Consider the following 288,358-nt stretch of genomic DNA (forward strand, 5'->3'; position numbering starts at 1 on the left):
GCGGGCGACTCCTGTCTGGTGGCAAGATGAGAAGGAAGAGGGGGACAGGAGCTGGTTGAATGGACACGGGGAATACAGGGTAGAGAGGAGGAATGTGCTGTCTCATTGAGGGGAGAGCAGCTGGGAGTGCACGGTGGGGTGTGTATGGCTTTTTGTATGAGAGACTGACTTGATTTGTAAACTTTTACCTAAAGCACAATAAATAAATTTAAAAAAATACTGTCATAGATCTATACATAGTAACATGGAAATATGTCATGAGTTATCTCATTTTTTAAAATAAACAGTAGTATATATATATTTTTTTTTCTATATACACAGAAAAAGATCTTGAGGAAACTACACGAATATATTTGTATACTTAGGTCTAGGGGGTGGGTATGTTGGGAAAGTTTAAAAGGAAAGTTAAGATTAAAAATATTATGATATATATGTTAATATATATCATACATTATTATGATTGAATTGTGTCCCCCCAAAATGTCTGTCAACTTGGCGGGGCCATGATTCACAGTATTGTGTGATTATTCACCATTTTGACATCTGATGGGATTTTCCTATGAGTTGTAAATCCTACCTCTATGATGTTAATGAGACAGGGTTAGAGGCAGCTATGTTAATGAGACAGGACTCAATCTACAAGATTACATCGTATCTTAAGTCAGTCTCTTTTGAGATATAAAAGACAGAAGCAAGCAGAGACAGAGGGACCTCATACCACCAAGAAACAAGAGCCAGGAGAATAGCATGTCCTTTGGACCTGGGGTCCCTGTGCTGAGAAGCTCCTCAACCAGGGAAAGATTGATGACAACGACCCCCAGAACCCACACAGAGAGTTGATGACAACGACCCCCAGAACCCACAGAGAGAGAAAGCTTTCCCTGGAGCTGCCACCCTGAATTCAGAATTCTAGCCCCCTAGACTTGAAGACTAAGGAGCGCTTGATCCAAGCTACGGTATCCTCAGTCGCATCATATGCATGTGAAAGCTGAATAATGAGTAAGAAAGAACAAAAAGAATTGACGCCTTTGAATTGTGGTGTTGGGGGAAAATATTGAATATAACATACACTGCCAAAAGAACAAACAAATCTGTCTTGGAAGAAGTACAACCAAAACACTCTTTAGAAGAAAAGATGGCGAGACTGCATCTTACATACTTTGGACATGTTGTCAGGAGGGATCAATCCCTGGAGAAGGACATCATGCTTGGTCAAGTACAGGGTCAGCGGAAAAGAGGAAGAACCTCAAGGAGATGGGCTGACAGTGGCTGCAACAGTGGGCTGAAGCATAATGATTGTATGGATGCCACAGGACCAGGCAGTGTTTCATCCTGTGGTACATAGGGTCATTATGGGTCAGAACCAAGGACGGCACCTAACAACAACAAAAGACTGTGAGAGACTAAATTTCTCTTTGTTAAAACCATCCACTTGTGGTATTTCTGTTATGACAGCACTAGATAACTAAAAACTAAGACATAGGCAAATATCATAACAAATTTTTTAAACATACAAAAGCAGTGAGGAGGCGGGGCCGAGATGGCGGACTAGGTGGACGCTACCGCGGATCCCTCTTGCAACAAAGACTCGGAAAAACAAGTGAATGGATCACATACATAACAATCTACGAACTCTGAACAACAAACACAGACTTAGAGACAGAGAACGAACAAGTATGGGCAGACAGCGATCGTTTTCAGAACTAAGAGCCAGCGTATCAGGCAGGTGACCTTCAGAGCCCGGGCTGGGGCAGAGCCCGGGGCGGCAGACGGCACAGACAAGGGGCCCAGACCTACCCCACCGAACCCAACCTGAGAGGGAGTATAGCTGGTTGGCGCGGGCAGCGTAGTGGCGCAGCCGGCGGGAGAAGCACCTGGGAGGCAGTGACTGATCTTGGAGCGGGGAGAGCAGTGTCCCAGCTGGGGAGCCGTCCCGCCGGGAGTTTGGCGGGAAGCGGGCGAGGCGCGAGCTTGGGGATCTACTATATTTCCCTAAAGCGACCCCGGGGGGGGGCGCCCAGATGTTCGTGAGGGCCACGCCCACCCAGTTCACGAGAGCAGTGCGGCGCACTGGAGGGAGAAATCCCCAGGAGGAAGTGACAGGTCTTGGAGCGGGGAGAGCAGTGTCCCAGCCAGGGAGCCGTTCTGCTGGGATCTTGGCGAGAGCGGGCAGGGTGTGAGCGCATTCCCCTGAATAGACCCCGGGGGCGGGCCCAGCTGTTCGTGAGGGTCACGCCCACCCAGTTCGCGCGAGCGGTGCAGTGCACCGGAGGGAGAAATCCCCGGGAGGAAATGACTGGTCTTGGAGTGGGGAGTGGGGAGAGCAGCGTCCCAGCCGGGGAGCCGTCCCGCTGGGATCTTGGCGAGAGCGGGCGGGGTGTGAGTGCATTCCCCTGAATAGACCCCGGGGGCGGGCCCAGCTGTTCGTGAGGGCCATGCCCACTCAGTTCGCGCGAGCGGTGCGGCGCACACAAGGGAGAAATCCCCGGGAGGAAGTGACTGATCTTGGAGCGGGGAGAGTAGCGTCCAAGCCGGGGAGCCGTCCTGCCGGGATTCTGGCGGACGGGGGCAGAGAGTGAACGCGGGGATCAGCTCTATATTCTGTGGTGCTACACGACTAGCTCTCTGATCCCTCCCCCACCCTCCCCAGGCGGCTCCATTAACATCCGAATACTCTGAGCCAGAAGGAGAATTCAGATAGGGATCTGACTGCATTTTTTTTTTAGCAGATTACCTGGAAAATCTAGTTTCCCAGTGATGGCTCAGAGACAGCAGTCCATATCAAACCACATAAAGAAACAGACCATGACAGCTTCTCCAACCCCCCAAACAAAAGAATCAAAATCTTTCCCAAATGAAGATACAATCCTGGAATTATCAGATACAGAATATAAAAAACTAATTTACAAAATGCTGAAAGATATCACAAATGAAATTAGGATAACTGCAGAAAAAGCCAAGGAACACACGGATAAAACTGTTGAAGAACTCAAAAAGGTTATTCAAGAACATAGTGGAAAAATTAATAAGTTGCAAGAATCCATAGAGAGACAGCATGTAGAAATCCAAAAGATTAACAATAAAATTACAGAACTAGACAACGCAATAGAAAGTCAGAGGAGCAGACTCGAGCAATTAGAATGTAGACTGGGACTTCTGGAGGACCAGGGAATCAACTCCAACATAGCTGAAAAAAATCAGATAAAAGAATTAAAAAAAATGAAGAAACCCTAAGAATCATGTGGGACTCTATCAAGAAGGATAACTTGCGAGTGATTGGAGTCCCAGAACAGGGAGGGGGGACAGAAAACACAGAGAAAATAGTTGAAGAACTCCTGACACAAAACTTCCCTGACATCATGAAAGACGAAAGGATATCTATCCAAGATGCTCATCGAACCCCATTTAAGATTGATCCAAAAAGAAAAACACCAAGACATATTATCATCAAACTTGCCAAAACCAAAGACAAACAGAAAATTTTAAAAGCAGCCAGGGAGAAAAGAAAGGTTTCCTTCAAGGGAGAATCAATAAGAATCAGTTCAGACTACTCAGCAGAAACCATGCAAGCAAGAAGGGAATGGGACGACGTATACAGAGCACTGAAGGAGAAAAACTGCCAACCAAGGATCATATATCCAGCAAAACTCTCTCTGAAATATGAAGGAGAAATTAAGATACTTACAGATAAACATAAGTTTAGAGAATTTGCAAAAACTAAACCAAGACTGCAAGAAATGCTTAAGGAGATTGTTTGGCCTGATGACCAATAATATCAGGTACCAGCACAATACAAGGTCACAAAACAGAACGTCCTGATATCAACGCAACTCAAATAGGGAAAGCACAAAAACAAAGTAAGATTAATCCTAAAAAATAAATAAATAAATAAAATAAAACACATAACAGGAAATCATGGAAATCAATAGATAAACGATCACAATAATCAAAAAGAGGGACTAAATATAGGAGGCATTGAACTGCCAGATGGAGAGTGATACAAAGCGATATAGAACGATACAAGTTAGGTTTTTACTTAGAAAAATAGGGGTAAATAATAAGGTAACCACAAAAAGGAATATCAATTCCATAACTCAAGAAAAACGTAACAACTCAACAAACATAAAGTTAAACATTATGAAAATGAGGATCTCACAAGCTACTAAGAAAAACGTCTCAGCACAAAAAAGCATGTGGAAAAATGAAATGGCCAACACCACACATGAAAAGGCATCAAAATGACAGCACTAAAAACTTATTTATCTATAATTACGCTGAATGTAAATGGACTAAATGCACCAATAAAGAGACAGACAGTCACGGACTGGATAAAGAAACACGATCCATCTATAGGCTGCCTACGAGAGACACACCTTAGACTTAGAGACAAAAACAAACTAAAACTCAAAGGATGGAAAAAAAATATATCAAGCAAATAATAAGCAAAAAAGAAGAGGAGTAGCAATATTAATTTCTGACAAAATAGACTTTAGACTTAAATCCGCCACAAAGGATAAAGAAGGACACTATATAATGATAAAAGGGACAATTGATCAGGAAGATAAAACCATATTAAATATTTATGCACCCAATGACAGGGCTGCAAGATACATAAATCAAATTTTAACAGAATTGAAAAGCGAGATAGACACCTCCACATTTATAGTAGGAGACTTCAACACACCACTTTCGGAGAAGGACAGGACATCCAGTAAGAAGCTCAATAGAGACACGGAAGACCTACTTACAACAATCAACCAACTCGACCTCATAGACTTGTACAGAACTCTCCACCCAACTGCTGCAAAATATACTTTTTTTCTAGTCCACATGGAACATTCTCTAGAATAGACCACATATTAGGTCACAAAACAAATCTTGGTAGAATCCAAAACATCGAAATATTACAAAGCATCTTCTCAGACCACAAGGCAATGAAGCTAGAAATCAATAACAGAAAAACTAGGGAAAAGAAATCAAATACTTGGAAAATGAACAATACCCTCCTGAAAAAAGACTGGGTTATAGAAGACATCAAGGAGGGAATAGGGAAATTCTTAGAAAGCAACGAGAATGAAAATACTTCCTATCAAAACCTCTGGGACACAGCAAAAGCAGTGCTCAGAGGCCAATTTATATCGATAAATGCACACATACAAAAAGAAGAAAGAGACAAAATCAGAGAACTGTCCCGACAACTTGGACAAATAGAAAGCGAGCAACAAAAGAATCCATCAGGCACCAGAAGAAAACAAATAATAAAAATTAGAGCTGAACTAAATGAATTAGAGAACAGAAAAACAATTGAAAAAAATTAACAAAGCCAAAAGCTGGTTTTTTGAAAAAATTAACAAAATTGATAAACCATTGGCCAGACTGACTAAAGAAAAACAGGAAAGGAAACAAATAACCCAAATAAGAAACGAGATGGGCCACATCACAACAGAGCCAAATGAAATTAAAAGAATCATTTTAGATTACTACGTAAAATTGTACTCTAACAAATTTGAAAACCTAGAAGAAATGGATAAATTCTTGGAAAAATACTACCTACCTAAACTAACACATTCAGAAGTAGAACAACTAAATAGACCCATAACAAAAAAAGAGATTGAAACGGTAATCAAAAAACTTCCAACAAAAAAAAGTCCTGGCCCAGACGGCTTCACTGCAGGGTTCTACCAAACCTTCAGAGAAGACTTAACACCACTACTACTGAAGGTACTTCAAAGCATAGAAAAAGACGGAATACTACCCAACTCATTCTATGAAGCTACCATCTCCCTGATACCAAAACCAGGTAAAGACATTACAAAAAAAGAAAATTTTAGACCTATATCCCTCATGAACATAGATGCAAAAATCCTCAACAAAATCCTAGCCAATAGAATCCAACAACACATCAAAAAAATAATTCACCCTGATCAAGTGGGATTTATACCAGGTATGCAAGGCTGGTTTAATATCAGAAAAACCATTAATGTAATCCATCACATAAACAAAACAAAAGATAAAAACCACATGATCTTATCAATAGATGCAGAAAAGGCATTTGACAAAGTTCAACACCGATTTATGATAAAAACTCTTACCAAAATAGGAATTGAAGGAAAATTCCTCAACATAATAAAGGTCATCTATGCAAAGCCAACAGCCAATACCACTCTAAATGGAGAGAACCTGAAAGCATTTCCCCTGAGAACGGGAACCAGACAAGGATGCCCTTTATCACTACTCTTATTCAACATCGTACTTGAAGTCCTAGCCAGGGCAATTAGGCTAGACAAAGAAATAAAGGGTATCCAGATTGGCAAGGAGGAAGTAAAGCTATCACTATTTGCAGATGACATGATCGTATACATGGAAAACCCTAAGGAATCCTCCAGAAAACTACTGAAACTAATAGAAGAGTTTGGAAGAGTCTCAGATTATAAAATAAACATACAAAAATCACTTGGATTCCTCTACATCAACAAAAAGAACACCGAAGAAGAAATAACCAAATCAATACCATTCACAGTAGCCCCCAAGAAGATAAAATACTTAGGAATAAATCTTACCAAGGATGTAAAAGACCTATACAAAGAAAACTATAAAACTCTGCTACAAGAAATTCAAAAGGACATACTTAAGTGGAAGAACATATCCTGCTCATGGATAGGAAGACTTAACATAGTAAAAATGTCTATTCTACCAAAAGCCATCTATACATATAACGCACTTCCAATCCAAATACCAATGTCATATTTTAAGGGGATAGAGAAACAAATCACTAATTTCATATGGAAGGGAAAGAACCCCCGGATAAGCAAAGCATTACTGAAAAAGAAGAAGAAAGTGGGAGGCCTCACTCTACCTGATTTCAGAACCTATTATACAGCTACAGTAGTCAAAACAGCCTGGTACTGGTACAACAACAGGCACATAGACCAATGGAACAGAATTGAGAACCCAGATATAAATCCATCCATGTATGAGCAGCTGATATTTGACAAAAGACCAGTGTCAGTTAATTGGGGAAATGACAGTCTTTTTAACAAATGGTGCTGGCATAACTGGATATCCATATACAAAAGAATGAAACAGGACCCATACCTCACACCATGCACAAAAACTAACTCCAAGTGGATCAAAGACCTAAACATAAAGACTAAAACGATAAAGATCATGGAAGAAAAAATAGGGACAACCCTAGGAGCCCTAATACAGGGCATAAACAGAATACAAAACATTACCAAAAATGATGAAGAGAAACCCGATAACTGGGAGCTCCTAAAAATCAAACACCTATGCTCATCTAAAGACTTCACCAAAAGAGTAAAAAGACCACCTACAAACTGGGAAAGAATTTTCAGCTATGACATCTCCGACCAGCGCCTGATCTCTAAAATCTACATGATTCTGTCAAAACTCGACCACAAAAAGACAAGCAACCCAATAAAGAAGTGGGCAAAGGGTATGAACACACATTTCACTAAAGAAGATATTCAGGCAGCCAACAGATACATGAGAAAATGCTCCCGATCATTAGCCATTAGAGAAATGCAAATTGAAACTACGATGAGATTCCATCTTGCACCAACTAGACTGGCATTAATCCAAAAAACACAAAATAATAAATGTTGGAGAGGCTGCGGAGAGATTGGAACTCTCATACACTGCTGGTGGGATTGTAAAATGGTACAACCACTTTGGAAATCCATCTGTCGTTATCTTAAACAGTTAGAAATAGAACTACCATACAACCCAGAAATCCCACTCCTCGGAATATACCCTAGAGATACAAGAGCCCTCACACAGACATATGCACACCCATGTTTATTGCAGCTCTGTTTACAATAGCAAAAAGCTGGAAGCAACCAAGATGTCCGTCAACGGATGAATGGGTAAATAAATTGTGGTATATTCACACAATGGAATACTACACATCGATAAAGAACAGTGATGAATCTCTGAAACATTTCATAACATGGAGGAATCTGGAAGACATTATGCTGAGCGAAATGAGTCAGAGGCAAAAAGACAAATATTGTGTAAGACCACTATTATAAGATCTTGAGAAATAGAAAAAATGGAGAAGAACACATACTTTTGTGGTTACAAAGGGGGGAGGGAGGGAGGGAGGGAGGGAGAGGGTTTTTTATTGATCAATCAGTAGATAAGAACTGCTTTGGGTGAAGGGAAAGACAACACACAATACAAGGAAGGTCAGCCTAATTGGACTGGACTAAAAGCAAAGAGGTTTCCGGGATAAAATGAAAGCTTCAAAGGTCAGTGGAGCAGGGGCTGGGGTCTGGGGAACATGGTTTGAGGAGACCTTCTAAGTGAACGGGCAAAATAATTCTATTATGAAAACATTCTGCATCCCACTTTGAATTTTGGCGCCTGGGGTCCTAAATGCCAACAAGCGGCCATCTAAGATACATCAATTGGTCTCAACCCACCTGGAGCAAAGGCAAAGGAAGAACACCAAGGCCACTAGACAACTAAGAACCCAAGAGGCAGAAAGGGCCACATGAACCAGAGACCTACATTATCCTGAGACCAGAAGAACTAGTTGGTGCCCAGCCACAATCGATGTCTGCCCTGCTAGGGAGCACAACAGACAACTCCTGAGGGAGCAGGAGGCCAATGGGATACAGACCCCAAATTCTCATAAAAAGACCACACCTAATGATATGAATGCGACTAGAGGAATCCCAGAGATAATGCTCCGCAGAACTTCTGATGGCACAGGACAGGAACCATCCCTGAAGACCACTGATCAGACATGAAAAGGACTGGTCAGTGGGGGGGAGAGAGATGCTGATAAAGAGTGAGCCAATTAAATTAGGTGGACACTGGAGAGTGTGTTGGCAACTCTTGACTGGAGGGGGGATGGGAAGATAGAGAGAGAGGGAAGATGGCAAAATTGGCACCAAACGAGAGACTGAAAGGGTTGACTCAATAGGGGGAGAGCAAGTGGGAGAAGGGAGTAAGATGTATGTAAACCTACATGTGACAGACTGATTGGAATGGTAAATGTTCACTTGAAGCTTAAAAAAAATTAATTAAAAAAAAAGCAGTGAAAGATTATTACAGTGAATACTTAAGCATTCTTCACCTACATTCACCAGTTGTTAGCATTTTGATGTACTTGTTTTATCTGTGTATTCATGTACACATACATACTTTTTTTTTTTTTTGCTAAACCACTGGAAGTAAGTTTCAAACATCATGACATTTTACTCCTAAAAACTTCTGTGTAAATTTCCGGAGAAGGACATTCTCCTGCATGAGGACAATAACATTATCACACCCCTGAAATTTAACACAGATATAATGTCTTTTTTTTATATATATAATGTCTAATATACATACACAGCCTTTAATTTTAAATTTACCTAATTGTTTCAAAAATGTCCTTAAAGGTGTTCTTTCTAATCCAGGATATGATTTAAAAAATATGTATTGCATTTGATTGTCAAGTGTTTATGGTGTCCTTTAAGATTCTAAAATCTCTCGCTTTTGGTTTTTTTTTTGTCATTTATGCCACTGACACTTGTGAAGAGTTCAGACCCGTTATTTTGTAGAATGCCCCACAATCTGGGTTTGTCTTATTGTGAAAAAAACAACATTCTTCTCAAGTCAGGCAAAATATTTACGAATCCTTGTATAAACACTCATGGTATGAGTTTATGGAGTTTATTCGGTGGGTAGAGTTGAAAAAGTAAAACAGGACTTTTAGGGTAGGAGAGTCATTTTAAATTTTCATTTTGAAATAACAGATTAACAGGAGGTGTCAAAAAATAAACAGTAGGTCTCACACATGCTTCACCCAGTTTCACCCATTAATAACATCTTACATAACTGTACCCACTGCCGTCGAATCAATTCTGATTCATGAAAACCAGAAAATCGACATTGGTACAATCCACAGAGCTTACTCAGATTTCACCAGTTTTACTGTGTGTGTGTGTGGTTTTATCGTGCAGATTCATGGAATTACCACCACCATCAAGATACAGAACTGTTCTATCCCACAAGGCTCCATAGTGCTACCTGTTCATAGCCACACCCACTAACTGCCCCACCTCATATCTAACTGCAGGGTCTATTTCTTTGGTGTGTATTCTATTCGATTGATTTGTGTGCCTATTCCCCACCACTACCACAATGTCTTAATAACTATAGCTACATAGTAAGCCCTAACATTGGGTAGATTGATTCTACTCTATTCTTATTTTTCAAAATTGTTTTAGCTATTCTAGATCTTTTGCCTTTCCATATAAATTTTATATATATATAATTTTAATATATATAGAAAACATTTGCCATTTCAGCCATTTTTATGTGTACAATTCAGTGACATTAAATCACCATGTTGTGCATCCATCACCACTATCCATTTCCAATTTTTTTTCCATCGCCCTTAACAGAAACTCACTATCCCTTAATCAATAACTCATTTCCCTCTTCCACTTGCCCCTAATAAACTTTGGTTTATCTACATTTGCCTGTACGAGATCATACAATATTTGTTTTTTTGTGTATTGCTTATTTCACTCAGCATAACGTTTTCAAGGTTCATCCATGTCGTAGCATGTATCAGGACTTCGTTTCTCTTTATGGCTGAACAATATTCCACTATATGGATATACTACATTTTGTTTATCCATTCATCTATTGATGGACACTTGGGTTGTTTTCACCTTGAGGCTATTGTGAACAATACTGCAATGAATATTGGAGTAGAGTATTTGAGTCCCTGCATTCAGTTATTTTGAGTATATACTTAGGAATGAAATTGTTGGGTCATATAGTAATTCTATGTTAACTTTTTGAGTAACCGCCAAACTATTTTGAACAGTGGCCGTACCATTTTACATTCCCACCAACAATGCATCAAAGCTTCCAATTTCTCCACATTCTTGCCAACACTTTTTATTGTCCATTTTTGTGATAATAGCCATCCTACTGGGTGTGAAGTGGTGTCTCATTGTGGTTTTGACTGGAAGCTTCTTTTCATGTGTTTATTGGCCATTTGTATGTCTGAGAAAATGTCTATTCAAGTCCTTTGCTCCTTTTTTTTTAATTGTAGGAGTTCTTCAGATGTAAAAATCCTCAATAAAGCATTAGCAAATCAAATCCAACAATGTATAAAAAGAATTACACACTATGACCAAGTGGGATTTATTCAAGTATGTTAGGTTGGTTAAACATTTGAAAATCAATCAATGTAATCCACCATGTCACAGGCTAAAGAAGAAAAATCATATGATCATATTGATTGATGCGGAAAAAGCATTTGACAAAGTTCAACACTCATTCATAATTTCAAAAAACATTAAACTCAGCAAACTAGGAATAGAGGGGAACTTCATCTTAATAGAGTATCTACAAAGAACCTACAGTTGACTCAAAAACAAAAAGGTGAGAAACTTGAAATGTGTTTCCTCTGACCCAAGAACCTTGAGTTTTTCTGCAGTTTCAAGAAAAATCCTGTTTCTCATGGACCCAAATCCTCTGGTTTCTGTGGGGTGTTATGAGCAGGGAAACTATACTATTGTTGGTGGGTCCATTGAGCATAAGGGTCAGGAATTCTACTCTTTTTGGTCATTTGGTCTGCGGATTCAGCCACCAGTTCCATACATTTCTTTGGCACAGAGAGCAGAGATGGCTGTGAACTTCCTCATTGCCACCCCCTCCCCAGCCATGAGACACAGATGCTGGAAACCATTGGTTCTAAATAAAATGTCCCAATCTCCCTTAGGAAAAGGTAGGTGGATCTGGTCTGGTGTGAAGTGGGGTTTTGGCCCAGGGACTGACAATTGGGATTCTTACCTGAGATGGTAGGCTATATGAAACGCAGATGGCATCTAATGCTGTACAGAAAGAATAACAGAGTACTGGGCCAGGGAGATAGCATTTAGAACTTAACTGAATGAAGAATGGTATATTACGAGTGCCTAGAACTGATTTTTCACGGGCAAAATTATACCCAAGGACCAAGTTTTCAAATGAGATCTTACTTAAAGGTCTAATATAGAAAAGCCGAATTCTTACCTATGGCTGTGCCTCATCGTGACCGAAATGTTGCCAGGTCCTGTTCCATCTTCATGATTGTTGATATCTTTGAGCCCATTGTTCAATTTGTGGGAGAGGGCTAGGAGGTGCAGGAGAGCAGACCCTGATGCCTGTGTTCAGCCATGTGACAGAGGTAGTTCAAAGGCCTCACAATGACCTGGATGGACAATACCCAACCCTCTGTACTCAGGCTCTGCATTCACGTAGCCTCCTTTCAATGACCAATGATTTGATACTGGCTTAGTAATCAGCTGGCCAGAGTTCCCACATATCTGCCCTTCATTGATTTCAATAGTGGTTAAGAGCTATGGCTGAAAACCCAAACCTTGGCAGTTCGAATCCACCAGGCGCTCCTCGGAAACCCTATGGAGCAGCTCTACTCTGTCCTATAGGGTTGCTATGAGTTGGAATTGACTCAATGGCAACGCGTTTGTTTGTTTACTTGTTTTATGTTTCCAAATTGGATCCGAACTCTGCTTTACTCTTCATTATGGACTTGGTAGCTGGAATCAGAGAAGAAACTGCTGAGGGAACAACACTACCCTAGCACTGGCAGACAGTGATGAGAGTTCTGTTTAGGATAGAGTGTAGAGCCCTATGGCTGTGGCCAACTGGGTAAGAAAGGAGATTTCCGTTTAAGTGTGTGTGCATGTCTGTATACCAAAATATTACTAGTAGTTATCTCCAGGTGGTGGGTTACAGATAATATTTTTCATAATGTACTTTCTAATTTGTTAAAAGATACATGCATCATATAAATAATAAGACAAAACAATAATTGTTTATTTAATGAAAATGGGAAGGGGTCCTCCTTTACATACCTTCCATGGGTGACGCAAATGATTAAGTGCTGGACTACTAACTGAAAGGTTGACGTTCAAGCCCACCCAGAGGTACCTCAGAAGACAGCCCTGGCAATCCACTTCTAAACAGAGCCTTGTAAACCCTATGGAGCAGTTCTATTCTGGATGACAATAAATATGCCTTTCCAGGACCAACAAGGTGGAGATGACCATCACTTGTTGCTAACTGCTGTTCAGTAGACTCCGACTCATGGCAACGTTATGTATAACAGAATGAACTGTCGCCCAGTCCTGGCCATCATCATGATCTTTGGTACATTTCAGCTTATTGTTAAGGATACTGTGTCAATTTATCTCACTGAGGATTTTCCTTGTTTTGCTGACCCTCTAAGTTACCAAACATGATGTCCTTTTCTAGCAACTGGTCTTTCCTGATGGTGTGTCCAAAGTAAGCAAAACAAAGTCTCGCCGACCTTGCCTTTGCTGGTAAACAATTACGATTTGTGGAAGATTTTTATACTAAACCAGGTACAGGGGCTTGTTGTTAACTCGTGATTGATCAGGCTTTGTTCATCTTGGAGATGTCCCTAGGTGGAGAAACGCTTTTGTAGTGAGTTAGACCTTGGATTTAAGTCTTGTGTTCTTCCTCTTATGTCACTTTTTATTAAGCACACTTCCTGTGGATGGAAGGGTTTTGCAAGTCACATTTTCTCTTGAGTCTCCTGTGAAAATATTGTAATTAATAAGTAGTTAACCAATTAAGGAGCTCTGGGTAGTGTAGTGGTTAAGAGCTATGATTGCTCGCCAAAGGTCGAAAGTTTGAATCCACCAGCCGCTCCTTGGAAACCCAATGGGGCAATTCTACTGTGTCCTATAGGGTTGCTGTGGGTCGGAATCAACGCGACGGCAACGGGTTTGGTTTTTGGTTTTGGGTGGTGAGGTGGTTAAGAGCTACGATGTCCTATGTCTGCTAACAAAAAGGTCGGCAGTTTGAATCCACCAGCCACTCCTTGGAAACCCTATGGGACAGTTCTACTCTGTCCTATAGGGTCACTATGAGTCAGAATTGACTCAACGGCAATGGGTTTGGTTTTTTTTAAGCAATTAAACAAAACCGACCACCTACTTTGTTCCAGGCCTGAATAAGATGAATGAAACACATTCTTTTCCTAGAGGTCTATAGTGTATCTAGCACACAAACACATACCATAAAGTGAAGCTTGTACTGGACGCGGCACAAAGCCAGAAAAGTTAGTTTGACAGTGGGAGACAGTGTGTGTGTGGACTGGTGTTGGCAGTGGTCTGCAAAGGCCTCAATGATTTTAGCTGGTGATCAGTTTCTTACAAGTTTGAGTAGAGATAAAAGGGCCCAGGTAGGTTAAAAATGAAATTTTCTGCAGGTATTTCTTGAGGTGCAGACTTGACCCATACTTACTCCTTGGTTCCAAAATCATGCTACACCCATTAGATTTCATCAAAGGGGCTCCTTATAAGGTCTCCAGCTTAGACTGGGCATTTATTTAGATAACACCACCATTTTTATCTCTCACAGTCCAATATCAATGATGACAGAGAAATAAAAAAATGACAGAGAAACAGCCCCTAATAAATGGGAGCTGGCCTAGCACTCACACAGCTGGGCCGGACTGTTCTGCTAAGAGCATAAACAATCTCATAAAACATCATTCTCAGACAAGCCTTTTCTGTGATGGCGGTGAAGTAAGACAAATACGACCACTGCATAGTCATGTCTGTACACAGTCAAAACATGAACCCTGTCTAAGCCAGAGGAATGGTCAAACATCGCCCTCTTCTGGCTAATATGAGTGACTGCTTTTTTTTTTTAATTTTAACAACTTACAGCCTTAGGCTCAATATAGTCTAGTATGTTTTCACATTGTTGACTGTAAATATTTCTTGTCTTTTCTTTAGAAAGTTAGGACCTTGCCTCCTCTAACAACCATTCTTAATTTTGCTTTGCTCAAATCCAGGCTCAAAGTACAGAATAATAAAACTACTAACATGTCTTTCATGCCTCAGCTATCTCTGAGTTTCCTAAAATGGTCATTAGGTTATACAAAGACTTGCTCTTTCATCCTATACAAGAAAGGACAATAAGATAAATTTTTCAACCTTTAATTACGTCAAATCTGTCATGAGAACTTTTGCCTACAAAACTTTATATAATAAACTTGACAAATTAAGAGTTTAACTTTCTAGGTAGCTATGCATAAATAAAATATGCTAATATAAATACCTTTCAATGGCTGAATACTTTTTAAGTAAAAAGACGTACTCGTGTTTAAGCACAAAGACGGGGACAATGACTGTCTACTCAAATTTTTTCCAGGACTCCAGATTTACAAGCCAGTTTTCTTTTTTGTTCATTAAGTTTCTGGATAGGCACTAGGCATACTGAGTCAGTTCCATGGGAATCATCAGCAGCCTGTTGCATATTTCAGTCTTCCATTAGATTCAGTAGCCGAGACTTATCTACTGTCTCCAAGAGCTATAACGGCCATAGCAAAAGCTGCAAAAACTTTTAGTTCTAAGGCTTTCACTAAACTTAATGGTTTCCCATGCCTTTTTTTTTTTTAACTTTTATTGAGCTTCAAGTGAACGTTTACAAATCAAGTCAGTCTGTCACATATAAGTTTATATACACCTTACTCCGTACTCCCACTTGCTCTCCCCCTAATGAGTCAGCCCTTCCAGTCTCTCCTTTCGTGACAATTTTGCCAGCTTCCCTCTCTCTCTATCCTCCCATCCCCCCTCCAGACAGGAGATGCCAACACAGTCTCAAGTGTCCACCTGATACAAATAGCTCACTCTTCATCAGCATCTCTCTCCCACCCACTGACCAGTCCCTTTCATGTCTGATGAGTTGTCTTCGGGGATGGTTCCTGTCCTGTGCCTACAGAAGGTCTGGGGACCATGGCCACCGGGATTCCTCTAGCCTCAGTCAGACCATTAAGTATGGTCTTTTTATGAGAATTTGGGGTCTGCATCCCACTGATCTCCTGCTCCCTCAGGGGTTCTCTGTTGTGCTCCCTGTCAGGGCAGTCATCGATTGTGGCTGGGCACCAACTAGTTCTTCTGGTCTCAGGATGATGTAAGTCTCTGGTTCATGTTCCCACGCCTTTTTACATTTTATTTTTTACCACCGCTCATCTGTCAGTTTGTCATACTATGTGGTGGCTTACATGTTGTTGTGATGCTAGAAGCTAGGCCACCGATATTTTGAATACCAGCAGGGTTACCTATGGTGGACGGCTTTCAGCAGAGCTCCCGGGCTAAAACAGAGTAGGAAGAAGAACCTGGTGATCTACTTCCGAGAAAAAAAAAAATAGCCAGTGAAAACGTTATGGATAGCAGCAAACCACTGTCTTATATAGTGCTGGAAGATGAGCCCCTCGGGTTGGAAGTCACTTAAAATACAACTGGCGAAGAGCTGCCTCCTCAAAGTACAGTGGAGTAAAGCTTTTGGGACCTTCATTTCCTGATGTGCAATGGCTCAAAATGAGAAGATACAGCTGCAAACATCCATTAATAATCGGAACCTGGAATGTACAAAGTACGAATCCAGAAAAATTCGAAGTTGTCAAAAATGAAATGGAACACATATACATTTATATCCTAGGCATTAGTGAACTGAAATGGACTAGTATAGGCCATTTTAGGGCCACTCCAGTGGGAAGTCATCTTGAAGACTAAGGTGTGCCTGATTCAAGCCATGGTGTTTTCAATCGCCTCCTATGCATGTGAAAGCCGGACGATGAACAAGGAAAACCGAAGAAGAATTGATGCTTTTGAATTGTGGTTTTGGAGAAGAATATTGAATATGCCATGGACTGCCAAAAGAACGAACAAATCTGTCTTGGAAGAAGTACAGCCAGAATGCTCCTTAGAAGCAAGGATGGTGAGACTACGTCTCAAATACTTTGGACATGTTATCAGGAGGAATCAGTCCGTGGAGAAGGACATCTTGCTTGGTAAAGTACAGGGTCAGTGGAAAAGAGAAAGACCCTCAATGAGACGGACTGACACAGTGGCTGCAACAATGGGCTCAAGCATAGCAACAATTGTGTGGATGGCACAGGACTGGGCAGTGTTTCATTCTGTTGTACACTGGGTCACTATGAGTCAGAACCTACTTGATCACACTTAACAATTTTATTTTATTGTCGTTGTATATGTTGTTGTTAGGTGCCGTCGAGTCGGTTCCAACTCATAGCGACCCTATGCACAACAGAACAAAACAGTGCCCGGTCCTGCGCCATCCTTACAATCGTTGTTATGCTGGAGCTCATTGTTGCAGCTACTGTGTCAATCCACCTCGTTGAGGGTCTTCCTCTTTTCCGCTGACCCTATACTCTGCCAAGCATGATGTCCTCCTCCAGGGACTGATCCCTCCTGACAACATGTCCAAAGTATGTAAGACGCAGTCTCGCCATCCTTGCCTCTAAGGAGCATTCTGGTTGTACTTCTTCCAAGACAGATTTGTTCTTTCTTTTGTCAGTCCACGGTATATTCAATATTCTTCACCAATACCACAATTCAAAGGTGTCAATTCTTCTTTGGTCTTCCTTATTCATCGTCCAGCTCTCACAAGCATATGACGTGATTGAAAATACCACGGCTTGGGTCAGGTGCACCTTAGTCTTCAGGGAGACATCTTTGCTCTTCAACACTTTGAAGAGGTCCTTTGTAGCAGATTTGCCCAGTGCAACGCATCTTTTGATTTCTTGACTGCTGCTTCCATGGCTGTTGATTGTGGATGCAAGTAAAATGAAATCCTTGACAACTTCAATCTTTTCTCCGTTTATCATGATGTTGCAGTTGTGAGGATTTTTGTTTTCTTTACGTTGAGGTGCAATCCATACTGAAGGTTGTGGTCTTTGATCTTCATTAGTAAGTGCTTCAAGTCCTCTTTACTTTCAGCAAGCAAGGTTGTGTCATCTGCATAACTCAGGTTGTTAATGAGTCTTCCTCCAATCCTGATGCCCCGTTCTTCTTCATATAGTCCAGCTTCTTGTATTTGTTCAGCATACAGATTAAATTGGTATGGTGAAAAAATACAACCCTGACGCACACCTTTCCTGACTTTAAACCAATCAGTATCCCCTTGTTCTATCCGAACAACTGCCTCTTCATCTATGTAAAGGTTCCTCATGAGCACAATTAAGTGTTCTGGAATTCCCATTCTTCGCAATATTATCTATAGTTTGTTATGATCCACACAGTCGAATGCCTTTGCGTAGTCAATAAAACACAGGTAAACATCCTTCTGGTATTCTCTGCTTGATGGCACTTAACAATTTTATTTTATTGTCGTCATATATATACATATGTATAAAGGAGCCCTGGTGGTACAGTATTTAAAGCTACTCAGTTGCTAACCAAGAAGTCAACAGTTCGAACCCACCAGGTACTCCATGGGAGACAGAGGTGGCAGTCTGCTTCTACAAAGATTTGCAGTCTTGGAAATGGTATGGGGCAGTTCTACACTGTTCTAGAAGGCTCGACTACTAACCTAACGGTTGGTAGTTCGAACCCACACAGCAGCGCCATGGAATAAAGGCCTGGCAATCTGCTTTTATAAAGATTACAACCAAGAAAACCCTATGGAGCAGTTCTACTCTGTAACACATGGGGTTGCCTTGAATTGGAATCAACTCCACAGTAATGGGTTTGGTTTTTGATTTTCGTATTTTATATATATATAGTAGAACAGTTAGCATGTAAGAAGGTTTAAATGGCAATGTTTTGCCATTTACATTGCCATTTCAACCATTTTTAACATTTTAACTCTTCTACTGAAGAAAAATGCTCACCACTTTTCAGTTAGTTAATCTCCTATGAAATATTATTGCTTTCAATTCACAAATCACTGTCCATTGCTATATGGTCGCTATGAGTCAAAATCGACTCAACGGCAACGGGAACGGGTCCATTGCTGCAATACTCCAAACCCAGTTACTCTCCTTCCTTTACCTGAAGAAAAGAAAAAAAAAGATTGCTTTACCTCTCTTAGGACACTACCCATAAACCAAAAACCAAACCCACTACCCTCAAATAGATTCTGACTCATAGTGACCCTGCAGGACAGAGCAAAACTGTCCCCTAGGGTTTCCGAAGCTGTAAATCTTTATGGAAGCAGGCTGCCACATCTTGCTCCTACGGAGCAGTTGGTGGGTTGGAACCACCGATCTTTCAGTTAGCAGCTGAGCACTTTAAATACTGCACCACCAGGGCTTGGAAACTACCCATGCCCTGCACGCTATATAAAAAGTAAAGCTAAACATTGCCAAACAGGATATGTTATCACAGACTTAAATTTATCCTTAAAATAGAAGGTTCTCAGATAAATTAGTAAAGACGACTTAATTCTTCTCACCCAGTCCTGCCAACTGACAAAATATAAGATATTTTATTTTGATAGTAAGTATATGTTTTTTGGTTAGTACACAACATCAAAATGGTTAAAAAAACAAACAGATTTCCTGACCTCTCCCGGAACCCCTATAAAATAAATGACTTAAAAAACCTTGAGATGTTTTGCCATCACCTAAGATGTTGCTGTGTTTTGGGGTTAAGATGTTGCTGTTAGCTGCCCTCGAATTGGTCCCCAATTCATAGTGACCCCATCCACAACAAAACAAAATACTGCTTGGCTCTCTACCATCCCCATGATCGGTTGTGGATTGGGCCCCTAAGAAGGTAAGCATAAGAAAAATAGAATTTAGCAAAAAAAAAGTTTCCTGAGATCACCCTCAATCACAGAGGTAGATTGGCCACAATACTGAACCAACAATGGTGAAGAATTTTAAGAGGTATTGCTGAGGATATTTCCAATGCCATGACTACCTTCAATCACACAATCCTGCAAGAATGTCAAGGTATGATATGAATAGGAACCAAAGCCTCAAAGCCCTTTTAAACACCTCCACATGGGCTATTGAGTGCATTTTGATTATTGTTGTTTATACTTAGAGTGAGTTGAGGTCTTTCTTTCTGGAGAGCTATGAGTGTAATGAATTTTTGATTGTTCGATCTTGTACTTCTGCCTAGAAATCCCAAGGTATCTTTCCAGTAATGGTGACACACATTTTACTGGTATCATTATCTTTAAATCCCGTACAGTGTTATCTTTTACTCAGAAAGTTCTCTCTTCTTATCATACTCATATTCAGAAAAAATAATGATAATTAATAAAATCCTAAAATAATAATCGTGCAGGCTCTCAAAAATCCTTGAACTTCCCAGGTCCAAAGTACTCCTATTAGTACTGATGAAAATAAGATCAAACCTCCCAAGGATCCACAAGTTATCTCCTTATAAGTTCATAAAAGGCTCCCTCATGCATTTGAGGATTTCACTTCCAATCCCAGATTCTACTCGGTCATAGGCAAATGTGACTAAATGTTCCAAGGGACTCATACAATACTTCCTGCTTTATGGCCAACAGATACAAGGTACGTTTTCAAAATACACACCTAAACGCCCTCTGCGTGATCTGTAACCTGGAGATTAGGTCTTCTGAAATAGGCAACAGAAAAAAACTTCCTTTGAGCCTTGGTAAAATAAAATATCAGGTACTGTTGACAACTGACCAACCAGTAAAATTCTGAGGTTGATATTTGAGTCCAAGTTTCTCAATATAAAAAAATAGACATCAAAAATACATAAAATTTTTTTAATATATACATCACTCTCTCCTGACTACTGGACATTCATTTCCTAAGAAGACCATAAACTGAGAATGCTTAGAACCCTCTAGAAGCTGCTGCCAGCAGAAGTAGACAGCTTCTGCCTAACAAACAAAACAAGCCTTCAGAAGTGGATGGCTTTCACTTTGCTCCACAATAATATGAAAACAAGTGACACTCTTTATAGGTTGAAGAGTTTATTTTTTATACCAAAATAAAGAACAGATTTTCAGAAAAAAAAATTTAAAAAGTAGATAGATTCCACCCAAGATGATGTAAAAACTGACAGTTGTTTAAAGGGAATTAAATTGTAAAATCTGACTCTGAATTTTAAATACCACAGATGTGATGGTGTAACACCTTCAGAGTGTTGCCAGATTTAGCAAATAAAATTACAGAATACCCAGTCAAATTTGATTTTCGGATAAATAACCAATTTTTTTAGTATATCTCATTCAGTATCCGGCAATCCTAATCTTAGAGAACATTGCTTGATTATATAATGTCCCAGTGAGCTGGTTAATTTTTAATAAGCAGCTTAGCTTTGAGCCCCTAGATTTTCATTTTTCCCCAGTCTTGCCTGTTTCCTCAGCATAAAGGGTTTCTCAGAATGCATGGAAAGCTCTCCTGTGAAGAAGACCATTCATTTTGTAAATGAATTATTTTAAAGCCCTGCACCCATGTGTAAAAAAAGCTAACAAAAGGCTACTTTTTCCCTCTTTTTTGTGCTGCCCCAGTTCCCTCCTCACTTGCTGAGTTGGGTTGAATCATCCAGATACGTGCCTCAACTCTCTGATATTCCTTTAACCTTTTCTAAAGTTACCTAACAAAAACCCAAATCCTAAAATAAGTCTGTTCTAACAGGTTTTTAGTCCTTGGGTAGTGCAAACAGTTAATGCACTTGGCTGCTAACCGAAAGGTTGGAGGCTCAAGGTTTGAGTCTACCCAGAGGTGCCTCAGAAGAAAGGCCTGGCAGTATAGTTTTGGAAAATCAGCCATTGAAAACCCTGTGGAGCACAGGTCTACTGTGACACACATGGGGTCATTACGAGTAGGAGTCGACTCGATGGCAGCTGGTTAACTGGTTGATTAACACCCTTTTACAGAGATGCCCTGTGGTTCCCCATGCTGTGTGTTCTCCCTCTTGTAACAAGCAATAAACCCCACTTCTTTCATTACAGGGGTGTCCCTGGTAGTCTCTGACACTGGAAACAACTACACCCACCTGCATGTAGTCCTTAAGGACAGAATGAGAAAATGCACTCAGTGTTCACAGACTGCTCACCTGTCCAGAACGGGGCTCCTTGTCTCCAGTTGGCCTTTGAGCCCACTCCATCATTTCTTCTGATTTTGTCTTCTAAAGAAAAGAAAAATAATTTTGTAATACGCCTACTTCCCCATTGGAAAGAGTTCAAAGTACTTAGCATGAAACTAATTATTTAAAAGTCCTCACTGTGAATAATTGCTCTGGATAAGATTTGAATCAGTTGTTCTCTGGGTTTGACGTGACCTGTGTTAAGGAAACTTGCTTAGGATTACTGGAGACTTCCTTTGAAAACCATTTTTTCTACAAAAGGGGAGCCACCTCTCAAACACTAAAACATAAGCATAAATCTGAATCTAACCCCATCCCTAACCTTAAAATAACCACAGCAGTAACTCTAAACTTAACCCTAACCCTTAGCTTATCCCTAAGAATAAACCTAATCCTAAAAAAAAAAAAAAAAAATTTTTTTTACCCTACACCTAAACAGTAAACAACCCTAAACCCTAACCCTTACCCTAAATCTAACCCTAACCTTAAACTTAACCCAAAACCTAACACTCAATCTAATCACAACCCTAACTCTAATCCAAACATTAAAACTAACACTAAACCTAAACCTAACAAGGACCTACTGTTTCCATGCAGTGTTTCCGATTTTCTTTCCTGATTGAACTGGTTTTCCTCAGAACAGTTCTTAAGTGTGGAAAGAGTATAAAGAGAATAAACAAATAACTACAGAAACAATCTAGGTAAACAAAATTGTAATTGCTAATGTCATTATCAAGATAAGGATAAACTTGGTATGATCCAAACTTGAAGAACTCCTTTCACCAGAACGTGGTAAATTCCTTTTGCTTTGTTTGGAGCTTATCAGCAGGACCCCCCTTGGGACTTTTCTCAGCCAATTTCCTGTTATACTCAAACTGATGAGATTCCGCCATCTAGTGGCCGCACTGCGCAGTGCTACTAGCTTATTTAAAATTGAACAGAAGGCTTAGCGGATAATAAGCCCAGGAAGTTCAGTATGCTCCTCAGCTTGGATGAAATACTTACGAACTTCATCTTCTGTTTTGTGATGCAAGGAACTTTTTTTTAAATTATGCTTTAAGTGATAGTTTACAGATAAAGTTAGTCTTTCACACAAAAACTTATACACACCTTGCTATGTACTCCTAACTGCTCTCCCTCTAATGAGATAGCACACTCCCCCTCTCCACCCTGTATTACCTGTGTCCATTCAGCCAGCTTCTGTCCCCCTCTGCCTTCTCATCTCGCCTCCAGACAAGAGCTGCCCACTTAGTCTCATGTATCTATTTGAGCCAAGAAGCACATTCTTCAGCAGTATCATTTTATGTCTTATAGTCCAGTCTATTCTTTGAAGAGTTGACTTCGGGAATGGTTTTAGTTTGGGGCTAACAGAGGCAAGGAACGTTTTAAATTTGGGGGAAATTATCTGAGTTTGGCAGGAGAATAAAACTTCATCTGGAAAGGATTTTGATTGAACCTTGAAGTTGAGATTCCCTTTAACCCTGAGTATGTGTGCCCATGTGTGTGGGTAACCACCTCCCCCCAAAAAAAAACCAAACCCATGTGACAGAGTAGAACTGCCCCATAGTATTTCCAAGATTGTAATCTTTAGGGAAGGAGATCGCCACGGTGGGTTCCAATCGCTGACCTTTCGGTTAACAGCTGAGCACTTAACCACTGCACCACCAGGGCTCTGTTGTGTGCGGGTCTCTTTCCTGACATCATGATGGGATGCATTCAGATAGCAGGGCTCTGGTAAGTACGTGCACTTCAGGATGACTCCTAACCAGCCTGAACATTTCCTACTCTCTGCAAGGACGCAGTCAACCCTGAGGGGACGGGAGCTGGGTCCCAGTAGATGAGAGATAAAATACCTGTGGTATTTCAGGGGCTACAGGACCCATAGGAGATAGCTTGAGGCACTGAGTGTCCAGCCTGGGAAATCAAAAACCATCCATAGGCCAGGAGCAGGGATGATAGAGGGACCGGTTCTCAGGGCCTTGAGTCAAGACAGAATTGGAAAGAACAAGAGCGGATGAGAAATCAGATCAGGATGGTCCTGGACTCTAAATGAGAAAGCAATGGGAGTATCTGGGATTGCCTTTATTAGGCTTGTAATTGGATAGGCCCAGAGAAAGTGGAAGACACCCTGGTGGCACAGTGGTTAAGTGCTACAGCTGCTCACGAAAGGGTCAGCAGTTTGAATCCACCAGGCGCTCCTTGGAAACTCTATGGGGCAGTTCTACTCTGTCCTATAGGGTCGCTATGAGTCGGAATTGACTCTTTAGCACTGGTTTTTTTTTTTTTTTGTTTTGGAGAAAAGGGGCAGTAACAGAGGAGCTAGCAGTGTTGGGAGATTTACAGTAGAGCCGGTTGCCACCCTGAAGTGAACTCAAGAATTCCATTTGCAGCATGGAGAGACCAGAGAATTTGCAGCATGACAGCCCCAGGACTGTGAAACCATCCTGTGCCAGTCTGGTTCACCTTGCCAAAGTCATTTGACCTCTGTGGATTTCAGCTTCCTGACACAATGAGTATTTAATGATTCTATGTCTGTCCAGGGATTGGAGACAGAAGAGGCTTTGACTTGGTCCTCTGCGTGGCAGAATGGCCAACAGTCCCTGAAGTGAAGGAGGTGAAAAACAAAGAAGAATCCTGGGAGGGGTAGCAGAGGTTCAGGGATCAGGGCTTTGTCATGTAAACCGACCTGGGGGGAGGCCCAAACTCTTTTCACTTTCCAGATGAAGTTTTATTCTCCTGCCAAACTCAAGTTTTCACAAGTTAGGGAAATTGTGGCAGAGGATTAATCCCTCCCCTTTACCTGCCCCCCACCAGCTAAAGGCCTTTAGGTTTTGTGAGATTTCCTGTGTTGACCTGAAATGCAAAAAAGACAGCTACCGGGCCAGGACAAAGTACCTCTTGGGCTTCATTGCCTTCTTCTCCCCTGCCCTGGAAATACGCACCCACTTCTGCCCAGCAAGGGAATGGGTGAGACACCAAGGGCTATGAGTTAGGGCCTATGAGTCAACACTGGGAGACAGCTTGTCAGCAGGTGGTATGTGTGTATTGAAGGGCTAGGGAGGCTGAGCTTGTGAAAATCCTCCGTGGAGTAGTGGAATGGAGGCAAGGGATTCTGAGGAGTTAGGCATTGGTGTTTCCATGGTAGAATTCTTGCCTTCCGTGCAGGACACAACGGTTCAATTCCAACCCAATGCTCTTCATGTGCAGCCCCCATCCATCTGTCAGTGGAGGCTTGTGTGCTGAGCTGATTTCACCAGAGCTTCTAGGCTGTGGTGCGCTAGGAAGAAAGGCCTGGAGATCTACTTATGAATATCAACCTATGAAAACACTATGGGGATGGTGCAAGGCAGCGTTTTGTTCTATCATGCATGGGGTTGCTATGAGTCAGGGGCTGATTCAAGGCAGCTAACTACAGTTATGTATGTACATATGTATATATCCGTTAAAATGATTTTATATACACAGAAAAATTAGTACACAAGGGCACACCAATCTTTTAAGTCTGGTTACACTGGGGAAAGTCCCTGGGTGGGGCAAATGGTTAAGAGCTACACTAACAAAAAAGTTGGTGGTTCGAACCCATCCAGAAACATCTGGGAAGAAAGGCCTGGCAATCCTTTCCTGAAAGGTCACAGCATTGAAAACCCTATGGAGCACAGTTTTACTCTGCAACACATGGGGTTGCCACGCGTCTGGGGAGTGGATCTAGGCAAGGGTGATTTCAGTTCTGACTAAAACACTTCTGTATTTATGACAATTCCTTTGCTAAAAAAAAAATGAAGTAAGCATCCCATTTGTCAATAGAAATGAAAAAGAGAAGAATATGTTCACAATCAATTATTAGTAACGAAACAGCAAGCAGGTTACCCAGGAGCTTGGTAGTTTGCTTTAAATGATCTTTATTTGCATCTCTTTTCTGTCTCTGTCCTTGCTGGAACGATGTTGTCCTTGGTAGCTGCCCTGTAGGCAGCCCTCCCCCCACACTCATGATGACCCCATGCACAATGGAAGGAAATGCTGCCCAGTCCTGTGCCATCCCCATGATTGGTTGCAGATCAGACCACTGCGATCCATAGGATTTTCTTTTGGCTAATTTTCATAAGTTGATAGCCAGGCCTTGCTTCCTAGTCCATTTTAGTCTAGAAGCTCCCCTGAAGCCTGTTCAGCATCAATAGCAACACGCAAGCCTCCACTGAGACAGGTGGGTGGTTGCTCTTGAGGAACACTGGCCTGGAATTGAACCTGGGTCTCCTGCATGGAAGACAAGAATACACTCAGTTTAACTCTCTCATCTCTGAGTGGTGGCATCAGCAGTTATTTCCGTTTCTCTCTTTACAAGTGCCTATATTTTGTGAACATCATTGTGCAAGGAGAGCATGCTCCTTTTTTCAAAAATAAGGGAAAAAAATCAAGGTGCCGGCATGCAGGGGAATCCTTCCAGTGGCTGTGACGTCGGTGGACTCAGCGCAGTCCCACCCCCTAGGCGGCCATGTGGCCTCCACCTGGCACTCCCGGGAAGGCCACCAGGGAGGCACCATTGCCCAAACAGATCCTTGGCAAAGAGTGGGAGATGACAGGGTGCACAGGACTGCCGGCTCTTAGAAACTAGCATCTCATTTCTGGAAAGCTCTACAGCTATGTAAGGCCCTCTTCAATTACAGCCAGGGTACCTCTACGAAATTGGTATACAACCCACCCAGCCCTGGCCCACATGAATGCATGCAGGTGCCCCTGGGCACGTTGGGTCTCGGCAATAGGTTAGAGAAGGCAGCAGTGTATACAGAAAAAAAGTGAAACCCTGTCCCTCTGCTCTGCCCAGCATCTGTTCCATGAGGTAACCTTTGTTCACAGGGTTGTGTGTACCAATAAAATTGTATTTACATGCCAGTTTTTTATTTCATTCATTCAAATATACATGTATTTATTTACTGGGGGCCCAGCCTTGATCAAGGTGTTTAGAATGTATCAGTGCAGAAAGTAGTCAAATTCTGGCCAGGTGAAGTGGAGCTCGTGCGAAAATATAATTAAAATAAACTGAAGCCAAACCAAATACATGAAATTGCCTTCCTACTTTGTTTCCTTTATGTCCATGGATGAGTCGTTTCCCCATATGGTGAACCATGGAAGTGTATTTTTCATTGTAAGACTTGTTCCCAGTTAATGGGGACTGTGTTAATCTTTCTAACAAACTTTTTAAAAACATAGTTTGATGAAACTTAGGAAAAATAATATTTAAGGAAACACCGCTTTCATACATCATATGGAAAAACAATTATAGCCACCACTGAATACTGTCACCTATCCCATACTATCTGGAAGTTTAAAACTCAACAGAAATATCATTCTCTAAGAATAACTAAAAAGGCTCAGTAATAAAATTTTAAAAAATACTTGCTTATATTTAAGAATGTTATTCCAAAAACCAAACTAAACTCACTGCCGTTGAGTCGATTCCAACTCATAGCAACCCTACAGGACAGAGTAGAACTGCAGTAATGACACCACTTACGCCAGGTAAAGGAGTTGGAGGAGGAGGAGCAACACCTCCGGGTAGAGGAGGTCCGGGTAGGGGTGGTTGTGGGGATGACCCGCGAGCTCATTGTCGATGCGATGGAGGAAGTCCTGGAATCTACTAGCAACCTGAGGGTCCATGCTCCTGTAATAAAAATCATCCAATGATTAAATAAAACCTGGCAGTCAAGAATACACAGCTGTAGACTGTGTTTGTTTAAAGATCATATACTGCTTATTAAGTTAGCAATATGCAAAGACTTAATAGTACATGGAAAAGACTTGTGTAGATATATGACAAGCATTTTGAACTCTGGACAATGACTATTTACTCTTGAATGCTAGGCCATTTTCATCTAAGGCTTTGTGAAATAATCTCTAAAATAATGGAAAATTAGCTCTCGTGATGAACTTATGCAAAGAATTACTGTATATGGCTTGAGCCTCTTGGATGAGTTGTTTCAAATCTGGAATAATCAATACGAGGGCATGTTTTTCATCCCTGCGGGGACCAATCAGCTTTACACAAAAAGTCTTCTACTACCAATAATTAACAAGTAATATCCATTTGCATATAATATATGCTTATCAAACTTTTTGCATCTGTTATCAGTTTTGATCCTCATTATAAGGCTGTAATGTAGGCAGGTCAAGTAGCTTCATCTCCCTGCTGATAGACAAGGAAACTGAAACTCCAATACTTCAAGTGATGGAACAAGGGTCACACAGTGACCTAATTCACTCCCCTTTCTAAAACAGCAGACTACCTCCTCATGAATGCATGTCATTTGTCATCACCTCCTCATGAATGCATGTCATTTGTCAACACTTCCTCCACCATATCCACAAGCAGATGGTATATCCTGTAAAACTCTCATTTAGATATGATGGTGCAATTGGGACATTTCTAGATAAACAGAATTTAATGGAATATGTAAAAACCAAACGAAACTTACAAGAATTATTAAAGGCAGTCCTTCAGTCTGAGAATGAACATCAGACCACAGCCTGAACCTAGGATGCAAGATTGTACCAGCCAGATACAAACCTAGAATTTGAACTCTCAAGGATTATCCAAAACCAAAACAATTGCAACAGGGAACCTGAGAGGTTAATTTGTAAATTGCAACAACATCAGAACAATAAAAGAGGGAACAAACGGTATGGGTATACAACTTCCTAACGGAAAGGAAGGCAAGGCGATACCAAGTAATGATAGACTGGTTCAAACCTAAGAACATAAGGGTAAATTGTAAGGTAACCACAAAGAACGTTAACAAACCTACTCATCACAATGAAGAAGAAAAACAAAGTCTCAATAAAAACAAAATCTACAAAAACAAAAGAAATCCACAAACAAAAGGAACTCAGCACAGGAGAGTAAGAGGAACAAAGAAAACTTTAGCCATCTGGAGGACATTATGCTGAGTGAAATAAGTCAATCACAAAAGGACAAATATTGTATGAGACCACTGCTGTAAAAAATCATGAAAAGGTTTACACACAAAGAAGCAGTATTTAATGGTTACCTGGTTTGTTTTTTTTTTTTTTTGGGAGGAGGGGGTGGGGATGGAAAAACACTTAACAGACAACAGATAAGTGGTAACTTTCATAAAGTGTAAGGATACACAATACTGGGGAAGCCAGCACAACCTGTACAATGCAAGGCCATGGTAGCTCCATAGACACATTCAATCTCCCTGAGGGACCGAATTGCTGGGCTGAGGGCTATGGGGACCATGGTCTTACGCAACAACTAGCTCAATTGACATAACAGAGTTTATAAAGAAAATGTTCTGCATGCTACTTTGGTGAATATTGTCTAGGGTCTTAAAAGCCTGTGGGTGGCCATCTAAGATACTCCACTGGTCTCACCCCTTCAGGTAAAAAAAAAGAAAACTAAAGACATACAAGGGAAAGATCTGTCCAAGGGACTAATGGACCACATCTGCCACTGCCTCCACCAGACTGAGTCCAGGACAACTAGATGGCACCTGGCTACCACCACTGACTGCTCTGACACGGATCACAATACAGGATCCCGGACACACCTGGAGAAAAATGTAGAACAAAATTCTAACTCAAAAAGAAAGACTAGGGTGGAGCCAAGATGGTGGAATAGACAGAAGCTTCTGGCGAGCCCACTTTACAACAAAGACCCAAAAAAAACAAGTGAAACAAGTATATTTATGAAAACCTAGGAGCCCTGAACATCAAAGGTGGGTTTAGAAAATGAACTGAGGGGCAGGGGGAGGAAGAGGCAGTTCACAAGCGGAGAAGAGTTACCAGACTTGAATCACAGGGAGCTCTCAGGCGCCATTCCCAGAGCGACGGCAGCTGGACATTACTAACGTTAACTAAACGAAAAAAATTGCCAGCAGAGAATCATAAATCCAGCAAAACTGTCTCTCAAATATGAAGGTTAAATTAGGACATTTTCAGATAAACAGAAGGTTAGGGAATTCGTAAAAAACCAAAACTACAAGAAACACTAAAGGGAGTTCTTTGCTTAGAAAATCAATATCAGGTATCTACCCAAGACTAGAACACTGGGCAGGGCAATCAGAAGTCAACCCAGTCAGGGAAATCACAAAAATAAACCAAGATAAAAAAAAGTTCAAAACAGAGAAACAGCGATGTTATTACGTAAAAGAAGACAACATTAAAACAATAAAGAGGGACTAAGAAATGTAGTCATAGATCTTCCATATGCAGAGGAAGACAAGGTGATACAAAAAAATAAACGTTAGGTTTAAATTTAGGGAAATATGGCTAAAAGACAAGGTAACCACAAAGGAAACAAACTATCCTACGTATCAAAATAAAATACAAGAAAAAAATAGAGACTCACAGAAACAAAATCAAGAACAACAAATATGAGGAAAGGACAATATATAATCTACTCAGCAGAGAAAATTAAGTGGGAAAAAGAAACTGTCAACAACACACACAAAAAAAACATCAAAATGATAGCACTAAATTCATACCTATCCATAACTATGCTGAATGTAAATGGACTAAACGCACAAAAAAAGAGACAGAGAGTGGCAGAATGGATTTTAAAAAAAGATTCATCTATATACAGTCCTCAAGAGACACACCTTAGACTTAGAGACACAAACTAAAAGTCAAAGGATGGAAAAAAATATATTAAGCAAACAACAATCAAAAAACAGCAGGCGTGGCGATAGTAATTTCTGACAAAATAGACTTTAAAGTTAAATCCATCAAAAAGGATAAGGAAGGACACTACATAATCATTAAAGTGACAATATACCGAGAAGATATAACCATATTAAATATTTATGCACCCAATGACAGGGCTGCAAGATACATAAAACAAACCCTATCAGCATTGAAAAGTGAGATAGACAGCTCCGTAATAACAGTAGGAGACTTAAACATACCATTTTCAGTGAAGGACAGGACATCCAGAAAGAAGCTCAGTAAAGACACTGAAGATCTAAATGCCACAATAAACCAACTTCACCTCACAAATATATACAGAACATCCTACCCAACAGCAACCAAGTATACTTTCTTCTGTAGTGCACATGGAACATTCTCGAGAATGGACCACATATTAGGTCACAAAGCAAGCCTTAGCAGAGTCCACAACACTGAAATCTTACAAACCATCTTCTCTGACCATAAGGTCATAAAAGTGGAAATCAATAACAGGAAAAGCAGGGAAAAGAAATCAAACACTTGGAAACTGAACAATACCCTGCTCAAAAAAGACGGGATTATAGAAGACATTAAGGATGGAATAAAGAAATTCAGAGAATCCAATGAGAATGAAAACACTTCCTATCAGAACCTTTGGGACACAACGAAAGCGGTGCTCAGAGGTCAATTCATATCAGTAAATGCACACATCCAAAAAGAAGAAAGGGCCAAGATCAAAGAATTATCCCTACAACTTGAACAAAAAGGAAAACAACAAAAGAAACCCACAGGCACCAGAAGAAAACAAATAATTAAAATTAGAGCTGAACTAAATGAAATAGAAAACAGAAAAACAATAGAAGCGATTAATGACACCAAAAGCTCGTTCTTTGAAAAAAATCAACAAAATTGATAAATCGCTGGCCAAAATGACAAAAAAAAAAAATGGGAGAGGAAGCAAATAACCAGAATAAGAAATGAGAGGGGCGATATTACAACAGACCCAACTGAAATGAAAAGAATCATATCAGATTACTATGAAAAACTGTACTCTTAACAAATCTGAAAAGCTAGAAGAAATGGTTGAATTCCTAGAAACGCACTACCTACCTAAACTAACACAAACAGAGGTAGAACAACTAAATAGACCCATAACAAAAGAAGAGATTGAAAAGGTAATCAAAAAACTCCCAAGACTTCTAAGTCAACGGGAAAAATAAATTCTATTAAGAAAACATTCTGCATCCCACTTTGAAGTGTGGCGTCTGGGGTCTGAAATGCTAACAAGCGGCCATCTAAGATGCATCAATTGGTCTCAACCCACCTGGATCAAAGGAGAATGAAGAACACCAAGGTCACACGATAACTATGAGCCCAAGAGACAGAAAGGACCACATGAACTAGAGACTTACATCATCCTGAGACCAGAAGAACTAGATGGTGCCTGGCCACAACCTATAACTACCCTGACAGGGAGCACAACAGAGAACCCCTGAGGGAGCAGGAGAACAGTGGGATGCAGACCCAAATTCTCATAAAAAGACCAGACTTAATGGTCTGCCTGAGACTAGAAGAATCCCGGCAGTCATGGTCCCCAAAACTTCTGTTGGCCCAGGACAGGAACGATAACCGAAGACAACTCATCAGACATGGAAGGGACTGGACAATGGGTTGGAGAGAGATGCTGATGAAGAATGAGCTACTTGTATCAGGTGGACACTTGAGACTGTGCTGGCATCTCCTGTCTGGAGGGGAGATGGGAGGGTAGAGAGGGTTAGAAACTGGCAAAACGGTCACGAAAGGAGAGACTGGAAGGAGGCACCGGGCTGACTCATTAGGGGGAGAGTAAATGGGAGTATGGAGTAAGGTGTATATAAGATTATATGTGACAGACTGACTTGATTTGTAAACATTCACTTAAAGCAAATTAAAAATTATTAAAAAAAAAAAAACTCCCAAGAAAAAAAAGCCTTGGTCCGGATGACTTCACTGCAGAGTTCTACCAAACTTTCAGAGAAGAATTAACATCACTACTACTAAAGGTATATCAGAGCACAGAAAAGGATGGAATACTATCAAACTCATTCTATTAAGCCACCGGATCCCTGATAGCAAAACCAGGCAAAGACTCTACAAAAAAGGAAAATTATACACCTATATACCTCACAAACGTAGATACAAAAATCCTCCACAAAATTCATGCCAATAGGATTCAACAAAATATAAAAAAAAAAAAAAAATTCACCATGACCAAGTGGGATTTATACCAGGTATGCAGGGATGGTTCAACATTAGAAAAACAATTAATGTAATCCACCACATAAATAAAACAAAAGACAAGAATCATATGATTTTACCAGCTGATGTAGAAAAGGCATCTGACAAAGTTCAATACCCATTCATGATAAAAACTCTCAGCAAAATAGGAAAAGAAGGAAAATTCTTCAACATAAAAAAGGGCATTTATACAAAGCCAACAGCCAACATCATCCTAAATGGAGAGAGTCTGAAAGCATTCCCCCTGAGAACAGGAACCAGACAAGGATGCCCTTTATCACCATTCTTATTCAACATTGTGCTGGAGGTCCTAGACAGAGCTATTAGGCTAGGTAAAGAAATAAAGGGCATCCAGATTGGCAAGGAAGAAGTAAAAGTATCTGCATTTGCAAATGACATGATTTTATACACAGAAAACCCTAAGGAATCCTCAAGATAACCACTGAAACTAAGAGTTCAGCAGAGTATTGGGATACATGATAAACATACAAATATCTGTTGGATTCCTCTACACCAACAAAAAGAACATAGAAGAGGAAATCACCAAATCAATAGCATTTACAGTAGCCCTCAAGAAGATAAAATACTTAGGAATAAATCTTACCAAAGATGTAAAAGACTTATACAAAGAAAACTACAATATGCTTCTGCAAGAAACGTAAAGAGACTTACATAAGTGGAAAAACATACCTTGCTCGTGGATAGGAAGACTTGACATTATAAAAATGTACATTATACCAAAAGCGATCTATAGATTTAATGCAAATTCCAATCCACATTCCAACGACATTTTTTAATGAGGTGGAGAAACAAATCACCAACTTCATATGGAAGGGAAAGAGGCCCAGGATAAGAAAAGCATTACTGAAAAAGAAGAACAAAGTGGGAGGCCTTACTTTACCTGAATTTAGAACCTATTATACCGCCACAGTAGACAAAACAGCCTGGTACTGATACAACAACAGACACATAGACCAATGGAACAGAACTGAGAAACCAGACATAAATCCATCCACGTATGAGCAGTTCATATTTGACAAAGGCCCCAAAGCAGTTAAATGGGGAAAAGACAGTCTATTTAACAAATGGTGCTGGCATAACCGGATATCCATCTACAAAAAAATGAAACAAGACCCATACCTCACTCCATGCATAAAAACGACCTCAAAATGGATCAAAGACCTAAATATAAAATCTAAAACGATAAAGATCATAGAAGAAGAAACAGGAACAACGTTAGGAGCCCTACTACATGGCATAAACAGTATATAAAACATTACTAACAATGCAGAAGAAAAACTACGTAACTGGGAAGCCGTAAAAATCAATCACCTATGCTCATCCAAAGACTTCACCAAAAGAGTAAAAACATTACCTACAGTCTGGGAAAAAGTTTTTAGCTATGACCTTTCCCATCACCGCCTGATCTCTAAAATCTACATGATACTGCAAAAGTTCAACTACAGAAAAACAAATAACCCAGTTAAAAAATGGGCAAAAGATATGAACAGACAATTCACTAAAGAAGACATTCAGGTAGCTAACAGATACATGAGGAAATGCTCATGATCATTAGCCATTAAAACAAACAAAAAATCCAGTGCCGTCGAGTCGAATCCAACTCATAGCGACCCTATATGAGGAAATGTTCATGATCATTAACCATTAGAGAAAAGCAAATCAAAACTACAATGAGATTCCATCTCACTCCAACAAGGCTAGCATTAATCCAGAAAACACAAAACAATAAACGTTGGAGAGGCTGTGGAGAGATTGGAACACTTATACACTGCTGGTGGGAATGTAAAATGGTACAACCACTTTGGAAATCGATTTGGCACTTCCTCAAAAAGCTAGAAATTGAACTACCATACGATCCAGCAATCCCACTCCTCAGAATATATCCTAGAGAAATAACAGCCTTTCCACGAACAGATATATACACACCTATATTCACTACAGCACTGTTTACAATAGCAAAAAGAGGGAAGTAACCAAGGTGCCCATCAACGGATGAATGGATAAATTATGGTATGTTTACACAATGGAATACTACACATCGATAAAGAACAGTGATGCATCTGTGAAATATTTCATAACATGGAGGAAACTGGAAGGCATTATGCAGAGTGAAATTAGTCAGTTGCAAAAAGACAAATACTGTAAAAGACCACTATTATAAGAACTTGAGAAATAGTTTAAACACAGAAGAAAATATTCTTTCATGGTTACGAGAGGGGGGAGGGAGGTAGGGTGGGAGAGGGGCATTCACTAATTAAAAAATAGATAAGAACTGTTTTAGGTGACACGAAAGACAACACACAATACAGGCGAGGTCAGCACAACTGGACTAAGCCAAAAGCAAAGAAGCTTCCTGAATAAACTGAACAGTTCGAAGGCCACCGTAGCAGAGGCGAGAGTTTGGGGACCATGGTTTCAGGGCACATCTAAGTCAATTGGCATAATAAAATCTATTCAGAAAACATTCTGCATTCCACTTTGGAGAGTGGCATCTGGGGTCTTAAACACTAGCAAGCGGCCATCTAAGATGCAACCCACCTGGAGCAAAGGAGAATGAAAAACACCAAGGACACAAGGTAATTACGAGCCCAAGAGACAGAAAGGGCCACATAAACCAGAGACTACATCAGCGTGAGACCAGAAGAACTAGATGGTGCCCAGCTACAAGGGATGACTGCCCTGACATGGAACACAACAGTGAACCCCTGAGGGACCAGGAGAAGAGTGGGATGCATACCTCAAATTCACGTAAAAAGACCAGACTTATTGGTCAGACTGAGACTTGAAGGACCCCGTTGGCCATAGCCCCCAGATTTTCTGATGGCCCAGGATGCGAATCATGCCCAGAGCCAACTCTTTAGACAGGGATTGGACTGGACAATGAGTTGGAGAGGGATGCTGGTGAGGAGTGAGCTTCTTCGATCATGTGGACACTTAAGACTATGTTGGCATCTCCTGCCTGGAGGGGAAATGAGAGCATGGGGGGGTTAAAAGCTGGGGAAATGGACAGGAAAAGAGAGAGTGGAGGAGGAAGCGGGCTGTCTCATTAGGGGGAGAGCAATTGGGAGTATGTAGCAAGGTGTATGTAAGTGTTTGGGTGTGAGACTGATTTGTAAAGTTTCTCTTAAAGCACAATGAAAATAAAAAAATTTAAAAAAGGAAGAACAGACTTGCTGGCCTAACACAGACTGGAGAAACCCTGAGAATATGGCCCTGGACACCCTTTCAGCTCACTCCTGAGGTTCTCCCTTCAGCCAAATATTCAACAGGCCCATAAAACAGAACAATACTAAAGGGGCATAGGAGCCCTGGGGCAGGGACTGGAAGACAGGAGGGAATGGGAAAGCTGGTAATAGGGAACCCAGGCTTGACAAGGGAGAGTGTTGACAGGTCGTGGTGTTGTTAACCAATGTCATACAACAATGTGTGTACTGACTGATGAGAAACTAGTTTATTCTGTACCCTTCATCTAAAGGTGAATTGAAAAAAAAAACAGATTTACAGAGGTCTACAAAAGTTTTGGCGATTAACATGAAGTCATACCGGAATAGGGTGGGTCCTATACGAATACAGGGTCCTAATCCTATATGACTGCTGTCCTTATTAAAGAGAAGACAAATAGAGACAAGTAGACAAAGAAAGGACAGCTATGTGAATACAGAGGCCAAGGATTGCCAGGAGAGTCTCTCTCTCAGAGACTTCAGAAGGAATCAATATGGCCAAGGCTCTGATTTGGACTTCTAGTCTCAAGAACTGTGAGACAGTAAATTCTTTTCTTTAATGCCACCCATTTTGTAGTATTTTGTTATGGCAGCCCTAGGAAGCTAATATAGCGGATCCAGTTTTTCAAATCATGAACCTTTCCTCTCAAAAACAGTTTTGCTTACATATAATATATTCTGTCACAAAACATTCAGGGCAGTGTAAGAAACTAATGCCTCAATCTTTTCCACACATAAAAATAATGTATTGCTTTGGAAAAGGAAATCTGTGGAGCTACTTAAGCTGAAATCTGAAGGTACCAGAAAGTCGCCTTTTGGTCACATTCTCCTTCCATCTAACAAGAAAATTTTCTACCATAGGACTCACTGCGAAATGACAAAGTCAGTACCTAGTTTCATTACCTGGGTTCAGTGTTGCTGGTATTCTGTTCTAAGCACCTTGATTTTTTCTTCCTTTTTCTGCATCTTAGCTTGAGCTTAGCATTGGGATTCTGAATTCTTCAGTGAACTGCAACGATCATCATGATCAACATACACTTACTAATATGGTTTCAAGAAAGCTTTCATCAGTATTATGAAATAAAGGGCAAGTATTTTGGTCACTGAATTTTCAAACCCAAGAAAAACGTTGTTGATTATTTTCATGACAATAACTCCTGTGGGGGTGGGAGTAATGAGAAAATCTGCCCCCATTCTATGGTAAATAAACCCACTTTAATTTCTGAAAAAAAATCCAAAAAAAAAATAAAAGGAAATGTGAAACATTTGGGTGTGATGGATATGTTTGTCACATGGCTTTATACGCAGACACACACGTTATCAAATTGTACAAGTTAAATAAGGGCAGTTTATCTTAAGTCAATTATACCTCAATAATACTGCAATAAAGCTTAAAAAATAAGCTTGTGTGGCCGGAACAAAACAACTAAGGAGGAAAGTGGTAAGTGATGAGGGCAGAGTAGCCAGATCTTGTTCACTGCTGGCCATAGTTAGTAATTATTTTGGTTTTAATACACATGGGAAATTCTTGCAGTTATAGGAGGGACCTGATATGATTTATGGGAGATACTAGAATCACGGACTTATAAAATCAGGAGAGACGTTGAGCTCCTTAAGTCCAGGTGATCTTCAGAGATTCATAGATTTTCTTAAGTTCCAGTACATGTTTACGTGTCTGTGTGTTTTTTTTTTCTTAACATAAAATTTCCACACCATCCATAAGCTTTGCAGATAGGTCCTTGACCATAAATTATTAAGAACCATTCATTTATTTGACTTTCCTGACTCTCGAGTTGAGGACACTGAAACCTGGAGGAGTTAAATGATTTGTTTAAAATCAGAGCTCACAAGTGGATGAAGTCATAATGGGTTTATGATACTGATCCCCCTCTCTCACCTGGCACCCTTCTGCCCCCCTACCCCAATGCTTTTGACTCCCAGTCATAAGAACTTGACACACAGTACATGGAGCCAATGTCTCTTAAACACTGAACCAGCTACTCCAAGAGAACAGGAGAGTGTGTGTGCCAATTAAGCAAATACTAATATTTGGAAATACTCTCTTATGGCTCCCTCATCAGAGTATGAAATAAATGACCGAGTTTATCAGTCCCAGTGGAAGAAGGCAGTGAGACCAACATTCTCATATACATGCAATCCCTGATTTACCATGAGTTCAGTTCCCAAGTCTGCTTTTTGTTGAATTTGTATGTAAGAAAAAAGGAAGAGTTAGGTACTGGTTTGTATTTAAAGTCAGTTATTCAAATGCTTGCCTTACTATATAGTTTATAGTGCACCTTTATATGCATAAAAAAAACATTAAACACTTCCAGATACACTAAAACATCTTTAACATAAAAATGCAGTAACACTGTTTTGATGCCTGTTTCAAAGAAACATCCTTTTGTTATTACTACCCACTGTATGTACCTTCTCCACAGTTGAAGAGCTACCTACAGGGCAAACTTTACCCAAAATACTGAAAAGATTCTGTTCTACTAAATCTTGGAGACTAATTACTTTATTATAGACTCTGAACTAAAAAATCTTTCTTGTACCATCAGCTGCATTTCTCCCGTGTTTTGAACCCTCCTCAGCAGAGACAAGGACCCTTGACGGCATAAGTGGGGGGGGGGCGCTGGGCCCAGATGGATCATTCCACTCACCTCCTCAACAGACCTGTCAACCTCACGCACCAACTATTGAGGCCCCTGCATCGGAGTGCAAGGGAGAAAGTGACGCACAGGGTGTGCTGTGAGCCAGCCAGGGCATAAGGGTTGGAAGAGAACACGTTGGGAAACTCAAGGCCAAAGTTTCTCCACGGAACCCCCTGAAATCATATGGACATACAGAGGTCAGGAAACTACGACTGCCCCCCCTTCCTGTCACCAGAAGGTTAAGAACCGGTGCAAGAGTGAAATACTGCATGTGGAGATAAGGAAACAGAAGCCCACAGAGGTACTGTGATGGCTCCAGCTACCTGTCACAAAGGGCCAGTCAGGATGGGGCGGGGCGGAGCTGGATAAGGAGCAGGGTAAGGGGGTGCGACGGTGGCCCGGCCCTGTGCCCAGCACGGCACACTGACTGGTTGTATTCGGATAACACATAAAACGTGGCGCTGGCATCCAGGCCACTGCGCCACCTGCAGTTACACGGTGTTGGAGCCTCCGGGCTCCCACGACAGGACATATCTCTTCCGCATGTTTAGGTGCCGCAGCAGGTCCTTGGGTGGCAGCTGGCAGCGGGCCGCACCCTGCAACACGGTGCTCCCAGCCTAGGCAGCCTGTAGCACCGAGCTGAGAACACACACTTAACCTCAGAAGCAGCTAGGAAACGGCCGGCCCCAGGTTCCACGTGCCCCAAGCACTTCCCCTCAGCTCCAAACGGCGGGCCTGGCCAATCAGCATGTGGGAAACCCAGCGCCCGCCTACGCGAGGCTGTGCACCCAATAGTGGTGAGCCTTGAATCTCTGGTCAGGTCAAAGGGCGGGGACCACAGAGAGGAGGAAGGCTGGAGAGCCGTGAACCAGTCTGTCTCTCCTCCATCTTTGGAGTCAATTTTTTTGTGATAGGCATTATGGGGGTCAATTCTTAACAGCTACCCCGTTGCCATCAATTCCGACTCACAGCAACCTATACGAAAGAGTAGAACCGCTCCACAGAATTTCCAAGGAGCAGGATGGTAAATTCGAACTGGTGACCTTTTGCTTACCAGTGGAGCAGTAAAGCTTGTATTACTGGTGAATATGTAATGTGACACAAGTTTACTGAAAAGCATTTGGCCTTTGAAAGTTCATACCTTCACTTCTAGAATTTGATTCTAAGGATCAAGAAAATGCCAGACATTTATAAACAAGATGTTCACTGCAAATCTATTCACAAATGTGAAAAACTGACAATAATCCAGGTGTAGAACAACAGAGACGTTAAACCAATTACCATAATCTCGACCTTTCCATTAGCAGCCATAGACAGAGCTTAACCATTATATCACCAGGGTTTCCAATCATAATCTATAAAATGGAACAGTATATAGACATTAAAAGTCACATTTTGAAGGTTAGTATGCTCAATGAAAATTAGCATAGATGGATAGATTAAAAAGTAAAGCACCAAGCTGAAAATGAGTAGTTCTTGTGTGACATGATTGTTGGTGGTATATTGTCTCAATTATATACATTTCTCGTTTGTTGACAATATGTGTGTATTAGTATTAAAAGCACAAAAGAATAATACATGAAGTGGAAATAAGACATTCATCTTTGAATTTTATCGTGAGCATGCTCTCTGCTAAGGAGTAAAAGAATATACATTTGGCATTCAACAGCTATTGTTTTCTTCCTTTGAAGACCTAGCAAAAGAGTTCATACTTGATCCTTCCCAGGAACGATTTCAATTAATTATAAATAAAACTGCTTAACTAAAAGGCGACACAGCTGAGTACACTTCATAAGGGGAGTTTCACGTCATCCTTCAGGCATCATTCCAGAAAGTACAGCTAACTACCAGTGTAGGATAAGAGAAGATCATTTCTTTACCAACCTATGGGGACAAGGAGGATCGCCTCAAATTCCTTCCTAGCTCTAAGGTCTACGAAAATGTAAACTGATCTACTTTTATAGGTCTAGGATACTGAAAGAGGCCGGTGTTATTTTGCTCAGACTTGAGCGTTAAGAACATAGCTATAATACTAATCGAAGCCTGATGTACAAATGATTTCTACCAAACCTCTAAGGTACCAGTATAAAATGGATTAAAGGATTTCAGAAAGGCATGCTTCTAAAAATCAAGGCATTGAGCTATAGTAAACTAATGACCTTTTATGGAGCTTTGAGTTTAAGCCAAATTTGGGGTGGTGAAACTTACCAAATAGGTAATTTTTCCAGTTACACAGGCAGAACCCTCACGATTATCATAATTAACAATTACACCTATTTCCTACCCTTGGACACAATACCTTATCAGATGTTAACAGAAGAAGTTCAGTGGGGGAACTGCTTTGTAACAAGGAGCCTATTACACAGAAGGGGGCAAAACACAATCAGGATAAAATTGAGAAAGATGTTACGTACCTATCAGATGAGCGAAATCGCTGTCAAACCTTGTCTGAGGTGCAGCACTAGCTGGAAATCCTGCTCTTTGATTTTCTTACAATACTGTGATCTGATAAGGAAAGAAAGTATTGTTGAGTATCTTTGCACAGATAAAAACCAAATTTATAAAGAAAGGATTCAGCAGGATAAAAGAGCCCAGTCCTTTTCTAGCTGTGTGAAAAACAAACAGAAACCCTTCTAGCCTTTACACACCTTGGGTGAAATAATCCCAAGCCTAAAGTTGCTCTGGACTTTATAGTGGAAAACCATTGTGATGTAATCAGCTGTGGCCCTTAGTGACTTCATACCCTTGTTTCCTGGGAGATGGGCTTGTGGTCCAAGATACTGAACAGGCTTTCCTGCTTAGCTAAGCTATTGCCCCTCAAGTAGTGAAATAAACACTGTTAGCCCTACATCCATGGAAACAAACGTTCTCAGCATCAAGTTCCCAATTCTCCAGGGAGGGAGGGTATCCTGGCACTAGGTGGCAAGCAAGAGTTTAGGTTTTGTAGAGCACTTTTATTTCAGGTAGCTATAAACACCTGTACATCTGGACTGAGCCAGCATCGCGTCTAAGAAACATTGCAGTTATTCCTTAAGGCCACGTAAAAATATCCATGTTCAATTTTCTTGAGTGCCCTAAATATGCCTTTTGAATTTGTTTTGTTCTTATTAGGAGCCAAACAAGCATCATACATAGCAATTGTCGAGACATTCTCTTTTAATCTATAAAAGCCCTCAGCCTTTGTTTTCTTTGCCATTTCTTTAGTGAACAGACTACATTATGTCTTGATGAATTACACACATTCCTGGCGTCACCCGTTGTGTACTTGGGCCTAAAAATGTTCCTTTATAATCAGTCTTTCTTGTAGTTACATCTATGGACTAGAGTAGATTTAGGCTCAATAATTCTGGCAAGAAGATTTCATAGTCGATGCTGTGTATTCCAACTGTATTTTATCAGAACACACAAGGTATCTGGTTGGCACAATTGTAGTGATGTAAAGACAGATTAGTGGGTTCTAGTAATGTCACTTCCATTCATCCACATTATAAAATTTCCCATCAATCTTTTACCTAAAATTTCTAGAATTTATGTTCTGGCTTAGTTTTTATTATTCATATTTAACTCACATATCATATCATTCATCATTTTAAAGAGTACACTTCAATGTTTTGAGTAGATTGACCAAATTTTGCAACCATCACCACAATCAAGCTTAGAACATTTTCATCACCCCCAAAATAAATGCTGTACCCATTAGCAGTCTCTCTCCATTCCCTTCTCCTCCCAGTTCCTGGCTACCACTAATCTACCTTCCTTCTCTCTGGATTTGCTTATTCTGGACATTTCACATAAAGTGAAGGAGGTGAAAGACAAAGAAGAATCCTGGGAGGGGTAGCAGAGGTTCAGGGATCAGGGCTTTGTCATGTAAGCCCACCCGGGGGAAGGCCCAAACTCTTTTCACTTTCTAATAGGTGGGGAAGTTGTGGCAGGTGATTTACCCCTACCTCCAACTCACCCCCTACCAGTTGAAGGCCACTAGGTTTTGTGAGGGTTCCTGTATTGACCTGAAATGCAAAGCAAAACAAAACAAAACAAACAAAAAAAAACCCTGCTACCTGGCCAGAACAAAGCACCTCAGGAGCCTCATATTCTTCCTTCCCCCTGCCCTGGAGATTTCCGCCCACCTCTGCCCAACAAAGGACTGTGAGTCAGGGCCTGGGCCCTAAGCTGGGAGACAGCCTGACACCAGGTGGTGTGTTGTGGTTGGGAGAGGGCTGAGCAGTGGGGATTCTCATTCAAAAATCAAAGTGGCGATGACTGCCCTGACAGGGAGCACAACAGAGAACCCCTGAGGGAACAGGAGATCAGTGGGATGCAGACCCCAAATTCTCACAAAAAGACCAGACTTAATGGTCTGACTGAGACCAGAGGAATCCCGGCGGTCATGGTCCTCAAACCTTCTTTGGCCCAGGACAGGAACCATTACCGAAGACAACTCATCAGACATGAAAGGGACTGTACAGTGGGTAGGAGAGAGATGCTGATGAAGAGTGAGCTATTTGTATTAGGTGGGCACTTGAGACTGTGTTGGCATCTCCTGTCTGGAGGGGGGATGGGAGGATAGAGAGAGTTGGAAGCTGGCAAAATTGTCAGGAGAGACTGGAAGGGCTGACTCATTAGGGGGAGAGCAATTGGGAGTACGGAGTAAGCTGTATATAAACTTATAGGTGAGTTTGACTTGATTTGTAAACGTTCACTTGAAGCTCAATAAAAGTTAATAAAAAAAAAAATCAAATTGGCTGCCCTCGTGTTAATTTCCACTCATAGAAACCTGATAGAACAGAGTAGAACCGCTCTATAAGGTTTCCAAAGAGTGCTGGTGGATTCCAACAGCCGATCTTTTGCTTAGCAGCAAAGTTCTTAACCACTGCGCCACCAGGGCCCCTAGGATCCTCACTGTGGGTATGTAATTGGGGCAGGGAATTCTGAGGGGCACGGGGAGATTACAGGCCAGTTGTGCTGACTTGTGGTAGTTGCAGAGGTCTTGGATTTCCTTTAAAAGTGTTATTTAAATATATATGTATGTATTTCAATGATTTTATATACACAGAAAATTAGTACAGAAGTGAACACCAATCTTTTAAGGGTGGTTACACTGAGGCATGGATCTGGGCAGGGAGGATCTCAGTTTTGACTGGAAACACTTCAGTGTTTGTGAAGATTTCCTTTTTCCTAAAATAAAATTAAGCATATATTCCATTTGTCAATGGAAATAAAAATATTTTCACAGTCAACCATTGGTAACCTAATAGCTAACAGGTTACTGCTGGCTCTATGGAGTTTGGTAGTCTGTTGGTTTAATGGGGGCTTTAGTTCTCTCTCTCCCTCCCTCCCTCCCTCTCCCCCGCCACCCAGTTCTCCCTCTCTCCCTCCCTGCCTCTCTCTCTCCCTCTCTCTCTGTGGATGGATACCAAAAGACCAAAACAATTGCCCTTGAGTGGACTCTGACTAATGGCGACCCCATGTGTGTGAGAAAACTGTGCTTGCTCCGTAGGGTTTTCAATGGCTGATTTTTCTGCAGTAGAATTGCCAGGCCTTTCTTCTGAGGCACCTCCGGGTGGACTTGAAACTTAAACCTTTTGGTTAGCAGCCAGATCATTAACCATTTGCACCACCCAGGGACCTGCTAGAAGGATACACGACCAATGTAAGATTCCTCATCTCTGAGTGGTGGCACCACCAGTTACCTGAGTTTCCCTTTCTCCAAGTGTCTCCTTTTTTGAACAGTCTTTTGTAAGGAGCGGGTGTTCCTTTTTTCACAAAGGAAGGAAAAACTAAATCAAGGTGCCGGTATGCAGGGGAATCCTTAGAGTGGCTTACTCCTGTGGGCTCAGCGCTGTCCAACCCCCTAGGCGGCGATGAACTCCAAGAAGGCCACCGGGGAGGCGCCGGCGACCTGGCAGATCCTGGGCAAAGAGCGGGAGGTGACAGGGTGCGCAGGACTGCCGGCTGTAGGGAACCTGCCTGTCACCTGGGGAGGGCGCCCTCCAGGCTTTCCCAATCCGCGCAATGTTGGAATGTCTCGAACTTTTCAAAATCACTTGATAAAGTGCACTTATTTAAACTTCTTTTACACCGGATGCGTTTCGCGACTGTCAAACGCTAAATTTTCCATTTGGTTGTTCCGTCTCAGCCTTTGCTTGCCATCTCGCCGGCGGGGACCCCTCTGGAAGGGAGGCAAATCGGCTCTCCCCAGCCCGGGACCAAGGACGTAAGTGGACCCCGCCCCGGCGCTCCCAAGCCGCCCGTGCCCCGCCCCTCAGCCTCGGCCCCTCCCACCCGCTGGGCGGCCCGCCCCCAACGCCGGTTCCCACCCCCTCCCTTTCCGGGGAGGAGAGGAGCGCGGAGCTGGGGGCGTCGGGGGCGCTTTACGGCAGGGGCGGGGGCTCGGGGCAGCGCGGCTTATCCCGCGCCACGTCCCTGGCCAGGTAGGTCTCTCCGCTTTCCGTCTTTCCGTTCTCTGACGGGGGACAGCGGGCCGAAGGTGGTCGTGGCCGTGGCGGAGGTTGGTGGCCGTGGCGGCCGTTCCGGCTTCTAGGTCTTTTCACGCCTCAGCGAGTGGCGACCGTGCCCGGCGGGAGACCACGGGCGTGGTGGCTGCAGCCCGGCCGCCTCGGTGCTTGTAGCCCCGGGTCTGTCGCCAACTCGGGCCGTGTCGGGCCGTGTAGGGAGAAGCCTCCGCGGCGAGCCTGCTGCCCTCCCACCCCGGGGCCTGGCAGCGTGGCCCTGTGGCCCCAGGCCCCTCCCCACTCCTCCCCCAGCAGGAGTTGGTCCTTCGGGGAGCGACTTTACCTGGAAAGGACCTGCTGCTTCCAGGGACGGGGCAGGGGGACAGGTGAGCGTCCTGGGTGAAGTTGGGCTGAATTTCTCTCTTTACTTTCTTGAAAATCTTGCAGGAAACTAGTCTCAGGGACCGACCTGGCAAACCGGTTTGCCCTGGAAATTGGCTCTATTTAGATGAAACCAGCAGCGTCACATAATGGCTCGCTTGCAAAAGGTTATGAAGGGATGCCCATAGGAGTTATGTTAAATGGGGTTGATGGAATCTGTGTGACCAGCGTCAGTTTTCACAAGTCGGTAGTGCTTGAGAGTTGAAACTTAGCAGGGACTAAATTTGAAGGGGGAAAATGCCCTGAATGAAAAATTAATGAGGAAATCAAGGCTTTTACATTCTGTGTATTTGAAACTGTCAAAGTGGCTCGAAATTAGTCATCTTGGCCAATAGTATTTGCAGTGGGATCGAAAGTGTTTTAAGGGTGAGGATCACAAAGCACTTGGCCCCAGACCCTGTGTAAGAGCATCTGCCTGTGGAATGGAGTTTAGGAGTCTGTGTAGGACAAATCTTTGCAAGAAAATAGGAAGTGATGACTTGGGAACATTAGACAGTCAGACAGGGTGAGAAACAGCAGGTAGCACAGGCTCCTCAGAGGGGCAGGCAGTGGTTTGGAACTCACATATGAAGTTGTACAACAGTGTCGTTTCTGTTTTGTTTCCCTTGTTTTGACTGGCTGGGGAATCTTTCATGCATTTTAGTGCCTTTTGTGTTTTTTTCTTTGTAGACTTGAATGTCTTTTTGTTGGGCTGTTGCCCTTTCCCTTGAAGGATTTCTAGGAGCTTGCTCTTTATGCATCAGGAAGATTACCGATGTGCACTGCAAATTTTTTGCCCCATTTAGTAGCGCTTTTCTGACTTTGATTGTGGGTTGATTGGTTTGTTTAACATGGTGAATTTTATGTGTTCACATTTATCCATGTTTTCTTGGATGGCCTCTGGATTTTGAGTTAAAGGTAGAAAGGCTTTCCCCACTCCAGGGTTATAAAGGAATGAGTCCAGGTTTCTTCAGGTAGTTTTATGATTCTTTTCATCGTGCATATAATTCTTGGGTCCATGTAGAGTTTATCCTCATTTAGGATGTGAGACGTGGAACCAAGAGCCTATTTTGAGGCGACTGTGGCTTTGTTCCAAGGCCGTCTTTACTCTCAATGATTTAAGAGATTGCCTGGATCAAATCTGAAATTCTTGTATGTCTTAGAGTCTGTTCCTATTTGGGGATATGTGTCAAAATAGGCTATTTTTCTTTTATACCCTTTTTTAGTGTTTTTTTAAAACCTACGTAAAATTCACATAACGTGAAATGAACTATCTTAAAGTGTACAGTTCAGTGGCATTTAGTACACTGAACCACCTTTCCATTCCTGAGTGAAATTCCACTTGATCCTGGTATATAATCCTCTTAATATGCTTCTGGATTTGCTTTGATAGTATTTGTTGAGGATTTTTGCATTTATAGTTGTGAGGATATCAGTATATAGATTTCCTGCTTTGTCTGTTTCTGGCTTTGGTATTAGAGTAATACTGCCCTCAAAGAATGAGTTAGGAAGTGTTTCCTCCTCTTCTGTTTTTTCGTAAAGTTTGAGAAAAATTGGTAGTTGTAGAATTGAAATGTTTGGAAGAATGCACCAGTGAAGCCCTCTGGACCTGGGCTTTTCTTTATTGGTAGGTTTTGCATTAATGATTCAATCTCTTTTTCGTGTTACACGTCTGTTGTGATTTTCTGTTTTCTCTTTGAGCCAGTTTTGATATTTATGTGTTCTAGGAGTTTGTCCGTTTCATCAAAGTTGTGTAATTTGTTGGTGTGCAAATATTTGTAGTATTTTCCTATAATCCTTTTTATTTTGGTAAGGTCTCTAGTAATTTGAGTCTTTATTTCCTGCTTATTCTAGCCAAAAGTTTTTCAATTTTGTTGATTTGTTCAAAGAGCCAACTTTTGGTTTCTTTGATTCTCTCTCTCTTTTTTTTTAATTGTCTAGTTTCTTTGTATCTACTGTGATTTTCTTATTTCCTTAGTTCTAGTAGCTTTTTTTTAGTAGCTTTAGTCTTGGTTTCCTCTTCTTTTTCTAGTTCCTTTAGTTGTAAAGTTAGGTTATTGATGTGAGATCTTTTTTTTTTCACTATAAGCATTTCAGCTATAAATTTTCATCTGAGCACTTTTTTTTTTTGTATCCCATAGGTTGCGTGTTTGTTTCAGTAGTCTTAAAGTTTTTTCTACCTTCATGTAATTTCTTCTTTGACCCATTGGTTATTCAGAGGGTGGTGTTTTATTTCCATTCTTCCTACTTTTTTGAAAGGTCCTTCAGTTTGCTGGTTTCTAATTTCATTCCATTGTGGTCAGAGAACATACGTTTTATGAGTAAAGTGGTAAATTAGGTTTCTATGTGTGCTGTAACAAAGTACGACTGATTTAGTGGTTTAAAACAACACAAATTTATATTCTTACATTTCTGTAGACCAGAAGTCTGTCATGGTTCTCACTGGGCTAAGATTAAGGTGTTGGCACAGCTGTATTTCTTTCTGGAGGCTCTAGGGAGAACCCCTTTGTTTCCAGTTGCCAGCTTCTAGAGGCTGCCCATACATGGCTCCTGGTCTCCTTCCTTCATCTTCTAAGCCAGCAACGTTGCATCTCTCTGACCCTTCTACAGTAGCCACTACTCCCTCTGACTACTGCTGGGAAAGATTCTTTAATTCTGTGTGGTTAAATTGGGCTGACCTGGATAATCCAGTATAATCGCCCCATCTCAAAGAATTTAGCCTTAGTCACATTTGCAAAATCAATCACTTTTACAAAGTTCCTTCGATATGGAAGGTGAGGTTTGGACAAGGAAATCCTTGGGGGCCATTATGTTTCCTATTATAACTGTCAAGATTAGGATTGCCTTGTTGTCAAAAAATTACCTCTGTCTTTTTGGAAGGCTATACACCCTGTCCCGTCAACTTCTATACCCTCCAAATGGTGGATTGCCTGGTGCCTTTTTTTTTTTTTAAGTCAGTGTTAACATGAGTGGGTAGAAAAGGGAGCGCTGAAAAGGGTAGAGAAATAACAATAGTATATGGGAATTTTTTTTAATCTGGATTTTTAAATTATTAAAGATTTTATAGTTAGATTAATAGGACATTTGAAAAAGCAAGGCTATCCTTGTATCTTGCTAAGAAATGCAGAAATATATAGGCAAGAGAAACAGATAAAATCAAAAGAAAATATCTTCATGCACTTCATTTTGAAAGACTAATATGGGCTTCTTTTTGTGTATAATATCTTGTATTCAGACCAGTTTTTCACAAAAAGCTTAATTTCCCTTTAGAATTAGATGTTTAGGTCATTTCCCTTTTTTTTCCTAGTGTTTAATGCAAGGGAAAGTGAACATAGATTCATGTTTTCACTTAGCTCTCTTTTAGACATCAAAAGTAACACATGCTATATACTGTCTGCACCTTGCTGCTTTTATATGTCTCTACAGAGAAAATGTATTACTCGGTCCTGTTCACTTTGTTTCTAACAACTGATAAGGATTCCCACATGTGGGGGAAGATTGGGTAGGGACACTGGTTAAGTGTTCTTTCTCATAGAGCACTTGGCTTCCTTCCTTTTTTTCAAAGTACAAAGGATGCAGCAGTGAATAACCCCATAGGTAAGAAGTTTTGTGCGTGTTTCTGGTACAACTTATGGTGCAAGTGTCAACCTAGGGATGATTAATTGGATAAATTATAACATGGCCATACATTAGACTAAATACCATTTACTCTCTGAAGAGAATGTCTTAGATCTCTGTAGTGATGATGGAGATAACCTGGTTCCCATTTATGAGTGAGTAAAATGAGCAGTTGATCAGTTGAGGGTTTCTTATGGTGGAAGAAACATTCTTGTCAGTGTATTTGTATATATTCCATATTTACTCAGTTGCAGCCACGCATACACAGAAGCCGGGAGGAAAGGTCTGCGAGTATAAAGGCAAAGTAAAGATGGTGCTTGCCACAGAGGATAGGCTTTTAGAGGATAGATGCCTTCAGATTTTGCGTGAGGTGGTTGTGTGATCTGATTTTTTGCATCACCCCTGAATTATGTTTGTGTAGTTACCAAAAATAAAGGGATTTTTTAAACACTGTGCTTTAGTAAGACATTTTTGTTGACCTGAGACATAACACAATAGAAGCAAACAAAAAACTCATTTCTGTATTTCTCAGTGGAAAAAACAGTATCTGGGTTGGTGGAATGGACTGTACACTGCCGTCTTTTAACCTTTTCTGTTTACAAATCGTGGGATCACATGTGAAGGAAAGGTTACCTGGAGAGAGCTCTGTTTTGTGACTGGTTTGAAAGTAATTCCTAACAGCGGCTATAGCGATGAGCTCAAACATAACGATTGTGAGGATGGCGCAGGACCGGGCAGTGTTTCATTCTTATGTACATAGGGTCACTATGAGTTGGAATTGACTCAGTGGCACCAAACAACAACAATTGATACATGAAAGACTTATCAAAGCCCTGAGGGAAAGAAAGAAAACCAAGAAAAGACTTTACAAAACTAAGGACATGGGTATATGTAATATATTGAGTTTGTGGCATACCTTGCTCAATTCAGTTATGAATGGCAATCCCATTTTGAGTCTAAAAAAAAAAAACCCAACCCATTGCTGTCAAGTCAAATTCCAACTCATAGCAACTCTATAGGACTGAGTAGAACTGTCCCATAGGGTTTCCAAGGAGTGGCTGGTGAATTCGAACTGCCGACCTTTTGGTTAGCAGCCTAGCTCTGAACCACTGTGCCACCAGGGCTCTGAGTCAAGGACATACTTAATATCTTGTTGCAAAGGAAACACACTCAAAAGAAAGACAGGAAATTGAACACTCGCCAAATTTATAGGCAGTGGTGTTATGGGTGAGTCAGCTTTTTTCTGTCCATTCTCCTTTCAAAAACAGGTTACTTGTGACAGTTAATCTTACTGTATTTTTTAAATGCAGTAGTTTCTGGTAGTTGAGAACCCTCAAGAAGGAGAGTCTTCCAACAGATTCATGACTAGGTGACATTGGTGACTTTTAAATGGCTTTTCAACATGCTAGAAAAAGATTTGAGATATCTTCTGATTGTGTTATCCCACATTAGAAATGCCTGGAGCAGCAGAGAGAGGATCTGTGTCCACCGTAGGGCAGAAGTGCAGGGAATGAGAGGTCAGTGTCCTGCAGTGCAGGGGAGAGAGGAAAGCCATTAGAGGCTGGAGCCCCGGAGGCCATCTGCCTGAGAGGAAGATCTGGCTACCCACCTCACCTCTGCGAAGGAGTAGTTCAAGCCTCCAGTGGGGACAGACTATAAGGGGACCCGTTGAGAACCAGGTCTTAAAGGCCTTTCCCTTCTGCTGAGTTGAGCCTTCCCTACTTGTTTCTCCGGATGAGCCAGGCGAGTGAGGAAGTGGTAAGAAGCTGTTGCTGGAATATTCTAGGGGTGCAGAGGGCTTGGGACAGGCGTAGGGGGCAGCATGACACACATAGCTCTATACTCGGTAACTGTATCTCTTGACAGATCAACCCGAAAGTGTGATGACTTGAGGTATGATTCCTGTCTTCCACCTTGCAAAGCACAACAGTCTTAGAGCAAGAAGACCATCAAGTGATTAAGCCACAAAATGTGCGTCAGCGAGGGGGTTTCCCCAAAGCATTGACAAGTTTGGGGAGGTTGGATCCTGGTTTGTGTTTTCTCTTAGCAAGGGAAGTGACTGGTAATATGCTGAGGAGGGGAGACGGGGTGGGTGTGTATGCCAGAGCCATACTGCCATCAAGCGGAATCCTTTGAGCACCCCTTGAAGTGCAGGATGAATGTCTGTTGTTGGGCAGGCTGGCATTGGAGGAAAGTGCAGGTTTGCCAAAAGAGAAGGCTCTGGCCCATGCCTGGGCCTTCTGCAAAGCTAAATGAAGCTTTGAGGAAAAAGGTAGTCAACTTTCCAGAACGGAGCACAAAGACCAGATAGTCCTGAGATGGAAAGCTACAGGGTGGGACTCGCAGTACCATCACATGTGAGCAGTAAAAACAAGTCACTCACAATGACCACAGTATACATGCTGTGGATATGTTTTCCCGTGAAACTTTGACTGCAAGCAGGAGTGGAATCACCCAATGGGCTCCGAGAAGACGTAGGCAACTCTGAGAGACAAGCTGAAACCAGGCAACACTTACCTCACAGCGCACTGTAGTAAAAACACATACAAATTCTACTTAAGCATGTACTTCCAAGTGAGCGTAGGTCAGTATTCTGAGGATGAGGAGGGTAGTATCAGTTTAATTGCCTTATTGTAGCTTATGTGGTAGTAGCATTTTAAACAAAGATGTTTTCTATTTTCACGTGGGCCACAAGTGTACAGAGTGGCTATGTGTTCATCCTGTAATTTCCCCCGTTGTGTCTAAAAGAAACCCAAAAGCATCCACAGCCCCTTGCGAATGCTCCCAGTTAAAACACGTGAGTCTTTGTGGGCATTCACACACCTGTGAGTTCTCCATGCAAAGCCGTATTGTCTGTTGTCCCTGGTATGGCACAGGGCTCCCCTCCTGACCTACATGTACAACCAAAGTTGTCAGAAACCTTGGAACTGCCAACTGAGAAAAGCCGGGCCCTCAGGACCATGGTCTGGTGATTTGAGTTTCCCCTCATCCTTTGTGCCACATTGCCTGTGGGCGCCCCCTATGTCTGACTCCTAGAGACCTCATGGGTTATTCCAACTGGCTTTTCAGTGAGCTGTAAGAAAGCTCGAGTTAGAATGTTCCCTGGTGGGCAGTGGGGCAGTTACGAATAGATTTAGGTTCACCCACAGGGCACCTGGGAAGGGACAAATTTTTCCTCTTCAGGAAGGACAGAAACTTAGCGCCCACATACAGATTGTGAGACTCCGCACAAGAAATGGGAGCTTGCTCCCCAAAAGTGGGCAAGGTGGTGAGGAACCATTCTTTAGGAGGGCTGGACAGTGGTTGGTGTGTTTTTCCAGTTAAAGGGGCAGAGAGTAAAGTCCTAAGGAATGGTCGCTGGCATTTCTGGTGCATCAAGCGGAAATTGTTTGCCAAGCCCACTGACCCATCAGTGTTCCTTTCTAGCCTGGGATTGGAGGAAACTCAGGGCCCCGCAGAACCAGGGCTCCCTGAGGCATGGGGCTAGTTCAGCTCAGGAAGCAGTGGAGAAGCGTCAGGACAAGGCAGACAACCACAATGCCAGGCAGGTTAGTCCGAGGAAGCCAAGACTCAGACCTTGGTGGCTGCCATGCCTGGGTGAAACTAGCCGCTCCTAAGGAGCCAGGGCACATATTTTTTGTCCTTCAGGAAGTTCTTTATTACCATGCAGAGTTAGGAAAGAATACCATATTACTTTTCTCTTTAATATAGCGTCCACTGAGGACGTGCTCCCACGGCACACAGAACCTGGTACCTTGGGGCTTCTTTGTGGGGAACCCTCTCCCTGCCACTTTCACACTTGCTCTGAAGGTGGTCCCATGAGGCCCCAGAATCCTCTGAGTGTCCCTCAACCCACCTTTCCTTGTATTACAGGAATTACCTACAGTTTAAAACTATACTCAAAAAGCCTCCACTTGATGGCATTGTTGTCATTAGATGCGGTTGAGTCAGTTCAAACGCCTGGCAACCCTATATACAACAGAATGGAATACTGTCTGGTTCTGTGCTATCCTCACAGTCGTTGCTATGTTTGAGCCCATTGTTGCAGCCACTGTGTCAGTCCATCTTTTTTAGGGTCTTCCTCTTTTTCACTGACCCTCTACTTTACCAAGCATGATATCCTTATCTCGGCACTGGCTCCTACTGATAACAAGTTCAAATTATGTGAGACGAAGTCTTGCCATCCTTGATTCTAATGAGCATTCTGGCTGTACTTCTCCAAAACAGATTTCTTTGTTTTTCTGGCAATCCATGGTATATTCATTTTTCTTTGCTAACACCGTAATTCAAAGGCAACAATTCTTTGGTCTTCCTTATTCATTGTCCAGTTTTTGCATGCATTTTTGAGGTGACTGAAAATACCACGGCTTGGGTCAGGTGCACCTTAGTCTTCAAGGTGACATCTTTGCTTTTCAACACTTTAAAACAGGTCTTTTGCAGCAGATTTACCCAGTGCAATGCATGTTTTGATTTCTTGACTGGTGCTTCCATGGCTGTTGATTGTGGATCCAAGTAAAATGAAATCCTTGACAACTTCAGTCATTTCTCTGTTTATCATGATGTTGGTTATTGGTCCAGTTGTGAGGATTTCTGTTTTCTTTATCTTGAAGTGTACTCCATACTGAAGGCTATATAGTCTTTGATTTTCATCAGTAAGTGCTTCAAGTCCTCTTCACTTTCAGCAAGCAAGATTGTGTCATCTGCATATTGCAGGCTAATAATGAGTCTTCTTCCAATCCCAATGCTGCATTTGTCTTCATATAGTCAAGCTTCTCAGATTATTTGCTCAGCCTACAGACTGATACAGCCCTGATGCTCAACTTTCCTGACTTCAAACCATGCAGTATCCTCTTGTTCTGTTAGAAGAACTGCCTCTCGGTCTATGTATAGTTTCCACATGAGCACAGTTAAGTGTTCTGGAATTCCCATTCTTTACAATGTTATCCGTAATTTGTCATGACCCACACAGTCGAATGCCTTTGCATAGTCAATAAAACACAGGTAAACATCTTTCTGGTATTCTCTGCATTCAGCCAGGATCCATCTGACATGAGCAATGATATCCCTGGTTCTACATGCTCTTCTAAGTCCAGCTTGAATTTCTGGCAGTTCCTTTTCTATGTACTGCTGCAGCCGTTTTTGGATTATCTTCAGCAATAGTTTACTCGCATGTGATATTAATGATATTGTTCGATAATTTCTGCATTCCACTGGATGGCATTGATACTTCACAGTTGCCACCCATCTCCTCCCGATGGCCTCCCCCTCTGCCCTTTCCTGACTAAAAACTACCAAGGAGGGCCCAAGAGCCATCCAGGCCTTCTAAGTGGGGCTTACTGCATTGAACTGTTGGGGAAATATTTTCTTTTCCTTTCAGGCTTTTTGCTTGAATGTGTAACTATTTACCCCAAAATCCCATTGCCAGTGTGTCAATGCTGACTCATGACGACCTCATGTATTACAAGGTAGAACTGCTCCATAGGATTTATTGGCTGTAATCTTTACAAAAGAAGATCACCAGGCCTTTCTTCCATGGTACCACTTGGTGGGTTCAAAATGCTAACATTTAGGTTAGTAGCATAGCGCTAACTACATGACTATGTGAATACCAATACAGGCAGTCTCAGAATTATGAATGAGTTCTGTTCCTTAGTCTGTTTTTAAGGTGAATTTGTATGTAAGCCAGAACAGTTGGGTACGGTTCCTATCTTACGTCTGTCTGTTAGTCAGATGTTTTTCCTAATAGATAGGATATAGTATACCTTTCTATGAATTAAAAACATTAAATAAACACTTCCAGATACACTAAAACATCTTTAACATAAAAATACAGTAATGGTAATAATAATGTATTGATATGCATTGCAGATAACGCCCATTTGTTATTAGGAACCATTGCATGTACTTTGAATTTTTAATATAGGCTTCATGGGAGTTGATTTCTAACTACAAGTTGTAAGTCAGACTTTCGTAATTGGGGGGCTGCCTGTATATTTGCTTGGAATATACACTTACATGTATACATTTATATATATACCCTTAATGAGATGGATCAGCACAGTGGCTGCAACAATGGGGTCAAGCATAACAACGATTGTGAGGATGGTGCAGGACTGGGCAGCATTTTGTTCTGTTTTACATAGAGTCACTATGAGTGGGAACTGACTGGACGGCACCTAGCAAGCATATATTTAAATACATGTATATGTGTATATATACACACATACATATTTATATATAAAATTATTGTTATAAGTATTTATTTGTACTTGCTAACTGTCTGTTGCTAGATCTATTTCTATAGACTTCTAAGTCAGTTCCATTTTAACAGGTTCCCAGTGTTTTGTGCACAGGTATAGGTAACAGTTCTTCTTGGGTGGTATTTTAGCTTTCACAGGAAATTGATTCATGGCTTAGGTTATGATGAGTAACTTGATTTCCTCTATTATCATTGGCTCATTGGCTTTTCTAGACTCATTGAGCTACCTCACCCAGGACAAGTACTCAGCAGCCTGGACCCAAAGAAAGTAGGCCATTGTGACATCAGGACTAATGATCAGTGGCCATAGCATGTCAGAAGGCAGTGAGGGTGAACTCAGGTAGTAGGTAGTCATTCCCCATTTGGTGCCCAGTTTGGGGTTCCATGGGTCAGGAAAGTCCAGAGATTCCACACAGGTCAGTGACCTCCATGTGGGCCATTTGTTTTACAGTCTCTACTGTAAAACTTGGGTCTCTAGTGGTACAAATACATAAGTCCTGGACACTTAGCTGGAAGGTTGGTGGTTCGAACCCACCCAGAGGCTCCTGGTAAGACAGGCCTGGAGATAATGCCTCCAAAAGCTCATAGGCTTGAAAACCACATAGGGTCACCATGAGTCAGAATGGACTCAATGGCAGCTAACAACATCAACAACTTTAAAACCCTACATGAAAGTTTGGCCGCATCATACATACTCACAGCCTCCCACACATGCTTACATTGTTGCCGTTAGGTGCCATTGAGTCGATTCCAACTCACAGCAATCTTATGTACAACAGAACGAAACACTGCCTGGTCCTACACCATCCTCACAATCCTTATTAATGCTTGAGCCCGTTGTTGGAGCCACTGTGTCAGTCCATCTCATTGAGGGTTTTCCACTTTTTCATTAACCCTTTACTTTACCAAGCATGATATCCTTCTCCAGGGACTGATCCCTCCTGATAACATGTCAGAAGTACGTGAAACATCAGTCTTGCCATTCATCTATTGAGCATTCTGGTTATACTTCATCCAAGACAGATTTGTTTGTTCTTGTGGCAGTCCATGGTACATTCAATATTCTTCGCCAGCACCACAATTCAAAGGCGTCAATTCTTCCGTCTTCCTTATTCATTGTCCAGCTTCACATGCATATGATGCGATTGAAAATACCATGGCTTGGGTCAGGTGCACCTTAGTCTTCAAGGTGACATCTTTGCTCTTCAACACTTTGAAGAGGCCCTTTGCAGCAGATTTACCCAATGCAATGCGTCTTTTGATTTCTTGGCTGCTGCTTGCATGGCTCTTGATTATGGATCCAAGTAAAATGAAATCCTTGACAACTTCAATATTTTCTCCATTTATCATAATGTTGCTCATTGGTCCTGTTGTGAGGATTTTTGTTTTCTTTATGTTGAGGTGCAATCCATACTGAAGGCTGTGGTCTTTGATCTTCATTAGTAAGTGCTTCAAGGCCTCTTCACTTTCAGCAAGCAAGGTTGTGTCATCTGCATAATGCAGGTTGTTAATGAGCCTTCCTACAATCCTGATGCCCCACTCTTCATATAGTCTAGCTTCTCGGATTATTTGCTCAGCCTACAGATTGAATAGGTATGGTGAAAGAATACAACCCTGACGCACGCCTTTCCTGACTTTAAACCAATCAGTATCCCCTTGTTCTGTCCAGACAACTGCCTCTTGATCTATGTAAAGGTTCCTCATGAGCACAATTAAGTGTTCTGGAATTCCCATTCTTCACAATGTTATGAATAATTTGTTATGATCTACGCGGTCAAATGCCTTTGCACAGTCAATAAAACACAGGTAAACATCCTTCTGGTATTCTCTGCTTCCAGCCAGGGGATCCGTCTGACATCAGCAGTGATATCCCTTGTTCCACGTACTCTTCTGAAGCTGGCCTGAATTTCTGGCAGTTCCCTGTTGATATACTGCTGCAGCCGCTTTTGAATTATCTTCAGCATAATTTTACTTTGATGTGATACTAATAATATTGTTTGTTTATTTCTGCATTCTGTTGGATCAGCTTTCTTTGGAATGGGCATGTAGGTCTCTTCAGTCGATTGGGCAGGTAACTGTCTCCCAAGTTTTTTGGCATAGAAGAGTGATCGCTTCCCACACCGCATCCGTTTTTGGAAACATTTCAGTTGGTATTCCATTAATTCCTGGAGCCTTGTTTTCTGCTAATGCTTCCAGCACAGCTTGGACTTTTTCCTTCAGTACCATTGGTTCTTGTTCATATGCTACCTCGTGAAGTGGTTGAATGTTAACCTATTCTTTTTGGTACTGCTTTCAATGGAAGTTTACAGGTTGAGTTAGTTTCTCATTGAAAAGTTTATACACATATTACATATGTGTATAAATAATATGTATATTTATACACGTATTGTTTTTGTGACATTGATTACAGTCCCCACAATGTAACAGCATTCTCCCCCTTACCACTCCGGGTTCCCTGTGTCCATTCCTTGACTTGCTGTCTCTTCTTGCCTTCTCATCTTTCTTTTGGGCAGGAGGTGCCCATTTGGTCTTGCATATTTGCTTGAACTAAGAACCACGTTTCTCATGTGTGTTATTTTGTTTTGTGGGCCTGTCTAATCTTTGTCTGAAAAGTGGGCTTCAGGAGCAGTTTCAGTTCTGAGATAGCGGATTATCCAGGGGCCATGGTCTAGCCTCTGTCAGACCAGTAAGTATGGTCTTCTGTGTGTGAATTCGAATTTTGTTGTACATTTTTCTCTCACTCTGTCCAGAACTCTCTGTTGTGATCCTTGTTAGAACGGTAGGTGGTGGTAGCTGGGCACCATCTAGTCCTTCTAGGCTCAGGCTTCTTTTGATACTTCTGTGTCATTTAATTTTTTGCCCATAGAATCCTTCAGTATTGTAATTCGAGGCTTGATTTTTTCTTCTGTTCTTTCAGCTTAAGAAATGCTAAGCTTGTTCTTTCCTCCTGGTTTTCTAACTCCAGGTCCTTTTGCATTAGCTACTCTATGTTCAAGAACAAGTTTCAGAGTCTCCTCTAACATCCATTTAGGTCTTTTCTTTTGCTCTGTCTTTTTAACAACCTTTTGCTTTCTTCATATATGATGTCCTGGGTGCCGTCCCACAACTCTTCTGGTCTTTGGTTGTTACCGTGCAGTGAGTCAAATCTGTTCTTGAGGTGTCTGAATTCAGGTGGGATGTACTCAGGGTCGTACTTTGGCTGTCTTGGAGTTGTTCTAATTTTCTTCAGTTTCAGCTTGAACTTGCAGATGAGCAATTGATGGTTTTTTCTGAAGTTGGCTACTGGCCTTGTTCTGACTGATGATATTGAGTCTCTCTATGTTTCTTTCCACAGACGTAGTCGATTTGATTCCTCTGTATTCCATCCAGCGAGGTCCACATGTATTAAAAAAAAAATCCATTGCCCTTGAGTTGATTCCAACTCACAGCAACCCTATAGGACAGAGTAGAACTGCCCCATAGTGTTTCCAAGGAGCGACTGGTGGATTTGAACTGCCGACCTTTCGGTTAACAGCTGTAGCACTTAACCACTACACCACCAGGGTTTCCTCCACATGTATACTTGCCATTTATGTTGTTTTAAAAAGTATTTCCGATGAATAAGTCATTGGTTTTGCAAAATTCTATTTTATGATCTCATGTCGTTTCTATCACCAAGTCGATATTTTCCAACTACATATCCTTCCTTCTTTCTTTCTTTCTTTCCAACTATTGCATTCCAATCACCAGTAATTATCAGTGCATCTTGATTGCATGTTTGATCAATTTCAGACTGTAGAAGTTGGTAAAAATCATCAGTTTCTTTATGTTTAACATCAGTGGTTGGTGTGTAAATTTGAATAATACCTGTATTAACTGGTCATCCTTTTAGGTGTATGGATATTATCCTAGCTCTGACAGAATCGTACTTCAAGATGGATCTTTTAATATTCATTTTGATGACGAATGTGGGCATAATAGGCAGTATGATTGTCCCTTTCACAATGGTCATTACCAGTCATTTCAGCTCACTAATGCCTAGGATATTGATCTTTATGCGTTCCATTTCATTTTTGACGACTTCCAGTTTTCCTTGATTCATACTTTGTATGTTCCTTGTTCCAATTACCAATGGATGTTTGTAGCTTTTTCTTTTCAATTTAAGTCATGCCACATCAGCAGACGAAGGGCCTGAAAGCTGCTTCCACAAAGGATATTCGACTTTAATGATGAGGATGGAGTATATATACACAGTATAAAACCCAGTGCCATCAAGTCGATTCTGACTCATAGTGACCCTATAAGTGTGTGTATATATGATATATATATATATATATCATATATACACATACATTGAGAGTGTGTGAGTGAGTGTGTTTGCTTTTGTCTTTTACTACCATACAGATGCCACTTTGGATACAGCCTCATCCCATTCAAGGAAAATATACATTACCAGGATATTAGGACCACTTCCAATCCCAGTCCTCCTTCTCCTTTTACCCCTCATTCCAACCTTCCTAATAGTGTGAAGCATTATTTAATTTTTCCTTGTGTATGCTTTTGATGTTTAATGTACATGAAAGCAAATACATATTTATGCTTGTATTTCACCTTTTCATTTACCCCAGAGGGTAGCATAAACGATGTATTCTTCTTCATTCCTTTCACAGAATATATGGCCTGGCCTTTGCACATCTGTGCAGAGAATAACAACTACTTAGAGATTTCCAGTTTGAAGGTGAGTAGAGGCATGGGTGATTTATCCTGGGCTTCTCCTTTGACACTTGGTTTAATATGACTTTTCTTCCTGCCTTCATTTCTTCCGCCTGTTTTTCCTTCTCTCTCTCTCTTTTCCCCTGTATATCTTTCTCTCTCCTCTCACCCCTCATCCCATCTTTCCTTATACTGTGAAGCATATCTAATTTTTCCTTGTATTTGCTTTCGATATTTAATACACATGAAAGCAAATACAGATTCATGTTTGTGTTTCACCTTTTTACCTACCCCAGAGAATAGCATGAGTAGTATATTCTTCTTCATTGATTTCACAGAATATATGGCCTGGCCTTTGCACATCTGTGCAGAGAAAATGTCCTGCTAGATAGTTTTCATTTCCTTTCTAAGAACTACTTAGTGGTTCCCTGTTAACTATCTAGCAGGACATTTTCTCTGCACAGATTTTTTTGCACATCTGTGCAGAGAAAATGTCCTGCTAGATAGTTTTCATTTCCTTTCTAAGAACTACTTAGTGGTTCCCTGTTTGAAGGTGGGTAGGGTCGGAGGTGATTTATCCAGGGCTTCTCCTCTGACACTCTGACACTAGGTTTAGTATAACTTTTCTTCCTACCTTCCTTCATTTCTTCCTTCTATTTTTCCTCTATCCCTTCTCCCTGTCTCTTGCCCTTTCCCCCTCTATGTCTTTCCTCCTTTAATAACCTCCCTGAGGCAGAGTATAACCTCATGATAGTGTGAGCATGTGTGCACATACATGTTATATTGTAAATGTCAACCCAGAGGTGAGTGGTTGGATGAAGGATAATAGGGCCTCCCCCTAGAATAAATAACTTTATTCCCCGAAAGACAACGTGGTTGGTATGTGTGAGGCCATAAGGGAGAGACCTGGTTGCCATTCATCAGGGAGTCAAAGGGCCTGATGATCTGTGGAAGGGCTGGTGTTCCAGTTGTGGTGGAGGAAACGGGCTGCTGAGTATGTTCGTCTGTGCTCTGGCACGTTCACAAATGCAAAGTGCAGGAGGAGAGATCTGTAGTTACACAGGTCAAAGTGAACACGGTGCTTCCCACAGAAAAGAGATTTCCAGGCCAGGTACCTGCAGATTTCACAGGAGCTGGTTCTGTAAGATCCGATTCTTTCCAACACCCTGAATTATATTTGTGTAATTTGCAAAAGAGGAACCGAGTTGAGATTCATATTTATTAAGTAATTGTTGTTTTTCCTATTCCTCATCTAGTAGTATTGAGGAAAAAAAAGACACATATCTATATACGTTCTCAGCTTAGCAAATATCTGTGTCGTGTGGAATTGGGTACACATGGACATCATTCCAGTGTCACTCTGGTGATCACAAATCAAGTCATGTTCCTGGGCCTCTTGGTGCAGAGAAAACAGACTAGAAAGAAAGACAGGATAAAGAACACCAGTCGCCTCTAGGCTGTGGCGTTTTGGATGAGTGTACTTTCTACTATTGATTCTCCTTTCAACAACAGGTTATGTAGGACAGTGATGTCTGTCATCTTATAAAAATGCAGTATATTCTGGGAGTTGAGAAAATCTCATTTAGGAACATAGAAGTGACATTGGTATAGGTTTGAGTGGTTTTCCAACATGGTACAAAAGGACCTTGGAGCACTGGTGGTGCAATCAAGTGCTTGGCTGCTAATCGAAAGGTCTTTGGTTCAGACCACTCTGAGGGAGAAAGATGTGGCAGTTGGCTTCCATAAAAATTACAGCCTTGCAAACCCTGTGGGGCAGTTCTACTCTGTGCTATGTGGTCTCTATGAGTCAGAATCAACTCTACAACAATAGGTTTTTGGTACCTTTATTTTTCAGAGGACCTGGTTCTCGTAAGATCTGATTCTTGGCAGCATCCGTGAATTGTAGGTGAGTATTTTCCAAAAGAGGAATGAAGTTGAAATTGATACCAAACTGGCTTTTCAGTAAGAGCTCAAATTGGTATGTACCCCTGTGGGTAGTTGAGTGCTGGGTCGCTGGAACTGTGTGCAGGGACGCAGTCTATTTCTTGAGGCCTCAGTTATGCTGGAGCACTAAGGGTACAGATGGGGATGGCTTTAGGTTGTCCACCTACAGGGCGCCTGGGTCAGGAGTCATTCTTCCTCATCAGGATGGAAGGAAACCTATGGCCCCACTGTAGAGGCAAGGGATTGAGAAACTCCGCACAAGATACAGGAGTTGGAACCCCAAAAGTGGAGAAAATGGTGAGAAACCATGTTTTAGGAAAGCTGGGTATTAGTGTTTTTTTCAATAGCAAAGGATGGAGGGTGAGGTCCTACGGGAGGAATACACTGGTATTTCTGGTGCCATACTGCCATCAAGCAGAAATTTATTCTGAAACCTAGGGACCCGCCGCTGTTACTTCCTTGGGAGACCTGAAATGAGAGAAAATCAGGGTCCTACACATCCCATTCAAAGAAAATATGTATTACTATTGTTTTAGGACTACTTCCAATTCTGATCCTTTCTGTCCTTTCGCCCCCGTCCTGACTTTCCTTATAGCAGGGTCCCACTTGTCCAGAGCTCCGTGAGCCAGGGAACAAGTGTGGCCTGAGGCAGTGGTCTATGCAAGAAGCTGGGGGGAGGTGGGCCAGACAAGGCAGACAGCCAAGATGCCAGGGTGCATTGGGCATAGAAAGCCAAAGATCATCCTTGGTGGCCACCATGTCTGGATGGGATTATTGAAACCCATTGTGAAAGTACCTATATTGGATGCAAGCCACACCCCCAAGGAAATGTCCTTTTCAGTTGATTGGCTACTTATAACAGATCTCATCACAGAGGTGCTTTCGTTCCGTCAGATCTCATTATGGAGGTGATTATGTCCTAACACAGCTGCCAAACTACATTATAACTGGCAAACCACTGAGAACCATGGCCCAGCCAAATTGACACACAACCTTCACCATCACAATTCTCCTCTGAATTTTGCTGCTTTCACAAAATGTGTGCCCTCGCATTTGCACATCTCTACAGAAAAAACCTCCTGCTAGGTAGGTCACTTCCTTTCTAACCACTGCTTAGTGTTCCCCTTTGTGGGGGTGGGTAGGCACATAGGTTATTTATCCCAGGCTTTTACTTTGACACTAGGTTTTGGGTGTCCTTTCCTTCTTCATTTCTTACCCACCTGAGTCCATATTTGAGAGATCTCTTTCCCATTTACAAGTGAGTCAAGGAGATGATTATCCCCTGGAATTCCATTTGTGGTAGAGGAACCAGACTTGGGAATACATTCCCATATGTTCTCTCCTAGTCTCACAGGCTCAGTGGAGCAGAAAAGATCTGAGACTATACACATCAAGTTGATGATTGTGCTTCCCAAAGAAAAAGATTATCAGGAAGATAGCTTTATATTTCAGAGCGTCTGATTCTCTAAGATCTGATTCTTGGCAGAATCCCTGAATCACAGTGTGTACTTTCCAAAAGAGAAACGAAGTTAAAAATCATCAAACTGGCTTTTGGTGAGGCGTAAGAAAGCTCAAGTTGGAATGTTTCCTGGTAGGGAACTGGGTGCTGAGTGGCTTGAACTCTGTGAAGGAACACAGCCTATTTCTTGAGGTCTCAGTTAACTTGGAGCACTAAGGATGCAGATGAGGATGGCTTTTAGGTTGTCCCTCCACTGGACACCTGGGTGGGGAGTAATTTTTCCTAGTCTGGAAATAACGAAAACTTATACTCCCTTACAGAAGCAAGGGCTTTTGAGACTGAGCACAAGGTATGGAAGCTGGAGCCTCCAAAGTAGACAAGATGGTGAGGCACCATGCTTTTAGAAGTCAGGACATTGGTTGGTGGGTTCCCCCCGCCCCATTTTTTCCCAGTAGCAAAGGGCTGAGGGTGAGGTTCTGGTGGAAGAGCACACTGGTATTTTTGGAGCAATACTGCCATCATGCGGAGTCTGTTTTCAAAGACCACGAACCCATCCATCTTGCTTCCTGGGGATGCCCGAGATTAGAGGGACTCAGGGTGCTAGGCATAACTAAACGCAGGGCTCCGCACGTCCATAGCCCCTTGAATTGTGGGGCACGTGTGCCCTGAGGTGGGAGCCTCCCCAAGAAGCTGAGGAGGTGGGTCAGGACAAGACAGACAGCCATGGTGCCAGGCACCTTAGGCACAGGAAGCCAGGGCACAACCTTAAAGGCTGCCATGTCTGGATGGGACTACTATAAGCCGCTGGGAAGGCACCTCAGCTCTGGACTCTGGGCAACTTGCCTCATAACCCAGGGCCACAGGAGTCTCTCTTGAGTGCAGTGAACCCCAGTGGAAGACCGTGACTAGCACCAAGGAGCAGAACATGGCCCTTGGTGGCTGTAGAGGCAGGTCCCTTGATGTGCTTTTGTCCAACTCAGGGATGAGACCTGGAGCCTGTCCAGCCAGCCCCTGGAGGGCCCCAGAAGGACTGGGAGCCCAGAAGCTCACAGCAGAGCTTAGAAATCAATGGCCATCTTCAGGATGAGCCAATGTGTTGTAGATAGCACATGCCTTATCCAGAAGATACTTCACAAAAAACATGTCGCCACCAAATACAATCACACTAATGACGTGGCTATTTAGAGTAGAACTGACCCACAGAGTTTTCTTAGGTTTAAACAAACTTTTTTTTTTAAGGGATGAAAATTTTATTGGAAATATTGGCTTCAAATAAAAGCATATTGCATGAAATAAAATTTTGTAGAATCATGAAAACTCATAAATTGGTTAAATTTTATTAATTAGTTCAGAACATTAATTGCTGGGCTTACACAATTATCCAGGGAGAGTGGACAGCAGGGTTTAGGAGTAAAGATTTTACCAATTTGTTATGTTGGCAAATTGCTAGCTTATTTGATTTTTGCAGCTGACTTCAGCGCGTGGTCTAGGGTGCCCACAGCCCAATTTACACAGCACACTGAAACATTTAAAATTGGAGTTCAGATTTATATTTCAGGAAGTGAGCTCACAGAATTGGAATGCAGTGGAAAACAAAAACTTCTACAAATGTTTGTAGCAGCAGCTATCACAGGATGTGACATACCCGTAAAGTGGGATTATCAGTATGTAAAATGAATGAAGTTATTGATGGATGCTAGGACATGGATAAACCTTAGAAACACACTAGGGTTAATAAGCCAGAGATAAAAGGACACCCATTTCTTTCTAATATCTAGAATGATCAAATACAGCTGGCCCTTGACTTAACACCATGTTTCCATTGTGATGAACCATCTCTTTTTGGTGTGTGTACATCTTCTCGTTAGTAATATGTACTCATACAGTGTTGCAGTATATAACATGCTGACGTTACTGTTCTCGGGTGTTCACTTGCAGATGTTCAATTTTTGATGTACTGTTCAAAACACTGCCGTACAGATTTAGTTTTCTGAACTAAATCAGGGGCTTCAGTTGCTTGAAATCACGGACACAAACACTGATTGCTTTGCTAAAGTCGATAATGCAGATTTAGGAAGCAGTGAGATGTTACTGTGAAATATATCAAGAAAAAAAAAGGACCATATAGACAACTCTCACTAATTTTTCTACTGTAAATGGCATCCCCATTCCCAGAGATAATCCATATGATCCAGAACCTTCTACAAGTGGAGTTATTATCACAACTGACAAAATGCCAATGTCTTCGGACTTTTCTTCATGATCAAATTAAATTTTTATGGTTTGTGTAATTTTTATGTATGTATTAAAATGTATGTGTAACTTTATATGTAATGTTTCCAAACCCGAAAGACAAAGATGAAATTATAGATACCGATAATCAAAGGCAATGATAATGAAAATTAAAACCAAAATGAGGTACTTATGTCAGAGCCCATTTACAGCAGAGCCATCAGAACTGAATGCTGTCCTAAGTCAGGGACCAGCTATAGAAACAAGATTAGTGGTTGTTAGAGCCTGCGTGGAGGAGGGGGAATTCATGTGGGCAGGTTGATATAAATGAATTTCTCTAACAACATTTCAGGTATTAGAAACATACCCTTCAGATGCTTTCCTCATCATGTGTCTTGGCTTTCATCTTTACAAAACCAGATGGCCGGGCCTTTATTCTTCGCCATTACGGGGTAGGTTCCAACTGCTAACTTTAAGCTTAGTAGCTGTGCACAAACTGCGCCGCCCAGGGAATATATATATATATGTATATGTGTATGTATATGTATATGTATATATATATGTATATGTATATATATGTATACGGAAACCCTGGTGGCGTAGTGGTTAAGTGCTACAGCTGCTAACCAAGAGGTCTGCAGTTTGAATCCACCAGGCGCTCCTTGGAAGCTCTATGGGACAGTTCTACTCTGTCCTATAGGGTTGCTATGAATCAGAATTGACTTGACGACAGTGGGTGGGTTTGTATATATGTATACACACACATCCTAGTATATGTTTACATGCATGTTTGTTTATATCTGTTGGTACATCTATTTCTATAAGTCCTCTATATCAGGATTGCCTGCTAAGGAGTACCTAGATTTTTTTCTCATGTAGATATATAGGTCTATGTGGTCTTCTTTAGCTTTCACAAGAAATTGATTCTTGGCTTGAGTAGAGATGAGAGATTTCATCTCTTATCATTGCCTCCTAGCTATTCTGGACTCATGGATCAACTCATCCAGGCCAAGGTCTCAGGAGTGCAGCCCCAGAGAGAGACTAGGCCATTGTGGCAGCAGCAGGAGTTGTTACCAGCAGCCATGGCAGGTCAGAAGACAGTGGGGTCTATAACCTGGCTCATCTTCAGGAATCCCAGGTAGATATTGCCCATTTGGCACCCTAGGTTGGAGGTACATGATTCAGAAGGAGGAGTCCGATGGTGCCACACAGACAGGTGACAACTGTCAGGGGTATTTGTTTTTCAGTCTCTACTGGAGAGTTCTACATTAATGTTTCGCCGCATAATATACTCACAACCTCACATGCATGGGCGCGCGCACACACACACCCACAATCACATACATGGTTTTTTTTTTTTTTTTTGTCTTTAACTGGCGTGGGTAGCAAAAGAGATCCTCTGTGGATAGATCCTCCTCCCATTGAAAGAAATCTGTTCCCAGTGTTCTAGGCCCACTTCCAAGCCTGTTCCTCTCCCGTCCACCTCTCATTTTAATGAGAACCAGATTTAAGAATTCCTTGTATATACTTCCAAGTGTTTAATGCACATGAAAGCGAATACAGATTCATGTTTGCATTTCTTCTTATAACTGAATCCAAAGAGTATCATGAACGATATACTCTTCTGCCTTTTACTGTTCTCACAAAATATATGTCCTGGCCTTTGCACATCTGTGTAGAGAAAACCTCCTGCCAGGTGGTTATCACTTCCTTTTTAACCACTGCTTAGTGTTCCCCTGTGTGGGGAGGCGCATAGGTTATTTATCCTGAGCTTTTCCTTTGACACAGGTGTTAGATGTCCTTCTTTCTTTCCTACGTACGTTTCTTTGTTTTGTTTTCTTTTCTACTTTGCATCCAACCTAGTTTTCTGTCTCCCTCTATTTCTGTTTCTTTAGTAGCTTACTTTGATGCAGACCATAACTTCATAGTTACAATAATGCATGTGTACAGATACATTTTGTATTGTAAAGATCCACCCAGAGGTATCAGTTGGATGAATTATCACAGGTCCACATCCTACAATGAGCAGGACCCTTGCTATGCAACGTGGCTGATACCTATCAGGCCATAAGGGAGAGATCTCTTTCCCATTTACAAGTGAGTCAGAGTTGCTGATGTTCCCCTGAAGGTCTGATACTCCATTTGTGGTGGAGGAAACAGGCTTGGGAATACATTTCCGTAGGCTATCCCATAGTCACGTAGGCACCTAGGAGCAGAAAAGATCTGGGATTATACTTTTCAAGTTGAAGATTGTACTTCATAAAGGAAAGACATTATCAGGAAGATATCTTTGTATTTCAAAAGATCTGGTTCTCTAACATCTGATTTTAGGCAGTACCCCTGAATTGCAGATGTCTGCTTTCCTAAATTCATATAAAACTGGCTTTTTTGGGTTTTTAAGAAAACTCAAGTTAGAATGTTCCCTGGTGGTCATTGGGGTGCTGGGTGGGGGGACTCTGGAAGGACATGGGCTGTTTCTTGAGGTCTGGGTTAATCTGGAGCACTGAGATAGCAGATAAGGATGTCCATAGGATACCTATGAGTTGGAATTGACTTGATGCCACTGGGTTTTTTTTTTGTTTTTGTTAAGGCATCCATCCACAAGGTGTCTGGTATAGACCCATTCCTTCTAGTCAGGAGGGAAGGAAACCTAAACCCCTCTTCAGAGACAAGGGCTTGCAATTGAGTACAAGATATGGGTTCTGGAGCCCCAAAAGTAGACAAAAAGGCAAGGTACCTTAGGGAGACTCCATAATGGTTGGCATTTTTTTCTATAGCAAAGGGCTAAGTGTAAGCTCTTGGGAAAGACAGTGCTGATATTTCTGGTGTAATACTGCCATCAAGGGGAATCTTTTTCAAGCACATAGTCCCACCGTGTTTTGTTTTTATTGGTTGACAAGTAGGGTTTGAGAAAACGTCCCAGGCATGAGTAAACATAGGATCCTGCATATTCTGAACCCCATGAGTCATGGGACAAGTGTGGTCCGATGTGGGTCTACCCAAGAAGCTGCGGAAGTGGGTACGAAGGAACCAATAGCCTTGGTGTCAGGCCAATTTACAGCAGGAAGCCAAGGGACAGCCATTGGTGGCCACCACGTCTGGGAGGGAGTAGTGCAAGCCACCGAGAAGGAGCCTCAGCACTGAATTTATTTTGGAATCAAAATAATTTTTATGATACTTGCCTGAATTACAGAGCCTTGGTGGTGCAATGCTCAAGAGCTACGGCTGCTAATCAAAATGTCAGAAGTTTGAATCCGCAGCCACTCCTTGGAATCCTTATGGGGCAGCTCTACTCTGTCTAGGGGTGCTACGAGTCGGAATTGACTGGATGGTTATAGGTTTTGCCTTATTTTTTTTTTTTTACTAATTTTTGCATTATGGAGCATTCTTTAAGTATTCCACTTCTGACTCTCGTTGCCCTCAAAACCTAGCATAAGAATGCCATGCTGCTTGTATGCATAGAAACTCCCAATCTCTATAACAAAATAGATTAACCATTAGAAATAGTCAAATTGTTCCTCTAATGGGCCCTGCTCTTTACTGACTCACCTCAATGAAATCACAAAAGTTGAATGTCAACCTAAAAACAAGGTAAAAAGTTCAGTAAACTTAAACATCCACTAAAAGAACACAAACTTTCAAGTCCATACAGAAAAAGTCATTTAAAAAGCAATCAAAACATAAAACATGTTCATAGAAATTTTTGATCAAAAGGAAAGAATAAGTAAGAGCAGGTAAACTGAGGCACTTGACTAAAGTAAAATGGCTGCTTTAGAATAACTGTTTCATAGGAACTATCAAGACCCTTCTTGAAACAATGTCTCAGGAAGAAGACTTTTTTTTTTAATAATTTTTATTGAGCTTTAAGTGAACGTTTACAAATCAAGTCAGTCTGTCACATGTAAGCTTATATACACCTTACTGCATACTCCCACTTACTCTCCCCCTAGTGAGTCAGCCCTTCCAGTCTCTCCTTTCGTGACAATTTTGCCAGTTTCTAACCCTCTCTACCCTCCTATCTCCTCTCCAGACAGGAGATGCCAACACAGTCTCAATTGTCCACCTGATACAAGTAGCTCACTCTTCATCATCATCTCTCTCCTACCCATTGTCCAGTCCCTTCCATGTCTGATGAGTTGTCTTCGGGAATGGTTCCTGTCCTGGGCCAACAGAAGGTTTGGGGACCATGACCTCAGGGATTCCTCTAGTCTCAGACCATTAAGTCTGGTCTTTTTATGAGAATTTGGGGTCTGCATCCCACTGATCTCCTGCTCCCTCAGGGGTTCTCTTGTGCTCCCTGTCAGGGCAGTCATTGGTTGTGGCCGGGCACCATCTAGTTCTTCTGGTCTCAGGATGATGTAAGTCTCTGGTTCATGTGGCCCTTTCTGTCTCTTGGGCTCATAATTATCGTTTGACCTCGGTGTTCTTCATTCTCCTTTGATCCAGGTGTGTTGAGACCAATTGATGCATCTTAGATGGCCGCTTGTTAGCATTTAAGACCCCAGATGCCACATTTCAAAGTGGGATGCAGAATGTTTTCATAATAGAATTATTTTGCCAATTGACTTAGAAGTCCCCTTAAGCCAGAGTCTCCAAACCCCCGCCCTTGCTCCGCTGACCTTTGAAGCATTCAGTTTATCCTGGAAACTTCTTTGCTTTTGGCGCAGTCCAGTTGAGCTGACCTTCAGGAAGAAGACTTTGATGCTGACTCTTACCTACATCTACTGGGCAGCTACTGACAAGAAAAATTACACTTGAACAAGATTAATGTCCTGTAACCTCCCCCCTCCTAGTCCCACTTCCAGTAAACTGGCTTGTATTAATCTAAGTTTGTAATGTCCAATGTAAATAGTACAGCTCAAGTCCTTTGTCCTCACCCTTTAAAAGTTCTCCACAGCTTCGCTTTTTTGGAAGCCTTTGTTCTCTGCAAAATTTCATGATTTTTACATTCTGGACTGTTAACAAGCCTATAATAAATGTCATTGCTTTACTTTAACAGAGTAAGGGTTTATTACTGTTAGACAACGTGCATGTGTATCTTTATCTCTTGCTATATCTATTTCTATAAGATTGCTAAGTTAGAACCCCATGTTAACAGGTACCCAAATTTTTGTTAACACATGTGGATATATAGGTCTTCTTGGGCACGATTTTACTTTCCACAGGAAATTGACTTGTGGATTGAAGCAGGATGAGCTCTTTGATATTTTTTCTCTTATCATGGTCTCATTGACACGTGAACTGCCTCATCCAGGGCAAGGACTAAGGACACACGTCTCTGAGAGCACAGGCCATGTCTTCTGACAAGACATTTCATATAAAAAGTGCCTGCACACACACAGTATCGTGAAGTAACACTATCTCAAAGCATGTTATTAAAGAAAAAGATAGGGAGGAAAAGATGGTTAGTTAGATTGTGGGCAGGCAATGGAAGGAAGGATAGAAGGGAAAATGGAAGGAAGAAAGGATAATAGGAAAGAAGGATGTAGTAAACCTAGTATCAGAGGAGAAGCTCAGGATAAATAACTTACCACCTCCCATCCCCATGAGTGGGAACACTAAGCAGTCGTTAGAAAAGAAGTTGAAAGTATCCAGCAGGACTTCTCTAGACAGTTGTGCAAAGGCCAGGACATGTATTTTGTGAAAGCAAGAAGCAGAAGAGTATATAGCTCATGCTACGGCCTGGGTAAGAGATCCATATCTAAGCCTATTGCAAACAAAGGTGATACAACAGAATGTGGAAGTAATCGAACAACATCATTAACATCATAAACAGGTAAAATTTGCTGAAGATCATTCAAAATCCGTTACAGCAGTTCATCAACAGGGAACTTCCAGAAATTCAAGGCGGATTCAGAAGAGGATGTGGAACGAGGAATATCATTGCTGATGTCAGATGGATCGTGGCTGGAAGCAGTACCAGAATGATGTTTACCTGTTTTATTGTCTATGCAGAAGTATTCGACTCTGTCAATCATAACAAATTATGGATAACATTATGCTGAATGAGAATTCCAAAACAGTTATGCTCATGAGGAATCTGTACATACACCAAGAGGTAGTCGTTTAAATCAAGATATGCATGGTTTAAAGTCAGGAAAGCTGTGCGTCAGGGTTGTATTCTTTCACCTTACTTATTCAGTCAGTATGCTGAGCAAATAATCCGAAAAGTCAGCCTATATGAAGAAGATGGCATGAGAATTGGAGGAAGACCCATTATCAACCTGTTACGCAGATGACACAACCTTGCTTGCTGAAAGTGCAGACAAGTTCAAGCACTTACTGATGATCGAAGACCATAACCTTCAGTGTGGATTATGCCTCAACTTAAAGAAAACCTAAATCCTCACAACTAGACCAATAAGCAACATTATCACAGAGAAAAGATTGAAGTTGTCAAGGATTTCATTTTACTTGGATTCACAATCAACACCCATGAAGCAGCAGTCAAGAAATCAAACAATGCATTGGATTGAGCAAATCTGCTGCAAAAGACGTCTTTAAAGTGTTGAAAAGTAAAGATGTCACTTTAAGGATTAAGGTGTACCTGACCCAAGCCATAGTGTTTTTCTTCTCTGGGGGAGAGGGGGCTTATCTATATTTTATTGTGTTTTCGGTGAAGGTTTACACAGCAGTTTAGGCTCCCATTCAACAAATTCTACACAAGTTGTTCAGTAACAGTGCTTACACAATGGGTGAACAGTCTGATTTCTGTTCCCGTTATTACATTTTATTTTGCTTTTTTATTTTATTGTGCCTTAGGAGAAAGTTAACAGCTCATGTTAATTTCTCATACAAAAATTTACACATACATTGTTTTGTGACAGTTACAATTCCCACAATGTGACAGCACACTTCCCCTTTCCACCCTGGGTTACCTGTATCCATTCAACCAGTTCCTGTCTCTTCCTGCTCTGTCATACTGCCTCCTGACAGGAGCTGCCCATTTGGTCTCTTGTATCTGATTGAACTAAGAAGCACACTCTTCATGAATGTTTTTTTGTTTTACATTTCTGACTAATCATTGTCTGAAAAGTGGGCTTTGGGAATGGTTTCAGGTTTGGGTTAACATAGTGTCCGGGGGCCATAGTTTCGGGGGTTCCTCCAGTCCCTGTTAAAAACCATTTGAGTTCTGTTCCACACTTTTCTCCCACTCTGTCTGGGACACCCTATTGTGTTCCCTGTCAGGGCAGTCACTGGTGGTAGCCAGGCACCATCTAGTTCTAAGCTAAGCAAGCCATAGTGTTTTCAGTTGACTCATATGCATTTGAAAGCTGGATAATAAATATGGAAGACCAAAGAATTGATACCTTTGAATTATGGTGTTGGCGAGGAATATTGAATATACCATGGACTGCCAAAGAACGAATAAATCAGTCTTGCAAAAAGCAGTTAGAATGCTCCTTAGAAGCAAGAATGGTGAGACTTCATCTCATATACTTTGGATATGTTATCAGGAGGGATCAGTCTCTGGAGAAGGTCTTCATGCTAGGTAGAGGGCCATTGAAAAAGAGGAGGACCCTCAGTGAGATAGATTGATCCAGTGGCTGCAACAGTGGGCTCAAGCATAACGATTGTGAGGATGGCTCAGGACTAGGTAGTGTTGCATTCCTGCTGTTGCAATGACATACTCTCTCTGAGCCCTGACTCCTGGGGGCCTACCCAAAAAGCTGCGGAGGTGGATGAGTGGACCTTGTGGAGGGATAGTTTATTTCTTGAGAACTCAGCCAAACTGGTGTGCTATGGTTGGATATATGGATGGCTCTTGGTTGTCTACCCCCACCGGGTGTCTGGTATGGAGTCATTCTTCCTCCTCGATAGGGAAAGAAACTCAGGGTCCCTCTGCAGAGACAAGGGGTTGCATGATACATCACAAGATATGGGAGCTGAAGTACCAAAAGTGGACAAGATGACTAGGTGCCCCGATTTAGGTAGGCTAGATACTGCTTTTTTTTTTTTTTCCGAAACGAAAGGGCGGAGGGGGAGGAACTGGCAGTCAGCAGGCAGGTTTTATCTGGTGCAATACTGCCATCAAGTGGAAACTGTTTTAGAAGCGCACCGACCGCCATGTTGCTTCTGGTTGACTTGTGGGATTATAGGAAGTCGGGGTCCCAAGCATGACTAAACAGAGGCCTGCATATTCAGATGCTCCTGACCCTTTGGGTGAGTGTGCCCCGGTCCGGGGACCTCCTCAAGAAGCTGCGTAGGCGGGTACTGAGGAGGCAGACAGCCAGGTTGTCAGGCAGGTCTCACACAGGAAGCCAAGGCTCAGCCATTGGTGGCCGCCATGTCTGTGACGGACTAGTGGAAGCCACTGAGAAGGCGCCTCAGCACTGGAATGTGAGCAATTTGCCTCATACCCGTGCTCCCCGGAGTTGGAGGTGGGTCGACCTCCTTTGGCTGCAGCTAACTGTTGTTAAAGACCACACCAAGCACCAAAGAGCACAACACCAGTCTTGGGGTTGTGAGGGTGAATCTGGATCTTAACGCTGTTCAACTCCGGGATGAGACCTGGAGCCTGTTCACCCAGCCTTATCCATTGGTCATTACTTCTGATGTCACAATGTCTACTTGTCTCTCTTGCCCTCCATGAGGTAACTCAGTGAATCCATAAAAGCCAACGATTCAAGGGTAAGAGAGAAAAAATACTTCTCAAGTGAGTGAAAGCTAAAGTCCTACCCAAGAACACCTGTATATTTACACGTGTAAACAAAAATCTGGGCATCTATCAACAATCTATTGACTGAGGGTCTTACAGCAATAGATGTAGCAGTAGATGTATGTACTGACATATATACAGATTAACACAGTTGTCTGATATTCATATACTCATATTTTTTTTACATGTATGTATATGCATATGCATTCCAAGGAAAATTGTGAAAGAAAGAGAAAATATTTCTCTGAATACCTTAATGCTGTAAATCCCACACGGAATTCACAGGTGGCTTCTTGGTAGGGCTTGGAATTTTTAGTCAGTGAAGGGCAGAGGGAGAGGAAAGGTGGAAAAGGTGGCTGGCATTTGTGAATCAACAGTCCCGTTAAGCAGATGTTTTGGTGCATGGTCTCCACCCCTTCTAGGTGTACATTGTGGATAAGGCCTGTGATAAGAGAAAGTGTAGGTTAAGAGGTACTCAGGATCCTGGGACTTCACCAGGCTCCCTGCAGAGCTGGTGTGAAAGCAGGAAGGTCAGGTTTTCAACAAACAATTCCAAGACTGCCCAGCCTGCCAGACTGAGGGAGCAATGAAGCTTTGGCATTGGTGGCTGCCATGTTTGGGAGAGATGGGAAATGTGTTCCTTGTAAACTCTGAATGCCAAAGGAAGATGTACTCAAGGGAGAAAAAAAAATTTTAGGTAAGTTGATAAGGTGAGAACCAGAAATTATCGCTACCAGATCACTTCCATCTTGGATCACAAGTTAAATCCTTTACTTATGCGGATGAAAAGTAAGAGGAACCTGGTTTCTTCCTGAATCTTTTTCCATGTTTAGCTGACCCATAAGCATACATTCTTTCAGATATCAAAGATTTTAACCAATGTTCTAAAGGAACTGTGTAGCCACAGTCCCCATTCCTGCAGACTGTGCTCATACTGTTGAGGTGAAACGAGAGCACCTTCGATACCCAGAGAAGTACACAAGCTCCTCTCCCATCTAGCCATTCTCACATGTTTAGGTTTTGGATCACTTCCTAACCCTATTGAAAGCACCCAGAGAAAAATTAAATCTGTTTCACACTATTAGGAGTATTGGGAGATGAGTAGGAAGGAAGGGAGAGGAACAGGCTTGCAATTGGTCCTAGTACAATGATAATGAATACTTTTTTGAATAGGATGAGGTTCTGTGCACAGCAGCCCTCCATAGCACTTAGAGACACACAACAAAACTATGGGTGTGTGTGTTTGTGTACATATGTGTGGGGTTGTGAGTGTGTAATGCATCCAAGCCTTCATGTAGAGATTTATAGTAGACACTAACACAAAGGGCCCTCTAAGAGGTCGTCTACTTGCGTGTCACTCTTGGGGTCATCTGACCCATGCATCTCTAATTAGGGGCACCAAATGAGCAGTGTCTACTTGGGATTCCTGAAGGTGAGTCAGGGCAATGACCTCAGTGTCTTCTGACGTGAATACTTGGCACATGTGAAAAGCTTTGAAACAGGTAGTCTCAGATTTCATAGGAACTGCTTCTGTAAGATTCAATCCACTGAAACAGCCCTGAATCTTATTTTCCAAAAGAGGAACAGAGTTGAAATTCATATTGCCATTTATTCAGAAATTGGTTATTGCTATAGCTGATCTAGTAGCATTTTTAAAATATCAGCAAATTTTTCTATTTTTCAGTCAAGCAAATAATATCTGTGCTGACTGGGTGAAGCGTAGATGGCCACCTTAGACCATCACTCTGGCAAACCTAAATGAAGTCCTGGGAGCTCTGGACCGTTCAGAACTCTGTCCTTGGTGCTTTTTGGAGACCCTGACTTTCCTCAAATTCCAGGCCTGGGTGTCTGCGCATCTCTTTGCTGTGGAAGCTGGTCTGGAAAGAAAGAAGAGAGAACGCTGCTCATCTCTAGGCGGTGGACTTATGGTTGAGTGCTGTTTTTTCTGCTCATTCCCCTTTCAAAACCAGGATGCACATGACTTTTAATTTTCTTAAAGAAATAGTCATTTCTAGTATTTGAAAAAAACATAGGAAGAGAGATTCCAAACATGATCCATTCATGTAGCATAGTCACATTGATAGACTGTTTATTTTGCGTTGTTAGCCTATTAAGTGGTTTTCCAGCATGGTAGAGAAGTATCTTGAGTGACGTCATGATTGCGTAACTCCACATTAGAAAGGCATGAAGGGGCGTGGGGACGATTTTAGTACACCTTCGGGTACAGGTGCCGAGAATGAGAGGTCATTGTCCTTGGTTGTAGGAGGGAAAAGAAAGCCCTTGTAGCCTGGAGCCTTTTGATGCCTTCTGACTAAGGCGGGGGGGGGGGTCCTTTGGCTAACCACCTTTCCAATGGGAAGGAGCAGTCTTGGCCTCCAATGAGGAGAGATTGTTGCGAACCCGTTAAGGAGATCCAGATCTTGAAGGCCTTTGCCTTCATCTCTGAGTTGAGCCCTCCTACCTGTTCTTGCCATGAGTTTTTAATCCCTTGTTGGTGGAGCACACTGGGCCATCGCCCTCAGCCAAGCAAAAAAAGACATGCTAACAAGCTCTTGATGGAATATTATGAGGACGCAGGTTCGTTCAAACCCACCTAGCTACATGGGAGAGAGACATGGCCATGTGCCCAGGAATCCCTATGAGGCAGTTCTGCTATCACACTGGGTGGTTATGAGGCAAAATCAATTGGCTGGCACCTAGCAAGGACATCTTTACGTTGTTCTCTGAGATCTGATTCTTGGCAGTACACCTGAATTAAAGGCATGTACTTTCCAGAAGAGGAACAAAATTGAACTTCATATCAAACTGGCTTTTGAGTGAGGCGTAAGAAAGCTCAAGTTGGAATGTTCCCCAGTGGTCAGTGGGGTGATAGGTGGGTAAACTTTGTCCATGATTCAGAGGGAGAGTCCAGTGGTGCCACACAGACAGGTGACAACTGCCAGGGACATTTGTTTTTCAGTTTCTATTGGTAAAGTCTACATTAATATTTGGCTGCATAATATACCACACACCCTCACCCACAGACACACACACACACACAGGGTTTTGTTTGCCTTTAACTGCCCTGGAAAGCTAAAGTGTTAGATCTTCTGTGAATAGATCCTCCTCCCATTCAAAGAAATCATCCATTACCAGTGTTCTAGGCCCACTTCCAAGCTTGTTCCTCTCCCCTCTACCTCTCATTTTAATACTCCTTATAATGAGAGCCAGATTTAAGTATTCCTTGTATTCACTTCCAGTGTGTAAAGCACATGAAAGGGGCAAATACAGATTCATGTTTCCATTTCTTCTTTTAACTGAACCCAAAGGGTATCACCAGCAATACACTCTTCTGCTTTTTGCTGCTTTCACAAAATATACGTCCTGGCCTTTGCACATCTGTAAAGAGGAAACCTCTTGCTCCCTAGTTATCTTCCTTTCTAATCACTACTTAGTGTTCCCCCTTGTGGCAGTGGGGAGGCATATAGATTGTTTATCCTGAGCTTTTCTTTGACACTGGTGTTAGATGTCCTTCCTTTTTCTTTCCTGCCTACCTTTCTTTGTTTTTTTTTTTCTTCCTCTGTTGTTCTTCGGGAAATCCTAGTCACAGTAGTAGTCAGGAGCTATAGCTATTAACCAAAAGGTTGGCAGTTCAAATCCACCAGGCACTCTTTGGAAACCCTATGGAGCAGTTCTGCTTTGTCGTATAGGGTTGCTATGAGTTGGAATCCACCCGATAGCAGTGAGTTTGATTTGGGTTTTATTATTCTTTGCATCCAGCCCACTTTTCTGTCTCTCTCTATCTCTCTTTCTTTAGTAACTTGCTTTGATATAGACTATAACTTTATAGTTATAGTGAGTGTGTATACAGATGCATTTTGTATTGTAAAGGTCAATCCAGAGGTAAGCAGATGAATGAATTATCACAGGCCCACACCCTGCAATGAGCAGTACCCTTGCTACACAATGTAGTTAATATCTGTCAGGCCATGAGAGATCTCTTTCGCACTTACAAGTGAGCCAAAGGAGCTGATGATTCCCTGTTAAGGTCAGCTATTCCATTTGTGGTGGAGGAAACCATGCTTGGAAATACATTCCCATTTGTCTCCCATAACCTCATAGGCACAGTGGAGCAGAAAAAATCAGGGACAATACTTTTCAAGCTGAAGTCTGTGCTTCCTAAAGGAAAGAGATTATCAGGAAAATCCCTTTATATTTCGCAAGATCTCGTTCTCTAAGATCTGATTGTAGGCAGCACCCCTCAGTTACAGGTATATACTTTCCAAAAGAGGAACGTAATTAAAATTCACATTAAACTGGCTTTTAGTTGAGGTTGTAATAAAGGTCAAGTTAGAATGTTACCCAGTGGTCACTGAGGTGCTGAGTGGGTGGAATCTGTGGAGGGACACTGTCTATTTCTAGAGATTCTGGTCAAGCTGGGGCGCTAAGTTTCCAGATATGGATGGCTATAGGGTCCCTTTGAGTTGGGATCCATTTGAAAACAAAGGTTTTTTTTTGTGTGTGTGTGTATTTAGGTCATCTCCCCACAGACTGTTTGTGTGTAGCCATTAGTCCTCCTCAGGAAGGAAGGAAACCTAAAGCCCCTCTTCAGAGATAAGGGCTTGCAATTCAGCATAAGATGTGAGAGCTGGAGCCCCAAAAGTGGACAAAGTAGCAAAGCGCCCTACTTTATTGAGATGGCTTTTTTTTCCAATACCAAAGGGCGGAGGAGGAGGTCCTGTGGAATGGTGTGCTGGTATTTCTGGTGCAATACTGCCATCAAGCGGAAACTATTTTTAAAGTGTACGGATCTACCATGTTGTTTCTAGTTGATGTGTGGGATTAGAGATAGCGTTGCAATCATGACTAAATATGCCAAAAAAAAAACCCACTGCCATCGAGTTGATTCCAACTCATAGCAACCCTGTAGGACAGAGTAGAACTGCCCAATAGAGTTTCCAAGGAGCACCTGGTGGATTTGAACTACCGACCTCTTGGTTAGCAGCCATAGCACTTAACCACTATGCCACCAGGGTTTCCTGACTAAACATAGGGACCTGCATATCCAGAGCCCAGTAAGTCATGGGAGAAGTGTCGCCTGATCTGGGAGCCTACCCAAGAAGCTGCGAAGGCAGCCACCGAGGAGGCTGACAGCCTTGGTGTCAGGCGGGTCTAGCCCGGGAAGCCAAGGTTCATCCCTTGGCGGCCCCTGTCTGTGTGGGAGTAGTACAGGCCGCTGACAAAGGGCCTCAGTACTGAATTTTTGGGGAAATATATATAATTTTTATGACCCTTGCCTTATTATGGAGTCTGGTGGCACAGTTAATAGCTACAGCTGCTAACCAAAATGTTGCCAGTTTGAATCCTCCAGCCACTCCTTGAAATCCCTATGGGGCAGTTCTACTCTCTACGGAAGGGTTCCTATGAGTCAGAATCCACTGGATGGCTATGGGTTTTACCTTATTATATTATTTTTTTTTACTAATATTTCTGCATTACGATGCCTTGCTGAAGTCTTCCACTTGTGACTTTCCTTGCCCTCATTAAAACCCATAAGAATGCCATACTGCTCATATATATAGAAATTGCCTTTCTGTACAACAAAATAGATTAACCTTTTGAAATAGCCATGTTGTTCCTCTAATGTGGCCCTGCTCTTTACTAACCCACCAACATGAAATTACAAAAGCCGAACGTCAAGCTAAGGAAAAAAGAAAAAAAGCAGTGCAAAGACTTATCATGACCAGTGGCTACTTAAAAATGACGATGTAAAACTTCACTGAACTTAGTCACCAAAAGAAGAATAAAAAGTTTCAAGTCCATGTAGAAAAAGCATTCCTTCAAAAAGCGATCAGTAGATGTTCATAGAAGTCTTTGATCAAAAGGAGAGAGTGAGTAAGAACAAGTACACTGAGGCACTTGTCTAAAGTAAAACGGCTGCTTTAGAGTTTGCTGCCCTACTGCATCTTGCCCTTCTTTTAATGTGTATAAATTGTTTCATAGGAGTTATCAAGACCCTTCCTGAAACAGTGTCTCGGGAAGAAGACTGATGCTGAATTCTAGGCAGCTACTGACAAGAAAAATTTCACTTGAACAAGCTGTTTCTAAGAGAGAGATGTCCCGTAACTTTACCCTCCTAGCCCCACTTCCAGTAAACTGCCTTATATTAATCTAAGTTTGTAATGTCCAGTCAAAATAGTACAGTTCAGGTCCTTTGTTCTCACCCTTTAAAAGTTCTCTGCAGCTTTGCCATTTTGGAAGCGTAAAATTAGATGGTTTCCACAGTCTGGACTGTTACAGAACATATAATAAATCTCCTTTACTTTAGCAGAGTAAGGGTTTATTACTGTGAGACAACATGCATGTGTATCTTTATCAATTGCTGCATCTATTTCTCTAAGATTGCTAAGTTAGAACTCTATGTTAACGGGTACCCAAATTTTTGTTCACACGTGTACATAGATATATTCGTCTTCTCAGGCAAGATTTTAGCTTCCACAGGAAATTGCCTTGTGAATTGAAGCAGGATAAGTACTTTTTTTTTTTTCTCTTATCATGATCTCATTGGCTCTTCTGGACACACGAGCTACCTCATCCAGGGCAAGGACTCAGGACCCATGTCCCTAAGAGCACGAGCTATGTCATCTGACGTGACATTTAGTATTAAAAGTACCTGCACACACATGGTATCATGAGGTAATACACTGTCTCAAAGCATGTTATTAAAGAGATACAAAGGGAAAGAGTGTGAGATATAGAGAGATGGGGGAAGGGGCAATGGATGGAAGGATGGAAGGGAAAATGGAAGGAAGAAAGGTCGTTAGGAAAGTAGGACATTGTAAACCTTGTATCAGGTGAGAAGCCCAGGATAAATAACTTACCACCTCCCATCCCCTTGAGTGGGAACACTAAGTGGTCATTAGAAAGGAAGTTAAAAGTATCCAGCAGGATTTTTCTCTGGATAATTGTGCAAAGGCCAGGACATGTATTTTGTGAAAACAGGAAGCAGAAGACTATATTGCCTATGCTACCGTCTGGGTAAGAGATCCATATTTATGCCTATTCCAGAGAAAGTTGATCCAATAGAAATCATCGAACATTATCATTAATATCACACACAAGTAAAATTTTCCTAAAGACCATTCAAAAGCAGTTGCAGCAGTACATCAACAGGGAACTGCCAGAATTTCAAGCAGGATTCAGAAGAGGACATAGAACGAGGGATATCATTGTTTGTATCAGATGGATCGTGGCTGAAAGCAGAGAATATGAGAAAGATGTTTACCTGTGTTTTATTGACTATGCAAAGGCATTTGGATCATAAGAAATTATGGATAACAATGCAAAGAATGGGAAATTCCAAAACAAGTAATTGTGCTCATGAGGAAGTTGTACATACACGAAGAGGCAGTTGTTAGAACAGGACAAGGATATACTGCGTGGTTTAAAGTTAAGAAAGGTGTGTGTCAGGGTTGTAGCCTTTCACCATACTTATTCAGTCTCTTTGCTGAGCAAATAATCCGAGAAGCTGGACTGTATAAAGAAGAACATGGCATTAGGATTGGAGGAAAACTTACCAACCTGCATCATACAGATGACACAACCTTGCTTTCTGAAAGTGAAGAGGACTTGAAGCATTTACTGATAAAGATTAAAGACTACAGCCTTTAGTGTGTATTACACCTCAACATTAAAAAAACTAAATCCTCACAACTGGACCAATAAGCAGCATCATGACAAATGGAGAAAAGATTAAAGTTGTCAAGGATTTCATGTGTCGTGAATTCATGGTCAACGCTAGTGGAAGCATCAGTGAAGAAATCAAAGGACACATTGCATTGGACAACTAAAAAGCAAAGATCTCACTTTAAGGATCGATGTGCCCCTGATCCAAACCATGGTATTTTCAGTTGCTTCATGTGCATGTGAAAGCTAGAGAGTGAATAAGGAAAATCAAAGAATTGATGCCTTTGAATTAAGGTGTTGGTGAAGAATATTGAATATACTATGGACTGCCAAAAAAATGAACAAACCTGTCTAGGAAGAAGTACAGCCGGAATGTTCCTTAGAAGGTAGGATGGCGAGACTTCGTCTCTCATACTTGGGACATGTTATCAGGAGGGACCAGTACCTGAAGAAGGTCATCATGCTTGGTATAGTAGAGGGTCAGTGAAAACGAGGAAGACACTCAACTGAGATAGATTGACACAGTGCTGCAACAGTGGGCTCAAGCATAACAGTGATTACGAGGATGGTGCCAGACTGGGCAGTGTTTTATTTTGTTGTGCGTATGGTCGCTATGAGTTAGGTTCACTTATTGGTACCTGACAACAACAAACCTGTCTGGGTTAAGTGAGAAGGTGCGATGTATGTATGAATCTGTATTTGCTTTTATGTACATTAAACACTGAAATAAACACACGGAATAATGAAATCTGTTGACTACTATAAGGAGGGTTGGGACAAAGAGGGGAATTCAGAGGAACATGCTTGGAAGCTGACCTAGTACAATAATAATGGATGTTTTCGTTGAATTGGATGAGTAGGTTCACAGGAGCACCTACCTGGAATTTAAAAGACAAAAATACAGTGTGTGTTTCTGTGTGTATATACACGTATGTGTGGGATGTTGAGTATGTAAGTCACCCAAACCTTTTTGTAGTGCTTTAAAGTAGAAAATGTAAAGCAAATGGATTTCAGACGGTAAACCTGTCGATGTGGCACCACTAGGGTCTCCTTGTGACCCATGGCCGCCAACTTGGGGCAACAAATGGACAATAACTACCTGGGCCCCTTGAAGATGAGCCAGGGCCTCACACTCACTTTCTTCTTCATTGCCCTGGTCACTAGTAATGACTCCTGCTGTCACAATGCCCTACTCTGTCTCTGGGCCCTGACTCCTGGGGGCCTACACAAGAAGGTGCAGAAGTGGCTTAGGTGGGTGGGGGACTTTGTGCAGGGACACAGTTTATACTTGAAGACTCTGCCTACCTGGAGCATTGTGGTTGCAGATATGGATGACTAGGTCATCCACCCACAGGGTGTCTGGTGTGGAGTCATTCCTCCTCCTCAGGAGGGAAGGAAACCTAATGTTCCTCTGCAGAGACCAGGGCTTGCAAGATGCAGCACAAGATATGGGAACTGAAGTACCAAAAGTGGACAAGACGACTGAGCGCCACACCTTTGGAAGAATGGGTACTGGTTTCCGTCTTTTTTTTTTTTTTTTTCAGTACCAGAGGGTGGTGGGGGAGATATTGGGAAATGAGCACACAGGTATTTCTGGTGCAATACTGCCATCAAGCGGAAATTGTTTTCGAAGCGCACGGACACACCATGTGGCTTCTGGTTGAATTGTGGTATTAAAGGAAGTCAGGGTCCCAGGCATGACTAAACACAGAGTCCCCCATATCCAGATGTCCATGACTCTGGGCAAGTGTGCCCTGATTTGAGGGCCTACCCAAGAAGCTGCGAAGGTGGATACCGAGAAGATTGACTGCCATGGTGTAGGCAGGTCTCGCACAGGAAGCCAAGGCTCAGTTCTCGGTGGCTGCCATGTGTGTTAGAGACTAGTGGAAGCCACTAGGAAGGTGCCTCAGCCCTGGACTGTGAGTATTTTGCCTCATAACTGCGGACCTAGAAGCAGGAGGTGGGCCGACCTCCCCTGGCTATAGTTAACTGCACTTAAAGACCATGCCAAAGGGCACAACGCCACTCTTGGGGGCTGTGGAGGCAAACCTGGATCATGTCTCTGGTCAACACAGGGACAAGACCTGCAGCCTGTCCAACCAGCTGAGGACACTGGTCATTACTTCTGATGCCGCAATGCCCTACTGTCTGTCTGGTCCTAGATGAGGTAACTCAGTGAATCCAGGAAAAGCCAATGATCCAATGATAAGAGAGAAATCAAGGTATTCTTCTTGAGAATCCCTGATGGAGCAGAGAGAAGTGTGATGCAGACCTCAAATTCTAGCAAAAAGACCAGACTTCATAGTCTGACTGAGACTGAATGGATCCGGGAGGTCATGGCCCCTGGACTCTCTTTTAGCCCGAAACTAAAACCATTCCCGAAGCCAACTCTTCAGACAAAGATTAGACTGGACTATGAGACATAAAATGATACCGGTGAGAAGTGTGCTTCTTAGCTCAAGTAGACACATGAGACTATGTGGGCAGCTCCTGTCTGGAAGTGAGATGAGAAGGCAGAGGGGGACAGGAGCTGGTTGAATGGACACAGGGAATACAGGGTGGAGAGGAGGAGTGTGCTGTCACATTGTAGGGAGAGTAACGAGGGTCATATAACAATGTATGTATAAGCTTTTGTATGAGAAACTGACTTGAATCAAAAACTTTCACTTAAAGCACAATAAAGAAAAAAGACATTCCTCTTAAGAAACCAGTGAAAGCTAAAGTCCTACCCAAGAAGACCTGTGTATCTACACGTGTGAACAAGAATATAGGCGCATGTTAACAAGCAATATCGACTGTCTTATACAAATAGGTGTAGCAATAGATAAAAATAAATATGCATGCATACATGTGTTCGTACTGATGTATATATACAAATTTACACATATCTGATGTTCGTATTTTCATGTATCAACCAAACCTGTTGCAGTTGAGTTGATTCCAACTCATATCGACCCTATAGGACAGAGTAGAACTGCTCCAGAGTTTCCAAGGAGTGCCTGGTGGATTCGAACCACTGACCTATTTATGGTTAGTAGCCCTAGCTCTTAACCACTGCACTACCAGGGTTTCCTTCGCATGTGCGTGTGTGTGTGTGTGTGTGTGCAGTGAAGGCTTGGCATTGGTGGCCTCCATGTTTGGGAGAAATGGGAAATGTGGTATTCCTTGTAAACTCTGAATGCTAAAGGAACATGTACTCAAGAAAAAAAATTTTTTTTCAGGAAAGTTGGTAAGGTGAGAATCAGAAATTATAGCTACCAGATAATCTCCTCTTTGGATTGCAAACTGAATCCATTTCTCTCACGACAATGAGTGAGAAGGACCTGGTTTCTTCCTGTGTGTTTTCCCAGTTTATCTGACCCATCAGCATGCGTTCTTTCAGATATCAAAAATGTTAACCAAGTTCCTAATGGAACTCTGTAGCCACAGTCTGATTTCAGCAGAACATGCTCAACTGCCGAGGTTTCCACTCTGTGCATACAGACAACATCTAGTGACATTACTAGTCTAGTGATTGTTACTGCTGAGCTGAAACTAGAGCATCCTCCTTACCCAGAGGAGCACACAGGCATCTCTCCCATGTAGCCATGCTCCCATGGAAGTGTGCACTGTTGGCATTGGAGTCCATGATCCTTGTTTAGGTTTTCGATCTCTTCCTAACCCTATTGAAAGCCCCCAAGGAAAATTATATCTCTTTCCCACTATAAGAGGGATTGGTAGAAGAGGTGCAGTGCAGAGAAACAGGCTTAGAAGCGGTCCTAGCACAATGGTAGTAGATGTTTTTTTGAATGGGGTGAGGTTCTGTGCACAGTGGCACCTCCATAGCAGTTAAAAACAAACAACAAAACTATGGTTGTATGTGTTTTTGTGTGTGTATGTATATATGTGAGGTTCTGAGTGTGCAATGCAGCCAGACCTTCACATAGAGCTTTACAGTAGAGACTGTAAAACAGTGGGCCCTCTAAGAGGTTGTCTGCCTGTGTGGCACCATGGGGGTCTCCTTCTGACCCATAGACCTCCAGTTAGGGACACCAAATGGGTAATGTCTACTTGGATTCCTGAAGGTGAGTCAGGGCATTGACCTTACTGTCTTCTGACGTGATTGTTCTTGTCACACTCGGAATAGTTTTGGAACAGTTACTTTCAGATTTCACAGGAACTGCTTCTGTAAGATTCAATCTATTGAAACAGCCCTGATTTTATTTTCTAAAAGAGGAACAGAGTTGAAATTCATATCGCCATTGATTCAGAAATTGATGTTATTCTTATAGTTGATTTCATAGCATTAAAAAATAATAAAAAGCAGCAAATTTTTCTCTTTTATAGCCATGCGAATAATATCTGTGTTGCCTGGGTGAAGTATACATGGCCATGTTAGACCATCACTCTGACAAAATGAAATAGAGTCCTGGTTGCTGTGGACCTTGCAGAACTCTGTCCTTGGTCCTTTTTGGAGACCCTGACTTTCCTCAAATCCCAGACCTGGGTGTCTGGGCATCTCTTTGCTGAGGAAGCTGGTCTGAAAAGAAAGAAGAGAGAACGCTGCTCATCTCTAGGCAGTGGCCTTATGGGTGAGTGCTGTTTTTTCTGTTTGTTCCCCTTTCAAAACCAGGGTGCGCATGACTATTAATTTTATTAAGAATTACAGTAATTTCTGGTATTTGAACAGACCATAACAAGAGAGATTGCCAACAGTGATCCATTCATGTAGCAGAGTCACGTTGATAGACCATTTATTTTACGTTGTTAGACAATTAAGTTGCTCTCCAGCATGGTAGGAAATGTGTAGAGTGACATCTTGATTGTGCAACTCCACATTAGAAAAGCATGTAGGGGCATGGAGATTATCTGAGTATAGCTTAGGGTATAGATCCTGGGAATGAGAGGTAAATATCCTTCCTTACAAGGTACAGAGGAAAGCCTTTGTAGCCTGGAGTTCTTTGATGCCATTTGACTAAGAGAGGATCATTTGGCTAACTACCTTGCCAATGGGAAGGAGCAGTCTTGGCCTCTAATTGAGAGAGATTGTTGGGAACCCACTCAGGAGAACCAGGTCTTGAAGACGTTTGCCTTCATCTCTGGGTTGATCCCTCCTGCCTGTTCCTCCCATGATTTCTTTATCCCTTGTGGGCAGAGCCCTTTGGGCCGTGGCCCTCAGCCAAGCCAGCAAGGACATGGTAACAAGCTCTTGCTGGAATATTATGTGGAGGCAGGGCAGTTCAATACCACCCAGCCCCTTCCCAGGGAAAGATATGGCTATCTGCTTTCCTAAAGATTATAGCCCAGGAATCCCTATGAGGCAGTTCTACTGTCACATTGGGTTACTGTGAGGCAAAATCTACTGGGTAGCACCTAGCAAGGACAAAATATATTGTTCTGTAAGATGTGATTCTTATGGTACACCTGAATTAAAGGTGTGTATGTTGCAAAAAAAAAAAAATTTTTTTATGTTGCAGATGAGGAACAAAGTTGACGTTCATGTCAAACTGACTTTTGAGTAAGGTGTAAGGAAACTCAAGTTGGAATGTTTCCCAGTGGGCAGTGGGGCGCTCAATGGGTAAACTCTGTGCAGGCACTTATTCTGTTTCTTGAGGTGTTGGCCAAGCTGGAGTTTTAAGCGTGCAGATATGAATGGCTTTAATTCTATCCACCTGCAGGGAGCCTGGGTGGGGTGATATTTCTGCTCCTAGAATGGAAGGAAGCATAACATACCCCCCCTCACAGAGAAAAGAGCTTTGAAGATTCAACACAACATGTGGGAGCTCCTTCCCCAAAAGTAGAGATGATGGCTATCCTCCATTCTTTAGGGAGGCCAGACACTGGTTTTTTGTATAGGAAAGGGAGGAGGAAATGATCCTGTAGAAGGGTACTGTGTAATTTCTGGTGTAATGCTGCTATCATGTGGAAATTGTTTGCCAAGCCCAGCAACCCACCAAGGTTGCTTCCTCTTGTGGCTTTTGAGGAAAGTTAGTGTTTCCAAAAAGGACTAGGAATAGTGTCCTGAAATGTCCCTCGCTCAGAAGGCACGGGGTAAATACACACGAAGGTGGAAGCCTGCCCAGGAAGCAGTAGAAACAGGAGTCAGGACGAGGTAGATAGGTGGCATGCCAGGTAGTTCAGGCACAGGAAGCCAAGGTTTGGTGGCTGCCATGTCTAGGCAGGACTACCACAAGCTCTGATGGCCCTTCACTTCAATTTTTCTGTCTGTGGTTTCAGTTGCCATTTAGAGTTAGGACTGAATATATGTTTATAGTTTCTCCCAAACATGGCTGCCACAGAGGCCACCCCCTAGGGCTCTGTGAGCCTGGTGGGCATGGCAGACTGAGCTTCTTTGTCTGGGATCCTTGCCCTAGCAGTTTCATACCTGCTGTAGAGGTGGCCTGGTAAGTCCCCTGTGTCCTCTGATTCCCCATGCCCCTAAACACAACCCATGTTCATATCACAGGCCTTATCCGCAAGATACACAAAGAAACAGGCTGCAGTTGAGTCAATTCCAACTTATGTTGATACTCCATGTTACAGAGTAGAACAGCCGCCACAGGTTTTGGTTGCCTTTACTCTTTAAGTAGATGCCTAGGCTTTTCTTTTACACCACCACTGTGTAGGTTCAAACCAGGAACCTTCAGGTTAGTTGATGAATGCAAATTGTTATTGTCCTCCTCAGGAGATACACATATACACAAATACGTGAATATCAGTATGAGAATATGTATACATGCATGCGTATATTTATGGCAACATCTATTTCTATAAGACTTCTATGTCAGAATTGCATGGTAACGGGTATCCAGATTTTTATTCCTGTAGATATAAACGTCTTCTTGGTTAGGATTTTAACTTTCACCAGAAATTGACTCTTGGCTTAAGTAGGGACGACTACCTTGGTTTCCCCTCTTATCGTTGCCTTCTGGCGCTTCTGGACTCATGGGTCAGCTCATTCAGGGCAAGAACTCAAGAGCCCAGCCCCAGAGAGAGAGTAGGCCATGCTGGCAGCAGCAGGAGGTGGCCATGGCAGGTCAGAAGACAGTGAGGTCTGTAACCTGGCTCACTTTCAAGAATCCCAGGTAGATATTGCCCATTTGGTACCCTGGGTTCAAGGTCCGTGAATCAGAAGGAAGGTCCAGTGGTGCCACAAAGACAGGTCTCAACTGCCAGGGATATTTGGTTTTTGGTCTCTACCGGAAAGATCTACATTAAGGTTTGGCTGCGTAATATACTCACACCCTCATAGGCACGTACAAACACACATATACACAGTCACATACACAGTTTTTGTTTGTTTGTCTTTAACTGCCATTCAAAGAAATCATCCATTACTGGTGTTCTAGGCCCACTTCCAAGCCTGTTCCTCTCCCTTCCACCCCTCATTTTAATGCTCCTTATAATGAGAACCACATTTAAGTATTCCTTGTATACCCTGCTAGCGTTTAATGCACAGGAAAGGAAATACCGATTCATGTTTGCATTTCTTCTTGTGACTGATCCCAAAGGGTATCACAAGCAGTACACTCTTCTGCATTTTGCTGCTTTCACAGAAGATGTGGCCTGGTCTTTGCGTACCTGTACAGAGAAAACCTCCTGCCAGGTAGTTAATCACTTCCTTTCTACCCACTGCTTAGTGTACCCCTGTGTGGGGATGGGGAGGCCCATAGACTGTTGATCCTGGGCTTTTCCTTTGACTCAGGCGTTAGAGGTCCTTCCTTCCTTCTTTCTTTCCTACCTACCTTTCTTCCTTTTTACCTTCTTCTATCCTTCTTTGCATACATCCCACCTCCCTCTTTCCCTCTATCTGTATATTTTTAGTATCTTGCTTTGATGCAGACTATAACTTCATAGTTATGATAATGTGAGTGTGTTTACAGGTACATTTTGTATTGTAAATATCAACTCAGAGGTAAGCAGTTAGATGAATTATCTATCACAGGTCCACACCCTACACTGAGTACCCTTGTTACACAATGTGGCTGATACCTGTCAGGCCACAAGGGAGAGACCTCTTTCCCATTTACAAGTGACTCAGGAGAGCTGATGATCCCCTGAAGGTCTGGTATTCCATTTGTGGTGGTGGAAGTGGGCTTGGGCATGCATTCCCACACATTCTCCCATAGTCACACGGGCACCATGGAGCAGGGAACGTAAGGAACTATACTCATCAAGTTGACAGTTATGCTTCCTAAAGGAAAGATTATCAGGAGGATATCTTTATATTTCACAGGATCTGCTTCTCTAAGATTTGACTTTAGAGAGTGTCCCAGAGTCATACGTGTGTACTTTCCAAAACAGGAACAGAATTGAAATTCATATCAAACTGGTTTTTAGGCGAGGTAAAGAAAGCTCAAGTTGGAAAGTTCCCCCTTGGGCAGTCGGGCGCTGGGTAGGTGGATTCTGCGCATTGACTCAGTAATTTCTTGAGGTCTTGACCAAGCTGGAGTGCTAAGGTTGCAGATATGGATGGCTTTAGATCATCCACCCACAGGATGTCTGGTATGGAGTCATTTCTCCTTGTGAGGAAGGAAGGAAACCTGACATTCCTTGTCAGAGGCAAGGGCTTGCAAGATTCAGTACACAATGTGGGAGCTGGAGCCCCAAAAGTGGACAAGATGGCAGAAGACTGACGCTAGTTGACATTTTTTTTCGATACCAAAGGGCGGTGGGGAACAGCATAGGGAAGAGCACGCCAGTATTTCTGGTGCAATACTGCCATCAAGCGGAAATTGTTTCCAAAGCACATGGACCCACCATTGTTGCTTCCTGGGGAGGCCTGGGATTAGAAGTCAGGATGCTAGGCATAACTATACTCAGAGTCCGCATCTCCCCAAAGCCCTGAGTCATGGGACAAGTGTTTGAGGAGGGAGCCTATCCAAGAAGTTGGGTAGGTGGGCCACGATCAGGTAGACAGCCATGGTGCCAGGCACGATAGGCACAGGACCCCAAGGCTCAGCCCTTGGTGGCGGCCATGTCTGGGTGGGACTAGTGCAAGCTGCTGGGAAGGCTCCTCAGCCCCGGGCTCTGGATTATTTGCCTCCTTTTGGTGTACATCTGGTCCCAGGAGCAGGAAGTGGGTCAACTATTGTGGGCACAGGGCCGCAGGAGTCTCTCCCTTGACTGCTGCGAACCTCAATAAAAGACCATTATGCCTAGGACCAGGTTGTGGAACGTGGTCCTTAGGATATCTGGAGGCAGAACTGTTGATGTGTTTCTGTCCAGCCTTATCCACAAGATACTCCACAAAAAACACATTGGCACTGAGGAGAATCTAACTCTTGGTGATTCTGTTTACAGTAGAACTGCTCCACAGGGTTTCCTGAATTGGAATCCTTTTTTTTTTTTTTTTTTACGGATGAGTTTTTTATTGGAAATACTGTTTTCAAATAGAAGCATATTGCAAGAAATAAAATCGTCCCTGGTAGAATCATGAAAACTCATAAATTGGTTAAATTTTATTATTAAGTAATTCACCCCAATAATTGGTGGGCTTATACAATTATCCCGGGAGAGTGGACAGCAGGGTTCAGGCCTAAAGATTTTACCGGTTTGATATGTTGGCAGATTGCTAGTTAAATCTATTTTTGCAGTCAACTTTAGCGCATGGTCTAGTGTGCTCACAGCCTAATTTGCACAGAAAACTGAGACAATTCAAATTTATATTTCAGGAAGAGAAATGAAATATAATGGAAAACAGAAACTTATACAAATGTTTATAGCAGCAAATATCACAAAATGTGGCATAATCCATCAGATGGGATTAGTAGTAAGTACAAGGCATGACGTTACTGATGGATGCTAGAACATGGATGGTCCTCAGAAACATGCTAGGGATAAGAAGCCAGAGGTAAAAGGACACCCATTTATTTGTAATGTCCAGAATAGGCAAATACATGTAGACCTCAACTTAGAATGTATTCGCGTTATGACCCGTCTCCATTTTTTGTACATTTTCTCAGCAATGTGTACAACATATAGTGTTGCAGCGTGTAATTTGCTGATGTTATTCTCAGGTGTTTACTCACAGGATGTTCAATTTTTGATTTACTGTTCAAAACACTACTGTATAGATTGTTTTCTTAACTAAATCAGGGTCTTAACTTGCTTGAAACCGAGGACCGAAATGCTGATCCCTTTGCTAAAGTCAGTAGGTAGATCTGGGAAGCAGTGATGTTAGTGTGAAATATATGCAGGGAAAAAGAAAAGAATTGGACAGACAGCCCTCACTGAGTTTTTTTTATTATACTTTAGGTGAAGGTTTACAGAACAAACTAGTTTCTCATTAAACAGTATACATATTGTTTTATGACATTGTTTAACAACCCCTCGACATGTCAACATTCTCCCGTCTTATCCTTGGGTTCCCTATTACCAGCTTTCCTCTCCCCCCCCCCGCCTTCTTCTCCCTAATTTGTTGACTAAAAATGCCACCCATGTTCCCAGAGATAATCCAGATGGTCCTTAACCTTATATAAAGGAGGTATTACAGCAACTGACAAAATGCCAATGTCTTCCAGCTCTTCGTTGTCAAATTTACTTGCTTTTGATTTGTGTAATTTTTATGTTGTTAGATGAAGCCGAGTTGCTTCTGACTCATAGCAACCTTATGTACCACAGAATGAAGCGCTGCACGGCCCTTCACTGCCCTCATAATCATTGTTAGGCTTGAGCCCATTGTTGAAGCCACTGTATCAGTCCATCTCTTCAAGGGTCTTCCTCTCTTTTGCTTACTCTCTATTTTACCAAGCATGATGTCGTTCTCCAGGGACTGGTTCCTTCTGATAACGTGACCAAAGTGCATGAGACGAAATTTCGTCATCCTTGCTTCTAAGGAGCATTCTGGCTGTACTTCTTCCCAGACAGATTTGTTCATTGTTCTTGCAGCCCCTGGTATATTCCGTATCCTTCGCCAGCACCACAATTCAAAGGCCTCAGTTCTTCTTCGGTCTTCCTTATTCATTGTTGACTTTTGCATGTATATGGGGTAATTGAAAATACCGTGGCTTGGGTCAGGCGCACCTTAGTCTTCAAGGTGACATCTTTGCTTTTCAATATTTTAAAGAGGTCCTTTGCAGCAGATTTACCCAATGCAATGCGTAGTTTGATTTCCTGACTGTTGCTTTCATGGCTGTTGATTGTGGATCCAAGTAAAATGAAATCCTTGACAACTTCTGTCTTTTCTCCTTTTATCGTGATGTTGCTTATTGGTCCAGTCCTGAGGATTTTTGTTTTGTTTATGTTGAGGTACAATCCATACTGAAGTCCTTGGTCTTCTTCACTATGTGCTTTCGAGTTGCCTTCACATTCAATAAGAAAGGTTGTGTCATCTGCATATCACAGGTTGTTAATGAGTCTTCTCTAATCCTGATGCCCCGTTCTTCTTCATATAGTCCAGCTTCTCGGAATATTTGTTCAGCATACAGATTAAATAGGTATGGTGAAAGAACAACCCTGACGCACACCTTTCCTGACTTTAAACCAATCAGTATCCCCTGTTCTGTCCGAACAACTGCCTCTTGATCTATGTAAAGTTTCCTCATGAGCACAATTGAGTGTTCTGGAATTCCTATTCTTCACAATGTTATCCACAATGTGTTATGATGCACACAGTTGAATGCCTTTGCATAGTCAATAAAACACAGGTAAATATCTTTCCGGTATTCTCTGCTTTCAGCCAGGATCCATCAGACATCAGCAACGATATCCCTGGTTCCACATCCTCTTCTGAATCTGGCTTGAATTTCTGGCAGGTCCCCGTTGCTTTACTGCTGCAATTGCTTTTGAGTGATCTTCAGCAAAATTTTACTTGTGTGTGATATTAATGATACTGTACGACAATTTCCGAATTCGGTTGGATCACCTTTCTTTGGAATAAGAATAAATATGGATCTGTTCCAGTCAGTCGGCCTGGTAGCTGTCTTCCAATTTTTTTGGCATAGACGTGTGATGGCTTCGAGTAGTGCCTCATTCGTTTGTTGAAATGTCTCAGTGGGTATTACGTCAATTCCTTGAGCCTTGATTTTCACCACTGTCTTTATGTATGTTCCTATAAACATATATATGTAAGTTTATCTGTAATGTTTCCTACTGCCAAGTGCAAATAAAGATGGCATTTATAGATACTGATGATGAAAGGCAATAATATTGAAAATTAAAAATGTGGTACTCGACTTATGTCAGAACCAATTTACAGCAGAGTCCTCAGAATGGAAACCTGTCATAAATCAGTTACCACCTGTAGAATCAAGATTAGTGGTTGTTAGGGTCTGGGTGGAGGAGGGGGAGGGAATAAGTTAGAATTTATTTGTGCAAGATGATATACGTTAATTTGTCTAAAAAAATTCAGATATTTCAAACATATTCTTCAGAGGCTTTCCTCAAATTGTGTAGTGGCTTTCATCTTTACAGAACCAGACCACCAGGCATTCCTTCTGGGGCACTACCGGGTAGGTTCCAACTGCCAACCTTAAACTTAGTAGCTGAGCACAAACTGTTTGCACCGCCCAGCGAGATGTGTATATATATATATATATATATATACACACACACACACACTAGTATGAGTACGTGTATACATACATATTTGTTTATACCTATGGCTACGTTTATTTCTGTAAGACTCCAGTGTCAGAATTGCATGCTAACAGGTACCCAGACTTTTATTCACCTAGCTATATATACGGCACTGAGTTTGTTTTTTGAGAACTATATATAGTTCTTCTTGTTTAGGATTTTCGCTTTCACAAGAAATTGACTCTTGGCTTGAGTAGAGATGAGTACCTTGATTTCCTCACTTATCATTCCCTTCTGGCTTTTCTGGACTCTTGGGCCAACTCATCAAGGCCAAAGTCTCAGGAGCACAGCCCCAAAGAGAGATCAGGCCTTTGTGGCAGCAGCAGGAGTTGTTACCAGCGGCCATGGCAGGTCAGAAGACAGTGAGGCCTATAACCTGGCTCACCTTTGGGAATCCCAGATAGATATTGCCCATTTGGTGCCCCAGGTTCAAGGTGCGTGAATCAGAAAGAGGGTCCAGTGGTGCCACAGAGACAGGTGACAACTGCCAGGGACATTTGTTTTTCAGCCTCTGCTGGAAAAAAACCTTATGGAAAGCTCTGCATTAAGGTTTGGCTACATAATACACTCCCACCCTCACACACACATATACACACACGTACTCAATCACATATACAGTTTTTTGTTTGTTTGTTTATCTTTAACTGCCATGGAGAGTTAAAGAGTTAGATCCTCTGTGGATAAATCCTTCCATTCAGAGAAATCATCCATTACCAGTGTTCTAGGCCTATTTCCAAGCTTGTGCCTCTCCCTTCCACCTCTCATTTTAATACTCCTTATAATGAGAACTAGATTGAAGTATTCCTTGTTTGCATTTCTTCTTGTAACTGATCCCAAAGGGTATCACAAGCAATACACTCTTCTGGATTTTGTTGCTTTCACAAAAGATGTGTCCTGGCCTTTGCACAGCTGTGCAGAGAAAACCTCCTGCCAGGTAGTTATTACTTCCTTTCTATCCACTGCTTAGTGTTCACCTGTGTGGGGATGGGGTGGCACATAGGGTATTCATCCTGGGCTTTTCCTTTGACACAGGTGTTAGATGTCTTTCCTTCCTTCTTTCTTTCCTACGTACCTTTCTTTTTTATTCCGCCTCTATTCTTCTCTATATCCAACCCAGTTCTCTCTCTCTCTATCTCTATTTCTTTGGTAACTTGCTTTGATGCAGACTGTAACTTCATAGTTATAATACGAGCGTGTGTACAGATACATTTTGTATTGCAAACGTTAGTCCAGAGGTAAGCAGATGAATGAATGATCACAGGCCCACGTCTTGCAATGAGCAGTACCCTTGCTACACAATGTGGTTAATACCTGTCAGGCCATAAGGGAGAGATCTCTTTCCCATTTACAAGTGAGTCAAAGGAGCTGATGATCCCCTGAAGGTCAGGTATTCCATTTGTGGTGGAGGAAACAGGCTTGGGAATACATTCCCAAATGTTCTCCCATAGTCTCATAGGCACAGTGGAGCAGAAAAGATTTGGGACTATACTCTTCAAGTTAAAGATTGTGCTTCCTAAAGGAAAGAGATTATCAGGAAGATGTCTTTATATTTCAAGGGGTCTGGTTCTCTAAGATCTGATTTTAGTCAGCACCCCTGAATTATAGGTGTGTACTTTCCAAGGGACAAACAAAATTCATATCAAACTGTCTTTTAGGTGAGCTCTAAGAATGTTCAAGTTGGAATGTTCCACTGGTAGTGCAGTGATTAAGAGTCCTGCTGCTAACCAAAAGTTCAGCAGTTCGAATTCACCAGCCACTCCTTGGAAACCCTATGGGGCAGTTCTACTCTGCAGCAGGTTTGGTTTGGTTGGCTTATTTTGCAAAAGAGGAGCAAAATTAAAATTCGTATCAGACTGGATTTTAGGTAGGGTGTAAGAAAGCTCAAGTTCGAATGTTCCTGGTGGTCATTGGGTTGCTGGGTGGTTGTACTCTATGAGAAGACACCATCTATTTCCTGACGTCCTGGCCAATCTCCGGCACTAAGATTGCAGATATGGGTGGCTATAGGGTCAGTATGAATTGGAATCGACTTGATGACAATGCTGTTTTAAAATTTTTTTTAGGTCACCCACTCATAGAGTTTCAGGTATGGAGCCATCCCTCCTCCTCAGGAAGAAAGGAAACCTAATGATTCTCTTCAGAGACAAGGGCTCGCAATTCAGCACAAGATGTTAGAGCTGGAACCCCAAAAGTAGACAAGATGGTGAGACAACATGCTCTAGTGAGAGCAGACAATCCTGGCCATTTTTTTCGATACCAAAGGGTAGAGGGGGAGTTTCAGAGGGGAAGAGCATGCCAATATTTCTGGTGCAATACCGCCATCAAGCGGAAAATGTTTTTGAAGCCCACAGACCCTCCATGTTGTTTCTGTTTAATGTGCAAGATTAGGGAAAGTCAAGGTCCCAGGCATAACTAAACAGCATCCTACATATCCACAGCACTGTGAGCCGTGAGGCCTACCCAAAAAGCTTCAGAGGTGGGTATGGAGGAAGCCAACAGCCTTAGTGTCAGGCAGGTCCACCACAGGAAGCCAAGGCATAGTCTTTGGTGGCTGCCATGTTTGCACAGGGGAAGCGCAAGCCAATGAGAAGGTGCCTCAGCACTGAATTGGAATCGATATAATTTTTTTATGACCCTTGCTCATATATGTGGAAACTCTGGTGGCATAGTGGTTAAGAGCTACGGTTGCTAACCAAAAGGTCAGCAGTTCCGACCCCCCAGGCACTGCTTAGAAACCCTGTGGGGCAGTTCTACTCTGTCTTACAGGGTCGCTATGAGTCAGAATTGACTCAACTGCAGTGGGTTTGGGTTTTTTTTTTTTTGGTTGTTCATATGTATAGAAACTGCCAATCTCTACAGCAGAATAGGTTAACCATTCAAAATAGTCAAGTTGTTCTTCTCATGTGTCTCTGCTCTTTACTAACTCACCTCCACAAGATCACAAAAGCTGAGCCTCAAGCTAAAAAAAAACCAAGCAGTGCAAAAACTTGTCATGAGCAGTGGCCACTTAAGAACGACAATGTAATAGCCCACTAAACTTAAACAGCCACCAAAAGAAGAACGCAGACCTTGAAGTCCGTAGAGAAAAAACATTCATTCAAAAAGTGATGAAAGGGCGGGGCCAAGATGGCGGACTAGGTGGACGCTACCGCGGATCCCTCTTGCAACAAAGACTCGGAAAAACAAGTGAATCGATCACATACATAACAGTCTACGAACCCTGAACAACAAACACAGATTTAGAGACGGAGCACGAACAAATACGGGGAGGCAGCGATTGTTTTCAGAGCCTGGAGCCAGCGTACCACTCAGCGGATTTTCTGGAAAAACTACTTTCCCAGTGATGGCTCGGAGACAGCAGTCCATATCAAACCACATAAAGAAGCAGACCATGACAGCTTCTCCAACCCCCCCAAAAAAAGAATCAAAATCTTTCCCAAAGGAAGATACAATCCTGGAATTATCAGATACAGAATATAAAAAACTAATTTACAGAATGCTTAATGATATCACAAATGAAATTAGGATAACTGCAGAAAAAGCCAAGGAACACACCGATAAAACTGTTGAAGAACTCAAAAAGATTATTCAAGAACATACTGGAAAAATTAATAAGTTGCAAGAATCCATAGAGAGACAGCATGTAGAAACCCAAAAGATTAACAATAAAATTACAGAATTAGACAACACAATAGGAAGTCAGAGGAGCAGACTCGAGCAATTAGAATGCAGACTGGGAGATCTGGAGGACCAGGGAATCAACACCAACATAGCTGAAAAAAAATCAGATAAAAGAATTAAAAAAAATGAAGAAACCCTAAGAATCATGTGGGACTCTATCAAGAAGGATAACTTGCGTGTGATTGGAGTCCCAGAACAGGGAGGGGGGACAGAAAACACAGAGAAAATAGTTGAAGAACTCCTGACACAACACTTCCCTGACATCATGAAAGACGAAAGGATATCTATCCAAGATGCTCATCGAACCCCATTTAAGATTGATTCAAAAAGAAAAACACCAAGACATATTATCATCAAACTCGCCAAAACCAAAGATAAACAGAAAATTTTAAAAGCAGCCAGGGAGAAAAGAAAGGTTTCCTTCAAGGGAGAATCACTAAGAATAAGTTCAGACTACTCAGCAGAAACCATGCAGGCAAGAAGGGAATGGGACGACATATACAGAGCACTGAAGGAGAAAAACTGCCAGCCAAGGATCATATATCCAGCAAAACTCTCTCTGAAATATGAAGGCGAAATTAAGATATTTACAGATAAACACAAGTTTAGAGAATTTGCAAAAACGAAACCAAAGCTACAAGAAATACTAAAGGATATTGTTTGGTCAGAAAACCAATAATATCAGGTACCAGCACAATACAAGGTCACAAAACAGAACGTCCTGATATCAACTCAAATAGGGAAATCACAAAAACAAACAAATTAAGATTAATTAAAATAATAATAATAATACACATAACAGGGAATCATGGAAGTCAACAGGTAAAAGATCACAATAATCAAAAAGAGGGACTAAATACAGGAGGCATTGAACTGCCAGATGGAGAGTGATACAAGGCGATATAGAACAATACAAGTTAGGTTTTTACTTAGAAAAATAGGGGTAAATAATAAGGTAACCACAAAAAGGTATAACAACTCCATAACTCAAGATAAAAGCCAAGAAAAACGTTAACGACTCAACTAACATAAAGTCAAACACTATGAAAATGAGGATCTCACAATTTACTAAGAAAAACGTCTCAGCACAAAAAAGTATGTGGAAAAATGAAATTGCCAACAACACACATGAAAAGGCATCAAAATGACAGCACTAAAAACTTATTTATCTATAATTACGCTGAATGTAAATGGACTAAATGCTCCAATAAAGAGACAGAAAGTCACGGACTGGAAAAAGAAACACGATCCATCTATATGCTGCCTACAAGAGACACACCTTAGACTTAGAGACACAAACAAACTAAAACTCAAAGGATGGAAAAAAAATATATCAAGCAAAAAGAAGAGTAGCAATATTAATTTCTGACAAAATAGACTTTAGACTTAAATCCACCACAAAGGATAAAGAAGGACACTATATAATGATAAAAGGGACAATTGATCAGGAAGACATAACCATATTAAATAATTATGCACCCAATGACAGGGCTGCAAGATACATAAATCAAATTTTAACAGAATTGAAAAGTGAGATAGACACCTCCACAATTATAGTAGGAGACTTCAACACACCACTTTCAGAGAAGGACAGGACATCCAGTAAGAAGCTCAATAGAGACACGGAAGACCTAATTACAACAATCCACCAAGTAGACCTCATTGACTTATACAGAACTCTCCACCCAACTGCTGCAAAGTATACTTTTTTTTTCTAGCGCACATGGAACATTCTCTAGAATAGACCACATATTAGGTCATAAAACAAACCTTTGCAGAGTCCAAAACATCGAAATATTACAAAGCATCTTCTCAGACCACAAGGCAATAAAACTAGAAATCAATAACAGAAAAACTAGGGAAAAGAAATCAAATACTTGGAAAATGAACAATACCCTCCTGAAAAAAGACTGGGTTATAGAAGACATCAAGGAGAGAATAAGGAAATTCATAGAATGCAACGAGAGTGAAAATACTTCCTATCAAAACCTCTGGGACACAGCAAAAGCCGTGCTCAGAGGCCAATTTATATCGATAAATGCACACATACAAAAAGAAGAAAGAGCCAAAAGCAGAGAACTGTCCCTACAACTTGAACAAATAGAAGGTGAGCAACAAAAGAACCCATCAGGCACCAGAAGAAAACAAATAATAAAAATTAGAGCTGAACTAAATGAATTAGAGAACAGAAAAACAATTGAAAGATTTAACAAAGCCAAAAGCTGGTTCTTTGAAAAAATTAACAAAATTGATAAACCATTGGCCAGACTGACTAAAGAAATACAGGAAAGGAAACAAATAACCCGAATAAGAAACGAGAAGGGCCACATCACAACAGACCCAACTAAAATTAAAAGAATCATATCAGATTACTACGAAAAATTGTACTCTAACAAATTTGAAAACCTAGAAGAAATGGAAGAATTCTTGGAAAAACACTACCTACCTAAACTAACACATTCAGAAGTAGAACAACTAAATAGACCCATAACAAAAAAAGAGATTGAAACGGTAATCAAAAAACTCCCAACAAAAAAAAGCCCTGGCCCAGACGGCTTCACTGCAGAGTTCTACCAAACTTTCAGAGAAGAGTTAACACCACTACTACTGAAGGTATTTCAAAGCATAGAAAAAGACGGAATACTACCCAACTCATTCTATGAAGCCACCATCTCCCTGATACCAAAACCAGGTAAAGACATTACAAAAAAAGAAAATTACAGACCTATATCCCTCATGAACATAGATGCAAAAATCCTCAACAAAATTCTAGCCAATAGAATCCAACAACACATCAAAAAAATAATACACCCTGATCAAGTGGGATTTATACCAGGTATGCAAGGCTGGTTTAATATCAGAAAAACCATTAATGTAATCCATCACATAAATAAAACAAAAGATAAAAACCACATGATCTTATCAATTGATGCAGAAAAGGCATTTGACAAAGTCCAACACCCATTTATTATAAAAACTCTTACCAAAATAGGAATTGAAGGAAAATTCCTCAACATAATAAACGGCATCTATGCAAAGCCAACAGCCAGTATCACTCTAAATGGAGAGAACCTGAAAGCATTTCCCTTGAGAACGGGAACCAGACAAGGATGCCCTTTATCACCGCTCTTATTCAACATCGTACTTGAAGTCCTAGTCAGGGCAATTAGGCTAGACTAAGAAGTAAAGGGTATCCAGATTGGCAAGGAGGAAGTAAAGTTATCACTATTTGCAGATGACATGATCTTATACACAGAAAACCCTAAGGAATCCTCCAGAAAACTACTGAAACTAATAGAAGAGTTTGGCAGAGTCTCAGGTTATAAAATAAACATACAAAAATCATTTGGATTCCTCTACATCAACAAAAAGAACACCGAAGAGGAAATAACCAAATCAATACCATTCACAGTAGCCCCCAAGAAGATAAAATACTTAGGAATAAATCTTACCAAGGATGTAAAAGACCTATACAAAGAAAACTACAAAGCTCTACTACAAGAAATTCAAAAGGACATACTCAAGTGGAAAAACATACCTTGCTCATGGATAGGAAGACTTAACATAGTAAAAATGTCTATTCTACCAAAAGCCATCTATACATATAATGCAATTCCGATCCAAATTCCAGTGTCATATTTTAAGGGGATAGAGAAACAAATCACCAATTTCATATGGAAGGGAAAGAAGCCCCGGATAAGCAAAGCATTACTGAAAAAGAAGAAAGTGGGAGGCCTCACTCTACCTGATTTCAGAAGCGATTATACAGCCACAGTAGTCAAAACAGCCTGGTATTGGTACAACAACAGGCACATAGACCAATGGAACAGAGTTGAGAACCCAGATATAAATCCATCCACATATGAGCAGCTGATATTTGACAAAGGACCAGTGTCAGTTAATTGGGGAAAAGATAGTCTTTTTAACAAATGGTGCTGGCATAACTGGATATCCATTTGCAAAAGAATGAAACAGGACCCATACCTCACACCATGCACAGAAACTAACTCCAAGTGGATCAAAGACCTAAACATAAAGACTAAAACGATAAAGATCATGGAAGAAAAAATAGGGACAACCCTAGGAGCCCTAATACAAGGCATAAACAGAATACAAAACATTACCAAAAATGTTCAAGAGAAACCCGATAACTGGGAGCTCCTAAAAATCAAACATCTATGCTCATCTAAAGACTTCACCAAAAGAGTAAAAAGACCACCTACAGACTGGGAAAGAATTTTCAGCTATGACATCTCTGACCAGCGCCTGACCTCTAAAATCTACATGATTCTGTCAAAACTCAACCACAAAAAGACAAAGAACCCAATCAAGAAGTGGGCAAAGGATGTGAACACACATTTCACTAAAGAAGATATTCAGGCAGCCAACAGATACATGAGAAAATGCTCTCGATCATTAGCCATTAGAGAAATGCAAATTAAAACTTCGATGAGATTCCATCTCACGCCAACAAGGCTGGCATTAATCCAAAAAACACAAAATAATAAATGTTGGAGAGGCTGCGGAGAGATTGGAACTCTTATACACTGCTGGTGGGAATGTAAAATGGTACAACCACTTTGGAAATCTATCTGGCGTTATCTTAAACAGTTAGAAATAGAACTACCATACAACCCAGAAATCCCACTCCTCGGAATACACCCTAGAGATACAAGAGCCTTCACACAAACAGATATATGCACACCTTTTTTTTATGTTTATTGCAACTCTGTTTACAATAGCAAAAAGCTGGAAGCAACCAAGCTGTCCATCAACGGATGAATGGGTAAATAAATTGTGGTATATTCACACAATGGAATACTACACATCGATAAAGAACAGTGACGAATGTGTGAAACATTTCATAACATGGAGAAACCTGGAAGGCATTATGCTCAGCGAAATCAGTCAGAGGCAAAAGGACAAATATTGTATAAGACCACTATTACAAGAGCTTGAGAAATAGTAAAAACTGAGAAGAACACATACTTTTGTGGTTACGAAGGGGGGAGGGAGGGAGGGAGGGAGAGGGTTTTTTATTGATTAATCAGTAGATAAGTACTGCTTTGGGTGAAGGGAAAGACAACACTCAATACATGGAAGGTCAGCTCAATTGGACTGGACCAAAAGCAAAGAAGTTTCCAGGATAAAATGAAAGCTTCAAAGGTCAGCGGAGCAGGGGCAGGGGTCTGGGGACCATGGTTTGAGGGGACTTCTAAGTCAATTGGCAAAATAATTCTATTATGAAAACATTCTGCATCCCACTTTGAAATGTGGCATCTGGGGTCTTAAATGCTAACAAGCGGCCATCTAAGATGCATCAATTGGTCTCAGCCCACCTGGATCAAAGGAGAATGAAGAACACCAAGGTCACACGACAACTAGGAGCCGAAGAGACAGAAAGGGCCACATGAACCAGAGACCTACATCATCCTGAGACCAGAAGAACTAGTTGGTGCCCGGCCACAATCGATGACTGCCCTGACAGGGAGCACAACAGAGAACTCCTGAGGGAACAGGAGATCAGTGGGATGCAGACCCCAAATTCTCATAAAAAGACCATACTTAATGGTCTGACTGAGACTAGAGGAATCCCGGCGGCCATGGTCCCCAGACCTTCTGTTGGCACAGGACAGGAACCATCCCCGAAGACAACTCATCAGACATGAAAGGGACTGGTTAGCGGGTGGGAGAGAGATGCTGATGAAGAGTGAGCTAATTATATCAGGTGGACACTTGAGAGTGTGTTGGCAGCTCTTGTCTGGAGGGGGGATGGGAGGATAGAGAGAGATGGAAGCTGGCAAAATTGTCACGAAAGGAGAGACTGAAAGGGCTGACTCAATAGGGGAAGAGCAGGTGGGAGTACGGAGTAAGATGTATGTAAACTTATATGTGACAGACTGATTGGATTTGTAAACGTTCACTTGAAGCTTAATAAAAGTTAATAAAAAAAAAAGTGATGAAAAGATGTTCATAGAAATCTTTGATCAAAAGTGTAGGTTAAGGGGTACTCAGAGGATCCTGGAACTTCTCCAGGCTCCCTGCAGAGCTGGTGTGAAAGCAACAAGGCCAGATTTCTGACAAACAATTCTACAGCTGCCAGGCCTGCCAGGCTCAAGGAGAAATGAAGACTTGGCATTGGTAGCCGCCCTGGGAAATGTGATATTCCTTGTAAACTCTGAATGCCAAAGGAAAGTGTACTCTAGGGGGAAAAAAACAATTTCAGAAACGTTGATAAGGAGAGAACCAGAAATTATCAGTACCATATAATCTCCACCTTAGATCACAAGTTAAATCCATTTCTCTCTTATAAGGATAAAAAGTGAGAAGAACCTAGTTTCTTCCTGAATCTTTTTCTGTATTTATCTGACCCATCAGCATGCATTCTTTCAAATATCAAAGATTTTAACCAAGGTCCTTGAGGAACTGTGTAGCCACAGTCTCCATTTCTGTAGAACATACTCAACCCCCAGTGATTCTACTCTGTGCATACAGACAACATCTAGTGACATTACTAGTCTAGTGATCATTACTGCAGAGCCGAAACTAGAGCACCCTTCATACCCAGAACAGCCCACGAGCTTCTGTCCCATGTAGCCATGCTCCCACGGAAGTGTGCACTGTTGGCATTGGAGTCCATGATCCTTGTTTAGGTTTTGGATCTCTTCCTAACTCTATTGAAAGTATCCAGGAAAGAAATAAATCTGTTTTCCACTGTTAGCAGGTTTGGGAGATGTGGAGGCGAAAGGAACAGGCTTGGAAGTGGTCCTAGTACAATGGCAATGAATGCTTTTTTGAAAGGGATGAGGTTCTGTGCACAGTGGCACCTCCATAGCAGTTAAAGATAAACAACAAAACTATGGTTGTGTGTGTTTTTGTGTGTGTATGTATATATGTGAGGTTCTGAGTGTGCAATGTAGCCAGACCTTCACATAGAGCTTTACAGTAGAGACTGTAAAACAATGGGCCCTCTAAGAGGTTGTCTGCCTGTGTGGCACCATGGGGGTCTCCTTCTGACCCATAGACCTCCAGTTAGGGACACCAAATGGGTAATGTCTACTTGGATTCCTGAAGGTGAGTCAGGGCATTGACCTTACTGTCTTCTGACGTGATTGTTCTTGTCACACTCGGAATAGTTTTGGAACAGTTACTTTCAGATTTCACAGGAACTGCTTCTGTAAGATTCAATCTATTGAAACAGCCCTGAATTTTATTTTCTAAAAGAGGAACAGAGTTGAAATTCATATCGCCATTGATTCAGAAATTGATGTTATTCTTATAGTTGATTTCATAGCATTAAAAAATAATAAAAAGCAGCAAATTTTTCTCTTTTATAGCCATGCAAATAATATCTGTGTTGCCTGGATGGAGTATACATGGCTACCTTTGACCATCACTCTGACAATCCAGAATGGAATCCTGGGAGCTCTGGACCTTGCAGGACTCTGTCCTTGGTCCTTTTCCGAGACCCTGACTTTCCCAAATTCTAGGACTGGGTGTCTGAGCATCTCTTTGCTGAGGAACCTGGTCTGGAAAGAAAGACAGGAGAGAGAACGCCGCTCATCTCTAGCTGGTGGACTTACGGGTGAGTGGTGTTTTTTCTGTTTGTTCCCTTTCAAAACCAGGGTGCGCATAACTATTAATTTTCTTAAAGAAGTACAGTTATTTCTAGTATTTGAACAAACCGTAGGAAGTGAGATTCCCAACAGTGATCCATTCATGTAGCAGTCACATTGATAGAGTATTTCTTTTATGTTTTTTAGACTATTAAATGGCTTTCCAGCATGGTTTAGAAGTATCTTGAGTGACACCTCGATTGTGTGACTCCACATTGAAAGGTGTTGAGGGGCATGGAGATGATCTTACTACACCTTAAGGTGAGGTACCAGTGTTGAGGGGCATGGAGATGATCTTACTACACCTTAAAGCGAGGTACCAGTGTTGAGGGGCATGGAGATGATCTTACTACACCTTAAGGTGAGGTACCAGTGTTGAGGGGCATGGAGATGATCTTACTGCACCCGAAGGTGAGGTACTAGGAATGAGAAATGAGTGTCCTTCATTGCAAGGGCGAGAGGAAAGCCTTTGTAGGCTGGAGTTCTTTGATTCCATTTGACTAAGAGAGGATCATTTGTCTACTCATGTTGCCAAGGGGAAGGAGCAGCCTTAGGCTCCCGTGGGGAGAGAGTGTTGGGAACTCATTGAGGAGAACAAGGTCTTGAAGGCCTTTGCCTTCACCTCTGAGCTGAGCCCTCCTACCTGTTCCTTCCATGATTCCTTTATCCCTTGTGGTTGGAGCACACTGGGCCATAGTCCTCAGCCAGGCTAATAAGGACATGCTAACGAGCTCTTGCTGAAGTATTATGAGGGGGCTCAGGGCAGTTTGAACCCATCCAGCCACTACCTGGGAGAAAGATTTGGCCATCTGTTCCACTAAAGAGTATAGCCCCGGAATCCCTATGAGGCAGTTCTACGGACGCACTGGGTTGCTATGAGACAATATTGACTGAGTGGCACATAGCATAGACAACATCTTTATATTGTTCTCTTAAGATGTGATTCTGGGCAGTACACCTGATTTTAAGATGTGTACTTTCCAGAAGAGGAACAAAATTGAAATTCATGTCAAACTGGCTTTTCACTGAGGTGTGAGAAATCTCACGTTGGATTGCTCCCCAGTGGACAGTGGGGGGATGGGTAGATAAACTCTGCAGGCACTCACTATTTCTTGAGGTCTTGACCAAGCTAGATCACTAAGGGTGCAGATATGGATGGCGTTAATCCTGTCCACCCACAGGGAGTCTGAGTAGGGAGAGATATCACTTCCTAGAACAGAAGGAAACCTAACGTACCTCCCTTCCCCAAACAGGCAAGAAATTTGAAGATTGAGCAGAAGATGTGGGAGCTTCCTCCCCAAGAGTAGACAAGATGGTGACATGTCTTGCTTTAAGGAGGCCAGACACTGGTTTTTTGTATAGCAAAGGGTGGAGGGAGAGGCCCTGGCAAAAGGGTAAGGTGTTATTTCTGGTACAATATTGCCACCAAGCAGAAATTGTTTGCCAAGCCCAAGAACCCACCACGGTTACTTACTGGGGAGGCCTGGGTTTTGAAGAAAGTCAGGATCTTGGAAATGGACTTCAAAAAGAGTCCTGCAAGGTCCAGAGCTCCCAAGGCATGTTGCAAGTGCATACCATGGTGGAAGCCTGCCCAGGAATATGTGGCAGGGGGGTCAAGACGAGGCAGATAGCTGGTGTGCCAGGCAGGTCAGGCACACAAAGCAAAAGCCAGGCCTTGGTGGCTACCATGTCTGGGCAGGACTAGCAGAAGCACCAATGGGGCTTCACTTCATCTTTACTATCTGTAATTTCAGTTACCATTTAGAGTTAGGACAGAATACACGTTCCCATTTTCTGGCAAACATGCCTGCCACTGAGGCCACCCTCTAGGTCTCTGTGAGCCTGGTAGGTATGGCGTCCTTGGCTTCTTTATCTGGGATCATTGCACTGGTGCTTTCATACCTGCTCCAGTGGTAGCCTGGTAAGTCCCCAGTGTCCTGCCCCTTCCCCCCCTCCATGCACCCATGTTCATATGACAGGCCTTTTCTACAAGATACACCATAAAAACAAGTTGCCCTTAAGTCAGTGCCAACTTAGGGTGACACCTTGTATTACAGAGTAGAACTGCCCCACAGGTTTTGGTTGCCTGTAATCTTTAAGTAAGGAGATGGCCAGGCTTTTCTTCTGCACCACCACTGCGTAGGTTCAAACCATGAACCTTTAGGCTAGTTGACAGATGCAAACAGGTTGCACCCACCCATGGGAGATACACGTAGACACACTTACGTGAATGCTAGTATGAGAATATATATACGTGCATGTTTATATTTATCTATGGCTACATCTATTTCTATGAGACTCCTATGTCAGAATTGCATGCTAACAGGTACCCATATTTTTATTCATGTAGATAGATAGGTTTTCTTGGTTAGGATTTTAGCTGTCACAAGAAATTGACTCTTGGCTTGAGTAGAGATGAATACCTTGATTTTCTCACTTACCATTGCCTTCTAGCTTTTCTGGACTCATGGGCCAACTCATTCAGGCCAAGGACTCAGTAGGCCATTGTGGCAGCAGCAGGAGTTGTTACCAGTGGCCATGGCAGGTCCGGAGACAGCGAGGTCTATAACCTGGGCTCACCTTCAGGAATCCCTGTCAGATATAGCACATTTGGTGCCCCAGGGTGGAGGCCCATGAATCAGAAGGAGAGTCTAATGATACCACCCAAACAGTTGACATCCGCCAGGGACATTTGCTTTTCAGTCTCTACTGGAAAGGTCTTCATTAAGGTTTGGCTGCATAATACACTAACATACACACAAACACACACACAATCACATACATGTTTTTTTGTTGTTGTTGTTGCTGTTTGTCTTTAACTGGCATGGAAAGCTAAAGAGTTAGATGCTCTGTGGATAGATCCTCCTCCCGTTAAAGGAAATCATCCATTACCAGTGTTCTAGGCCCACTTCCAAGCCTGCGTTCCTCTAATACTCCTTATAATGAGAACCAGATTGAATTATTTCTTTTGTATGCTTCCGATGTTTAATGCACATGAAAGCAAATAGAGATTTGTGTTTGTATTACTTCTTGTAAGTGAACCCAAAGGGTATCAAGAGGAATACACTCTTCTGCATTTTGCTGCTTTCACAAAATATATGTCCCGGATTTTGCCCATCTGTACAGAAAAAACCTCCTGCTGGGTAGGTATCACTTCCTTCCTAACAGCTGCTTAGTGTTCCTCTGTGTTGGGGGGAGTAGGTGCATATGTTATTTATCCTGGGCTTTTATTGACACAGGTGTTAGATGGCCTTCCTTCTTCTTTTCTTTCCTACCTACCTTTCTTCCTTTTTTTTACCTTCTTTTATACTTCTTTGCATCCAACCCACCTCTCTCTTTCCCTGTATTTCTCTTTAGTAACTTGCTTTGATGCAGAGTATAACTTCATAGTCAATGATAATGTGAGTATGTGTACAGATGCATTTTGTATTGTAAATGTCAACCCAGAGGTAAGCAGTCGGATGCATCATCACAAGTCTACATCCTACAATGAGCACCCTTGTTACAGGATGTACTTGATGTCTATCAGGCCATAAGGGAGAGATCTGTTTACAAATGAGTCAGAGGAACTGATGATTGTCTGAATGTCTGGTAGTCCAAGTGTGGTGGAAGAATCAGGCTCGGGAATACATCCCCATAGGTTCTCCACAGACACACAGGCACAGTGGAGCAGAAAAGACCTGGGACTATGCACGTTAAGTTGATGATTGTGGCTTCCAAAGGAAAGAGATTATCAGAAAGATTTCTTTATGTTTCAGAGGATCTGTTTCTCTAAGGTCTGATTTCAGGAAGCATCCCTGAATTATACATGTGTACTTTCCCAAACAGGAACGAAATTGAAATTCATATCCAACTGGCTTTTTTAGAAAGCTCAAGTTCGAACGTTCCCTTGTGGGTAGTCAGGTGCAGGGTGGGTGGACTCTGTGCAGGCGCGTAGTCTATTTCTTGAGGTCTTGACCAAGCTGCAGCACTAAGGTTGCATAGCTTTAGGTCGTCCACCCACATTGTGTCTGGTGTGGTGTCATTCCTCCTTTTCAGAGGCAAGGACTTGCAAGATTCAGTAGGAGATGTGGGAGCTGGAGCCCCTAAAGTGGACAAGATGGTGAGGCAACATACTCTAGTGAGGCCAGAAAATCATTGGCATTTTTTTCGATACCAAAGGGCGGAGGGGGAGGGCCTGCAGAAGAGCACACCAGTACTTCTGGCGCAATACTGCCATCCAGCTGAAATTGTTTCCAAAGCACATGGCGCCACCATTGTTGCTTGCTATGGAGGCTTGGAATTAGAAGTCAGGGTGTTAGGCGTAGCTTTACGCAAGGTCCCAAATATACAGCGTCCTGAATCATTGGACAAGTGTTATTTGAGGAGGGAACCTACCCAAGAAGCTGGGGAGGTGGGCCAGGGTGACGTCGAAGCCATAGTACCAGGCACGTTAGGCACAGGAAGCCAAGAATCAGCCCTTTGTGGTCACCATGTTTGGGTAGGACTAGCTGGGAAGGCACCTCAGCATTGAACTGTGGGCAGTTTACCACATACCCCAGACCCCAAGAGCAGGAGGCGGGTCAACTATTTTGAGCCCAGGGCCACAGTAGTCTCCCTTGACTGCTGCGAACCCTAGTAAAAGGCTATGTTTGGTGGCTCTGGATGCGGAACCCATGAGGAGACTCTGTCCAGATCAGGGATGAGACCTGGAGCCTGTCCAGCCAGCCCCGGGAGGCCCCAGGAAGATTGGGAGCCCGGAGAGCCCGCAGCAGAGTTCAGAAGTCAGTGACCCTCACCAGGATGAGCCAGTGTGTTGTTCATACCACAGACCCATCCACAGGATAATCCAGAAAAAACATGTCACCATCAAGGAGAACCTGACTCATGGTGACCCTATTGAGAGTAGAACTGCCCCACAGGTTTTTCTTAATTGGAATCTTTTTTTTTTTTAAGGGAGGAATTTTTTATTGGAAACATTGGTTTCAAGTAAAAGCATATTGCATGAAATAAAATTATCTTGGTAGAATTATGAAAACTCATAAATTGGTTAAATTTTATTATTATTTCACCACAGTAATTTGTGGGCTTATACAATCATCTAGGGAGAGTGGACAGCAGGGTTCAGGCCTAGGAATTTTACCTGTTTTATATGTTACCATACTGCTTGTTAATTCTATTTTTGCAGTCGACTTCAGCGCGTGCATGGTCTGTTGTGCTCATAGCCCGATTTACACAGCACACTGCCACATTTAAAATTGGAATTCAAATTTATATTTCAGGATGACAAGTGAAATATAATGGGAAATAAAAACTTGTACAAATGTTTATAGCAACAAATATCACAAAATGTGATATATCTGCAATATGGGATTGTTAGTAAGTACAAGGCATGAAGTTATTGACGGATACTAGAACATGGATAAACCTTAGGAACATGCTAGGGTTAAGAAGCCAGAGACAAAAAGACACCCATTTATTTGTAATATCTAGAATGAGCAAATACAGATAGTCCTCAACTTCCAATGTATTCGCCTTGTGATGAACCCTTCCTTTTTTGTGTGTGTGCCACATGTTCTCCTTAGTAATATGTACTATATATAGTGTTACAGCGTGTAATTTGCTGGTGTTATTCTCAGATGTTCACTCACAGATATTCAATTTTTGGTTTACTGTTTGTCTTAGTTATCTAGTGCTGCTGTAAGAGAAATACCATTAAGTGGATGGCTTCAACAAACAGAAGTTTATTCTCTCACAGTCTGGTAGGCTAGAAGTCCATATTCAGGGCGTTAGCTCCAAGGGAAGGCTTTCTCTGTTGGCTCTGGAGGAAGGTCTTTCTCATCAGTCTTCCCCTGGACTAGGAGTTCTCAGAGCTGGGACCCTGGATCCAAAGGACGAGCCATTCTGGCTCTTGTTTCTTGGTGGCATAAGGTCCCCTGTCTCTCTATTCTCTTCTCTCTTATATCTCAAAAAGAGATTGGCTAATGACACAATCCAATCATGTAGATTGAGTCCTGTCTCATTAACAAAACTGCTGCTAATCCTATCTCATCAACATCACAGAGATAGGATTTAGAACACATAGGAAAATCACATCAGATAATAGAATGGTAGACAATTACACAATACTGGGAATCATGGCCCAGCCAAGTTGACACATATTTTGTGGGACACAATTCAATCCATGATACTGTTCAAAACACTGCTGTATAGATTTAGTTTTCTGAACAACATTTGGGACTTCAGTTGCTTGAAAACATGGACCCAAATGCTGGTCGCTTTGTTAAAGTCAATAGGTAGATTTGGGAAGCAGTGAGATGTTACTGTGAAATATATGCAGGAAAAAAAGAAAAGGACCATACAGATACCTCTCTCACTAACTTTTTGACTGGAAATGCCATCCCCGTTCCCAGAGATAATCCAGATGATCCACAACCTTCCACAAAGGAGTTATTCCCTCAATAGGAAAAATGCCAGTGTCTTCCAACTCTTCCTTATCGTCAAATTGTTATGATTTGTGTAATTTTTATGTATGTATGTATTAAGGAAACCCTGGTAGCATAGTGGTTAAGTGCTACGGCTGCTAATCAAGAGGTCGGCAGTTCGAATCCACCGGGTGCTTCTTGGAAACTCTAGAGGGGCAGTTCTCCTCTGTCCTGTAGGGTCACAAAGAGTTGGAATTGACTCAGCGGCAGTGGGTTTGGTTTTTGGTTTGGGTATGTATTAAAATACATATATAAATTTTATGTAATGTTTCTAGCCACCAAAGACAAATAAAGATGGGACTTATAGATGCTGATAATAAAAGGCAATAGTAATGAAAATTCAAACAAAAATGGGTACTCGACTTACAGTAGAACCAACTTATAATGGAGTTCTCTGAATGGAACCCTTGCATAAGTCACGGACCACCTGTAGAGACAAGATTAGTGATTATTAGGGTCTGAGTGGAGGAGGGGGAGGGAACGACTCAGAATTCATTTGGCCAGGTTGATATAAGTTAACTTGTCTAATAAAATTTCAGATACTTCAAGCAATACCCTTCAGATGCTTTTCTTGTTGTGTGTCTTGGCTTTCATCTTTACAGAATTAGATGGCCAGGCCTTTGCACCACTTCGGGGTGAATTCCAGCTGCCAATCTTAAGCTTACTAACTGAACACAAACTGCTTGGTACATCTAGGGGAGCTGTGTGTGCACACATGAGTACCTTGATTTCCTCTCTTATCATTGCCTTTTGGCTATTCTGGACTCATGGGTCAACTTATCCAGGCCAAGGATTCAGGAGCCTAGCCCCAGAGAGTAGGCCATTGTGGCAGCAGCTGGAGTTGTTACCAGTGGCCATGGCAGGTCAGAAGACAGTGAGTCCTATAACCTGGCTCACCTTCAGGAATCCCAAGTAGATATGGCCATTTGATGCCCTAGGTTGGAGGTCTGTGAATCAGAAGGAGAGTCCATGGTGTCACATACACAAATGACAACTGCCAGGGACATTTGTTTTTCAGTCTTCACTCAAAAGGTCTACATTAAGGTCTGGCTGCATGCCCTCACATCTACACACAATCACATACATGGTTTTTTTGCCCGTGTATGTTTGTTTTTAAGTGCCATGGAAACTAAAGAGTGAGATCCTCTGTGTATAGATCCACCTCCCATTCAAAGAAATCATCCATTTCCATTATTCTAGGCCCAATTCCAAGCCTGTTCCTCTCCCTTCCACTCCTCGTTCTAATACACCTTATAGCGAGAACCAGATTGAATTATTCCTTATGTATCCTTTCAGTTTTTAAGGTATATGAAAGCAAATTTCTTCTTTTAACTGAATCTAAAGGGTATCCTGAGCAATACACCCTTCTGCATTTTGCTGCTTTCACAAAAGATGCGTCCTGGCCTTTGCACATCTGTGCAGAGAAAACTTCCTGCCAGGTAGTTATCACTTCCTTTCTATCCACTGCTTAGTGTTCACCTGTGTGGGGATGGGGTGGCACGTGGGTTATTTATCCTGGGCGTTTCCTTTGACACAGGTGTTAGATATCCTTCCTTCCTTCTATATTTCCTGTCTACGTGTGTGTGTTATCTAGTGCTGGGATAACAGAAATACCACAAGCAGATGGCTTTAACAAAGAGAAATTTATTCTCTGATAGTCTAGGAGTCTGGAAGTTCGAATTCAGGGTGCCAGCTCTGGGGGAAGGCTTTCTGTCTCTGCGGACTCTAGGGGAAGGTCCTTGCCATCAGTCTTCCCCTGGTCTAGAAGCTTCTCAGCGCAGGTCCCCCTGGTCCAAAGGACTCACTCCACTCCCGGGGCTTCTTTCTTGGTAGTATGAGATTACTGTCTCTTTGCTTGCTTCTTTCTCCTTTTATCTCTTGTAAGATAAAATGTGATGAGGGCCACACTCCAGGGAAACTGCCCTTGCATTGCATCAGAGCTGTGACCTGAGTAAGAGTGTTGCATCTCACCCTAATCTTCTAACATAACCTAATCTTGTCTCATTAACACCATAGAGGTTAGGGTTTACAACACATAGGATAATCACATCAAATCATAAAATAGTAGACAACCACACAATACTGGGATTCGTGGTCTACCCAAGTTGACACACATTTTGGGGGGATTCAATACAGTCCATAACACTACCTTTCTTCAATTTTTTTCTTCTTTTTTGCATCCAACCAACTTCTCTGTCTGCCTCCATCAGCATTTCTTTAGTAACTTGCTTTGAGGAAGACTATAACTTAATAGTTATGATAATGTGTGTGTGTATGCGTCCAGATGCATTTTGTATTGTAAAGGTAACCCAAAGGTAAGTAGTTGGATGAATTATCACGTGTCCACAACCTGCAGTGAGTACCCTTGTTACACAGTGTGGCTGGTATCTGTCAGTCCATATGGGAGACATCTGTTTCCCATTTACAAGTAAGTCAGAGGGACTGATGATCCTCTGAAGGTCAGGTATGCAATTTGTGGTGGAGGGAACAGGCTTGGGAATGCATTTCTGTAGGTTCTCCGTAGTCACACAGGCACAGTGGAGCACAAAAGATCTGGGACTATACACGTCAAGTTGATGTTGTGCTTCCCAAGGGAAATAGATTATCAAGAAGGTATCTTTATATTTCAGAGGATCTAGTTAAGATCTGATTTCAGGCAGCACCCCCTGAATTTTAGGTGTGTACTCCCCTGGTGGCGTAGAGAAACCCTGGTGGCATAGTGGTTAAGTGCTACAGCTGCTAAGCAAAAGGTCTGCACTTCAAATCCACCAGGTGCTCCTTGGAAACCCTACGGGGCAGTTCTACTCTGTCCTGTAGGATCTCTATGAGTCGGAATTGACTGGACGGCAACGGGTTTGGTTTCAACAGGTACTTCCAAAAGAAGAACAAAATTGAAACTCATAACGAACGCGCTTTTAGGTGAGGCGTAAGAAAGCTCAAGTTGGAATGTTCCCAGGTCGGCAGTGGGGCGCTAGTTATGTCGACTCTGCGGAGATGGAATCTGTTTCTTGGGGTCTCCGCCAAGATGGAGTGTTAAAGTTGCAGATATGGATGGCTTTAGGTCGTCCACCCAGAGTGTCCCATGTGGAGTAATTCCTCCTTGTCAGGAAGGAAGGAAACCTCCCATCTTCAGAGGCAAGGGCTTGCAAGATTCAGCACTAGAGGAGGGAGCTGGAGCACCAAAAGTGAACAGGTGGTGAGGCGCTTTTATGGATTGAATTGTGTCCCCCAAAAATACATATATCAATTTGGCTAGGCCATCATTCCCAGTATGGTGTGATTGTCCACCGTTTTGTGATTTTACTAAAAAAAAAAAATTCTGTCTCTGTGTTGTTAATGAGATCGGGATTGGTGGCAGTTAATGAGGCAAAACTCAGTCTACAAGGTTAGATTGTATCATGAGTCAGTCTGTTTTGAGATATAAAAGAGAGAGGCGAGCAGAGAGACATGGGGATCAGGAGCAGAGCTTGCCCTTTGGACACACGTTCCCCGCGTCTTAGAAGCTCCTAGACCAGAGGAAGATTGATGACAAGGAACTCCCTCTAGAGGCCGCGGAAAGAAAAACTTCTCCTGCAGCTTAAGGGTTGGATTTAGACCGCCAGACTACTGGAAACCCTGGTGGCGTAGCAACTAAGTGCTATGGCTGTGAACCAAATGGTGAGCAGTTCAAGTCCGCCAGGCGCTCCTTGGAAACCCTTGTGGTCGCCAAGAGTCGGAAACGACTCGATGGCACTAGTTTTTCTTAGCCTACTAAACTGTGACAGAAGAAACTGTTGAAAGCATCCACTTTTGGTATTTCTGTGCCATCGACCCTATTATTATTATTATTTCTGTTCTAGCAGTATTAAATGATCCAGTTAGGCTACCTGTTTAGATGTCTACCTTTGTTGGCATTTTTTTTTTTTTTTCCTATATCAACGGGCGGAGGGTGAGGTTCTGGGAGACGAGAGTGTAGGTATTTCTGGTGCAATACTGCCATCAAGTGGAATGTGTTTTTGAAGTACATGGACCCACTATGTCACTTCTGGTTAACGTGGGATTAGAAGAACTCCGGGTCCAAGGCCGAACTAGAAACAGGGTCCGGCATGTCCAGAACTCCCTGAGGCATAGGGCAGGTGTGCCCATTCTGGGGCCTACTAAAGAAGGTGCCGCGGTGGGTGACGAGTGGTGCACAGCCTTGTTGCCAGGCAGATCTAACGCACGAAGTCAAGGTTCAGCCATTGGTGGCCGCCATGTCTGCCCTGGACTACTGTAAGCCACTGAGATGTTGCCTCAGTACTGAACTTTGGGTAATTTGCCACATATTCCTGGCCCCAGGAGCAGGAGGTGGGTCGACCTCCTTTGGGTGCAGCCAATCCCAGTTAAAGACCACATGAGCACTGGAGGGCACATTGCCCTTGGGAGTATGGAGGGAAGTCTGGTTTGCCTCTTCAATCAGGGATGGGACCTGGAGCCTGCCCAGCCAGCCCTGGCCACTGGTCATTACTTCTTATGCCACAGTACCCTACTGTCTCTCTGGGCCCTAACTCCTGAGTCCTGGATGAGGTAGCTCAATGAATCCAGAAAAGCCAATGAACCAATGATAAGAGACCAATCAATAGACTTCTCTCGACTTAAGAAACTCTGATTATACAGTGTGGTTGGTATCTGTCAGCTCATAAGGGAGAGATCTCTTTCCCACTTACAAGTGAGTCAAAGGAGCTAATGATCTCCTGAAGGTTCTGGTATTACATTCGTGGTAGAAGAAACAGCCTTGGAAATACATTCCTATAGGTTCTCTATGGTCACACAGGCACAGTGGAGCAGAAAAGATCTGGGACTATACAGGTCAAGTTGATGATTGTGCTTCCCAAAGTAATTATCAGGAAGATATCTTTATGTTTCAGAGAACCTGGTTCTCTAAGATCTGATTTCAGGCAGCGTCCCTGAATTATACGTATGTACTTTCCAAACCAGGAACAAAATTGAAATTCATATCAAACTGGCATTTCAGAAAGTTCAAGTCGGAATGTTCCCTGGTGGGCATTGGGTAAGTGGACTCTGCAGGAAGGAAGTCTATTTCTTGAGGTCTGGGCCAAGCTGGAGCACTAAGGTTGCAGATACTGATGGCTATAGAACGTCTACCCACGAGGTGTCTGGTGTGAAGTCATTCCTCCTTGTCGGAAAGGAAGGAAACCTAATGTCTCTCTTCAGAGGCAAGGGCTTAGAAAGATTCATGACAAGATGTGGGAGCTGGAGCCCAAAAGTGGAAAAGATGGCAAGGCACCAGGCTTTAAGGGAGAATTGATATAGAAAAAAAAAAAAAATTTTTTTTTTTTTTTTTGATATAGATTGTCGTGTTTGTTTTTTTTTTTTAAAAATCGAAGGGTGGAAGGGGAGGTCCTAGGGACGAGCATATTAGTATTTCTGGTGCAATACTGCCATCAGGCGAAAATTGTTTCCAAAGCAGTTGGACCCACCGATGTTTCTTTCTGAGGATGCCTGGGATTAGAGGAGGTCAAGAGGCTAGGCATAACTATAGTCAGGGTCCTGCATGTCCACAGTGTCCTGAATCATGGCACAGGTGTTGATCACGAGCGGAGCCTACCCAAGAAGCTGGGGAAGAGGGCCGTGACCGTGGTGCAAGGCACTTTAGGCACAGGAAGCCAAACCTTAGCCCTTGGTGGCTGCCATGTCTGGGTGGCACCTCAGCACTGGATTCTGGGCAATTTTCCTCGTACCCCTGGCCCTAGGAGCAGGAGTTGCGTCAGCCATTTTGGGCACTCATGGGGTGGGCAGTGGAGCACTGGCTGGGTGGACTTTGTGCAGGGACACAATCTATTTCTTGAGGTCTCGCCCAAGATGGAGCATTAAGGTTGCAAATATGGATGGCTTTGGGTCACCCACACGCAGGGTATCTCCTGTGGAAGGAAGGAAACTTAACGTCTCTCTTCAGAAGTAAGGGCTTGCAGGATCCAGCACAAGATGTGTGAGCTGGAGCAACGAAAGTGTACAAGATGGCAGGGACCTTGCTTTAGGGAGACCTAACATTGGTTGTCGTTTTTTTCAATACCAAAGGGTGGAGGGAGAGGTCTGGGGAATGATAGCGTTGGTATTTCTGGTGCTATACTGCCATCAAGCGGAAAATGTTTTTGAAACGCACAGACCCACCATCTTGCTTCTGGTTGGTTTGTGGGATTACAGAAAGTCAGGGTCCCAGGCAGGATTAAACATAGGGTCCGTTGTGTCCAGAACCCTGTGAGTCATGGGTCAAGTGTGGCCCAATCTAGGGGCCTACTAAAGGAGATGCAGAGGTGGGTGTGAAGGATGCTTATAGCTGTGGTGTCAGGCAGGTCTAGCAAAGGAGCTACAGTTCAGCCATTGGTAGCTGCCATGCCTGCTTGGGACTAGTTTAAGTCACTGAGATAGTGCCTCAGCACTGGGCTGTGACCAATTAGCCTCAAACCCCTGTCGCTCGAGCAGGAGGTAGAATGACCTTCCTTGGCTGCAGCCAACTGGATTTAAAGACAACACTCAGCACTGGAGGACACGACACCGCCCTTGTGGGCTGTGGCGGGGGACCTGGATCTTCCCTCTGTGTAACTCAGAGATGAGACCTGGAGCTTGTCTAGCCAGTCCTGGCCTCTGGTCATTACTTCTGATGCCATATTACCCTACTGTCTTTCGGGGCCCTGACTCATGAGTCCTTCCCTGGATAAGGTAGCTCAATGAATTTAGAAAAACCAATGATCCAGCCATAAGAAAGAAATCAAGATACCCCTCTTGACTTAAGAGTGAAAGCTAAAGTCCTACCCAAGAAGACCTGTATATCTACAGGTGTGAACAATAATGTGGGCATCTGTTAACATGGAATGGTGACTGAGGGGTCTTATAGAATTAGAGGTAGCAATAGATAGATATTCACCTACATGTATTCAAACTGATATATATGTACACATATTTATCTGATATTCATATTCTCTCATGTATATATGTGGCTATTGATTAGACTGTCCAGCCCACCCAAGGACTTAAGCTGAAATTCAAGTATTACAAGAGTCAGAAACAGACGACTCCAGGGGTAAACTGCTGATCTGAAGACCTCTGCAACAGGCCTGTATTCACCCCAGCACTATACCTAAAGGCTCAGACTCATACAGACAATTGAAATTACCAGATTGTGACTTAGAATTTTTATTTTTCTGGTAACTCTAATTGTACTACACCTAGTTAGTCTCCTCCCAAAGTGACCATTTAATATGGAAACCCTTGAACTAATTCCTCTCTACTTGATACTTATAGACTTCGAAATAACTTTGTTTTATTAACTTAAACTAGTAGAATGATAATGTATTTGTCTCACCAATTAGTAATTTAAGCTGTTTAAATTTTTTTAATTTTTTGGTTCGGTTACTCATTTCTCACTCTTACAGGCTGTTGAAATTCACAGAATTTTATTTTTAACAGGATTAACAACTCTCATAGAACTACATTTAGATTTCCTTATCCATGTGTAAAGAAATTGCCTTCCATAGTGTTAATTTTTCGCATCTTCAGTAGAAACCATTATCCCTTATTTAATACTTAAAACCTTTGAAGTTATTTTCTTTGATAAACAGGAACTCATATATTGCTAATTTTAAGTTATTGACTTCATGCCAGATTAGATAATATTACATTAATCATAATTTTACTAACAGCTCCTGTTATCCTGTTAAAAAATAATACAAACCAAAACCAAACTCATTTTCATCAAGTCCATTCTGCATCATAGCGACCCTGTAGGATAGAGTACAACTGCCCCACAGTGTTTCCGAGGAGTGGCTGGTAGATTTGAACTGCCAACATTTTGGTTAGCAGCCAAATGCTTAACCACTGTACCACCAGGGCTTAAGGAAAGCTCTATAATGGAAAGATATTAGTCAAAAATAATATAATAAGGTGTCTTAGTCATCTAGTGCTGCTATAACAGAAATACCCCAAGTGGATGGCTTTAACAAAGAGAAATTTATTCTCTCACAGTCTAGTAAGCTAGAAGTCCAAATTAAGGGTATCAGCTCCAGGGGAAGGCTTTCTCTCTCTGTGGACTCTGGAAGAAGATTCCTTGTCATCAAGCTCCTGGTTGAGGAGCTTCTCAGGCACAGGGACCCCAGGTCCAAAGGACGTGCTCTGCTCCCAGTGCTGCTTTCATGGTGGTATGAGATCCCCCTGTCTCTCTGCTTGCTTCTTTCATTTATATCTCAAGAGATTGTCTCAAGACACAGTCTAATCTTGTAGATTGAGTCCTGCCTCACTAACACAACTGCTGCCCATCCTCCCTCATTAACATCATAGAGGCAGGATTTACAACATATAGGAAAATCACACTGTACCAGGAATCATGGCCCAGCCTAATTGATACACATATTTGGGGGGGCACATAATTCAATCCATGATATAAGGCAAGGGTCATAAAATTATATCAATTCCAAAATAAATTCTTTCTTCATTTAAATATATGTTACTATTTTTCAATATTTTTATTAGCTTAAGTATTCCACTGCTGACTCTTATACCCTTATTAAAACCTACCGTAATAATAGCATACTGATTAGTATTTAGAAACTGCCTATCTCTGCAACAAAATAGATTAACCTTTCGAAATAGTCAAGTTGTTCCTCTAATGTGGCCCCACTCTTTACTAACCCACCTCTGTGAAATCACAAAAGCTGAATGTCAAGCTGCAGCATAGTGAAGAGGTCCAGTGATAGCTGACTACTAAAAGAAACCAAGCAGTGCAGAGACTTGTAATGACCAGTGGCCACTTAAGAACAACAGTGTAAAAGTGGACTGAAGTTAAACTGCCACCAAAAGAACACAAATTTTTACGTTCATACAGAAAGAAATTCATTCAATAAGTGATCAAAATATGGCGGTAGAAATCTTTGACCAAAAGGAGAGAATGAATAACAGCAAGTAAACTGATGTACTTGATGAAAGTAAAATGGCTGATTTATTGTTTAGGGACCTACTCCATCTTGCCTTTCTTCTAATATATATAAATTGTTTCACAGGATCTATCAAGACCCTTCCTGAAATAATGTCTCAGGAAGAAGACTGTGATGCTGACTCTTATTTAGCTCTCTCCAGCAACTGTCGTGTTGTTAGGTGCCATCAAGTCGGGTTCCAACTCATAGGGACCCTATGTGCAACAGAACAAAACACTGCCTGGTCCTGTGCCATCCTCACAATCACTGTTACACTTGAGCCCGTTGTTACTGTTACTGTACTGATCCATCTCTTTGAAGGTCTTCCTGTTTTTCACTGACCGTCCACTTTACCAAGCACGATGCCCTTCTCTGGGGCCTGGTCCCTCCTGATAACATGTCCAAAGTACTTGAGACAAAGTCTCACCATCCTTGCTTCCAAGGAGCATTCTGGCTGTACTTCTTCCAAGACAGTCCATGTACATTTTGGCTGTACTTCTTCTGGTATCTTCAATATTCTTCATCAACACCATAATTCAAAGGCATCAATTCTTCTTCAGTCTTCCTTGTTCATTGTCCAGCTTTCTCATCATATGAGGCGATTGAAAATACCATGGCTTGGGTCAGGTGCATGTTGGTCCTCAAAGTGCCATCCTTGCTTTTTGACACTTAAAGAAGTCTTTTGCAGCAGATTACCCAACACAATACGTTGTCTGATTTCTTGACTACTGCTTCCATGGGCCTGGAGAACTACTGACAAGAAAAATTTCACTTGAGCAAGCTGTTTCTAGGAGGAAAATGTCCTGTAATCTTCCCCTTCCTAGCCGCATTTCCAGTAAACTTCCATGTATTAATATAAGTTTGTAGTGTTCAATCAAAATTGTACAGTTCAGGTCCTTTGTTCTCACCCTATAAAAGTTCTCTCCAGCTTTGCCATTTTAGGAGCATTTGTTGTCCCTGTAAAATTAGACGTTTTCTGCAGTCTGTACTGTTAACCAACCTGGAGTAAATCTTGCTTTTCTTTCACAGAGTATGCGTTTATTACTCTTAGACAACATGCTGTGTATCTTTATCTATTGCTACATCAATTTCTATAAGATTTCTAAGTGAGAATTCCATATTAACAGATACCGAAGTTCTTGTTCACACGTGTAGATATATAGGTCTTTGGGGGGAAGATTTTAGCTTCCACAGTAAATTGCCTCGTGGATTGAAGCAGGATGAGTACCTTGATTTTTTTTTTTTTTGTCTTATCTTGGTGTCATTGGCTTTTCTAGACACATGAGCTACCTCATCCAGGACAAGGACTCAGGAGACAGGTCCCTGAGAGCACAGGCCATGTCTTCTGACCTGACATTTAGTATAAAGTGTACCAGGACACACACGGTATCATGAAGTAATACTCTGCCTCAAAGCATGTTATAAAGAGAGAGGGAGGGAAAGAGGGTGAGATACAGAGAGATTGGGGAACCAGTAGAAGGGAGGATAGAAGGGAAATGGAAGGAAGAAAGGACAATAGATAAATGACATTGTAAACCTAGTATCAGAGAAGCAGCCCAGGGTAAATAACTTACCCTCCACCCCTACCCCGAGTGGGAACACTAAGCGGTCCTTAGAAAGGAAATGAAAAATGTCCAGCAGGACCTTTTCTCTGGACAGTTGTGCAAAGGCCAGGACGTGCGTTTTGTGAAGGCAGCAAAAAGCAGAAGAGTATATTGCTCATGCTACTCTCTGGGTTAAGTGAAAAGATGAAATGCAAACGTGCATCTGTATTTGCCTTCACATCCACTGAACACTAAAATATACACAAAAAATAATTAGATCTGTTGTCTGCTACAAGGCGGGTTGGGACAAAGGATGGAATGAAGAGGAACATCCTTAGAAGAGGACCTAGTATAATGGTGATGGATGTTTTCCTAGAATGGGATGAAGCTCTGTGCACAGGACCACCTCCATGGCAGTTAAAGACCAAAAACAAACAAACAAAGTGTGTGTGTATACACGTATGTGTGGGGCTTTGAGTATACAAGTCAGCCAAACCTTTATGTAGTGCTTTAAACTAGAGAATGTAAAACAAATGGACTTCAGATAGCACACCTGCCCATGTGACACCACTGGAGTCTCCTTCTAACCCATGGACCTATAATCTGGGCCAACAAATAGGCCATAACTACTGGGATCCCTGAAGAAGAGCCAGGGCCTCACCCGCACTGTCTTCTTAGGTGCCCTGGCTGCTGTAATGACTCCTGATGCAACTATGCCCTACTCTCTCTCTCTGGGCCCTGACTTCTGGGGGGCTATCCAAGAAGCTGCAGGGGTGGGTAGGTGGACTCTGCAGGGACACAATCTATTTCTTGAGGTCTCGGCCAAGATGAAGGGTTAAGGTTACTGATATGGATTGCTTTGGGTCTCCCACCCACAGGATATCTCATATGGAGTAATTCTTCATCATCAGGAAGAAAGGAAACGTAATGTTCCTCTTCAGAGGCAAGGGCTTGCAAGATTCAGTACAAGGTGCTTGAGTTGGAGCACCAAAAGTGGACAAGATGGCAGGGGCCCTGCTTTAGGGAGGCCTGACACTGGATGGCAGTTTTTTTTTTTTTTTTTTCTGTACTAAAGGGTGGAGGGGAAGAGCACATCTGTATTTCTGGTGCAATACTGCCATCAAGCGGAAATAGTTTTTTAAGCCCGTGGACCCACCGTGTTGCTTCCAGTTGGCTTTGGGGATTAGAGAAAGTTAGGGTTCCAGGCAGGATTAAACAGAGGGTCCCACATGTCCAGAGCTCCATGAGTCATGGGGGCAAGTGTGGCCTGATGTGAGGGCCTACCCAAGAACTTGCCATGGTAGGTTAGGAGGAGACCAACAGCCATCGTGTCAAGCAGGTCTAGCACAGGAAGCCACGGCTTAGCCATTGGTGGTCGCCATGTCTGCAGGGGACTAGTCCAAGTCACTGAGAAGGCACCTCAACACTGGGCTGTGGGCAGTTTGCCTTCTAATCTTGTTCCCAGGAACCTGAGGCCGCAGCCAATCCCAGTTAAAGACCACACCAAGCACTAAAGGGCACATCGTCCATGGGGACTGGAGGTGAACTTAAGTCCTGCTTCTGTCCAACTCAGGGATGAGACCTGTAGTCCGTCCAGGTAGCCCTGGCCACCAGTAATGACTTCTGCTGCCACAGTACCCTACTCCCTCTTTGGACCCTGACTCCTGAGTCCTTACCCTTGATGAGGCAGCTCAGTGAATCCAGAAAAACAACTGAGAATATGAGAGAAATCAAGCTATTCCTCTTGACTTAAGAAAGGAGTGAAAGCTAAAGTTCTACCCAGGAAGACCTGTATATCTACCCACGTGAACAATAATCTGGGCATCTACGAACATGGAATATTAACTGAAGGGGTCTTATGGAAATAGATGTAGCAATAAATATGCATATATACTGATATTCATACTGATATTCATATATACACATAAATATCTGGTATTCATATTCTCATATGCATGTATGTATATATGTACATGCATATATGCCAAAGAAAAGTTGGAAAGAAATGTAAAACACTTCCCCAAAAAACTCAATGCTTTAAACCCCACTTCTGGGCCTAGCTTGGCATTTTTAGTCAGGGAAGGGCGGAGGGAGAGGCAAGGAGGAAGGAGTGGCTGGCATTTGTGTATCAACAATGCCGTCAGACGCTTTTTGAGCATGGTCTTGAGCCCTTCTAGGTGTGCATTGTGAGTAAGGCCTGTGATAAGAGGAAGGGTAGGTTGGGAGGTACTCAGAGGATACTGGAGACTCCCTGTGCAACCTCCAGAGCTGGTGTGAAGGCGGCAAGGCCAGGCTTTCCCACAAACAATTCCAAGGCTGCCAGGCAGGCCAGGCTCACAGAGCAGTGAGGGCGTGGCCTTCGTGGCCGCCATGTTTGGGAGAAATGGCAAATATGTTCCTTGTGAACTCTGAATGCTAAAGCAAAATGTCCTAAAGAAAAAAAAATTTTTTTTCTGGAAATTTAGTAGGTAAGGACCTGAAACTACTGTATAATGTCTACCTTTGATCATAAGTTAAATCCATTTCTCTCTTGTGCAGATGAAAAGTTGGAAGGACCTGGTTTCCTCCTGAATCTGTTTGCATATTCAGCTGACCCATCAGCATGCATTCTTTGAATAATCAAAGATTTTAACCAAGCTCCTTAAGGAACTGTGTAGCCACAGCCTCCATTTCTACAGAAAATAATCAACCTCCTGTTTTTCCACTTTGCACATACAGAAAACATCTAGTGATATTACTAATCTAGTGATCATTGCTGCTAAGTTGAAACTAGATTACCCTTCTTAGCCAGAGAAGCACACAAGCTCCTCTCCCATCTAGCATTTCTCCCATGGAAGTGTGCACTGTTGGCATTGGAATCTATGATCCGTGTTTAGGTTTTGGATCACCTCGTATACCTTGTTGAAAGCACCCAGGGAAAAAGTAACTCTGTTTTCCACTGTAAGGAGGGTTGGGAGAAGGGGTGGAAGGGAGAGGAACAGGCTTGGAAGTAATCCTAGCACAATGGTAATGGATGTTTTTTTGAATGAGATGAATGATATTCTGTGCACAGTGGCACCTCCATGGCAGTTAAAGACAAACATAACAGAAGTATGTTTCTGTGTGTTTGCATGTATGGTGGGGGTGTGAGTGTGTAATTCAGCCAGACCTTCATGTAGAGCTTTGCAGTAGAGACTAACACAAAGGGCCCTCTGTGAGGTCATCTACCTGTGTGTCACTGTTGGGGTCTCCTTCTGACCCATACATCTCTAATTAGGGGCACCAAATGAGCAGTGTCTACTTGGGATTCCTGAAGGTGAGTCAGGGCGTTGACCTCACTGTCTTCTGACGTGAGTACTTGGCACACGTGAAAAGCTTTGGAACAGGTAGTCTCAGATGTCACAGGAACTGCTTCTGTAAGATTCAATCCACTGAAACAGCCCTGAATTTTATTTCCCAAAAGGGGAACAGAGTTGAAATTCATATTGCCATTTAGTGAGAAATTGTTGTTATAGGTGATCTAGTAGCATTAAAAAAAAAAAAAAGGCAAATATTTCTATTTTTCAGCCAAGCGAATAATACCTGAGTCAGTTGGGTGGATTATACATGGCCCCCTTTGAACATCTCTCTGACAAACTGAACTGGTGTCCTGGGTGTCTAGCCATCTCTGTGCTAAGGAGGCTGGACTGGAAAGAAAGAAAAGAGAACCCCGCTCATCTCTAGGCAGTGGATTTATGGGTGAGTACTGTTTTTTCTATTCGTTCTCCTTTAAAAACCAGGATGCACATGAATATTAATTTCATTAAAGAAATACTATAATTTCTGGTATCTGAGTAAACTGTAGGAAGAGAGATTCCCGACATGATCCATTCATGTAGCACAGTCACATTGATAGACTGTTTATTTTACATTGTTAGACTATTAAGTGGTTTTCCAGCATGGTAGAAAAGTATCTTGAGTGCCATCGTGATTGTGTAACTCCACATTAGAAGGGCATAGAGGGTAGTGAAAATGATTTGAGTACACCTTAGGGTAGAGGAGCTGGGAATGAGAGGTCACTGTACTTCATTGCAAGGGAGAGAAGAAAGCCATTTAGCCTGGAGCCATTTGAGGCCATCTGACTGATAGAGGACCATACGGCTACCCACCTTGCCAATGAGAGGAACAGTCTCAGCCTCCAATGGGGAGAGACTGTTGGAGACACTGAGAAGAACCAGGTATTGAAGCCCTTTGCCATCACCTCTGAGTTGATCCCTCCTATCTGTTCCTCCTGTTTTTTTTTTTTTTTTTTTTATCCCTCTTGCGTGGATCACACGGGGCCATGGCCCTCAACCAGGCCAGTAAGGACGTGGTAAGAAGCTCTTGCTGGAATATTATTGAGGGCACAGTGTGGTTTGAAGCCACATAGCCAATACCTGGGAGAAAGACATGGGCATTCACTTCCCTAAAGATTACAGTCTAGGAATCCCTATGAAGTAGTTCTACTGTCACACTAGGTCACTATGAGTTGAAATCGACTGGCTGGTACCCAGCAAGGAAAACAATATCTTTATATTGTTCTCTAAGATCTATCTCTTGGCAGTACCCCTGAATTAAAGGTGTATACTTTCCAGAAGAGGAACAAAGTTGAAATTCATATCAAACTGTCTTTTTAGTGAGGTGTGAGAAAACTCAAACTGGAATGTTCCCTGGTGAGCAGTGGGATGCTGGGTGGGTGAACTCTGTGCAGGGACACAGTCTATTTCTTGAGGTTTTAGCCAAGCTGGAGGGTTAAAGATGCAGATATGGATAGCTTTAATTTTGTCTACCCACAGGGCACCTGGGTGGGGAGAAATCTCCTCAGAAAGGAAGGAAACCTAATTCGCCCCCCTTTCCCCACAAAGAGGCAAGAACTTGGAAAATTCAACACAAAATGTCAGAGTTCCTTCCCCAGAAGTAGACAAGACAGTGATTTGCCAAGTTTTAAGGAGGCTAAACCAAAACCCACTGCCACCAAGTAGATTCTGAGTCATAGTGACTCTATAGGACAGAGTAGAATTGCCCCATAGGGTTTCCAAGGAAGGGATGGTAGATTTGAATTGCAGATCTTATTGTTTACCAGCATTGTTAGCAGCCCAGCTCTTAACTACTGTGCCACCAGGACTCTAAAGGGAGGCCAGACACTGTCTTTTTGCATAGCAAAGGGAGGAGGGAGAGGTCCTGGCAGACATGTCAGGTGTTATTTCTTGTGCAATGCTGCTATCAAGAGGAAATTGTTTACAAGCCCAAGAACTTACCATGGTTGCTTCCTGGGGAGGCCTGAGTTTTGAGGAAAGTTAGGTTCCCCAAAATGGACTAAAGGTAGAGTTTTGCAAGGTCTAGAGCCCCCAGAGCATGGGGTAAGTACAGAACAAGGTGGAGCCCTGCTCAGCAAGCTGCAGAAGCAGGGGTCAGGAGGAGGCAGATAGCCACGGTGCCAGGCAGGTGGCAAAGAAGAAGCCAGGGTTAGGCCTTGGTGACCACCATGTCTGGCCAGGAGTAGCACAAGCTCCAATGGAGCTTCAGTTCATTTTTTTCCACCCCGATTTCAGTTACCATTCAGAGTTAGGACTGAATACACGTTTCCAGTTTCTCCCAAACATGGTTGCCACAGAGGCCCCCACAGAGGGCTCTGTGAGCCTGGAAGGCATGGCTGATTAGGCTTCTTTGCCTGGGTTCCTTGCACTGGGGCTTTCATGCCTGCTCTAGAGGTGGCCTGGTAGGTCCCCACTGTCCTCTCAGTGTCTCCCAACACCCATGTTCAGATCACAAGTCTTATACACAAGATACACCAAAGAAGAAGTTGCCCTTGAGTTAATTCTGACTTACGGTGACCCCATGTGTTACAGCATAGAACTGCTCCATGGGGTTTTGTTGCCTGTAATCTTTAAGTTAGCAGGTGGCCAGTCTTTTCTTCCATGCCACCACTATGTAGGTTCAAGCCGTGAACCTTTAGGTTACTTGCCGAATGCAAACTCTTTGTGTCCCCCAGAAGACATAAATACACCTACACACATGTACATGAATACCAGTATGAGAATATGTACACATGCATGTTTATATTTATTTATGGCTACATCTATTTCTGAAAGACCCCTAAGTTAGAATTCCATGTTAACAGGTACCCAGATTTTTGTTCATACGCATATACAGGTCTCTTTGGGCACAATTTTAGCTTTTAAAGGGAATTAACTCTTGGCTTTAGTCAGAATAAGTACCTTGATTTTTTTCTTTATGCTTGCCTCATTGGCTTTTCCAGACGTGAGCTACTTCATTCAGGGTAGGGACTCAGGAGCCAGGCCCCAGAGTGAGTAGGCCACTTCTTCTGCCATGACATTGATTATAAAATGTACCTGCACACACATAGTATCATGAAGTAATATATTGCCTTAAATCATGTTATTAAAGAAAGAAAGTGAGAGGAAGATAGGGTGAAAGAGAGATGGGAAGGGGGAACTATGGAAGGAAGTAAAAAGAAGGAGAAATGGATGTAGAGAAGGAAAAATGGAAGGAAGGAAGGTCGGTAGGAAGAAATGAAGGAAGGACATCCTAAATCAGGTGACAGAACAGATTCTGAGGATAAATAACCTATGCCCCTACATACGGGTGGACACTAAACGGTTGTTAAAAAGAATACTATCTAGCAGGACCTATTGTCTTCACAGTTGTGCAAAAGCCAAGACATATATTTTGTAAAAGTAGCAAAAACCAAAAGGGTATATTGCTCATAATACCATCTGAGTTCAGTTAAAAGAAGAAATCCAAACATGAATCTCTTTTCGCTTTCATGTACATCAAACATCGGAAGCATACTCAAGGAAAAATAAAATCTGCTTCGCACTATAAGGAGAGTTTCCAAGGAGGTTGGGACAAAGGGTGAAAGGGAGAGAGAGGAACAGGCTTGGAAGTGAACCTAATACAATAGTAATGATGATTTCTTTAAATGGGATGACACTCTATCCACCTTCATGGTTTGTTCATGGCAGTAAAAGACAAAACAGTGTTTGTGTCCTTGTATGTGAGGGTGTGAGTATATGATGCAGTCAACCTTCATGTAGAGCTTTGCAGTGTTGTTGTTAGGTGCTATCAAACAGGTTCCGACTCATAGCCACCCTCTGTACAACAGAAGGCAACACTGCCTGGTCCTGCGCCATCCTCACGATCGTTATTATGCTTGCGCCCATTGTTGCAGCCACTGTGTCAGTCCATCTCGTGGGTCTTCCCCTTTTTCGCTGACCCTCTACTAAGCATGATGTCCTTCTTCAGGGACTGGTCCCTACTGATCACATGTCCAAAGTATGTGACACGAAGTCTCACCATCCGTGCGTGCCTCTAAGGAGCATTCTGGCTGTACTTCTTCCAAGTCAGATTTGTTCTTCCTTTTGACAGTCCATGGTATATTTGACATTCTTCGCCAACACCATAACTCAAAGGCATCAGTTCTTCTTTAGTCTTATTTATTGTCTAGCTTTCGCATGCATATGAGGCAGTTGAGAACATCACACCTTGAGTCAGGTGCACCTTAGTCCTTAAAGTGACATCTTTGCTTTTCAGCTCTTTAAAGAGGTCTTTTTTTTTAATTGTACTTTAAATGAAAATTTACAATTCAAGTCAGTTTCTCATACAAAAACATACGTACACATTGTTATGTGACCCTATTTGCTCTCCCTATAATGTGACAGCACACTGCTCCTCTCCACCATTTCCCATGTCCATTCAACGAGCTCCTGCCCCCTTCTGCATTCTCATTTTGCCTCCAGACAGGAGCTGCACACTTAGTCTCTTGTGTCTACATGAGCTAAGAAGCACACTCCTCACCAAGTATCATTTTATGCCTTATAGTCCAGTCTAATCTTTGTCTGAAGAGTTGGCTTCGGGAATGGTTTTAGTTTTGGGCTAACAGAGAGTCCAGAGGCCATAGCTTCTGGGGTCCCTCCAGTCCCAGTCAGACCATTAAGTCTGGTCTTTTTACTAGAATTTGAGTTATGCACCCCACTTTTCTCCTGCTCCATCAGGGACTCTCTGCTATGTTCCCTGTCAGGGCAGTCACTGGTGGTAGCCAGGCACCATCTAGTTCTAGTTCTTCCAGTCTCAGGCTGATGGAATCTCTGGTTTATGTGGCCCTTTCTGTCTCTTGGGCTCATGTTTTCTTTGTGTCTTTGGTGTTCTTCATCCTCCTTTGCTCCAGGTGAGTTGGGACCAATTGATGCTTCTTAGATTGCCATGTGCTAGCTTTTAAGACCCCAGATGCTACTCACCAAAGTGGGATGCACAACATTTTCTTAATAAACTTTGTTATGCCAGTTGACCTGGGTGTCCCTTGAAACCATGGTCCCCAGAACCCCGTCCCTGCTACTCTGTCCCTCAAAGTGTTTGGTTGTATTCAGGAAACTTCTCAGCTTTTGTTTTAGTTCAGTTGTGCTGACTTTCCCTGTATTGTGTGTTGTCCTTTCCTTCACCTAAAATAATTCTTGTCTGCTATCTAGTTAGTTAATACCCCTCTCCCTCCTTCCTCGCTCTCATAATCATCAAAGAATGTTTCCTTCTGTGTTTAAACATTTTCTTGAGTTCTTATAATAGTGGTCTCATACAATATTTGTCTTTTGCAACTAATTTCATTCAGCATAATACCCTCCAGATTCATCCATGTTATGAGATGTTTCACAGATTCATTGTTGTCCTTTATCATTGTGTAGTATTCCATTGTGTGAATATACCATAATTTGTTTATCCATTCATCAGTTGATGGGCACCTTGGTTGCTTCAATGTTTTTGCTATTGTAAACAGTGCTGCAGTGAACATGGGTGTGCATATATCTGTTCGTGTGAGGGCTCTTATTTCTCTAGGATATATTCCAAGGAGTGGGATTGCTGGATCATATGGTAGATCTATTTCTAGTTATTTTAAGGAAGTGCCAAATCGATATCCAAAGTGGTTGTACCATTTCACATTCCCACTAGCAGTGTAGAAGTGTTCCAGTCTCTCCACAGCCTCTCCAACATTTATTGTTTTGTGTTTTTTTGATTAATGCCAGCCTTGTTGGAGTGAGATGAAATCTCATTGTAGTTTTGATTTGCATTTCTCCAATGGCTAATGATCGAGAGCATTTCCTCATGTATCTGTTAGCTACCTGAATGCCTTCTTTAGTGAAGTGTCTGTTCATATCTTTTGCCCATTTTTTAATTGGTTTATTTGTCTTTTTGTAGTTGAGTTTTTGCAGTATCTTGTAGATTTTAGAGATCAGGCACTGGTTGGAAATGTCATAGCTAAAAACTTTTTCCCAGTCTGTAGGTTGTCTTTTACTCTTTTGGTGAAGTCTTTGGATGAACATAAGTGTTTGATTTTTAGGAGCTCCCAGTTATTTAATTTCTCTTCTTGTGTTTGTGCATTGTTAATAATGTTTCGTATACTGTTTATGCCATGTATTAAGGCTCCTAGCATTGTCCCTATTTTTTCTTCCATGATCTTTATTGTTTTAGATTTTATATTTAGGTCTTTACTCCATTTTGAGTTAGTTTTTGTGCATAGTGTGACGTATGGGTCTTGTTTCATTTTTTTACAGATGGATATCCAGTTATGCCAGCACGGTTTCTTAAAGAGACCGTCTTTTTCCCAATGAATGGACTTGGGGCCTTTGTCAAATATCAGCTGTTCATAAGTGGATGAATTTACGGCTGGATTCTCAATTCCGTTTTTCAAGAGGTCTTTTGCAGCAGATTTGCCCAAGGCAGTGCGTCCTTTGAGCTTTGCAGTAGAGCTTGTAAAACAAATGGCTCTCTAGGAACTCATCTGCTTGTGGTGGAGCCATTGAGGTCTCCTTCTGACCCATGGACCTCCAACCTCGGGCATGAAATGGATAATAACAACTCGAGATTACAGAAGATGAGCCACTTATCCTCAGTGCCTTCTGACCTGCCCAGGTGTTTTGGTTGTCTAGTGCTGCTATAACAGAAATACCACAAATGGATGACTTTAACAAAGAGAAATTTATTCTCTCACAGTCTAGGAGGCTAGAAGTCCGAATTCAGGGCTTCAGCTCTAGGGGAAGGCATTCTCTCTCTGTGGGCTCTGGGGGAAGGTCCTTGTGGTCAGTCTTCCCCAGTCGAGGAGCTTCTCAGCAAAGGGATCCCGGGTCCAAAGGAAGACTGTTGTCCTGGCTCTTGTTTCTAGGTGGTATGAGGTCCCCTGCCTCTGTCCTAGCTTCTCTCTTTTATATCTCAAAAGAGATTGACTTAAAACAAAACCTAAACCTTATTGATTGAGTCTTGCCTCATTTACATAAGTGGCATTAATCCCGCCTCATTAATATCTTAGCAGTAAGATGTATAACACATAGGAAAATTGCATCAGATGACAAAATGGTGGACAGTCACACAGTACTGGGAATCATGGACTAGCCAAGTTGAAACACATTTTTTGGGGGATCACAATTCAATCCACAACACTGGGCTACACTGGTAATAAATCCTGATGCCACAATGGCCAACCCTGTTTCTGGAGTCTTTGCCCTGAATGAGGTAGCTCATGAGCCCAGAAAAGCCAATGAGGCAATGATAAGGGAGGAATCAAGGTATTCATCTTGAATCAAGCCAGGAGTGAATTTTTCTGTAAAAGCTAAAATCCTACCTAAGAAGATCTGTACAACTACCCCTGTGACCAAAAATTGGGTACCTGTTAAAATGGAATTCTGACACAAGAGTCTTATACAAATAGATCCTGGCCTTCCTTGGTGTTTTCCAGTTTGGAAAGGGTGGAGGGAGAGGCACTGGAGGAGAGGTGTTGGGCAATTATGGAGCAACATTGCCATCAAGTGGAATTGTTTTGAGCTTGGTGTGGAGACTCTAGCTGTATCTCGTTGAGAACGTCTCTGACGTGAGGAAGGGTGAGTTGGTGGTACTCAATGGATTCTGGGGCTTGACAGGGCCACCCCCTTGGGTGGGTGTGAAAGTCTCAGGGCCAGGCTCCCCTACAAAGGAGCCCCAAACTCCCACACTTTCCTGGCTTCGGGAGCCATGGGAGCGTGGCCATGGTGGCCACCTTGTTTGGGAGAAGTGAGAAATAGTGGTATTCTTCCCTAACTCTGAATGCAAAAGGAAAATGTCCCAAAGGAAAAAAAATGTCTCCAGAAATTTGGCAACGGGAACATCTGAAATGAATGATCCTGGAAAATCTCCACCTTGGTATCAACAAGTTAAATCCATTTCACTACATGAAGATGAAAAGTGAAAAGGACCTGGCTTCTTCCTGAGTGTTTACATATTCAGCCAACCCATCAGCATACATCCTTTCAAAAATCTAAGATTTCTAGCAGGCCCCTAAAGAAACTGTGTAGTCACAGTCTCCATTTCTACAGAAAATACTCAACCCCAAAGATTTTCACTTTGCGCATACAAACAATATCAAATGGCATTACTAGTCTATTGATTGTTACTGACGATGAGACAGGGCAACTAATGCACTGTCTTCAGACCTGCTATGGGCACTAATCATGATTCCCGATGACACAATGGCCTACTCTCTCTTGGGGACCAGACTCCTGAGTCCTTGCTATGGATGAGGTAGCTCATGAGTCCAGAAAAGGCAAATAGCCAATGATAAGAAAAGAAATCAAGGTACTCATCCCTAATTAAACCAAGAGTCAGTTTCCCCTGAAAGATAAAATCATACCCAAGAAGACTTATACATCTACATGTGTGCACAAAAATCTGGGTATGTATATATATGTGTGTGTATATATATATATACATATATATATACATACATACATGTATATATATATATAAATATAAATAAATAATCTACCCTGGGTGGTGCAAAGAGTTTGATGATGATGTGTGCTGTCGCGTTGATTCCAACACACTGGGACCCTATATGACGGTACAATTGCCTAGGCTGTAATCTTCATGGGAGCAGATTGCCAGGTGTTTTATCCCTTGGAGTAGCTGATGGGTTTCAACTACAGACCTTTCAAATAGCAGCCAGGCACTTATCCACTGTGCCACCAGGGCTCCTTTGATCATTGCTAGGAGCATAAATTAGAGCACCCCTCATACCCAGACAGAGAAGTACACAAGCTCCTCCCTTCTCTAACCAATATCCCATGAAAATGCGCATTGTTTTCATTGGAGTCCATGTTCTGTGTTTAGGGTCCTAATCATTGTGTAAACCCTCTTGAAGGCTGACCCATGTACATGGAAAAATTAAATGTTTCTGCTATAAGAAGGGTTGGGACATGGAGTGGAAGGGAATTGAACAGGCTCCAATGTAATGGATGTTTTCCTTGAATCGAGTGAGGCTGAATGTACAATGGCACCTCCGTGGAAGTCAAAGAAAACAAAACTGTGTAGGTATTTGTGTGTGTGTGTGAGAGAGAGAATGTGAGTGTGTGATTCACCAAAAAGTTCATGTAGAGTTTTACAGTATAGACTGTAAAACAGATGGAGTTCGCAGAGGACATCTGCTTATGTGGTGCCATGGGGATTTCCTTCTGACCTATGGACCTACAAACTGGGACAGAAAATGGGGAATGACTACCTGGGTTCCCTGAAGGTGGTCAAGGGCATCAACCTGTTTTCTGATCCACCATAACCACTGTTACGTATTCCTGATCCCACAATGGTCTACTCTCTCTCTGGGGTCTGGCTGCTGACCCTTTGCCCTGGATGAGGTAGTTCATGAATCCAGAAAAGCCAATGAGGAAATCAAGGTATTTATCCCAACTCAAGCCACAAGTCAATTTCCTGTGAAAGCAAAAATCCTATCCAAAAAGACCTGTGTATCTACACATGTGAACAAAAATCTGGGTACCTATTAACATGGAATTCTGATTTAGAAGTTTTATAGAAATATGTGTGGCAGTAGATAAAGATGAACATGCATTTATATACATATACTAATACCGATATTCATGTATACACACCAGTCCCTGAGTGTTGCAAATGATTCGCAGTCAAGTACTAAACTAAAGGCTGGTTGTTCAGATCCACTCAATGACACCACAAAACACCACAAAACCTGGCAATCTGATTCCGTAAAGATTACAGCTGTGGAATCCCTGTGGATCAGTACTACTCTGTAACACTTGGGGTCGTCATGAGTTGGATTATATTTGATGGCAAAGGGGTTTATTTGTTTTTTTATAAATACATACATAGCAAACAAAGAGCCAGAAAGGAAAACACTTCCCCCATCACCCCAGTGTGGTAACACTATTTGGAAGGCCTAGATGGTTCTGGGCTTTCCTTGGCTTTTTTTAGTCAGGAAAAGGCGGAGGGAGAGGCCTTGGGGAACAAGTGGCAGGCTCTTGTGCAGCAACATTAACATCAAGCAGGAAATTTTACAGCATGGTCTCCAGCTGCTCTAGCTGTGTTTCCTAGATACGGCTTATGATAATAGGATGAGTGGGTTGGGGGTACTCAAAGGACTCCGGCCTGACTAGACAACCTCCACTTGCTGTTGTTGTTAGGTGTCATTGAGTCCTTTCCAACTCATAGTGACCCTATGTACCACAGAACAAAACACTGCCTGGTCTTGTGCCATCGTCACATTGTTACGCTTGAGCCCATTGTTGCAACCACTGTGTCCATCCATCTCATTGAGGGTCTTCCTCTTTTTCGCTGACTCTCTATTTTACCAAGCATGATGTCCTTCTCCAGGGACTGATCCCTCCGGACAACATGTCCAAAGTATGTAAGACGCAGTCTCGCCATCGTTGCTTTTAAGGAGCATTTTGGTTGTACTTCTTCCAAGACAGATTTATTAATTCTTTTGGCAGTCGATGGTATATTCAACATTCTTTGCCAACACCACAATTCAAGGGCTCAATTCTTCAGTCTTCCTTATTAATTGTCCAGCTTTCGCGTGCATATGACTCTATTGAAAATACCATGGCTTGGGTAAGGCTCACCTTAGTCTTCAAGGTGACATCCTTGCTTTTCAACACTTTAAAGAGGTCCTTTGTCTCATACAATATTTGTCTTTTTTGTGATTGACTTACTTCACTCAGAATAATGCACAATTGGGGTCTTCTTCCAAATCAGATTTCACAGGAGCTGGTTTTCTAAGTAGAAACCCTGGTGGTGTAGTGGTTAAGAACTAGGGCTGCTAACCAAAAGGTTGGTAGTTCAAATCCACCAGGCGCACCTTGGAAACCCTATGGGGCAGTTCTACTTTGACCTGTAGGGTCCCAACGAGTCAGAATCGACTGGATGGCAGCAGGTCTTTTTTTGGTTTGGGTTCTGTAAGATCCAATTCATGGAAACACCCCGAGGAACAGGTGAAATTCATATCACTATTTATTCTGACATTGTTATTATATTCTTATAGCTGATCTAGTAGAATTAAAAAAAAGAAAGCAACAAATCTCAGTTTTTCAGCCCAGTGGATAATATCTGCTTTGCCTGCGGGGAGTGTACACCACCACCTTTCACCATCACTGTGGCAAACCAAAATGGAGTCCTGGCTGGGGTGTCATCGTCAGGAAGGAAGGAAAACTAATGCTTCCCTAACGAGAAAAGGGATAGGGAGACTTAGCACAAGATGTGGGAGCTGGAGCCCCCAAAATGGACAAGATGGTGAGGTGCTAGGCTTTAGAGAGGCTGGACAATAGTTGGCGTTTTTTTTTTTTTGATAGCAAAGGGCGGAGGGCGAGCTGCTCGGTGGAATGCGCGCATGTATTTCTTGTGCAATACTGCCATCAAGCGGAAATTGTTTTCGAAGCTCACAAACCCGCCACTGTTGCTTCCTGGGGAGGCCTGGCTTTAGAAGAAGTCAGGATCCTACCTATAAACAAACACACGGTCCTACGTGCCAAAGCTCCTGTGAGTCACTGGGCAAGTGTAGCCCGAGGTGGAGGTCTGCTCAGAGAAACTACAGACACTGGGGTCAGGACAAGGCACAGAGCCGTAGTGCCAGGCAGGTCACGCATAGGAAGCCGAGGCTAGGGCTTTAGTGGCCGCCATGTATGGGCGGGACTAGCACAAACCACTCCAGTGGAGTGTCAGCCCATTTTTTTTCCTGTCCTTGAGACATTTAGAGTAGGAATGGAACACACTTCCAGTTTCTCCCCAACATAGCTGCTACTGAGGCAAACCCCACCCCAAGGTTTTCCAAGAGCTTGATAGCCATGTCAGTCTGGGCTTTTTTGCGTGGGCATCTGGGAAGTCTGGCCAAGCCGCTTTCATTACCCGCTCTGAAGGTGGCCCGGTAAGTCCCAGGTGTCATCAGAGTGCCCTCACATACCCTTGATCATATCACAGGGCTTTTCCACAAATATGCACCAAAAAATCTACTTCGTGAAAGCAATAGGAGGAGGATAGGAAATGTGTGGAAACCCTGGTGGCATAGTGGTTAAGTGCTATGGCTGCTAACCAATAGGTCAGTGGTTCACATCCACCAGGCACTCCTTCTAAACTCTATGGGGCAGTTCTACTCTGTCCTATAGGGTAGCTGTGAGTCAGAATCGACTTGATGGCAACAGGTTTGGTTTTTGGTTATGGAATGGGCAGCCAGTTGCCTCCATGACCAATTACCTCCTTTGCCATGACACCAGAACTGGATGATGTCCAGCTACCATTACTGAACCTTCTGATGAAAGATTCTATAGAAGAATCCTGATGAAAAGGGTGGAAATGTAGAACAGAATTTCAAATTTTTGCAGAATCCAGTATTTCTGGAGCCATGGAGGCTGGATGAGCCCTGGAAACCATTGCCCTAGAGATAATCTTTAAAGCTTGAACCAAAACTCTCCCCTGAAGTCTTCTTAAAACTGAACAATAGTTTAGTTGAACTAGTAAAGAATGTCTGGCTTGACCATTGGGTTCTTTTAAGATCTATCTATATGTGATCAAATTGATAATAGCAATTGGAAAGATAGTGAACTTAGGGGCTAGTAAGTTTATGTTAATCAGGGAGGAACAACTTGGAAAAGAAGGGTGGGAATGGTTGCACAACTTAAATAATGTAATCAGTGTCACTAAATAGTACATTTAGAAACTGTTGAATTTGTGTATGTTCTGCTATGTATATTCTCAATGACCACAAAAACTACAATGAAATAAGTTATTTTTTTAAAAATCCATGTTGCTGTGGAGTAGATTTTGACTTATGGCATCCCTGTATGTTACAAATTAGAACTGCTCCACAGGGTTTTCTTGGATATAATCTTTGTGGAATCAGATGGCCAGGTTTTTTTTTCAGGGAAGACACTGGGTAGGTCCGAACCACCAACATTTACGTTAGAAGCCAAGCACAAACTGCACAATAAAGACAAGATATACACATAATGAATATCTGTATGAGTACATGTATACATGATTCTTTATTGCTACGTCTATTTCTATTAGACTCCTAAGTAAGAATTCCATCTTAACAAGTACCCAGATATTTGTTCATACCTTTAGGTACATAGGTCTTGGGTAGGATTTTAGCTTTCACAGGAAATTGACTTGTGGCTTTGAGTCAGGATAAGCACGTTGTTTTTTTTTTTTTTCTGTTATCATTGCCTCATTGGCTTTTCTGGACCCTTGAGCTACCTCATCCAGGCCATGGACTCAAGAGAAAAGCCCCAGAGAGCAGAAGCCATGTCTTCTGACATAACGTTTATTAGAAAATGTACCTATACACACATTATCATAAGGTAGTACATTGCCTCAAAGCATGTTATTAAAGAAAGGAAGAGACAGAGAAGGAAAAGTTCAGAGAAGAGAGATGGGAGGTGCGGTGTGAATGGAAGGAAGGAGAGAAGGAAAAATAGAGGAAAGCGTGGTAGGAAGGAAGGATATCCTAAGCCTAGTGTCAAAGGAGAAGCCCAGGATAAATAACTTGTTCCCCACCCACCTACACCCAGGGAAACACTAAACAGTGGTGAGAAAGGAAATTAAAAGTATCCAGCAGTATATCTCTTTGCACAATTGTGCAAAGGCCAGGATGTGTATTTTGTGAAAGCAGCAAAAATCAAGAGTGTATTCCTCTTGCTGTCTTCTGGGGAAAGTGAAAATGTGAAATGCAAACATGAGTGTGTATTTACTTTCATGTACATTAAACACCAAAAGTATACAAAAGGAAAAATTAAATGTTTCCCACTATAAAGTGAGTTCTTGGAAGGGAGAGGAACATGCTTGGAAGTGGACCTAGTACAATGGTAAATGCCTGTTTTCTTTTTTTTTTTAATTAATTTTTATTAAGCTTCAAGTGAACATTTAGCATTCCAATCAGTCTGTCACATGTAGGTTTACTTACATCTTACTCCCTTTTCCCACTTGCTGTCCCCCTATTGAGTCAGCCCTTTCAGTCTCTCGTTTCGTGCCAATTTTGCCATCTTCCCTCTCTATCTTCCCATCCCCCCTCCAGTCAAGAGCTGCCAACACACTCTCCAGTGTCCACCTGATTTAATTAGCTCACTCTTCATCAGCATCTCTCTCCCCGCCGCTGACCAGTCCTTTTCATGCCTGATGAGTTGTCTTCGGGGATGGTTCCCGTCCTGTGCCATCAGAAGTTCTGGGGAGCATTGTCTCTGGGATTCCTCTAGTCGCAGTCATACCACCAGGTATGGTCCTTTCATGAGAATTTGGGGTCTGCATCCCACTGATCTCCTGCTCCCTCAGGAGTTGTCTGCTGTGCTCCCCAACAGGGCAGACATCAATTGTGGCCGGGCACCAACTAGTTCCTCTGGTCTCAGGATAATGCAGGTCTCCGGTTCATGTGGCCCTCTCTGTCTCCTGGGTTCTTAGTTGTCGTGTGACCTTGGTGTTCTTCTTTGCCTTTGCTCCAGGTGGGTTGAGACCAATTGATGTATCTTAGATGGCCGCTTGTTGGCTTTTAGGACCCCAGGTGCCACAATTCAAAGTGGGATGCAGAATGTTTTCATAATAGAATTGTTTTGCCCATTGACTTAGAAGTCCCCTCAAACCATGTTCCCCAGACCCCAGCCCCTGCTCCACTGACCTTTGAAGCTTTCATTTTATCCCGGAAACCTCTTTGCTTTTAGTCCAGTCCAATTAGGCTGACCTTCCTTGTATTGAGTGTTGGCCTGTTTTCTTTGAATGGGATGAGGTTCTATCCACGGTGGCATCTACCCCCCCCCAAAAAAAAAACTTTTTGCAGTTAAAGACAAAAACAAAATCCTTGGTGTGTATGTGAGTGTATGCTTGTATATGTGGGGTTTTGAGCATGTTACTCAGCCAAAACTTCATGTAGAGCTTTACAGGACAGTATGTAGAACAAATTGCCCTCTAGGAGGTTGCCTGTCTGTGTGGCAACATTTGGCTCTCCTTCTGACCCATGGACCTCCAACCTGGGGCGACAAATGGGTAATAATTACCTAGGTCGCCTGAAGGTGAACCAGGTCACCACCCTCACTGTCTTCTGACCTGCCATGGGCACTAGTAAATGGATCCTGCTGCCACAATGCCCTACTCTCTGTGGTCCCTGATTCCTGAGTCCTTGCCCTATTTGAGGTACCTCAATGAATCCAACAAAGCCAATGAGACAATGATAAGAGAGAAATGAAGATATTCCTCTTTACTTAAGCAAGAAGTAAAAGTTAAAATCCTACTCAAGAAGAAGGCTTACAGGTGTGAACAAAAATCTGGGCATCTATTAACATGGAATTCTGACTTAGGGTTCTTCCAGAAATAGATGTAGGAATATATAAAGATAAGTATGCATGTATACATGTATTCATACTGATATTCATGTTTATATACATATCTGGAGCCCTGGTGGCACAGTGGCTAAGCCTTTGCTGCTAATTGAAAGGTTTGCAGTTCTAATCCACCAGCTGCTTCCTGGAGACCTATGGGGCAGTACTACTCTGTCCTATAGGGTCCCTGTGAGTAGGGAACAACTTGATGGCAACAGGTTGCTTTTCTTTTCTTATTTTTACTATCTAAAAACAGCCAGAAAGAAACAAAAAGCACTTACTTCCCTCCAATGCAGCAAACCCCACTTGGAAGCTTCCAAGGCTTCTGGGCCTTGTCTGGCTTTTTTCGTCAGGAAAGGGTGGAGGGAGAGGCAAGGAGGATAGGGTAGCTGGCGTTTGTGATTCAACAGTGCCATCAAGTGGGTGATTTTTGATCATGGTCTCACACCCCTCTAGGTGTAAGTTGTGAATAACGCCTGTGGTAACACGAAGGGTAGGTTGAGAGGGACTGAGGATCCTGGGGCCCACTGTACCACACACAGACCTAGTGTGAAAGCCACAGAACCAGGCTTCCGGACCAATAAACCCTATACTGTCAGGCCTGCCAGTATTCTGGGAGCTGGGGGGGGGGGGGGGGGGGGCGTGGCTTCATTGGCCGCCATTTTAGGGAGAAATGAGAAACATGCTGTTTCTTGCTAACAATGAATTCTAAAGGAAAATGTCCTCGGGGGAAAAAAAATGTGTTTCTGTGTGTGTGTGAATTTGGCTACGTGAAGACATGAAACAAACAGTACCAAAAAATTTCTACCTCAGATTGACAAGTTAAATCCATTTCTCTACGTGTGCTTGACAAAGGAAAAGGAGCTGACTTCTTCCTGAGTCTTTTCATGTTCAGCAGACCCATCAGCATGCATTTCAAAAGTCAAAGATTTGTGTCAGGCTCCTGAAGAAACTGTGTCCACTTTCTCCCTTTCTACAGAATATCCTGAACCCAATAGGCTTCACTTTGTGCCTGCAGATGTCTAGTGACATTACTAGTCTAAGAAAACCCAAAACCCACTGCCGTCTAGTCGATTGCAACTCATAGCTACCTACACGACAGAGTAGAACTGCCCCATAGGGTTTCCAAGGAGCGCCTGGTGGATTCCAACTGCCGACCTTCTGGTTAGCAGACATAGCACTTAACCACTATGCAACCCGGGTTCAAGCCCCACGTTGGTTGCCAAAAGAAAGAGAAAAGGGATACAGAGAAAAAAAGAATTACTAGTCTAGTGATGTTAAATAGAGCACCCTCCATACCCAGGAGAGAAGTGTACAAGCATCTCTCTCCTCTAGTCAGTCTCCCATGAAAGTGTGTGTGGTTGTCATTTGACTCCGTGGTCCTTGTTTAGGATTTAGATCACCACGTAACCCTATTGAAAGCATACAGGGAAAATGAAATATGTTTCCCACTATAAGAACGCTTGGCTGAAGGAGTGGAAGGTAGAGGAACAGGCTTGGAAGTGGTCCTAGTACAATGGTAATGGGTGTTTTCTTCGAATGGGGTGAGGCTGTATCCATAGTGACAAATCCATGATAGTCAAACACTACCATAACAAAACCCTCTGTGTGTGTGTGTGTCTGGGACAATCAGTGTTTAATGCAGTGATACCTTCATGTAGAACTTTACGGAGGGACTATAAAACACACGGCCCTGGTGGAGGCTGCCTGCCTGTATGGCATCATTGGGGTCTTCTTCTGACCCATGGACCTTCACTTGGAGTACCAAATGGGCAATAACTACATGGGTCCCCTGAAGGTGAGCCAAGGCATCAATCTTACTGTCTTCTGACATGATTATACTTGCCATACATAAAATATTTTCAGGGCAGAGACCTTCATATTTCACAGGAGCTGGTTCTGTAAGATCCAATTCATTACATACCCCAAATGATATTTGTATAATTTCCAAGAGAAGAACAGTGCAAATTCATACCACAATTTATTTGAAACTTATTGTTATACTTATAGCTGATCTTGTAGTATTAAGGGAAAAAAACAACAGATCTCTATTTTTTTAGCAGAGAAGATAATATTCCAGTTGGTGTAACTGAGTGTACATGGCCACCTTTTACCATCACTCTGCAAACTGAAATGGAGTCCTGGGTGTCTGGGCATCTCTGTGCTGGGGAAACTGGAGCAGAAAGAAAGACAGGAGAGGGAACGCTGCTCATTTCTAGGTGGTGGACTAACGGGTAAGTGCTGTTTCTTTCGATTTGTTCTCTATTCGAAACCAAGTTGCACAGGATGGTTAATTTTATTAAAGAACTTCAGCAGTTTCTGGTATTTGAACAAACATCAGAAAGGAGAGTTTTCTAACATTGACTCATATAGCATAATAACATTGAGAGATTAAGTGGCTTTCCACCATGGTAGAAAAAGATTTTGAGAGACAGCCTGACACATTAGAAATGCCTGGCACAGCAGAGAGAGGATCTGTGTCCACCTCAGGGCAGAGGTACAGGGAATGAGAGGTCAGTGTCCTGCAGTGCAGGGGAGAGAGGAAAGCCATTGGAGGCCAGAGCCCAGGAGGCCATCTGCCTGAGAGAGGGCCATTTGGTTGCCCTCCCTGTCTACTGGAAGGAGAAGTCTCAGCCTCCAATGGGGAGAGACTGTGGGGGACCCCTTGAAGACAACCAGGTTGAAGACCTTTGCCTTCTTCTCTGAATTGACCCTTTCCTACCTATTCCTCCCATTGTTTCCTGATCCCTCTTGGGTTGAGTATACTGGGCTGTGGCCCTCAGCTGGGCCAGTAATGAAGTGCTTATAAACTCTTGCTGGAATATTATGGGGGCTAAAAGGGGTTGGGAGGGGCATATGGGGCAGAATGACACAAATATTTCTGCACTTTCTGTCTGTTCATAAACCAATCTGAAAATGTGATGATGAGGCTTGATTCCTGTCTGCTATGTGCGGCACATAACTAAACCTTAGTTAAAGAAGACCTTCAAATGATAAAGCCACAAAGGTGTGTCCTGAGGCATGGTACCACTGGAGGATGTCCTGCCCGTGACTCATGCTGCGGACCACCGAGTTGAACAGAAGCTTCCAGAATGCTTCCAGGTAGGAAATAGGTTCACCTACAGAATGTCAATAATGGGAATTGCCTAGAGGTCTCATGGGGGATCCAAATGCCAGGAAACCATGGTGCCATGAGTTGATCTTTAGAGGGTAAGTGGCTTCCCACCTGGGAATCTGTACATATTCAGATTCAGCCCAGTCCACAGTGCTGGCAGTCTGAATGCCAGTTTCCTCCTTCACTGTCAGCTAAGATTGTATCCCCCAAGCACCTGTTCTGATGGAGCTACTACAGGATGTGCTCCACCAAAACCAGGGAGGAGTATGAGAAGGATCACTAATAAGTGGGTTTGAGGGAGGTTAGAGGGCTCCCCAGGAAGTGACACATCTGATGCAGGTGAATGTAAGGCAGGGGTTAGAGCAACCCAGGAGGATGGTAAAGGGAGGCCCAGGATAATATCTGCGCGGCTGACCTGGAGTGAAACCAGTCCGGATCACGGCAAGAGGACTGGCCTCTCCAGGAGGCATGTCTCCCAAAAGAACATGAAAGCGTTAGATTACTTGTAGTGTTTGAACATCTCTGGAAAACCTTGTCACTGTTAATGGCAACTCCCTGGGACTCTCAGTGGTCACCACACAGAGAACAAAATGAGGGCACAAGGAAGTAGACAAAGAAAGAAGGAAAACACTACAAAATCAAGACCATGTTGAACTCCAGGGACAAGGTGTTGAATAAGATCAGCACTAGGCTCTCCTTTCAGTGGGGTGTATGAGGTCATCCAAATCCTATGCTGAGAGTGCTGTTTACCCCACACAAGTGCACACTTCCGTGGGGTTTGGAGGCCACTGGAGTTCACACCTCTTTCATCTGGGTGATGGCACCAGATGGTGTCTGTATGTGCAGTGTGGGAACTTAGCTGACTGGGCATGTTCTGTATTAATGGAGCCTGTGGCTGTACAATTTCTTTAGGAACCTGGTAGAAATCTGATTTCTGAAAAGATGCATGCTGATAGGTCGGCTGAACATGGAAACAATCAGGAACTAATCAGGTCCTTCTTGATTTTTCTTCTACAGGTACACAAATGGATTTAACTTGTAGATCCTGAGAAGGAAATTTTCTGCTATCACTCGTTTTACGTCTTCACCTTGCCAAATTTCCAGATACGTTGTTTTTCCTTGAGGACATTTTCTTACGGCAGTCACAGGGAGGAATGTCACATTTCCCATTTCTCCCAAACATGGCAGCCACAGATCCAGGCTTCCATGGCTCCCTGAGCCACGCAGGCCTGGCAGCCTGGGGTTCCTTTGTTGGGGAACCTGGCCCTGTGGCTTTCACAACTGCTCTACCGGTTGACCGGTCACACCCAGAGTCATCTGAGTGCCCCCGCTTCCTCATATCACAGGCCTTACAAGATGAAGGAGCCCTGGTAGTGCAATGGTTAAGTGCTAGGCTGCTAACCAACACATTAGCCATTTGATTCCACCTAGTATTTATGCAATGGAAAGTCCTGGCAACCTGCTTCTACAAAGATTATAGCCGAGAAAACCCTATGGGGTAGTTTTACTCTATCACATGGGGTAGCTGTGACTCAGAATCGACTCAAAGGCTTGCAACAACAGCAATATATGGCCCACTCTCTCTCTGGGACAAGGCTCCTGAGTCCAGAAGAGCCGAGGATCCAATGGTAAAAGAAATCAAGGTACTCATCCCTACTCAAACCAACTGTCGGTTTCCTGTGAAAGCTAAAATCCTATCCAGGAAGACTTAGACATCTACATGTGCAAACAAAAATCTGGGTAAATGTGAACATGGAACTCTGACATAGAGATCTTATAGAAATAAATAGCTGTAGCAATAGATAAACATGCATGTATTCATATGTTCACACTGATATTGATATGTATATAAATACATCCCCTGGGTGATACATAGAGGTTGATGATGATGTGTGCTGTCGTGTTGATTCCAACTAATAGGCACCCTATATGGCAGAGAAGAACTGCCCCATAGGGTTTCTTAGGCTGTAATCTTCATGGGAGCAGATAGCCAAGTGTTTCATCCCTTGGAGCAGCTGGTGGGTTTCAACCACTGTCCTTTCAATTAGCAGCGGAGGACTTAACCATTGCGCAGCCAGGGCTCCTTTAATCATTACTAGTAGCATAAACTAGAGCGCCCGTCATACCCAGAGAGAGAAAGAAGTACACAAGCTTCTCTCCCCTTTAACTAATCTCCCTTGAAAGTGTGCAGTTTGTACTGGAGTCTGTGTTCTGTGTTTAGGGTTTTGATCACCTTGTAAACTCTGTCAAAAGCTGAGGTAAACACAAGGAAAAGTTAATTCTGTGTCCACTATAAGAAGGGTTGGGACAAGGGGTAGAAAGGAGAGGAACAGGCTTGGAAGTGGTCCTAGTACAATCGTAATGCATGTTTTCTTTGAATGGGATGGGGCTGTGTTCACACTGGCACCTCCATGGAACTCAAAGACACACATAAATGGTGTGTGTATATATTTGTGCTTCTGTGTGTGTGTGAGGATGTGAGTGTATGATTCACCAACACCTTAATATAGAGGTTTACAGTAGAGACTGTAATACAAATGGACTTCACGGAGGACACCTGTTCGTATGGTGCCATGGGGTTTCCTTCTGACCCATGGACCTGCAAACTGGGGCAGTAAATGGGGAATGACTACCTGGGTTCCCTGAAGGTAAGCAAGGACATCAACCTGTCTACTGACCCACCATAACCACTGTTATATATTCCTGATGCAACAATGGCCTGCCCTCTCTCTGTGGTCTGGCTGCTGACCCTTTGCCCTGGATGAGGTAGTTCATGAATCCAGAAAAGCCAGTGAGGCAATGATAAGAGGAAATCAAGGTATTTATCCCAACTCAAGCCACGAGTCAGTTTTCCTATGAAAGCTAAAATCTTACCCAAGAAGACCCGTATATCTATACAAGTGAACAAAAATCTGGGTATCTGTTAACATAGAATTCTGATTCAGAAGTCTTATAGAAATACGTGTAGCAATAAAGATGAACATGCATTTATACAGATATTCATATATATATATAAGTGCCTGAGTGTTGCAAATGATTTGTAGTCAGCTACCAAACTATAGGGTCGCTATGAGTTGGATTCGACTCGACGGCACTGGGTGTTTGTTTTTGTTTTACAAAACTAATGGCTGGTTGTTCAAATCCACCCAATGACACCACAAAACAACGTACTGGCAGTGTGATTCGGTAAAGATTACAGGCAAGAAAACACTATAGATCAGTATAGCTCTGTAACACATGGGATCACCGTGAGTTGGAATATATTTGATGGTAAAAGGATTTATTGGTTTTTTTATAAATACATACAAATCAAGCAAAGGGCCAGAAAGGAAAACACTTCCCCCACCACCCCAGTGCTGTAACCCTACCTGGAAGGCCTAGATGGGTCTGGGCTTTCCTTTTTTTTTTTTTTCTAGTCAGGAAAGGGCAGAGGGAGAGGCCATGGGGAAAAATGGAATGCTTTTGTGGAGCAACATTGCCATCAAGTGGATGCTTTTACAGCATGGTCTCGAGACACCCTAGCTCTTTTTGATAAGACGATCCTGGATTAGGGGGACTCAAAAGACTCTGAGGCCTGACTGGACAACCTCCACAGTGGGCATGATAGCCAGAACCATCCTCCCCTACAAACAAATCCCACACTACCAGGCCTGCCTGGCTCAGAAATCTGTAGGGGCATGCCCTAGGTGGCCGCCATGTTTGAGGGAAATGAAAAATATGATATTCTTCCCTAACTCTGAATACCAAGAAAAATGTCTTCATGGAAATAGTTCGACGTGGTGCAGACCTGAGAGAAACGATACCAGGAAACCTCCATCGGGGATAAAACCAAAAACCCACTGCCGTCCAGTCGATTCCAACTCATAAGGACCCTAAAGGACGGTAGAACTGCCTCAAAGAGTTTCCAAGTATTCTAACTGCTGACCTTTTGGTTAGTAGTTGTAGCTCTTAACCACTTCGCCACCAGCGAGAAGGACCTGGTTTCTTCCTGGCTGTGTTTCTGTGTTCACTCAACCTATCAGCATGCATCCTTTCAAAAGTCAAAGATTTCTACCTGTCTCCTAAAGATGGTATGTAGCCATAGTCTCCATTTCTAAAGCACATGGCCAAACCACTAGGTTTCCACTTTGCCCATACAGACAACATCTAGTGACATTACTAGTCTAGGTATCATTACTACTGAGGTGAAACTAGAGCAGAGGTGAAACAAGAACACCCTCCATACCCAGAGAAGCACACAGGCTTCTCTCCCATGTAGCCATGCTCCCATGGAAGTTCAAACTATTGGCATTGGAGTCCATGATCCGTGTTTAGGGTTTAGATCAGCTTGTAAACCCTACTGAAAGCTGAGATATACACAGGGAAAAATACATTTTCCACTAAATGGTGAGTTGGGAGAAGGGATGGGAGGGAGAAGAACAGGTTTGGTAGTGGTTCTAGAACAGCGGTAATGGATATTTTCTTTAAATGGGTTGAGGCTTATCCACAATGGTATCTCCATGGCAGGCAAAGACAAACAAAACTCTGGGTGTGCATTCTTGTGTGTGTATATAAACGTATATGGGGGCTATGAGTGTGTAATACAGCCAAAGCTTTATGTAGGGCTTTACAGTAAAAAGTGTGGAACAAATAGCCTGCTAATTGTAAAACAAATTGCCCTAAAGGAGGTCGCTTGCCTGTGGAGCACAATTGGAGTCCACTTCCAAATCATTTTTCACAGGAGCTGTTTTTGTAAGGAGCCTTGGTGGCGATGTGGTTAAGAATTAGGGCTGCTAACCAAAAGGTCAGCAGTTCTAACCAAAAGGTCAGCAGTTCTAACCAAAAGGTCAGCAGTTCAAATGCACCACTTGCTTCTTGGAAACCCTATGGGGCAGTTCTACTCTGTCCTGTAGGGTCCCTATGAGTAGGGATTGAGTTGAGGGAAATGGGTTTGGTTACTGTTTTTTAAGATTCAATTCATAAACACTCTCAGGAACAGGTGAAATTTATATCACAATTTATTCTGACATTGTTATATTCTCATAGCTGATGTAATAGCATTAAAAAAATATATATATATATATATAACAAATCTCTATTTTTCAGCCAAGCAGATAGCATCCATGTTGACTGGGGGGAGGGGAGTGTACAACGCCACCTTTCATTGTCACTCTGACAAACCAAAATGGAGTCCTCCTGAGGAAAGAAGGAAAACTAATGCTTCCCTACAGAGAAGAGAGCTAGCGAGACTCAGCACAAGATATGGGAGCTGAAGCCACAAAAATGGACAAGATGGTGAGGCGGTATGCTTTAGGGAGGCTGGACATTTGTTGGCGGGTTTTTTTTTTTTTCATAGGAAAGGGAGGAGGGTGATCCTGGGTGCAGAGTGTGCAGCTATTTCTTGTACTATACTGCCATCAAGCGGAAACTGTTTCCAAAGGCCATAGACCCACCACTGTTGCTTTCTGGGAGAACCTGGCATTAGAGGAAGTCAGGATCCCAGTTATAACTAATCACAGGGTCCTGCTTGTCCAGAGCTCCATGAGTTCTGGAGCAAGTGTAGCCCAAGGTGGAGGCCTGCCCAAGAACCTAAGGAGACTGGGGTCAGGACAAGGCCTAGAGCCATGGTGCCAGGCAGGTCACACATAGGAAGCCGAGGCTAGGGCTTTAGTGGCCGCCATGTCTGGGCGGAACTAACACAAGCCACTCCAATGCAGCTTCAGTTCATTTTTTTCTGTCCTTGAGGGTATGTTCAGTTACCATTTAGAGCTGGAATGGAATACACATTTCCAGTTTCTCCCAAACATAACTGCATCTCCCTCCTGCACCCCAGGGCACTGTAACCTTGGTGGGGGTGGCAGTCTTTGCTGCTTTTTCTGGGAGTTGACTATGCGGCTTTCATAACAGCTTTGAAGGTGCCCAATAAGTCTCAGGTGTCACCTGCATGTCCCAAACACACCCTTATTCATATCATAGGCCTTGTCCACAAGATACACACACACACACAAAAAAAATCCACCTGATCAAAAAGGGGGAAATGTAGATCAGAATTTCACATTTTTCAAAATCCAGAATTTCTGGAGCCATGAAGGCTGGATGAATCCCCGAAATTGTTGCCCTGAGATCATCTTTAAACCTTAAATCTCAAACCAAAAATATGCCCTGAAATCTCCTTAAAACCAAACAATAGTTCAGTTGAACTAGTAAAGAATGTGCGCCTTGACCATTGGGCTCTTTTAAGATCTGCCTATGTCTTAGTCATCTAGTGCTGCTGTAAGAGAAATACCACAAGTGGATAGCTTTAACAAAGAGAAGTTTATTCTCTCATAGTCTAGTAGGTTACAAGTCCTAATTCAGGCTGTAACCTCCAGGGGACTGCCTTCTCTGTCAGCTCTGGAGGAAGTTTCTTTATCATCAATCTTCCCTTGGTCGAGGTGCTCCTCAGGTGCGGGGACCCCAGGTCCAAAGGATGTGCTGTGCTCCTGATGCTGCTTTCTTGGTGGTATGAGGTTTCTCTGCTCCCTTCTCTCTTTTATATCTAAAGAGATTGCCTCAAGAGACAGTCCAATCTTGTAGGCTGAGTCCTGCCTCACTAACACAACTGCTGCTCATCCTCCCTCATTAACATCATGGAGGCAGGGTTTACAACATATAAGAAAATCACGCAATACCGGGAATCATGGCCCAGCCAAATTGATAACATAGATCTTTGGGGGGACATAATTCAATCCATGACAACCTATATGGGATCAAATTGACAACAGCAATTAGAAAGATTAGATAGTGAATTTAGAGGACAGTAAGTTTATGTTAATTGGGGAGGAACAGACAAGGAGGGTGGGAATGGTTGCACAACTTAAAGAATGTAATCAGTATCACTGAGTTGTATATTTAGAAACTGTTGAATTGGTGTATGTTCTGCTATGTGTTCTCAACAAGAAAAAGTAAAATAAAATTATTTTTAAAAAATCCGCATTGCTGTGAAATAGATTGACTCATGGCATCCCCATATGTTGCAGATGAGCACAGCCCCACAGGGTTTTCTTGGATATAATCTTTGTGGAATCAGATGGCCAGGTCTTTTTCCAGGGAAGCTGCTGGGCACATTCCAACCACTGACATTTAGGTTAGAGGCCAAGCACAAAGTGTTTGCACAAATCAGGCAAGATATACACATATATGACTATCAGTATGAGCACGTGTATACATGCCTGTTCATCAGTTACTACATCTTTTTCTTTAAGACTTCTACGTCAGAACTCCATGTCAACAAGTACCCAGATATTTGTTCACACATATATATATATGGGTCTTCTTGGGTAGGATTTTAACTTTAACAAAAAATTGACTCGTGGCTTGTGTCAGGATGAGTACCTTGATTTTTTTTTTTTTCTGTTATCATTGTCTCATTGGCTTTTCTGGACACTTAAGCTACCTCATCCAGGGCAAGGACTCAAGAGACAGGGCCCAGAGAGAAGAAGTCACCTCTTCTGACACAACATTTTTTATAAAATATACTTACACTAACATTATCATGGTGATACACTGCCTCAAAGCATATCATTAAAGAAAGGAAGAAACAGGGAAATGTTGAGAAAAGAGAGATGGGAGGGGCAGTGCGAATACAAGGAAGGATAGAAGGAAAAATGTAGGCAAGGACTGTAGGAAGGAAGGACATCTTAAAACTAGTGTCGAAGGAGAAGCCCAGGATAAATAACTTATTCCCCACCCACCTCCATACAGGGGAGCACTAAGCAGTGGTTAGAAAGGAAACTAAAAGTACCTAGCAGTATGTCTCTTTGTCTACTTGTACAAAGGCCAGGACATGTCGTTTGTGAACGTAGCAAAAATCAAAAGAGTGTATTGCTCATGCTACCCTCTGGCAAATGTGAAAAGGTGAAATGCAAACACGAGTCTGTATTTACTTTCATGTACGTTAAACACCAAACGTATACAAAAGGAAAAATTAAATCTGCTTAAGGAGGGTCCTTGGAAGGGAGAGGAACTTGCTTGGAAGTGGACCTAGTACAATGGTAAATGCCTGTTTTCTTTGAATGGGAGGAGGCTCTATCCACGGTGGCACCTACATGGCAGTTAAAAACAAAAACAAAAAAAAGATGGTGAGAGTGTGCGTGTAATTGTATGTTTGGGGTTTTCAGTATATAACTCAGGTCAACCATCATGTAGAGCCTTACAGGAGAGTATGTAGAACAAATTGCCCTCTAGGAGGTTGCCTGTCTGTGCAGCAACATTTCGATCTCCTTCTGACCCATGGACCTCCAACCTGGGGATACAAATGGGTAATAATTACCTAGGTTATCCGAAGGTGAACCAGGCCACCACCCTTACTGTCTTATGACCTGCCATGGGCTCTAGTAATGACTCCTGCTGCCACAATGCCCTACTCTCTCTCTGGACCCTGACCTGGATAAGGTAGCTCAAAGAATCCAACAAAGCCAATGAGACAATGACAAGAGAGAAATCAAGACATCCCTCTTGACTTAAGCAAGAAGTGAAAGCTAAAATACTGCCAAAGAAAGCCTATATATCTACAGGTGTGAACAAAAATTTGGGCATCTATTAACATGGAATTCTGACTTAGGGTTCTTCTAGAAATAGATGTAGCAATAGGTAAAGGTAAGTATGCATATATATGTATTTATGCCGGTATTCATTTTATATACATATATACACATCTATTAAAAAAAAAATGCCCAGAAGTTAAAAACACTTCCCCCAAAACCCCAATGCATTAAACTCCAATTGGAAGCCTAGATGTCTTCTGGGCCTTGTTTGGCTTTTTTAGGCAGGAAAGGGTGGAGGGAGAAGCAAGGAGGAAAGTTGTGCCTGGCATTTGTGATTCAATAGTGCCATCAAGCGGATAGTTTTTGAGTATGGGCTTGAGCCCCTTAGATGTAAGCTGTGGATGTAAGGCCTGTGATAAGAGGAAGGGTAGGTGGGGAGGTACTCAGAAGATCCTGGTGCCCACCGTGCCACCTGAGAGCTGATGTGAAAGCCACTGAACCAGGCTTCCCTACAAATAAACTTCAGACTGCCAGGCCTACCAGTATTCTGGAAGCTGTGGGGGGTGTGGCCTCATTGGCTGCCATGTTTGGGGGAAGTGGGAAATGTGGTATTTTTCCCTAATACTGAATTCCAAAGGAAAATGTCCTCAAGGAGGAAAAAGAAATACATATGTAAATCCCAGTACCCAGTGCCCTCGAGGTATATATTATATATATATATACATATATATATATATTTGGCTAGGTGAAGAGCTGAAACAAACACTACCAAAAAATCTCTACCTTGGATCGATAAGTTAAATCCATTTCTCTACCTTCGAATGACAAGTGAGAAGGAGCTGGTTTCCTCCTGAGTGTTTCCATGTTCAGCTGACTCATCAGCATGCATTCTTTCAGAAGTCAAGGATTTCTGCCAGGCTCCTAAAGAAACCACATATCCCCCTTCTCCATTTCTACAGAACATCCTCAGCCCGATGGCTTTACTTTGTGCCTGCAGACATCTAGTGACATTACTAGTCTACCCACTGCCGTCTAGTGATGGTAAATAGAGCACCCTCCATACCCAGAAGTATACAAGCTTCTCTCCCCTCTAGTCAGTCTCCCATGAAAGTGTGCATGGTTTTCATTTGACTCCATGGGCCTTGTTTAAGGTTTAGATCACCGTGTAACCCTATTGAAACCACACAGGGAAAATTAAATATGTTTCCCACTATAAGAAAGGTTGGCAGAAGGGGTGAAAGGGAGAGGAACGGGCTTGGCCGTAATCCTAGTACAATGGTAATGAGTGTTCTCTTTGAATGGGGTGAGGCTGTATTCACAGTGACACATCCATTGATGAGTCAAAGACTACCATAACAAAACTGTGTGTGTGTGTGTGTGTGTCTGGGGCACTCAGTGTGTGATGGAGCGATGGCTTCATGTAGAACTTCACAGAGGGACTGTAAAACAAATGGCCCTGGCAGAGGTTGCCTGCCTATGTGGCACCATTGGGGTCTTCTTTTGAACCATGGACCTCTCTACCTGGGGCACCAAATGGGCAATAACTATCTGGGTCCCCTGAAGTTGAGCCAAGGTATCAATCTTACTATCTTCTGACATGATTGCACTTGCCACACAAAATATTTTGGGGGCACTTACCTTCAGATTTCATAGGAGTTGGATCTGTAAGATCCAATTCATTGAAACACCCCGAGTTATATCTGTATAATTTACAAAAGAGGAACAGTTAAAATTCATATCATAGTGTATTTGAAAATTGTTATAGCTGACCTTGTAGTCTTAAGGGAAAAAAAAGCAACAGATCTCTATTTTTCAGCAGAGTGAATACTATCCCAGTTGGTGTGACTGAGTGTACCTGGCCGCCTTTTACCATCACTCTGGCAAGCTGAAATGGAGTCCTGGGTGTCTGAGCATCTCAGTGCTGGGAAACTGGACTGGAAAAAAAAGACAGGAGAATGCTTCTCATTTCTAGGCAGTGGACTTACAGGTGAGTGCTCTTTTTTCGATTTATTCTCTATTCAAAACCAGGTTGCACAGGATTGTTAATTTTATTAAAGAACTACAGTAATTTCTGGTGTTTGAACAAACCTCAGAAAGAGAGTTTCCCAACATTGATTCATATAGCACAGTAACATGGGAAGATTATTCAGTGGCTTTCCACTAGAATAGAAAAGGATCTTGAGATATGTCCTGATTGTGTTACGCCACATTAGAAATGCATGGAGCAGCAGAGAGAGGATCTGTGTCCACCTTAGGGCAGAGGTGCAGGGAAGGAGAGGTCAGTGTCCTGCAGAAATCTTTGATTTCTGAAAAGATGCATGCCGATAGGTTGGCTGAACGTGGAAACAGTCAGAAAGGAACCAGGTCCTTCTCACTTTTTTCCTGCGCATAGAGAAGTGGATTTAACTTGTTGATCCTGAGAAGGAGATTTTCTGCTCTCACTCATTTCAGGTCTTCACCTCGCCAAATTTCTGGATACATTGTTCTTCCTTAAGGACATTTTCCTTTGACATTCAGAGTTGGGGAGGAACGCCACATTTCCCATTTCTTCCAAACATGGCGGCTACCTAGCGAGGCCCCCATGGCTCCCTGAGCCCACAGGCCTGGCAGCCTGGGGCTCCTTTGTTGGGGAGGCTGGCCCTGTGTCTTTCACAACTGCTCTAGAGGTTGGCTGTCTCGCCCCAGAGTGGTCTGAGTGCCCCTAATCCCCCCTTCCTCATATCACAAGCCTTACTCACAAGATGAAGGAGTCCTCGTAGTGCAATAGATAAGTGCTGGGCTCTAACCAACAGGTTGGCCATCTGAACCCACCCAGTATTTCTTAGAAAGTCGCTGCAATCTGCTTCTGTAAAGATCACAGCCTAAAAAAGCCTAAGGTGTAGGTTTACCTTGTCACATGGGGTAGCTACGAGTCAGAATCTAAGGCACACAACAACAACTGTATACAGCTTCCTGTCTTTCGCGGACCAGGCCCCTGAGTCCTTGCCTTGGATGAGGTAGCTCATGAGTCCAGAAAATCCAAGGATCCAATGTAAAAGAAGAAATCAAGGTACTCATCCCTACTCAAACCAAGAGTCAATTCCTGGGAAACCTAAAATCCTACCCAAGAAGACTTGCACATCTACAGGTTTAGACACAAATTCGGGTAAATGTGACCATGGGATTCTGACATAGATGTTTTATAGAAATAACTATAGCAATAGATAAACATGCATGTATGCGAATACTCATACTGGTATTGAGATACATATGTGTGTGTGTATATATATATGTAGATACACGTATATATTCCCTGGGTGGTGCAAACAGTTCGATGATGTTGTATGCTGTCGCGTTGATTCCAACTAATAGGAACAAAGTAGAACTGCCCCATAGGGTTTCCTAGGCTGTAATCTTCATGGGAGCAGATCGCCAGGTGTTTCATCCCTTGGAGCAGCTGGTGAGTTCTAACCACTGACCTTTCAATTAGCAGCCGAGGACTTAATCACTGTGCCACCAGCGCTCCTTTGGTCATTACTAGCAGCATAAACTAGGGCCCCCGTCATACCTAGACAAAGAAGTACACAAGCTTCTCTCCCCTCTAACCAGCCTCCCATGAAAGTGCACACTGTTTGCACTGGAGGCCGTGTTCTGTGTTTAGGGTTTTCATCGCCTTGTAAACTGTAATGAAAGTTGAGGTAAACACGAGGAAAAATTAATTCTGTGTCCACTATAAGAAGGGTTGGAACAAGGGGTAGAAAGGAGAGGAACAGGCTTGGAAGTGGTCCTAGTACAATGGTAATCCATGTTTTCTTTGAGTGGGATGGGGGTCTGTCCACACTGGCTCCTCCATGGAAGTCAAAGACACACAAAACAAATGTTATGTGTATATATATATTGTGTGTGTGTGTGTGTGTAGGAGGATGTGACTGTATAATTTACCAACTCCTTCATGTACAGGTTTACCGTAGAGACTGTAATACAAAGGGACTTCACAGAGGACACCTGCTTGTGTGGTGCCATTGAGGTTTCCTTCTGACCCATGGACATGCAAACTGTGGTAACAAATGGGGAATGACTACCAGGGTTCCCTGAAGGTGAGCCAGGGCATCACCCTGTCTTCCGACCTGCTATGGTCACTGGCTATTACTCCTGATGCAACAATAGCCTGCTCTTTCTCTGGGGTCTGGCTCCTGACTCTTTGCCCTAGATGAGGTAATTTGTGAATCCAGAAAAACCAGTGAGGCAATGATAAGAAGAAATCAAGGTATTTATCCCAACTCAAACCATGAGTCAATTTCCTGTGAAAGCTAAAATCCTACCCAAGAAGACCTGTATATCTACACATGTGGACGAAAATCTAGGTACCTGTTAACATGGAATTGTGATTTAGAAGTCTTATAGAAATAGATGTATCAATAGATAAAGATGAACATGCATTTATACATATGCTTCTACAGATATTCGTGTATATATATGTCTTTTTTAAGTGGTGCAAATGATTTGTGGCCAACTACTAAACTAAAGAGTCCCAATGGTTAAGAGCTACAGCTGCTAATCAAAAGGTCAGCAGTTTGAATATCCCAGATGTGCCTTGGAAACCCTACGGGGCAGTTCCACTCTGTCCTGTAGGGTCGCTATGAGTCAAAATCTACTGGATGGCAGCTGGTTTGGTTTTTTGGTTAGGGACTAAACTAAAGGCTGGTTGTTCAAATCCACCCAGTGACACCACAAAAAAAAAAGTCCTAGCAGTCTGATTCCCTAAAGATTACAGCCAGGAAAACACTGGATCAGTACCACTATGTAACACATGGGGCCACCATGAGTTGGAATATGTTTGATGGCAAAGGGGTTTATTTGGTTGTTTATAAATACATACATATTAAGCAAAGAGCCAGAACACTTCCCCTACCACACCAGTGCAAGTAACCGTATTTGGAGAAAAAATAAAAATATTTGGAAGGCCTGGGTTTTGGGGATCGGTCTGGGCTTTCCTTGGCTTTTTTTAGTCAGGAAAGGGCGGAGGGAGAGGCGTGGGGAGGAGGTGGGAGGCTCTTGTGGGGCAACATTGCCACCAAGTGGAACCTTTGGCAGCCGGGTCTTCAGTTGCTCTAGCTGTATCTTTACATAAAAACAAACAAACCCTTTGCCATCCAGTGGATTCCCACTCATAGTTGGATTCATAGTGATCCTTTAGGACAGAGTAGAACTACCCCATAGAGTTTCCAAGGAGCACCTGGTGGATTCGAACTGCCAACCTTTTGGTTAGCGGCTTTAGCACTTAGCCACTACCTGACTAGGGTAGGGCCTGTGGTAAGAGGATGGTGGGTTGGGGGTACTCAAAGGACTTTGGGGCCTGACTGGACAACCTCCACAGCAGAAATGATAGCCAGAGCCATCCTTCCCTACAAAGAAATCCCAGGCTATCATTACTAGGTGAAATTAGAGCACCCTCCATACCCAGAGAAACACACAGGCCTCACTCCCATATAGCCATGCTCCCACGAAAGTGTGCACTGTTGGGATTGGAGTCCATGATCCCTGTTTAGGGTTTAGATCAGCTTGTAAACCCTACTGAAAGCTGAGATATACACAGGGAAATAATTAAATACACTTTCCACTAAAAGGTGAGCTGGGAGAAGCGGGTAGAACGTAGAGGAACAGGTTTGGTAGTGGTTCTAAAACAATGGTAATGGATGTTTTGTTTAAATGGGATGAGGCATATCCACAGTGGCACCTCCATGGCAGGTAAACAAAACTCTGGGTGTGCATTCTTGTGTGTGTATATAAACGTATATGGGGGCTATCAGTATCTAACACAGCCAAACCTTTATGTAGGGCTTTACAATAAAAAGTGTAAAACAAAACAAAACAAAAAAACAAATAGCCTGCTAATTGTAAAAGAGTGCCCTGTAAGAGGTCGCTTGCTTGTGGAGCACAATTGGGTCCACTTCCAAATCATTTTTCACAGGAGCTGTTTCTGTAAGGAACCCTGGTGGCGCTGTGGTTAAGAATTATGGTTTTTTTTTAAACCAAAAGGTCAGCAGTTCAAATTCACCAGCTGCTCCTTCGAAACCCTATGGGGAAGTTTGACCCTGTGCTGTAGGGTCCCTATGAGTAGTGATTGAGTCGAGGGAAATGAGTTTGTTTTTTTTTGTTTTTGTTTTCTAAGGTTCAATTCATAGAAACACCCCCAGAACAGGTGAAATTCTTACCACAATTTATTCTGACATTGTTGTTATATTCTTATAGCTGATCTAGTAGCATTAAAAAAAAAAAAAAAAAAAACTTTTCAGCCGAATAACATCTATGTCTCCTGGGGGAATGCACACCGGCACCTTTCACCATCACTCTGACAAACCAAAATGGAGTCCTCCTTAGGAAGGAAGGAGAACTACCACTTCCCTACTGAGAAAAGGGCTAGAGAGACTCAGCATAAGATGTGGGAGCTGAAGCTGTAAAAATTGACCAGATAGTGAGGCCGTGTGTTTTAAGGAGGCTGGACATTTGTGGGGGTGGGGGGAGAGGGTTTTGGGTTTTTTTCGTTTCAAAGGGCGGAGGGTGAGCAGCACACAGGTATTTCTTGTGCTATACTGCCATCAAGCGGAAACTGTTTCTGGAGGCCACAGACCCACTACTGTTTGTGAGGAGGCCTGGCATTAGAGGAAGTCAGGATCCCAGAAATAACTAATTACAGAATCCTGCTTATCCAGAGCTCCATGAGTCAAGGAGCAAGTGTGGCCAGAGGTGGAGGCCTGCCCAAGAATCTAAGGAGACTGGAGTCAGGATGAGGGCCAGAGCCATGGTGCCAGACAGGTAGAACATAGGAAGTCAAGGCTAGGGCCTTGGTGGCCGCCATGTCTGGGCGGGACTAGCACAAGCCACTCCAATGAGGCTTCAGCTTATTTTTTTCTGTCCTTGAGGATGTGTTCAGTTACCATTTAGTCTTGGAATGGAATACACATTTCCAGTTTCTCCCAAACACAGCTGCCACTGAGGCATCCCCCTCCCGTACCCCAGGGCATCATAAGCTTAGTAGGCATGGCAGCCTGGGCTTCTTAGTCTGGGAGTTGGCCATGCAACTTTCATAGGGGCTCTGAATGTGGGCCAGTTAAGTCTTAGGTGTCATCTGAGTGTCCCCAACACACCCCTTTTCATATCACAGGCCTTTTCCACAAGATACGCCAAAAAATCTACCTCTTGAAAGGCAGCAATAAGAGGAGGATATGGTTTTTATGGAATATGTGGCTAGTTACCTCCATGAACTATTATGTCCTTTGCCATGAGACCAGAACTGGATGGTGCCCAGCTACCATTACTGAACATTTCAATCAAAGATTCTATAGAAGAATCCTGATCAAAATGGGGAAAATGCGGGCAGAATTTCAAATTCTCAAAGAATCCAGCATTTTTGGAGCCATGAAGGCTGGATGAACCCCTGAAATTATTGCCCTGAGATAAACTGTAAACCTTAAATCTCAAACCAAAAATATTCCCTGAAGTCTCCTTAAACTGAAACAATAGTTGAACTAGTAAAGACGGTCTGCCTTGACCATTGGGCTCTTTTAAGATCTACCTATATGGGATCAAATTGACAACAGCAACTGGAAAGATTAGGTGGTGAACTTAGGGGACAGCAAATTTATGTTAATCGGGGAGGAACAACTCAGAAAAGGAGGGTGGGAATGGTTGCACAACTTAAAGAATGTAATCAGTGTCACTGAATTGTACATTTAGAAACTGTCGAATTGGCATATGTTTGCTATGTATATTCTCAACAACAAAAACTAAAATACAGTATTTTTAAAAAATCCACGTTGCTCTGGAGTAGATTCTGATTCATGGCATCCCCATATGTTACAGATGAGCACAGCCCCACTGGGTTTTCTTGAATGTAATCTTTGTGGAATTAGATGGCCAGGTCTTTTTTCAGAGAAGCCACTGGGTACGTTCGAACCACGAGCATTTACGTTAGAAGCCAAGCACCAATTGTTTGCACAAATCAGGCAGAATATACACATATGTGACTACCAGTATGAGTACATGTATACATGCCTGTTCATCTATTGTTATATCTATTGGCCTAAGACTTCTATGTCAGAATTCCATGTTAACAAGTACCTATGTCTTTTTCAGTAGGATTTTAGCTTTCATGGGAAATTAAATTGTGTCTTGACTCAGGATTAGTAACTTGATTATTTTTTCTCTCGTCATTGCCTCATTGGTTTTTCTGGATACTTAAGCTACCTCATCCAGGGCAAGGACTCAAGAGAGGGGCCCAGACAGTGGAAGCCACGTCTTCTGACATAACATGTATTAGGAAATGTACCTCCACACACAGTATTATGAGGTAATGCATTGCCTCAAAGCATGTTATTAAAGAAAGTAAGAGATAGAGAGGGAAAAAGTAGAGAGAGATGGGAGGGGCGGTACCGATGGAAGGAAGATGGTAGGAAGGAAGGACATCTTGAACCTAGTGTCAGAGGAGAAGTCCAAGATAAATAACTTATTCCCCACCCACCTACACACAGGGGAACACTAAGCAGTGGTTAGAAAGGAAATTAAAAATATCCAGCAGTATGTCTCTTTGTCCACTTGTGCAAGGGCCAGGACATGTATTTTGTGAAAGCAGCAAAAATCAAAAGAGTGTATTGCTCATGCTACCCTCTGGGAAAAGTGAAAAGGTGAAATGCAAACATGAGTCTATATTTATTTTTATGTACAATAAACACCAAAAGTATACACAAGGAAAAATTTAAGTATGTTTCCCACTATAAGAAGTGTTGTTGGAGGGGAGAGAAATGTGTTTGAAAGTGGACCTAGTACAATGGTAATGGCTGTTTTCTTAGAATGGGATGAGGCTGATCCAGGGCACCTACAGGGCAGCTAAAGACAAAAACAAAACACCATGAGGGTGTATGTGTGCTTGTATATGTGGGGTTTTGAGTGTGTAACTCAGCCAAAACTTCATGTAGAGCTTTACAGGAGAGTATGTAAAACAAATAGCCTTCTAGGAGGTTGCCTGTCTGTGTGGCACCATCCGGATCTCCTTCTGACCCATGGACCTCCAACCTGGGGGCAACAAATGGCCTGTAATTACCTGGGTCCTCCAAAGGTGAGCCAGATCACCACCCTCACCATCTTCTAACCTCCCATGGGCACTAGTAATGACTCCTGCTGCCACAATGCCCTGTTCTCTCTCTGGTCCCTGACCTGGATGAGGTACCTCAAGGAATCCAACAACACCAATGAGACAGTGATAAAAGAGAAATCAAGATATTCATCTTGACTTAAGCAAGAAGAGAAAGCTAAAATCCTACGCAAGAAGGGCTGTATATCTACAGGTGTGAACAAAAATCTGGGCACCTATTAACTTTTTTTTTTTTTTTTAGAAATAGATGTAGCAATAGGTAAAGGTAAGTATGCATGCATACATGTATTCATACTGATATTCATATATATATATATATACACATACACATCTATCTATTTAAAAAAAAAAAAAAGCCAGAAACAAAAAACACTTCCCCCTACACCCTGATGCAGTAAACCCCACTTGAAAGCTTAGATGTATCCTGGGCTTTGTTTGGTTTTTTCAGTCAGGAAAGGGCGGAGGGGGAGACGAGGAGGCTAGGAAGCCTGGCATTTGTGATTCAACACTGCCATCAAGCGGATACTTCTTGAGCATGGTCTTGAGCCCCTCTAGGTGTAGATTGTATACAAGGCTTGTGATAAGAGTAAGGGTTAGTTGGGAGATAGTCAAAGGATTCTGGGGCTTACCGCGCCACCTCCAGAGCTGGTATGAAGGCCACAGAACCAGGCTTCCCTACAAGTAAACCTCAGACTGCCACGCCTGCCAGTATTTTGGGCGCTGTGGGGGCGTGGCTTCAGTGGCCGCCATGTTTGGGAAAAATGGGAAATGTGGTATTTCTTCCTAACACTGAATTCTAAAGGATAGTGTCCTCAAGGAGAAAAAAGAAATATATATGTGGAAATTTGGCTAAGTAGAGAACTGAAACAAACACTACCAAAAAATCTCTACCTTGGATTGACAAGTTAAATCCATTTCTCTACCTGTGGATGACAAGGGAGAAGGAGCTGGTTTCCTCCTGAGTGTTTCCTTCAGCTGACCCAGCAGCATACATTCTTTCAAAAGTCAAAGATTTCTGTCAGGCTCCTAAGGAAACTGTATCTACCTTCTCCATTTCTACAGAACATCCTCAACCCAATAAGCTTCACTTTGTGCCTGCAGACATCTAGTGACATTACTAGTCTACCCACTGCCGTCTAGTGATGGTAAATAGAGCACCCTCCATACCCAGAAGTATACAAGCTTCTCTCCCCTCTAGTCAGTCTCCCATGAAAGTGTGCACAGTTTTCATTTGACTCCATAGTCCTTGTTTAAGGTTTAGATCACCATGTAACCCTATTGAAAGCACACAGGGAAAAATGAAATACGTTTCCCACTATAAGAAAGGTTGGCAGAAGGGGTGGAAGGGAGAGGAACAGGTTTGGCCTTAATCCTAGTACAATGGTAATGAGTGTTCTCTTTGTGGTGAGGCTGTATCCATAGCGACAAATCTATGATAGTCAAAGACTACCATAACAAAACTCTGTGTGTGTGTGGGGGGGGGGGCAGTCAGTGTGTGATGGAGCGATACCTTCATGTAGAACTTTACAGATGCACTGTAAAACAAATGGCCCTGGTGGTGGCTGCCTGCCTGTGTGGCACCATTGGGGTCTTCTTCTGACCCATGGACCTTCACCTGGGGCACCAACAGGCAAGAATTATCTGGGTCCCCTGAGGGTGTGCCAAGGTGTCAATCTTACTGTCTTCTGACATGACAGTACATGCCACACAAAATATTTTGGGGGCACATACCTTCAGATTTCACAGGAACTGGTTTAATAAGGTCTATTGAAACACCTCAAATTATATTTGTATAATTCCCAGAAGAGGAACAGTTGAAATTTATTTGAAAATTATTGCTATAGGTGATTTTGTAGCATTAAGGAAAAAAAACAACAACAAATCTCTATTTTTCAGCAGAGCAAATAATGTCCCTGTTGATGGGACTCAGCGTACATGGCCACCTTTTACCATCACTCTGCAAACTGAAATGGAGTCCTGGGTGTCTGGGCATCTCTGTGCTGGGGAAACTGGACTGGAAATAAAGACAGGAGAGAGAATGCTGCTCATTTCCACGTGGTAGACTTATGGGTGAGTGCTCCTTTTTCTGTTCATTGTCCATTCAAAACCAGGTTGCACAGGATTGTTAATTTTATTAAAGAACTACACTAATTTCTGGTATTTGAAGAAACTTCAGAAAGGAGTTTCCCAACATTGACTCACATAGCACAGTAACATTGAAAGACTGTTAAGTGGCTTTCTGACATGGTAGAAAAGGACCTTGAGAGACATCCTGATTATGTTATTCCACATTAGAAATGCCTGGAGCAGCAGAGAGAGCATCTGTGTCCACCTTAGGGCAGAGGTGCAGGGAATGAGAGGTCAGTGTCCTGCAGTGCAGGGGAGAGAGGAAAGCCATTGGAGGCCGGAGCCCAGGAGGCCATCTGCCTGAGAGAGGGCCATTTGGTTGCCCTCCCTGTCTACTGGAAGGAGAAGTCAGCCTTCAATGGGGAAAGACTGTGGGGGACCCCTTGAAGACAACCAGGTTGAAGGCCTTTGCCTTCTCTGAGTTGACCCTTTCCTACCTGTTTCTCCCATTGTTTCCTGATCCCTCTTGGGTTGAGTACGCTGGGCTGTGGCCCTCAGCTGGGCCAGTAATGAAGTGCTTATAAACTCCTGCTGGAATATATGGTGGCCAAAAGGGGTTGGGAGGGGCATATGGGGCAGAATGACACAAATATTTCTGCACTTTCTGTCTGTACACAAACCAATCTGAAAATGTGATGACTTCATGAGGCTTGATTCCTGTCTTCTATGTGCGGCACATAACTAAACCTTAGTTAAAGAAGACCTTCAAATGATAAAGCCACAAAGGTATGTCCTGAGGCATGGTACCACTGGAGGATGTCCTGCCCGTGACTCATGTTGTGGACCACCGAGTTGAACAGAAGCTTCCAGAATGCTTTCAGGTAGGAAATAGGTTCACCTACAGAATGTCAATAATGAGAATTGCCTAGAGGTCTCATGGGGGATCCAAATGCCAGGAAACCATGGTGCCATGAGTTGATCTTTAGAGGGTAAGTGGCTTCCCACCTGGGAATCTGTACATATTCAGATTCAGCCCAGTCCACAGTGCTGGCAGTCTGAATGCCAGTTTCCTCCTTCACTGTCAGCTAAGATTGTATCCCCCAAGCACCTGTTCTGATGGAGCTACTACAGGATGTGCTCCACCAAAACCAGGGAGGAGTATGAGAAGGATCACTAATAAGCAGGTTTGCGGGAGGTTAGAGGGCTCCCCAGGAAGTGACACATCTGATGCAGGTGAAAGTAAGCTAGGGGTTAGGGCAATCCAACCAAACCAAAGCCATTGTCATAGAAGCAATTCTAACTCATAGCGACCCTATAGGACAGAGTAGAACTGCCCCATAGGGTTTCCACTGAGCAGCTGGTGGATTATTTTGGTCAGTAGCCATGATCTTAACCACTAAGCCACCTAGGAGGACAGTCAAGAGAGGCCCAGGATGATACCTGTGCAGCAGACCTGGAGTGAATCCAGTCCAGATCACAGCAGGAGGACTCAGTTCTCCAGGAGGCATGTCTCCCAGAACAACATGAAAGGGATAGACCACTTGTGTTTGAATATCCCTGGAAAAGCTTGTCGCTTCTAATGGCAACTTCTTGGACTCTCAGTGATCACCACACAGAGAACAAAATGAGAGCACAAGGAAGTAGACAAAGAAGGAAAACACTACAAAGTCGAGACCATGTTCAAGTCCAGGGATAAGGTGTTGAATAAGATCAGCACCTGGCTCTGCTTTCAGCAGGGTGTAGGAGTTGGTCCAAACCCTAAGCTGTGAGTGCAGCCTCTGTCCTACACAGTGCACACTTCTGTGGGGTGTACAGTGCGCTCGAGTTCACGCCCTTTTCCTCTGGGTAATGGCACCAGATGGTGTCTGTATGTGCAGTGTGGAAACTTAGCACACTGGGCATGTTCTGTAGAAATGGTGACTGTGGCTGCACAGTTTCTTTAGGAACCTGGTAGAAATCTTTGATTTCTGAAAAGATGCACGCTGATAGGTCGGCTGAACATGGAAACAATCAGGAAGGAACCGGGTCCTTCTCACTTCACTTTTTGTCTGCATGTAGAGAAATGTATTTAACTTGTTGATCTTGAGAAGATTTTGTGCTGTCGCTTATCTCAGGTCTTCCCCTTGCCAAATTTACGGATACATTGTTTTTCCTTGAGGACATTTTCCTTTGGCATTCAGAGTTAGAGAGGAATGCCAGAACTCTCATTTCTCCCAATATGGCAGCCACCAAACCACGCCCCCTTGGCTCCCTGAGCCAAGCAGGCCTGGCGGACTGGGGCTTCTTTGTTGGGGAGCCTGGATCTGTGGCTTTCAAAACTGCTCTAGAGGTTGGCAGATCAAGCCCCAGAGTCATCTAAGTGCCCCTAATCCCCCCCTTCCACATATCACAGGCCTTACTCCCAAGATGAAGGAGACCTGGTAATGCAATGGTTGACCGCTAGGCTGCTAACCAAAAGGTTGGACGTTTGAACTCACCCAGTATTTCTGGGATAGAAAGACCTGGCAGTTTGCTTCTGTAAAGATTACAGCCTAGAAAACCCTATGGGGCAGTTTTACTCTGTCACATGAAATATCCAACTACAGCCACAAGGTACAGCTAGAGAGGCTGTATGCCATGCTCAGAAAGCTTCCGCTTGATGACAGTGTTGCACCACAAATGCCAGCCTCCCTTGTCCCATGGCCTCTCCCTCTGCCCTTTCCTGACTTAAAAACACCAGTGATGGGCCAAGAACCCTCTAGGTTTTCCAAGTGGAGTTTACTGCGTGGGATGTTGAGGAAGGACTTTCTCTTCTTTTTCTGGCTTTTTGCTTGTATGTGCATACCTATTTTAGGAGCCCTGGTGGCGCAGTGGTTAAGCGTTATGGCTGCAAATCAAAAGGTCCGCAATTGGAATCCACAAGCAGCTCCTTGGAAACGCTATGGGGCAGTTCTACTCTGTCCTATAGGGTTGCTGTGAATCAAAACTGACTGGATGGCAACGGTTTATGGATACCTTGTGTGTATATATGTGTGTGCAATCTATTTCTTGAGGTTTCGGCCAAGCTGGAGTGCTAAGGTTGCAGATATGGATGGCTTTAGGTCTGTCCACCCACAGGGTATTTGGTATGTAGTAATTCCTCCTTCTCAGGAAGGAAGAAAAGCTAATGTCCCCCGTACAGTGGTAAGGGCTTGCAATAACGTGTAGAAGTTGTGGGAGCCTGTGTCCAAAAGTGGACAACATGGCGGGGGCACTGTGTTTTAGGGGGACCTAGTGCTGGTTGGCAGTTTTTTTTGATACCAAAGGGTGGAGGGTGAGGCGATTGCTGGCATTTCTGGTGCAATACTGCCATCAAGCGGAAATAGTTTGTGAAATCCATCACCCCACTACCGTTGCTTCGTAAGGAGACTTGGGTTTGGAGGAAAGTCAGGGCCCAGTCAGGAGGAAAGACAGAGTCCAGCGTATCTACAGCTCCTTTCTGCATGGGGTAAGTACAGACCAAGGTGAAGGCCTGCCCAGGAAGCTGTGGAAACTGGGGTCAGGACTAAGCAGACAGACAGGGTACAAGGTAGGTCGCACTCAGGAAATCCAGGTTTGTGCCTTGGTGGCTGCCATGTCTAGGTGGGACTAGTAGAATCCACTCGAATGGACCTTCAGCACAGTATTTCTGTCCTTGAGGACATTTTGTTTCCAGTTAGAGTAAGGACAGAATATATGTTTCTGGTTTCTCCCAAACATGGCTGCCACCTAGGCCACTCCCTCACAGCTCTTTGACGTTGGTAGGCATGGCAGCCTAGGCTTTGGGAGCTTCACCATGGGCCTTTCGCACCTGCTCTGGAGGGGGCCCATTAAGTCCCCAGAGTCCTCTGACTGCCCCCAACAGACCCTTGTTCACATCATAGGCCTTCTCCACAAGATACACCAAAAACAAAAGCACCCATGTTGCCATCTGGTAGATTCCAACTCATGGTGACTCCATGTCTTATAGAGTAGAACTGCCCCACAGGGTTTTCTTGGTTATAATCTTTATGGAAGCAGATGGCCAGGCATTTCTTTCAAGGTGTCTCTGGGTGGCTTTGAAGTTGAACTTCCAACTTTTAGGTTAGCAGCTGAGTACAAACTGTACCACTCGGGAGATAACATATTTATAAATACCAGTATGAGTACATGTATAAAAAAAAAATTTTTTTTATACATGTACTACATGCATGTTTTTCTGTAAGACCTCTAGTCAGAATTCCATGTTAATAAGTACCCAGATATTCATATATGTAGATATGTAGGTCTTCTTGGGTAGGATTTTAGATTTCACAGGAAATTGACTCCTGGCTTGAGTCAGGATGAGTACCTTCGTTTTTTCCTTTTATCATTGTCTCATTGGCTTTCCTGGACACATATGCTACCTCATCCAGGGCAAGAGCGAAGGAGCTAGGCCCCAGAGAGAGAGTAGGCCATGTCTTCTGACATGAAACTTGTTATAAAATATACCTGCACACACACATTATCGTGAGGTAATACAATCCCTCAAGCATGTTATAAAGAAAGAAAAATACGAAAATGGAAAGAGACAGACAGATGGGAGGGGAAGGCGAATGGAAGAAAGGATGGAAGGAAGAAAGGACAGTAAGAAGGACCAAACCTATTGCTGTCGAGTCAATTCTGACTCATAGTGACACTGTAGAACAGAGTAGAACTGCCTCATAGAGTTTCCAAGGAGCGGCTGGTGGATTCAAACTGCCAGCCTTTTTGTTAGCAGCCAAACACTTAACCACTGCACCTTCAGGGCCCTGGTAGGAAGGAAGGACATCCTAGACCTAGTGTCAAAGGAGAAGCCCAGGATAAATAACTTATTCCCCACCCACCTCCAAATATGGAAACACGAAGCAGTGGTTAGAAAGGAAATTGAAAGTATCCAGCAGTATGTCTCTTTATACAGTTGTGCAAGGGCCAGGACATGTATTTTGTGAAAGCAGCAAAAACAGAAGAGTGTATTGCTCATGCTACCCTCTGGGGAAAGCGTTTTCCACTATAAGGAGGGTTGGGACAAGGGATGGAAGAGAGCAGAACAGGCTTGGATTGGTCCTAGTACGATTGTAATGGATGTTAACTTTGAATGGGATGAGGTTTTATCTACAGTGGTAAGTCTATAGCAGTTAAAGACAAAACAAATTTTTGTGTGTGTGTGTGTGTATGTATGTGTGTATATGTGGGGATGTCAGTGTATGGGGTTTTTGATGCCGCCAACATTTCACGTAGAGCTTTGCAGTAGAGACTATAAAACAAATGGCCCTCTAGGAGATAAGAGAGAAATCAAGATATTCCTCCTGACATATGCAAGGAGTGAAAGTGAAAATCCTACCCATGAAGACCTGTACATCTATACATGTGAACAAAAATCTGGGCAAATATTAACATAGAATTCTGATTTAGAAGTCTTATAGAAATAGATGTAACAATAGATAAACATGCATGTGTACATACACTCATATATACATAATCACACACACACACATTCAAAGCAAAAAGCCAGAAAGAAAGATAAAACAGCTCCCCTAATTCTCCAACATAGTAAACCTCACTTGGAAGGCCTAGATGGCTTCTGTGCCTTGGTTGGCTTTTTCAGTCAAGAAAAGGCAGAGGGGGAGAGGCAAGGAGGATGGGGTGGCTGGCACTTGTGAATCAACAGTGCCGTCAAGTGGACCCTTTTTGAGCATGATCCCGAGCCCCTCTAGTTATATCTTGAGTAAAGCTGGTGATATGAGAAAAAGTATATTGGGGGCACTCTGAGGACTCTGGGGCTAGACTGGGCCACGTCCAGACCTGGTGTGAAAGCCACAGAGCCAGGATCCCCAAAAAATAAACCCCAGGCTGCCAGGTGAGCTAGGCTCAAGGAGCCACAGGACGTGGCCTTGGTGGTTGCCATGTTTAGGAGAAACGAGATAAGGTATCTTTCCCAACTCTGAATGCCAAAAGAAAATATCTCCAGAAATTTGGCAAGGTGAAAACCTGAAACAGAAACTACCAAATAATCTCAACCTTGGATCCTCAAGTTAAATCCATTTCTCTCATGTAGATGAAATGTGAGAAGGACCTGGTTTCTTTCTGAATGGATTTCCATATTCAGCCAGCCTATCAGCATGCATTCTTTCAAAAGTCAAAGATTTAAAGCAAGCGCCTAAGGAACTGTGTAGACACAGTCTCCATTTCTACAGAACAACATATTGCACATACAGACATCATCTGGTGACATTACTAGGCTAGTGATCATTAATCGGGAGCATAAACTATAGCACCCTCCATACCCAGACAGAGAAGTACACAAGCTTATCTCCTTTCTAGCCATGCTCCCATGGAAGTATGCAGTGTTTGCATTGGAGTCCATGGTCAGTGTCTTAGTCTTCTAGTGCTGCTGTAACAGAAATACCACAAGTGGATGACTTTAACAAACAGAAGTTTATTCTCTCACAGTGTAGGCCAGAAGTTCAAATTCAGGGCGTCAGCTCCAGGGGGAGGCTTTCTCTGTGGACTCTGGAGGAAGGTCCTCGTTATCAATCTTCCCCCCGGACTAGGAGCTTCTCCTTGCAGGAACCACAGGTCCAAAGGATGCGCTCTGCTCCCAGCACTGCTTTCTTGGTGCTGTGAGGTCCCCCCATGTCTCTCTGCTCCCTTCTTTTATGTCTCAAAAGAGATTGGCTTAAGACACTGCCTAATCTTGTAGATCTCATATCAGTATACCTGCCACTAATCCATCTCATTAACATCACAGTGCTGGGATTTACAACACGGGGAAATCACATCAGATGACAAAATGGTATACAGTCATACAATACTGGGAATTATGACCTAGCTAAGTTGACAGATATTTGGGGGGGGACACAATTCAATCCATGACATTCCAGCTTTTGGCCCCCCAAAATTCGTGTCCTTCCCACATGTAAAACACATTCACCACGTCATATCATAGCAAAGGTCTTAATTCAACTCCAAGTCCAAAATCCAAAAATTCCTCTATCTGTAAAATCTAGAATATAAGTTATCTGCTTCCAAAGGTACAATGGTGCAACAGGCAGGCATAAACTAGACATTTCCATTACAAATGGGAGAAGTTGGAAGGAAAAAAGGCATAGCAGGCACCAAGCAAGTGAGCAGAACACATTACATTAGCCCTCAAGGCTTGAAAATCCTCTGTTCTCTGAGACCATTCACACAATAGCCCTTCCCTCCAGATTCTAGATATTGGCCACACTTTCTGGATTCTGAGTGTCTGCTGACCTACCATGGTCACTGGTCATGACTCCTGATGCCACAGTGGCGTACTCTCTGGGCACGGGCTACTGAATCCTTGCCCTGATGAGGTAGCTCATGAATCCAGAAAAACCAATGAGGCAATGACAATGGAGGAATTGAGATACTCATCTTGAGTCAAGCCAGGAGTGAACTTCCTGTGAAAGCTAAAATTCTACCCCAATTAAGACTTGTAAACCTACACATGTGAACAAAAATCTGGGTACCTATTAACATGGACTTTTGACATAGGAGCTTATAGAAATAGACAATAGGTAAAGGTAAACACGCACTTATATACTGATACTCATGTATATTTCCCTGTGTGATGCAAATGGTTTGCACTCAACTGCTAACCAAAAGGTTCGTGGTTCCAATCCACCCAGTGACCCTGTGGAAGAAAGGCCTAGCAATCTGCTTTAATAAAGATTCCAAACCTATTACCTTTGAGTAGATTCTGACTCATAGCAGCCCTGTAGGGGAGAGTAGAACTGCCCCATAGGGTTTCCGAAGCTGTAATCTTTACAGAAGCAGACTGTTACATCTTTCTCCAGGGGAGCAGCTAGTGGATTTGAACCGTGGACCTTTCGGTTAGTAGCTGAGCAGTTAACCACTACACTATCAGGGCTCCTTCAATAAAGATTATAGCTACAAAAACCCTGTGGATCAAAACTAATCTCTAACACGTGGAGTCTCTTAAGCCTCTAAAAGATGGAATCAACTCGATGGAAAGGGGTTTATTTGGTTATACACACACACAGACACACAAAGACACACACACACACACACACAATACTAAGAGCTGGAAAGGATGAGAAAACATTTCCCCTACAGCTCCAATGCAGTAAACCCCACTTGAAAGGCCTGGATAGTTCTGGGTTTTTGTTGGCTTTTTTCAGTCAGAAAAGGGCGGAGGCAGAGGCCATGGGGAGGAGGTGGAAGGCTCTTGTGGAGCAACATTGCCATCAAGCGGAAGTTTTTACAGCATGGTCTCGAGTCACTCAAGTTGTTTGTGATAAGAGGATAGGTGGGCTGGGGGGGGGGTCTTCAAAGGACTCTGGGGCCTGACTGGACAACCTCCACAGCGGACAAGAAGGCCAGAGACATCGTCCCCTACAAACAAATCCCAGGCTACCGGGCCTGCCTGGCTCAGAGATCTGTGGGGTTGTGGCCTCGGTGGCCGCCATGTTTGAGAGAAGCGGGGAAGTGTGGTATTCTTCCCTAACTCTGAATGCCAAGGAAAATGTCTTCATGGAACTAAGTATGTCTCTGGAAAATTGACATGGTTCAGACCTGAAAGAAACAATATCAGAAAACCTCCACCTTGGGATAGACAAATCGATTTCTCTACATGCAGATGAAAGCAAGTGAGAAGGACCTGGTTTCTTCTTGGTTGTGTTTCCATGTTCACCCAACCTACCCAGCATGCATCCTTTCAAAAGTCAAAGATTTCTACCTGTCTCCTAAAGATAGTATGCAGCCAGTTTCCATTTCTAAAGTACAAGCCCAAACCACTAGGTTTCCACTTTGCCCATACAGACATGATTGGGTGAATTATTAGTCTAGTTCATCATTACTACTGAGGTGAAACTAGAGCACCCTTCATCCCCCCACACAGGCTTCTCTCCCATGTAGCCATGCTCCCATGGAAGTGCAAACTGTTGGCATTGGAGTCCATGATCCGTGTTTAGGGTTTGGATCACCTTGTAAACCCTATTGAAGGCTGAGTCATACACATGGAAAAATTAAACCTGTTTCCCAATATAAAGAGGGTTGGGAGGAGGGGTGGAAGGGAGAGGACCAGGCTTGGAAGTGGTCCTGAAACAATGATAATGGATGTTTTCTCTGAACGGGACCAGGCTCTATCCTTGGTGGCACCTCCATGGCAGGTAAAGACAAACAAAACTATATGTATGTTTGTGTGTGTGTGTATATATGTAATGTGAGGGTGTGAGTGTATCATGTAGTCACACCTTCATGTGGAGTTTTATAGTAGAGACTGTAAAGCAAATGGCCCCCTCAGAGGTCACCTGCCTGTGTGGTACCATGGAGGATTCCTTCTGACCCATGGTTCTCCACCCTGGGACACCAAATGGGCAGGGTCCACCTGGGATTCCTGAAGGTGAGCTAGGGCTTCAACCTCGCTGTCTTCTGACATGATTGTACTTGCCACACAAAAAGTATTTTGGGGACAGATACCTTCAGATTTCACAGGAGCTGGTCCTGTAAGAAGGAGCCTAGGTGGTATAGTGGTTAAAGCACTTGGTTGCTAACAGAAAGGTTTGAACCCACAAGCCACTCCATGGGAGAAAGATGTGGCAGTCTGCTTCCACACGAGATCTACAGCCTTGGAAGCCTCATGGGACGGTTCTGCTCTGTCCTGTAGGGTTGCTGTGAGTCGGAATCGACTTGATGGCAGTTGGTGTGGTTTTGGTTTGGTCCTGTAAGATCCAATTCATTGAAACATCCCTGAATTTATGTATATATAATTTCCAAGAGGAAGCGGTTGAAATTCGTATCATAATTTATTCAGAAATTGTTATCATTCTTACAGGTGCAGCAAATCTCTTTCAGCAGAGCGTATAATATCCCTGTGAGTTGAGTGTACGTGGCCTCCTTTGACCATCATGCTCACAAACCAAAATGTAGTCCTGGGTGCCTGGGTAACTCTGTGCAGAGGAAACTGGACTGGAAAGAAAGACAGGAGAGAGAGCACTGCTCATCTCTAGGGACTGGATTTATAGGTAAGCGCTTTTCTTTGTATTCATTGTCCTTTCAAAACCAGATGGCATAGGATTGTTAATTTTATTAAAGAACCACAGTAATTTCTGGTATTTGAACAAACCTCAGGAAGGAGAATTTCCAGCATTGACTCATATAACATAGTAATACTGGGAGACTATTAAGTGGCTTTCCAGCATGGTAGAGAAGGATCTCGAGAGACATCCTGATCGTGTAACTCCATGTTCAAAAGGCGTGGAGGGCCATGGGGATGATCTGAGCACGCCCTAGGGTAGAGGTACAGGGAATGAGAGGTCTGTGCCCTTCATTGCAGGGGAGAGAGGAAAGCTCTTGTAACCTGGAGCGTTCAGAGGCCGTCTCACTGAGAGAAGACCATTTGGCTGCCCACCTTGCCAATGGGAAGAAACAATCTCAGCTTCCAATGGGGAGAGACTATTGGAGAAGAAACAGTTATTGAAGGCCTTTGCCTTCATCTCTGAGTTGAGCCCTCCCTACTTGTTTCTCCCATATTTTCCTGATCACTCTTGGGTTGAACACACTGGGCCAGGGCCCTCAGCCAGGCTGGTATGGACATGGCTAACAAGCTCTTGCTAGAATATTATGGGGGCCAAGGAGGATTGGGAGGGGCTTAGGGGGAAAAGTGACACAAAAATCTTTGCACTTTCTAAGTCTGTCTGTTCACAAACCAATCTGAAAATGTGATGGCTTGAGGAGGTATGATTCCTGTCTTCCAGGAGCAGGAAAAATCTGGGACTATGTACATCAAGTTGATGATTGTGCTTCCCAAAGGCAAGAGATTATCAGGAAGATATCTTTATATTTCAGAACATCTGCTTCTCTAAGATCTGATTCTTGGCAGAACCCCTGAATTATAAGTGTGTACTTTCCAAAAGAGGAACAAAATTGAAATTGGTATCAAACTGGGTTTTCCGTGAGGTATAAGAAAGCTTAAGTTGGGATCTTCCCCAGTGGGCAGTGGGCTGCTGGATAACTTTAGGTCTGCCCACCCAAGGGTGCCTGGGTGGGGAGTAATTTGTTTATCCAGGAAGGAAGGAAACCTAGCACCCCCCTACAGAAGTGAGAGATTGCGAGACTCAGAAGATGTGAGAGCTGGAGCCCCCCAAAAGTGGACAAGATGGTGAGGTGCCACGCCATAGGAGGGTTGGACACTGGTTAGCATTTTTTTTTCCAATTCTAAGGGCAGAGGGAGAAGTCCTCCATAAAGGGCACGCTGGTATTTCTGGTGCAATACTGCCATCAAGCGTAAATTGTTTGTCAAATGCACGGTTGCTTCCTGGGGAGGCCTGGGTTGTGAGGAAAGTCAGGGTGTCTGAAAAGGACGTAGGACAGAGTCCTGCGATGTTTCTAGAGCTCCCAAGGCATGGGGCAAGTGCACACCAAGGTGAAGACCTGCCCAGGAAGCTGTGGAGACAGGGGTCAGTATGAGGCGGACAGCGAGGGTCCCAGGCCAGCTGCGCACAGGAAGTCAAAGTTTGGGCCTAGGTGGCTGCCATGTTTGGGCGGGACTAGCACAAGCTCCTATGGAGTTTCAGTTCATTTTTTCTGCCTGTGATTTCAGTTACCATTTAGAGTTAGGATGGAATATACATTTCCAGTTTCTCCCTAACATGGCTGCCACCTAGGCCACCCCCCTCGTAGCTCCTTCAGCTTGGTAGGCATGGCAGCCTGGGCTTCTTTGGGAGCTTGGCCCTGGGCCTTTCATACCTGTCTGGAGGTGGCCCTTTACATCCCCGAAGTCCTTTTTCTGCCCCAGCATACCCTTGTTCATATTATAGGCCTTCTCCACAAGATAACCAAAGCAAACCACATTGTCATCTAGTAGATTCCAACCATTGGTGACTCCATGTATTGTAGGGTAGAACTGTGCCACAGGGTTTTCTTGGCTATGATATTTCTGGAAGCTGATGGCAAGACATTTCTTTTGAGACGCTTCTGGGTGGGGTTTAGCCTCCAACTTTCAGGTTAGTAGCCAAGTACAAACCGTGCCACTCAGAGATACATATATTTATAAATACCAGTATGAGTACATGCATACATGGAATGTTTGTCTTTATTGCTACATCTGTTTCTATAAGACCTCTAGTCAGAATTCCATATTAACAGGTACCCTGATTTTTGTCGACACATGTTAGATATACAGGTCTTCTTGGGCAGGATTTTAGGTTTTACAGGAAATTGACTTTTGGCTTAAGTAAGGATGAGTACCTTGATTTCCTCTGTTATCACTGCCTTTTTGCCTTTTCTGGAATCATGAACCATCTTACCCAGGGCAAGGGCTCAGGAGCTGAGGCCCAGAGAGAGATTAGGCCAGTCATTGTAGCATCAACAGTAATGACCAGCGGCCATAGCAGGTCAGAAGACAGTTAAGTCAATGCCCTGGCTCACCTTTACGAATCCCAGGTAGACATTGCCCATTTGTGCCCCAGGTTGTAGGTCCATGAATCACAAGGAGACACCAATGGCACCACATAGACAGGTGACAACCACAAGGGTCATTGGTTTTACAGTCTACTGCATAGCTCTATGTGAAGGTTTGGCTGCATTACACACTTACACACATGTGTATGTATATAGTTTTGTTTGTCTTTAACTACCATGGGGGTGACACTGTAGATAGAGTCTCATCACATCAAAGAAATCATCCATTGTAGTACCACTTTCAAGTCCACCCCTTGTTCCAACCCTCCTGATAATGAGAACCAGGTTTATTTATTTATTTATTTATTTTGGTTTATGATTCTGGTTTTTAATGTAAACGAAAGCACATACAGACTCATGTCTGCATTTTGCCTTTTAACTGACTACTGTTAAAAATAATCAAAACTCAAAGAAATTGAAACTTAAAGTTTATTCTGAGCAGTTGTTTTATATGCGTATAGGGAGTCCATTCCGATTCCAAATAAAAAGCAAAGGCTCAAAGTAGGCCAGTTACAATGCAGCTACAAAGAGAAGAGAACTGAGAATAGAAGATCAACCATTGGCTAATCTTAACATGATGGACTGAACTTTGCTTTCCCTCTTTCACTGAAATTGACTGATACCAGGTCACAAGGTGGTCTCTGGCCCTCCACCCACCTGCAGTCATGATACCTCTTGAACTTTAAGTAAGCCTGGCTTCCAACAGGAAATAAAAGATTAGCAACCTTGTGTGGGGGAAAGAAAACACTGACAGGAGTAATTTTTCATCAGGAATTTTTACACTTAATATTTGTTTTCATGGATAAGAAAAACCATAATAACATTTTAATTATTCTTTTTGACATCCCAAAGGGTATCAGGAGCAATACACTCTTCTGCATTTTGCTGCTTTCACAAAAGATGCGTTCTGGCATTTGCACATCTGTGTGGAGAAAACCTCCTGCCAGGTAGTTATTACTTCCTTTCTATCCACTGCTTAGTATTCCCCTGTGTGGGGATGGGGTGGCGCATAGCATATTCATCCTGGGCTTTTCCTTTGACACAGGTTTTGGAGGTCCTTCCTTCTTTCCTCCCCTCCTTACTGCCTACCTTTTTCTTCATGTCTGTCCGCTTCCTTTCTATTTATTTCCTTCTATTTCTTCAGTAAATTTAGTACCTTGCTTTGATGCAGAATGGAATTTCAGCATAGTTATGGTAATGTGAATGTGTGAAGTGAGCCAAAGGTGCTGACGATCCCTTGAAGGTCTGGTATTAATTACCATTTGTGGTGAAGGACGCAGGCTTGGGACTACATTCCCATATGTTCTCCCATAGTCTCACAGGCACGGAGGGGCAGAAAAGACCTGGGACTATACATGTCAAGTTGACAGTTGTGCTTCCCAAAGGAAAGAGATTATCAGGAAGATATCTTTATATTTCAAAGGATCTGGTTCTCTAAGATCTAATTCTTGGCAGCACCCCTGAACTAAGATGTGTGCTTTCCAAAAGAGGAATAAAATTGAAATTCATATCAAACTGGCTTTCAGATGAGGTGTAAGAATGCTCAAGTTGGAATGTCCCCCTGGTGGTGAAGTGGTTAAGAGTCTGGCTGCAAATTAAAAGTTTGGCAGTTCCAGTCTACCAGGCGCTCCTTGGAAACCCTATGGGGCCATTCTACTCTGTCCTGTAGGGTCGAGATAAGTCAGAATTGACTCGAAGACAATGGGTTTGGTTTGGTGTTTTGGTTCTCTAAGACATGATTTTAGGCAGCATAACTGAATTATAGGTGTGTGCTTTCCAAAAGAACAAAATTGAAACTGATATCAAACTGGCTTTTCAGTGAGCTGTAAGAAAGCTCAAGTTGGAATGCTTCCCAGTGGGCAGTGGGGTGCTGGGTGGATGACCTCTCTGCAGGTATGCAGTCTATTTCTTGAGGTTTTGGCCATGCTAGAGTGCTAAGGATGCAGCTAGGAATGGTTTTATGTCCATCTACCCACAGGGCACCTGAGTGGGGAGTCATTCCTCCTTGTTAGGAGGAACCTTGTGTGCCTACAGAGGCAAGGGTTTGCAAGGTTCAGTACTGGAGCCCCAAAAGTGAACAAGACAGTGAGGCGCCATGCTTTAGGGAGGCTGGACATTGGTTGGTGGTTTTTTTTTCCCAATAGCTAAGGGTGGAGGGCAAGGTCCCAGGGAAGGGTACACCAGCATTTCTGGTGCAACACCGCCATCAAGTGGAAGTTGTTCCCAAAGCCTATACACATACCAATGTTATTTCCAGGGGAGACCTGGGATTGGAGGAAAGACACCATCCCTCATGTCCACAGCTCCCTGAGACAGAAGCTAAGTGTAGACCAAGGTGGAGGCCTGCCTAGGAAGCTGAGGAGACTGGGGTCAGGACAAGGCAGACAGCCAGGGTACCAGGTCAGTCTCGCAGAGGAAGCCAAGGCTAGGGTCTTGGTGGTTGCCTTGTCTGGGCAAGGTGAGCTTCAGCTCATTTTTCCTGTTTGTGAAGATGATTTCGGTTACCATTTAGAGTTAGTATGGAATACACATTTCTAGTTTGTTCCAAACGTTGTGGCCAGCCACCAAGTCTACCCCATGTGGCTCCCTGAGTCTGGCAGGCCTGGCAGCCTAGGGCTTCTTTGCCAGGGAGCCTGGCTCTGTGGCTTTCGCATCAGCTCTGGAGGTGGCCTGGTTAGGGCACCGAGTCCTCTGCGTGCCCCCAACCTGCCCTGTGCATATCATGGGCGACACCACAAGATACGATTAGAGGCTGGAGACGATGCTCAAAAAGCCTCCACTTGATGGCAGTGTTGCTCCACAAATGCCGAACACCCCATCTCAGTGGTCTCTCCCTCCACCCTTTCTTGGCTAAAAAAATATCAAGGAGGGCCAGGAGTCCTCCAGGCCTTCCAAGTTGGGTTTACCTCCTTAAAAAGGTAAGAGGAAACCCACTGCTATCATAGTGACCCCACAGGGTTTCCAAGGCTGTAAAATCTTTACAGAAGTAGACTGACACATCTTTCTCCCATGGAGTGGCAGGTGGTTTCGAACCAACCTTTAAGTTAGCAGTCGATCACTTTAACCACTGTGCCACCAGGGCTCCTTGTATGTGTATATATGTATATATAATTTATATGAGTAAACTGTGAGTGCATGTATACATGCATGTTTATCTTTAATTATTGCTACATCTATTTCTATAAGCCTCTAGGTCAGAATTCCATGTTAACAGGTACCCAGATTTTTATTCACGTGTGTAGATATACGGTCATCCTGGGTAGGATTTTAGCTTTTCCAGGAAGTCAGCTATGGCTTGAGTGGGATGAATACCTTGATTTCCTCTCTTAACACTACCTTATGGCTTCTTTGGATTTGTAGAGCTATCTTACTCAGGTATAATCAGTTTCCTTGTGTGACCTTTTGCCCTTGGTTCCTGGAAAAATGACTTAGGGGATTTCCCAAGTTGTTTTTCTGTCCCCGATGGTTTGTTAGTTTTGTCAGGTCTACCCCAGTAATTGACAAGGCCTGAGTTGTTTGACATTTTATGGTAGCCTCTCCTTTGTGAGGTTTCCTCAAATACCAGAAATTACTGTATTTTTTTAAATAGAATCAACAGTTCTATGCAACCTGGTTTTCCAAGGAGACTGAATAGAAGAAAAGACCACTCACCCATAACTCCACCACCCAGAGATGAGCAGCATTCTCTGTCCTGTCTTTCCTTCTAGTCCAGTTTCCTCAGCACTGAGATGCCCAGACACCCAGGACTCCATTTCGGTTTGCCAGAGTGATGGTCAAAGGTAGCTGTGTACACACCACCCAGCCGACATACTGCTATTCACTCAGTAGAAAAATAGATTTATTGCTTTTTAAAAATGCTACTAGATCAGCTATAAGAATAACAGTTTCAAAATACACTGCGATATGAATTTCAGCTCCGTTCCCCTTTTGGAAATTACACTAATGTAATTTGTGGTGTTTCAGTGGATCAAATCTTACAGAACCAGCTCCTGTGAAAGCGGAAGGTACCTGCCCCCAAAATATTCTACGTGTGGCCAGTACAGTCTTCACCTTGACCTTTATGTCTTTTCCTCCTTGTCTCTGTGCACGTGTGAATATACCAGAACGCATGTAAATAAATTCACAAGTCTGTTTCATCCACCACAAATGGAATACCAGACCCTTGAGGGGTCACTCCTTTGATTCACTGATGAACCAGCACCAGATGTCTCTTCTGTGGCCTCACAGATATCAACCTCATTGTCTTTCGAGGGATAAAGGTATTTTTGTAGCGCGAGTCCCAATTATACTTCATCAAACTACTCAATCTCTAGGTTGACATTTATTGTAAAATGTACCTGCAAACACACTATCATGAGGTAATATACTGCCTCAGAGCATGCTATTAAAGAAAGAAAGGGACAGAGAGTAAAAGGCAGAGAGATGGGGGCAACGGAGGGAAGGATGGATAGAAGGAAAAATGGAAGGAAGGAAATACTAAACCTAGTATCGAAGGAGTAAAGCCAGGATAAATAACTTATGGCCTTAACCATCTCCACACCGAGGAACACAAAGCAGTGGTGAGAAAGGAAGTGAAAATTATTTAGCAGGATGTTTTCTCTGGACACGTGCAAAGGCCAGGCCGTATATTCCGAGAAAGCGATGAAGAGGAAAAATATATTGTTCATGCTACCCTCTGGGGTAGGTGAAGAGGTGAAATACAAACATGAATCTGTATTTGCCTTCAAGAGCATTAAACATAGAAAAGAATCACAAGAAAAAAATTCAACATGCTTCACACTATAAGGAAAGTTGGGATGAGGGGTGAAAGGAGAGATAGGACCAGGATTAGAAGTGGTCCTAATACAATGGTAAAGTATATTTTCTTTGAATGGGATGAGGCTGTATCAAAAGTAGCACCTAGAAAATCATAATCTCTCTGTCTCTCTACATGCATGTAAAAATCTCCGTGTGAGTATTTGTATGTATATAAGGGTGTGAGGAAGATTGTGAGTATATGATGTGGCCAAACCTTTACGTAGGGTTTTTTTTTTTCTATTTTTAATTTTTATTGTGCTTTAAGTGAAAGTTTAAAATCAAGTCAACCTCTCATACAAAAATTTATATAGACCTTGCTATATACTCCTAGTTGCTCTCCCTCTAATGAGACAGCACACTCCTTCCCTCCACTCTCTCTTTTCCTGTCCATTTGGCCCGCTTCTGACTCCCTCTGCCCTCTCTTCTCTTCTCCAGACAGGAGCTGCCCACAAAGTCTCATGTGTCTACTTGACCCAAGAAACTCTCTCTTTACCAGTATCACATATAGGGTTTTAAAGTTGAGATTGTTAGTTGCCACTGAGTTGATTCCGACTCATGGTGACCCCATGTGTGCAGAGTACAGCTGCTCCATATGGTTTTCAAGGCTGTGAGCTTTTGAAGGCAGATCGCCAGGCCTGTCTTACTAGGTGCTTCTAGGTGGGTTCTAACCACCAACCTTCCAGCTAAGTGTACAGGGCTTAACCATTTGCGTCACCCAGAGACTCGAGTTGTACAGTAGAGTCTGTAAAAGGCCCTCATGGAGGTCACCTGCCCTGTGGAACCACTGGACTGTATTTCTGACCCATGGACCTCCAAACTGGGCACCAAATGGGGAATGACAGCCTACTACCTGGGTCCACCCTCACTGCCTTCTGACCTGCTAGGGCCACTGGACATTACTCCTGATGCCACAATGACCTACTCCCTGTCTGGGGCTGGGCTCCTTAGTCCTTGCTCTGGATGAGGTAGCTCAGTGAGTCTAGAAAAGCCAATGAACCAGTGATAAGAGAGGAAATCAAGATATTCATCCCAACTTAAGCCATGAGTCAATTTCCCCTGAAAGCTAAAATCCTACCCAAAAGACCTGTATATCTATGCACAAAAAACCTGGTACCTGTTAACACGCAATTGACTTAGAAGTCTAAAGAAATAGATGTAGCAAGAGGCAGTTAAGCACGTATGTATGCAAATACTTATAATCATATATCTATACTGATGAGCATATATATGTGCACATATACATATATTTATTTAAATATACATAAATGTATATTTGAAGCAAACATTTCCCGTAATATTCTAATGCAGCAAGCCCCGTTTGGAAGGCCTGGAGGGTTCTTGATCTCTCCTTGGTGTTTTTTAGTCAGGAAAGGGTGGAGGGAGAGGCACTGGAGAAAGGGTGTTGGGTATTTGTGGAGCAACACTGCCATCAAGCGGAAGATTTCTGAGCATGGTCTCCAGCCCTGCTCACTGTATCTTCTGGATATGTGGGCCATTGCTTCAATTCCAATTTACAGTGACCCTATAGCACAGAGTAGAAGTGCCCTATAGAGTTTCCTAGACTGAAATCTTTACAGGAGCTAATCGCCAAGTCTTTTCTCCTACAGAGCAGCTGGTTGGTTCAAACCTCGGATCTTTTGGGTTAGCAGCCAAGTGTTTAACAGTTTTGCTACCAAAACCAAACCCACTGCCATTGAGTCGATTCCGACTCACAGCAACCCTATAGGACAGAGTAGAACTGCCCCTGTAGGGTTTCCAAGGAGTGCCTGGTGGATTCGAACTGTAGACCTTTTGGTTAGCAGCTGAACACTTAACCACTATGCCCCGAGGGTTTCCATTTTGCTACCAGGGCTCCTTATCTCCTGGATACCAAAAAAACAAAAACAAAAAAACCCCAAACTTCGACTTGATTCCTACTCATAATAACCCTATAAACCAAAGCCATTGCCATTGAGTTGACTCCGACTCATAACAACCCTGTAGGGCGTGTGATGTTAGGAGGTCTGGGTTGCGGGCCAGGCATGGTCTTTCACTGGGCTTCTTTGTAGCTAAGGGATGTTCTTGTGGCCCTGGGCCCACAAAGGTGACCCACTTCCTGGTCCTGGGGTTAGGGTTACGAAGCAAAGTGCCCAGAGCCCAGTGCTGAGGTGCCTTCCCAGAGGCTAGCACTACTCCCTCCCAGACATGGCGGCTACCAAAGGCTTCCTGTGCCTAAGGTGCCTGGCACTATGGCTGTCTGCCTCATCCTGGCCCACCTCCCTAGCTTCTTGGGTAGGCTCTCACCTCACACAACAATTTCCTCATGACTCAGGAAGCTATGGACTTGAAGGACCCTGCATTTAGTTATGCCAAGTACCCCTAATCCCAGTTATCCCCAGAAATCAACAATGGTGGGGCTGTGGGCTTTGGAAACAAATGCCACTTGATGGCAGTATTGCACCAGACATACAGGCGTGGTCAGCCCCCAGGAACTCACACTCCGCCCTTTGCCATCAGAAAAAAAAAAAAAAAAAGCCAATCTATAGTCACTGTTCTAAAATCAGGGTACTTCACCATCTTCTCCACTTTTGGAGCTCCAGCTCCCATACGTTATGCTCAGTCTCACAAGCCCTTGCCTCTGAAAAGGAGTGTAAATTTTCCTTAATTACAGACTAGGAGAAATTCCTCCCCACCCAGGAGTTCTGTGGGCGGGCGACCTAAAGCTGTCCTTATCTGCATCCTCAGTGCTCCAGCTTAACTGGACCTCAAGCAATGCACTGCATCCTTTCACAGAGTTCCAGCCACCCAGCGCCTGACTGCCCACCAGGGAACATTCCAACTTGAGTTTCTTACACTTTTCCGAAATGCCAGTTTGATATGAATTTTAACTTTGTTCCTGTTTTGGAAAGTATGCACCTGTAAGTCATGGATGCTGCCAAGAATCAGATCTTAGACACCAGATGCTCTGAAATATAAAGGTATCTTCCTGGTAATCTCTTTTTCTTTGGGAAGCACAGCAGTCAACTTGACTTGTATAGTCACTGATCTTCCCTGCTCCTCCATGCTTGTGTGACTATGGGAGAACATTTGGGAATGTATTCCCAAGCCTGATTCCTCTACCACAAATGGAATACCAGACTTTCAGGGGATCATCAGCTCTCCTGATTGACTTGTAAATGGGGAAGAGATCTCTCCCTTGTGGCCTGACAGGTATCAGCCACGTTGTGTAACAAGGGAACTCAGGATGTGGACCTCTGATAATTTACCTAACTACTTACTTCTGGATTGACCTTTATAATATAAAAGATACCTATACACATATTCAAACTATCATAACTATGTAGGTATGTTGTTGTTAACTGCTTTCGAGTTGGTTCCGAATCATAGACACCCTCTGTATAAACAGAATGAAACAATGCCCGGTCCTGCACTACACTCACAATCTTTGCTTGCTATGTTTGAGCCCATAGTTGCGACTACTGTGTCAGTCGATCTCCTTGAGGGTCTTCCTCTTTTTCACTGACCCACTATTTTACTGTGATGTTGTTCTTCAGGGACTGGACGCTCCTGAAAGCATGTCCAAAGAACGTAAGATGAAATCTTGCCATCCTCATTTCTAAGAAGCATTGTGGCTGTACTTTTTCCAAGACAGATTTGTTCATATACCAGCCCAGTGCTGAGGTACCTTCCCAGAAGCTTGCAGTAGTCCCGCCCAGACATGCCGGAGACCAAGAGCTGACCCTTGGCTTCCTGTATCCTAAGTGCCTGGCACCATGGCTGTCAGCCTCCTCCGGACCCACCTTCCCAGTTTCTTGGTTAGGCCCCTGCCTTGGGCCACACTTGCCCCACGACTCAGGAAGTTCTGGACATGCAGTACCCCACAATAAGGAAAGTTGGGACAAGGGGCAAAAGGAGGGAGAGGAGCAGGATTGGAAGTGGTCCTGATACCATGGTAATGTATATATTTTCTTTGAATGAGATGCCAAGGACCCTAACTTCCTCTAATCCCAGGCCCCCAAGGAAGCAACGATGGTGGAGACCTTGGCTTAGGAAACAATATCCGCTTGATGGCAGTATAGCACCAGAAATAACATGTCCGCTCTTCTAAGACCTCGTACTCCACCCTTTGCTATTGGAAAAAACGCCAGCCAGTGTCCAGCTTCCCTAAACTACGGTGCCTCACTGTCTTCTCCACTTTTGGGGCTCCAGTCCCATATCTTGTGCTGAGTTTCTCTTGCCCTTTCACCTACAGTGGCACGTTAGCTTTCCTTCCTTCCTGACAAGGAGGAATACTCCTCACCCAGGCGCCCTTTGGGTGGATGTAACTAAGCCATCCATATCTACATCCTTAGGGTCCAGCTTAACTGAGAACTCAAGAAATAGCCTGTGTTCCTGCACAGAGTTCACCCAGCCAGCACCCATCTGTCCACTGGGGAACATTACAACTTGAGCTTTCTTACCCCTAACCGAAAAGCTTAATTCGATACGAATTTCAACTTCGTCCCTCCTATAATTCATGGATGCCGCCAAGATTCAGATCTTAGAGAACCAGATGTTCTGAAATATAATGATACCAAAAACCGACTACCCGAGAATTGATTCCAACTCACAGCAACCCTACAGGACAGAGCAGAGCTGCCCCATACGGTTTCCAAGGCAGCAATCTTTATGGAAACTGGCTACAGTGGAAAGGCTTGAACCAATGACCTCTCAGTTAGCAGCTGAGCACTTTAACCACTGTACCACCAGGGCTCTTTAAGATCCTTTTCTACCATGTTGTAAAACCAGTCAATCCTACACCAGTGTCACCATACCATATATCTGTGTTGGAAGTCTCTCCTTGATGAGATTTTCTCAATTCCATTTTTATAAGATGACAGACTTCACTGTCCTGTACAATGTGTTTTTGAAAAGAGAATGAACAGAAAAAAGTGCACTCACCCATAACACCGCAGCCTACAGGTGATCAGAGTTCTTTGTCCTCTCTTTTTATCTAGTCTGTTTCCTTTGCAACAAGAGGCCCAAATATACTTGACTTGATTTCAGATTATCAGTGACGGTGAAATGGTGTCCATGTATACCCAATGCACTTGACACACATTATTTGCTCACCTGAAAATGTATGTAGATTTTTAAAAAATGCTTCTAGATGAGGAATAGGAAAAACAACAATTACTTAATAAATCGTGATATGAATTTCAACTGTGTTCCTCTTTGGCAAATTACACAAACATAATTCAGGGTGTTGGAGAGAATCGGATCTTACAGAGCCAGCTCCTGTGAAATCTGCAGGTACCTGGCCCGGAAATCTCTTTTCTGTGGGAAGCACAGTGTTCACTTTGACCTGTGTAACTACAGATCTCTCCTCCTGCACTTTGCGTTTGTGAACGTGCCAGAGCACAGACGAACATACTCAGCAGCCCGTTTCCTCCACCACAACTGGAACACCAGCCCTTCCACAGATCATCAGGCCCTTTGACTCCCTGATGAATGGCAACCAGGTCTCTCCCTTATGGCCTCACACATACCAACCACGGTATCTTTTGGGGAATAAAGTTATTTATTCTAGGGGGAGGCCCTATTATCCTTCATCCAACCACTCACCTCTGGGTTGACATTTACAATATAACATGTATGCGCACACGTACTTACACTATCATGAGGTTATACTCTGCCTCGGGGGGGGGGTTCTTAAAGGAGGAAAGACACAGAGGGGGAAAGGGCAAGAGACAGGGAGAAGGGATAGAGGAAAAATAGAAGGAAGAAATGAAGGAAGGTAGGAAGAAAAGTTATACTAAACCTAGTGTCAGAGTGTCAGAGGAGAAGCCCTGGATAAATCACCTCCGACCCTACCCACCTTCAAACAGGGAACCACTAAGTAGTTCTTAGAAAGGAAATGAAAACTATCTAGCAGGACATTTTCTCTGCACAGATGTGCAAAGGCCAGGCCGTATATTCCATGAAAGCAGTGACAAAGAAGAATATATTGCTTATGCTACCTTCTGGTGTAGATGAACTGGTGAAAAACAAACATGAATCTTATTTGCCTTCACGAGAATTAAACATCGAAAGCAAACACAATGAAAAATTAAACATGCTTCACACTATAAGGAAGGTTGGGATGAGGGATGAAAGGAGACAGAGGACCAGGAACGGAAGTGGTCCTAATGCAATGGTAACGTATGTTTTATTTGAACTTGATGAGGCTGTATCCAAAGTGGCATGTCCGTGGTAGAAAAAGTCAAAACCAAACTTTCTCTCCCTCTCTAAAGGAATACGCGTGCGACTATTTGTGTGCACGTATGCGAGTGTGTGTGGGAGGCCGTGAGTGTATGATGTGGCTAAATCGTCATGTAGGGTTTTTAAAGTTGTTGATGTTGTTAGTTGCCATCAAGTCGATTCCGACTCCTGGCGATCCCATGTGTGCAGAGTACAGCTACTGCATATGGTTTTCAAGGCTCCGAACTTTTGGAGGCAGGTCACCGAGCCTGTCTTAGCAGGAGCCTCTGTGTGGGTTCCAAGCATCAACCTTCCAGCCAAGCGTCCAGGGCTTAACCATTTGCATCATGCAGAGACCAGAGTTTTACAGCAGAGACTGTAAAATAAGTGGCCCTCACAGAGGTCACCTGCCCCTGTGGAACCATGGCCTGTACTTCCACCGGATGGACCTCCCCACTTGGACACCAAATGGTGATGGACTACCTACTACCTGGGTCCCCTGAAGGTGGCCGGAGCACCATCCTCAGTGCCTTCTGACCTGCCATGGTCACTGGTCATTACTCCCGATGCCACAATGGCCTATTCTCTTTCTGGGGCTGGGCTCCTGAGTCCTTCACCTGGAGGAGGTAGCTTAATGGGTTCAGAAAAGCCAATGAGCCAACGATAAGAGAGGAAATCAAGGTACTCATCACAACCTAAGGCATGGGTCAATATCATGTGAAAGCTAAAATAGTACTCAAGAAGACCCGTATATCTGTACCTGTGCACAAAAAGCTGGGTACCTGTTGACATGGAATTGACTTAGAAGTCTAAACGAATCGATGTGGGAACAGTTATTTAAGCAATTATAAAAACAAACAAACATGGAATTGACTTAGAAGTCTAAAGAAATCGATGTGGGAACAGGTATTTAAGCAATTATGTACACAAGGAATTTTACTGATAATCGTATATACAAGTTATACACGTATGTATATATACACATATAAACACGTATGTATCTAAATATATATTCCAAGCAAATAATCTAAAAAGAAAACACTTACCCTAATGTCCCAATGCAGTAAACCCTCTTAGGAAGCCTGGAGGGCTCCTGGGCTGTCGTTAGTGTTTTTTGGTTCAGAAAGGGCGGTGGGAGAGGCGCTGGAGCAGGAGCGTTTGGCATTTGTGGAGCAACATTGCCATCAAGCGGACGATTTTTGAGCACGGTCTCAAAGCTTGCTAGCTGTTATCTGCTTGAAAAGGTCTGTGATATGAGGAAGGGGTGGGATGGGGGCGCTCACAGGGCTCACGGAACTCATCTGGCCACCTCCCGGGTGGGTGTGAAAGCACCAAGGCCAGGTTTGGTGACACAGGAGCCCCAGGCTGCCAGGCCTGCCTGGCTCAGGGAACTGAGGGACGAAGCCTCGGTGGCCGCCATGTTTCAGGTGGCCGCCATGTTTCAGAGAATCCGGAAATGTGGTCTTCCCTAACTGAAAGCCAAAGAAAATGTCCTCACGGGGACAAAAAAAAATCTCTGGAGTTTGGCAAGGTGAAGAACTGAAATGAACAATCCTAGAACACCTCCTCCTCAGGACTGACAGGTTAAATCCATTTCTCTTCGTGCGGATGAAATGTGAGAGAGACCTGGTTTCTTCCTGGCTCTGTTTCCAGGTTCCGCTGACCCGGTAACACGCATTCTTTCAGAAGTCAGACATTGCTACTAATCTCCTATGGCAACAGTGCGGCCACAGTCTCCGTTTCTACAGAACAAGCACAAATGGGTTTCCATTTGCACATAAAGGTAGACTCTGGTGACAATGCTGGTCTAGTGATTATTACAACGGAGCTGAAACTAGGCACCCTTCATACCCAGCGAAGTACACAGCTGCTCTCCCAGGTAGCCATGCTCCCATGGAAGTGTGCACTGTTGGTATCGAAGTCCATGATTCTTGTTTAGGGTTTGGATTGCCTTGTAAACCCCACGGAAAGCTGAGCCATACGCAAGGAAAAATTGAATTTGTTTCCTACTATAAGGAGGATTGGTACAAGGGGTGGAAGGGAGAGGAACAGGCTTGGTAGTAGTTCTAGAACAATGGTAATGGATGTTTTCTTTGAATGGGATGAGGCTTTATCCACAGTGGCACATCCGTGGCAGTTGAAAACAAAACAATACTGTATGTGTGTGTACGTATGCAGAGAGCTGTGAGTGTTTAAGGCAGCCAGTCCTTCACGTAGAGCTTTACAGTAAACCAAACCAAAAAAAAAAAAAAAAAACAAAAAAAACAAACCCACTGCCGTTGAGTCAGTTCCAACTCATTGCAACCCTATCGGACAGAGTAGAACTGCCCCGTAGAGTTTCCAAGGAGCGCCTGGCGGATTTGAACTGCCGACCTCTTGGTTAAGAGCCGTAGCACTTGAGCTTTACAGTAGAGACCGAAAAAATGATACTCTCGGTGGTTACCTGCCTATGTGGCACCATTGTGGATTCCCTCTGACCAGTGGATCTCCAATCTGGGGCACCAACTGGGCAGTAACTACCTGGGTCCCACGAAGGTCAGCCAAGACATCAACCTCACTATCTTCTTACCTGCCACAAAACAACAACAACAACAACAACAACAAAAACCCCGAACAGAAAACCCATTGCCATCCAGTAGATTCCAACTCAGTGATCCTATAGGACAGAGTAGGACTGACCGATAGGGTTTCCAAGGTTGTAATCATTACAGAAGCAGACTGCCTACATCTTTCAGCCACGGAGCAGCTGGTGGGTTTGAACTGCCGACATTTCAGTTAGCAGCCAAGCATGCCACCAGGCTCCTTCTGACCTGCCACTGTTAATTATTTCTGACGCCAAAATGGCCTACTCTCTTCCTTGGGGTAAACTCCTGAGTCCTTGACCTGTATGAGGTAGCCTGTAAGTCCAGAAAAGCCAATGAGGCAATGAAAAGGGAGAAATCAAGATATTTATCTTGAGTCAAGCCATGAGTGGATTTCCCGTAAAAGCTAAAAAATCCTACCCAAGAAGACCTATGTATCTACACCTGTGACCAAAAGAATGGGTATCTGTTAACATGGAATTCTGAGACAAAGTCTTACAGGCATAGTTTAGCAATAGATAAACATGCATGTACACATATACTTATAAGACAGAAAAAAACCAAACTTGTTGCCATTGAGTCGATTCCCACTCAAGCAAAAACTCAGGAAAAAAAGGGAAAATATTTTCCCCAGTACCCCTGTGCAGTGAACCCTAATCGGAACATTTGGGAAGTCTGAAGGGCTCTGGAGCCTACCTTGTCATTTTTAAATGAAGAAAGGACGGAGGAAGAGGCCAACAAGAAGGGATGTTTGGCATTTGTGAAGCAACACTGCCATAAAGCACAAGCTTTTCGGGCATTGTTTTGAGCCCTGCTCGCTGTATCTCCTGGTGTGTGTGCCATAGAGTCAATTCCAACTCATAATGACTACACGACAGAGTAGAACTGCTACACAGGGTTTCCTAGGCTGAAATCATTATGGAAGCAGATCTCCAGGTCTTCTGTCTCGCTAAGCAACTGGTCGGTTTGAACAGACGACATTTTGGTTATCAGCCTAGCGCTTAACCGTTTCACCACTAGGGCTCCTTATCTCCTGGATAGGTCCTGTGATATGAGGAGGGGTGGGATGGGGCCGTGACCTGGTCTTTCACTGGGGTTCCCTGCAGCCAAGGGAGGCTTCTCTGGCCCTGGTCACACAAAGGTGGACCTACTACCTCCTGCTCCTGGTCCCAGGAATATGAGGCAAATCGCTTACACCCCAGTGCTGTGGTGCCTTCCGAGTGTCTTGCACTACTCCCACCAGATACCGTAGCCCACAGGGGCTAAATGTTGCCTCCCTGTGCCCAACATGCTTGGTACCGTGGCTGTCTACATCATCCTGGCACACCTCCCCAGCTTCTGGGGTAGGCTCCTCCTTCGGACAACACTTGCCCCACGACTCAGGGAGCTGCGGACTAGCGCGACCTTTCATTTAGTTACGCCTAGGACCCTGACTTCCTCCAAGCCTAGGCGTCCCCAGGAGAAAACAGTGGGTCCATCGGTTTTGGAAACAAGTTCCGCTTGATGGCGGTATTGCATCAGAAATACAGGCGCTCTCCCCTGCCCCCACCCCCACCCCCACGCCCCGCCCCAACGCATCCACCTCAGCCCTTCGGTACTGGAAAAAACAAACAAACAAACAAACAAAAAAACATTAACCACTATCCAGCTTCCCTAAAGTGTGGTGCCTCACCGTCAGGTCCACTTTTGGGGCTCCAGCTCCACTGTCTCGGACTCAGTCTTGTAAGCCCTTGCCTCTGAAAGGGGGTGTAAGATCACCTTTTTTTCTAGACTAGAAGGAATTCCTCCCCACCCAGGCGTCTTGTGGGTGAACAGACCTAAAACCAACCATATCTGCATCCTTAGCACTCCAGCTTAACTGAGACCTCCAGCAAGGGTCTGCGTTCCTTTACGGAGTTCCAGCCACCTAGCCCCCGACTGCCCGCAAGGACCATTCCAACTGGAGCTTTCTTATACCTTTCTGAAAAGCCAGTTCGATACGAATTTCAGCTTTGTTCCTGTTTTGGAAAGTCTGAGAAGCCTATGGCCCTCTAGTGGGTTCCGACTCATAGCGACCCTAGAAGAGAGTAGAACTCGCCCGTAGGGACTCCAGGGAGGGGATGATGGATTCAAACTGCTAATGTTTTGGCTAACAGCCGAGCTCTTAACCAGAGCAGGACCGGGTCTCCTATCTCCTGGACAAGTCCTGTGATATGAGGAGGGGTGAGGTGGGCTGGGGACACGGAGTTTGCTGCAGCCAAGGGAGGCCCCTGTGGCCCTGGTCCCAGGAAGGTTTACCCACCTTCTGCTTCTGGAGCCAGGGTTATGAGGCAAATTGCCTACACCCCAGTGCTGTGCTACCTTCCCAAGGTCTTACTCTAGTCCCACCCAGACATGGCGGCAACCTGAACCTTGGATTCCCGTGCCCGATATGACTGGCGCCAGGGCTGTCTACGTTGTCCTGGCCCACCTCCTAAGCTTCTTGGGTAACCTCCTGCCTCAGACATCACTTGCCCCGTGACTCAGGGAGCTGCGGACATGCAGGACCCTGCTTTTAGTTATGCGTAGGACCCTGGCTTCCTCCAATCCCAGGCCTCATCAGGAAGCAATAATGTTGGGTCCATGGTCTTCGGAAACAAAATCCACTTGATGGCAGTATTGGACAACAAATACTTGTCCGGTCGTCCCACAAGCCTTCACACTCCGCCCTTTGCTACTGGAAAAAAAAAAAAAAAGAAAAGAAAAGGAAAAAAAAAAAAAAGTCTCTAGGTTCCCTAAAGGGTGGCGCCTTGGCATATTCTCCACTTTTGAGGATCCAATCTCACGTATTGTGCCAAGTACCTAACGGGGACTTTAGGTTTCCTTCCTTCTTAATGAGGAGGAATGACTCCCCATCAAGGCACCCTGTGGATGGACAGAGTTAAAGCCCTCCATATCTGCATCCTTAGCGCTACAGCTTGGAGGATACATCAAGACAGAGATTGCATTCCTGTACAGAGTTCCTGCCATGCAGCGCCCCACTTCCACTGGGGAACATTCCAACTTGAGCTATCTTACAACTATCTGAAAAGCCAGTTTGATAAGAATTTCACCTTTGTTCGTCTTTTGCAAACTTGTTGTTAGTTGCCAACAAGTCAGTTCCAGCTCACAGAGATCCTATTTACAACAGAGCGGAACACTGCCCCGTCTTGCACCATCCTCACAATCGTTGCTATGCTTGGGCCTATCATCGCAGCCACTGTGACAATCCCTCTCGTTGAGGGTCTTCCTCTTTTTCGTTGACGCTCTACTTTACCAAGCATGACGTCCTTCTCCAGGGACCGGTCCCTCCTGATAACACGTCCAAAGTTTGTGAGACGTAGTCTCGCCATCCTTGCTCCTAAAGGAGCATTCTGGTTGGACTTCTTCCAAGACAGACTTGTTCGTTCTTTTGGCACTCTATGCTGTATTCAATATTCTTCACCAACGCCACAATTCAAAGGCATCAATTCTTCTTTGGTCTTCCTTATTCATTGCCCAGCTTTCCCATGCATACGAGGCGATTGAAAACACCCTGGCTTGGGTCAGGCGCACCCTAGTCCTCAAGGTGACATCCTTGCTTTTCAACACTTTACAGAGATCTTTTGCAGCTGATTTGCCCAATGCAATGAGTCTTTTGATTTCTTGACTGCTGCTTCCATGGGTGTTGATTGCGGATCCAGGTGAGACGAAACCCATGACAGCTTCAATCTCCTTTCTGTTTATCATGATGTTGCTCATTGGCCCAGTTGTGAGGATTTTTGTTTTCCTTATGTTGACGTGTAATCCATACTGAAGGCTGTGGTCTTTGATCCTCATTAGTAAGTGCCTCAAGTCCTCTTCACTTTCAGCAAGCAAGGTTGTGTAATCTGCATAACGCGGGTTGTTAACGAGTCTTCCTCCAATCCTGCAGCCCCGTTGTTCTTCCTGTAGTCCAGCTTCTTGGATTATTCGCTCAGCGTACAGATTGAATAGGACAGTGGAAGGTTACAACCCTGATGCACACCTTTCCTAACTTTCAGCCATGCGGTATCCCCTTGTTCTGTTCGAATGACCGCCTCTTGATCCACGTACAGATTCCTCATGAGCACAGTTAAGTGTTCTGGAATTCCCGTTCTCCGCAACATTATCCATAGTTTGGTATGATCCACACAGTCGAATGCCGTAACATAGTTAATAAAACCGGTAAACACCTTTCTAGTGTTCTCTGCTTTCAGCCAGGATCCATCTGACATCAGCAGTGATATCCCTGGTTCCATGTCCTCTTCTAAATCCAGCTTGAATTTCTGGCAACTCCCTGTCAATATACTCCTGCAGCTGATTTTGAATGATCTTTAGCAAAATTTTGCTTGCGTGTGATATTAACGATATTGTTCAATAATTTCTGCGTTTGGTTGGATCACCTTTCTTGAGAATAGGCATAAATATGGATCTCTTCTAGTCGGTTGGCCAGGTAGCTGTCTTCCAAGTTTCGTGGCATCGACGAGTGAGCACCTCCAGCCCTGCATCTGCTTGTTGAAACACCTCAATTGGTATTCCATCAATTCCTGGAGCCTTGTTTTTCGCCAATGCCTTTCGTGCAGCTTGGACTTCTGCCTCCGGTACCATCGGTTCCTGATCATATGTTACATCCTGAAACGACTGAAAGTCAACCAGTTCTTTTTGGTATAGTGACTCTGTGCGTCCCTTCCACCTTCTTTTGATGCTTCCTGAGTTGCTTAATGTTTTCCCCGTAGAATCCTTCAGTATTGCAACTGGAGGCTTGAATTTTTCTTCAGTTCTTTCGCCTTGAGAAATGCTGGGCATGTTCCTCCCTTTTGGTTTTCTATCTCCGGGCCTCTGCACATGTCATTATAACACTTTGTCTTCTCTAGCCGCCCTTTGAGATCTTCCGTCCGGCTTTTTTGTTTCGTCATTTTTTTTTTTTCCTTTTGCTTTAGCTACTTGATGTTCAATAGCGTGTTTCAGAGTCTCCTCCGACATCCATTTAGATCTTTTCCTTCTCTCCTGTCTTTTTAACGACCTCTTGCTTTCTTCACGGACGATCCCCTTGACGTCATTCCGCAATTCATCTGGTCTTCGGTTATTAGTGTTGAATGCGTCAAATCTATCCCTGAGAGATGGTCTCTAAATTCAGGTGGGATATACTCAAGGTAGTAATTTGGTTCTCAGGGACTTGTTCTAATTTTCTTCAATTTCAGTTCGAACTTGCATATGAGGAACCGATGTTCTGTCCCACAGTCGGCCCCTGGCCTTGTTCCGACTGCTGATACTGAGCTTTTTCCTCATCTCTTTCCACAGATGCACTTGATTCGATTCCTGTGTATTCCATCTAACAAGGTCCGTGTGTATAGTCGCCATTTATGTTGGTGAAAAAAAGGTTATTTGCAATGAACAAGTCGTCGGTCTTGCAAAATTCAATCATGTGATCTCCGGCAACATCTCTGTCACCAAGGCCATATTTTCCAACTACCTGGAAACCCTGGTAGCGTAGTGGTTAAGTGCTACGGCTGCTAACCAAAAGGTCTGCACTCGAATCCACCAGGTGCTCCCTGAGAACCCTGTGGGGTAGTTCTCCTCTGTCCTGTGGGGTTGCTATGAGTCGCAATCGACTCATTGGCAATGGGTCTGGACATGTGGTACCCCACCATAAGGAGAGGTGGAATGAGGGGTGAAAGGAGACAGAAGACTGGGATTGGAAATAGTCCTAATACAGTGGTAATGTACATATTTTCTTTGAATGGGGCGCCTAGGACTCTGACTTCCCCGTAATCCTAGTCCTCCGCAGGAAGCAAAAGCGGTAGCGCTGTGGTCTTCAGAAACAATATCCGCTTGATGGCAGTATTGCACCAAAAAACACCTATGTGGCCCTCCCTCATGCCCTCATACGCCACCCTTTGCTATTGAAAAAAAACGTTAACCAGTCTCCAGCGTCCCTAAGGTAAGGTGCTTGGCCGCCTTCTCCACTTTTGCCCGCCTTCTCCACTTTTGCGGCTCTGACCCTCTATCTTGTGCTGAGTCGCTCCTGTCCTTGCCTCTTTTAGGGGGGTGTTAGGTATCCTCCCTTCCTGATGAGTAGGAATGACTCCTCACCCAGGCGCCCTGTATGGGGACAGAGTTAAAGCCATCCATGTTTGCATCCTTGGAGCTACTTACTGCTTTGCGGGTGTCTCAAGAAATAGATTACATTTCTGCACAGATCTCCAGCCACCCAGAGCCCCACTGCCGGTGGGGAACGTTTCAACTTGAGCTATCTTACACCCATCTGAAAAGCCAGTTTGATAACGAATTTCACCTTTGTTCCTCTTTTGCAAACTTGTTGTTAACGTTGTTGTTAGGTGCCACTGAGTCGGTTCAGACTCATAGTGACGCTACGTACAACAGAACTAAACACTGCCTTGTCTTGCACCATCCTCACAATCGTCGTTACGCATCCGCCCATTGTTGTAGCCACTGTGTCAGTACATCTCTTTGAGGGTCTTCCTCTCTTTCACTGATCATCTTCTTTACTAAGCATGATGTAATTCCCCAGGGACTGGTCCCTGCTGATAACATGACCAAAGAATGTGAGATGAAATCTCACCATCCTTGCTTCTAAGAAGCATTGTGGCTGTACTTTTTCCAAGACGGATTTGTTCCTGAATCAGCCCAGTGCCGAGGTAGCTTCCCGGAAGCTTGCTCCAGTCCTGCCCAGACATGGCGGCCACCAAGTGCTGAGGCTTGGCTTTCTGTATACTAGTGCCTGGCACCATGGTTCTCTGCCTTGTCCTGGCCCTCCTCCCCAGCTTCTTGGTTAGGCCCCTGCCTCGGGCCACACTTGCCCCATGATTCAGGGAGCTCTGCACATGCATTATACACTATAAGGAAAGTTGGGGCGAGGTGTGAAAGGAGAGAGCGGATCAGGAATGGAAGTGGTCCTGATACAATGGCAACATACACGTTTTCTTTGAACGGGAGACCAAGGACCCTAACTTTCTCCAAACCCAGGCCCCCAAGGAAGCAACAGTGGTGGAGACCTTGGCCTCTGAAACAATACCCGCTCGATGGCAGTATAGTGCCAGAAATACATTTCCGCTCCTCTCCCAGGACTTCATACTCCGCCCTTTGCTACTGGAAAAAAACACCAACCAGTGTCCAGCTTCCCTAAACTACCGTGCCTCACTGTCTTCTCCACTTTTGGGGCTCCAATTCCGTATCTTGTGCTCTCTCAACCCCTTGTCTCTAGAGGGGCACGTTAGATTTCCCTCCTTCCGGAAGAGGAGAAATGACTCCCCTCCCCCCCCCCCCCGCCCGCCCGCCCCGCCAGGCACCCTTTGGGTGGGCAATCTTAAAGGCATCCGTATCTGAACCCTTAGGCTCCAGCTCGGCGGAGACCTCAAGAAACAGACTGAGTTTCTGCACTGCGTTCACCCGCCCAGCACCCGACGCCTACCGGGGAACATTCTAACCCGAGCTTTCTTACATCTCACGTTTGATATGAACTTCAACTTCTTTCCTGTTTTGGAAACTACACACCTACAATTCATGGATCCTGCCAAGGATCAGATCTTAGAGAACCAGATTCTCTGAAATATAAAGACAACAAAAATCCATTCCTGTTATCGTAGGTCGATTCTGACTCCCAGCAACCCTGTAACCGGACAGAGTGGAACTGCCCCATAGAGTTTCCAAGAGTGTAATCTTTATGGAAGTCAACTGCCATATCTTTCTGCTGTGCAGTGACTCGAACCAGTGACCCTTCGGTTAGAAGCTGAGCACTTTAACCACTGTACCACTAGGGCTCCTCAAGATCTTTTCTACCATGTTAGAAAACCACTCAATCCCATATCAATGTCACCATGCCATAGATCTACGCTGGGAGTCTCCCCTTTCTGAGATTTTCTCAACGACGTTCTTACAAGGTGACAGACTTCACTATCATGTACGATCAATCTGCTTTTGAAAGGAGAATGAACAGAAAAAAGTGCACTCACCCAGAACACCGCAGCCTACAGGTGATCAGAGTTCTTTGTCTTGTCGTATTTTCTAGTCTGAGTCCTCCGCACCAAGAGGCCCAAATATAATTGACTTCATTCGGGATCGCCAGAGTGACGGTGAACTGGTGTCCATCTACACCCAAACCAGTCGATACACTTACTGTATACTCAGCTGAAAATATATACAGATTTGGTTGTTTTTTTTTTTTAATGCTATTAGATGACATATAGGAAAAACAACAGTTACTTAATAAATCGTGATATGAATTTCAACTGTGTTCCTCTTTGGCAAATTACACAAACATAATTCAGGGTGTTGGAGAGAATCGGATCTTACAGAACCAGCTCCTGTGAAATCTGCAGGTACCTGGCCCGGAAATCTCTTTTCTGTGGGAAGCACAGTGTTCACTTTGACCTGTGTAACTACAGATCTCTCCTCCTGCACTTTGCGTTTGTGAACGTGCCAGAGCACAGACGAACATACTCAGCAGCCCGTTTCCTCCACCACAACTGGAACACCAGCCCTTCCACAGATCATCAGGCCCTTTGACTCCCTGATGTATGGCAACCAGGTCTCTCCCTTATGGCCTCACACATACCAACCACGGTATCTTTTGGGGAATAAAGTTATTTATTCTAGGGGGAGGCCCTATTATCCTTCATCCAACCACTCACCTCTGGGTTGACATTTACAATATAACATGTATGCGCACACGCACTTACACTATCATGAGGTTATACTCTGCCTCGGGGGGGGGGCGGTTCTTAAAGGAGGAAAGACACAGAGGGGGAAAGGGCAAGAGACAGGGAGAAGGGATAGAGGAAAAATAGAAGGAAGAAATGAAGGAAGGTAGGAAGAAAAGTTATACTAAACCTAGTGTCAGAGTGTCAGAGGAGAAGCCCTGGATAAATCACCTCCGACCCTACCCACCTTCAAACAGGGAACCACTAAGTAGTTCTTAGAAAGGAAATGAAAACTATCTAGCAGGACATTTTCTCTGCACAGATGTGCAAAGGCCAGGCCGTATATTCCATGAAAGCAGTGACAAAGAAGAATATATTGCTTATGCTACCTTCTGGTGTAGATGAACTGGTGAAAAACAAACATGAATCTTATTTGCCTTCACGAGAATTAAACATCGAAAGCAAACACAATGAAAAATTAAACATGCTTCACACTATAAGGAAGGTTGGGATGAGGGATGAAAGGAGACAGAGGACCAGGAACGGAAGTGGTCCTAATGCAATGGTAACGTATGTTTTATTTGAACTTGATGAGGCTGTATCCAAAGTGGCATGTCCGTGGTAGAAAAAGTCAAAACCAAACTTTCTCTCCCTCTCTAAAGGAATACGCGTGCGACTATTTGTGTGCACGTATGCGAGTGTGTGTGGGAGGCCGTGAGTGTATGATGTGGCTAAATCGTCATGTAGGGTTTTTAAAGTTGTTGATGTTGTTAGTTGCCATCAAGTCGATTCCGACTCCTGGCGATCCCATGTGTGCAGAGTACAGCTACTGCATATGGTTTTCAAGGCTCCGAACTTTTGGAGGCAGGTCACCGAGCCTGTCTTAGCAGGAGCCTCTGTGTGGGTTCCAAGCATCAACCTTCCAGCCAAGCGTCCAGGGCTTAACCATTTGCATCATGCAGAGACCAGAGTTTTACAGCAGAGACTGTAAAATAAGTGGCCCTCACAGAGGTCACCTGCCCCTGTGGAACCATGGCCTGTACTTCCACCGGATGGACCTCCCCACTTGGACACCAAATGGTGATGGACTACCTACTACCTGGGTCCCCTGAAGGTGGCCGGAGCACCATCCTCAGTGCCTTCTGACCTGCCATGGTCACTGGTCATTACTCCCGATGCCACAATGGCCTATTCTCTTTCTGGGGCTGGGCTCCTGAGTCCTTCACCTGGAGGAGGTAGCTTAATGGGTTCAGAAAAGCCAATGAGCCAACGATAAGAGAGGAAATCAAGGTACTCATCACAACCTAAGGCATGGGTCAATATCATGTGAAAGCTAAAATAGTACTCAAGAAGACCCGTATATCTGTACCTGTGCACAAAAAGCTGGGTACCTGTTGACATGGAATTGACTTAGAAGTCTAAACGAATCGATGTGGGAACAGTTATTTAAGCAATTATAAAAACAAACAAACAAACATGGAATTGACTTAGAAGTCTAAAGAAATCGATGTGGGAACAGGTATTTAAGCAATTATGTACACAAGGAATTTTACTGATAATCGTATATACAAGTTATACACGTATGTATATATACACATACAAACACGTATGTATCTAAATATATATTCCAAGCAAATAATCTAAAAAGAAAACACTTACCCTAATGTCCCAATGCAGTAAACCCTCTTAGGAAGCCTGGAGGGCTCCTGGGCTGTCGTTAGTGTTTTTTGGTTCAGAAAGGGCGGTGGGAGAGGCGCTGGAGCAGGAGCGTTTGGCATTTGTGGAGCAACATTGCCATCAAGCGGACGATTTTTGAGCACGGTCTCAAAGCTTGCTAGCTGTTATCTGCTTGAAAAGGTCTGTGATATGAGGAAGGGGTGGGATGGGGGCGCTCACAGGGCTCACGGAACTCATCTGGCCACCTCCCGGGTGGGTGTGAAAGCACCAAGGCCAGGTTTGGTGACACAGGAGCCCCAGGCTGCCAGGCCTGCCTGGCTCAGGGAACTGAGGGACGAAGCCTCGGTGGCCGCCATGTTTCAGGTGGCCGCCATGTTTCAGAGAATCCGGAAATGTGGTCTTCCCTAACTGAAAGCCAAAGAAAATGTCCTCACGGGGACAAAAAAAAATCTCTGGAGTTTGGCAAGGTGAAGAACTGAAATGAACAATCCTAGAACACCTCCTCCTCAGGACTGACAGGTTAAATCCATTTCTCTTCGTGCGGATGAAATGTGAGAGAGACCTGGTTTCTTCCTGGCTCTGTTTCCAGGTTCCGCTGACCCGGTAACACGCATTCTTTCAGAAGTCAGACATTGCTACTAATCTCCTATGGCAACAGTGCGGCCACAGTCTCCGTTTCTACAGAACAAGCACAAATGGGTTTCCATTTGCACATAAAGGTAGACTCTGGTGACAATGCTGGTCTAGTGATTATTACAACGGAGCTGAAACTAGGCACCCTTCATACCCAGCGAAGTACACAGCTGCTCTCCCAGGTAGCCATGCTCCCATGGAAGTGTGCACTGTTGGTATCGAAGTCCATGATTCTTGTTTAGGGTTTGGATTGCCTTGTAAACCCCACGGAAAGCTGAGCCATACGCAAGGAAAAATTGAATTTGTTTCCTACTATAAGGAGGATTGGTACAAGGGGTGGAAGGGAGAGGAACAGGCTTGGTAGTAGTTCTAGAACAATGGTAATGGATGTTTTCTTTGAATGGGATGAGGCTTTATCCACAGTGGCACATCCGTGGCAGTTGAAAACAAAACAATACTGTATGTGTGTGTACGTATGCAGAGAGCTGTGAGTGTTTAAGGCAGCCAGTCCTTCACGTAGAGCTTTACAGTAAACCAAACCAAAAAAAAAAAAAAAAACAAAAAAAACAAACCCACTGCCGTTGAGTCAGTTCCAACTCATTGCAACCCTATCGGACAGAGTAGAACTGCCCCGTAGAGTTTCCAAGGAGCGCCTGGCGGATTTGAACTGCCGACCTCTTGGTTAAGAGCCGTAGCACTTGAGCTTTACAGTAGAGACCGAAAAAATGATACTCTCGGTGGTTACCTGCCTATGTGGCACCATTGTGGATTCCCTCTGACCAGTGGATCTCCAATCTGGGGCACCAACTGGGCAGTAACTACCTGGGTCCCACGAAGGTCAGCCAAGACATCAACCTCACTATCTTCTTACCTGCCACAAAACAACAACAACAACAACAACAACAAAAACCCCGAACAGAAAACCCATTGCCATCCAGTAGATTCCAACTCAGTGATCCTATAGGACAGAGTAGGACTGACCGATAGGGTTTCCAAGGTTGTAATCATTACAGAAGCAGACTGCCTACATCTTTCAGCCACGGAGCAGCTGGTGGGTTTGAACTGCCGACATTTCAGTTAGCAGCCAAGCATGCCACCAGGCTCCTTCTGACCTGCCACTGTTAATTATTTCTGACGCCAAAATGGCCTACTCTCTTCCTTGGGGTAAACTCCTGAGTCCTTGACCTGTATGAGGTAGCCTGTAAGTCCAGAAAAGCCAATGAGGCAATGAAAAGGGAGAAATCAAGATATTTATCTTGAGTCAAGCCATGAGTGGATTTCCCGTAAAAGCTAAAAAATCCTACCCAAGAAGACCTATGTATCTACACCTGTGACCAAAAGAATGGGTATCTGTTAACATGGAATTCTGAGACAAAGTCTTACAGGCATAGTTTAGCAATAGATAAACATGCATGTACACATATACTTATAAGACAGAAAAAAACCAAACTTGTTGCCATTGAGTCGATTCCCACTCAAGCAAAAACTCAGGAAAAAAAGGGAAAATATTTTCCCCAGTACCCCTGTGCAGTGAACCCTAATCGGAACATTTGGGAAGTCTGAAGGGCTCTGGAGCCTACCTTGTCATTTTTAAATGAAGAAAGGACGGAGGAAGAGGCCAACAAGAAGGGATGTTTGGCATTTGTGAAGCAACACTGCCATAAAGCACAAGCTTTTCGGGCATTGTTTTGAGCCCTGCTCGCTGTATCTCCTGGTGTGTGTGCCATAGAGTCAATTCCAACTCATAATGACTACACGACAGAGTAGAACTGCTACACAGGGTTTCCTAGGCTGAAATCATTATGGAAGCAGATCTCCAGGTCTTCTGTCTCGCTAAGCAACTGGTCGGTTTGAACAGACGACATTTTGGTTATCAGCCTAGCGCTTAACCGTTTCACCACTAGGGCTCCTTATCTCCTGGATAGGTCCTGTGATATGAGGAGGGGTGGGATGGGGCCGTGACCTGGTCTTTCACTGGGGTTCCCTGCAGCCAAGGGAGGCTTCTCTGGCCCTGGTCACACAAAGGTGGACCTACTACCTCCTGCTCCTGGTCCCAGGAATATGAGGCAAATCGCTTACACCCCAGTGCTGTGGTGCCTTCCGAGTGTCTTGCACTACTCCCACCAGATACCGTAGCCCACAGGGGCTAAATGTTGCCTCCCTGTGCCCAACATGCTTGGTACCGTGGCTGTCTACATCATCCTGGCACACCTCCCCAGCTTCTGGGGTAGGCTCCTCCTTCGGACAACACTTGCCCCACGACTCAGGGAGCTGCGGACTAGCGCGACCTTTCATTTAGTTACGCCTAGGACCCTGACTTCCTCCAAGCCTAGGCGTCCCCAGGAGAAAACAGTGGGTCCATCGGTTTTGGAAACAAGTTCCGCTTGATGGCGGTATTGCATCAGAAATACAGGCGCTCTCCCCTGCCCCCACCCCCACCCCCACGCCCCGCCCCAACGCATCCACCTCAGCCCTTCGGTACTGGAAAAAACAAACAAACAAACAAACAAAAAAACATTAACCACTATCCAGCTTCCCTAAAGTGTGGTGCCTCACCGTCAGGTCCACTTTTGGGGCTCCAGCTCCACTGTCTCGGACTCAGTCTTGTAAGCCCTTGCCTCTGAAAGGGGGTGTAAGATCACCTTTTTTTCTAGACTAGAAGGAATTCCTCCCCACCCAGGCGTCTTGTGGGTGAACAGACCTAAAACCAACCATATCTGCATCCTTAGCACTCCAGCTTAACTGAGACCTCCAGCAAGGGTCTGCGTTCCTTTACGGAGTTCCAGCCACCTAGCCCCCGACTGCCCGCAAGGACCATTCCAACTGGAGCTTTCTTATACCTTTCTGAAAAGCCAGTTCGATACGAATTTCAGCTTTGTTCCTGTTTTGGAAAGTCTGAGAAGCCTATGGCCCTCTAGTGGGTTCCGACTCATAGCGACCCTAGAAGAGAGTAGAACTCGCCCGTAGGGACTCCAGGGAGGGGATGATGGATTCAAACTGCTAATGTTTTGGCTAACAGCCGAGCTCTTAACCAGAGCAGGACCGGGTCTCCTATCTCCTGGACAAGTCCTGTGATATGAGGAGGGGTGAGGTGGGCTGGGGACACGGAGTTTGCTGCAGCCAAGGGAGGCCCCTGTGGCCCTGGTCCCAGGAAGGTTTACCCACCTTCTGCTTCTGGAGCCAGGGTTATGAGGCAAATTGCCTACACCCCAGTGCTGTGCTACCTTCCCAAGGTCTTACTCTAGTCCCACCCAGACATGGCGGCAACCTGAACCTTGGATTCCCGTGCCCGATATGACTGGCGCCAGGGCTGTCTACGTTGTCCTGGCCCACCTCCTAAGCTTCTTGGGTAACCTCCTGCCTCAGACATCACTTGCCCCGTGACTCAGGGAGCTGCGGACATGCAGGACCCTGCTTTTAGTTATGCGTAGGACCCTGGCTTCCTCCAATCCCAGGCCTCATCAGGAAGCAATAATGTTGGGTCCATGGTCTTCGGAAACAAAATCCACTTGATGGCAGTATTGGACAACAAATACTTGTCCGGTCGTCCCACAAGCCTTCACACTCCGCCCTTTGCTACTGGAAAAAAAAAAAAAAAGAAAAGAAAAGGAAAAAAAAAAAAAAAAAGTCTCTAGGTTCCCTAAAGGGTGGCGCCTTGGCATATTCTCCACTTTTGAGGATCCAATCTCACGTATTGTGCCAAGTACCTAACGGGGACTTTAGGTTTCCTTCCTTCTTAATGAGGAGGAATGACTCCCCATCAAGGCACCCTGTGGATGGACAGAGTTAAAGCCCTCCATATCTGCATCCTTAGCGCTACAGCTTGGAGGATACATCAAGACAGAGATTGCATTCCTGTACAGAGTTCCTGCCATGCAGCGCCCCACTTCCACTGGGGAACATTCCAACTTGAGCTATCTTACAACTATCTGAAAAGCCAGTTTGATAAGAATTTCACCTTTGTTCGTCTTTTGCAAACTTGTTGTTAGTTGCCAACAAGTCAGTTCCAGCTCACAGAGATCCTATTTACAACAGAGCGGAACACTGCCCCGTCTTGCACCATCCTCACAATCGTTGCTATGCTTGGGCCTATCATCGCAGCCACTGTGACAATCCCTCTCGTTGAGGGTCTTCCTCTTTTTCGTTGACGCTCTACTTTACCAAGCATGACGTCCTTCTCCAGGGACCGGTCCCTCCTGATAACACGTCCAAAGTTTGTGAGACGTAGTCTCGCCATCCTTGCTCCTAAAGGAGCATTCTGGTTGGACTTCTTCCAAGACAGACTTGTTCGTTCTTTTGGCACTCTATGCTGTATTCAATATTCTTCACCAACGCCACAATTCAAAGGCATCAATTCTTCTTTGGTCTTCCTTATTCATTGCCCAGCTTTCCCATGCATACGAGGCGATTGAAAACACCCTGGCTTGGGTCAGGCGCACCCTAGTCCTCAAGGTGACATCCTTGCTTTTCAACACTTTACAGAGATCTTTTGCAGCTGATTTGCCCAATGCAATGAGTCTTTTGATTTCTTGACTGCTGCTTCCATGGGTGTTGATTGCGGATCCAGGTGAGACGAAACCCATGACAGCTTCAATCTCCTTTCTGTTTATCATGATGTTGCTCATTGGCCCAGTTGTGAGGATTTTTGTTTTCCTTATGTTGACGTGTAATCCATACTGAAGGCTGTGGTCTTTGATCCTCATTAGTAAGTGCCTCAAGTCCTCTTCACTTTCAGCAAGCAAGGTTGTGTAATCTGCATAACGCGGGTTGTTAACGAGTCTTCCTCCAATCCTGCAGCCCCGTTGTTCTTCCTGTAGTCCAGCTTCTTGGATTATTCGCTCAGCGTACAGATTGAATAGGACAGTGGAAGGTTACAACCCTGATGCACACCTTTCCTAACTTTCAGCCATGCGGTATCCCCTTGTTCTGTTCGAATGACCGCCTCTTGATCCACGTACAGATTCCTCATGAGCACAGTTAAGTGTTCTGGAATTCCCGTTCTCCGCAACATTATCCATAGTTTGGTATGATCCACACAGTCGAATGCCGTAACATAGTTAATAAAACCGGTAAACACCTTTCTAGTGTTCTCTGCTTTCAGCCAGGATCCATCTGACATCAGCAGTGATATCCCTGGTTCCATGTCCTCTTCTAAATCCAGCTTGAATTTCTGGCAACTCCCTGTCAATATACTCCTGCAGCTGATTTTGAATGATCTTTAGCAAAATTTTGCTTGCGTGTGATATTAACGATATTGTTCAATAATTTCTGCGTTTGGTTGGATCACCTTTCTTGAGAATAGGCATAAATATGGATCTCTTCTAGTCGGTTGGCCAGGTAGCTGTCTTCCAAGTTTCGTGGCATCGACGAGTGAGCACCTCCAGCCCTGCATCTGCTTGTTGAAACACCTCAATTGGTATTCCATCAATTCCTGGAGCCTTGTTTTTCGCCAATGCCTTTCGTGCAGCTTGGACTTCTGCCTCCGGTACCATCGGTTCCTGATCATATGTTACATCCTGAAACGACTGAAAGTCAACCAGTTCTTTTTGGTATAGTGACTCTGTGCGTCCCTTCCACCTTCTTTTGATGCTTCCTGAGTTGCTTAATGTTTTCCCCGTAGAATCCTTCAGTATTGCAACTGGAGGCTTGAATTTTTCTTCAGTTCTTTCGCCTTGAGAAATGCTGGGCATGTTCCTCCCTTTTGGTTTTCTATCTCCGGGCCTCTGCACATGTCATTATAACACTTTGTCTTCTCTAGCCGCCCTTTGAGATCTTCCGTCCGGCTTTTTTGTTTCGTCATTTTTTTTTTTTCCTTTTGCTTTAGCTACTTGATGTTCAATAGCGTGTTTCAGAGTCTCCTCCGACATCCATTTAGATCTTTTCCTTCTCTCCTGTCTTTTTAACGACCTCTTGCTTTCTTCACGGACGATCCCCTTGACGTCATTCCGCAATTCATCTGGTCTTCGGTTATTAGTGTTGAATGCGTCAAATCTATCCCTGAGAGATGGTCTCTAAATTCAGGTGGGATATACTCAAGGTAGTAATTTGGTTCTCAGGGACTTGTTCTAATTTTCTTCAATTTCAGTTCGAACTTGCATATGAGGAACCGATGTTCTGTCCCACAGTCGGCCCCTGGCCTTGTTCCGACTGCTGATACTGAGCTTTTTCCTCATCTCTTTCCACAGATGCACTTGATTCGATTCCTGTGTATTCCATCTAACAAGGTCCGTGTGTATAGTCGCCATTTATGTTGGTGAAAAAAAGGTTATTTGCAATGAACAAGTCGTCGGTCTTGCAAAATTCAATCATGTGATCTCCGGCAACATCTCTGTCACCAAGGCCATATTTTCCAACTACCTGGAAACCCTGGTAGCGTAGTGGTTAAGTGCTACGGCTGCTAACCAAAAGGTCTGCACTCGAATCCACCAGGTGCTCCCTGAGAACCCTGTGGGGTAGTTCTCCTCTGTCCTGTGGGGTTGCTATGAGTCGCAATCGACTCATTGGCAATGGGTCTGGACATGTGGTACCCCACCATAAGGAGAGGTGGAATGAGGGGTGAAAGGAGACAGAAGACTGGGATTGGAAATAGTCCTAATACAGTGGTAATGTACATATTTTCTTTGAATGGGGCGCCTAGGACTCTGACTTCCCCGTAATCCTAGTCCTCCGCAGGAAGCAAAAGCGGTAGCGCTGTGGTCTTCAGAAACAATATCCGCTTGATGGCAGTATTGCACCAAAAAACACCTATGTGGCCCTCCCTCATGCCCTCATACGCCACCCTTTGCTATTGAAAAAAAACGTTAACCAGTCTCCAGCGTCCCTAAGGTAAGGTGCTTGGCCGCCTTCTCCACTTTTGCCCGCCTTCTCCACTTTTGCGGCTCTGACCCTCTATCTTGTGCTGAGTCGCTCCTGTCCTTGCCTCTTTTAGGGGGGTGTTAGGTATCCTCCCTTCCTGATGAGTAGGAATGACTCCTCACCCAGGCGCCCTGTATGGGGACAGAGTTAAAGCCATCCATGTTTGCATCCTTGGAGCTACTTACTGCTTTGCGGGTGTCTCAAGAAATAGATTACATTTCTGCACAGATCTCCAGCCACCCAGAGCCCCACTGCCGGTGGGGAACGTTTCAACTTGAGCTATCTTACACCCATCTGAAAAGCCAGTTTGATAACGAATTTCACCTTTGTTCCTCTTTTGCAAACTTGTTGTTAACGTTGTTGTTAGGTGCCACTGAGTCGGTTCAGACTCATAGTGACGCTACGTACAACAGAACTAAACACTGCCTTGTCTTGCACCATCCTCACAATCGTCGTTACGCATCCGCCCATTGTTGTAGCCACTGTGTCAGTACATCTCTTTGAGGGTCTTCCTCTCTTTCACTGATCATCTTCTTTACTAAGCATGATGTAATTCCCCAGGGACTGGTCCCTGCTGATAACATGACCAAAGAATGTGAGATGAAATCTCACCATCCTTGCTTCTAAGAAGCATTGTGGCTGTACTTTTTCCAAGACGGATTTGTTCCTGAATCAGCCCAGTGCCGAGGTAGCTTCCCGGAAGCTTGCTCCAGTCCTGCCCAGACATGGCGGCCACCAAGTGCTGAGGCTTGGCTTTCTGTATACTAGTGCCTGGCACCATGGTTCTCTGCCTTGTCCTGGCCCTCCTCCCCAGCTTCTTGGTTAGGCCCCTGCCTCGGGCCACACTTGCCCCATGATTCAGGGAGCTCTGCACATGCATTATACACTATAAGGAAAGTTGGGGCGAGGTGTGAAAGGAGAGAGCGGATCAGGAATGGAAGTGGTCCTGATACAATGGCAACATACACGTTTTCTTTGAACGGGAGACCAAGGACCCTAACTTTCTCCAAACCCAGGCCCCCAAGGAAGCAACAGTGGTGGAGACCTTGGCCTCTGAAACAATACCCGCTCGATGGCAGTATAGTGCCAGAAATACATTTCCGCTCCTCTCCCAGGACTTCATACTCCGCCCTTTGCTACTGGAAAAAAACACCAACCAGTGTCCAGCTTCCCTAAACTACCGTGCCTCACTGTCTTCTCCACTTTTGGGGCTCCAATTCCGTATCTTGTGCTCTCTCAACCCCTTGTCTCTAGAGGGGCACGTTAGATTTCCCTCCTTCCGGAAGAGGAGAAATGACTCCCCTCCCCCCCCCCCCCCGCCCGCCCGCCCCGCCAGGCACCCTTTGGGTGGGCAATCTTAAAGGCATCCGTATCTGAACCCTTAGGCTCCAGCTCGGCGGAGACCTCAAGAAACAGACTGAGTTTCTGCACTGCGTTCACCCGCCCAGCACCCGACGCCTACCGGGGAACATTCTAACCCGAGCTTTCTTACATCTCACGTTTGATATGAACTTCAACTTCTTTCCTGTTTTGGAAACTACACACCTACAATTCATGGATCCTGCCAAGGATCAGATCTTAGAGAACCAGATTCTCTGAAATATAAAGACAACAAAAATCCATTCCTGTTATCGTAGGTCGATTCTGACTCCCAGCAACCCTGTAACCGGACAGAGTGGAACTGCCCCATAGAGTTTCCAAGAGTGTAATCTTTATGGAAGTCAACTGCCATATCTTTCTGCTGTGCAGTGACTCGAACCAGTGACCCTTCGGTTAGAAGCTGAGCACTTTAACCACTGTACCACTAGGGCTCCTCAAGATCTTTTCTACCATGTTAGAAAACCACTCAATCCCATATCAATGTCACCATGCCATAGATCTACGCTGGGAGTCTCCCCTTTCTGAGATTTTCTCAACGACGTTCTTACAAGGTGACAGACTTCACTATCATGTACGATCAATCTGCTTTTGAAAGGAGAATGAACAGAAAAAAGTGCACTCACCCAGAACACCGCAGCCTACAGGTGATCAGAGTTCTTTGTCTTGTCGTATTTTCTAGTCTGAGTCCTCCGCACCAAGAGGCCCAAATATAATTGACTTCATTCGGGATCGCCAGAGTGACGGTGAACTGGTGTCCATCTACACCCAAACCAGTCGATACACTTACTGTATACTCAGCTGAAAATATATACAGATTTGGTTGTTTTTTTTTTTTAATGCTATTAGATGACATATAGGAAAAACAACAGTTACTTAATAAATCGTGATATGAATTTCAACTGTGTTCCTCTTTGGCAAATTACACAAACATAATTCAGGGTGTTGGAGAGAATCGGATCTTACAGAACCAGCTCCTGTGAAATCTGCAGGTACCTGGCCCGGAAATCTCTTTTCTGTGGGAAGCACAGTGTTCACTTTGACCTGTGTAACTACAGATCTCTCCTCCTGCACTTTGCGTTTGTGAACGTGCCAGAGCACAGACGAACATACTCAGCAGCCCGTTTCCTCCACCACAACTGGAACACCAGCCCTTCCACAGATCATCAGGCCCTTTGACTCCCTGATGTATGGCAACCAGGTCTCTCCCTTATGGCCTCACACATACCAACCACGGTATCTTTTGGGGAATAAAGTTATTTATTCTAGGGGGAGGCCCTATTATCCTTCATCCAACCACTCACCTCTGGGTTGACATTTACAATATAACATGTATGCGCACACGCACTTACACTATCATGAGGTTATACTCTGCCTCGGGGGGGGGGCGGTTCTTAAAGGAGGAAAGACACAGAGGGGGAAAGGGCAAGAGACAGGGAGAAGGGATAGAGGAAAAATAGAAGGAAGAAATGAAGGAAGGTAGGAAGAAAAGTTATACTAAACCTAGTGTCAGAGTGTCAGAGGAGAAGCCCTGGATAAATCACCTCCGACCCTACCCACCTTCAAACAGGGAACCACTAAGTAGTTCTTAGAAAGGAAATGAAAACTATCTAGCAGGACATTTTCTCTGCACAGATGTGCAAAGGCCAGGCCGTATATTCCATGAAAGCAGTGACAAAGAAGAATATATTGCTTATGCTACCTTCTGGTGTAGATGAACTGGTGAAAAACAAACATGAATCTTATTTGCCTTCACGAGAATTAAACATCGAAAGCAAACACAATGAAAAATTAAACATGCTTCACACTATAAGGAAGGTTGGGATGAGGGATGAAAGGAGACAGAGGACCAGGAACGGAAGTGGTCCTAATGCAATGGTAACGTATGTTTTATTTGAACTTGATGAGGCTGTATCCAAAGTGGCATGTCCGTGGTAGAAAAAGTCAAAACCAAACTTTCTCTCCCTCTCTAAAGGAATACGCGTGCGACTATTTGTGTGCACGTATGCGAGTGTGTGTGGGAGGCCGTGAGTGTATGATGTGGCTAAATCGTCATGTAGGGTTTTTAAAGTTGTTGATGTTGTTAGTTGCCATCAAGTCGATTCCGACTCCTGGCGATCCCATGTGTGCAGAGTACAGCTACTGCATATGGTTTTCAAGGCTCCGAACTTTTGGAGGCAGGTCACCGAGCCTGTCTTAGCAGGAGCCTCTGTGTGGGTTCCAAGCATCAACCTTCCAGCCAAGCGTCCAGGGCTTAACCATTTGCATCATGCAGAGACCAGAGTTTTACAGCAGAGACTGTAAAATAAGTGGCCCTCACAGAGGTCACCTGCCCCTGTGGAACCATGGCCTGTACTTCCACCGGATGGACCTCCCCACTTGGACACCAAATGGTGATGGACTACCTACTACCTGGGTCCCCTGAAGGTGGCCGGAGCACCATCCTCAGTGCCTTCTGACCTGCCATGGTCACTGGTCATTACTCCCGATGCCACAATGGCCTATTCTCTTTCTGGGGCTGGGCTCCTGAGTCCTTCACCTGGAGGAGGTAGCTTAATGGGTTCAGAAAAGCCAATGAGCCAACGATAAGAGAGGAAATCAAGGTACTCATCACAACCTAAGGCATGGGTCAATATCATGTGAAAGCTAAAATAGTACTCAAGAAGACCCGTATATCTGTACCTGTGCACAAAAAGCTGGGTACCTGTTGACATGGAATTGACTTAGAAGTCTAAACGAATCGATGTGGGAACAGTTATTTAAGCAATTATAAAAACAAACAAACAAACATGGAATTGACTTAGAAGTCTAAAGAAATCGATGTGGGAACAGGTATTTAAGCAATTATGTACACAAGGAATTTTACTGATAATCGTATATACAAGTTATACACGTATGTATATATACACATACAAACACGTATGTATCTAAATATATATTCCAAGCAAATAATCTAAAAAGAAAACACTTACCCTAATGTCCCAATGCAGTAAACCCTCTTAGGAAGCCTGGAGGGCTCCTGGGCTGTCGTTAGTGTTTTTTGGTTCAGAAAGGGCGGTGGGAGAGGCGCTGGAGCAGGAGCGTTTGGCATTTGTGGAGCAACATTGCCATCAAGCGGACGATTTTTGAGCACGGTCTCAAAGCTTGCTAGCTGTTATCTGCTTGAAAAGGTCTGTGATATGAGGAAGGGGTGGGATGGGGGCGCTCACAGGGCTCACGGAACTCATCTGGCCACCTCCCGGGTGGGTGTGAAAGCACCAAGGCCAGGTTTGGTGACACAGGAGCCCCAGGCTGCCAGGCCTGCCTGGCTCAGGGAACTGAGGGACGAAGCCTCGGTGGCCGCCATGTTTCAGGTGGCCGCCATGTTTCAGAGAATCCGGAAATGTGGTCTTCCCTAACTGAAAGCCAAAGAAAATGTCCTCACGGGGACAAAAAAAAATCTCTGGAGTTTGGCAAGGTGAAGAACTGAAATGAACAATCCTAGAACACCTCCTCCTCAGGACTGACAGGTTAAATCCATTTCTCTTCGTGCGGATGAAATGTGAGAGAGACCTGGTTTCTTCCTGGCTCTGTTTCCAGGTTCCGCTGACCCGGTAACACGCATTCTTTCAGAAGTCAGACATTGCTACTAATCTCCTATGGCAACAGTGCGGCCACAGTCTCCGTTTCTACAGAACAAGCACAAATGGGTTTCCATTTGCACATAAAGGTAGACTCTGGTGACAATGCTGGTCTAGTGATTATTACAACGGAGCTGAAACTAGGCACCCTTCATACCCAGCGAAGTACACAGCTGCTCTCCCAGGTAGCCATGCTCCCATGGAAGTGTGCACTGTTGGTATCGAAGTCCATGATTCTTGTTTAGGGTTTGGATTGCCTTGTAAACCCCACGGAAAGCTGAGCCATACGCAAGGAAAAATTGAATTTGTTTCCTACTATAAGGAGGATTGGTACAAGGGGTGGAAGGGAGAGGAACAGGCTTGGTAGTAGTTCTAGAACAATGGTAATGGATGTTTTCTTTGAATGGGATGAGGCTTTATCCACAGTGGCACATCCGTGGCAGTTGAAAACAAAACAATACTGTATGTGTGTGTACGTATGCAGAGAGCTGTGAGTGTTTAAGGCAGCCAGTCCTTCACGTAGAGCTTTACAGTAAACCAAACCAAAAAAAAAAAAAAAAACAAAAAAAACAAACCCACTGCCGTTGAGTCAGTTCCAACTCATTGCAACCCTATCGGACAGAGTAGAACTGCCCCGTAGAGTTTCCAAGGAGCGCCTGGCGGATTTGAACTGCCGACCTCTTGGTTAAGAGCCGTAGCACTTGAGCTTTACAGTAGAGACCGAAAAAATGATACTCTCGGTGGTTACCTGCCTATGTGGCACCATTGTGGATTCCCTCTGACCAGTGGATCTCCAATCTGGGGCACCAACTGGGCAGTAACTACCTGGGTCCCACGAAGGTCAGCCAAGACATCAACCTCACTATCTTCTTACCTGCCACAAAACAACAACAACAACAACAACAACAAAAACCCCGAACAGAAAACCCATTGCCATCCAGTAGATTCCAACTCAGTGATCCTATAGGACAGAGTAGGACTGACCGATAGGGTTTCCAAGGTTGTAATCATTACAGAAGCAGACTGCCTACATCTTTCAGCCACGGAGCAGCTGGTGGGTTTGAACTGCCGACATTTCAGTTAGCAGCCAAGCATGCCACCAGGCTCCTTCTGACCTGCCACTGTTAATTATTTCTGACGCCAAAATGGCCTACTCTCTTCCTTGGGGTAAACTCCTGAGTCCTTGACCTGTATGAGGTAGCCTGTAAGTCCAGAAAAGCCAATGAGGCAATGAAAAGGGAGAAATCAAGATATTTATCTTGAGTCAAGCCATGAGTGGATTTCCCGTAAAAGCTAAAAAATCCTACCCAAGAAGACCTATGTATCTACACCTGTGACCAAAAGAATGGGTATCTGTTAACATGGAATTCTGAGACAAAGTCTTACAGGCATAGTTTAGCAATAGATAAACATGCATGTACACATATACTTATAAGACAGAAAAAAACCAAACTTGTTGCCATTGAGTCGATTCCCACTCAAGCAAAAACTCAGGAAAAAAAGGGAAAATATTTTCCCCAGTACCCCTGTGCAGTGAACCCTAATCGGAACATTTGGGAAGTCTGAAGGGCTCTGGAGCCTACCTTGTCATTTTTAAATGAAGAAAGGACGGAGGAAGAGGCCAACAAGAAGGGATGTTTGGCATTTGTGAAGCAACACTGCCATAAAGCACAAGCTTTTCGGGCATTGTTTTGAGCCCTGCTCGCTGTATCTCCTGGTGTGTGTGCCATAGAGTCAATTCCAACTCATAATGACTACACGACAGAGTAGAACTGCTACACAGGGTTTCCTAGGCTGAAATCATTATGGAAGCAGATCTCCAGGTCTTCTGTCTCGCTAAGCAACTGGTCGGTTTGAACAGACGACATTTTGGTTATCAGCCTAGCGCTTAACCGTTTCACCACTAGGGCTCCTTATCTCCTGGATAGGTCCTGTGATATGAGGAGGGGTGGGATGGGGCCGTGACCTGGTCTTTCACTGGGGTTCCCTGCAGCCAAGGGAGGCTTCTCTGGCCCTGGTCACACAAAGGTGGACCTACTACCTCCTGCTCCTGGTCCCAGGAATATGAGGCAAATCGCTTACACCCCAGTGCTGTGGTGCCTTCCGAGTGTCTTGCACTACTCCCACCAGATACCGTAGCCCACAGGGGCTAAATGTTGCCTCCCTGTGCCCAACATGCTTGGTACCGTGGCTGTCTACATCATCCTGGCACACCTCCCCAGCTTCTGGGGTAGGCTCCTCCTTCGGACAACACTTGCCCCACGACTCAGGGAGCTGCGGACTAGCGCGACCTTTCATTTAGTTACGCCTAGGACCCTGACTTCCTCCAAGCCTAGGCGTCCCCAGGAGAAAACAGTGGGTCCATCGGTTTTGGAAACAAGTTCCGCTTGATGGCGGTATTGCATCAGAAATACAGGCGCTCTCCCCTGCCCCCACCCCCACCCCCACGCCCCGCCCCAACGCATCCACCTCAGCCCTTCGGTACTGGAAAAAACAAACAAACAAACAAACAAAAAAACATTAACCACTATCCAGCTTCCCTAAAGTGTGGTGCCTCACCGTCAGGTCCACTTTTGGGGCTCCAGCTCCACTGTCTCGGACTCAGTCTTGTAAGCCCTTGCCTCTGAAAGGGGGTGTAAGATCACCTTTTTTTCTAGACTAGAAGGAATTCCTCCCCACCCAGGCGTCTTGTGGGTGAACAGACCTAAAACCAACCATATCTGCATCCTTAGCACTCCAGCTTAACTGAGACCTCCAGCAAGGGTCTGCGTTCCTTTACGGAGTTCCAGCCACCTAGCCCCCGACTGCCCGCAAGGACCATTCCAACTGGAGCTTTCTTATACCTTTCTGAAAAGCCAGTTCGATACGAATTTCAGCTTTGTTCCTGTTTTGGAAAGTCTGAGAAGCCTATGGCCCTCTAGTGGGTTCCGACTCATAGCGACCCTAGAAGAGAGTAGAACTCGCCCGTAGGGACTCCAGGGAGGGGATGATGGATTCAAACTGCTAATGTTTTGGCTAACAGCCGAGCTCTTAACCAGAGCAGGACCGGGTCTCCTATCTCCTGGACAAGTCCTGTGATATGAGGAGGGGTGAGGTGGGCTGGGGACACGGAGTTTGCTGCAGCCAAGGGAGGCCCCTGTGGCCCTGGTCCCAGGAAGGTTTACCCACCTTCTGCTTCTGGAGCCAGGGTTATGAGGCAAATTGCCTACACCCCAGTGCTGTGCTACCTTCCCAAGGTCTTACTCTAGTCCCACCCAGACATGGCGGCAACCTGAACCTTGGATTCCCGTGCCCGATATGACTGGCGCCAGGGCTGTCTACGTTGTCCTGGCCCACCTCCTAAGCTTCTTGGGTAACCTCCTGCCTCAGACATCACTTGCCCCGTGACTCAGGGAGCTGCGGACATGCAGGACCCTGCTTTTAGTTATGCGTAGGACCCTGGCTTCCTCCAATCCCAGGCCTCATCAGGAAGCAATAATGTTGGGTCCATGGTCTTCGGAAACAAAATCCACTTGATGGCAGTATTGGACAACAAATACTTGTCCGGTCGTCCCACAAGCCTTCACACTCCGCCCTTTGCTACTGGAAAAAAAAAAAAAAAGAAAAGAAAAGGAAAAAAAAAAAAAAAAAGTCTCTAGGTTCCCTAAAGGGTGGCGCCTTGGCATATTCTCCACTTTTGAGGATCCAATCTCACGTATTGTGCCAAGTACCTAACGGGGACTTTAGGTTTCCTTCCTTCTTAATGAGGAGGAATGACTCCCCATCAAGGCACCCTGTGGATGGACAGAGTTAAAGCCCTCCATATCTGCATCCTTAGCGCTACAGCTTGGAGGATACATCAAGACAGAGATTGCATTCCTGTACAGAGTTCCTGCCATGCAGCGCCCCACTTCCACTGGGGAACATTCCAACTTGAGCTATCTTACAACTATCTGAAAAGCCAGTTTGATAAGAATTTCACCTTTGTTCGTCTTTTGCAAACTTGTTGTTAGTTGCCAACAAGTCAGTTCCAGCTCACAGAGATCCTATTTACAACAGAGCGGAACACTGCCCCGTCTTGCACCATCCTCACAATCGTTGCTATGCTTGGGCCTATCATCGCAGCCACTGTGACAATCCCTCTCGTTGAGGGTCTTCCTCTTTTTCGTTGACGCTCTACTTTACCAAGCATGACGTCCTTCTCCAGGGACCGGTCCCTCCTGATAACACGTCCAAAGTTTGTGAGACGTAGTCTCGCCATCCTTGCTCCTAAAGGAGCATTCTGGTTGGACTTCTTCCAAGACAGACTTGTTCGTTCTTTTGGCACTCTATGCTGTATTCAATATTCTTCACCAACGCCACAATTCAAAGGCATCAATTCTTCTTTGGTCTTCCTTATTCATTGCCCAGCTTTCCCATGCATACGAGGCGATTGAAAACACCCTGGCTTGGGTCAGGCGCACCCTAGTCCTCAAGGTGACATCCTTGCTTTTCAACACTTTACAGAGATCTTTTGCAGCTGATTTGCCCAATGCAATGAGTCTTTTGATTTCTTGACTGCTGCTTCCATGGGTGTTGATTGCGGATCCAGGTGAGACGAAACCCATGACAGCTTCAATCTCCTTTCTGTTTATCATGATGTTGCTCATTGGCCCAGTTGTGAGGATTTTTGTTTTCCTTATGTTGACGTGTAATCCATACTGAAGGCTGTGGTCTTTGATCCTCATTAGTAAGTGCCTCAAGTCCTCTTCACTTTCAGCAAGCAAGGTTGTGTAATCTGCATAACGCGGGTTGTTAACGAGTCTTCCTCCAATCCTGCAGCCCCGTTGTTCTTCCTGTAGTCCAGCTTCTTGGATTATTCGCTCAGCGTACAGATTGAATAGGACAGTGGAAGGTTACAACCCTGATGCACACCTTTCCTAACTTTCAGCCATGCGGTATCCCCTTGTTCTGTTCGAATGACCGCCTCTTGATCCACGTACAGATTCCTCATGAGCACAGTTAAGTGTTCTGGAATTCCCGTTCTCCGCAACATTATCCATAGTTTGGTATGATCCACACAGTCGAATGCCGTAACATAGTTAATAAAACCGGTAAACACCTTTCTAGTGTTCTCTGCTTTCAGCCAGGATCCATCTGACATCAGCAGTGATATCCCTGGTTCCATGTCCTCTTCTAAATCCAGCTTGAATTTCTGGCAACTCCCTGTCAATATACTCCTGCAGCTGATTTTGAATGATCTTTAGCAAAATTTTGCTTGCGTGTGATATTAACGATATTGTTCAATAATTTCTGCGTTTGGTTGGATCACCTTTCTTGAGAATAGGCATAAATATGGATCTCTTCTAGTCGGTTGGCCAGGTAGCTGTCTTCCAAGTTTCGTGGCATCGACGAGTGAGCACCTCCAGCCCTGCATCTGCTTGTTGAAACACCTCAATTGGTATTCCATCAATTCCTGGAGCCTTGTTTTTCGCCAATGCCTTTCGTGCAGCTTGGACTTCTGCCTCCGGTACCATCGGTTCCTGATCATATGTTACATCCTGAAACGACTGAAAGTCAACCAGTTCTTTTTGGTATAGTGACTCTGTGCGTCCCTTCCACCTTCTTTTGATGCTTCCTGAGTTGCTTAATGTTTTCCCCGTAGAATCCTTCAGTATTGCAACTGGAGGCTTGAATTTTTCTTCAGTTCTTTCGCCTTGAGAAATGCTGGGCATGTTCCTCCCTTTTGGTTTTCTATCTCCGGGCCTCTGCACATGTCATTATAACACTTTGTCTTCTCTAGCCGCCCTTTGAGATCTTCCGTCCGGCTTTTTTGTTTCGTCATTTTTTTTTTTTCCTTTTGCTTTAGCTACTTGATGTTCAATAGCGTGTTTCAGAGTCTCCTCCGACATCCATTTAGATCTTTTCCTTCTCTCCTGTCTTTTTAACGACCTCTTGCTTTCTTCACGGACGATCCCCTTGACGTCATTCCGCAATTCATCTGGTCTTCGGTTATTAGTGTTGAATGCGTCAAATCTATCCCTGAGAGATGGTCTCTAAATTCAGGTGGGATATACTCAAGGTAGTAATTTGGTTCTCAGGGACTTGTTCTAATTTTCTTCAATTTCAGTTCGAACTTGCATATGAGGAACCGATGTTCTGTCCCACAGTCGGCCCCTGGCCTTGTTCCGACTGCTGATACTGAGCTTTTTCCTCATCTCTTTCCACAGATGCACTTGATTCGATTCCTGTGTATTCCATCTAACAAGGTCCGTGTGTATAGTCGCCATTTATGTTGGTGAAAAAAAGGTTATTTGCAATGAACAAGTCGTCGGTCTTGCAAAATTCAATCATGTGATCTCCGGCAACATCTCTGTCACCAAGGCCATATTTTCCAACTACCTGGAAACCCTGGTAGCGTAGTGGTTAAGTGCTACGGCTGCTAACCAAAAGGTCTGCACTCGAATCCACCAGGTGCTCCCTGAGAACCCTGTGGGGTAGTTCTCCTCTGTCCTGTGGGGTTGCTATGAGTCGCAATCGACTCATTGGCAATGGGTCTGGACATGTGGTACCCCACCATAAGGAGAGGTGGAATGAGGGGTGAAAGGAGACAGAAGACTGGGATTGGAAATAGTCCTAATACAGTGGTAATGTACATATTTTCTTTGAATGGGGCGCCTAGGACTCTGACTTCCCCGTAATCCTAGTCCTCCGCAGGAAGCAAAAGCGGTAGCGCTGTGGTCTTCAGAAACAATATCCGCTTGATGGCAGTATTGCACCAAAAAACACCTATGTGGCCCTCCCTCATGCCCTCATACGCCACCCTTTGCTATTGAAAAAAAACGTTAACCAGTCTCCAGCGTCCCTAAGGTAAGGTGCTTGGCCGCCTTCTCCACTTTTGCCCGCCTTCTCCACTTTTGCGGCTCTGACCCTCTATCTTGTGCTGAGTCGCTCCTGTCCTTGCCTCTTTTAGGGGGGTGTTAGGTATCCTCCCTTCCTGATGAGTAGGAATGACTCCTCACCCAGGCGCCCTGTATGGGGACAGAGTTAAAGCCATCCATGTTTGCATCCTTGGAGCTACTTACTGCTTTGCGGGTGTCTCAAGAAATAGATTACATTTCTGCACAGATCTCCAGCCACCCAGAGCCCCACTGCCGGTGGGGAACGTTTCAACTTGAGCTATCTTACACCCATCTGAAAAGCCAGTTTGATAACGAATTTCACCTTTGTTCCTCTTTTGCAAACTTGTTGTTAACGTTGTTGTTAGGTGCCACTGAGTCGGTTCAGACTCATAGTGACGCTACGTACAACAGAACTAAACACTGCCTTGTCTTGCACCATCCTCACAATCGTCGTTACGCATCCGCCCATTGTTGTAGCCACTGTGTCAGTACATCTCTTTGAGGGTCTTCCTCTCTTTCACTGATCATCTTCTTTACTAAGCATGATGTAATTCCCCAGGGACTGGTCCCTGCTGATAACATGACCAAAGAATGTGAGATGAAATCTCACCATCCTTGCTTCTAAGAAGCATTGTGGCTGTACTTTTTCCAAGACGGATTTGTTCCTGAATCAGCCCAGTGCCGAGGTAGCTTCCCGGAAGCTTGCTCCAGTCCTGCCCAGACATGGCGGCCACCAAGTGCTGAGGCTTGGCTTTCTGTATACTAGTGCCTGGCACCATGGTTCTCTGCCTTGTCCTGGCCCTCCTCCCCAGCTTCTTGGTTAGGCCCCTGCCTCGGGCCACACTTGCCCCATGATTCAGGGAGCTCTGCACATGCATTATACACTATAAGGAAAGTTGGGGCGAGGTGTGAAAGGAGAGAGCGGATCAGGAATGGAAGTGGTCCTGATACAATGGCAACATACACGTTTTCTTTGAACGGGAGACCAAGGACCCTAACTTTCTCCAAACCCAGGCCCCCAAGGAAGCAACAGTGGTGGAGACCTTGGCCTCTGAAACAATACCCGCTCGATGGCAGTATAGTGCCAGAAATACATTTCCGCTCCTCTCCCAGGACTTCATACTCCGCCCTTTGCTACTGGAAAAAAACACCAACCAGTGTCCAGCTTCCCTAAACTACCGTGCCTCACTGTCTTCTCCACTTTTGGGGCTCCAATTCCGTATCTTGTGCTCTCTCAACCCCTTGTCTCTAGAGGGGCACGTTAGATTTCCCTCCTTCCGGAAGAGGAGAAATGACTCCCCTCCCCCCCCCCCCCCGCCCGCCCGCCCCGCCAGGCACCCTTTGGGTGGGCAATCTTAAAGGCATCCGTATCTGAACCCTTAGGCTCCAGCTCGGCGGAGACCTCAAGAAACAGACTGAGTTTCTGCACTGCGTTCACCCGCCCAGCACCCGACGCCTACCGGGGAACATTCTAACCCGAGCTTTCTTACATCTCACGTTTGATATGAACTTCAACTTCTTTCCTGTTTTGGAAACTACACACCTACAATTCATGGATCCTGCCAAGGATCAGATCTTAGAGAACCAGATTCTCTGAAATATAAAGACAACAAAAATCCATTCCTGTTATCGTAGGTCGATTCTGACTCCCAGCAACCCTGTAACCGGACAGAGTGGAACTGCCCCATAGAGTTTCCAAGAGTGTAATCTTTATGGAAGTCAACTGCCATATCTTTCTGCTGTGCAGTGACTCGAACCAGTGACCCTTCGGTTAGAAGCTGAGCACTTTAACCACTGTACCACTAGGGCTCCTCAAGATCTTTTCTACCATGTTAGAAAACCACTCAATCCCATATCAATGTCACCATGCCATAGATCTACGCTGGGAGTCTCCCCTTTCTGAGATTTTCTCAACGACGTTCTTACAAGGTGACAGACTTCACTATCATGTACGATCAATCTGCTTTTGAAAGGAGAATGAACAGAAAAAAGTGCACTCACCCAGAACACCGCAGCCTACAGGTGATCAGAGTTCTTTGTCTTGTCGTATTTTCTAGTCTGAGTCCTCCGCACCAAGAGGCCCAAATATAATTGACTTCATTCGGGATCGCCAGAGTGACGGTGAACTGGTGTCCATCTACACCCAAACCAGTCGATACACTTACTGTATACTCAGCTGAAAATATATACAGATTTGGTTGTTTTTTTTTTTTAATGCTATTAGATGACATATAGGAAAAACAACAGTTACTTAATAAATCGTGATATGAATTTCAACTGTGTTCCTCTTTGGCAAATTACACAAACATAATTCAGGGTGTTGGAGAGAATCGGATCTTACAGAACCAGCTCCTGTGAAATCTGCAGGTACCTGGCCCGGAAATCTCTTTTCTGTGGGAAGCACAGTGTTCACTTTGACCTGTGTAACTACAGATCTCTCCTCCTGCACTTTGCGTTTGTGAACGTGCCAGAGCACAGACGAACATACTCAGCAGCCCGTTTCCTCCACCACAACTGGAACACCAGCCCTTCCACAGATCATCAGGCCCTTTGACTCCCTGATGTATGGCAACCAGGTCTCTCCCTTATGGCCTCACACATACCAACCACGGTATCTTTTGGGGAATAAAGTTATTTATTCTAGGGGGAGGCCCTATTATCCTTCATCCAACCACTCACCTCTGGGTTGACATTTACAATATAACATGTATGCGCACACGCACTTACACTATCATGAGGTTATACTCTGCCTCGGGGGGGGGGCGGTTCTTAAAGGAGGAAAGACACAGAGGGGGAAAGGGCAAGAGACAGGGAGAAGGGATAGAGGAAAAATAGAAGGAAGAAATGAAGGAAGGTAGGAAGAAAAGTTATACTAAACCTAGTGTCAGAGTGTCAGAGGAGAAGCCCTGGATAAATCACCTCCGACCCTACCCACCTTCAAACAGGGAACCACTAAGTAGTTCTTAGAAAGGAAATGAAAACTATCTAGCAGGACATTTTCTCTGCACAGATGTGCAAAGGCCAGGCCGTATATTCCATGAAAGCAGTGACAAAGAAGAATATATTGCTTATGCTACCTTCTGGTGTAGATGAACTGGTGAAAAACAAACATGAATCTTATTTGCCTTCACGAGAATTAAACATCGAAAGCAAACACAATGAAAAATTAAACATGCTTCACACTATAAGGAAGGTTGGGATGAGGGATGAAAGGAGACAGAGGACCAGGAACGGAAGTGGTCCTAATGCAATGGTAACGTATGTTTTATTTGAACTTGATGAGGCTGTATCCAAAGTGGCATGTCCGTGGTAGAAAAAGTCAAAACCAAACTTTCTCTCCCTCTCTAAAGGAATACGCGTGCGACTATTTGTGTGCACGTATGCGAGTGTGTGTGGGAGGCCGTGAGTGTATGATGTGGCTAAATCGTCATGTAGGGTTTTTAAAGTTGTTGATGTTGTTAGTTGCCATCAAGTCGATTCCGACTCCTGGCGATCCCATGTGTGCAGAGTACAGCTACTGCATATGGTTTTCAAGGCTCCGAACTTTTGGAGGCAGGTCACCGAGCCTGTCTTAGCAGGAGCCTCTGTGTGGGTTCCAAGCATCAACCTTCCAGCCAAGCGTCCAGGGCTTAACCATTTGCATCATGCAGAGACCAGAGTTTTACAGCAGAGACTGTAAAATAAGTGGCCCTCACAGAGGTCACCTGCCCCTGTGGAACCATGGCCTGTACTTCCACCGGATGGACCTCCCCACTTGGACACCAAATGGTGATGGACTACCTACTACCTGGGTCCCCTGAAGGTGGCCGGAGCACCATCCTCAGTGCCTTCTGACCTGCCATGGTCACTGGTCATTACTCCCGATGCCACAATGGCCTATTCTCTTTCTGGGGCTGGGCTCCTGAGTCCTTCACCTGGAGGAGGTAGCTTAATGGGTTCAGAAAAGCCAATGAGCCAACGATAAGAGAGGAAATCAAGGTACTCATCACAACCTAAGGCATGGGTCAATATCATGTGAAAGCTAAAATAGTACTCAAGAAGACCCGTATATCTGTACCTGTGCACAAAAAGCTGGGTACCTGTTGACATGGAATTGACTTAGAAGTCTAAACGAATCGATGTGGGAACAGTTATTTAAGCAATTATAAAAACAAACAAACAAACATGGAATTGACTTAGAAGTCTAAAGAAATCGATGTGGGAACAGGTATTTAAGCAATTATGTACACAAGGAATTTTACTGATAATCGTATATACAAGTTATACACGTATGTATATATACACATATAAACACGTATGTATCTAAATATATATTCCAAGCAAATAATCTAAAAAGAAAACACTTACCCTAATGTCCCAATGCAGTAAACCCTCTTAGGAAGCCTGGAGGGCTCCTGGGCTGTCGTTAGTGTTTTTTGGTTCAGAAAGGGCGGTGGGAGAGGCGCTGGAGCAGGAGCGTTTGGCATTTGTGGAGCAACATTGCCATCAAGCGGACGATTTTTGAGCACGGTCTCAAAGCTTGCTAGCTGTTATCTGCTTGAAAAGGTCTGTGATATGAGGAAGGGGTGGGATGGGGGCGCTCACAGGGCTCACGGAACTCATCTGGCCACCTCCCGGGTGGGTGTGAAAGCACCAAGGCCAGGTTTGGTGACACAGGAGCCCCAGGCTGCCAGGCCTGCCTGGCTCAGGGAACTGAGGGACGAAGCCTCGGTGGCCGCCATGTTTCAGGTGGCCGCCATGTTTCAGAGAATCCGGAAATGTGGTCTTCCCTAACTGAAAGCCAAAGAAAATGTCCTCACGGGGACAAAAAAAAATCTCTGGAGTTTGGCAAGGTGAAGAACTGAAATGAACAATCCTAGAACACCTCCTCCTCAGGACTGACAGGTTAAATCCATTTCTCTTCGTGCGGATGAAATGTGAGAGAGACCTGGTTTCTTCCTGGCTCTGTTTCCAGGTTCCGCTGACCCGGTAACACGCATTCTTTCAGAAGTCAGACATTGCTACTAATCTCCTATGGCAACAGTGCGGCCACAGTCTCCGTTTCTACAGAACAAGCACAAATGGGTTTCCATTTGCACATAAAGGTAGACTCTGGTGACAATGCTGGTCTAGTGATTATTACAACGGAGCTGAAACTAGGCACCCTTCATACCCAGCGAAGTACACAGCTGCTCTCCCAGGTAGCCATGCTCCCATGGAAGTGTGCACTGTTGGTATCGAAGTCCATGATTCTTGTTTAGGGTTTGGATTGCCTTGTAAACCCCACGGAAAGCTGAGCCATACGCAAGGAAAAATTGAATTTGTTTCCTACTATAAGGAGGATTGGTACAAGGGGTGGAAGGGAGAGGAACAGGCTTGGTAGTAGTTCTAGAACAATGGTAATGGATGTTTTCTTTGAATGGGATGAGGCTTTATCCACAGTGGCACATCCGTGGCAGTTGAAAACAAAACAATACTGTATGTGTGTGTACGTATGCAGAGAGCTGTGAGTGTTTAAGGCAGCCAGTCCTTCACGTAGAGCTTTACAGTAAACCAAACCAAAAAAAAACAAAAAAAACAAACCCACTGCCGTTGAGTCAGTTCCAACTCATTGCAACCCTATCGGACAGAGTAGAACTGCCCCGTAGAGTTTCCAAGGAGCGCCTGGCGGATTTGAACTGCCGACCTCTTGGTTAAGAGCCGTAGCACTTGAGCTTTACAGTAGAGACCGAAAAAATGATACTCTCGGTGGTTACCTGCCTATGTGGCACCATTGTGGATTCCCTCTGACCAGTGGATCTCCAATCTGGGGCACCAACTGGGCAGTAACTACCTGGGTCCCACGAAGGTCAGCCAAGACATCAACCTCACTATCTTCTTACCTGCCACAAAACAACAACAACAACAACAAAAACCCCGAACAGAAAACCCATTGCCATCCAGTAGATTCCAACTCAGTGATCCTATAGGACAGAGTAGGACTGACCGATAGGGTTTCCAAGGTTGTAATCATTACAGAAGCAGACTGCCTACATCTTTCAGCCACGGAGCAGCTGGTGGGTTTGAACTGCCGACATTTCAGTTAGCAGCCAAGCATGCCACCAGGCTCCTTCTGACCTGCCACTGTTAATTATTTCTGACGCCAAAATGGCCTACTCTCTTCCTTGGGGTAAACTCCTGAGTCCTTGACCTGTATGAGGTAGCCTGTAAGTCCAGAAAAGCCAATGAGGCAATGAAAAGGGAGAAATCAAGATATTTATCTTGAGTCAAGCCATGAGTGGATTTCCCGTAAAAGCTAAAAAATCCTACCCAAGAAGACCTATGTATCTACACCTGTGACCAAAAGAATGGGTATCTGTTAACATGGAATTCTGAGACAAAGTCTTACAGGCATAGTTTAGCAATAGATAAACATGCATGTACACATATACTTATAAGACAGAAAAAAACCAAACTTGTTGCCATTGAGTCGATTCCCACTCAAGCAAAAACTCAGGAAAAAAAGGGAAAATATTTTCCCTAGTACCCCTGTGCAGTGAACCCTAATCGGAACATTTGGGAAGTCTGAAGGGCTCTGGAGCCTACCTTGTCATTTTTAAATGAAGAAAGGACGGAGGAAGAGGCCAACAAGAAGGGATGTTTGGCATTTGTGAAGCAACACTGCCATAAAGCACAAGCTTTTCGGGCATTGTTTTGAGCCCTGCTCGCTGTATCTCCTGGTGTGTGTGCCATAGAGTCAATTCCAACTCATAATGACTACACGACAGAGTAGAACTGCTACACAGGGTTTCCTAGGCTGAAATCATTATGGAAGCAGATCTCCAGGTCTTCTGTCTCGCTAAGCAACTGGTCGGTTTGAACAGACGACATTTTGGTTATCAGCCTAGCGCTTAACCGTTTCACCACTAGGGCTCCTTATCTCCTGGATAGGTCCTGTGATATGAGGAGGGGTGGGATGGGGCCGTGACCTGGTCTTTCACTGGGGTTCCCTGCAGCCAAGGGAGGCTTCTCTGGCCCTGGTCACACAAAGGTGGACCTACTACCTCCTGCTCCTGTCCCAGGAATATGAGGCAAATCGCTTACACCCCAGTGCTGTGGTGCCTTCCGAGTGTCTTGCACTACTCCCACCAGATACCGTAGCCCACAGGGGCTAAATGTTGCCTCCCTGTGCCCAACATGCTTGGTACCGTGGCTGTCTACATCATCCTGGCACACCTCCCCAGCTTCTGGGGTAGGCTCCTCCTTCGGACAACACTTGCCCCACGACTCAGGGAGCTGCGGGACTAGCGCGACCTTTCATTTAGTTACGCCTAGGACCCTGACTTCCTCCAAGCCTAGGCGTCCCCAGGAGAAAACAGTGGGTCCATCGGTTTTGGAAACAAGTTCCGCTTGATGGCGGTATTGCATCAGAAATACAGGCGCTCTCCCCTGCCCCCACCCCCACCCCCACGCCCCGCCCCAACGCATCCACCTCAGCCCTTCGGTACTGGAAAAAACAAACAAACAAACAAACAAAAAAACATTAACCACTATCCAGCTTCCCTAAAGTGTGGTGCCTCACCGTCAGGTCCACTTTTGGGGCTCCAGCTCCACTGTCTCGGACTCAGTCTTGTAAGCCCTTGCCTCTGAAAGGGGGTGTAAGATCACCTTTTTTTCTAGACTAGAAGGAATTCCTCCCCACCCAGGCGTCTTGTGGGTGAACAGACCTAAAACCAACCATATCTGCATCCTTAGCACTCCAGCTTAACTGAGACCTCCAGCAAGGGTCTGCGTTCCTTTACGGAGTTCCAGCCACCTAGCCCCCGACTGCCCGCAAGGACCATTCCAACTGGAGCTTTCTTATACCTTTCTGAAAAGCCAGTTCGATACGAATTTCAGCTTTGTTCCTGTTTTGGAAAGTCTGAGAAGCCTATGGCCCTCTAGTGGGTTCCGACTCATAGCGACCCTAGAAGAGAGTAGAACTCGCCCGTAGGGACTCCAGGGAGGGATGATGGATTCAAACTGCTAATGTTTTGGCTAACAGCCGAGCTCTTAACCAGAGCAGGACCGGGTCTCCTATCTCCTGGACAAGTCCTGTGATATGAGGAGGGGTGAGGTGGGCTGGGGACACGGAGTTTGCTGCAGCCAAGGGAGGCCCCTGTGGCCCTGGTCCCAGGAAGGTTTACCCACCTTCTGCTTCTGGAGCCAGGGTTATGAGGCAAATTGCCTACACCCCAGTGCTGTGCTACCTTCCCAAGGTCTTACTCTAGTCCCACCCAGACATGGCGGCAACCTGAACCTTGGATTCCCGTGCCCGATATGACTGGCGCCAGGGCTGTCTACGTTGTCCTGGCCCACCTCCTAAGCTTCTTGGGTAACCTCCTGCCTCAGACATCACTTGCCCCGTGACTCAGGGAGCTGCGGACATGCAGGACCCTGCTTTTAGTTATGCGTAGGACCCTGGCTTCCTCCAATCCCAGGCCTCATCAGGAAGCAATAATGTTGGGTCCATGGTCTTCGGAAACAAAATCCACTTGATGGCAGTATTGGACAACAAATACTTGTCCGGTCGTCCCACAAGCCTTCACACTCCGCCCTTTGCTACTGGAAAAAAAAAAAAAAAGAAAAGAAAAGGAAAAAAAAAAAAAAAAGTCTCTAGGTTCCCTAAAGGGTGGCGCCTTGGCATATTCTCCACTTTTGAGGATCCAATCTCACGTATTGTGCCAAGTACCTAACGGGGACTTTAGGTTTCCTTCCTTCTTAATGAGGAGGAATGACTCCCCATCAAGGCACCCTGTGGATGGACAGAGTTAAAGCCCTCCATATCTGCATCCTTAGCGCTACAGCTTGGAGGATACATCAAGACAGAGATTGCATTCCTGTACAGAGTTCCTGCCATGCAGCGCCCCACTTCCACTGGGGAACATTCCAACTTGAGCTATCTTACAACTATCTGAAAAGCCAGTTTGATAAGAATTTCACCTTTGTTCGTCTTTTGCAAACTTGTTGTTAGTTGCCAACAAGTCAGTTCCAGCTCACAGAGATCCTATTTACAACAGAGCGGAACACTGCCCCGTCTTGCACCATCCTCACAATCGTTGCTATGCTTGGGCCTATCATCGCAGCCACTGTGACAATCCCTCTCGTTGAGGGTCTTCCTCTTTTCGTTGACGCTCTACTTTACCAAGCATGACGTCCTTCTCCAGGGACCGGTCCCTCCTGATAACACGTCCAAAGTTTGTGAGACGTAGTCTCGCCATCCTTGCTCCTAAAGGAGCATTCTGGTTGGACTTCTTCCAAGACAGACTTGTTCGTTCTTTTGGCACTCTATGCTGTATTCAATATTCTTCACCAACGCCACAATTCAAAGGCATCAATTCTTCTTTGGTCTTCCTTATTCATTGCCCAGCTTTCCCATGCATACGAGGCGATTGAAAACACCCTGGCTTGGGTCAGGCGCACCCTAGTCCTCAAGGTGACATCCTTGCTTTTCAACACTTTACAGAGATCTTTTGCAGCTGATTTGCCCAATGCAATGAGTCTTTTGATTTCTTGACTGCTGCTTCCATGGTGTTGATTGCGGATCCAGGTGAGACGAAACCCATGACAGCTTCAATCTCCTTTCTGTTTATCATGATGTTGCTCATTGGCCCAGTTGTGAGGATTTTTGTTTTCCTTATGTTGACGTGTAATCCATACTGAAGGGCTGTGGTCTTTGATCCTCATTAGTAAGTGCCTCAAGTCCTCTTCACTTTCAGCAAGCAAGGTTGTGTAATAATACTATCTCTCTTTGTTAACGAGTCTTCCTCCAATCCTGCAGCCCCGTTGTTCTTCCTGTAGTCCAGCTTCTTGGATTATTCGCTCAGCGTACAGATTGAATAGGACAGTGGAAGGTTACAACCCTGATGCACACCTTTCCTAACTTTCAGCCATGCGGTATCCCCTTGTTCTGTTCGAATGACCGCCTCTTGATCCACGTACAGATTCCTCATGAGCACAGTTAAGTGTTCTGGAATTCCCGTTCTCCGCAACATTATCCATAGTTTGGTATGATCCACACAGTCGAATGCCGTAACATAGTTAATAAAACCGGTAAACACCTTTCTAGTGTTCTCTGCTTTCAGCCAGGATCCATCTGACATCAGCAGTGATATCCCTGGTTCCATGTCCTCTTCTAAATCCAGCTTGAATTTCTGGCAACTCCCTGTCAATATACTCCTGCAGCTGATTTTGAATGATCTTTAGCAAAATTTTGCTTGCGTGTGATATTAACGATATTGTTCAATAATTTCTGCGTTTGGTTGGATCACCTTTCTTGAGAATAGGCATAAATATGGATCTCTTCTAGTCGGTTGGCCAGGTAGCTGTCTTCCAAGTTTCGTGGCATCGACGAGTGAGCACCTCCAGCCCTGCATCTGCTTGTTGAAACACCTCAATTGGTATTCCATCAATTCCTGGAGCCTTGTTTTTCGCCAATGCCTTTCGTGCAGCTTGGACTTCTGCCTCCGGTACCATCGGTTCCTGATCATATGTTACATCCTGAAACGACTGAAAGTCAACCAGTTCTTTTTGGTATAGTGACTCTGTGCGTCCCTTCCACCTTCTTTTGATGCTTCCTGAGTTGCTTAATGTTTTCCCCGTAGAATCCTTCAGTATTGCAACTGGAGGCTTGAATTTTTCTTCAGTTCTTTCGCCTTGAGAAATGCTGGGCATGTTCCTCCCTTTTGGTTTTCTATCTCCGGGCCTCTGCACATGTCATTATAACACTTTGTCTTCTCTAGCCGCCCTTTGAGATCTTCCGTCCGGCTTTTTTGTTTCGTCATTTTTTTTTTTTCCTTTTGCTTTAGCTACTTGATGTTCAATAGCGTGTTTCAGAGTCTCCTCCGACATCCATTTAGATCTTTTCCTTCTCTCCTGTCTTTTTAACGACCTCTTGCTTTCTTCACGGACGATCCCCTTGACGTCATTCCGCAATTCATCTGGTCTTCGGTTATTAGTGTTGAATGCGTCAAATCTATCCCTGAGAGATGGTCTCTAAATTCAGGTGGGATATACTCAAGGTAGTAATTTGGTTCTCAGGGACTTGTTCTAATTTTCTTCAATTTCAGTTCGAACTTGCATATGAGGAACCGATGTTCTGTCCCACAGTCGGCCCCTGGCCTTGTTCCGACTGCTGATACTGAGCTTTTTCCTCATCTCTTTCCACAGATGCACTTGATTCGATTCCTGTGTATTCCATCTAACAAGGTCCGTGTGTATAGTCGCCATTTATGTTGGTGAAAAAAAGGTTATTTGCAATGAACAAGTCGTCGGTCTTGCAAAATTCAATCATGTGATCTCCGGCAACATCTCTGTCACCAAGGCCATATTTTCCAACTACCTGGAAACCCTGGTAGCGTAGTGGTTAAGTGCTACGGCTGCTAACCAAAAGGTCTGCACTCGAATCCACCAGGTGCTCCCTGAGAACCCTGTGGGGTAGTTCTCCTCTGTCCTGTGGGGTTGCTATGAGTCGCAATCGACTCATTGGCAATGGGTCTGGACATGTGGTACCCCACCATAAGGAGAGGTGGAATGAGGGGTGAAAGGAGACAGAAGACTGGGATTGGAAATAGTCCTAATACAGTGGTAATGTACATATTTTCTTTGAATGGGGCGCCTAGGACTCTGACTTCCCCGTAATCCTAGTCCTCCGCAGGAAGCAAAAGCGGTAGCGCTGTGGTCTTCAGAAACAATATCCGCTTGATGGCAGTATTGCACCAAAAAACACCTATGTGGCCCTCCCTCATGCCCTCATACGCCACCCTTTGCTATTGAAAAAAAACGTTAACCAGTCTCCAGCGTCCCTAAGGTAAGGTGCTTGGCCGCCTTCTCCACTTTTGCCCGCCTTCTCCACTTTTGCGGCTCTGACCCTCTATCTTGTGCTGAGTCGCTCCTGTCCTTGCCTCTTTTAGGGGGGTGTTAGGTATCCTCCCTTCCTGATGAGTAGGAATGACTCCTCACCCAGGCGCCCTGTATGGGGACAGAGTTAAAGCCATCCATGTTTGCATCCTTGGAGCTACTTACTGCTTTGCGGGTGTCTCAAGAAATAGATTACATTTCTGCACAGATCTCCAGCCACCCAGAGCCCCACTGCCGGTGGGGAACGTTTCAACTTGAGCTATCTTACACCCATCTGAAAAGCCAGTTTGATAACGAATTTCACCTTTGTTCCTCTTTTGCAAACTTGTTGTTAACGTTGTTGTTAGGTGCCACTGAGTCGGTTCAGACTCATAGTGACGCTACGTACAACAGAACTAAACACTGCCTTGTCTTGCACCATCCTCACAATCGTCGTTACGCATCCGCCCATTGTTGTAGCCACTGTGTCAGTACATCTCTTTGAGGGTCTTCCTCTCTTTCACTGATCATCTTCTTTACTAAGCATGATGTAATTCCCCAGGGACTGGTCCCTGCTGATAACATGACCAAAGAATGTGAGATGAAATCTCACCATCCTTGCTTCTAAGAAGCATTGTGGCTGTACTTTTTCCAAGACGGATTTGTTCCTGAATCAGCCCAGTGCCGAGGTAGCTTCCCGGAAGCTTGCTCCAGTCCTGCCCAGACATGGCGGCCACCAAGTGCTGAGGCTTGGCTTTCTGTATACTAGTGCCTGGCACCATGGTTCTCTGCCTTGTCCTGGCCCTCCTCCCCAGCTTCTTGGTTAGGCCCCTGCCTCGGGCCACACTTGCCCCATGATTCAGGGAGCTCTGCACATGCATTATACACTATAAGGAAAGTTGGGGCGAGGTGTGAAAGGAGAGAGCGGATCAGGAATGGAAGTGGTCCTGATACAATGGCAACATACACGTTTTCTTTGAACGGGAGACCAAGGACCCTAACTTTCTCCAAACCCAGGCCCCCAAGGAAGCAACAGTGGTGGAGACCTTGGCCTCTGAAACAATACCCGCTCGATGGCAGTATAGTGCCAGAAATACATTTCCGCTCCTCTCCCAGGACTTCATACTCCGCCCTTTGCTACTGGAAAAAAACACCAACCAGTGTCCAGCTTCCCTAAACTACCGTGCCTCACTGTCTTCTCCACTTTTGGGGCTCCAATTCCGTATCTTGTGCTCTCTCAACCCCTTGTCTCTAGAGGGGCACGTTAGATTTCCCTCCTTCCGGAAGAGGAGAAATGACTCCCCTCCCCCCCCCCCCCGCCCGCCCGCCCCGCCAGGCACCCTTTGGGTGGGCAATCTTAAAGGCATCCGTATCTGAACCCTTAGGCTCCAGCTCGGCGGAGACCTCAAGAAACAGACTGAGTTTCTGCACTGCGTTCACCCGCCCAGCACCCGACGCCTACCGGGGAACATTCTAACCCGAGCTTTCTTACATCTCACGTTTGATATGAACTTCAACTTCTTTCCTGTTTTGGAAACTACACACCTACAATTCATGGATCCTGCCAAGGATCAGATCTTAGAGAACCAGATTCTCTGAAATATAAAGACAACAAAAATCCATTCCTGTTATCGTAGGTCGATTCTGACTCCCAGCAACCCTGTAACCGGACAGAGTGGAACTGCCCCATAGAGTTTCCAAGAGTGTAATCTTTATGGAAGTCAACTGCCATATCTTTCTGCTGTGCAGTGACTCGAACCAGTGACCCTTCGGTTAGAAGCTGAGCACTTTAACCACTGTACCACTAGGGCTCCTCAAGATCTTTTCTACCATGTTAGAAAACCACTCAATCCCATATCAATGTCACCATGCCATAGATCTACGCTGGGAGTCTCCCCTTTCTGAGATTTTCTCAACGACGTTCTTACAAGGTGACAGACTTCACTATCATGTACGATCAATCTGCTTTTGAAAGGAGAATGAACAGAAAAAAGTGCACTCACCCAGAACACCGCAGCCTACAGGTGATCAGAGTTCTTTGTCTTGTCGTATTTTCTAGTCTGAGTCCTCCGCACCAAGAGGCCCAAATATAATTGACTTCATTCGGGATCGCCAGAGTGACGGTGAACTGGTGTCCATCTACACCCAAACCAGTCGATACACTTACTGTATACTCAGCTGAAAATATATACAGATTTGGTTGTTTTTTTTTTTTAATGCTATTAGATGACATATAGGAAAAACAACAGTTACTTAATAAATCGTGATATGAATTTCAACTGTGTTCCTCTTTGGCAAATTACACAAACATAATTCAGGGTGTTGGAGAGAATCGGATCTTACAGAACCAGCTCCTGTGAAATCTGCAGGTACCTGGCCCGGAAATCTCTTTTCTGTGGGAAGCACAGTGTTCACTTTGACCTGTGTAACTACAGATCTCTCCTCCTGCACTTTGCGTTTGTGAACGTGCCAGAGCACAGACGAACATACTCAGCAGCCCGTTTCCTCCACCACAACTGGAACACCAGCCCTTCCACAGATCATCAGGCCCTTTGACTCCCTGATGTATGGCAACCAGGTCTCTCCCTTATGGCCTCACACATACCAACCACGGTATCTTTTGGGGAATAAAGTTATTTATTCTAGGGGGAGGCCCTATTATCCTTCATCCAACCACTCACCTCTGGGTTGACATTTACAATATAACATGTATGCGCACACGCACTTACACTATCATGAGGTTATACTCTGCCTCGGGGGGGGGGCGGTTCTTAAAGGAGGAAAGACACAGAGGGGGAAAGGGCAAGAGACAGGGAGAAGGGATAGAGGAAAAATAGAAGGAAGAAATGAAGGAAGGTAGGAAGAAAAGTTATACTAAACCTAGTGTCAGAGTGTCAGAGGAGAAGCCCTGGATAAATCACCTCCGACCCTACCCACCTTCAAACAGGGAACCACTAAGTAGTTCTTAGAAAGGAAATGAAAACTATCTAGCAGGACATTTTCTCTGCACAGATGTGCAAAGGCCAGGCCGTATATTCCATGAAAGCAGTGACAAAGAAGAATATATTGCTTATGCTACCTTCTGGTGTAGATGAACTGGTGAAAAACAAACATGAATCTTATTTGCCTTCACGAGAATTAAACATCGAAAGCAAACACAATGAAAAATTAAACATGCTTCACACTATAAGGAAGGTTGGGATGAGGGATGAAAGGAGACAGAGGACCAGGAACGGAAGTGGTCCTAATGCAATGGTAACGTATGTTTTATTTGAACTTGATGAGGCTGTATCCAAAGTGGCATGTCCGTGGTAGAAAAAGTCAAAACCAAACTTTCTCTCCCTCTCTAAAGGAATACGCGTGCGACTATTTGTGTGCACGTATGCGAGTGTGTGTGGGAGGCCGTGAGTGTATGATGTGGCTAAATCGTCATGTAGGGTTTTTAAAGTTGTTGATGTTGTTAGTTGCCATCAAGTCGATTCCGACTCCTGGCGATCCCATGTGTGCAGAGTACAGCTACTGCATATGGTTTTCAAGGCTCCGAACTTTTGGAGGCAGGTCACCGAGCCTGTCTTAGCAGGAGCCTCTGTGTGGGTTCCAAGCATCAACCTTCCAGCCAAGCGTCCAGGGCTTAACCATTTGCATCATGCAGAGACCAGAGTTTTACAGCAGAGACTGTAAAATAAGTGGCCCTCACAGAGGTCACCTGCCCCTGTGGAACCATGGCCTGTACTTCCACCGGATGGACCTCCCCACTTGGACACCAAATGGTGATGGACTACCTACTACCTGGGTCCCCTGAAGGTGGCCGGAGCACCATCCTCAGTGCCTTCTGACCTGCCATGGTCACTGGTCATTACTCCCGATGCCACAATGGCCTATTCTCTTTCTGGGGCTGGGCTCCTGAGTCCTTCACCTGGAGGAGGTAGCTTAATGGGTTCAGAAAAGCCAATGAGCCAACGATAAGAGAGGAAATCAAGGTACTCATCACAACCTAAGGCATGGGTCAATATCATGTGAAAGCTAAAATAGTACTCAAGAAGACCCGTATATCTGTACCTGTGCACAAAAAGCTGGGTACCTGTTGACATGGAATTGACTTAGAAGTCTAAACGAATCGATGTGGGAACAGTTATTTAAGCAATTATAAAAACAAACAAACAAACATGGAATTGACTTAGAAGTCTAAAGAAATCGATGTGGGAACAGGTATTTAAGCAATTATGTACACAAGGAATTTTACTGATAATCGTATATACAAGTTATACACGTATGTATATATACACATATAAACACGTATGTATCTAAATATATATTCCAAGCAAATAATCTAAAAAGAAAACACTTACCCTAATGTCCCAATGCAGTAAACCCTCTTAGGAAGCCTGGAGGGCTCCTGGGCTGTCGTTAGTGTTTTTTGGTTCAGAAAGGGCGGTGGGAGAGGCGCTGGAGCAGGAGCGTTTGGCATTTGTGGAGCAACATTGCCATCAAGCGGACGATTTTTGAGCACGGTCTCAAAGCTTGCTAGCTGTTATCTGCTTGAAAAGGTCTGTGATATGAGGAAGGGGTGGGATGGGGGCGCTCACAGGGCTCACGGAACTCATCTGGCCACCTCCCGGGTGGGTGTGAAAGCACCAAGGCCAGGTTTGGTGACACAGGAGCCCCAGGCTGCCAGGCCTGCCTGGCTCAGGGAACTGAGGGACGAAGCCTCGGTGGCCGCCATGTTTCAGGTGGCCGCCATGTTTCAGAGAATCCGGAAATGTGGTCTTCCCTAACTGAAAGCCAAAGAAAATGTCCTCACGGGGACAAAAAAAAATCTCTGGAGTTTGGCAAGGTGAAGAACTGAAATGAACAATCCTAGAACACCTCCTCCTCAGGACTGACAGGTTAAATCCATTTCTCTTCGTGCGGATGAAATGTGAGAGAGACCTGGTTTCTTCCTGGCTCTGTTTCCAGGTTCCGCTGACCCGGTAACACGCATTCTTTCAGAAGTCAGACATTGCTACTAATCTCCTGTGGCAACAGTGCGGCCACAGTCTCCGTTTCTACAGAACAAGCACAAATGGGTTTCCATTTGCACATAAAGGTAGACTCTGGTGACAATGCTGGTCTAGTGATTATTACAACGGAGCTGAAACTAGGCACCCTTCATACCCAGCGAAGTACACAGCTGCTCTCCCAGGTAGCCATGCTCCCATGGAAGTGTGCACTGTTGGTATCGAAGTCCATGATTCTTGTTTAGGGTTTGGATTGCCTTGTAAACCCCACGGAAAGCTGAGCCATACGCAAGGAAAAACTGAATTTGTTTCCTACTATAATTTTTATAAGGAGGATTGGTACAAGGGGTGGAAGGGAGAGGAACAGGCTTGGTAGTAGTTCTAGAACAATGGTAATGGATGTTTTCTTTGAATGGGATGAGGCTTTATCCACAGTGGCACATCCGTGGCAGTTGAAAACAAAACAATACTGTATGTGTGTGTACGTATGCAGAGAGCTGTGAGTGTTTAAGGCAGCCAGTCCTTCACGTAGAGCTTTACAGTAAACCAAACCAAAAAAAAAAAAAAACAAACAAACCCACTGCCGTTGAGTCAGTTCCAACTCATTGCAACCCTATCGGACAGAGTAGAACTGCCCCGTAGAGTTTCCAAGGAGCGCCTGGCGGATTTGAACTGCCGACCTCTTGGTTAAGAGCCGTAGCACTTGAGCTTTACAGTAGAGACCGAAAAAACGATACTCTCGGTGGTTACCTGCCTATGTGGCACCATTGTGGATTCCTTCTGACCAGTGGATCTCCAATCTGGGGCACCAACTGGGCAGTAACTACCTGGGTCCCACGAAGGTCAGCCAAGACATCAACCTCACTATCTTCTTACCTGCCACAAAACAACAACAACAACAACAACAACAAAAAACCCCGAACAGAAAACCCATTGCCATCCAGTAGATTCCAACTCAGTGATCCTATAGGACAGAGTAGGACTGACCGATAGGGTTTCCAAGGTTGTAATCATTACAGAAGCAGACTGCCTACATCTTTCAGCCACGGAGCAGCTGGTGGGTTTGAACTGCCGACATTTCAGTTAGCAGCTAAGCATGCCACCAGGCTCCTTCTTTTTTTTTTTTTTTTTATAGTGACTGTTAATTATTTCTGATGCCAAAATGGCCTACTCTCTTCTTTGGGGTAAACTCCTGAGTCCTTGACCTGTACGAGGTAGCCTATAAGTCCAGAAAAGCCAATGAGGCAATGGCCACCTCCTGGGTGGGTGTGAAAGCAGGAAGGCCCGGCTCCTCAAAAAAGGAGCCTCAGGGTGCCAGGCCTGCCAGGTTCCGGGAATTAAGGGGCGTGCCCTCGTGGCAGCCGTGTTTTGTGTTTCGGAGAAATGGGAAAACCGGTATTCCTCCCTAAGTCTGAACGTCAAAAGAAAATGTCCTTGAGTCCAGCAGAACTAGATGGTACCTGGCTACCACCACAGACTGCTTTGACAGGGATCACAGTAGAGGGTCCTGGACAGAGCTGGAGAAAATGTAGAAAAAAATTCTAACTCGCAAAAAAAGACCAGACTTACTGGCCTGACATAGACGAAAAACCCCAAAGCTGTGTCCTGGATACCCTTTTATCTCAGCAATGAAGTCACTCCTGATGTTCACCCTTCAGCCAATGATTAGATAAGGTCTTGAAACAAAAGGAGACTAAAGGGACATACTAGCCCAGGGGCAAGGACTAGAGGGCAGATTGAGACAGGAAGGCTGGTGATTGGGAACCCAAGATCAAGAAGGGAGAATACTGACTTGTGGTGGGGTTGGTAACCAATGTCACAAAACAATATGTGTACTAATTGTTTAATGAGAGAGTAGTGTGTTCTGTAAACCATTATCTAAAGCACAATTAAAAAAAAAAAAAAGGAAATGTCCTGAAAGGGGGGAAAAAGTCTCCAGAAATTTGGCAAGGTGAAGACCTAAAACAAACAATCCTGGAACATGTCCACCTACTTATCAACAAGTTAAATCCATTTCTGTATGTGCAGATGAAATGTGAGAAAGACCTAGTTTCTTCCTGGCTCTGTTTTCACGTTCAACTGACCCATTAACATGCATTGTTTCAGAAGTTAAATATTTGAACTAATCTCCTAAAGAAACTGTGCAGCCAGTCCCCATTTCTACAGAACAAGCCCAAATCTCTAGGTTTCCATCTTACACATACAGATATGGTCTGGTGACAGTACCAGTGTAGCGACCATTACTACTGAGCTGAAACTAGAACACCCTCCATACCCAGGCCTCTCTCCCATGTAGCCATGCTCCCATGTAAGTGTGCACTGTTGGCACTGGAGTCCATGATTCGTGTTTAGGGTTTGGATCACCTTGTAGACCATAGTGAAAGCTGAGCCATACCCAGTAACCCAGTGCTGAGCCATACACGTGGAAAAACTCCATCTGTTTCCCACTACAAGAAGGGTTGGGAGAAAGGGTGGAAGGGAAAGGAACAGGCTTGGAAGTGGTCCTAGAACAATGGTAATGGATATTTTCTTTGAATGGGTTGTGGCTCTATACAGAGTGGCACCTCAAGTGTGTAACAAAAACCAGTTCGCCATATAGAACTTCAAGGTAGAGACTATAAATGTCCTTCTCAGAGGTCACCTGCCTGTGTTGCACCATTGGGGATTCCTTCTGACCCATGATTCTCCAACATGGGACACCAAATCAGCAATAACCACCAATATCCCATGACAGTGAGCCAAGACATCAGCTTCACTGTCTTCTTACCTGCCATAAAAAACCCAAACCCATTGCCAGTAAGTTGATTCCAACTCACAGCTACCCTAAAGGACTGAGTAGAGCTGATCCATAGGGTTTCCAAGGCTGTAATCTTTATGGAAGGCAACTGCCACATCTTTCACCTGCGTAGCATGGGTTCGAACTGCCAACATTTTGGTTAGTAGCCAAGCATGTTACCAGGCTCCTTCATACCTGCCATACCAAAAACAAAACAAATCCATTGCCATCGAGTCTGAGTAGAACTTCCCCATAGGGTTTCCAAGGAGTACCTGGTGGATTCGAACTGCAGACCGTTAGCTACAGCTGCTAACGATCATGCCATAGCCACTGTAATTTACTCTGGATACCACAATGGCCTACTCTCACCCTGGGGTAGTCTCCTGTGTCCGTGCCCTTTCTCAGGTAGCTTATGAGTCCAGAAAAGCCAATGGGGCAATCGTAAGGGAGAAATCAAGATTTCATCTTAAGTCAAGCCGTGAATGAATTTCTTATAAAAGCTAAAATTCTACCCACAAACACCTGTATACCTACAACTGTAACCAAAAGAATGAGGATCTGGTGATATGGAATTCTGATATAGTAGTCTTACAGAAACAGATTAGCAATACATCAAGATAAACATGCATGTATATAAATACTTGTATTTATATATGCACACCCCCACGTGTCTGTCAGTTTGTCATACTGTGGGGGCTCACATGTTCCTGTGACACTGGAAGCCACGCCACCGGTATTTAGATACCAGCAGGGTCACCCAAGGAGGACAGGTTTCAGCTGAGCTTCCAGACTAAGACAGACTAGGAAGAAGAACCCAGCAGACTACTTCTGAAAAGCCTTAGCCAGTGAAAACTTTATGAATAGCAGTGGAACATTGTCGGATATAGTGCTGGAAGATGAGCCCCCCAGGTTGGAAGGCACTCGAAAGATGACTGGGGAAGAGCTGCCTCCTCAAAGTAGAGTCAACCTTAATGACGTGGATAGAGTAAAGCTTTCAGGACCGTCATTTGCTGATGTGGCGCGACTCAAAATGAGAAGAAACAGCTGCAAACATCCATTAATAATCGGGACCTGGAATGTACAAAGTATGAATCTAGGAAAATTGGAAATGGTCAAAAATGAAATGGAACGCATAAACATCGATATCTTAGGCATTAGTGAGCTGAAATGGACTGGTATTGGCCATTTTGAATCGGACAATCATATAGTCTACTATGCTGGGAATGACAACTTGAAGAGGAATGGTGTTGCATTGTCAAAAAGAACGTTTCAAGATGTATCCTGAAGTACGACGCTGTCAGTGATAGAAAAATATCCATATGCCTACAAGGAAGACCAGTTAATACGGCTATTATTCAAATTTATGCACCAACCACTAGGGCCAAAGATGAAGAAATACAAGATTTTTATCAGCTGCTGCAGTCTGAAATTGATCGATCATGCAATCAAGATGCATTGATAATTACTGGTGATTTTAATGCAAAAGTTGGAAACAAAGAAGGATCAGTAGTTGGAAAATATGGCCTTGGTGATAGAAACAATGCCAGAGATCGAATGATAGAATTTTGCAAGACCAACGACTTCTTCATTGCCAATACCTTCTTTCACCAACATAAACGGCAACTATACACATGGACCTCGCCAGATGGAACACACAGAAATCAAATTGACTACATCTGTGGAAAGAGATGATGGAAAAGCTCAATATCATCAGTCAGGACAAGGCCAGGGGCTGACTGTGGAACAGACCATCAATTGCTCATATGCAAGTTCAGGGTGAAACTGAAGAAAATCAGAGTAAGTCAAAATATGACCAAAATATGAGAGCCAAAATATGACCTTCAGTATATCCCACCTGAATTTAGAGACCATCTGAAGAATAGATTTGATGAATTGAACACTAGTGACCGAAGACCAGATGAGTTGTGGAATGACATCAAGGACATCATACATGAAGAAAGCAAGAGGTCACTAAAAAGATAGGAAAGAAAGAAAAGACCAAGATGGATGTCAGAGGAGACTCTGAAACTTGCTCTTAAGCGTCGAGCAGCTTAAGCAAAAGGAAGAATTGATGAAGTAAAAGAACTGAACAGAAGATTTCAAAGGGTGTCTCGAGAAGGCAAAGTATTATAATGACATGTGCAATGAGCTGGAGATGGAAAACCAAAAGGGAGGAACACGCTCGGCGTTTCTCAAGCTGAAAGAACTGAAAAAAAAAAAATCAAGCCTCGAACTGTAATAGTGAAGGATTCCATGGGGAAAATATTAAATGACGCAGGAAGCATCAGAAGAAAATGGAAGGAATTATACGAAAAAGAATTAGTTGATGTTCAACCATTTCAAGAGGTGGCATATGATCAGGAACCGATGGTATTGAAGGAAGAATTCCAAGCTGCCCTGAAAGCATTGGCAAAAAACAAGGCTTCAGGAATTGATGGAATATCAATTGAGATGTTTCAACAAACAGATGCAGCACTGGAGGTGCTCACTGGTCTATGCCAAGAAATTTGGAAGACAGCTTCCTGGCCAACTGACTGGAAGAGATCCATATTTATGCCTATTCCCAAGAAAGGTGATCCAACTGAATGTGGAAAATTATAGAACAATATCATTAATATCACAAGCAAAGCAAAATTTTGCTGAAGATCATTCAAAAATGGCTGCAGCAGTATTTCCACTGGGAACTGCCAGAAATTCAGGCGGGTTTCAGAAGAGAATGTGGAACTAGGGATATCATTGCTGATGTCAGATGGATCCTGGCTGAAAGCAGAGAATATCAGAAGGATGTTTACCTGTGTTTTATTCACTATGCAAAGGCATTCGACTTTGTGGATCATAACAAACTATCAATAACATTCTGAAGAATGGGAATTCCAGAACACTTCATTGTGCTCATGAGGAACCTTTACATAGATGAAGAGGCAGTTGTTCAGACAGAACAAGGGGATACTGATTGGTTTAAAGTCAGGAAAGGTGTGCGTCAGGAGTGTATTCTTTCACCATACCTATTTAATCTGTATACTGAGCAAACAATATGAGAAACTGACTATATGAAGAAGAACAGGGCATCAGGATTGGAGGAAGACTCATTAACAACCTGCGTTATGCGGATGACACAACCTTGCTTGCTGAAAGTGAAAAGGACTTGAAGCACTTACTATATGAAGATCAAAGACCACAGCCTTCAGTATGGATTGCACCTCAACATAAAGAAAACAAAAATCCTCACAACTGGAGCAATGAGCAACATCATGATAAACGGAGAAAAGATTGAAGTTGTCGAGGATTTCATTTTACTCGGATCCACAATCAACACTCCTGGAAGCAGCAGCCAGGAAATCAAAAGACGCATTGCATTGGGTAAAGCTGCTGCAAAGGACCACTTCAAAGTGTTGAAGAGCAAAGATGTCACCCTGAAGACTAAGGTGTGCCTGACCCAAGCCATGGTATTTTCAATTGCATCATATGCATGTGAAAGCTGGACAATGAATAAGGAAGACCAAAGAAGAATTGACGCCTTTGAATTGTGGTGTTGGCAAAGAATATTGAATATACCATAGACTGCCAAAAGAAGGAACAAATCTGTGTTGGAAGAAGTGCAGCCAGAATGCTCCCTAGAAGCAAGGATGGCGAGACTGCATCTTACATACTTTGGACATATTGTCAGGGGGGATCAGTCCCTGGAGAAGGACGTCATGCTTGGCAGAGTACAGGGTCAGCGGAAAAGAGGAAGACCCTCAATGAGATGGATTGATACAGTGGCTGCAACAATGAGCTCAGGCATAACAACGATTTGTAAGGATGGTTCAGGACCGGGCAGTGTTTCGTTCTGTTGTGCACAGGGTCACTATGAGTCGGAACCGACTCGATGGCACCTAACAACAACATATATGCACACACGCACACACAGATTCTAAACAAAAACTTGAAAAACAAAGAGAAAATACTTTTCCCAATATCTCATTTCAGTAAACCCCACTTGGAAAGTCTGGATGGCTCTTGAGCTAATCTTGTCATTTTTTAATCAAGAAAGGGCGGAGGGAAAGCCACAGAGACGGGGCGTTTGTGATTTGTAGTGTAACACCGCTATCAAGCGGAAGCTTTTTGTGTATTGCTTCCAGCTTGACTCACTGTATCTCCTGGATGCGTGCACAGTGGTCAATTCGGACTCCTAGTGACTATAGGACTGAGTAGAACTGCCTCAAGGGGTTTCCTAGGCTTAAATTATTTCTGGGAGCTAACCTCTAGGTCTTATCCTGAAGAGTGGCTCGTGGGTTCAAGCTGCGGAGCTTTTGGTTAGCAGCCACGTCTGTACCCATTTCGCCACCCCGGGAAAAAAAAAAAAAACGTTGCGGTGGTTGATCCCGACTCATAGCGACCCTATAGGACAGAGGAGAAATGCCCCATAGGGATTCCTAGGCTAAAATCTGCGGGAGCTATCTCTAGGTTTTCTCCCGCCCAGTGGCTGGTGGGTTCCAACAGCGGACCTTTCGGTCAGCAGCCAAGTCCGTACTTACGCGTCATTCCGGAAAAAAAGAAAAAGGTGCGGTGGAGTCCATTCGGACTCATAGCGACTCTATAAGGTAGTGAACTGCTCCACAGGGTTTCCATGGCTGAAATGTTTGTGGGAGCTGATCTCTAGGTCTTTTCTCCCACGGAGTGCCTGGTGGGTTCAAAGGGCGACCTTTTGGTTAGCGGCCAAGTCCTACCGATTTTGCCACCGGGGGTGGGGGCAGCGGGAACCATTGCCGTTGAGTCGCTTCCGACTCTTGGTGACGTATAGGAGAGAACCGCCCTATAGGGTTCCCAAGGTGTGTCCGGTGGGTCAGATCTGCCGCACCTTTTGTTTAGCAGCGGAGGTCTAAACCATTGCGCCACCAGGGCTCCTCATCTCCTGGATAGGGCCTCTGATATGAGGAGGGGTCGATTGGGGGTAACTCAGAGGACTCAGTGCCTTGACCAGATGTCTTCCGGTGTGGGTATGAAAGCAGCCCCGGACGGCCAGGCCTGCCTGGCTCTGGGAGCCGTGGGGGCGTGGCCTCGGTGGCGGCCAAGTTTGAGAAATGAGAAACATAGAACCCTTAAACCTGGATGCCAAAGACAAATGTGCTCAGGGAAAAAAAAAGTCTCCAGAAATGTGGGTATGGTGAGACCTGAAACTAACGATTCTGGAGTATCTCCACCTCAGGATTAACAAGTTAAATCCATTTCTGTCTGTGTGGGTGAAAATTGAGGAGTGAAAATTGAGAAGGACCTGCTTTTCTTGTTTCCACGTTGAGTGGACCCAACAGCATGCATCCTTTCAAACGTTAATGTCTCTACCAGTATTCTAAAGAAAGTGTACATTCAGTCTCCATTTCTACTCAACCCCCTAGACTTGTAGGTTGCACATATGAACATGATCTAGTGACATTATTAGCCTAGTGAGCATTACCGCTGAGCTGAAGCTAGAGCACCCTCCATACCCAGAAAGAGAAATACACAGCTTCTCTTTCCTCTAGCCATGCTTCCATTAAAGTGTGCACTGTTTGCACTGGAGTGCATGATTCACGTTTAGGGTTTGGATCACCTTGTAAACCTTACTGAAAGCTGAGCTATATACAGGGAAAAATCAAATTGGCTTCTCATTGAAAGGACTTTTGGGAGAAGGAGCAGAAGGGAGAGGAACAATCTTGGAAGGGGTTCTAGTACTTGGTAATGTGTATTTTCTTTGAATGGGATGAGGTTTTAACCACTGTAGCACCTCTATGGCAGTCAAGGACAAACAAAGCTGTGTGTGTTTGTATGTGTGTGTGAGGTATGAGTGTAGAAAGGAGCCAAACCTTCACATAGACCTTTAACAACAGACGGTAAAGCAAATGACCTGGGGTACCAAACGGGCATTGTCTACTTGGGATTCCTAAAGGGGAGCCAGGACATAGATCTGTCTTCTGACATTCCTTGGGCAGTAGTAATGACTCCTGCTCATGCTACAATGGTCTACTCTCTCTCTGGAGTCTGGCTCCTGAGTCCTTGCCCTGGATGAGGCACCCCATGCCTCAGTGAGCTCAAGATTTGCAGGACCCTGTCTTTTGTCCTGCCCGGGACCCTTAAATTTCCTCCAGTACCAGGGCTCTACAGAAAGCAACACTGGTGGGTTAGTGGGCTTGACAATTTATGCTCAATAGCAACGTTGTACGAAAAATGCCAGCACGCCCTTACCTACAACCTCAACCTTCACCCTTTCCTTTGGGAAAAACGCCAACCATCGTCCAGCCTCCCTAAAGAATGGTGCCTCACCATCCTGTCTACTTTTGGGGAGCAAGCTCCCGTATCTTGTGCTGAATCTCACAATATGAATGTGGGTGCTAAGTTTCCTTCCTTCCTGAAGAGGAAAAATTTCTCTCCTCCCAGGTACCCTGTGGGTAGACCTAAATCTATTCATAACTGCCCCACTGCCTACCAGGGAACATTATAACTTGAACTTTCTTACACCTAATTAAAAAGCCAGTTGGACAAACCCATGAGGTCTCTAGGAGTCTGACATACAGAGGAGTGCTAACAGACAATGTGGCATAAAGGGTGAGGGGAAATTCAAATCACCAGACCATGGGCCTCAGGGCCCAGCTCTTCTCAGGTGACAACCCCAGGGTTTCTGACAACCTTGGTTGTACATGTAGGTCAGGAGGGGGGCCCTGTGCTGTACCAGGGACAAAACACAACCTGGCTTTGCATGGAGAACACATAGGTATGTATACGCCTGCAAAGACCCATGTGTTTTAACTGGGAGCATTCGCAAAGGGACTATGGACGCATTTGGGTTTTAGACACATTGTGGGGAATTACAGGATAAACAGCCTCGCTGTATACTTATGGTCCACGAGAAAATAGAAAACATCTTTGTTTAAAATGCTACTACCACATAAGGTAGAATAAGACTGATACTACCCTCCTCATCCTCAGAATATTGACCTATGCTCACTCAGAAGTACACGCTTAAGTAGAATTTGTATGTGTTTTTACTGCAGTGTGCTGTGAGGTAAGTGTTGCCTGGTTTCAGCTTGTCTCTCAGAGTTGCCTACATCTTCTGGTAATCCTCTGGGTGGTCCCACTCCTGCTTGCAGTCAAAGTTTCATGGGAAAAAATATCCATAGCTCATATACTGTGGTCATTATCAGTGACTTTTGCTTTCACCGCTCACACATTTCCTCCAATACCAGGGGGCTCTCCAGAAAACAGTGAGTCCCACCCCATAGCTTTCCATCTCAGGGCTGTCTGGTCTTTGTGCTTGGTTCTGGAGAGTTGACAACCTTTTAGCTCAAACCCTAACTTAGCTTTCTACAAGGCCCAGGTATGGGGCCAGAGCCTTCTCTTTTGGCAAACCTCCACTTTCCTGCAATGCCAGCCTGCCCAACAACAGACATTCAGCCTGCAGTTCAGGGGATGGTCAAAGGATTCCGCTCGATGGCAGCATGGCTCCTCCATACATGTCCACCCTGCCTCCCCTCCCCAGCCTATTACCTACCAGTCATTTCCCTTGCTCAGAGAAAACACAGAACAGTATCCAACCTCCTCAAAGATGCACGTTTTGTGGCTTAATCTTTGGGAGGTCTTCTCACTCTAAGATTTTGTTGTACTTTGCAAGTAGAAGACAGAAATCATTCCTCTTCAAATCATCACACTTTCAGGTTGATTTGTCAAGACAGGGTTACAGAGTGTAGAGCTATGTGTGTCATGCTGGCCCCTAGGCCCCTCCCAAGCCCCCTGTACCCCCAGAATATTCCGGCAACAGCTTCTTACCACTTCCTCACTCGCCTGGCTCATTAGGAAAAATCATGGAGAAACAAGCAGGGAAGGCTCAACTCAAAGCAGAAGGCAAAGGCCTTCAAGTCCTGATTCTCCTCAACAGGTCCCCAACAGTCTTTCCCACCGGAGGCTTGAATTGCTCCTTCCCATAGGTGAGGTGGGTAGCCAAATGGTCCTCTCTCAGGCAAATGGCCTCACAGTGCTACAGCCTGCAATGGCTTTCCTCACCCATAACACCACTGCATATATAGCTGGCCAGTGTTCATTTTCCGGTCTTTCTTTTGAGTGTGTTTCCTCTGCAACAAGATGTAAGTATATCTTTGACTGAAAATGGGATTGCCATTCATAACTCAGTTGAACAAGGTATGCCACAAAATCAATGTATCACATATACCCATGTTTTTGGAGAGTCTTCTTGGTTTTCTTCCTTTTCCCTTGGAGCTTTAGTAAATCTCTCATGTATCAGTTAGGGACTCCTTTTAAACCAGTCACAAAACGGAGCTCTCTCCATGTAACCTGTCCTTCACAGGTGATCCCACCACTTTTAAACAGAAAAGGTTAAAAGACGGTAGTGTACACTCCATTCCACCAACCTAGATACTGTTATTTTTCCACTTAGAAATACAGAAATGGGTATTTTGTTTGATTCTACTGTGTTACATCTTGGTGAACAAAAAATTTCTTACTAAAGCGCATTGTTTAAAAAATCTCTTTATTTTTGGTAATTACAAACATATTTCAGGAGTGATGCAAAAATTAGGTCACACAACCACCTCATGCGCAATCTGAAGGCATCTACCCCCTAAAAGCCTATCCTCTGTGGCAAGCACCATCATTACTTTGCCCTTATAGTCGTAGACCTTTCCGCCTGACTTCTGTACGTGCATGGCTGCAATTCAGTAAATATGGGAGAATATATATGATACATTCACAAGAATGTTTCTTCCACTCTAAATGAAATAAGAGACCCTCAACTGATCAACAGCTCATTTTACTCACTCATAAATGGAAACCGGATACCTCCATTATCGCTACAGAGACCCAAAACATTCTCTTCAGAGAGAAAAAGGTATTTATACTATTATATGGTCATGTCATAATTTACCCAATTAATCATCCCTAGGTTAACATTTGTGCCATAAGATGTACCAGAAACACACATACAAAACATCGTACCTGTGGGGTTATTCACTGCTACATCCTTTGTAATTTGAAAAAAGCGGAGGGGAGGGGGAGAGGGAAAAGCCAAGTGTTCCATGAGAAAGAACACTTAACCAGTGTCCCTATCCAACCTCCCCCCACACACGCAGGAATCTTAATCGTTAGAAATAAAGTGAAATGGACCGAGGAACACATTTTCTCTGTAGAGATACATAGAAGCAGCAAGGTATAGAAGAGTGTATAGCATATATTGCTTTTGATGCCTTTTGTTGTTGGGTGCTGTTGAGTCAAATCCGACTCACAGTGATCCTATGTACAACAGAACGAAACACTGCCTGGTGCTGCACCATCCTCACAATCACTGTTATGCTTGAGCTCATGGCTGCAGCCACTGTGTCAATCCATCTCGTTGACAGCCACCTTCTTTTTCACTGATTCTGTACTTCACCAAGCATGATGGCCTTCTCCAGGGACTGATCCCTCCTGATAACATGTCCAAACTATGTGAGATGTAGTCCTGCCATCCTTGCTTCTAAGGAGCATTCTGGTTGTACTTCTTCCAAGACAGATTTGTTTGTTCTTTTGGCAGTCCATGGTATATCCAATATTCTTCGCCAACGCTATAATTCAAAGGCATCAATTCTTCTTCGGTCTTCCTTATTCACTGTCCAGCTTTCATACGCACATGAGATGACTGAAAACACCATTGCTTGGGTCAGGCACACCTTAGTCTTCAAGGTTACATCTTTGCTTTTCAACACTTTAATGAGGTCTTTGCAGCAGATTTGTCCAATGGACTTTGTCTTTTGATTTCCTGACTGCTGCTTCAATGGGTGTTGATTGTGAATCCCAGTAAAATGAAATCCTTGAGAACTTCAATCTTTTCTCTGTCTTGATGTTGCTTATTGATCCAGCTGTGAGGATTTTTATTTTATGTTTAGGTGTAATCCATACTGAAGGATGTGGTCTTTGATCTTCCTCAGTAAGTGCTTCAAGTTACCTTCAGGGTCAGCAAACAAGGTTATGTCATCTGCATAACACTGGTTGTTAATGAGTCTTCCTCCAATCCTGATGCCCCATTTTTCTTCATATAGCCCAGTTCCACGGACTGCTTGCTCAGCATACAGATTGAACAACAACAACAAAAAACCCCGTTGCCGTCGAGTCAATTCCAACTCATAGTGACCCTACAGGACAGAGTAGAACCGCCCCACAGAGTTTCCAAAGAGCACCTGGTGGATTTGAACTGCTGACCTTTTGGTTAACAGCCGTAGCACCTTAACCACTACACCACCAGGGTTTCCACAGATTGAATAGGTATTGTGAAAGGATACAACCTTGACGTACACCTTTCCTGACTTTAAACCACATAGCATCCCCTTGTTCTGTTCAAACGACTGCCTCTTGATCTACGTACAGGTTTCTCATGAGCACAATTAAGTGTTCTGGAATTCACATTCTTCACAATGTTATGATCCACACAGTCAATTGCATTTGCATAGTCAATAAAACACAGGTAAATGTCTTTCTGGTATTCTCCACTTTCAGCCAGGATCCATGTGACATCAGCTATGATATCCCAGGTTCCACATCCTCTCCTGAATCTGGCTTGAATTTCTGGCAGTTCCCTGTCAATATACTGCTGCAGTCACTTTTCTTTTTCTTTTCTTTTTATTAACTTTTATTAAGCTTCACGTTTACAAATTCAATCAGTCTGTCACATATAAGTTTACATACATCTTACTCCGTACTCCCACCTGCTCTTTCCCTATTGAGTCAGCCCTTTCAGTCTCTCCTTTCGTGACAATTTTGCCAGCTTCCCTCTCTCTCTATCCTCCCATCCCCCCTCCAGACAAGAGCTGCCAACACAATCTCAAGTGTCCACCTGATATAATTAGCTCACTCTTTATCAGCATCTCTCTCCCACCCGCTGACCAGTCCCTTTCATGTCTGATGAGTTGTCTTCGGGGATGGTTCCTGTCCTGTGCCAACAGAAGGTCTGGGGAGCATGGCCGCCGGGATTCCTCTAGTCTCAGTCAGACCATTAAGTATGGTCTTTTTATGAGAATTTGGGGTCTGCATCCCACTGATCTCCTGTTCCCTCAGGAGTTCTCTGTTGTGCTCCCTGTCAGGGCAGTCATCGATTGTGGCCGGGCACCTGCAGTCACTTTTGAATGATTGTCAGCAAAATTTTACTTGTGATATTAATGGTACTGTTTGATAATTTCCACATTCAGTTGGATCACTCTTCTCAGGAATAGGCATAAATATGGATCTCTTCCAGTCGGTTCGCCACGTAGCTGTCTTCCAAGATGAGTGAGCACTTCCAGCGCTGCATCCATTTGCTGAAATATCTCAATTGGTATTCCGTCAATTCCTGGCGTCCTGTTTTTCGCCAATGTCTTCAGGGCAGCTTGGACCTCTTCCTTCAGTACCATCGGTTCCTGATCATGTTACCTCCTGAAATGGTTAAATGTAGACCAATTCTTTTTGGTATAGTGACTCTATGTATTCCTTCGACCTTCTTTTGATGCTTCCTGTGTCATTTAATATTTTCCTTGTAGAATCCTTCACTATTGCAACTCAAGGCTTGAATTTTTCCTTCAGTTCTTTCAGTTTGAGAAATGCCGAGTGTATTATTCCCTTTTGGTTTTCTATCTCTAGGTCTTCGCAGATGTCATTATAATACTTTACTCTGTCTTCTAGAGCTGCCCTTTGAAATCTTCTGTTTGGCTCTTTTACTTCATCGTTTTTTCCATTTGCTTTAGCTATTTGATGTTCAACAGTAAGTTTCAGAGTCTCTTCTAACATCCATTTTGGTGTTTTCTTTCTTTCCTGTCTTTTTAATGACCTCTTGCTTTATTCTGGTATGATGTCCTTCCACAACTCGTCTGGTTTTTGGTCATTAGTATTCAATTTGTCAAATCTATTCCTGAGATGGTCTCTAAATTCAGGGGGGATATACTCAAGATCATACTTTAGCTCTTGTGGACTTTTCTAATTTTCTTCAGTTTCAACTCGAACTTGCATAGGAGCAATTGATGGTCTGTTCTGCAGTCAGTCCCCGGCCTTGTTTTGACTGATGATATTGAGCTTTTCCAGTATCATTTTAGTGTCTAAAGTGACCTAAATGAAAACATTCATCTGTGTTTACTCCACTTGCATTAAACACTAGAAAGAAAAGGTAAAGAACCCAAACATCTGACTCTAAGGGGAAATAAGTTTTCCATGAAAAACTGTTTGAATACAAGATATTATATACAGAAATGAAGCCCATAGAACACTTTCAAAATAAATGACATTAACATATTTCGTTTTGATTTTATCTGTTTCTCTTGCCTATGTCTGTATTTCCTAGCAAGATACAGGGATTTTGTTAGATGCTGTAGAGTCAGTTCTGACTTATAGCGACCCTAGGTACAACAGAACAAAACACTGCCCGGTCTCATGCGCCATACTCACAATCATTGTTATGTTTGAGCCTATTGTTGCAGCCACTGTATCAATCCATCTCGCTGCGGGTCTTCTTTTTTGCTGACCTTCTACCTTACCAAGCATGATGTCCTTCTCCACGGATGGGCTCTTCCTGACAAGACGTCCAAGGTATGTGAGATAAAGTCTCGCCATCCAAGGATAGCCTGCTTTTTAAAATATCCAAAAAATTTAATTCTGAAATCTTTAATCATTTAACTATCCTGATTAAATAAAATCTCTACACTGTTATTTCTTTACTCTTTAAAATTAAGCATTCCCTTTTCTACCCACTCAAGTTAATAACAATATTAAAAAAAAAAGTCAGTAGGCATTTGAACATTTGGAGAGCGTAAGAGCTGACAGCATGGGGTGTGTAGCTTATAAAAAAAAGATAGAGGTAATTTTTCGACAAAAAGACAATCCTAATCTCAGTGGCTGGTAGATTCGAACTGTTGACCTTTTGGTTAGCAGCCACGCTCTTAACCACTGTGCCACCAGGCCTCCTAATTGAAAGTTGTAGTAGGAAGAATAATGACCCCCAAGGATTCCCTTGTCTAAACATCTAGAACCCGGGAGTACCTCATCTTCCATGTCAAGGGAACTCTGCAAAAATGATCGATTAAGTAAGTATTTTGAGATGGGGAGATTATACTGGATTATCTAGGTTGGCCCTATTTAGTCACACATAACAAAATTGGCGAATCTTTCCCAGCAGTAGTCAAAAGGAGTCGTGACTACTGTAGAAGGGTCAGAGAGATGTGATGTTGCTGGCTTAGAAGATGAAGGAAGGAGACCAGGAGCCATGTACGGGCAGCCTCTAGAAGTTGGAAAAGGCGAACAAAGGGATTCTCCATAGAGCCTCCAGAAAGAAATGCAGCTGTGCAGACTCCTTAATTTTTGCCCAGTGAGAACCATGACAGACTTTTGATCTACAGAAATGTACGAATATAAATTTGCGTTGTTTTAAACCATTAAATTGGTTGTAATTTGTAACTGGAAGAGAAATCCAATTTACTACTGTACTCATACAAAGTATGTTCTCTTACCACAATGGAACGAAATTAGAAACCAGTGAACTGAAGGACTTTTCAAAAATGTAGAAATAATGGAAATAAAACAACACCCTCTGAATAACCAATGGGTCAAAGAAGCAATTACAAGTGAAGGTAGAAAACACTTTGAGACTACTGAAATGAACATACAACCTATGGGATACAGACAAAAAGTGCTCAGATGAAAAGTTACAGTTGTAAATGCTTACAATGAAAAAGAAAAAAGATCTCACATCAACAAACTAACTTTACAACTTGAGAAGCTAGAAAAAGAACAGCAAACCAAGACTAAAGCTACCAGAATGAAGGAAATAATAAAGATTAAATATAAATGAAATAGAGAATAGAAAAATAGAGAAAATGAAAGAAATCAACTGCTGGCAAACCTTCGGCTACAAAAACCAGGAAATAAAGAGAAGACTCGAATTACTAAAATCAGAAATGTAAAGTGGGTAAGCCGGTATGTTACTAGAACCTTACCAAAAAAAATTTTTTTTTTTTACCAAAATAAAAGGGATTCTAGAAGAATACCACCAACATTTGTACAGCAACAAGTTAGGTAACTTGCATGAAATGCACAAACTCCTAGAGACACAAAAATACCAAAACTGGTTCAAGGAGAAATAAAAAATCAAAACAAATCTGTAACAAGAGACTGAATCAATAACGAAAAACCTCCCAACAAAGAAAAGCCCAGGACCAGATGGCTTCACTGGTGCATTGGACCAATATTTAAATTCTTCAATTAACACCAATTCTTCTCAAGCTTTTCTAAAACATGCAAGAGGAAACACTTCCTAACTCATTGTTTGAGGGTAGCATTACCCTGATACCAAAGCCAGATACAGACGTAATAGGAAAACTACAGACTAGTATCTTTTACAACTACAGATGGAAAAATCCTCAAGAAATACTATCGAAGCAAATCCAGAAGCACATTAAGGGATTATACATGAGGACCAAGTGGAATTTATCTCAGGAATGGAAAGGTGGTTCAACGAACTAAATGCCACTGAATTTGTACACTTTAAAATGGTTCATGTTATGTGAATTTTATCTCAATTTAAAAAATATTAAATAAAATTATAAAAGAAAACGTCTATTTTGACATACGTCCCCCAAAAAGAACAGACTCTAAGACATACAAGAATTTCGTATTTGATACAGGCAATCTCCTAAATCAGTGGAAGTAAGGACGGCCTCGGAACAAAGGGGAACAAAGGGGTATTCACCTCAAAATAGACTCTTGCTTCCACGCCTCACATCCTAAACCAGGATAAACTCTACATGGACCTAAGAATTATAACGTACAACGAAAAGAATCATAAAACCACCAGAGGAAAGCGTGGGCTCATTCTTTTGTAACCCTGGAGTGGGGAAAGCCTTTCTACCTTTAACTCGAAGCCCAGAGGCCATCCAAGAAAACAGGGATAAATGTGAACACATAAAATTCACCACGTTAAACGAAGAAACAAACTAACCAACCCACAAAGTCAGAAAAGCACTACTAAATGGGGCAAAAAATTTGCAATGCACATTGGTAATCTTCCTGATGCATAAAAAGCAAGCTCCTAGAAATCTCTGAAGGGAAAGGGCAACAGCTCGAAAAAAAGACATTCAAGTCTACAGAGAAAAAAATACAAAAGGCCCTAAAATGCATGAAAGATGCCCCAGCCAGTCGTAACGATAGAACCAAAACAGAAACGACGCTGTTGTACAATTTCTTACGGGAGTTCCCAACCACTGCCTGTCCCTCTGCCACCCGCTGTTTCCCGCCCCGTCTGGCTGTCTCAATGGTCCCAAATCGTCACTTCCTATTTTTCTGCAAAGATTTGTCCTACACAGACTCCTAAACTCTATTCCACAGGTAGGTAGGTGTTCTTACTCAGAGTCTGGGACCAATTGCTTTTTGATCTTCACCCTTAAAACAATTGTAATCCCACTGCTAATCTCGAGCCACTCTAACAGTTTCAAACACACAGAATGTAAGAGGCTGGATTTCCTCATTCATTCTTCATTCGGAAGATTTTCACTCTTCAAATTTAGTCCCTGCTAAATTTCAAGTCTGGAGGAGCACAAGGGACTTGTGAAAACTGACCCCAGTCACACAGGCCCCGTCATCCCCATTTAATATAACTCGCAGAGGTATCTCCTCATAACCTCTTTTGAACAAACCACTATGTGACTCTGATAGTTTCATCTAAATAAACAGTGAATTATCAGGACACATTCGTTTGCCAGACCGGTCCCTGGCACTGATTGCTTGCAAGAATTCAAGAATAGTAAACCACTACCATCGGTCGATTCTGACTCACAGTGACCCCACAGGGTTTCCAAGGCTGTAAATCTTTACAGAAGCCGACAGCCGCATTTCTCCCGCCAAGCCGCTGGTGGTTTCAAACCGCTGACCTTTCAGTTAGCAGTCGAGCGCTTTAACCGCTGCGCCACGAGGACTCCCTTTCAAGAAAATAAAGAGAGAAATTCAGCCCAACTCCTGGACGCTCACCTGTCCCCCTGCTCCGTCCCTGGAAGCAGCAGGTCCTTTCCAGGTAAAGTCGCTTCCCGAAGGACCAACTCCTGCTGGGGGAGGAGTGGGGAGGGGCCTGGGGCCACAGGGCCACGCTGCCAGGCCCCGGGGTGGGAGGGCAGCAGGCTCGCCGCGGAGGTTTCTCCCGACACGGCCCGACACGGCCCGAGTTGGCGACAGACCCGGGGCCACAAGCACGAAGGCGGCCGGACTGCGGCCACCACGCCCGTGGTCTCCCGCCGGGCACGGTCGCCACTCGCTGAGGCGTGAAAAGACCTAGAAGCCGGAACGGCCGCCACGGCCACCAACCTCCGCCACGGCCACGACCACCTTCGGCCCGCTGTCCCCCGTCAGGGAACGGAAAGACGGAAAGCGGAAAGACCTACCTGGCCAGGGACGTGGCGCGGGATAAGCCGCGCTGCCCCGAGCCCCCGCCCCTGCCGTAAAGCGCCCCCGACGCCCCCAGCTCCGCGCTCCTCTCCTCCCCGGAAAGGGAGGGGGTGGGAACCGGCGTTGGGGGCGGGCCGCCCAGCGGGTGGGAGGGGCCGAGGCTGAGGGGCGGGGCACGGGCGGCTTGGGAGCGCCGGGGCGGGGTCCACTTACGTCCTTGGTCCCGGGCTGGGGAGAGCCGGTTTGCCTCCCTTCCAGAGGGGTCCCCGCCGGCGAGATGGCAAGCAAAGGCTGAGACGGAACAACCAAATGGAAAATTTAGCGTTTGACAGTCGCGAAACGCATCCGGTGTAAAAGAAGTTTAAATAAGTGCACTTTATCAAGTGATTTTGAAAAGTTCGAGACATTCCAACATTGCGCGGATTGGGAAAGCCTGGAGGGCGCCCTCCCCAGGTGACAGGCAGGTTCCCTACAGCCGGCAGTCCTGCGCACCCTGTCACCTCCCGCTCTTTGCCCAGGGTCTGCCAGGTCGCCGGCGCCTCCCCGGTGGCCTTCTTGGAGTTCACCGCCGCCTAGGGGGTTCGACAGCGCTGAGCCCACAGGAATAAGCCACTCTAAGGATTCCCCTGCATACCGGCACCTTGATTTAGTTTTTCCTTCCTTTATGAAAAAAGGAACACCCGCTCCTTACAAAAGACTGTTCAAAAAAGGAGACACCTGGAGAAAGGGAAACTCAGGTAACTGGTGGTGCCACCACTCAGAGATGAGGAATCTTACATTGGTCGTGTATCCTTCTAGCAGGTCCCTGGGTGGTGCAAATGGTTAATGATCTGGCTGCTAACCAAAAGGTTTAAGTTTCAAGTCCACCCGGAGGTGCCTCAGAAGAAAGGCCTGGCAATTCTACTGCAGAAAAATCAGCCATTGAAAACCCTACGGAGCAAGCACAGTTCTCTCACACACATGGAGTCGCCATTAGTCAGAGTCCACACAAGGGCAATTGTTTTGGTCTTTTGGTATCCATCCACAGAGAGAGAGGGAGAGAGAGAGGCAGGGAGGGAGAGAGGGAGAACTGGGTGGCGGGGGGAGAGGGAGGGAGGGAGGGAGAGAGAGAACTAAAGCCCCCATTAAACCAACAGACTACCAAACTCCATAGAGCCAGCAGTAACCTGTTAGCTATTAGGTTACTAATGGTTGACTGTGAAAATATTTTTATTTCCATTGACAAATGGAATATATGCTTAATTTTATTTTAGGAAAAAGGAAATCTTCACAAACACTGAAGTGTTTCCAGTCAAAACTGAGATCCTCCCTGCCCAGATCCATGCCTCAGTGTAACCACCCTTAAAAGATTGGTGTTCACTTCTGTACTAATTTTCTGTGTATATAAAATCATTGAAATACATACATATATATTTAAATAACACTTTTTTTATTAACTTTTATTGAGCTTCAAGTGAACGTTTACAAATCAAGTCAGGCTGTCACATATAAGTTTGTATACATCTTACTCCTTACTCTTACTTGCTCTCCGCCTAATGAGTCAGCCCTTCCAGTCTCTCCTTTCGTGACAATTTTGCCAGCTTCCAACTCTCTCTATCCTCCCATCCCCCCTCCAGACAGGAGATGCCAACACAGTCTCAAGTGTCCACCCGATATAATTAGCTCACTCTTCATCAGCATCTCTCTCCTACCCACTGTCCAGTCCCTTTCACGTCTGATGAGTTGTCTTCGGGGATGGTTCCTGTCCTGTGCCAACAGAAGGCTTGGGGACCATGACCGCCGGAATTCCTCTAGTCTCAGTCAGACCATTAAGTCTGGTTTTTTTATGAGAATTAGGGGCCTGCATCCCACTGATCTCCTGCTCCCTCAGGGGTTCTCTATTGTGCTCCCTGTCAGGGCAGTATCGATTGTGGCCGGGCACCAACTAGTTCTTCTGGTCTCAGGATAATGTAGGTCTCTGGTTCTGTTTCTTCTGCTCTTAGTTGTCATGTGACCTTGGTGTTCTTCATTCTCCTTTGATCCAGGTGGGTTGAGACCAATTGATGCATCTTAGATGGTCGCTTGTTAGCATTTAAGACCCCAGATGCCACATTTCAAAGTGGGGTGCAGAATATTTTCATAACAGAATTATTTTGCCAATTGACTTAGAAGTCCCCTTAGAGCATGGTTCCCAAGCCCCCGCCCTTGCTCCACTGACCTTTGAAGCATTCATTTTATCCCGGAAACTTCTTTGCTTTTGGTCAAGTCCAATTGGGCTGACCTTCCATGTATTGAGTGTTGTCCTTCCCTTCACCTAAAGCAGTTCTTATCTACTGATTAATCAATAAAAAACCCTCTCCCTCCCTCCCTCCCTCCCTCCCCCCTCGTAACCACAAAAGTATGTGTTCTTCTCAGTTTATACTATTTCTCAAGATCTTATAATAGTGGTCTTATACAATATTTGTCCTTTTGCCTCTGACTGATTTCGCTGAGCATGATGCCTTCCAGGTTCCTCCATGTTATGAAATGTTTCACAGATTCGTCACTGTTCTTTATTGATGCATAGTATTCCATTGTGTGAATATACCACAATTTATTTACCCATTCATCCGTTGATGGACACCTTGGTTGCTTCCAGCTTTTTGCTATTGTAAACAGAGCTGCAATAAACATGGGTGTGCATATATCTGTTTGTGTGAAAGCTCTTGTTTCTCTAGGGTATATTCCGAGGAGTGGGATTTCTGGGTTGTATGGTAGTTTTATTTCTAACTGTTTAAGATAACGCCAGATAGATTTCCAAAGTGGTTGTACCATTTTAGATTCCCACCAGCAGTGTATAAGAGTTCCAATCTCTCCGCAGCCTCTCCAACATTTATTATGTTGTGTTTTTTGGATTAATGCCAGCCTTGTTGGAGTGAGATGGAATCTCATGGTAGTTTTAATTTGCATTTCTCTAATGGCTAATGATCGAGAACATTTTCTCATGTGTCTGTTAGCTGCCTGAATATCTTCTTTAGTGAAGTGTGTGTTCATATCCTTTGCCCACTTCTTGATTGGGTTGTTTGTCTTTTTGTGGTTGAGTTTTGACAGAATCATGTAGATTTTAGAGATCAGGCGCTGGTCGGAGATGTCATAGCTGAAAATTCTTTCCCAGTCTGTAGGTGGTCTTTTTACTCTTTTGGTGAAGTCTTTAGATGAGGGTAGGTGTTTGATTTTTAGGAGCTCCCAGTTATCTGGTTTCTCTTGGTCATTTTTGGTAATGTTTTGTATTCTGTTTATGCCTTGTATTAGGGCTCCTCGGGTTGTCCCTATTTTTTCTTCCATGATCTTTATCATTTTAGTCTTTATGTTTAGGCCTTTGATCCACTTGGAGTTAATTTTTGTGCTTGGTGTGAGGTATGGGTCCTGTTTCATTTTTTTGCAAATGGATATCCAATTATGCCAGCACCATTTGTTAAAAAGACTATCTTTTCCCCAGTTAACTGATACTGGGCCTTTGTCAAATATCAGCTGCTCATATGTGGATGGATTTATATCTGGGTTCTCAACTCTGTTCCACTGGTCTATGTGCATGTTGTTGTACCAATACCAGGCTGTTTTGACTACTGTGGCTGTATAATAGGTTCTGAAATCTGGTAGAGTGAGGCCTCCCACTTTCTTCTTCTTTTTCAATAATGCTTTGCTTATCCGTGGCTTCTTCCCCTTCCATATGAAGTTGGTGATTTGTTTCTCTATCACCTTAAAAAATGACATTGGAATTTGGATCGGAAGTGCATTGTACGTATAGATGGCTTTTGGTAGAATAGACGCTTTTACTATGTTAAGTCTTCGTATCCATGAGCAAGGTATGTTTTTCCACTTAAGTATGTCCTTTTGAATTTCTTGTAGTATTAGAGCTTTGTAGTTTTGTTTGTATAGGTCTTTTACATCCTTGGTAAGATTTATTCCTAAGTATCTTATCTTCTTGGGGGCTACTGTGAATGGTATTGATTTGGTTATTTCCTCTTTGATGTTCTTTTTGTTGATGTAGAGGAATCCAAGTGATTTTTGTATTTTTTTTATCTTATAACCTGAGACTCTGCCAAACTCTTCTATTAGTTTCAGTAGTTTTCTGGAGGATTCCTTAGGGTTTTTTGTGTATAATATCATGTCATCTGCACATAGAGATAATTTTACTTCCTCCTTGCCAATCCGGATGCCCTTTATTTCTTTGTCTAGCCTAATTGCCCTGGCTAGGACTTCTAGCACGATGTTGAATAAGAGCGGTGATAAAGGGCATCCTTGTCTGGTTTCTGTTCTCAAGGGAAATGCTTTCAGGTTCTCTCCATTTAGAGTGATGTTGGATGTTGGCTTTGCATAGATGCCCTTTATTATGTTGAGGAATTTTCCTTCAATTCCTATTTTGGTGAGAGTTTTTATCATAAAAGTGTGTTGGACTTTGTCAAATGCCTTTTCTGCATCAATTGAAAAGATCATGTGGTTTTTGTCTTTTGTTTTATTTTTGTGGTGGATTACATTAATAGTTTTTCTGATATTAAACCAGCCTTGCATACCTGGTATAAATCTCAGTTGATAGTGGTGAATTATTTTTTTAGTATGTTGTTGAATTCTATTGGCTAGAATCTTGTTGAGGATTTTTGCATCTATGTTCATGAGGGATATAGGTCTGTAATTTTCTTTTTTTGTAATGTCTTTACCTGGTTTTGGTATCAGGGAGATGGTGGCTTCATAGAATGAGTTGGGTAGTATTCCGTCATTTTCTATGCTTTGAAATACCTTTAGTAGTAGTGGTGTTAACTCTCCTCTGAAAGTTTGGTAGAAGTCTGCAGTGAAGCCGTCCGGGCCAGGGCTTTTTTTTGTTGGGAGTTTTTTGATTACCGTTTCAATCTCTTTTTTTGTTATGGGTCTATTTAGTTGTTCTACTTCTGAATGTGTTAGTTTAGGTAGGTAGTGTTTTTCCAGGAATTCATCCATTTCTTCTAGGTTTGCAAATTTGTTAGAGTACAATTTTTCGTAAGAATCTTTTATGATTCTTTTAATTTCAGTTGGGTCTGTTGTGATATGGCCCATCTTGTTTCTTATTCAGGTTATTTGTTTCCTTTCCTGTATTTCTTTAGTCAGTCTGGCCAATGGTTTATCAATTTTGTTAATTTTTTCAAGGAACCACCTTTTGGCTTTGTTAATTCTTTCAATTGTTTTTCTGTTCTCTAATTCATTTAGTTCAGCTCTAATTTTTATTATTTGTTTTCTTCTGGTGCCTGATGGATTCTTTTGTTGGTCATTTTCTATTTGTTCAAGTTGTAGGGACAGTTCTCTGATTTTGGCTCTTTCTTTTTCTATGTGTGCATTTATCGATGTAAATTGACCTCTGAGCACTGCTTTTGCTGTGTCCCAGAGGTTTGGATAGGAAGTATTTGCATTCTTGTTGCATTCTATGAATTTCCTTATTCCCTCCTTGATGTCTTCTATTTTTTTTATTTTTTTATTTATTTATTTTTTAAATTTTTATTAAGCTTCAAGTGAACATTTACCATTCCAATCAGTCTGTCACATGTAGGTTTACATACATCTTACTCCCTTCTCCCACTTGCTCTCCCCCTGTTGAGTCAGCCCTTACAGTCTCTCGTTTCGTGCCAATTTTACCATCTTCCCTCTCTCTCTATCTGCCCATCCCCCCTCCAGTCGAGAGTTGCCAACACACTCTCCCGTGTCCACCTGATTTAATTAGCTCACTCTTCATCAGTATCTCTCTCCCCCCCACTGACCAGTCCTTTTCATGCCTGATGACTTGTCTTCGGGGATGGTTCCTGTCCTGTGCCATCAGAAGTTCTGGGGAGCATTGTCTCTGGGATTCCTCTAGTCGCAATCATACCATTAGGTGTGGTCTTTTAATGAGAATTTGGGGTCTGCATCTCATTGGTCTCCTGCTCCCTCAGGAGTTGTCTGTTGTGTTCCCTGACAGGGCAGACATCGATTGTGGCCGGGCACCAACTAGTTCTTCTGGTCTCAGGATAATGTAGGTCTCTGGTTGAAGTGGCCCTTTCTGTCTCTTGGGTTCTTAGTTGTCGTGTGACCTTGGTGTTCTTCCTTTGCCTTTGCTCCCGGTGGGTTGAGACCAATTAATGTATTTTAGATGGCTTCTTGTTGGCATTTAGGACCCCAGGTGCCACAATTCAAAGTGGGATGCAGAGTGTTTTCATAATAGAATTGTTTTGCCCATTGACTTAGAAGTCCCCTCAAACCAAGTTCCCCAGACCCCAGCCCCTGCTTCGCTGACCTTTGAAGCTTTCATTTTATCTCGGAAACCTCTTTACTTTTAATCCAGTCCAATTAGGCTGACCTTCCTTGTTTTGAGTGTTGTCTTTCCCTTCACCCAAAGCAGTTCCCATCTACAGATTGATCAATAAAAAGCCTTCTCCCTCCCTCCCTACCTCCCTCCCCCCTTTGTAACCACAAAAGTATGTGTTCTTTTCCGTTTTTTCTATTTCTCAAGATCTTATAATAGTGGTCTTATACAATATTTGTCCTTTTGCAACTGACTCATTTCGCTCAGCATAATGCCTTCCAGATTCCTCCATGTTATGAAATGTTTCAGAGATTCGTCACTGTTCTTTATCGATGCGTAGTATTCCATTGTGTGAATATACCACAATTTATTTACCCATTCGTCCGTTGATGGACATCTTGGTTGCTTCCAGCTTTTTGCTATTGTAAACAGAGCTGCAATAAACATGGGTGTGCATATATCTGTTTGTGTGAAGGGTCTTGTATCTTTAGGGTATATTCCGAGGAGTGGGATTTCTGGGTTGTATGGTAGTTCTATTTCTAACTGTTTAAGATAACGCCAAATGGATTTCCAAAGTGGTTGTACCATTTTACCTGATGTCTTCTATAACCCAGTCTTTTTTCAGGAGGATATTGTTCAGTTTCCAAGTATTTGATTTCTTTTCCCTAGTTTTTCTGTTATTGATTTCTAGTTTTATTGCCTTGTTGTCTGAGAAGATGCTTTGTAATATTTCGATGTTTTGGACTCTGCAAAGGTTTGTTTTATGACCTAATATGTGGTGTATTCTAGAGAATGTTCCATGTGCGCTAGGAAAAAAAGTATACTTTGCAGCAGTTGGGTGGAGAGTTCTGTATAAGTCAATGAGGTCAAGTTGGTGGATTGTTGTAATTAGGTCTTCCGTGTCTCTATTGAGCTTCTTACTGGATGTCCTGTCCTTCTCTGAAAGTGGTGTGTTGAAGTCTCCTACTATAATTGTGGAGGTGTCTATCTCACTTTTCAGTTCTGTTAAAATTTGATTTATGTATCTTGCAGCCCTGTCATTGGGTGCATAAATATTTAATATGGTTATGTCTTCCTGATCAATTGTCCCTTTTATCATTATGTAGTGTCCTTCTTTATCCTTTGTGGTGGATTTAAGTCTAAAGTCTATTTTGTCAGAAATTAATATTGTTACTCCTCTTCTTTTTTGCTTATTGTTTGCTTGATATAATTTTTTCCATCCTTTGAGTTTTAGTTTGTTTTTGTCTCTAAGTCTAAGGTGTGTCTCTTGTAGGCAGCATATAGACGGATCATGTTTCTTTATCCAGTCAGAGACTCTCTGTCTCTTTATTGGTGCATTTAGTCCATTTACATTCAGCGTAATTATAGATAAATAAGTGTTTAGTGTTGTCATTTTGATGCTTTTTTATGTGTGTTGTTGACAATTTCATTTTTCCACATACTTTTTTGTGCTGAGATGTTTTTCTTAGTAAATTGTGAGATCCTCATTTTTGTAGTGTTTGACTTTATGTTTGTTGAGTCGTTACGTTTTTCTTGGCTTTTATCTTGAGTTATGGAGTTGTTATACCTCTTTGTGGTTACCTTAATATTTACCCGTATTTTTATAAGTAAAAACCTAACTTGTATTGTTCTATATCGCCTTGTATCCCTCTCCATATGGCAGTTCTATGCCACCTGTATTTAGTCCCTCTTTTTGATTATTGTGATCTTGTACATATTGACTTCAGTGATTTCCTGTTATGAGCAATTTTTTTTAATTAATCTTAATTTGTTTTTGTGATTTCCTTATTTGAGTTGATATCAGGATGTTCTGTTTTGTGACCTTGTGTTGTGCTGGTATCTGATATTATTGGTTTTCTGACCAAACAATATCCTTTAGCATTTCTTGTAGCTTTGGTTTGGTTTTTGCAAATTCTCTAAACTTGTGTTTATCTGTAAATATCTTAATTTCGCCTTCATATTTCAGATAGAGTTTTGCTGGATATATGATCTTTGGCAGTTTTTCTCCTTCAGTGCTCTGTATATGTCGTCCCATTGCCTTCTTGCCTGCATGGTTTCTGCTGAGTAGTCTGAACTTATTCTTAGTGATTCTCCCTTGAAGGAGACCTTTCATTTCTCCCTGGCTGCTTTTAAAATTTTCTCTTTATCTTTGGTTTTGGCAAGTTTGATGATAATATGTCTTGGTGTTTTTCTTTTTGGATCAATCTTAAATGGGGTTCGATGAGCATCTTAGATAGATATCCTTTCGTCTTTCATGATGTCAGGGAAGTTTTCTGTCAGGAGATCTTCAACTATTTTCTCTGTGTTTTCTGTCCCCCCTCCCTGTTCTGGGACTCCAATCACACGCAAGTTATCCTTCTTGATAGAGTCCCACATGATTCTTAGAGTTTCTTCATTTTTTTAAATTCTTTTATCTGTCTTTTTTTTCAGCTATGTTGGTGTTAATTCCCTGGTCCTCCAGTTTTCCCAGTCTGCATTCTAATTGGTCACGTCTGCTCCTCTGACTTTCTATTGCATTGTCTAATTCTGTAATTTTATTGTTAATCTTTTGGATTTCTACATGCTGTCTCTCTATAGATTCTTGCAACTTATTAATTTTTCCACTATGTTGTTGGATAATCTTTTTGAGTTCTTCAACTGTTTTATCAGTGTGTTCCTTGGCTTTTTCTGCAGTTTGCCTTATTTCGTTTGTGATGTCTTGAAGCATTCTGTAAATTAGTTTTTTATATTCTGTATCTGATAATTCCAGGATTGTATCTTCATTTGGGAAAGATTTTGATTCTTTTGTTTGGGGGGTTGTAGAAGCTGTCATGGTCTGCTTCTTTGTGTGGTTTGATATTGACTGCTGTCTCCAAGCCATCACTGGGAAACTTGTGTTGCAGAAAATCCGCTAAAAAAAAAATGCAGTCAGATCCCTATCAGAACTGCCTTTGGATTATATCCACCACCTCGTTCCCTGTAAGGATGAAAGTCCGAGATTTGGATCATATATGCTTGGCTGTAGCTGGTTCTGTGTTTTTAGTCCAATTAGGGATGGATTTTTGGTCCCTGTGTTTTTTGTGGTTCCTTCTCTCAGGCTGGAAGAGTGGGTTAGGAAAAGACCAAAAGAAAAAAAAAAGGGGGGGGGGAAGCAATGCTGCCGCGGAGCCGGAGCCGTTCTCCCTGTGGCTCAGGCAATTCCAATGTTAATGAAGCCGCCTGGGGAGGGTGGGGGAGGGATCAGAGAGATAGGAGAGTAGCACTTCGGAATATAGCCAGAGTTGCTTGTCTTGCTTGAAATGACTATGATATCTTAGATTCCCGATGGGCGTGTCGCCTATGTGTGTTGGCTGTGTGGAGATTGCCCCCGGGGTCTGGCCCTCTGAAGCCACGGTCAGGGCCTCCGCTGCCAGTCCAAAGCCCAGCGTCAAGGTTCCCCTGCTGGGACGCTGCCCTCCCGGCACCAAAATCAGTCGCTGTCTCCCGGGGACTTCTCATCCCACCAGCCGCTTCGCCGTGCCGCCTCTGCAGACCGGCTGGGCCCCTTCCCGGGGTTAGTTCAGGGGAGTAGAGCTGCGCCCCGTGCTTGCGCCGTGACAGTGCCCGGTCAAAAGCACGGCGCCAATGTTCCCCAGCTGGGACGCTGCAAAACCTGTCACTGCCTCCTGAGGACTTCTCCCACCAGCCGCGTCGCAACGCCGCCCGCGCAGATAGGCCGGGACCCCTCCTGGGTTCAGTTCATGGGGGTAGGGCTGAGCCCCTTGTTTGCGCCGTCACAAGATTTATGAATTCAGCTTCCCTGGGCCCAGATGCCCAGCGCCAAGGTTACCTGACTGGGACGCTGCCTCCAGGCTCTGAAAACAGTCGCTGCTTCCCCATATTTGTTCGTTTTCTGTCCCTAAATCTGTGTTTGTTGTTCAGGGTTCGTAGATTGTTATGTATGTGATCGATTCACTTGTTTTTCCGAGTCTTTGTTGCAAGAGGGATCCGAGGTAGCGTCTACCGAGTCCGCCATCTTGGCCCCGCCTCCCACCTAAATAACACTTTTAAAAGAAATCTAAGGCCTCCACAACTACCACAAGTGAGCACAATTGGCCTGTAATCTCCCCCTGCCCCTCAGAATTCCCTGCCCCAATTACACACCCACAGTGAGGATCCTAGGGGCCCTGGTGGCACAGTGGTTAAGAACTCTGCTGCTAAGCAAAAGGTCGGCTGTTGGAATCCACCAGCGCTCCTTGGAAACCTTATAGAGCAGTTCTACTCTGTTCTATCAGGTTGCTATGAGTGGAAATTAACTGGAGGGCAGCCACTTTGATTTTTTAATGAGAATCCCCACTGCTCAGCCCTCTCCCAACCACAACACACCACCTCGTGGCAGGCTGTCGCCCAGCTTAGGGCCCAGGCCCTTACTCACAGTCCTTTGTTGGGCAGAGATGGGTGGAAATCTCCAGGGCAGGTGGAAGGAAGAACATGAGGCTCCTGAAGTGCTTTGTTCTGGCCAGGTAGCAGGGTTTTTTTTTTTAATTAATTTTTATTAAGCTTCAAGTGAACATTTACAATTCCAATCAGTCTGTCACATGTAGGTTTAAACACATCTTACACCCTTCTCGCACTTGCTCTCCCCCTATTGAGTCAGCCCTTACAGTCTCTCATTTCGTGCCAATTTTGCCATCTTCCCTCTCTCTCTATCTTCCCATCCCCCCTCCAGTCAAGAGTTGCCGACACACTCTCCAGTGTCCACCTGATTTTATTAGCTCACTCTTCATCAGTATCTCTCTCCCCCCCCACTGACCAGTCCTTTTCATGCCTGATGATTTGTCTTTGGGGATGGTTCGTGTCCTGTGTCACCAGACATTCTGGGGAGCATTGTCTCTGGGATTCCTCTAGTCTTAATCATACCATTAGGTATGTTCTTTTCATGAGAATTTGGGGTCTGCATCCCATTGGTCTCCTGCTCCCTCAGGATTTGTCTGTTGTGTTCCCTGACAGGGCAGACATCAATTGTGGCTGGGCACCAACTAGTTCTTCTGGTCTCAGGATAATGTAGGTCTCTGGTTCATGAGGCCCTTTCTGTCTCTTGGGTTCTTAGTTGTCGTGTGACCTTGGTGTTCTTCCTTTGCCTTTGCTCCAGGTGGGTTGAGACCATTTGATGTATCTTAGATGGCCGCTTGTTGGCATTTAGGACCCCAGGCGCCACAATTCAAAGTGGGATGCAGAATGTTTTCATAATAGTATTATTTTGCCCATTGACTTAGAAGTCCCCTCAAACCAAGTTCCCCAGACCCCAGCCCCTGCTCCGCTGACCTTTGAAGCTTTCATTTTATCCCGGAAACCTCTTTGCTTTTAGTCCAGTCCAATTAGGCTGACCTTCCTTGTTTTGAGTGTTGTCTTTCCCTTCACCCAAAGCAGTTCTTATCTACAGATTGATCAATAAAAAGCTCTCTCCCTCCCTCCCTCCCTCACCCCTTTGTAACCACAAAAGTATGTATTCTCCTCCGTTTTTTCTATTTCTCAAGATCTTATAATAGTGGTCTTATACAATATTTGTCCTTTTGCAACTGACTCATTTCGCTCAGCATAATGCCTTCCAGATTCCTCCATGTTATGAAATGTTTCAGAGATTCGTCACTGTTCTTTATCGATGCGTAGTACTCCATTGTGTGAATATACCACAATTTATTTACACATTCATCCGTTGACAGACATCTTGGTTGCTTCCAGCTTTTTGCTATTGTAAACAGAGCTGCAATAAACATGGGTGTGCATATATCTGTTCGTGTAAAGGCTCTTGTTTCTCTAGGGTATATTCCGAGGAGTGGGATTTCTGGGTTGTATGGTAGTTCTATTTCTAACTGTTTAAGATAACGCCAGATAGATTTCCAAAGTGGTTGTACCATTTTAGATTCCCACCAGCAGTGTATAAGAGTTCCAATCTCTCCGCAGCCTCTCCAACATTTATTATTTTGTGTTTTTTGGATTAATGCCAGTCTACTTGGTGTGAGATGGAATCTCATCGTAGTTTTAATTTGCGTTTCTCTATTTTTTTTAATGGCTAATGATCGATAGCATTTTCTCATGTATCTGTTGGCTGCCTGAATATCTTCTTTGGTGAAATGTGTGTTCATCTCCTTTGCCCACTTCTTGATTGGGTTGTTTGTCTTTTTGTGGTTGAGTTTTGACAGAATCATGTAGATTTTAGAGATCAGGCGGTGGTCGGAGATGTCATAGCTGAATATTCTTTCCCAGTCTGTAGGTGGTCTTTTTACTCTTTTGGTGAAGTCTTTAGATGAGCATAGGTGTTTGATTTTTAGGAGCTCCCAGTTACCGGGTTTCTCTTCATCATTTTTGGTAATGTTTTGTATTCTGTTTATGCCCTGTATTAGGGCTCCTAGGGTTGATCCTATTTTTTCTTCCATGATCTTTATCGTTTTAGTCTTTATGTTTAGGTCTTTGATCCACTTGGAGTTAGTTTTTGTGCATGGTGTGAGGTATGGGTCCTGTTTCATTCTTTTGCAAATGGATATCCAATTATGCCAGCACCATTTGTTAAAAAGGCTATCATTTCCCCAATTGACTGACACTGGTCCTTTGTCAAATATCAGCTGCTCATACGTGGATGGATTTATATCTGGGTTCTCAATTCTGTTCCATTGGTCTATGTGCCTGTTGTTGTACCAGTACCAGGCTGTTTTGACTACTGTAGCTGTATAATAGGTTCTGAAATCAGGTAGAGTGAGGCCTCCCACTTTCTTCTTCTTTTTCAGTAATGTTTTGCTTATCCGGGGGTTCTTTCCCTTCCATATGAAATTAGTGATTTGTTTCTCTATCCCCTTAAAGTATGACATTGGTATTTGGATTGGAAATGCGTTATATGTATAGATGGCTTTTGGTAGAATAGACATTTTTACTATGTTAAGTCTTCGTATCCATGAGCAGGGTATGTTCTTCCACTTAAGTATGTCCTTTTGAATTTCTTGTAGCAGAGTTTTATAGTTTTCTTTGTATAGGTCTTTTACATCCTTGGTAAGATTTATTCCTAAGTATTTTATCTTCTTGGGGGCTACTGTGAATGGTATTGATTTGGTTATTTCCTCTTCGGTATTCTTTTTGTTGATGTAGAGGAATCCAAGTGATTTTTGTATGTTTATTTTATATCCTGAGACACTTCCAAACTCTTCTATTAGTTTCAGTAGTTTTCTGGAGGATTCCTTAGGGTTTTCCATGTATACGATCATGTCATCTGCAAATAGTGATAGCTTTACTTCCTCCTTACCAATCTGGATACCCTTTATTTCTTTGTCTAGCCTAATTGCCCTGGCTAGGACTTCAAGTACGATATTGAATAAGAGCGGTGATAAAGGGCATCCTCGTCTGGTTCCCGTTCTCAAGGGAAATGCTTTCAGGTTCTCTCCATTTAGAGTGATGTTGGATGTTGGCTTTGCATAGATGCCCTTTATTATGTTGAGGAATTTTCCTTCTATTCCTATTTTGGTAAGAGTTTTTATCATAAATGGGTGTTGAACTTTGTCAAATGCCTTTTCTGCATCTATTGATAAGATCATGTGGTTTTTATCTTTTGTTTTATTTATGTGATGGATTACATTAATAGTTTTTCTGATATTAAACCAGCCTTGCATACCTGGTATAAATCCCACTTGATCAGGGTGAATTATTTTTTTGATGTGTTGTTGGATTCTATTGGCTAGAATTTTGTTGAGGATTTTTGCATCTATGTTCATGAGGGATATAGGTCTAAAATTTTCTTTTTTTGTAATGTCTTTACCTGGTTTTGGTATCAGGGAGATGGTGGCTTCATAGAATGAGTTGGGTAGTATTCCGTCTTTTTGTATGCTTTGAAATACCTTCAATAGTAATGGTGTTAAGTCTTCTCTGAAGGTTTGGTAGAACTCTGCAGTGTAGCCGTCTGGGCCAGGACTTTTTTTGTTGGAAGTTTTTTGATTACCGTTTCAATCTCTTTTTTTTGTTATGGGTCTATTTAGTTGTTCTAGTTCTGAATGTGTTAATTTAGGTAGGTAGTATTGTTCCAAGAATTTATCCATGTCTTCTAGGTTTTCAAATTTGTTAGAGTACAATTTTACGTAGTAATCTGAAATGATTCTTTTAATTTCATTTGGTTCTGTTGTGATGTGGTCCTTCTCGTTTCTTATTCGGGTTATTTGTTTCCTTTCCTGTTTTTCTTTAGTCAGTCTAGCCAATGGTTTATCAATTTTGTTAATTTTTTGAAAGAACCAGCTTTTGGCTTTGTTAATTCTTTCAATTGTTTTTCTGTTCTCTAATTCATTTAGTTCAGCTCTAATTTTTATTATTTGTTTTCTTCTGGTGCCTGATGGGTTCTTTTGTTGCTCACTTTCTATTTGTTCAAGTTGTAGGGAGAGTTCTCTGATTTTGGTTCTTTCTTCTTTTTGTATGTGTGTATTTATCGATATAAATTGACCTCTGAGCACTGCTTTTGCTGTGTCCCAGAGGTTTTGATAGGAAGTATTTTCATTCTCGTTGCTTTCTAAGAATTTCCTTATTCCCTCCTTGATTTCTTCTATAACCCAGTCTTTTTTCAGGAGGGTATTGTTCAGTTTCCAAGTATTTGATTTCTTTTCCGTAGTTTTTCTGTTATTGATTTCTAGTTTTATTGCCTTGTGGTCTGAAAAGATGCTTTGTAATATTTCGATGTTTTGGATTCTGCAAAGGTTTGTTTTATGACCTAATATGTGGTCTATTCTAGAGAATGTTCCATGTGCACTAGAAAAAAAAGTATATTTTGTAGCAGTTGGGTGGAGAGTTCTGTATAAGTCAATGAGGTCAAGTTGGTTGATTGTTGTAAGTAGGTCTTCTGTGTCTCTATTGAGCTTCTTACTGGATGTCCTGTCCTTCTCCGAAAGTGGTGTGTTGAAATCTCCTACTATAAATGTGGAGGTGTGTATCTCACTTTTCAATTCTGTTAAAATTTGATTTATGTATCTTGCAGCCCTGTCATTGTGTGCGTAAATATTTAATATGGTTATGTCTTCCTGATCAATTGTCCCTTTTATCATTATATAGTGTCCTTCTTTATCTTTTGTGGCGGATTTAAGTCTAAAGTCTATTTTGTCAGAAATTAATATTGCTACTCCTCTTCTTTTTTGCTTATTGTTTGCTTGATATATTTTTTTCCATCCTTTGAGTTTTAAATTGTTTGTGTCTCTAAGTCTAAGGTGTGTCTCTTGTAGGCAGCATATAGATGGATCGTGTTTCTTTATCCGGTCCGTGACTCTCTGTCTCTTTATTGGTGCATTTAGTCCATTTACATTCAGCGTAATTATAGATAAATAAGTTTTTAGTGCTGTCATTTTGATGCCTTTTCATGTGTGTTGTTGTCCATTTCATTTTTCCACTTGCTTTTTTGTGCAGAGACGTTTTTCTTAGTAGCTTGTGAGATCCTCATTTTCATAATGTTTAACTTTGTGTTTGTTGAGTTGTTACGTTTTTCTTGGCTTTTTTCTTGAGTTATGGAATTGTTATTCCTTTTTGTGGTTACCTTATTATTTACCCCTATTTTTCTAATTAAAAACCTAACTTGTATCCTTCTATATCGCCTTGTATCCCTCTCCATCTGGCAGTTCAATGCCTCCTATATTTAGACCCTCTTTTTGATTATTGTGATCGTTTATCTATTGATTTCCATGATTTCCTGTTATGTGTATTATTTTGTTTATTTATTTATTTTTTAGAATTAGTCTTAATTTGTTTGTTTTTGTGCTTTCCCTATTTGAGTTGCGTTGATATGAGGACGTTCTGTTTTGTGACCTTGTATTGTGCTGGTACCTGATATTATTGGTCATCAGGCCAAACAATCTCCTTTAGCACTTCTTGCAGTCTTGGTTTAGTTTTTGCAAATTCTCTAAACTTGTGTTTATCTGTAAATATCTTAATTTCTCCTTCATATTTCATAGAGAGTTTTGCTGGATATATAATCCTTGGTTGGCAGGTTTTCTCGTTCAGTGCTCTGTATACGTCGTCCCATTCCCTTCTTGCCTGCATGGTTTCTGCTGAGTAGTCTGAACTTATTCTTATTGATTCTCCCTTGAAGGATACCTTTCTCTTCTCCCTGGCTGCTTTTAAAATTTTCTGTTTGTCTTTGGTTTTGGCAAATTTGATGATAATATGTCTTGATGTTTTTCTTTTTGGATCAATCTTAAATGGGGTTCGATGAGCATCTTGGATAGATATCCTTTCGTCTTTCATGATGTCAGAGAAGTTTTGTGTCAGGATTTCTTCAACTATTTTCTCTGTGTTTTCTGTCCCCCCTCCCTGTTCTGGGACTCCAATCACACGCAAGTTATCCTTCTTGATAGAGTCCCACATGATTCTTAGTGTTTCTTCATTTTTTTTAATTCTTTTATCTGTTTTTTTTTTTTCAGCTATGTTGGTGTTGATTCCCTGGTCCTCCAGAAGTCCCAGTCTACATTCTAATTGCTCGAGTCTGCTCCTCTGACTTTCTATTGGGTTGTCAAATTCTGTAATTTTATTGTTAATGTTTTGGATTTCTGAATGCTGTCTCTCTATGGATTCTTGCAACTTATTAATTTTTCCACTATGTTCTTGAATAATCTTTTTGAGTTCTTCAACAGTTTTATCATTGTGTTCCTTGGCTTTTTCTGCATTTATCCTAATTTCATTTGTGATATCTTTAAGCATTCTGTAAATTAGTGTTTTATATTCTGTATCTGATAATTCCAGGATTGTATCTTCATTTGGGAAAGATTTTGATTCTTTTGTTTGGGGGGTTGGAGAAGCTGTCATGGTCTGTTTCTTTATGTGGTTTGATATGGACTGCTGTCTCCGAGCCATCACTGGGAAACTAGATTTTCCAGGTAATCAGCTAAAAAAAAAATGCAGTCAGATCCCTATCTGAATTCTCCCTCTGGCTCCGGGTATTCGGATGTGAATGGAGCTGCCTGGGGAGGGTGGGGGAGGGATCAAAGAGCTGGGAGTGTAGCACCACAGAATATAGAGCTGAGCACGGCGTTCTCGGTCCGCCCCCGTCCGCCAAAATCCGGGCGGGACAGCTTCCCGGCTAGGACACTGCTTTCCCTGCTTGGAGACCAGTCACTTCCTCCTGGGGACTACTCCTTCCGGTGCGCGGCACCACTCGCGCACTGGATGGGCGTCTCCCGCATGAACGGGTGGGCCCACTCCCAGGGTCTATTCAGGAGAATATAATTGGACCCTGTGCTTGTGCCCCGCCCGCACGCGCCCAAATCCCAGCGGGATGGCTCGTCGGCTGGGACGCTGCTTTCCCCGTCCGAGACCAGTCATTTCTGGGGGTTTCTCCCTCCTGTGCGCCGCGCCATACGCGCCATCTGGGTGGGCGTCACCCACACGACCAGGTGGGCCTGCTCCCTGGGTCAATTCAGGGGAATATAATTGGACCCCGTGCTCACGCCCCGCCTGCGCTTGCCCAGATCCCAGCGGAATGGCTCCCCGTCTGGGACGCTGTTTTTCCCGCTCTGAGACCAGTCACTTGCGGGGATTTCTCCCTCCAGTTCGCCACACCGCACGCGCGGACTGGGTGTGCGTCCTCCCGCATGAACGTGTGGGCCCTGCCCCGGGGTCGCTTTAGGGAAATATAGCTGACCTCCCCCCCGCCCCCGCTCGCGCCCCGCCCACTTCCTGCCAAACTCCTGGTGGGACGGGTCCCCAGCTGGGACGCTGTTCTCCCCGCTCCAATATCAGTCACTACCTCCCGGGTGCTTCTCCCTCCGGCTGCGCCACTACGCCGCCCAGCTAGACTTTCTCCTGGGATGGGTTCGGGGGGGAAGGGCTGGACCCCCCGTCTGTGCCGTCTGCCCCCCTGGGCTCTGCCCCAGATCGGGCTCCGAAGGTCACCTGTCTGGTACGCTGGCTCCTAGTTCTGAAAACGGTCACTGTCTGCCCATTTTTGTTTGTTTTCCATCTCTAAGTCTGTGCTTGTTGTTCAGAGTTCGTAGATTGTTATGTATGTGATCGATTCCCTTGTTTTTCTGAGTCTTTGTTGCAAGAGGGATCCGTGGCAGCGTCCAACTAGTCCGCCATCTTCTCCCACTACTCCAGGTTTTTTTTTTGTTTGTTTTGTTTTGCTTTGCATCTCAGGTCAATACAGGAACCCTCACAAAATCTAGTGGCCTTCAACTGGTTGGGGTGAGTTGGAGGTAGGCGTAAATCACCTGCCACAACTTCCCCACCTATTAGAAAATGAAAAGAGTTTGGGCCTCCCCGGGTGGGCGTACATGACAAAGCCCTGGTCTCAAAACCTCAGCTACCTGTCCCTGGATAATTCCTTGTTTTTCTTCTCCTTCACTTCACAGCACTGTTTTTTTTTTCTTCAGGGAGTATTGACCATTCTGTCATGCAGAGAACTACATCACAGTCCTTTTCTGTCTTCATTCCCTGGACATAGATTGAATAACTAATTGTTGTGCCAGAAAACCAAGGTCTACAGAGGCTAAACTGCTTTGCCATGGTAAACCAGCTTGGCACAGGATAGATTCAGACTCAGAGATCTCATATTGCAGACCCTTTGGTCTCTCCATGAAAGTGGCTAGTAAGCATAGGAAAAGATGCTCAGTACCATTAGTCATCAGGAAAATGCAAATCAGAACCACAATGAGATAGTGCTTCACACACAATAAAATGGTCAACAAGTGTTGACAAGGATGTAGAGAAATTGGAAGCCTCATATATTGCTGGTGGGAATGTAAAATGGTGCAGACACTATGGAAAAGAGTTCTGCAGCTTCACAAAATGCTAAACACAGAATTACCACAGGACCCAGCAATTCTAATAGCATAGAATACCCAAAAGACATGAAAATACATGTCCAGATAAAAAATTGTACAGGAATGTTCACAGCAACATTATTCTCAACATCCGAAAGGAGAAAGAAGCCAAATGTCCATCAACTGATGACTTGAGAAATCAAATGTGTTATATCCATACTGTGGTTTAGCCGTAAAAAGAATGAAGTACTGTCACACGCTACACATGAAGGAACCTTGAAAACATGTTAAGTAAAAGAAACCAGAGACAAAAGGCTACCTATTGTATGATCCCATTTATGTGAAATGTCCAGAATAAACAAATCCAGAGAGAAGGAAAGTATATTAGTGGTAGCCAGGAACTGGGAGGAAAAGGGAATGGAGAGAGACTGCTAATGGGTACAGCATTTATTTTGGGGGTGATGAAAATGTTCTAAGCTTGATTGTGGTGATGGTTGCAAAATTTGGTCTATCTACTCAAAACATTGAAGTGTACTCTTTAAGATGATGAATGATATGATATGTGAGTTAAATATGAATAATAAAAACTAAGCCAGAACATAAATTCTAGAAATTTTAGGTGAAAGATTGATGGGAAATTTTATATTGTGGGTGAATGGAAGTGACATTACTAGAACCTAGTAATCTGTCTTTAAACATCACTACAATTGTGCCAACCAGATACCTTGTGTGTTCTGATAAAATACAGTTGGAATACACAGCATTGACTGAAATCTTCTTGCCAGAATTATTGAGCCTAAATCTAATCTAGTCCATAGATGTAACTACAAGAAAGACTGATTATAAAGGAACATTTTTAGGCCCAAGTACACAACGGGTGACGCCAGGAATGTGTGTAATTCATCAAGACATAACGTAGTCTGTTCAGTAAAGAAATGGCAAAGAAAACAGCTGAGGGCTTTTATACATTAAAAGAGAATGTCTCGACAATTGCTATGTATGATGCTTGTTTGGCTCCTAATAAGAACAAAACAAATTCAAAAGGCATATTTAGGGCACTCAAGAAAATTGAACATGGATATTTTTACGTGGCCTTAGGGAATAATTGCAATGTTTCTTAGATGCGATGCTGGCTCAGTCCAGATGTACAGGTGTTTATAGCTACCTGAAATAAAAGTGCTCTACAAAACCTAAACTCTTGCTTGCCACCTAGTGCCAGGATACCCTCCCTCCCTGGAGAATTGGGAACTTGATGCTGAGAACGTTTGTTTCCATGGATGTAGGGCTAACAGTGTTTATTTCACTACTTGAGGGGCAATAGCTTAGCTAAGCAGGAAAGCCTGTTCAGTATCTTGGACCACAAGCCCATCTCCCAGGAAACAAGGGTATGAAGTCACTAAGGGCCACAGCTGATTACATCACAATGGTTTTCCACTATAAAGTCCAGAGCAACTTTAGGCTTGGGATTATTTCACCCAAGGTGTGTAAAGGCTAGAAGGGTTTCTGTTTGTTTTTCACACAGCTAGAAAAGGACTGGGCTCTTTTATCCTGCTGAATCCTTTCTTTATAAATTTGGTTTTTATCTGTGCAAAGATACTCAACAATACTTTCTTTCCTTATCAGATCACAGTATTGTAAGAAAATCAAAGAGCAGGATTTCCAGCTAGTGCTGCACCTCAGACAAGGTTTGACAGCGATTTCGCTCATCTGATAGGTACGTAACATCTTTCTCAATTTTATCCTGATTGTGTTTTGCCCCCTTCTGTGTAATAGGCTCCTTGTTACAAAGCAGTTCCCCCACTGAACTTCTTCTGTTAACATCTGATAAGGTATTGTGTCCAAGGGTAGGAAATAGGTGTAATTGTTAATTATGATAATCGTGAGGGTTCTGCCTGTGTAACTGGAAAAATTACCTATTTGGTAAGTTTCACCACCCCAAATTTGGCTTAAACTCAAAGCTCCATAAAAGGTCATTAGTTTACTATAGCTCAATGCCTTGATTTTTAGAAGCATGCCTTTCTGAAATCCTTTAATCCATTTTATACTGGTACCTTAGAGGTTTGGTAGAAATCATTTGTACATCAGGCTTCGATTAGTATTATAGCTATGTTCTTAGCGCTCAAGTCTGAGCAAAATAACACCGGCCTCTTTCAGTATCCTAGACCTATAAAAGTAGATCAGTTTACATTTTCGTAGACCTTAGAGCTAGGAAGGAATTTGAGGCGATCCTCCTTGTCCCCATAGGTTGGTAAAGAAATGATCTTCTCTTATCCTACACTGGTAGTTAGCTGTACTTTCTGGAATGATGCCTGAAGGATGACGTGAAACTCCCCTTATGAAGTGTACTCAGCTGTGTCGCCTTTTAATTAAGCAGTTTTATTTATAATTAATTGAAATCGTTCCTGGGAAGGATCAAGTATGAACTCTTTTGCTAGGTCTTCAAAGGAAGAAAACAATAGCTGTTGAATGCCAAATGTATATTCTTTTACTCCTTAGCAGAGAGCATGCTCACGATAAAATTCAAAGATGAATGTCTTGTTTCCACTTCATGTATTATTCTTTTGTGCTTTTAATACTAATACACACATATTGTCAACAAACGAGAAATGTATATAATTGAGACAATATACCACCAACAATCATGTCACACAAGAACTACTCATTTTCAGCTTGGTGCTTTACTTTTTAATCTATCCATCTATGCTAATTTTCATTGAGCATACTAACCTTCAAAATGTGACTTTTAAATGTCTGTATACCGTTCCATTTTATGGATAATGATTGGAAACCCTGGTGATGTAATGGTTAAGCTCTGTCTATGGCTGCTAATGGAAAGGTCGAGATTGTGGTAATTGGCTTAACATCTCTGTTGTTCTACACCTGGATTATTGTCAGTTTTTCACATTTGTGAATAGATTTGCAGTGAACATCTTGTTTATAAATGTCTGGCATTTTCTTGATCCTTAGAATCAAATTCTAGAAGTGAAGGTATGAACTTTCAAAGGTCAAATGCTTTTCAGTAAACTTGTGTCACATTACATATTCACCAGTAATACAAGCTTTACTGCTCCACTGGTAAGCAAAAGGTCACCAGTTCGAATTTACCATCCTGCTCCTTGGAAATTCTGTGGAGCGGTTCTACTCTTTCATATAGGTTGCTGTGAGTCGGAATTGATGGCAACGGGGTAGCTGTTAAGAATTGACCCCCATAATGCCTATCACAAAAAAATTGACTCCAAAGATGGAGGAGAGACAGACTGGTTCACGGCTCTCCAGCCTTCCTCCTCTCTGTGGTCCCCGCCCTTTGACCTGACCAGAGATTCAAGGCTCACCACTATTGGGTGCACAGCCTCGCGTAGGCGGGCGCTGGGTTTCCCACATGCTGATTGGCCAGGCCCGCCGTTTGGAGCTGAGGGGAAGTGCTTGGGGCACGTGGAACCTGGGGCCGGCCGTTTCCTAGCTGCTTCTGAGGTTAAGTGTGTGTTCTCAGCTCGGTGCTACAGGCTGCCTAGGCTGGGAGCACCGTGTTGCAGGGTGCGGCCCGCTGCCAGCTGCCACCCAAGGACCTGCTGCGGCACCTAAACATGCGGAAGAGATATGTCCTGTCGTGGGAGCCCGGAGGCTCCAACACCGTGTAACTGCAGGTGGCGCAGTGGCCTGGATGCCAGCGCCACGTTTTATGTGTTATCCAAATACAACCAGTCAGTGTGCCGTGCTGGGCACAGGGCCGGGCCACCGTCGCATCCCCTTACCCTGCTCCTTATCCAGCTCCGCCCCGCCCCATCCTGACTGGCCCTTTGTGACAGGTAGCTGGAGCCATCACAGTACCTCTGTGGGCTTCTGTTTCCTTATCTCCACATGCAGTATTTCACTCTTGCACCGGTTCTTAACCTTCTGGTGACAGGAAGGGGGGGCAGTCGTAGTTTCCTGACCTCTGTATGTCCATATGATTCCAGGGGGTTCCGTGGAGAAACTTTGGCCTTGAGTTTCCCAACGTGTTCTCTTCCAACCTTTATGCCCTGACTGGCTCACAGCACATCCTGTGTGTCACTTTCTCCCTTGCACTCCGATGCAGGGGCCTCAATAGTTGGTGCGTGAGGTTGACAGGTCTGTTGAGGAGGTGAGTGGAATGATCCATCTGGGCCCAGCCCCCCCCCCCCCCCCCCACTTATGCCGTCAAGGGTCCTTGTCTCTGCTGAGGAGGGTTCAAAACACGGGAGAAATGCAGCTGATGGCACAAGAAAGATTTTTTAGTTCAGAGTCTATAATAAAGTAATTAGTCTCCAAGATTTAGTAGAACAGAATCTTTTCAGTATTTTGGGTAAAGTTTGCGGAGAAGGTACATACAATGGGTAGTAATAACAAAAGGATGTTTCTTTGAAACAGGCATCAAAACAGTGTTACTGCATTTTTATGTTAAAGATGTTTTTAGTGTATTTGGAAGTGTTTTCTTTAATGTTTTTTATGCATATAAAGTTGCACTATAAACTATATACTAAGATAAGCATTTGAATAACTGACTTTAAATACAAACCAGTACCTAACTCTTCCTTTTTTCTTACATACAAATGCAACATAAAGCAGACTTGGGAAAGGAACTCATGGTAAATCAGGGATTGCGTGCATATGAGAATGTTGGTCTCACTGCCTTCTTCCACTGGGACTGATAAACTCGGTCATTTATTTCATACTCTGATGAGGGAGTCATAAGAGTATTTCCAAATATTAGTATTTGCTTAATTGGCACACACACTTTCCTGTTGTCTTGGAGTAGCTGGTTCAGTGTTTAAGAGACATTGGTTCCATGTACTGTGTGTCATGTTCTTATGACTGGGAGTCAAAAGCATTGGGGTAGGGGGACAGAAGGGTGCCAGGTGAGAGAGGGGGGGTCAGCATCATAAACCCATTATGACTTCATCCACTTGTGAGCTCTGATTTTAAACAAATCATTTAACTCCTCCAGGTTTCAGTGTCCTCAACTCGAGAGTCAGGAAAGTCAAATAAATGAATGGTTCTTAATAATTTATGGTAAAGGACCTATCTGCAAAGCTGATGGATGGTGTGGAAATTTTATGTTAAGAAAAAAAAAACCCACAGACACGTAAACATATACTGGAACTTAAGAAAATCTATGAATCTCTGAAGATCACCTGGACTTAAGGAGCTCAACGTCTCTCCTGATTTTATGTCTGTGATTCTAGTATCTCCCATAAATCATATCAGGTCCCTCCTATAACTGCAAGAATTTCCCATGTGTATTAAAACCAAAATAATTACTAACTATGGCCAGCAGTGAACAAGATCTGGCTACTCTGCCCTCATCACTTACCACTTTCCTCGTTAGTTGTTTTGTTCCGGCCACACAAGCTTATTTTTTAAGCTTTATTGCGGTATTATTGAGGTATAATTGACTTAAGATAAACTGCCCTTATTTAACTTGTACAATTTGATAACGTGTGTGTCTGCGTATAAAGCCATGTGACAAACATATCCATCACACCCAAATGTTTCAAATTTCCTTTTTATCTTTTTTTTAGAAATTAAAGTGGGTTTATTTACCGTAGAATGGGGGCAGATTTTCTTATTACTCCCACCCCCACAGGAGTTATCGCCATAAAAATAATCAACAACAATGTTTTTCTTGGGTTTGAGAATTCAGTGAGCAAAAATGCTTTCCCTTTATTTCATAATGCTGATGAAAGCTTTCTTGAAACCATATTACTAAGTGTACATTTATGATGATGATCATTGCAGTTCAATGAAGAATTCAGAGTCCAACACTAAGCTCAAGCTAAGATGCAGAAAAAGGAAGAAAAAATCAAGGTGCTTAGAACAGAATACCAGCAACATTGAACCCAGGTAATGAAACTAGATACTGACTTTGTCATTTCGCAGTGAGTCCTATGGTAGAAAATTTCCTTGTTAGATGGAGAATGTGACCAAAAGAAGACTTTCTGGTACCTTCAGATTTCAGCTTAAGTAGCTCCACAAATTTCCTTTTCCAAAGCAATACATTATTTTTATGTGTGGAAAAGATTGAGGCATTATTTTCTTACACTGCCCTGAACGTTTTGTGACAGAATATATGTAAGCAAAACTGTTTTTGAGCTGAAAGGTTCATAATTTGAAAAACTGGGTCTGCTATATTAGCTTCCTAGGGCTGCCATAACAAAATACTACAAAATGGGTGGCATTAAAGAAAAGAATTTTAGGGCTGCCATAAGAAAATACTGCAAAATGGGTGGCATTAAAGAAAAGAATTTACTGTCTCACAGTTCTTGAGACTAGAAGTCCAAATCAGAGCCTTGATTCCTTCTGAAGTCTTTCAGAGAGAGACTCTTTGATGCCTCTCTCGCAGATTCTGGTAGCTCCTGGCAATCCTTGGCCTCTGTATTCACATAGCTGTCCTTTCTTTGTCTATTTGTCTCTACTTGTCTTCGCTTTAATAAGGACAGCAGTCATATAGGATTAGGACCCTGTATTACTTTTTATTACTGTAGGACCCACCCTATTCCGGTATGACTTCATGTTGATCCCCAAAACTTTTGTAGACCTCTGTAAATCTTTTTTTTCCAATTGACCTTTAGATGAAGGGTACAGAATAAACTAGTTTCTCATCAAACAGTCAGTACACACATTGTTGTATGACATCGGTTAACAACACCATGACCTGTCAACACTCTCCCTTGTCAAGCCTGGGTTCCCTATTATCAGCTTTCCCCTTCTCTCCTGCCTTCAAGTCCCTGCCCCATGGCTCCTATGCCCCTTTAGTATTGTTTTGTTCTATGGGCTTGTTGAATATTTGGCTGAAGTGTGAACCTCAGGAGTGAGCTGAAAGGGTGTCGAGGACCATATTCTCAGGGTTTCTCCATTCTGTCTGTGTCAGGGCAGCAAGTCCGTTCTTCCCTTTTTTAATTTTTATTGTGCTTTAAGTGAAGCTTCACAAATCAAGTCAGTCTCACACCCAAAAAGTTATATACACCTTACTACGTACTCCCAGTTGCTCTCCCCCAATGAGACAGCCCGCTCCCTCCTCCACCCTCTCTTTTCCTGTCCATTTCCCCAGCTTTTAACCCCCTCTATGCTCTCATTTCCCCTCCAGGCAGGAAATGCCAACATAGTCTTAAGTGTCCACATGATTGAAGAAGCTCACTCCTTACCAGCATCCCTCTCCAACTCATTGTTCAGTCCAATCCCTGTCTAACTTGTTGGCTTTGGGAATGATTCTGGGGGCCATGGCGAACGGGGTCCTTCTAGTCTCAGTCAGACCATTAAGTTTGGTCTTATGAGAATTTGGGGTCTGCATCTCACTGCTCTCCTGCTCCCTCAGGGGTTCTCTGTTGTATTGCCTGTCAGGGCTGTCATTGGTTGTAGCCAGGCACCATCTAGTTCTGGCCTCAGGCTGATGTAGTCTCTGGTTTATGTGGCCCTTTCTGTCTCTTGGGCTCGTAATTACCTTGTGTCCTTGGTGTTTTTCATTCTCCTTTGCTCCAGGTGGGTTGAGACCAATTGACGCATCTTAGATGGCCGCTTGCTAGTGTTTAAGACCCCAGATGCCAAGGTGGGATGCAGAATGTTTTCTTAATAGATTTTATTATTCCAATTGATTTAGATGTACCCTGAAACCATGGTCCCCAAACCCTCGCCCCTGCTATGGTAGCCTTCGAAACATTCAGTTTATTCAGGAAACTCCTTTGCTTTTGGTTTAGTCCAGTTGTGCTGACCTGGCCTGTGTTGTGTGTTGTCTTTCCTGTCACCTAAAGCAGTTTTTATCTATTTTCTAATTAGTGAATGCCCGTCTCCCACCCTACCTCCCTACCCCCTCTTGTAACCATGAAAGAATATTTTCTTCTCTGTTTAAACTGTTTCTCGAGTTCTTATGATAGTGGTCTTATACAGTATTTGTCTCTTTGCAACTGACTAATTTCACTCAGCATAAGGTCTTCCAGTTTTATCCATGTTATGCAATGTTTCACAGATTCATCACTGTTCTTTATTGATGTTTAGTATTCCATTGTGTGAGTATATCATTATTTATTTATTCATTCATCTGTTGATGGGCACCTTGGTTGCTTCCATTTTTTTTGCTATTGGTGTGCATATATCTGTTCGTGTAAAGGCTCTTATTTCTCTAGGATATATTCTGCGGAGTGGGATTGCTGGATCGTATGGTAGTTCAATTTCTAGCTTTTTAAGGAAGTGCCAAATCGATTTCCAAAGTGGCTGTACCATTTTACATTCCCACCAGCTTTGTATAAGTGTTCCAGTCTCTCTATAGCCTCTCCAATGTTTATCGTTTTGTGTTTTTTAGATTAATGGTAGCCCTATTGGAGTGAGATGGAATCTCATTGCAGTTTTGATTTGCTTTTCTCTAATGGCTAATGATCATGAGCATTTCCTCATGTATCTGTTAGCTACCTGAATGTCTTCTTTAGTGAAGTGTCTGTTCATATATTTTGCCCATTCTTAAATTGGGTTATTTGTCTTTTTGTAGTTGAGTTTTTGCAGTATCATGTAGATTTTAGAGATCAGGCGCCGGTCAGAAATGTCATAGCTAAATACTTTTTCCCAGTCTCTAGGTAGCCTTTTTACTCTTTTGGTGAAGTCTTTGAATGAGCATAGGTGATTGATTTTTAGGGTGCCCCAGTTACCTAGTTTTTCTTCTGCATTGTTAGTAATGTTTTATATGCTGTTTATGCCATGTATTAGGGCTCCTAACGTTGTTTCTGTTTCTTCTTCTATGATCTTTATCGTTTAAGATTTTATATTTAGGTCTTTGATCCATTTTGATGTCGTTTTTATGCATGGAGTAAGGTATGGGTCTTGTTTCATTTTTTTGCAGATGGATATCCAGTTATGCCCGCACCATTTGTTAAATAGACTGTCTTTTCCCCATTTAACTGCTTTGGGGCCTTTGTCAAATATCAACTGCTCGTATGTGGATGAATTTATGTCTGGGTTCTCAGTTCTGTTTTATTGGTCTATATATCTGTTGCTGTACCAGTACCAGGCTGTTTTGACTACTGTGGCAGTATAATAGATTCTAAAATCAGGTAGAGTGAGGCCTCCCACTTTGTTCTTCTTTTCCAGTAATGCTTTACTTATCCTGGGCCTCTTTCTCTTCCATATAAAGTTGGTGATTTGTTTCTCCATCTCATTAAAAAATGTTGTTGGAATGTGGATTGGAATTGCATGAAATCTACAGATCGCTTTTAGTAGAGTGTACATTTTTATAAAGTTAAGTCTTTCTATCTGCGAGCAAGGTATGTTTTTCCACTTATGTAACTCTGTTTTGGTTTCTTGCAGAAGCATATTGTAGTTTTCTTTGTTTAAGTCTTTTACATCTTTGGTAAGATTTATTTCTAAGTATTTTATCTTCTTGAGGGCTACTGTAAATGGTATTGATTTGGTGATTTCCTCTTCGATATTCTTTTTGTTGGTGTAGAGGAATCCAACTGATTTGTGTATGTTTATCATGTATCCCGATACTCTGCTGAACTCTTCTATTAGTTTCAGTGGTTATCTTGAGGATTCCTTAGGGTTTTCTGTGTATAAAATCATGTCATCTGCAAATGCAGATACTTTTACTTCTTCCTTGCCAATCTGGATGCCCTTTATTTCTTTACCTAGCCTAATTGCTCTGGCTAGGACCTCTAGCACAATGTTGAATAAGAGTGGTGATAAAGGGCATCCTTGTCTGGTTCCTGTTCTCAGGGGGAATGCTTTCAGACTCTCTCCATTTAGGATGATGTTGGCTGTTGGCTTTGTATAAATGCCCTTTTTTATGTTGAAGATTTTTCTTTCTATTCCTATTTTGCTGAGAGATTTTATCGTGAATGGGTGTTGAACTTTGTCAAATGCCTTTTTTGCATCAGTTGGTAAAATCATGTGATTCTTGTCTTTTGTTTTATTCATGTGGTGGATTACATTAATTGTTTTTCTAGTGTTCAACCATTCCTGCATACCTGGTATGAATCCCACTTGGTCACGGTGAATTATTTTTTGATATTTTGTTGAATCCTATTGGCTAGAATTTTGTTGAGGATTTTTGCATCTACGTTCATGAGGGATATAGGTGTATAATTTTCTTTTTTGTGGAGTCTTTGCCTGGTTTTGCTATCAGGGATCCAGTGGCTTAATAGAATGAGTTTGGTAGTATTCCGTCCTTTTCTATGCTCTGAAATACCTTTAGTAGTAGTGGTGTTAACTCTTCTCTGAAAGTTTGGTAGAACTCTGCAGTGAAGCCTTCGGGACCAAGTTTTTTTTTCCTTGGGAGTTTTTAGATTACCTTTTTAATCTCTTCTTTTGTTATGGGTCTATTTAGTTGTTCTACCTCTGTGTTAGTTTATGTAGGTAGTGAGTTTCTAGGGATTCACCCATTTCTTCTAGTTTTTCAGATTTGTTATGAGTACAGTTTTTCATAGTAATCTGATATGTTTCTTTTAATTTCAGTTGGGTCTGTTGTAATATCACCCCTCTCATTTCTTATTCTGGTTATTTGCTTCCTCTCCCATTTTTCTTTTGTCAGTTTGGGCAGCAATTTATCAATTTTGTTGATTTTTTCAAAGAACGAGCTTTTGGTGTTGTTAATTGTTTCAACTGTTTTTCTGTTTTCTATTTCATTTAGTTCAGCTCTAATTTTTATTTGTTTTCTTCTGGTGCCTGAGGTTTTCTTCTGTTTTCCTTTTTGTTCAAGTTGTAGGGATAATTCTTCGCTCTTGGCCCTTTCTTTTTGGATGTGTGCATTTAGTGATATGAATTGACCTCTGAGCACTGCTTTCATTGTGTCCCAAAGGTTCTGATAGGAAGTGTTTTCATTCTCATTGAATTCTCTGTATTTCTTTATTCCATCCTTAATGTCTTCTATAATCCAGTCTTTTTTGAGCAGGGTATTGTTCAGTTTCCAAGTGTTTGGTTTCTTTTCCCTGCTTTTTCTGTTACCGATTTCCACTTTTATGGCCTTATGTCAGAGAAGATGCTTTGTAACATTTCAGTGTTGCGGACTCTGCTAAGGCTTGCTTTATGACCTAATATGTGATCCATTCTAGAGAATGTTCCATGTGCACTACAAAAGAAAGTGTACTTGGTTGCTGTTGTTTAGGGTGCTCTGTGTATGTTTGTGCGGTGAAGTTGGATTATTGTGGCATTTAGATCTTCAGTGTCTTTATTGAGCTTCTTTCTGGATGTCCTGTCCTTCACTGAAAGTGGTATGTTGAAGTCTCCTACTGTTATTGTGGAGCTGTCTATCTCACTTTTCAATGCTGATAGGGTTTGTTTTATGTATCTTGAAGCCCTGTCATTGGGTGCATAAATATTTAATATGCTTATATCTTCTTGGTATATTGTTCCTATAATGATTATATAATGTCCTTCCTTATCCTTTTTTTTAATTAACTTTTATTAAGCTTCAAGTGAACATTTACAATTCCAATCAGTCTGTCACATGTAAGTTTACATACATCTTACTCCCTTCTCCCACTTGCTCTCCCCCTATTGAGTCAGCCCTTTCAGGCTCTCGTTTCGTGCCAATTTTGCCGTCTTCCCTCTCTCTCTATCTTCCCATCCCCCCTCCAGTCAAGAGTTGCCAACACACTCTCCAGTGTCCACCTGATTTAATTAGCTCACTCTTCATCAGTATCTCTCTCCCCCCCGCTGACCAGTCCCTTTCATGTCTGATGAGTTGTCTTCGGGGATGGTTCCTGTCCTGTGCCAACAGAAGGTCTGGGGAGCATTGCCGCCGGGATTCCTCTAGTTGCAGTCAGACCATTAAGTATGGTCTTTTTATGAGAATTTGGGGTCTGTATCCCACTGATCTCCTGCTCCCTCAGGAGTTGTCTGTTGTGCTCCCTGACAGGGCAGTCATCAATTGTGGCCGGGCACCAACTAGTTCTTCTGGTCTCAGGATGATGTAGGTCTCTGGTTCACGTGGCCCTTTCTGTCTCTTGGGTTCTTAGTTGTTGTGTGACCTTGGTGTTCTTCATTTTCCTTTGCTCCAGGTGGGTTGAGACCAATTGATGTATCTTAGATGGCCGCTTGTTAGCATTTAGGACCCCAGACGCCACATTTCAAAGTGGGATGCAGAATGTTTTCATAATAGAATTATTTTGCCAATTGACTTAGAAGTCCCCTCAAACCATGTTCCCCGGACCCCTGCCCCTGCTCCGCTGACCTTTGAAGCATTCATTTTATCCCGGAAACCTCTTTGCTTTTAATCCAGTCCAATTGGGCTGACCTTCCTTGTATTGAGTGTTGTCTTTTCCTTCACCCAAAGCAGTTCTTATCTACTGATTGATCACTAAAAAACCCTCTCCCTCCCTCCCTCCCTCCCTCCCCCCTTCGTAACCACAAAAGTATGTGTTCTTCTCAGTTTTTTCTATTTCTCAAGATCTTATAATAGTGGTCTTATACAATATTTGTCCTTTTGCCTCTGACTCATTTCGCTCAGCATAATGCCTTCCAGGTTCCTCCATGTTATGAAATGTTTCAGAGATTCGTCATTGTTCTTTATCGATGCGTAGTATTCCATTGTGTGAATATACCACAATTTATTTACCCATTCATCCGTTGACGGACACCTTGGTTGCTTCCAGCTTTTTGCTATTGTAAACAGAGCTGCAATAAACATGGGTGTGCATATATCTGTTTGTGTGAAGGCTCTTGTTTCTCTAGGGTATATTCCCAGGAGTGGGATTTCTGGGTTGTATGGTAGTTCTATTTCTAACTGTTTAAGATAACGCCAGATAGATTTCCAAAGTGGTTGTACCATTTTACATTCCCACCATCAGTCCTTATCCTTTTTGATGGATTTAACTTTAAAGTCTGTTTTGTCAGAAATTAATATTACCATGCCTGCTGTTTTTTTTTATTAACTTTTATTGAGCTTCAAGTGAATGTTTATAAATCAAGTCAGACTGTCACATATAAGTTTATATACACCTTACTCTGTTCTACCACTTGCTCTCCCCCTAATGAGTCAGCCCTTCCAGTCTCTCCTTTCGTGACAATTTTGCCAGCTTCCAACTCTCTCTATCCTCCCATCCCCCCTCCAGACAGGAGATGCCAACACAGTTTCAAGTGTCCACCTGATATCATTAGCTCACTCTTTATCAGCATCTCTCTCCTACCCAGTGTCCAGTCTCTTTCATGTCTGCTGAGTTGTCTTCGGGAATGGTTCCTCTCCTGTGCCAACAGAGGGTTTGGAGACCATGACCGCCGGGATTCCGTGGACTGGTGGCTCCACCCACGCCAACTAGCC

The 288,358-nt window shown here is 43.5% G+C and overlaps 1 protein-coding gene and 2 long non-coding RNA genes across 5 annotated transcripts; 2 read left to right on the forward strand and 1 right to left on the reverse strand.

Annotated features, from left to right (window-relative positions):
* Positions 1-44,609: 44,609 nt before the first annotated feature.
* On the forward strand, positions 44,610-76,314 carry LOC135228950 (basic proline-rich protein-like). The gene is made up of 6 exons (XM_064278471.1): positions 44,610-44,762; positions 44,885-45,124; positions 45,184-45,586; positions 60,147-60,214; positions 62,045-62,095; positions 76,168-76,314. The coding sequence occupies exons 1-5, from the start codon at positions 44,610-44,612 to the stop codon at positions 62,060-62,062; spliced, it is 882 nt and encodes a 293-aa protein (XP_064134541.1). The 3' UTR covers positions 62,063-62,095; positions 76,168-76,314.
* A 10,423-nt stretch (positions 76,315-86,737) lies between these two features.
* On the forward strand, positions 86,738-184,046 carry LOC104846308 (uncharacterized). Its single transcript, XR_010319838.1, has 13 exons — positions 86,738-89,733; positions 96,770-96,909; positions 105,725-105,972; positions 126,503-126,673; positions 143,655-144,696; positions 145,727-148,779; positions 149,795-149,983; positions 155,030-155,200; positions 157,153-157,289; positions 164,243-164,413; positions 165,163-165,291; positions 174,228-174,417; positions 174,729-184,046. It is a non-coding gene; the product is annotated as an uncharacterized LOC104846308 (long non-coding RNA).
* A 7,948-nt stretch (positions 184,047-191,994) lies between these two features.
* On the reverse strand, positions 191,995-227,129 carry LOC135228979 (uncharacterized). Of its 3 annotated transcripts, none has more exons than XR_010319841.1 (4): positions 222,112-227,129; positions 210,257-210,431; positions 198,402-198,576; positions 191,995-193,126 (listed from the first exon to the last, which is right to left on the reverse strand). It is a non-coding gene; the product is annotated as an uncharacterized LOC135228979 (long non-coding RNA). The 3 variants fall into 3 exon arrangements; XR_010319840.1 differs by lacking the exon at positions 191,995-193,126 and having other exon boundaries at positions 197,736-198,576; positions 222,112-222,286; positions 224,458-227,129; XR_010319839.1 differs by lacking the exon at positions 191,995-193,126 and having other exon boundaries at positions 197,736-198,576.
* Between the last annotated feature and the right edge of the window lie 61,229 nt (positions 227,130-288,358).

The sequence above is a fragment of the Loxodonta africana genome, chromosome X (assembly GCF_030014295.1).
Source record: "Loxodonta africana isolate mLoxAfr1 chromosome X, mLoxAfr1.hap2, whole genome shotgun sequence".
Taxonomy (NCBI): Eukaryota; Metazoa; Chordata; class Mammalia; order Proboscidea; family Elephantidae; genus Loxodonta; species Loxodonta africana.

Coding starts and splice junctions, on each gene's coding strand:
- LOC135228950 (XM_064278471.1), top strand. CDS start 44,610: ATGAACTCCAAGAAGGCCACCGGGGAGGCGCCGGCGACCTGGCAGATC. Junction 44,763..44,884: donor GCTTTCCCAATCCGCGCAAT/GTTGGAATGTCT, acceptor GTTCCGTCTCAG/CCTTTGCTTGCCATCTCGCC. Junction 45,125..45,183: donor GGCGTCGGGGGCGCTTTACG/GCAGGGGCGGGG, acceptor CTGGCCAGGTAG/GTCTCTCCGCTTTCCGTCTT.